The sequence below is a fragment of the Carettochelys insculpta genome, chromosome 29 (assembly GCF_033958435.1).
Source record: "Carettochelys insculpta isolate YL-2023 chromosome 29, ASM3395843v1, whole genome shotgun sequence".
Lineage (NCBI taxonomy): Eukaryota > Metazoa > Chordata > Testudines > Carettochelyidae > Carettochelys > Carettochelys insculpta.
In genome coordinates, this window is record NC_134165.1 from 4233466 (window position 1) to 4488195 (window position 254730).

The window sequence follows — 254730 nt, forward strand, 5'->3', positions numbered from 1 at the left end:
GGAAGGAGAAAAATTGTTCTCCTTGGCCTCTGAGGATAGGATGAGAAGCAATGGGCTTAAATTGCAGCAAGGGAGGTTTAGGTTGGACATTAGCAAAAACTTCCTTACTGTCAGGCTGGTTGAACACTGGAATAAATTGCTTGGGGAGGTTGTGGAATCTCCATCACTGGAGATATTTAAGAGCAGATTAAATAGACATCTATCAAGGATGGTCTAGACAGTGCTTGGTCCTGCCATGAGGACAGGGGACTGGACTTGATGATGTCTCGAGGTCTCTTCCAGTTCTATGATTCTATGATCACCACAAAGATTGGGGAATGAATGGTCTCTGTGCAACGGCAGCAGATGTAGTTCACTGGAGCAGGCAAGCAGCTGTGGGGAGGTTGGTGTGGGAGCCCTCTGGGACATGGGCGAGCAAACTTTATGGTGGGCTCCACTTTTCATCCCTGCAATTAGCAGTCTGCCCCCAACTAATGTAATCCAAACCAACATAAGTGGTGGTGATGTTCATGTGTAAGAAAATCAGTCTATAGAATGTAAACACTTTATTAATCATAACAGAGAGTTTGCTGTGTTAGTCTGTACTCCAGCAAACCAAAGTAGCAGAAATGCAGCACTTTAAAGACTAACGAACTGACTTAGTTGGTGATGAGCTTTTCATGTGAATGCTCATCATTGAATAAATCAGTCTGTTAATCCTTAACGTGTGGTATTTCTGCTACTTTACTTATTGGTATAGAAATGTGAATATGCAAGACACAGGAACATAGTTCAACATTTTTAAGTAGATGAATGAGCCTGAGACCCTATAGCTGATTGCACTGTGCTCCCCTTTTGGAATTTCAGGCCCCCCCAAAGAAGGCAGGTATCTTTTTCCCTATTTACCCCAGGCCCCTAAGCAGCCTCCTTGGAGTTTGAACTCAGCCTAGGGTTTAGCAGGCTGATGCACAAACCCCTGTGCTATCCCTCCCCCGGTGATGCTAGTGTAGTCTGTTTGGGAGGCTGTATGGGGAGTCACCAGCCAGCCAGGCTAGGCTGATAGCTTCCTAACGGGGTTCTAGTCCACTGTTATTCCTTGGTCCAGAATAATGTCTTCAGAACCCTTAACAAGGCTGCGGGGCTAACTGTGGGCAAATGACTCCCAAGCAGACCAGGGGTTTATGAGAGGGGCTTTCCTTCCCGGCCTGGTTCTAGAGCAGACAGTGCCCTGTGAGCGTGAGCGAGCACAAGACAGAGCGAGCTACGAAGTTGCAGAGAGTTTAGCAGCAGGGGGAGGAGGCTGATGGGCCATAACATACCTATGAGAAGGGTGCTTGCAAAGCCCCCCGGAAATAGGGTGATCAGATGTCCTGTTTTTAAAGGGACAGTCCCCTTACTGCAGTGTCCTGACCGTTTTTTTTTTTTTTTTTAAATAAGCAGCAGCCAGTTGTCCCCCATTTCCCATCTCTCCCCTCCCATCCATACTGATGGGTCCTGCTGCTGCTGGGTCCCAGCTCGCCAACTGGCCACCCACCAGCAGCGAGTGGAGGGGAGTCCAGTGGCTGTCGATGGGGGTAGGAGGGCAAGGCTGATGGCTGGGCAAGCTGCAGCATGCAGGGCTGGCCACTCCCCTCCTGGTCTGTGAGTGCCGTTCCTGCTGTGTGCAGGCTCTTGGCCAGCAGGATCTTGCCCCAACCTGCCCCACCCCTGTCTCCTGCCACCCGTGGCTGGTGAGTGCGGGTAGGCAGTGGCCAGTTACATGTCACCTCTGCTGCCCTGCCATCAGCCCTTTACGTGCTTCCCCTTTCACTGTCCTCTCCCTGCCGGGCCTGTCCACCCCCGGCCCACTGCTCCTCCATATCACCCCACCCCCACTGGGTGTGTCCAGCTCCTGGCGCTGTGTGGAGAACCAGCCCCTGGTGGGATCGTTCAGCTCCCCAACAGCCCAGCTGGCAGGCTCCTTCCTTCCCCCACTGCCTCTGGCTGGCCTGGCACCCAGAGAAAGCTCAAGAGACCATGGCCCAAGAGGAGCCAGGCCCGCATGTGTCAAAGCCCCCATAGTGCTGACCTGGGGAAGCTTCTCCGCCCCTTAGCTAAGCTCTGCAATGGCTGGGAGCCTGTTTGTGGCCCAGCCCTGCAGGCTACACAGCAGCCTCCAGGCAAGGGCATAGCACCCTCTTCACGCTGCCCCTGCCCTAGGTCCTGCCTGTAGAGTGGGCAGAGCTGCTCTGTCCCCTAGAACCCTCCCCTGCTGAGCCACCCTGTTGGATGGGTTGGCCAGGCTCCCCGAGCCCTGGAGCACAATGCATCCGTGGGGCTTAACCCCTTCCTGCCTGTGCATTAGCCAGGGGACAGGAAGTGGCTGGGTTATGTCTGCGGCCAGCAGAAGCTTGGAGGTGTTAGCTGACTTCCGACACGTGCGGGCAAGGAGGGGCGAGTTGCTTTTTGTAGTGGGGGGCAAAGGGGGAAGAGATCTCAGGGCCCACCCCTGCCCGGGCAAGGGACAGGTGGCCATGGTCATGCCCAGCTATTTCTATCTCTACAGATTCTGTGACTCTACTTTATTCAGTCCAGATTTCCACTGTCTTGACTCTGTGCTTTCTGTCACAGAGCACGCCTGGCCTACTCTGTCACGCCTGTGTTTTTTGTACCCTGCTATTACCATGACCCATTGCTTATCCTCATTCATAAGTGACACACAGGGGCACACGGGGGGGCACATGCACCCCAGCATTGTCCCCCACCCCACCGCCTGCACTCCCCGTCAGTGCCGTACGGCTTCCAATGCATGCAGGAGCAGTCCCATCCCTCCTCCCTCCTCCCGGCCTAGGGGACCACCAATGGAAGGAAAAGACAGAAGATATAAACCGACACAGGGCAGTACTTCCCCACATGGTCACCCTTTGGAACTCCTCGCTAGGGGATATCGTGAGGAAAGGAAGTATAAGTGGGCTCAGAAGAATGAGAAGTTCCCGAAGGACAGGTCTGTCCATGACTATGGGAGATATAGGCCACTGGGGCATCTGGGCACTGCAAAAGAGCTTCAGAAACCTTCTTAACTCAAACCAACGTCTGCTTCTGCTGCGCCTTTTGATTTTCCTCCAGGCATGAAGGGTGTGTCCACACAGCAAAGTTATTTCGGAATAACGGCCGCTATTCCGAAATAACTTTGTGGGCCTCGACACAGGAAAACCGCTGTTTTGAAACAATTTCCAGATAGCGCATGGCTTATTTTGAATTCTGCAAACCCTCCTTCTATGAGGAATACTGCCTGTTCTGAAACAGATACTTCGGAACATCAGCTGTGCAGAGAGGGAATAGCGGCTATTTCGAAATAAGCTATAACGCTTCAAGGGGCGCTTATCCGAAATAGGCTCTGTTGTGTGTGGACGCTGGGTTTCAGAATAGCCGAGTGCCGTTTTGCTACGCATTTTGTGTGTAGATGTGTGCTTTCAAAACAAGCTCTTCCAGAAAATCTCTTCGGGAATAACTTATTCCGAAATAACGCTGCTGTGTAGACATAACCTAAAGCTAAGGCGACGCTACGGTTTCTATTTCGGGATACATCTGTATCCCAAAATAGGAGCAGCACAGCCAAGCCCTGCTGTTTCGAATGCAGTATTTCAGTCCCGGTAACCCTCATCATACGCAAATTGCGTAAGTTATTTCAAGCTAGGGCTACAGTGTGGCCCTACCCGAAGAGTTTACTGTCTCAGGTCTCTTGTCTGCTGGTTCATAGTTTCCAAGGCTGTAAAGCAGTGCTTAGCTTCCTGCAGCCCACGAGGGCTCCACACCTGTGGCCCGCAGACCCCCTGGCTTCACCTGTGGCACTGGGGTTCCACATTTCCTACTCCTTCCCCACGTGCCGAGCGCTTGCGGAGCACCACGACCCAGCTGTTCACAGCTGTTCCAGCTCCGGGGAGGAGCAGGGACAGGGTGCGAATCAGGAGATTTGTGGCTCTGAGAGTGCTAGGAGGGACAGGGGGAAGCAGGTGAGTGTGGGGCCCTGCTGCCCCAGTGCCTGAGAAATGCATGAGGGAGGGGAGGCCATGGGGCTTCAGGTGGAACCCCATAGGGCCACGGGCTGCTCTGGTCCACTGAGATGAAAGAGGGTCACTCATGTGGCCCATTCACAAATCATGGTTGCCCACCGCGGCTGGAAAGCACTGAGGGGTTACCGCTGGCATAAAAGTGTTCTCTTAAACCAAACAAATAAGCCATATTAGCTGCTTTGCAGGCACTACGACACGGTCTGCTCAGGTAGGTCATCCCTTTCGCTAATGCGGGGAGATAATGCCTCCTGAAGCGGGAAAGTGATTCGCAATGAGAGGCCCCTTTGGTTGCCCCCTGCCTCTGCCCCACCACTAGGAAGGGCCCTCAGGCCTGCTCTCAGGGATTTTGGGGGGGGGTGCTTTTTTGTAAATGTGGACCACCACCCCTGCTTGCCGTCATATAACATTAAGATCTGCCCATCTCCCCCACCATCCCTATGGCCGGTGGCCACACATACACACACTGGGGCCCCACTGCCCTACCTCTCTCCCCCACCCTACCTGCCTGGCACACCGGGGTCCTGGCTACTACCTACCCAGGGCTCTCCTACCTGCCCCTAGCCCCCCGCACACACCGGGGCTCTCCTGCTGGTGCACAGGACCTCGGAGCCGTATTTCTGCTTAAGATTTGCCATCCTTGGATGGGCTGAATTTTCTTTTGGGCGGGTTAAAATTTCTTAGGTGCACCACCAATGCCGAGGTTGCCAGATATTCAAATATCCATAACACTAATGAGAAACAAGCTTAGATATTAAGAAACCAAAATGTATGCAAAGTACTTTAGTCACCACCAACTGTAGTATTGTACACGGTAAACTTATACGATGTTTTCTGCATTTATTTGTATTTATTTTCACTCTACTGTACTTAGGGAAAACGTAACTAAAATTACTTACGGTTAAAATGCCGGTTATTTGAGAGTTCTGGGTGACAGAAGGCCGGGCATGAAAGAGTGTACGCTGTAAACAGCCCAGAGGTGTGGAAGAAAAGCTATTAGCATAAGGGATAATTAACAAGGATCAATGCTTACAGACTTTATTTCACATGAAACCAAATAAAAAGAAAATGAACGCTACTCTGGGCGAGCCTGTATGCTCGTCCTCCCTCAACTCATGCTAGTGAACACACCAAAATGCATCTTATCCACACACAGCGCAGCTTTAAGATTCTAAACAAGTCCATGAGTCAGTTAGAAATACCCAAAAATTATGGAATGGAGTGTGGGAGGCTCAGGGCAGTGGGCTGGGGAGGCAGGGGTGCACGAGTTAGGGCTGGGGTACACAAGGTGCTCAGAGGACAGGACTGGAGGGTGTAGTGGGTGCAGAAGATAAGTCGGGGTGCTGGGGATGTGGAGGTGCAGGAATCAGCATTGGGATGCATGAGGGGTGCAGGACAGGGGGTTGTGTCGGGGTGCAGGAGTTAAGGCAGGGCACTGGGGATGTCAGGGGTTCAGGAGTAAGGGTAGGGGCGTGTGAGGGGCCCAGACCAAGGTATCAGGGTTCATGGGGGCGGGGGGGCTCGTGGCAAGGCGTTGGAGTTGGGAGTACAGAAGGTAGGGCTGAGGTTAGGATACAATACGTGTGCAGAGGTAGGGACAACCCTGGAGCTAGGTTAGCTTACCTGGCCGCTGGGCACACACCCTGATGGTTTGCTCACCCCGACCTAGACCACTGACATAAAGCTTGTCTTCTCTATGGGCTTGGCTGAGGATCAGCTGGGGTTTAGCTCAAGCTAGAAGCTCATGCTTAGAGGTCCCAGATTTGAGTCTGCCTGTGGCCAGTAACATGCACGCACCCCTGGCCCCATGCTCACCAGTGCATAGGTCTGGCCGTGCTTGCTTGCTTGCAAGACAAGCTCGGTTGGTTTGCTGCCTTTTGTCTCCTTTCAAACACCTTTCAGAAGATTTTCCTCTGTCAGCGTTTTGTTTCTCGCTGTTCAGTGCTCAAGTAGTGGTCTCCTGTCATTAGTTAACTACCAATATCTTTTGGTAAATTATTTAAACCTTCTTATTTACTGACTCACAATTCTGTCAGAGGGGACTACGAATTCCTAGAGCCCTGTATAGAGAAATCCCTGTAAATTGATTCAAAGCTCACATTAGCACAATGACACAGTTTAGAGGGAACAGGTGTCACAAAAAGAGTTTAAGAGTTAATCCTTCTGGGATTCAGGGAAGGGAATTCGGAAGCTAAATCTAGAGTTACAAAAGCGAAAAGAGCCAGTTGAACCAGCTAACTATTAAATCACAGTTTATACGATCCAAAACAACAACAAGTCCTGGGGCACCTTATAGACTAACAGATATTTTGGAGCATAAGTTTTCCTGGGCAGACCCACTTCATCAGATGTTTATATGATGTGCTGTGGGAGGTCCCTCTCCTGGTATAAACCAGCTTGCAGAAGGGAAGCACACCGGGAGCCTGGATCCTAACTCTTGTGAAATTCAGGGGCTTGGACTACGGCAAAATTCCGGGAGCTGAGATTACAGGAGCTAATTAACGTGTGGCTTTTTAGAACAGGGATCTCTCTTCAGAAACTCCTGGAGACGTTTTTGTTTGTTAATCCTCACGGGGAAAGCCCCGTTGTATTTAAAAGGAATCGAAGCCCGTGGGGTTTGATAACCCGTATGCTCAAGACTTAAGGCGTTTCATAAAAAGTGTGATTCTTTTTCGAGGTTTTTTTAAAAACCAGCCAATGGCATTTGAGGATAGGGATCGGCTGTAGCATTCAATTCCCTACCACAGCCAGGGGGTTCTGTTATGTTCTCTGAGGTGGTTTAGAAATAAAACTCTCCTGGAAAGGCGTTAGGGGAGCAGCCGCATCCCTCGGGGTGCGTACTGGTACGTGAGCATCGGCCGTATCGTTCGGTGGCTGCGCCAAACACCCATTGCGCCATGCCCTGAGCACAAATGCTGCTTTTCCATCCTCCTCTCCTCTGTGTTTCAGGCTCTGTCCGGTTCCCTGAAGGTGGGATAAGGTTCAGCCATTCTTTGGTGTGAACGGAAGGGTGGATCTCAGAACCATAGTTTTCAGTCAGGGGCCTGGGGCCCACCAAAATAAACCAGAGAGCAAGGCCAGCATTAGACTCACAGAGGCCCACCGCACAAAGTTAAAGCCTGAACGGTGCTGTTCAGGACCACTGGGGACGACAGCCTCAACCAGCCCCTGGGAAGCGCAAGTGGGGGAGGCCTGCTTCATGCCCCATAAGGGGCGGGAACACAGGCAGAACGGGCGGGGCTATGGAAGCCACACCCCCAATCTTCAGTTCTGCCTAGAGTGTGCCATTGCAGCAATTTAAAGGGCCCAGCCCTCTTGACACCCCCTCCTCCCCCCATCATCAGGCTGAAAGTAGGGTTCCAACTTCCCGACTGTAGAAAACCAAACACCCTTGCCCCAGCCACTGCCCTGCGCCTTCCCCAAGGGCCCTCCAAGGCCTGGCCCCCTCGCTCCTTCCCTTGCTCTCCCCACCTCCTTCACCATTTTCACTGGGCTGGGGCAGAAGGGTGAGGTTTAGGAAGTGATGAGGCGCCCACTGGGGTGGGGATGAGAAGTTTGGGGTGCAGGAAGGGAGTCTGAGCTGGGGGGTGGGGCTGAGGGGTTCGGCGCACGGGGTGGCTCTGGGCTGGGGCAGGGATATGGGTTAAGAGAGGGAGTATGGGCTTTGGCCTGGGGGTGTGGGCTCCAGGGTGGGGCCAGAAATGAGGGACTCAGGGTGTGGGAGGGGGTTTGGTCGGGGTTGGGGTTCTGTGTGGGGTTGAAGGCTCTGTTTAGAGCTCGGTGGGCTCTGGGGTGAAGCTGGGGTTGAGAGATTGGGGTGCAGGAGGGGGCTCTGGGTCATGGCCAAGGGGTTCAGAGTGCAGAATGGGGCTGAGGATGGGGTGGAGAGCTGGGGTGCAAAAGGAGGTATGGGGTGCTCTGGGCAGCACTGGGCTCATACAGCACCGGGGAAGCGGCAACATGTCCCCTGGCTCCGAGGGGCAGGGGAGGCCAGAGGGCTCTGCACGCTGCCCCTGTCAGCCCATGCCACCCCGCAGCCCCCTTTGGCCCTCCCTGTGCTTAGGAGCTGGGGGCATTTGCGTGAACCAAAGCTCAAGCAGCATCGCTTCGGTGGGCCGGCCGCGGGGCTGGCCTGCATGGTGTGGATGTGGCTTTAGAAAAGGTGTCTCGTTGGTTTCTTTAGGGAACACTTGAAAAAGCAAATTGCTGTGGGAAGTTTTATTATATTTTACTGGACATTTTCCATATCACACTCTGGACAGCTTTTGCCACAGGGAAAAAAGATGTAAGGAGGGGAAGGGGTTTGTTTCTTTAGGTCAGGATGAGTTGGGGGCCTGTCACCAAAATGTGAGTGTGTGGGCAAGGATTCCCTCTGTTTTTTCCCATCCGGGGGTGGAGTAAATTTTGTTATGAGCACCAAGGCATGTGGGGATGTGCACCACCTAGAGAAACACATGCTGTCCACTGGGGGTGCTCTGCTAATCGAGTGAGCAGTACCTGGATGTCTCCTGTACAGCTGCCCAAGTACTCAGCTTAGCGGGAACACTGGTCGCAGGGCCCTACACCTGCGTCTGCAGTCAGATGTGACTCTTGGCCAGCAGATGGAACAGCTGGTTTATTAGTGGACAGGGACGCAGCATAGAATAGCCTTGTCAGCACTGTAACCAGAAGCCATCAGTACAATCCATCCAGTACACTTGGGGCCAGTGCCCTTCTCCAGCCTTTGTCCTGCTTCCTGAGCAAAAGGCATCACCTGGTCGCAGCTCCTCCCTGGCTCAGGTGTATGGGAGGCTGTTACACCTGAAATTCCCATCATCGTCTAGGAGGTATCAGTGCCGTACCCTGGGGAAACTGAGGCACCCGCATGGAGTTACTATAGGACAGTAGACCGCACGTGCAACATAACAAGGGGAAAAATCCTCAAAATTCACATTTTGTCACAGGGTTCTTTATTCATTTTTTTAATTCTGGGAAAAAAGGAGGGGTCCTGTTGCTACATAACTTTACTCCTTCACATTGTAAGCGTAAAAAAGTTCATATTTTATACTTTATCATAGAATGCTAGGATGGGAAGGGACCTCGAGGGGTGATCGTGTCCAGCCCCCTGCCCTCATGGCAGGACCAAGTACTGTCTAGACCATCCCTTTGTAAATGGTCATGGTGCTATGTCTTTACCACTGGCGTTCCTGGAATTAGGGGGCTTTGAAATCTACATCTTCACTTTCATTAACTTGTTCCATCACAAAAACTGGAGTTTTTCTTTTTGTTAATAAAACATTATTTCGAATACAAATCATAGCATTATGGGCAGAGATGGAGGAAAAGATAAGGATGTCAATACCAGGACAGGGAAAGCAACAGCCGCATTCAGGTCTCTCCATCCCATATAAAGTTCACAAATAATAGCTGTAAAGAAGAAACTGTGGACCTTCAACACAAAGGTGAACAGTAACAGAGAGGTGTCCACTTCAGTCTGTATTCTAACAGAACAAAACGGCAGTGATACAGAACTTTAGAGATGAACAAAATAATTTCTTAGGTGATAATCTTTTGTGGGGCAGACCCACTTCTTCAGATCTATAATGTGAATGTGAAGACAGTCCTCTTGTGTGGATGCAATACCCGGCATACTAAAAAGTCTTCAGATCACAAACTACAGACATTCATAAAGATGCCTGAGGTACGTCCTTCCCATCAAATGGGAACACGGGGTCACAAATGAGGAGCTTGGGAACAGAGCAGGACTTAAACCACTCGGTGCTCGGATCAAGAGAAGAAAGTGGGGAGGGCTGGGCCACACTCTCAGAAAACCATCCTCCAGCAGAGTCTGTCGAGCTCTCACATGGAACCTGCAGGGAAAACGCGAAAGAGGAGGACCTGAAACAATGTGGAGATGATCTGCTGAGACTGAAGACAACGGCTGGGGTACTCCTGGAGTCAGCTAGAAGTTTTGTCCCAAGACAGAAGGAAGTGGAGGGGACTTGTAGACGATCTTTGTTCCACTCGGAGGAGGCCCCGCACCTTTACAATGCCAAAGAAAATAGAATTCTTATCACTGATGTAACCCTTCTATTAACGCCAGGTGCCTGCCAGAAGGGCCGGGTTCAACTCTTGTGGGGTTTTCCTGTCAAGGACACAACCAACCAGCTCGAGCCCTCACCCAGTGTCCTGGGACAATTTCACCCCCGTGCTGGGTGCCTGTAAGGCAGTTCTCCCCCGCTCGCAAGCACAGAGTCTGAGATAGAAATGGCTTGTTTAATGACCATAACCTACCCCAAGGTTACACTGACAGATGCAGTATATCTAAGCAAAGAAGAGACAAACCCCCTTTACTCAGATACCATCCCCATATGCAGTAGAACCCAGTCTCTTGCTGGGGCTCTTGGCCCTTTACCCCACACACAGTTACAGGGTGTACCTTCTGCAGTGCAGTCCCAAACCCAAAGCCCGCAGATACATCACCAGGGCAGTACTAGCTGTCCACTAGTCTGCAGCCTCCCCTTGCTGCCACCAGTTGCTGTCGCTCCTACCAGACACCATTATCCGCCCAACCCCACTGCTTGGGATCACCCTAAGGCAGAACCGTGTGATTTCAGCTCTGCATGGCCTCAGCTACCACTCTGTGACTTCAGCTCTTGGTATCTCTCATATGGGGTTTCGTAAACACCCTGGTATCCAGCTTTACCTTTCGACAAGTGGGGAAGGTTAGTCAAATCAGACTTATACCTATATGACCAAAGCATAAACAGGGCCATAGCACTCAGCAAGCTGGCTCAACCAATGCCCCCCCTGCCCCTTCTTTTTCACAATGCTTTAAACCAGGGAGCCCTGTGTAATCAATGTCTTACTTAGCTAAGGCGACTGCTCTGTCCCCCACAACAACCCAGAGTATTGGTGAGATCTCACAACTCCCACATTAAGTGTCAGCTTAAATTGTGATTTTACAACTACACGTTTACAATAGACCAAATCTCATGGCTTACTTGCTACCCATAAGGCTTTGCCTGAAAAGGTATCACTCATGCAAATGATCACTGGGAGACACACTCCTCCCAGCCTCAGTATCACACCTGCCGCCCTTTACACATTCCTCCCAGCCTTCAGCAGCATTGCGTTCCTTCTGCCACATTCCCTACACTGATAAAAAGGGTTAACTGTATTAAGTCAGCCTATGTGTGCATTGTATAAATCTAAAGACTGGGGCAGACCTGCTGCCTTTAAAAAGTGATTCGGGGACGAGGAGACGGAAATAACAGACTTTGCTTGTATCTTGTTTTATGGAAGCTGTTGATTTGTGTGTGTGTGTGTGTGTGTGTGTGTGTGTGTGTGTTTCATATAACTTTTCTAACAAAAGTTTTCTTTTAAGAAAAGCTTTTGAAACAACCCCCCAAAGGGGTCCTGCAGCACCTTTGAGATTAACGGATTTGTTAGGGCATAAGATTTAGATGGTAAAACCCCCTTTTCATCTGATGAAATGGAGTGAAAACACAAAAGCAGGTATATATGTAAGAAAATGACTGCAAAAGACGGAAGTTACTCTCCATTGTAAATCAAGATGTGCGCTCAGGGTGACTGTGGCCATTCAGTGCAGCTGAAGAGGAGACACGAATATCCATGGAGGGGAAGTTCTCAATTTAGACCCTTATTGAGGTCTAAGTATGTAGTTCTGAATTTGCAAATGAGCTGCGGTTCACCTGTTTTCCTTTGTAACCAACTGAGATTGGTTTTAGTTTTGGTTTTGTTTGGTTTTGTTTTTTTGGTAGAAGGATGGGTACTTTTACATCCTGAATGTCCAGGGAGGTTGAAGTGTTCCCTTAAAAGTTTATGTGTGTTCCCTTTCTTGTTCCCTTGCCTGATTTGTGCCTCTTTATCTTTTGGAGCAGAGACTGTCCAGTTTGTCTCACATACATGAAAGAGGGGAAGAACCCTGACGGCAGGACTTCTTTGGTTAGAGAGCTTCTACACCTGCACATCCCTAATGTGCTATACGTCAGTGGCAAGCAAACTGTTTTCATAGTGCGGCACATTTTGCCCCTGCAATTAGAAGCTCCCCCACCAACAACCTGGCTAGTATAATCCACACTGATGGAAATTGTGGTTATGTTCATCTGAGATAAGCAAAACAAAACCTTTCGGCATGGGTAAGAAAATAAGTCTGTAGAATGTCAGGAATGTATTAATCTGTGTATAAATGTGAGTACGTGTACATAAAAATAGTAACGTATTTCAGTGTTTTTAATGAGATGGATCAGCCTGAGATCCAGCAGCTGTTTGTGCTGTTTCCCCCAAGGAGACCCGCCCCCCAACTTTGCACACTGCTGATATATGCCATCAAGTGCCGGCAATGCCCCTCTGCCATGCCAGGAAACTCTCTCTATCCTGTGCTCAGTGACCCAAACTTTGTCTCTGTATTTCAAAATAGCTTATTATTTTCTCTTAAAAGAACCCCCAAAAACTTCTTTTAGAACCCTTTTAAAAGCCCTGTGTTCAGTCACACAAACATGCAACCCTATTTTTAAAAACTCTTTTTTTCTCTGCCTCTTTCAAACTAATTTTTAATTTAAATGCCTCCACCTGCCCCGTGTTCAGTGCCTGACTGTCTTGCTGTTTTCTTTCAAATTCAGCCTTATTTCTGTCAAAAAGAAAAATGTTTTGCTTTGCTCAAATCCAAGCCGAACCTGTCAAAACACAAGCACAGTTTCCCCCAATGCAAATATAAAATAATAAGAACATTTCAAAATGGATGCCTGTGCCAAATATGTACACGACCAGAAACAGGAACTGAGGGCAAGCCATAAACCCTAGGCACAGCATGGCAACCCATTAAACTGTGCAGGGCACTGAAATGATCAAAACAAAATGTTCAGACTGTGCGGATGGCTGCATAAATTTCAGATAACCTCGCGAATTTTTGAGATTTTGGCTTTGCAACTTGAGGGGAAATGTGAAAAAATTTCAAAATCTCATGTGCTCATAGGACTGTTTCCCACCCAGCTCTCACTGTGATCCCCTTGACTTTCAGCTCAATGCTGCTTTATTGCCGTAACAAATGAGTGAAGTGTTGCCAAAGTGAGATAGCTACACTACTTGTCTTCATTTTAACCTCCTTCACCGCCAATCCTCTCATTCCTTATCCTCTCTTAGGCTATGTCTACTCAGCAGCCCTATTTTGGAAGAAGTAACTCTTCTGAAATAACCCAGCTCCACACAAGAATGCATTTTGAAACAGCACCCAGCTATTTTGAAACAGCATGTCCCGACACATTTCGTCATAGTGCCTGTGGACGCCACTATGGTTTATTTTTAAATAGCGCTCTTCTGTTTCTTAACTGTGCTTATTTCAAAATAACTCTTTCAAAATAGGTGGTATTTCTCCCGCAGTGAGGTTTACCGAATTTGAGATAATGCATCTGCTGTGTACATACTGTAGACTACATCAAAGTTATTTGGAAATAACTGCTGTTATTTTCGAATACCTTTGCTCTGTAGACATAGCCTAATAAGGTATCAAGGTCTGAGGCTACACTATATTTGCTATTTTGGGATATGAATGTATCCCAAAATAGCAACTCTGTGGCTAAACACGGCACTCAAAATGGGGCTGCTATTTTGAGCACAGTTTTTCAGTTTTGGTGCCCGTCATCGTATTAGGGATAGTGGAAGCTTCAAAACAGCCACTTATTTCAACTTCGGTGATGTGTGGACCGCGCCAAGTTTGAAATAAGTTATATTTTGAGTTATGGCTACAGTATAGCCCTAACGAAGATAAGAACATCCACGCTCAGTCCATACTATTATGACGGTCTAAAATGCTCATTTACATATTTTTTCCCATAAGCAACTTTGAGCATCATCCAAGGTGACCTTATTTTTTCCAATTCTTTCTTCAACTTCTTCTCTAGCGAGGTCCCAAGTGACAGGGCTGAGGCTACTGATTTGAGTGTCTTGCAGATTTTCATGCTAATCAGTATTGTCTCAGTGTTTCCTTATATAGTGCCCAGAGACACTGAGACCTCATCTGGCATGAATGAAGTCTTTACTCTACAGCCTTGGCTGAGAGCCAGGGGGCTTTTAGCTCATGTGGTAGAGTGCAGAGCTTTAGACCCTACGCTTGCAGGCCTTATCTCTGGGGCCGGCAACCTGTGTCTGTTGGAGTTATGCTTATATTCCACTCGCCAGACAGTTCGTTTTATCGTCTATTGTCTTGGTCTGTGAGGTCTTTTGAGCGGGGACTGTATGTGTATGTAGATCAGTTGGATTGGTCGCTTTCCCAGATAATTAAACCAACAACTGTTGGCCACGTGTGCGCCGTTCACAAGTGAGTGAACTGCGAGCACACCCCAGTTGGGGTTGACTACCTTTGTTAGATTTGTTATATTTGCTATCTAACTGAATGTGTATGTGCAGCATTAGCAAAATGGGACCCAGAGTTTGGCTGCAGCCTCTGAGTGCTATTGCAAAACACCTAGCAACAATGAACAGCATTAGGCTAAATCATAATGCGGATGGGCCATCTTAAGAAAAAACAGCTGTGTTGCAGGCAGAGGTGTTAGACTGAAGTAAGTGATGCTCTCTTCTGTGACTCAGCTGGAAGCCAAGCCTCCAGTGTGGTGTGACAAGGGGGAAGTGCAGGTGCGGTTTTGGGGATGAGACACAGAAGGGCCATGCTCAGCAGCTGTAGTCATGAAAAATCCCAGCTATTTTGGCAAACTGGGATGAATTATTCATGCTGGTGTCTCACTGGGTTCCGGCACTGTCTATGCCAGGATCTGAAAAAAATCTTGACAGATATGTACTGAATCTCAAAACCTCATTAGAAAAATTAGACATTGTTAGAACCCAGGAGTCTGACTCCCAGCTACCCTTGACTCTAACCACTAGACCACACTTCTCCCAGACCATAAAAAGAGAACCCAGGACTCCTAGCTCGCACATTTGACTGCTAGTGCCCTCCTCCCACAGCTGGGGTAGGACCGAGGTGTCCTAGCCTCACCCTTTCCGTTGGTTTAAGGATCTGCTACGCTCTGTAAGAAGGAAATAGCGACTAGAATAGTGAAAGCAAGAGCGAGTTTGGAGGCGATGGATAAACTGTAGAAAAGCAAAGCAATTTAGCTTAAGAACGAAGCTGGGCATCTTGAAAACGTGTGTATTCAGCAGCATGTTGTACAGATGTGAGACATGGGTGATAACGAAAGATTCGAAGAGAAGAATATTCGTGTTCGAAAGGAGTTGTTATAGAAAGATTCTGAGAATAGGATGGATGCAGAAGGTCACCAATGAGGAATTCTATAGGAAGATACAGCTGAAAGAGAACATGCTGCAGAAGGTTATAAAACGGAAGCTACAACTATTTGGACATATTTGCAGAATGAACGACGAATGAAAAATCAAGATTCTAGTATTCAGCATAATGGAAGGTTCGAATAGAAGAGGCAGACCCCACAGAGAATGGACAGATGATGTAGTAGATTGGTGCGGAGCTAGTCTACAGAAACTAAGCCACTCTGCACTGGATAGGGAAAGATGGAAGGAAATAGTGAGAGAGGCATCAGACACCAACGGGCGCTGAGCCCACGGTTATTGAGGATGATGATACTCTCTGTCCCACAGTAACAGAAAGTCGTGCTAGTCTGTATACTGCAAAAAAAAACAGTCCAGGAGCACTTTAAAGACTAAAAATAATTGATTAGGTGATGAGCTTTCATGGGACAGACCCACTTCTTCGGACCACAGCCAGACCAGAGCTGACTCCATATTTAAAGCCCAGAGAACCAAAAAGAGTAATCAAGGTTGACAATATCCGAGAAGTTGTTCTCTGTGCTATGAATTGTTCTCTGTCCTATGCTCCTGCAAGAACTGCCAAGCCCCACCCCAGAGGAGGCTGCAGGCCCAGGCTCCCAGAGCATCCTGGGAATTGTAGTACCAGCTAGTGACCGCCTGAAAGGGGAAGGCGCTATCGCTAGGCATCATGGGAAATATAGTCAGCGTTTCGTGGACTTTCCAGCGCTCCGCGCAGCCAACGACAACCTGGGAAACTCAGCCATTGGTCCGCTTCCCTGTCAGCCTCAATACTTGTGGGCGGGGATAACCTATAGTGCACTGCTATTGGTTAAGCTTCCGGCAGGAGGCGGATACCAGTGACGAGTTGGGCGCTGATTAGCGGCGAAGCCGGTCGAGGAGAGCTGGTTGGTGGGATCGCAGACAGGCGGGGGGCGGAGTCTGAGTGGCCGGAAAGGGACAGGACGAGGCGGGGTGGCCAGTTGCTGCCTAGGGATGTCCGGCCGGAGTCAGGGCCGGCCCGGGGCCGGGGCCTCGCGGGGGCTGGGCCGGCTCCTCCCGCCGCTGCTGCTGCTGCTGGGGGGCGCCGCGGGCCGCATCCACCGCCTGGTGCTGACGGTGAGCGGGGGCTGGGCGGACCGGACCGGACCGGACCGGACCGGGGCTTTCTCCTCCCTACCCGCCCCCGTTTTCCCCTACCCCCCGGGGTGGAGGGGAACCGGACGCTGCCCCCTCACGCCTGCAGAGCGGCGCTCGTCCCTCCCACCCCCAGGACAGGACTGGCCTGAACCCCCGAGACCGGACAGATCTTCTCCACTGGGGCCAGCTCCTGAGTTGGGAACCCCCCTCGAATGGGCATCATCTGCCCAGGGTGGGACCCCCGAGTCTCAGGGCTCCACCACCTCCATCACTCCCTGTGATGGGACTGACCTGCCTTGGGTTTGGGGATCCCCCTGAGCTGCCCCAGCACAGGACTGAACCCCACTTCTCCCTGCTTAGGGTGTGAGCTGCCACCTCCTCCCTTCCCTGCTGTTCCCACAGTGCACACCCCTCTGGGGCCTGCCCTGCGTGATCTCCCTAGAAACCCCCGTGCTCATCCCTCCCCACCCCTCCGCTGGGACTTGAATTCCCCTGGGACACTGCCCCTATGGAAGTCTCCCAGAGTCCTCCTCCCTGATTCCCCTCTCTTTCCCCAGCCCAGGGGCCCCAGGTCTCCCTAGCATCTCGTGATCCCCCACTCCCAGTTTCCTCTCTCCTCTCTGCCTCACTTACTGCTTCTGCATTATCCACCTAAGTCCTTCCCCATCATCTCAGCATCCTTAAGCCCCCTCTACCACTCCTCCCAGTGGTGCTTCCCTCCACATCACCAGACCACCTTCTCCGCTGGGTCCCCCATAACACAGCAGCTCCTGGACTTGCAGGTGGAAGTGCCCTGAGAACCCAACCTTGGAGTGGGGAGTGGGCCTAGGTAGGTAGGTGAACTTATGTAAACAAGATCACTAGCATTTGGAGAATCCCCACGTGTAGCACGGAGGGAGTTGTGAGCAGGTCCCAGTTTGCAAGGTGTTCACAGGCCATCACATGGAGGTAGACCATCAGGCTGATGCCTGGGCCTTGGTTACATGTCCCAGCAGTCCAAAAGCTCAGGGATGTGTCAGCTCAGATAAGGAACACAGGGTTGGATCCTCCTGTGTGAGCAGCTGAGAAGGAAGTCAGCCAGGTTTTCCAGGCTTTGTTTTATTTCAGTATGTGGATGGTATTTGTTCAGCAACTCAAAGTCAAATACCATCTGCATTCATCAGGACACTGGATAACAGTCACCTGAACTCATTGCCTACCAGGAGATGTGGGGGGTGTCTTTTTAAATGTTCTGCAGGATGGAGTCACTGTCCTGTTCTCATCTCTTGTCCCTGCCCCCACTCCCCTCGGCAACCTTTTCCTCTCACCACCTCTTTGTCTCCCTCCTATCTCGCACATCCAATCTGATCCCTTGGGGAGAAGGGAGCAGGAGAACTATTGATACAAATGGTTCAGAGCTCAGAGGAGGTGATGGTCCCTGGGATTCAGTGTTCCCCCTTAAGGGAGATCAGAGCTGGCTGTGAAGCTTGGAACTGGGTGTGAGCTTCCCCAAAGGCTGGGAGGAGTCTTCAGGTCTCAGGCTGTGACTCAGACACTGTCACAGCTGAGTGCCTTCTCCAGGGGAAAAATATGGCTCAGGTGCTCAGTGCCAGACAGGCCCAGATCAGGACTGAACTGAGCAATGAGCTTGTCCTTTTTAACAGCTGTGGCCAGCCTGTCCCTGTAGCCGGCAGTCCTGTCCCCACAGGTCACCATAGTCATAGCACCATAGAACACCAGAACTGGAAGGGACCTCAAGAGGTTACTGAGTCCAGTTCTCTGCCCTCTTGGCAGAACCAAACACCATCTGGATCATCCAGGATAGGTGTTTGTCTAACCTGCTCTTAGAAATCTCCACTGATGGAGATTCCACAACCCCCCGAGGTAACTTATTCCAGTGTTAAACCACCCTGACAGTTAAAAGTTTTTCCTAATGTCTAATCTGAACCTCTCTTGCTGCAGTTTGAGCCCACTTCTCCTTGTCCTGTCGTCAGAGGCCAAGGAGAACAATTTTTCTCCCTCCTCCTCGTAACCCTCTTTGAGGTACTTGAAAACTGCTGTCATGTCCCCTCTCAGCCTTCTCTTTTCTATACTAAACAAGCCCAGTTCTTTCAGTCGTCCCTCAGAGCTCACGTTCTGTAGGCAACTCCGTCTGACGCAGTGGTGCTTAGTTGACGCAGGCGCATATGATCTAGGCCCAAACCCTTCTAATCTCACCCTGTCTCTGCCTCTGCGCTCCCCACATCCCGCCCCCAAGTATCACTTCCTCTTCTGAAGGAGAAGCAGTTTTGAGCTGGTGAGATGAGATTAATCTGCCTGGGCCTTACCCGTGCTGCTCGTCTCTGTGGCTAGCTGCATCAGTGTGACTCCAAAGGGCACCTTGAGGCTTTATGGGGCTGTCCCTTGTTTCTCATGGTCGACCCGAGAACCGTGCATGCTGGCCTTCTGGGCGGAGCCCAGTTTTTCAGGTGACTGCTGCGGCTAGCAAATCTCACGGGCTGGGTCGCGTGATGCCTTCCCGGCTTGTCTGTTTCAGGGCGAGAAGCGGGCTGACATCCACTTGAACACCTTTGGCTTTTTTGCCAATGGCTCCCTGGAGGTGAACGTGAGCCGGCTGCATCTCAGTCCCAGCAGCACCAAGCAGGAGAGGGCTTTGGTAAGTGTTGCCTCTGGGGCGTGGCTCCTCTCGGGAGGATGGTGGCCATGTAGCGAGCTCTGTTGGGCGCCAGGCAGGGAACATACCCTTTTCCCACATCCTGCCCAGTGAATTCCTTAGGCTAGGGGAGAGAGGGTGTGGATTTGAATGGCACCAAGCCAAGGTGCTTTGCATTCATGACATGGGGACAGAGATAGCGGGGTTAAGCTGAACATTAGGTTTGGCACACCTGCTTTTCCAGGTTCAAATCAGGCAGAGGAAGAATGGCCCAGGTTCCTAGCCTAGGATATGGGGAGCAGTTCTGTGCTCTGTCACTGACTTCCTGCGTGACCTTGGGCAAGCCCTTTAGATGGGGAATAGAGGCCCAGAAAGACACTTCAAAACTCCCCCCAAAATGTTAACAGGACTTGTAAGATAAATGCTGTGAGGCCCTCAGGTGCTATGGCCAAGTATGTGTGTAGGGGGCATCATTTAAGTATCTAAGACCAGCCTGTACCCTTAGCCAGGCCAGCTGTGAGTGGGCCGGGGGTGGAGGCAACCACCTGAATCAGAGCCCAGGCTGCAGTGAAGACGTGCCTAGAAGCAGAGATCTCCCGCTCTGAGAGACTCTCCCTAAAATCTGGACTGCGCTTGGGAGCGGATGGGCCCTTCATTTTGCATCCTTGGGTGGTCCAAGGGGTGGGTGAGTCTTAACATGGTTTTTGAGGCTGGTCAAATAGCTTACGGACAGTCCCAACACTAAATCTATTGGGGAAGAAAGCTGAGCGTCGGCCAATTGGTGCTGCATCAGTGAGCTGGCCTGGCTGGCAATCATAGGCGCCGACTCTGGGGGTGCTCTGAGGCTGGACTATTCTTGGGGGGAGGGGGATACTGAGCACCCGCTGGCAGCCCCTTCTTCCCCCCACCAGCAGGCACAGCTGACCAGCGCCCTCTCCCCCAGCACCATCCACTTCTCTGCAGTGTGCAGGAGGCGTGGGTAAAGTGGGTGGAGCAGGGGTTACTGGGAGGGGTGGTGTATTCTGGGAGGAAAGGCGGAGGTGTGGTGTGGCCTTGGGAAAAGAGGTGGAATGGGGGTGGGGCTTAGGGCATGGGGTAGAAGATGCCTCCCCCCAGTATAGGAGAAAGTTGTGAATGTCATGCCCTGCCTGGGGGACACTGTGATTAGCTACCCCACACACAGAGCTACTGTGCCCTGCCCCACTCCCCTCCCCAGGCCTGCCCCACCTGCGTGGGGCTCTGGCATCTGCCCCAGGAGACGGGCTCAGTTGTAACAAACGAACCGTTTCTCTCTGCAGGTTGGCTTCAGCTTGTCCAGGATGAAGCTTCGTGAGGCTTTCTCCTACCCAGTGAGTGGCCATTGACTCTGCATGGGAGAGCTCCGTAGAAGCTGTTGTCTTGAGGGTGACTGTCAAGCAGTCTAGGGTTGTACTGGGGCGAGGGGGAGGGGAGAGTACAGTGAGTTGAGCTGGAGTCAGCCTGGCCTGGGACCAGCAAGCAGGACTGGGAATATGTCGTGCCGCTCTTGAGTGATCCTGTCTGGCCGCTCTCTGGAGCTTCGCCGCCTGGCTCTCTTAGGGCAGTGCTTGTCAATGACCAGTCTGTGGACCAGTGCCAGTCCCTGAGAGCTCCCTGACGCAGTGGAGGAAGGCAGCAAGCTGCTTTCTGGTACTAAAAAGGTTGAGAAACGCTGCTCTAGGGCTAGTCTGCTGCAAAGGGAGCTGCGAGTGTCTGGGGGCCACTGGAAAACCTGACTCTCAGGGAAGTGAATGGGAGGCTGCAGGGTCTAATGGGTAGAGCTCTGGACTGGACGTTAGGACTTCAGTTTTATTCCCAGGTCATCCTCTCTTTCCCCGTGTCTTGGCTCGTTTGATTGTAAGCTAACTCTGTCTTTTACTATGTACAGCACCTTACACAGCAGGGCCCTGAGTGGGCCATGCTCTGAATCCAGCTGGTGGTAATTAAGGTGGCTCGTTCACAGCTTTTCCTCTTCGCAGGGGAAGGAATCTCACAACTGCACCTTGGAGCAAAATGGAGGGGAGTCACGAATCCTCTTCCTCGTTGATGCCAAACAGAAACGGCAAGTGAAATTCTGTCTGTGCTTATGTGGCGTCCGCTGGAGCCATTAGTGGGAAGACAGCCTAGTACCTAAACCAGGCGTGTCCAGCCCGCAGGCCACATGCGGCCCTGGACAGCTAGTAATGTGGCCCCACAAGATTGTAAACTTTTAACATTATTATGTGATTTAGATACATTAACTATATTATATATTTTATATGCGGCCCAAGACAATTCCTCTTCACTCAGTGTGGCCCAGGCAAGCCAAAAGGTTGGACACCCATGACCTAAACCTTTCCCAGCTGGGGTATCAGAGCAATGGCCGTATCCCCCAAGCACTGCCTGCAACCACCTTGGTATCAGCTGGCATGTGAGGACCATGTGAGTGGTGACAGGGAATAAATAAGGGATGTGACAGTAGTGTATAAATGAATGAGTGACTGGCATACAGAGGATCCTTTGGGTGCGCCTATGTACTGTCTTTTAATGGGAGTTAAGCTATGAAATGGACAAGCTGGAGAAATGGCCTGAGATTAACAGGATGCGGTTTAAAAAAGACAAATGCAAAGTACTGCGCTGAGGAAAGAACAGTCAGTTTCACATCTACAAAATGGAAGGTGACTCCCGAGGTAGGAGTGGTGTAGAAAGGAATCTAGGTGTCATGGTGGACCACAAGCGGAGTAGGAGTCAACGGTGTGACACTTGCAAAAAAAGCAAACCTCATTCTGGTGTATATGAGCAGGAATGGGAGCAAGACCAGAGAAATCATTCTTCCGCTCTACTCTGCGCTGATTAGGCCTCAGCTGGAGTATTCTATCTGCACCCCACATTTCTAGAAAGATGCGGAGAAACGGGAGAGGGTCCAGAGAAGAGCAGCAAAAGTGATTAAGCGTCTAGAAAATCTGCCCTGTGAAAGAAGATTGACCGAATTGAGTGCCTTGAGCTAGGAGAAGGCCGAGAGGGGGACGCAAGCGCAGCTTTCAAGCACCTAAAAGGGTGTTTATAAGGAGAAGGGAGAAAAATTGTTCCGCTTGACTCCTGAGGACAGGACAAGGAGCAATGGGCTCAAACTGCAGCAAGGGAGGTTTAGGTTGGACATTAGGAAAAAAAATTCTTAACTGTCAGGGCTGTTAAGCACTGGAAGAAATTGCCAGGTGATGGTGGGGGAGGGGTGGAATCGCCACTGTGGGAGATACTTAAGAATAGGTTAGATAACGGTCTAATAGGGCTGATCTAGATGGTGCCTGGTCCCACCATGAGTGCGGGGGGCCGGGCTTGGTGACCTCTCGAGGTCTCTCCTGTACTAGTATTCTGTGGAAGGGGCAGCAGCCAAGTCATACTGCTGCTTTGAGAACAGACCCCACATCTGTTTCCCAGCTGGGAGTAGAACCCAGGAGTCCTGGCTCCCAGTTATAACCACTAGACCCCACTGTCTGTCTAGGAACAGAACCCCAGAGTCTGGCCTCCCAGCTGCCTCCCATGTGATCAGTCCCCTACCTTCTCTCCATGGCCCTTCTGCCTCTGGGGGTGAACCCATCTGCCTGCCTCTTGCTCCCCATACTGATGCTCAGTTCCGGCCTTTCAGGGTCCAAGTGCGGCAGCTGGGAGAGCAGAAGAAATTGCAGATTTATCCTGGTCTGATCCCTGAGGTACAGCATGGGGGCTCGGATCCGAAACCCGCCGGCAACAGCAAAGCCCAGGCTCCGGCCAGTCCTGGTGAGTGAGGTTGGGCTCTCTGCAGATGGCCTGTCCTGGCTTCTACGTGCTGCTCCAGAGAAGGCCGGTTATTTCCTTAATGAGAGCGCTGCAGTTTATTGCTTTAACATGGCAGGTCCGTCCAGCATTGCTCCGTGTGCTCAATCTGCAACTCTACATGCTTTGGGGGTCCCTTTGATCAAAGATGTCAAAGCACTAGAAGGAACGGAGCTGGATGACAGATGTAGAAGGACCCCATTACTTGAAATGCAGCTACCTGTGGGGTGGAGTGTGGCAGGCCAGCATTTGCACCCAGGTTTAGGACAGGAAGTTGAGGCTGCTGTGCTAGCTAATTCAGGGAGGCGTTTCAAAATTATTGGAGTTGGCCTGGCAGACAACTGCGGTTAATGTCAACTGTCGCATCCTATTGTGCTGTGTTTTCTGTCCCAGCCACAGCTGCGATTAAGGTGCTGGGTGCTGCATAGACACGTGGTAAGAGGCAGTCCCTGGCTCGGAGAGCTCAATCTAAGCAGACAATAAAAGGCTTTTCTACATTGTATAGATGGGGAAACTGAGGCACACAATGGGAATGACTTGTCTAGGCTCGTGCAGAGCCAGCAATTGCACCCCCAATCTCCCACGTCATAGTCCAGTGCCTTAAATGCAGACCGTCCCTCCTGTCTGGCACTGACTTGGAAGGAGAAGTGCTGTCTGTTCGACAGAGGTCTCCTTCATTTACTAACCCACCCGACCTCTGCTAAGCATGTGGGACTGAGGGGCTGCATGGGGCAAACCAGCTTGCTAAAGGAGTTGGCCTGGCGTGCTTTTTGGGGAGCAGCTGATGCAAGGGCCTGAAAGTAGGTGTGAGGCATGGGCGGTTCCCAGCAGGTGCTGGAGTTTCTGGCATCCATTGCCTGATGACGGGCAAAGTTTCCTCTTAATTTTTTCCACCCTTGTGTGGGATAAATTTTGTTCTGCGCACCAACTTGTGGGTGCACACCATTGAACGAAACGCATGTTGCCGGCTGTGGGCATCTGTGGGCGCTCTGCTAATCATCTGGGTGGCACTTGAACACTGATGAAGGCGGGTGTTTGTTCTTCCAGCCCCAGAAGCGCCTGGGAAAGCATCGGAGGCAGACAGTGCCCAGAAGAAGACAGACAACAAGCAGGTAAATGCTGTTTCCGAGCCAAGCTTGGGGCAGTTCCCAGGCAGCTGTCCCAGTTCACCAGGCTTTGGGTGGCCCAGCTGGCCCTGGCCACCTCCCTGTTCCACCTCTCTCTGCAGAGCCCAGGGTGCCAGCTCCCCATTGTGGGACAGAGAGGCTGGGCTGAGGGGCAAACTTCACAGGGCTTTGGAGCTAGTGGCGGGCTGGGAAGCTGGGAGCAATAGTGCCCCAGTCGTTGCGCAAGCAGCCTGCAGACCCATAGCTGGGAGTGGTAGCAGGGCTGAGTTGCCGGCATGGTTGTGCGCCAGGTTTGGGACAATCCCCCAGCGGGGGCAGGCCCCACTTGTCCCTCCTTTGCCACCGGCAGCAGAGCCGGCGCTGTGGGCTTACCAGCCTTTCTCTTGCAGCAGGATCCCAGCCAAAAAGTGGAGGATCTGATCCTGGATCTGGGGAATGTGAATGGCTCCTACAGCTTCAGTGTAAGTGGCGCCTGGCTGGCTGGAGGAAACCCCCCGCAACGAGCCAATGGGCCACCTGGCTAGTGGTCTTCGCTGTTTCCCCCACTAGTTCAGATCAGTGGGTCCATCTGGCCTGGCATCCCCTCTCCTCTCCCTTCCCCAGCTCAGACCAGTGGGCCCATGTGTCTTGGTGTTATCCCCTTACATGTCAGCTAAGGCCAGGGGACCAGGCCAGCCACACATCCTTCCCCCTCACCCATGCTAGCTGAGACCAGAGGGCCTGTCAGGCCAGGTATCCCCCTTCCCACTCGCCCACCCCCTCCTGGAGTCCTCATGTGTCTGTCATGGGAACTCCATTGAGACGCTCCCTTGCCCTGGAGCTGGGCGGGCTCCTGAGCCGGGCTCCGACAAGCAGGGAGGCTGGAGAGTGCCGACCAGAATCCTGACGGGTAACACTGGGCCCTGGGTTATTCCCCCTCTGTCCTCGCAGTTCCACGTCTTGATCAGCTCGGAGGCGGAAGGTCTGTACAACCTCAACTTTCACAACTGCCACAACCGAGCTCCGGCAAACCAGCTGCCTTACGACATCACCGTGAGTTTGAGTTTGCCTGCGGGAGGTGGCAATTCCCCCCACCAACCTCCAGCAGAGTGAATCTTCTGGTACTGACTTCCCCCTCTGCCTCCTGGCGGATTAGAAAGCAGAGAAGAGCCCTGGACTGGGACTCGGGAAACCTGGGTGCTATACCCGGCTGTGCCACTGGCCTGTTACGTTCCTCGTGTGCCTCGGTTTCCCCATCTGTAAAAAGGCAGTAACAATACTGACTGCCACGGAAGTGCTTGGAGATCTATGGGCAGAAAGTGGTACATGTCTCTATTGACGTCATGCCCAGGACCCTTCTGTGCTAGGCGCTGTATAGACCAGGCAGCCTAAGACTGCTCAGATGCCTTTCACTGAACTCAAGTGCTTGTCATGCGGCCACGGAGCGGGTGAGTGGGTTACGAGGGGGCCTTAGCAGTGCCCAGCTCTTTTGGCTTTCCAGTTCAGGGCTCTATCCACCAGGCAGAGGTGTCTGACAGGAAACCGTGGGCACGCCCCCCATTTCCAACGTCACAGCGCACTGGGGAGATGGCGTCATACGCCCTTGGTCTGTATTTATCACTTCCAGTCCTCCTCTGCTCAGACCAGCCTTCAGACCAAAGCAATAGGCCCTTTAGCTCCTCCGCCACCCTGGCATCCCTAGGGGTGGGATTTTCAGACCGGTGGGGATGCCGACATCTCCCCCAGACCTGCACTGATGCTGTTTCTGCCCTTGCAGGTGATGATCCGCGAGAAAAACCCAGACGGGTACCTGTCAGCTGCTGAGATCCCCCTCATCAAACTCTACCTGGTCATGTCTGCCTGCTTCTTGGTCGCCGCCACCGTGTGGGTCTACTTCCTTTGCCAGCACAAGTGAGCTCCGCCCGACTGGTGGGCTGTGTCCGTACCCCTGTGGTCCCGATTGTACCCACCTTGCCCCGGTTCCTCTGCAAAGCCAGTACGGGCGTCAGGCTTATTGTTTCTCTACCTGCAGGTACAGCGTCTTCAAAATCCACTGGCTCATGGCTGCCTTAGCGTACACCAAAGCCCTGTCTCTCCTCTTCCACAGTGTGAGTAGACAGCCGTGCTGAGGCAGGGGGCCCAATGGTCATGGTATGGTAGACCTGGGTGCTTATCTGCTGCCCTACCAGGTCCCCTGGTGCCTCAGTTTCCCCATCTCTCAAAATGAGTGGTGCTGCCAGCCCTCCTCTAGAGAGTGCTTTTGAGGTCTGTAGATGAAAAGCACCCTCTGATCAAGGTGTCCGTACTGTGGTAGCCCTTAAGTGCCCCCGCTATGGACCAAGATGTCATTGTGCTTGGTGCTGTACAGCTGGCAGAGCCTGGTAGTATTGGACAGTGGCTGTCCCTGTGTTCACTGCAGTCAGGCGCATCAGTATAAACCTGTGTCGGGCTCCGCCGACCCCTGTGAGCCTTGGCTTAGCAGGGACGTCCCTCTATCGGAGGTGGATTATTGCCCATGTCTTGCTGGTTCAGAGCACTGGGAAAAGCTGGAGCCTGTAAGGTTCTAGCTTGACTCCAGCCCCCTTGGAAACTCATCAGCCCAGACTGAACATGGTGAGTGGCCAAATGCTGCACTGTCAGGTCCTGAGGTCCTGTCTGTTCTCTGCATGTGGGCAGGGACGGTGTCCTGCTCCCTCCCCACGAGCCTGGGTCACCCCTGCTAGGAATCTCTGGCCCGTCTCAGGGAAGGGCTGATCTGTCCCCAGAAAGACAAGCGGGGCTGAGACCCATCAGACTCGTCTTGTGCACATCCTGGCTGACGGCCGCCTCGCGATGGCTTTTACCCTGACATCGAGGTGCCTGGCTCCAAGCCCTGCAGCTTTCTGGCTTTGCTCCTGGCTCCTCCCAAACAGCTGGCCTTGGCTATGAGGTCATTCTCCCAGCCTGAGTCAGAGGCTCCAGCTGAGACCCCCTTCTCCATCCTCTCTCTCTCAGATTAACTACTATTTCATTAACACCGAGGGGCACCCGATCGAGAGCTTAGCCGTCATGTATTTCATCACCCACCTGTAAGTGCAGCGCGTCCAGTTACGGGGTCTGTGCGGAGGGAGGCATCATGGCTATGTAAAGCCAGAGGATAAGGGGGAAGCTTGCGAGCATTGAAGTCCCAGTTGCACCCAGTAGGGGGCACTGGCTTGGAGGGGGCTTGCCACCACTGGGAGGGTGGCAGGGGAGGGTTCACTGCTGCAAGACTGGCAGGAGGCTCCCTTGGGGGTGTTCTAGGAAAGGCACAATGGAGTTGATAGTGGCAGGGGATGGTCTTGGCTATGGGTAAAGCTCTCAGCTGCTCTAGCCCCAGCCACTCCCAGCAGGGGGCGCTATGTAGAGAAGGGCAGTGTGAAGCGCTCCTGGCTACTGTGGTCCCAGGCGCTCCCAGCAGGGGGCCCTATGTAGAGAAGGGCAGTGTGAGCTGCTCCTGGCTGCTGCGGTCCCAGCTGCTCCCAGCCGGGGGCGCTATGTAGAGCAGGACAGTTTAAAGCGCTCCTGGTTCCTGCAGTCCCAGCCGTTCCCAGCAGGGGGTGCTGTGTAGAGCAGGGCAGGACCCCTGGCTGCATGGGGAGCTCCTGGTTCCTGCAGTCCTAGGTGCTCCCAGTAAGGGGCACCGTGGGGAGCAGGGGCAGTAACGCAGTGAAGGGGGCATCCCGATTTCCTCAGCCTGGCCCCATCGTGACTCAGGAAGCACACCGCCCGTGCGTAATTCACCCTGGGCCCTTCCTGCTGCCCGGCTCAGGGCACCCGCCTGACTGGGCTCTGGGCACCTTGCAGGCTGAAGGGCGCCCTGCTCTTCATCACCATCGCGCTGATTGGAACGGGCTGGGCCTTCATCAAGTACATCCTGTCGGACAAAGAGAAGAAGCTGTTTGTGATCGTCATCCCCCTGCAGGTGAGGGGCGCGAGGGCCGGGGGGAGCTGGCCAGGAACTGCTGCCTCCTTGCCATGGTGCCTTGAAACCCAGAGCTGTGCTGGGCAGGCCTTAGGCTGGACTGGGTGGGGGATCCCTGATGTCCCTCCCCCACTGACCAGGGACACGGCAGCCGCGGCCGGTTCTAGCCAATCTCGTTTCGGACTCTGGCTCTGAAAGGGAACGAGTCAGAACAGCAGTCCCCTTAGTGAGGCAGTGCAGAGCCCGGGGCTGGAACTAGACAACGGGGCCCCTGCTCCGTCCCTTGCCTGCTTGTGGAGACTTCGGCCCTGTCGCTTGCCCCCTTGTGTCTTCGTTGCCCGTGTGCGAGATGGGGTGACCCTGCTGCCTTTGTCTAATTGCTTGGGGCTCGCCAGCTGAAAGGGGCTAAAGAAGAGCTGGGCGTGGGGTGGGGGCGAATAGCTCTTGAAGCCGCTGTGGAGACTGGGGAAAGGTTTTGTGAAGTTACCCGGGGGGAGCTGGCAATGCCTGTCTGGCAGAGTGACCCCCCGGTTCTGCTCTGCACCTCCAGCACCAAGCAGCAGACATCTTGGTAAAGGGGGAGGTACCGGGCTTGCCGTGGGGTGAGAGGTGTTTGGGCAGTGCTGGGCAGTCCCCCTGCCCGCAGAGGGTGCCTGCTTGGGGCTGCCAAGTCCCTTCACCCACCTTTCCCACGGCGCAGGTGCTGGCGAATGTCGCCTACATCATCATCGAGTCCTCGGAGGAGGGCAGCAGCGACTACGCCTCCTGGAAGCAGATCCTCTTCCTGGTGGACCTGCTCTGCTGTGGGGCCATTCTCTTCCCTGTGGTGTGGTAAGAGCCTGCGGGGGGGACCGCCTCTGGCTGGGCACCTGCCTGGTCAGACAAGCTAAGCTGGGTCAGTGCTTGGGTGGAAGATGGAGGAAAGTTGCAGGTGGGTTGTCAGCCGGGGGGGCGCTCTCCTGATGCTGCAGGAGGGGGCCTGCAGGGGGCGCTCTCCCAAGTCAGCGCTGATCCTGATGCTGCAGGAGGGGGCCCGTAGGGGGCGCTGTACTCTCGGGGCAGTGCTGACCCCAAGGTACTATGGGGGACTAGTGGGGGTGCTCTCCCCTTGGAGCAGCGCTGACCCCAAGGTGCTATGGGGCACCGGCAGGGGAGGGATTGTCACTGATCCATGGGCGGAAGATGCAGAAGCGTGTGGAGGGTATAAATTATAAAGGGAAGTCGTGTCTCCCATCTCGCGGGGTCAGGGTGGTGCCAATGACCCCGCTATCCCATGGGGACTGTCCGTGTTCTGTCTGTGTACACTGGTCCTGTCCCCTCTAGGTCAGTGTCACCCTGATTGTTTTTTTCACCCGTGTGCAGAATGAATTTTATGTGGCTGAGATGTGTGGGTGTGCACCACCCATGAACACATGCTCCTGGCTGCTCACCAGTGGGACAGCATTAAAATCTCTCCTGGGTGGCCACCCAAGCGCCCCGTTTATAGGGAGTGCTGGATGGGGCCACGTAAGGTGTCATAGATCCAGGCATGCGGGGAGTGTGCCTCTTCCCAGAATTCCACGGGAGTCATGGCTTTGGCTCGGCCGCGCCCTGCCAGAGGCGATGTCTGAATCCTGGCCCCCATGGGTGCAGCATGCTGGTCTGCTGCAGGCCAGGGGAACTGCCCTCAGGGAAAGGTGGCTGTATGGATCTGGGAGGGCAGGAAGCACTGAGCATCTGTCTGTCCTTCCACAGGTCCATTCGCCACCTCCAGGAGGCCTCCAGCACAGATGGCAAAGGTACGAGTCTGGTTTGGCCCATCTGCTTCCCCCACCCCTTTGCTCTGGGGTCCCACCCGGGATCTGGAAACTGCCCCCACTGCCATGTGACCATCTCCCCATGTGTTTTTATTTCCAGCTGCCACAAACCTGGCCAAACTGAAGCTCTTCCGACATTACTATGTCATGGTAGGTGCTCCTGGCCATGGCCCCTCTCTAAGGGACGCCGGCAGTGCTGGCCCGGTCTGTGGCAGGGGGATCGGGACCCTGCCTGTGACCTCATTTCCGCTCTTCTCCCCGCAGGTCGTGTGTTACATTTACTTCTCCCGCGTCATCGCCATCCTGCTGAAATTCACCGTCCCCTTCCAGTGGCAGTGGCTCTATGAGGTGAGTGGGGCTGGGGAGGAGATCGAAGTCTAATGGGTGGGGGCGTGGGAGGAGGACTTCTGGCTTCTGTTCCGAGCAGTGTCACTGATCCATTAGCTGTTCCCTGATGGGCAAGACAGGGACATCTCCTGCCGTCCCTGCTGCGCTCTGGCTGTGACTGCTTGGAGGCTCTTTGAGTGCCGTTTGTGCGGGGCTGTATGGACGTGTTGCATCGGCTGGCTATGTCTTGCCTCTGGGCTGGAAGCAGAGACGGGCAGGGAGCTGCATGCCAGCACCATGGACCTGCCCCCGTTCTCTGCTTACTCTGCAGTCCAGCCCCCTGAGACTGAGAGTCTGTGCTAAGTAGACGGCTGCTGGGCCAGTACTTGGCTGGGAGACAGCCAAGGAGAGCCCTGCTGCTTCAGGGAATGGTCTTGGCCATGGTAGTTTTTCTACTGGCCAGTGCTGCTAGGGGGCACTGCGCTGTTGGATTTGATGTTCTGTGATACCTGCAGCCATATCGACAGCTTCCCTTCCCTGGGTCAGTTTCCTGCCCCAATTCCAGCATGGGCTACACATATTTAGGCCTCCTTTTCCCTTTCCTGTCACTCACTGTGGGATTTTTTTCCCCCATCCTACACTGTTGCTGTGTGCTGTTGTGTCTCACCCCAGAAGCAGTTGCATTTCAGCAGCAGCTGCCTGATCTCGGACCCTGATCACTACGCCTAAGGACCCTTCTTTCCTTCCTTCTTTCCAGCTCCTGGTTGAAGTATCTACCTTGGTTTTCTTCATCCTAACGGGGTACAAGTTCCGCCCGGCTTCGAACAACCCTTACCTACAGCTGCCTCAAGAGGACGAGGAAGAGGAGGAGGAACTGCAGATGAATCAGGTGTAAGTAGCCAGATCTTGGGGTAGGACTGTGGAGAAGGAAGCCAGTGCTACAGGGGCTGGTATAGGCCGTGAGCAGGGGAGCTCCCCTATTTAGTCTCTCTAACATCCTGGGAGCAGTATGGGTAAAAGCACCTAGCACAGGTGGAGTAGCTATTTGGGCACAACTTATTCTCTGTCAGTTTCACCACCTGATGAGTAGACTTAGCAAAATCGGATGCTTTGGGGTGTTATCATTTTGATGGCTAATAGCCATGTTTATTTTTAAGTATGAGCAGCGATTCATGTTTATTACTGCCCTATGAGGAGAGATTAAAAAGACTGGGGCTTTTCCTCTTAGAAGTAAGGAGACTAAGGCAGGGTATGATGGAGTCTATAAAATCATGACTGGCAGGGAGAAAGTGAATAAGGAGAAGTTATTTACGTGTTCCCATAACACCAGGAGTAGGGATCACCAAATGAAATTAATGGGCAGCGGGTTTAAAAGGAAAGGGAGCATTTCTTCACGCAGCGCAGGGTCGGCCTGTGGAACTCCTCGCCGGAGGATGTCGTGAAGGTCAGGACTTTAACAGGGTTCAGAAAGGAGCTAGATAAATTCATGGAGGGTGGGTCCATCAATGGCTGTCGGGCAGGATGGGCAGGTAGCGATTGGGCCATCTTGTCAGAAGCTGGGAATGGGCGACAGAGGATGGATCGCTTGCTGGTTCCCTGTTCTGTTTGTTCCTCTGGGACATCTGGCATTAGCCACTGCTGGAAGACGGGACACTGGAGAGATGGACCTTTTGGTCTGGCCGTTCTTATGTTGACTATTTTTTTTTTTTTCCCCACTTCTGTATTTTTCACAAGCTGTGGGAAAACCGAGGCCGTCAAGCAGGTGGTGGGGAAGGTGGCTCAGGCAATTAGCTAATGACAGTGGTTGAAACTGATGCTTGGGTTTTAAATGCCAATTGATAACATCCCACGGCAAAGGGAAACAAGAGCCTTCGGTCAGACTGAGCTCTCCCGTTGCCTTTTTCTCTCTTTGCCTCTCTGAACCCTTCAGTTCCCCATGGCACTGTTGTGTTGGTTTTGGGAGAAATCTAATCCTGCCCAGCTTCCTGGTGGAGGTCAGACAGGATCAGGGTGGTCCCTTCTGACCTTGAAGGGCGACTCCTCTAGCTCCTGCTCCGCAGTGCTCTCCGCTCCTTGTTGGGGCGATCTCCAGGTGTTGAGGGCGTTTTCCCTTTCCATGAGGAAGGGTAAATCTCAGCTCCCTTACCTGGAGCTGCAGGCCCGTTGCTTGGGCTGCAGAGGAGGCATCGGGTTTGATCCATCCAATTTGAGCTCGTCTGTGTCATGCTCCCTCTCTGCAGGGTCACGGAAGCTGGAATCCACGAGGGTCTCTCCAAGCTGAAGAAGAGCAGGGCTGCCCGGGAGGTGGCGTGAGGCCTGTCAGCCCAGACTGTCACTAGTGCCCGGACCGCAGGGAGGCCGCCAGGTCAGACCCTGCAGCTCGGCCGAAGACTCCCCGGGAGGACAGAGAACTTGGGGGTTTGAATTCCTGCCTCTCTGCTCCCCTGTCCCACCTTGTGGCAGTGCTGAGCACTGCATGGCCCTGTGCAACTCCAGCTGCTGTTTCCCAGAACCTGCTCTCCAGAGGGCAGCAAGATCACACCTGCTCTGGACTGCTGCGGGCTGCTGTCTCGTGGGCGGGGTGGGGGAGGGACTTTGGCCAGGCTCTGTCCCTCTCCTGCAAGTATGCTGTGCATCCCTGCTTCCTGGTCTGTGCATCCCTGCAGCTGGCTTAGATGCATCCTCCAGTGGTACCGCTGCCCCCTCCCCACATTCTCCACCCACCTTCCTTCGCTCCCCTGGCCCTCAGAGCAGCAGCTGGGGCCCAGCATTCTGCCTAGCACGTGGACCCGGCATTAGGAGGTGACATCTGGCTGGGGTCCCCTGCCACGCGACTGAGTCAAGATGAGTGTGAGGCAGAGGAGAAATACCGGCGCTCCTGGGGGGAGGTAAGAGCTCACCTGCCCCTCTGGTGCTGGTTGGGCTGAGCAAGACGTTGGGATCTAGACAGCAGCAGAGCAGCAGAGCAGCAAAGCTGCGCTCAGGGTGCCCTGGAGCTCGGGCGCCGGGCGAGGCCTGGTGCCTTTTTAGCTGTGGGCTGTAGGGCTCGCTCCAGCGGTAGTAGAGCCTCCGTCTGGGCAGATGGGCTAGACCTTCTGGGAGGCAGGAGTCTGGCACTGAGATCCCAGCGCCTGCACCTGTCACTTCCTGTGCCTCTAGCACCCCTGCCTCAGTCTCTCTCTGCTCTGCTGATCCACCTGGGAGCTGGGACTGCCCCCGGCCTGGCTCCTGTTCTGCCCCCAGCACTAAATCCTGCAGCTTCGCTCCTGGGCTGTGAGGTGGCTCCTGGGAGCGCTAGTTAGAGAGAGCAAGTGGCAGTGGTGACAGCAGCTGGGGGGCTGATACAGGAGCAAACCTGGCTTTTAATGTAGCTCCCAGCCTGCCCCGGGCACTGGGGTACCCAGCCTTGGGGGGCCACGTCTCATCCTGCCATGGGAGCCTCTTTCACCCCCCTCCCTGCCCCCGGGTGAGGTGTGGAAGGCCTGGGGCCCTGCAGCGAGGGGCGGAGCAGCCCCGGGGAAGGGGCTAGCACAGAGAGGCTGCAAAGGATTTTTTGGGACCAGGGAGGCCAGTGGAGTTGAGGTGGGGGTGGAAAAGCCCGTGCCCCAGTCTTAAAGCCCAGGTGCTGATGCTGCAGCCATGCACTGTGGGGCAGGGGGCCTCCCAAGGAAGATGCCGCTGTGCCTGGGTGGTGGGGTGTGACTCTGCTGTTTCCCTTACCTGGTGGAGTAACTCAGCCCTTGGCTGTGAGGCCCTTGGAGGAGGGCGGTTTGGGACGCAGCTGCCCCCCATTTAAATTCCTCCTACCAAGGCTGGGATTCACCCTGGCCCCTGTGTTGAAATGAGTTTCTCAGCTGATTTGTGACTTACTTCTGGTGCAGGTGGGCGCTGGCTTTGGTGGGGGGGGTCCTCTGGGGCCAGAGGGGAGGCCTTGCATTCCATGCCAGTGTATAAATTGCCCTTTCCCGACCTGGCCTCTGCCTCATCATTCAGGTGGGCGTGACAGCTGCTTCCAGGCCTGGCGCTTGTGACGCTGGGGGCTGGGTCCATGCCAGTGAAGCCGGGCTGTGCGTGGATATGAAAGCAAGGGCTGTGTCCATCCATGCAGGATCCCAGTGTGAGCCGGGTGCTGATCATTGTTCCCTCTAATTTTTTTCCATCAGCGCAGAATAAATTTTATGCACCCTGAGGCATGTGTGGATGTGCACCACCTGTCGTAACCCGCCTGGCATGCTCTGCTGGGCAGCACCTGAATCTCTCCTGGGTGGCTCAGTGAACAGCTCCTCCAGCGTCGGCCTTGGTGGATGTGCAGGCTGAAGGCTCAGCCCTTGCTCCTATTGCACAGCCATGGCTCAGCATTCCTGTCGCCCGCCCTAGGAGAGCACTAATGATCTCACCCCTGCCCCTAGTTTGGAGCTGGATCCTGCCTGGGGGCCAGTGGGGAGACGGGGGGGAGAAGACTGTTCAGCGGGGCTGTAGGAGCAGGAGACGGGCTGCTGGTCCGATTGCAGGGGCCCAGCATATGCTGCAATGGCGTCACAGCAGCTGCTGCAGGTCAAGGGTGGGGGCAGATCCTTCCGCACAGTCAGCGTGGTCTGTAATGGCCAGTGCCCAGCCCAGCCCGCATGGTGCTTGGGGCCTTGTGCTGCAAGTTACAGCTCTGAGGCTCCTCCCTCAGGTTATTTCAGAGTCTTAGTTCTCTCCTCGTCCCTCTGCTGGGAGCCAGCAAGCTGGCCCCAGCCGTGTTGCCTGTAAGCTGAGGGCTGGAATGGCTGCCCAGCTGAGTGACTAGCAGTGTGCCCACAGCTGGCAGTGTTTCTCTGGCTGCTGCACAGCCACACATGCACATAAAATTTATTCTGCACAGGGATGGGGAAAAACAGACCCATGGGCCCCAGCCTGCAGGGTCAGTGGCAGCCACTAATCTGGGATTCCTGCCCTCATGGCTGCTGCTCCAGCAGAGGAGCCAGGGGCTGGCGGGGGCCTGTGCAGGGCAGCTGTTGTGCTTTCTGGCCTTGAGCACAACAGAGCTTCTCCAGCCTCCTGCTAGCACAGGGGTCAGGGCAGAGCAGCCCTGAGCCTGCCTCTGCCCCAGCCTTCCTGCATGGCCACAGGCAACTCACTTAGCCACTCCCTGCCTCAGTTTCCCATCTATAAAAAGGGGCTGATGGCCGTCCCTTACTGCCTAAGTGGGCCTAGGCAGCCATGCTCACTGCTGGGACGGGCCCAGCTGCTGCCGTGGGGGCTGTCCTGGCTCCCCTCCTCCCTGTGGGACGTGCTGTTTGCTGTCCCACAACCCTGCCCAACTGCTGTGGCTGGACATTCCCAGGACTTAAAAACTGAGCCCAGCCAGCCTGCTCCAGCACCTCTGTTTATTGCAAGAGGGACTCCTGCACCCTGGGGGATGAGCTTTGGGGCTGTCCTAGTTTGCGCCAACTGCTGTGGTGGGGGGAAATCACCACTCCCGACAACCCAGGCCTGTGTGCCGCGGGTGGGTGTGTGGAAGAGATCAGGAACTGGCTGCAGCCTGGAATTCAATACAAAAATGCTCTTGCCTGGCTGGGAGGCTGCTGCACCTCCCTGGGGCACAGCCCAGACGTGCCAGCTGAACCTCCAGCCCTGCCAGCTCAGGCCCCACAACCCAGAGTGGCCCCAAGCCTGGCTGCGCTCCTGCCGTCCCAGCCTGCTGGTCAACAGCTGCCCCAGCCTCCCACCCGTGCTCCTCCAGGCTTATGCCAGGCCACCCTGCTGGGGTGAATGGAGCCCTCCCTGCCTGCTGCTCATGGGCTCCCTTGCCCCAGGCACTGCCCGCCCCAGCCTCAGCTGGCACCCACCTGTGGCCCTGAAAGACAACTCAACCCAAGCCGCATCCTGTCCTCCCTGAGGGCAGGGGTGGGGAGGGCCCTTTTCCCCTCCTGCTGGAAATCTTTTTTTAAAGCCCCAAATGAACTAAGAATGGGCTGAAAAGAGGGGAAAGGGGGGTGCTGCTCCCCCCCCCCTTAGATCCTACACACACTGCGCCCCCCTGCAGCACCTCCCCGGCTTGGTCCAAAGCTCTGGTGCTTTTACAGCGGCTGTCGGTGCTGGGAACTAAGGTCACGCTACGGAGAGGGGAAGACACAGGAGCTGCCAGGGCTGTCCAGGGAGGATGGGGCTCGGTGTCTCCCGCTCAAGGAGACTTGGTATAGGCCATGTCCCTCCTCTTCCTCCACTGCAGCATTTTGAGGAGGCTGAGGCTGGCTTTGAAGAGCCGGTCGTGCTGGAAGATCATCTGATGGAAGGCGCTCAGGGGCAGGTTCCCAGTGGGGTCGGCGTGTTTCAGGGTGGTCATAGGCGTGTAGAGGCCGTTGGTCTGGTAGCGAAAAGGCGGCTTCTCTGCCAGGATCACCTTGGCTGTGTGCTGGGGAGAGAGAGGATGGGCCGGCCTGTTAGCTGCTCGACCGACACTGCACCAGGGCTTAACCCCCAGCTGGTACTGACCCCAGTGGAGCTGTTGCTGGGTCGTAGGCCAGATGCCCAGCTGGTGTTTGTACAGCTCCCAGCACCATGGCTGGGGCGCTTAGATGCTACCGTAATACACCGAATAAATAACGCACAGTGCCTAATACAATGAGGTTCTGGGCCAGGCATGTCAAACTCAAGGCCTGAGGGTCGCACAAATGAAAACTGATAAGCTTTCAGGGCTACCAGAGAAAATGTACCTCTACGGGAAAGTCGTCATTATTTATTAGTATAGATTCTTTTAGGTATATTTCATAATATTTTTTCAGGCCTTGGTTGAATAGAATACAGCCATTTTAATTGAGACATTAAGACTTTATAAACCAAAATTCACATAGTCCATAAAATGGGATGTGTAGAACTGTTCTTTTCTCATATCTAATCGTTTGCAATTTAAATATAAATTTAAGGTACTCTGTGCCCTGGCCGGCTCCCAGCCCCGGGGCCGCACACAGCCCACAGCCACGTTTTTGACATGCTTGTTCTGGGCTAGGGCCGGGGCACCTCAGAAGTAGTAATACACCAAATAAACATACAGCACTTAGTACCACAGGGCCCTGGTCCATGAGTAGGACTCCAAGGCACAACATAAATAATCCTTGCTCCATTGGACTCAATGGCCTGATCCCCAAGTGGTGTAAATCAGCATAGCTGATTATTGGTAGCATCTATAAGCCCCAGCCATGGCTTAGGCTCCACTCCTGCTGTAGGTTATTTGATTAAGAGTATTACAGTATGGCCTAGGCAGCCCAGCCTCTGGCCAGGACCTCAGAGTGGTAGGTGGCGTATTAGGTGTATTACAGTACTGCCTAGGCGGTCCAGCTGTGCCAGGTGCTGTACGCACGGATAGGAGCTGCCCAAAACTAGAACGCTTTCAGGCAGCCCAACTCTTCAGTGGGGCTGAGCTGACGGGCCCCAGGTAGGATCTGGCCCAGCGAGCTCTGCTCTGAACCGTTGCTCCTAGCCAGCAGCGGGCGCAGCAGGGTGCTGGAGAGCACAGGATGAGAACCAGGACTCCTGGGTCCTATTCCCAGCTCTGGGAGGTGAGGGAGCCTGAGAGCTAGGACGCTTGGGTTCAATCCCAGCTCTGCAAGTCCTTTTTCTTGTTTGTTCCTCAGTTTCCCCTCTCTGAACTGGGGATCGCTGTGCCCAGCTCAATCAAAGCCCTTTCCCCTGTGTGGATCTCAGAGCACTGCACAGTAGCACATTTGCTTCCCTGCTGGTTGCCCGGCCTCACAGACCCACCTCCACCCTGCCCCACGCAGCAGATGACTGGGAGACAGGTCGAGTAGTGTTTCAAGACTGAGCCCAAAGACCCCAGCTGGTCCCAGTACTGGCAGCTGGATTCGGAGGTGCCCAGAACCTCTGGCCCACACCCCCAAGGATCTACCCACCTCCCCAGCATCAGTGTCCACAAGCCTTGCTTGGAAGGACCACCAAGTCTGGTGTGACTAGAGAGCCAAGCGCTATGGGGCTAGGAAGGGGGTGGCGGGTCAGCTTGGGGAAGGGGCTTCCTACCTCAGCCACCTCCTCCGGTGACTGCCCCAGGGCTGTGAAGACTTCCTTGGAATAAGCCATGTAGAAGCCTTGGAATATGTCCAGCGTCTCCTTGTCAACCGCAGACAGGTCCATGTGGGCAGCTTCTTCATAGAGTTTCCTTTCAAACTCAGTCACCACTGGTCCGGGTTCAATGAGGCTGATGCTGGGGAGGAGCAGGAGAGCATGAGTAACATGTCACAGCTCGTAAACCCAGCCAGGGCCTGGCTTTGTGAGGGCACACCCAGAGAGGAACTGCCAGGACCCTCCACTGTTTAGGTCACTGGGCCCTACGATCCAGCACCTCACCCGCTGTCCCTTCCATATCACACCACTGAACCACAGAACACTAGAACTGGAAGGGACCTCGAGAAGTTGTCGAGTCCAGTCCCCTGCCCTCCGGGCAGGACCAGGCACCATCTTTGATAGGTGTCTACTTAACCTGCTCTTAAATATCTCCAGTGATGGAGATTCCACAACCTCCCTAGGCAATTTATTCCAGTGTTTGACCACCCTGACAGGTAGGAAGTTTTCCTAATGTCCAACCTAAACCTCCCTTGCTGCAGTTCGAGCCCATTGTGTCTTGTTCTATCATCACAGGCCGAGGGGAACAATTTTTCTCCCTCCTTGTAACCCTCTTTGAGGTACTTGAAAACCACTATCATGTCCCATCTCAGTCTTCTCTTTTCTGAACTAAACAAGCCCAGTTCTTTCAGTCGTCCCTCATAGCTCATGTTCTCTAGACCTTTGATCATTTGTGGTGCTCTTCTCGGGACCTTCTCCAATTTCTCCACATCTTTCTTGAAATGTGGAGCCCAGAACTGGACACAATACTCAGAAGGCTGGGCCATATAATTCATGATCTACCTTACAGCCATGCACCTGGCCTGAGCTCCCACCACCAGCTCCATGGTCAATACCTCCCCTTCTGTGGACACACCACATGCTAAGCCCAGTGCTTGGATGCTGTGGGGGCGGGAGTGTCCTTCTGGACCCTGCCTCCCACATTCTCTGGGGGTCCGTTCCCCTTATCTGCGCACCAGGAATGTTAGCGGTGGCGGGGGCTGGTCGGTCTTTCTCGTAGATCAATGGAGCTACAGGGTGACTCCATCCGCTCCCTGCAGCCCCTCAGAGCTTCCGGCAGGGGGCATCTGGTACCATCCATTGTCGTCCCCCTCGCAGTACTAGGGCTCATCTCCCCTGCACAGCCCGCCCCCCCTCCCCGGCTTACTTTACACCGAACTTCAGCGCCTGGAGGGCCAAGCTCTCACAGAACCCTTCCACAGCAAACTTGGAGGCCGAGTAGACGTCATTGAAGAGGAGGCCTGGAGAGTGGACAGGGGAGGGATTCAGCCTCCACCCCCCACGGACAAGCAGTGGGCAGGGGAGGGGGCAGGGCTGGCCAGGGGAAACATTTGGCTGTGCCAGGAGGGCCAGGCCACAATGAGACAAGGTTCAGCCACTGGGGAGTGGAGACGGCAGACTGGGATTGTCCCACTGGCTCCTGGGGCTCCCCTCTGTGTCGGATCTCTCCGTGGTAAGGTCTTTGGGGCACAGACCAGCTTCTGGCTCTGTGTGTGTACAGCCCCTAGCACAGAGGGGTCCTGGGCCAAGGCTGGAGAGTCTAGGGGCTACCGTAATACACCTATTAGCAGCACACTTGAGTCAGTCTCTCTTGGAGGTCGGGGAGCCCAGAGCTCAGTGAGGGGGTCGCAGCAGGGAAGAGGTCAGTGTCCCATGTGGGGCATGCAGGCGCCCTGTGAGGTTTCTACCACCCCCAACAGGAATCTGTCCCTGGCCCCCTCCTCCTCTCCAACTCAGCAAAGCCCAGCCAGTCCCCAGGGGCCATGGTTCCCCGTTGTCCCCGGGTCGCACCTTGCAGCCCCAGGACGCTGCTCATCACCACGATATGGCCCCGGCGCCGGCGCTTCATGTCGGGGAAGACCTCACGCACCAGCCGCACCAGCCCAAAGAAGTTGGTGTCGAAGAGGCTCTTCATGGCGGCGATGCTCTGGCTCTCCACCGGCCCGATCATACCCAGCCCCGCGTTGTTCACTGCAAGGGACGGGGGTGCGTGAGACCAAGGAAACTGTCCCCACACTGGGGTAACACTGCTGTAGCTCCCCTGGCCCCGCCTTTACTGGTGGGAGGAGCGCAGACTGCAAGGGAGGAGCCCCACAGCAATGGGAAGGCAGGGGGTGGTGACCAGCATTCCCTGTAAGCTGAGTGCCAGGGCGGCCACCCAGGAAAGAGTCAGGTGCCACCAGCTGATTAGCAGAACGCCCACAGCGCAAGTCTATAGGTGGTGCACATCCACCCATGCCTCGGTGCATATAAAATTTATTCCTCACATGGAAAATATTAGTGGGAACATAGACTGTGATTCCCCTCTCCCTCCAGCAGGGGGCAGTGCTATTTCCCAAAGGCAGAGGCACAATATTCCCAGACCCAGCATGGCTCTGGCTGTCCCACTCCTGGCCGGCCCACACCGTGAGGCTCCTGATGTGTTCCTTTGTAGGGGAACAACCCTACAGGCCTCATGGCCTGATAGCTTAGATTGGCCCCCAGCCCAGTCCAAGGTAGCAGGGCATGGGGTTGGGGGCACACCAGGCAAAAAGGGTCCATGGGTCTGATCCCACAGGCAGTGTTCCTGGTAAGCCGAGCACATGGGCAGCCACCCAGGAATGATTTAGGGGCTGCTTAGCTGATTAATAGAGCATCCAGAGCCAGCGGTGTGTGTATCTACTCGTGGTGCACATCCCCACATGCCTTGGTGCACCTAGCAAAATTTATTCCACCCCTGGATGGAAACAAATCGAGGGAACCCTGCCTATGGGGCTCCCCCTTAGCGAGATCACCGCTTTACGGTGCGTCCCACTCCTCTTCTGCCAAACCCTCCAGTGGGCTGCCACCCGGCAAGGCCAGCAGGACAGCTGTGTGCGAGATCCTGTGTCCACTCCTGTCTGCCCCATACAGCAACGGCAGAGGGGAAGAACCACTACTGGCCCTTGGCCCTGCAGCCGGCTCCTTTACCAGGGGCAAAGGGGCAGGACCAAGCCACTTAGTGCTCTTCCCTTTACACCAGCCTCCTGTCTGAGCCTCACACCCCATTACCAACATGTGTGCACAGGGACCTGGCATGGGACACCCTAGGTTTGGGGCTGGGGGAAGTTGAAGCTCAGGGTGCAAACACAGAGCCCACCTATGTAAGTTACATGCTAGAAATATGGGTGGAGCCTAAGTGGGTCGGCCTGAGTGGGCGGAGCCTAATGGGTTGGCCTGAGTGGGCGGAGCCTAAGGTACTCAAGACCAGACACTCTTCAGATGCCCTTCTCTGGAGGGACCTCCAGCTGCTCTAGCCCCCACCTCCCACAGTGTGTCCGCAGGGGTGAGGGGGTAAACCAGTGACACCGTTTGCAGGGAAGAGCGCAGCCTCTCGCCAGAAGCTTTCCAAGGGAGGCGGCCCCGGCTCTCCTACCCAGCACATCCACTCGCCGCTGGGGAATGCCCTCCACGCAGCGCCGGATGGATTCCTCGCTGGTCACGTCCATCTGGTGGATTTCCAGGGTCGTGTCCAGCGCCGGCCCCGCCTGCTTCTCCAGAGCCTGGCGCTTGTCCAGGTTCCTCATGGTGGCGATGACTAGGCAGAGAGATCAGGGGCACTAAGCTAAACAGGTTCAGGGCTGGTTGGAGCTTGGATGGGAAACCCCGGGGTCTAAGGTAGGAGCTGCAGGGGCTGGGGGGCTGAAGGGGGTCTGCGTTGATTCTGATGCACTAGGGGGCACTGAGTTGCAGAAGCAGGGGGTGTTTTCCCCTTTTAGGCTATGCTGACGCCAATGGTCCTGCCCCAGCAGAGATCACAGGGTCATTTGCACACAATCCAGAATGATAGAGGCCCCTTCTCACCCTATTGCCCCCCAGCCTCTCTCTGCAGCTTTGATTGAACAAAGCATTCTGCAGGTCCCACCCCAGCGGTGGCTGCATTTCAGCAGCGGCTGAGCCATTTCTACGTGAACAACTGCCGTGCCCCACCCCAGAGGTGGCTGCATTTCAGCAGTGGCTGAGCCATTTCTGTGTTAACAACTGCTGTGTCCCACCCCAGAGGTGGATGAGCAACCCCTAGATGTACTATTCCCACCGCACATCCTATCCCAGAAAGGGCTGCTTTCAGCAGTGGCTGAACAATCTCTGTATTAACAGCTGCCACATCCCACCTCAGAGGTGGCTGCATCTCAGTGTTGGGAGAAGTGGTTCGGAACACAGACCATGAAGCCCCTGGGGAGAAGAGGCTACACAAGTAGCGAGACAACCATAATTTCCCTGCCCCATGTTTCTCCTTTCCTCCAGTGCCTCAAATCCCCACCCCGACGCCCTCACCTCGGAATCTCTTCAGCTCATCTTTGGCCAGCCGCACAGCCAGAGCCAGCCCGATCCCAGAGGAGCAGCCAGTCAGAAGCACGTTCCGGCAGGACATCCCTCCGTCTGTCTGTCCAAGCAAGAAAAATCATGGTGGAAGAGCTGCATGATAAATGGAGGGAGCGGGGCCTAGTGGGTAGAATGGTTGCGGGGGGGAATTCAGGACCGCGGGGTTCTATCCCAAGCTCCAGGAGGGGAGCAGAGTCTAGTGGTTGGGAGTGTGGGGGTGGGGTGAAGAGAACTGGGCATCAGAACTCCTGGGTTTGCTCTGCAGCTCTGGGGGAGAGTGGGGTTTAGTGGGTGGGGCTTGGGTGTCAAACCACTGATCTACCTGGTTCTACCAATTCCACCTTCCCCTTCGCTGTCCTGGCTGGGTGCTGCCCAAAGCTGCCTGCCTGTTGTCTCAGCTCTTCCTAGGAGAGGATTTCCACATGGTGAAATGGCGCCAGCCCCAGCCCAGGGGGAGCCAGCTCTGTATTATCGTCTGCGGTGCCCCACCCCAGAGGTGGCTGCATCTCAGCAGTGGCTGAGCCATCTCTGTGTTAACATCTGTGGTGCCCCTCCCCAGAGGTGGCCGCACCACTGTGGTGGGGAAGTCCCTGGGTAAAACTGTTCCCATATCCTGTCCTACTCCAGAGGCGGCTGCACACACTGCTCTATTTGCTGGCTCTGCCTGTCAAACTGAGGCCCACGGAGCAATGTGCGCAGGGGGGTGAAAAGCCCAGCTCCTGACCCCCATAGCTAACTGCCTTAACCCCTGGGGTGTTCTCAGGCTGCTGGACCCCCCCCTCCTGTCGCCGGAGGCTCTGTCTGCACCCCAGGGCTCCGGAGCCTTTGTGGTGTGGCTGGAGCGCCCGAGAAACTGATTTGGCTGCTCCCTCTGAGCCTTGGTTCCCCCACACCCCTTGGTCTTTTTAGCCCTGTGCTACTTGGAGCAGGGGACTGACTCTCACCCGATACAAGAGGGCATCTTGGGGCTACCACAACCCCCTGATAACTCAGGTCTCCTCTGCAGAGCCCTTGGACTGGCCAGACACAACAGGAGGGATCCAGGGGCCCTGCCAAGGCAGTTGGCAATTAATAATTAATGACCAACAATCCTCAGAGCAACGGCTGCCCTGATCTCAGCTACTCATGCTGGAGCCAAGCCAGGGGCCACTCCCTGACCCAGTTCAGACAGCCAAGCTGCTCTCAGGCCGTGGGGTGTGGGGAGAGGGGGTTGAACCAGCCAAAGCACAGGAGCTGGGCTGTTATGTCTCTGCACTTCGATTTCTTCAGGGACAAAAAGCTCACCCAGCTGGGAATTCCAGCAGCACTGGGCGGGCAGCCAAGTGGGATGGGGGAGAGCTGGCAGAGACCAGGGGACAATTAACAAGGGACCAGGCCTGCAGAGGGGAGATTCTTCTGCCAGTAGAGAATCACAGAACACTAGAACTGGAAGGGACCTCAAGAGGTCATTGAGTCCAGTCCCTGCCCTCATGGCAGGAGCAAACACCTCCTAGACCATCCCTGACAGATGTCTGTCTAACCTGCTCTTAAATATCTCCAGTGATGGAGATTCCACAATCTCTAGACAATTTACTCCAGTGTTTCACCACCTGACAATTAGGAAATTTTTCCTAATGTCCCACCTAAACTTCCCTTGCTGCAGTTTAAATCCCTTGCTTCTTCTCCTATCCTCAGAGGCCAAGAACAACAAATTTTCACCCTCTTTTAGGTACTTGTAAACCACTATCATGTCCCCTCTCCGTCTTCTCTTTTCTAAACTAAATGAGCATAATCAGATATCAGGAAGAGTAACATAGAAAAACCTGTAGGAGAACCCTTCAATCTCCCTGGACACTCAGCAACAGATTTAAACGTATCAGAGAGGGAGCCGGGTTAGTCTGTATCTTCGAGAACAACAAGAAGTCTTGTAGCACCTTATGGACTAACGGATATTTTGGAGCAGAAGCTTTCGGGGGCAAAGTCGTCATCCTGCAACAAAAATGCTTCAAAAACAGACTCCAAAGCGAAACTGCAGAGCTGCAGTTCATTACAAATTTGACACCATCAGCCAAGGACTGAACAGAGACTGGGGCGGTTTGCTCATTACAAAAGCAGTTTCTTCTCTGTAGATGTTCACACCTCCACATGAGCTGCTGCTGATGGGCCACATCCTCTCTGACTGAACTGACCTTGTTAACTCTGGCCCTTCTCTTGACCGGGACTTCCTCCTTTTCATGAGCCTATAAGTTTAGGCCCTCCTCTGGAACCCCCACTCATGCATCAGATGAAGTGGGTCTTTGCCCATGAAAGCTTGTGCTCCAAAATATCTGTTAGTCTCTAAGGTGCCACAGGACTTTTTCCAGTCGTCCCTCATAGCTCAATATATTCTTGTTCAGTTGTGCTCTGACATAAGCCACATTTCCATCAGCTGAGGAGGGGAAAGTGATTTCGGAAGGGTTCACAGCCCGTTCCCGAGCAGGCGAGCCAGTCACCAAACAAGCCCAGCCGCTCCTGGGATCAAAGGCAATACTTCCAAGGCTGGAGTTTTGTACCAGGGGAGCATCGGTCCCTCGTCACGCTGGGCGCCGCACAGAGGGAGGCAACTCCTCTCAGAGTTCCCTCTAAGCTGAGCGCTTGGGCGGGCGGCCAGCCAGGGGAGATTCAGGCACCACACAGCTGAGCACCAACAGCCAGCAGCGTGTATTTCTATGGTGGTGCACATCCGCACATGCCTTGGTGCACATAACAAAACTTATTATGCATCTACATGGAAAAAAATCAGAGGGGACATTGGCCCTTGCCCCAAAGAACTCACAATCTAAAGGAACAGGCAGGTGAAAGAGAATCAAGCTCAGTGTTCAGCTCTGCTGCAGGCTCCGTGTGTGACCTGAGGCAAGTTACGGCAGACCTGTGCCTCAGTATCCTCACCTGCATAATGGGGGACAATGACAATCCCTTCCTCGGTGTATACGGAGGGTTGGGGCTGTCTCTCACAACATGCCTGTGCAGGATCTGGCACAACAGAGGCCCAGCACAGTGAGACGCCAACTGCAGCTGAGGTTCAGTGCAAGGTCCTCCAAGCATTACTGGAATAGCAACAATAATGAACTGCAGAGGGGCCCGCAGTGTTTCCCTTAGGGTCAGAGTTGGCACAGACCCCAGTAGGCCACCCCAGACCCCAGGGAGCACCACTGAGGGTTGGTATCTTCACAAATACAGAATGGGAAGCAACGAAGGGTCCTGTGGCGCCTTATAGACTAACAGAAAAGTTTTGAGCGTGAGCTTTCGTGAGCAAAGACGCACTTCATCAGATACAGAATGGGAAGCGACAGTCTAGGAAGCAGCACTGCAGAAAGGGATCCAGGAGTCGTAGTGGAGCACAAGCTAAACATGAGCCAACGGTGTGACCCTGTTGCAAAACAAGCAAATGTGATCTCTGGGCTGTATTAACAGGAGTGTGGTGAGCAAGACTAGGGAAGTCATTCTTCCGCTCTACTCCGTGCCAGTTAGGCCTCAATTGGAGTATTGTGTCCAGTTCTGGGCACCGCATTTCAAGGAAGATGTGGAGAAAGTGGAAAAGGTCCAGAGAAGAGCAACAAGAATGATTAAAGGGCTAGAGAACATGAGCTCTGAGGAACGACTGAAAGAACTGGGCTTGTTTAGTTAAGAAAAGAGAAGGCTGAGAGGGGACATGACAGCGGTTTACAAGTACCTAACAGAGGGTTACAAGGAGGAGGGAGAAAACTTGTTCCCCTTGGCCTCTGATGACAGGGCAAGGAGCAATGGGCTCAAACTGCAGCAAGGGAGGTTTAGGCTGAACATTAGGAAAAACCCCTAACTGCCACGGTGGTCAAACACTGGAATAAATTGCCTAGGGAGGTTGTGGAATCTCCATCACTGGAGATATTTCAGCACAGGTTAAATAAATATCAGTCAGGGATGGTCTAGATCAGCATTTCCCTATTTTATTTGACCACAGAACCCTTTTAAACATGGAAGGATTTTGGGGAACTCCTAACAGCAGTCTTATATATGGAAAAACTAGGCCACAAATAAGTAAATATAACAATAAACACTAGACGCATCTACCCTAGAAGCATCCGTCTGCAGAAGTTACTGCCGGAAGAGGTGTGCCCACAAAACTTCTGCTGACTTATCGTGTCTATGCATAAAAGCAGACCGACCTTTAGAGCTGCTCTGTTGACAAAAGGGCCTCCCGGAGCGTCTCCATGGCTTTTTTGTCGACAGTTTCTCCAGACAAAATGCATTTTGTGTGTAGACGCTCCGTGAGTTTTGTCAACACAACCCTCTAGTGTAGAGGCAGCCGTGCTAAACAACGTCATCAGATCAACATTTAGTTTAACTGCACATATTCAAAAACACAAAGCACGTTTAGCAGATTTAATAGAATGACTGCGGGGGTATGCGGTGGTATATAACAGGTGATCACACCGCGTCATCTCTACTCTCTGGCTACGCTGGGCATTGCACAGGGACACTTATCACGGCAACCGCAAATGAAAATGGTTTTAAATAAAATTCATAAATGCTTAAATATTATTTTCTAATAATAAAATGTTACGGTAACGGAATTTTCTCGCAGACCCCTTGCTGGAACACCACTTGGCAAACACTGCTCCGGACGGTGCCTGGTGCTGCCGTGAGGACAGGGGTCCAGGACAGGGGTCCGGACTCGATGGCCTCTCGAGGTCCCTCCCAGTTCTGGCCTTCTGTGACTGTATGAACTGTAACTGCCCACGCGTGCGCGTGGCGTGGGCGAGACACGGCCTGGGCGACCGAGGGAGACTCCAGGGGAGTCTGGTGCAGGTGGGGTGAGGCAGGGGAGAGGGGCAGCTCTGTACCACACTCGGCAGCCTGGGAATTCCTGGCGACGGCGCTGTGCGCCCCCCCGCCGCCCGCCCCGGCCCGGGGAGAAAGCAGCAGCCTCAGCATCCCCCAGGCTGGCTGATCTCGGCTTATTCAGGAGTCAGCTCCTGCCGGCTCAGGCTATAGATAGCAGGGTGGGGGTGTCTCTCCGCCCGGCTGCCCCGCCCTGGGAGGTGGCTCTCAGACCCGCACCCCAGAGATCCACCCTGCGCCGCGCTGCCAAAGGGCATCCCCCGCACACCCGGTCCCTGCTGCGGGCGCAGCTCCCAGCCCTGCGCTGCGCTTTGCACCCCGCTTCCCGCTCCATGCGCCCCCCCGCACCTGGTCCCCGGCGCTCGCAGCCGCACGGCACCCCGACCTCTCCTGCGCCCCCGCCCCCTCCAGCTCGTCCCAGGGCACAGCTGGGTCCGAGCCGCGCGGCCCCATCCCCGCCTACCTGCACCGCCGCGGGCTGGGTCGTCCCCCGGCTCCGCCTCGCCACGGCCCCGGCCCGGCAGGGGGACACACCCCGCGAGCCCGCAGCACGCCGGGGCTTGTAGTCCCTGCACGCCGCCTCGCTCCCCCCACCCCTCCCCGGGAGGGGGCGGACCCTGGGCTGGCCCCGCCCCCGCCGCGTCTTGTGATAGGGTGGGAGGGAGGTCCCCGGGTCTGTTATTGTAGGGTCGGAGCAGGGACATGGGCCTGTGTTATTGTACAGTGTCTGGTAAGAGCTGAGCAGCGGCTGCACACTGGATGTCTGCTTATGCAGATACTTTATTTTGAAGTAACTGAGCTTTGAAGTATTTATCTAAAGATTTTTTTTTTTTTAAAAAAAAAGCTTTCGGCCGCCTTGGCAGGCGGTTCTAAAGAGCCGGGCCGCAGGACTGAGCTGCTGTTGCTTTGTGCCTCGTGAGTGACAGTGCATGGTCCTACCCTACAGACGCCCTCCTGGGCTGGCTGTGACCAGCTCACACAATCCTTTTGAGCTTCAGAAAAAGTTCAGTCCTTTGAAATAATCCAAGGGACCCTGCAGAGCTGCTGGGTGTGGTATGTCACCTGTCGCCCCAGTCAGCGGCTGGGTCAGATGGCTGGCGGGTAGCTAACGTGATGCTATAAATGTTATACATGTGCGGAAGTCTGTCTGTCTGTCCTTCCTAATCGGGAAGAGCTAGGAACACTGAAGTTGGCACGCAGCTTCCTCTTTTCCTAACCTGCCACAAGGTCAGGGGTTGGTGGTGCCAGGAGAATGGGAGGGGCCTGGAAGGGGATTGCTCCTCAGCAAACCATGCGGAAAAGAGACAGACGCGCTGGAATGTGGAAGGGGCTGTCCGGGGGCATTCGCCTCCCTGTGTGGGACTGCCCCAGCCCTGAGCCTCTCAGGCACATTTGGGAGGGGGCTAGTACACCTCTCCTCCCCCATAATTTGCACAGGGACATCGCTGGCTGTTCCCCTTCGTAGGGAACGAGGGGAGAGTGCCCACTTAGCTGCATTCCCCCCTCTGTCTGGGGCTTGCAGGGGACAGACAGACCCACACCTGTCCCAGCTGGGGAACAGACCTTTTGTCTAACCCAGTGTAGCCCATCTGTTCTGTTCCCACATATGCCGTTCCAGAACAGAAGCTCCTTTACTCTGCCATGCTTAGGTACTTCCAAAGCAGAGTCATTCTGGGATACAGTCAACCTTGATTACTATTTTTGGTTCTCTGTGCCTTAAATATTGAGTCTGTTCTGATATGGCTATGGTCTGAAGAAGTGGATCTGTCCCACGAAAGCTCACCTAATACATTATTTTGTTAGTCTTTAAAGTGCTACCTGACTGCTTTTTTTGTTTCTTTATTCTGGGCTCTTTTTAATTATTTATATGCTCACAGCACCCAGGGCCACTGCTCTGCTCAAGGCCGCTGATGGGGCAGCTGCCCCAGCGATTTAAAAGGCCCTGGGGCTCATGGCAGCAGCCGGAGCCCTGGGTGGCATGAGCCAGGTAGCATGGAAGGGCTGTCTGGGAGTGGCTAACCCCCCCGCACCCCTTTTGCATCTGGGGGGCTGGAGCTGGCCCCCTCAACCTTGCCCAGGGGCCCAACAGTTCTGGTGGCAGACCTGACCATGCTAGGAGCTGTACACGCAGAATGAAAGGCCAGTCCCTGCCTCAAATATTTTACAATCTAGAGCACCCATGCGGGATGTTAAGTCTCCCTAGTGTTATTGGGGGTTTGAAGTCAGCCTAAATGACCCCATGAAATAGATCCCCTCACCCCAGTATGGGTGCTGATAGACATTTCCCTGGTGCAGCAAAACTTTATTCACCATCATGGGCTAAAACAGCTACAAACACAGCCAGATGCCTCGGGAGAGCTCCTCCAGGAGGCACAAAGCATCCAGATTGGGGTTTCGGGGGACAGGGAGAGGTGACAGCTGGTGTACAAAGGAGTCATTAGTTCAATTCTGGGACTGTTGAAGTGTCCCCAGTGGTGAGGAAGAGACAGATCCCTGGGGTGTCTCAGAGGTGGGTGCGACCCACAGAAGGCACAGAGCTGTGCTCTGTCCTCTGCCACTTTGTGATTCCTAGCTGGGAGGGTGTGAGACCATGTCAAAACAGCTTGACTCCGGCCCAGAGAGCTTGGACCAATATCTCTACAAATTGCAGATCAGGATGGCATAGGGCTATGGGCAACAGAGTCTCATGAGCTGTGTGTGTCCACTGCTGCCCTCAGCTGCATGGAATTTGAACTGCATAGCTGTGTGTCATAACCCCTATACTGTGAGTAGCTGAAGGAGATTCTCCTGCAGATCCAGGGGTAGGAGACTGCATGCAGGAGGGCGAGTGCTCCCATTGCTGCTGTGAAATGTACTGAGACTACAGGTTACTTTGTAAGTAGGTTCTGGTGGGGATGAGGGAGACACCCGTGTCTTCTTCTTTTCAGTCTAGGAAGGACAGCCGTTTGCCAGCAGGTGCTGGGCAAATGCCTCCAGCCCTTTGCAGAGGGCACGGAAATGGTCCTGTTGGCACTCCACAGGGCTTGGCCACAGCTCAACCCAGGAGCTGCTCCCGAGCAAGTAAGCCACCCTAGGAAACAGAGCCGGAAGGAACATTAACACAGTCCTGCAGGTGGAGCAACCGGGGGCGGGGGTGACACGGTGTGTCAAGGGGGTGCAGCCTGTGCTGAGATCACAGGGCAGGAAGCAGAAACCCCTCCCCCATTGTTATGATGGGAGTACCTGGCTGCACAGACTATCCCTGCCCCAAACAGCTCAGGAACTGAGGCACAGAGGTGAAGGGACGCACCCGAGGTCACACAGAGTCAGTGGCAGAGCTGGGAATTAAACCCACTTCTCCTGAATCCCAGCCTAGTGCCTTCACTCACCCTCCCCCGCTCCCCAGCCTGGCTCGACACTCACTCAGTCTTCAGGTCCCACAGGTCGGTGCCGAGGCCCCAGATCAAGTAGCTCCTGTTCTCCTGCAGGTTCAGCGTCGCTCTGCAAGCCACTGGGCTGATAAATCGCCGGGTCTGCCCCTGGACGCCCTGCTCTGTGCCTAAGAAAAATGACTCTGGATGTCAGGGGTGTCTCTTTTAGCTCGCGGGGCTCAGAATCTGGCACAGTGGAGTGACTCTGGAGTGCAGGACAGGTCCTGCAATGGCCATTAGCCAAGGTGGTTGGGATGCAACCCCAGGGTCTGGGTGTCCCTAGACCTCCAACTGCCAGAAGTGAGGGGCACCGGCAGAGCTGGGGGGAGCCCAGGGCTGGGCTGGAAGGGGTCTGCGGGTCGGGAGTGAGGGGCACCGGCAGAGCTGGGTGTGGGGAGCCCAGGGCTGGGCTGGCAGGGGGCTGTGGGTCGGGATAGAGGGGTCTCAGCACAGACTGATTTCACTGGAGCTGGAAAGTGGAGTTCTCAGCTGGTGCCATTTATTCCACCCTCTCACCCTCCTTCTCCGCTGTACAATAAAACATGGATCAAGAGCACCTGAGTGTGGGGGTGGTGAGGGGAAGGGTGTACCCAGGACAGCAGACAAGCCGGGGTAGCCGTGGGCAGACACTCCCGGCACGGGCCGTTACCTTCCTTAATGACCTGCACGATCCTCATGGTGTAGTAACTGTACATCCCGCTCTGTTTGGCCGTCACCAGCTCAGCTTTATAGACTGGGGAGGAGAAGGGAGTCAGAGGCCGCTTTGTGCTGCGGGAGGAGGGGGTCCGGTCCAGGCGGACCCACAGAGCACAGAGAATGGGGGCCTGCAGGGGACTGGACTTGACGACCCAAAGGGTCCCTTCTGGTGTGCGTCTTATGGGATAAGAACCTACACAGAATAGAACCAAATCCCGCCACAGGGGTACAGAGGCCACACCGGCCATTGACGGAGTGCAGAGTCCCAGGAGCGGGTGGGGATGGGCCTGACCCACATTTTCTTGCTGTGTTAAAACTTGGGCGGGGGGGCGGGAATCAATGATGAATTCAATCCCTTTTTGTCCCCCACCACTGGCCTCTAGAGCTGCGTCTACACGTGCACGCTACTTCGAAGTAGCGGCAGTAACTTCGAAATAGCGCCCGTCACGTCTACACGTGTTGGGCGCTATTTCGAAGTTGAAATCGACGTTAGGCAGCGAGACGTCGAAGTCGCTAACCCCATGAGGGGATGGGAATAGCGCCCTACTTCGACGTTCAACATCGAAGTAGGGACGTGTAGACGATCCGCGTCCCGCAACATCGAAATAGCGGGGTCCTCCATGGCGGCCATCAGCTGGGGGGTTGAGAGATACTCTCTCTCCAGCCCTTGCGGGGCTCTGTGGTCACCGTGGGCAGCAGCCCTTAGCCCAGGGCTTCTGGCTGCTGCTGCTGCAGCTGGGGGTCCGTGCTGCATATACAGGGTCTGCAACTAGTTGTTGGCTCTGTGTATCTTGCACTGTTTAATGAAAGTGTGTCTGGGAGGGGCCCTTTAAGGGAGCGACTTGCTGTTGAGTCCGCCCCATGACCCTGTCTGCAGCTGTGCCTGGCTCCCTTATTTCGATGTGTGCTACTTTGGCGTGTAGACGTTCCCTCGCTGTGCCTATTTCGATGTTGGGCTGAGCAACGTCGAAGTTGAACATCGACGTTGCCAGCCCTGGAGGACGTGTAGACGTTATTCATCGAAATAGCCTATTTCGATGTCGCAACATCGAAATAAGCTATTTCAAAGTTGGGTGCACGTGTAGACGTAGCCTAGAGCTGTGTAGAGAGTGGGGCTCTCAGGCTTCACTGTCCTCAGCCTGACAGAGCCAGGGGGAGTGGGTTTTATTAAGACTGTTTAAAACTTAGTGGTTACGGCCATACTATACTTGTTATTTCAGGGTACAAATGTATCCTGAAATAGCATCAGAGAGGAAGCTGTGTTAGTCTGTAACTTCAAAAACAACAAGAAGTCCTGTGGCACCTTATAGACTAACGGATATTTTGGAGCATACGCTTTCATGGGCAAAGACTGAGTTAGTCTATCCGTTAGTCTATAAGGTGCCACAGGACTTCCTGTTGTTTTATCCTGAAATAGCAACTCAGTGGCTAAACGTCAGGCTTCAAATAGCGCTGTTGTGAGCCCAGTATTCCGGTTTCAGTACCCCTCGCACGAGCAGTAGCAGAAACTTCGAAACTGCCACTTATTTTGAACTTCGGTGCCGGCTGGACCACACCAAGTTCGAAACAAGTTAACTCGCAATATATTTGCACAATGCACGTTGCACAAGTTATTTTGCGTTATGGCGACAGTGTAGTCATAGCCAGTGGATTTGAAATGCTTCGCTGAAACGGCTGAGCAAAGGGTGGGGAAAACAACGTGGAAAAGGCTCAACCAACCCTTTCAGAGGTAAGTATTGGCACCCCCATTTTATGGTGGGGGAAACTGAGGTATAGAGGGGTTACCAGGGTATGTCTACACTACGGAGTTACTCCAGAATAGCCTGTTCTGGAGTTATTACTCTATTCCGGAATAACACATCCACACGACAGGGAAGCCCCAGAATAAGCAAAATTTATTCTTTAATAGAGCGTCCAGACACAAGAGATCCTATTTTTGGTTTAAAGTCATTGGATGCACTATGGCTTATTTCGAAACGGTCCCTATTCCCTATCTACACAGCCCCTATTTCGAAATCGCTGTTTCGGAGTAGCTGCTACTCCCCATCGACTGAGGTTTACCAAATTCACAATAAGCTGGGTGCTCCTTCAAAATTATTTCAAAATAGCAGTTGCATTGTGCAGATGCTCACGAAGTTATTTCGAAATAGCGGCCATTATTCTGAAATCACTCTGCTGAATGGCCATCCCCCCACCGGCCTGAGGTCAGCCAGCAGGAGATAGAACAGATCCCACCTCTGCTAAGTCCAGTGTTCCTTCTAATTTTTTCCATCCTTGGGTGGAATAAATTTTGTTGTGGGCGCCGAGAGGCACGTGTGGATGTGCACTAGAGTAGAAACACTATGAAGCATTTGATTCTCTCCTCAGCGGCTCCCCAAGAGCCCAACTTACAGGGAATGCTGCCTAAGTCTCAGCCAAGTGCCCTAACTGCCAGTCCAGAGCCCCCTCTCTGCATGAGCCAAGGGATGTGGGGTGAAGGCCACACAGACCCCATTTACGTGGCCTGCTCCTCCTTTGCTGCTACTAGGCCCATTAGAATCTCCTCCCGCCTTCCCCTGGACTACAGCCTATCAGGAGAAATGAAAGCAGCACACAGCCTGTCTCACCGTAATCCACCCCGGCCTCGCACGCAGCTTCGATGCGGACGGAGATGTCCACAGGGGGGTGTTTAAATTTCTTGGTCAGGCTGCATTTCTCTGGGAACAGAAGTGAAGTTACAGGTTTAGAGCCCCGTTCACACCGCACCTTCGCTTCCTGCGGTGGGTGGAATGAATTCAGCCTCTTGGCCTCCCTCCGTGCAGGTGGGTGTCCCCCGCAATGGCACAGACAAGGAAGCAGGGGTGTAAACAGGCCTCGGAGGCTTGCCCTAGGTCATGTGGTGAATCAGTGGCAGAGGCAGGAAAAGAGTGACTCCCAGCCTTCTGCCACTCTGACCACTAGTCCCTGCTCCCCTCCAGAGCAGGGTATAGAACCCAGGTGTCCTGATGCACCAGCCCCTGTCCCCGCCCTGTGGAACAGTGGGAGAGGCAGTCAGAGCGCAGGGCTTGGCTTAGGGGCTGAGGGCTCTTTGCAAGTTATGCATGCGAAGGGGGGGAGCTACAGCCCTCAGATGTGGATGAGATTCTGCTCACCACAGAGGGTGAGTTCTAGGAGCACAGGGTGGACCAGAATCATGAGATGACCCCCAGCCCAGTCCACCTGGAGGGACTCTGAGCCCTGAGTTGCTGCGGACTGGCGCTCCACCAGGTCATCATGGTTCCAACCTGCGCCACAGAGGCCAGGGAATAGGCAGAGCAGGGAACTCCCCTCCCGTTACCTTCCATGCAACGGCAGGCGTCTTCCTCGCACAACAAGCTCAGCAGGCCGCTCTCCTGGGTGGGGTGGTAGAATCTGGTGCAGCGGTTTTCTGAGTGAGGGAGGTGGTATTAGATGTACAGTGTTAACACCCCGAGGTCCCCAGTAACAGATGGGGCCCACCGGGAGGGACTCGCCCCTGTGCTGGGCTGTGAGCCCTCATATGCTGAGATTGGGGCCACCTTGGACCAGATGATACCCAAAAAGTAGAGGTAGAAAAAGTACCCAAAAGTTACTTGAGTAAAAGTACAGGTGCATTGGGAGGAATGTGCTTAAGTACAAGTTACCAGTGTCCCTCTGGAAAACTACTTGAGTATACATGTCATGCCTAGATTATACTCAAGTATCCAGAAGAGTTTACTCAAGCCACTTTTTTGGGTACTTTTCCCACCTCTGCCAAAGAGTGTCCCAAAGAGCCACGGACAAAGGAAGGTTTATTCCATCCAGAAAATCTCGCTTCAGTGCAGCTGGAAAAGTCCTTGAAAAAAAGTACACCCCCCGCCTCAAATTGTACTCAAGTATCCAGAAGTGAAAGTACGTTTTCCTCCTCTCCCTGGGGAATCTCTCGTGGGACTTTGGGATTTTCTCCTGCTGCCCCTCACCCTAGTATCTAGGCACTCTGCATATCAAATCAATAGCATGACCTTCATGGAGTCTCTGGCTCTTCTCCCTTGTTGGAGCTAAAACTCAGCGGGGGAGGAAATGGTTTGGAGTGATTTGATGAATTTCTGTTGCCCTTCTTATGCTGTCCTCTCCTGGCCACACCCTCTCTGCTCCACCTAACTCCCAGGACAGAATGGTACTCAGCCAACCCCCTCTCTGGCTCCAATTGTATTGTGTTTCTCTGGGAGTTCCTCACCCCTGGGGGGCCTCTCTCTCTACAGGTTGTACTTCCTTTGTCCAGCACCAGAGTGGTCCCAAATGAGAGGACTTGCCGAAGGAGGGGAAGTCAGGCCTCCAGGCTGACTGGAGGGGAGCCCACTCCTGTAGGGCTCCCCGGTGGGGCTGCTGCAGTTCCCACATCTGCGGGGTTTCTGGTGGGGCTTCATGCCACAGCCTGACTCCCTGCCGGTGCTGCCCCTCAGGTTCCCTAGAGCAGGCCACCAGCTGGTCTTCACTGCACCCTGCCCAGCTGGAGCTCTCTGGTCCAGGTACTCTGTGGTCTGGCAACACCGATGGTCCTGCCAGCGAGGGGTGTTGCTGGAGGAGACAGTTTCAACCTGCAGGAGCACCTCCTCTGAATGACACGGCCTTTCAGGCCCAGGTGCTTGTTGGTTGAGTGACTCCCCAGGTGAATTAATTCCCCTAACATTAGCATCTCACAGGTAGCTGGAGGCCTGAAGGCTCTGCCTTTACAGAAGCCAGCAAATTGGTACCCAAGTGCTTGTTCGGTGGTGGGTAGAGGTCTGATGGCGGAAGGCTTTTGCCAAAGAGGAATGTGAGGCGCAGAGCAAGGTAGTGACTGGTCCGAGGCTACCCAGGGATTCAGTGCCAAAGAACCCAGGAGTCCTGACCTCTAGTCCCCCACAGCTCTAACCAGAGCTGGGAGCCGAACCCACCTTTCCCTGTCCCAGCTGGGGGACATTGAAGGCATCGGAAGGGAAGCCCTACCCCAGCCTCTGAGCCCTTTGCAAACCCCGTGTGGCCAGGAGCATTATCCCCTGGATAGGAATGGGGAAACTGAGTCACACAGTCTACAGCAGAGGTGGGGAATCAAACCATGGCCTCCTGCCCCACAGGCTAGTGCTCCAGACAGGGCCCTGGCCTTGCAGAAGAGCCTTTCAGGCTGCCAGTGAGGAAGAGCAAGACTGGGTTAAGCAGTTGAAGCCCAACTGGAGGACTGAATCTGGCTGTGTGCTGGAGCCAGCATCAGTGGTTTTCCATCCAGGGGCAGAATAAATTTTGTTATGCGCACCAAGGCCCATGTGGATGTGCACCACCAATAGAAACACACGCTGCCAGCCGTGGGAGCTCGGCCAATCAGCTGTGCGGCCCCACAATCTCTCCCAGGCAGCCACCTGAGCGTTCATCCTACAGGGAATGTCGGCCAGCCTGCTTTGCTCAGTGCTAGCGAGGGGAATGAGAGACAAATGTGCTAACCCAGGGAGTAGTACTCATACACCGTCACAGCTGCTGGCTGGATCAGACCCACTTCGAAGTGCTGGTGAGCCCTGAATTTCAGACACTCCTTCTCTGTGCTGCTCACCTAGGGAGGAAGAAAAAGGCTCACTAGGAGCTGGCATGACACAGCCAGTACCAGCAGAAGAGCGTGCAAAAGCTGGGGGCGGGGACGGTAGGAAGAGGCGGATCAAAGAGAAGGGGCGGGGTCTGGGCAGGGAGAGGGCGGAGCACATGGCTGGTGCCCCCTCCGGCCATTCGATGGAACCTCCCAAGCATTTATTAATCCACTAGCAGATTTACTCGGGGTTGCTGAGGTCCCTAACTAGATTCATTTTTATTTTTTGGGGGCAAACAAAAGGAACAATGTTCATCTTTTATTGAAAGGATTGTACTTTTCAAAAAGACTGTTGTTTTTATGAAATTCATTTTTATTTTGGATCGTTAAAAGGGATGGTTACAATTTGTCCCTTTAATTTTGTTAGTAATTTTTTGAAAATGGGAATTCCATCAGGTGCAGTTTTTCTTCGTCCCTAAGCACGCTTAACTTTGCCATGTTTTAACACAAAGCGGCTACAGTCAATTTGGTTCCCAATAACATTTTCTTCTAGTTTTCAAACCATAAGCATTGATTTAGCTGTGCCAAAACAGAGCACCACTCCATATTTCTCCATTTGATCTCTTCTCTGTATGGTTTATTGAGAAGCAATCTGTTCCAGGTTTGGCCTTCTGTTCTGGCTCATCTTGTTTCAGCTTCCTTCAACATTCACTCAGCTATGTCAGTTCTGAGGACTATTTGATTTGATTTTTTTTTTCTGTTTGGTTTTATGAGAATCAATCACGTTCCAGGCACATCCCATTTTCCTGGCACAACCAGAACCTGACATTCCCTTCAAGTTTTAGGACAATAGGAAGCTACACACCCAATTTGGTGGTCCTAGCTCTTACTGTTTAGAAGAAAATCTTGATCAAACAGACAAATTTGCTAAAATATATAGTAGATTATCAGTGGGATCTTCATACTAAGTGTGACTGAAAAAGGGAGAAAGTTTCAGGGGGCAGTTGTGTTAGTCTGTAAGTTTAAAACCCAACAAGCAGTCCTGGGGCACCTTAGAGACTAACACATATATAGGTCATGAGCTTTTGTGGGTAAAACCGCTTTCATCAGATAAGCTGGACTGGAAGTTACAGAATTCAGGGGTTACGATTACACTAGAGGCATCTGTTGACAGATGTTTCTGTCGACAGAGTGCAGCCATACACTAACGCAGATCGAAAGAACAATCTGCTCTGTCGACAGAGAGAAGCCGGACTGCCCAGCCCTCTCTAAACAGAACGGTGGAGCAGAGACTCAGGAAACAGGGCTGCCAGGTGAACCGGAAGCCCCGTCTGGCAACAGAAAGCCCCCCAGAGCGTCCACACATTTTGTGTGTGGATGCTCCACCAGTTTTGCCGACAAAACTGCCTAGTGTAGCCGTAGCCAGGGCTACAAATACACTAGAAGCATCTGTCTACAGGGGGCACTGGCGGAAGAGATGTTCCAACACAACTTCTGTCAACAAAGCGCGTCTACACATAAAAGCGGATCAACCTTTTGATCCGCTCTGTCGACAAACGGGCCCCCCAGAGTATCTATGTGGCTTTTTTGTTGACAGTTTCTGTGTAGATGCTTTGTGAGTGTTGTCAACAAAACCCCAGTTTTGTCGGCAAAACTCTAGTGTAGACACAGCCAGGGTGTACACAGCAGTAAACAGTTACAAGGTGAAAAGGTGGCAGAGTGGGAGAAAAGAAAGAAAGAACTCTGAGGATGGCCGTACCTTGTCCAGGTAGAGGATGAGGGAGCCTCTCTCAGAAAGGTCCGTGTCCATTTCAAACTTGGAGATGTATTTGTCGACACGGTTCGTGAGCTGAACATGGAAACCAAACAAATCAGCCAGTCGAATCCACAAGCTGGACAGTTCCCTCTTCTCCCCTCAACTCTGCTTTGGGGTTGCCCCAGCTCTGCCCCTCCTGGCTTTGCATCCCTTCCTCATCCCCTGCTGTCTGGCCAGCCGAGATTCCCACAGTCTCTGATTCTTCTTGTGTTTCCCAGTCAGGGCATCAAGTGCGTGAGCTCTTTTGTGCTCGCCACCCCTCTCTGGACATGGGTCAGCCGTGCCTGGGAGGGAGCCCCATTCGGAACAAGAGGGGAGCACCTCTCCAGGAGCTCTCAAACTCCAGAGCTGCCAAGGAGGAGGCTCCTTCACGCCATTCACACGGTGACAATTGTTCACCCTGTCCTGCTAGGAACCATGCTGAGAACCCAACAAACAGCCGCCACCTGAGAACAGCTTCAAGCTACCACTGACCTGGGCTGGGTCAGTCTACGACTGAGGATGACTAGAAGGCGAAAGGCCCCAAGTCCTCAAGCAGAGGTCATGAGAACCCAACAAACATCATGAGGTCACAATGCCTTCCCCAGTCTGGTAAAGGTGTATGTGAGGGATTTGGCAAGAAAAGGGTTAAACCCCCTGCCCTGTACAACTAGCACCCTTAGGTTGGTCCCAGAGGAGCAGCCATGGATGGGGTTGGGGGGAAATTTACCTTATCCAAATCGTCCATGTCTGGAGAGAAGCCGGTGGGCATGGAGACGTCCAGGATGGTCATGGTGGAGTCCGCTGCTCCCAGAAACCTGGAGGAGGTGGAAAGAATTTGGCTGGGAAAACACCGACCAGGAAACGAGGCATCCCATTGTGCCAGCTGGAGAGGGACAGCCCACTAATGAAGCCAACGGAGGTCACTAGCCCAGCAGGCTGTCTCCATGTCCCCTCCTGTCTGAGTCATGTGGATCCTGAGTAGCACCCAGGCACTGCCGGACAGACATCTGTGGGGAGGAGCGGGGATAGGGGACTTTTGGGGCTGGGGAAAGCGGATCCTGGAGGGGTCATGCTCCCCAGGGGCCTGTGGAGAGAGGTACTACCTCTTAGGGACAGTTTGGAGCTTGTACCCAAAACAGCTGGAGGTGCAGCCAAGGAGATCCACCAGCCTGGGGCTGGGCTTTGTAGCCAGGAAACTAAGGCTTAGCTGAAAGTTCTAGCTGGGGGGGAACTAGAACTCACATTGGCTGACTCAGACCCTCCAGGGTGGTTAGGTGTCTAATTCCCATTGATACTATGAACCACCAGAGACACAGACACACACCTCAAGCCAGGCTGTTACACTCCCTTTACCATCGAAGGCTGGGGAGCACAGTGGTGCCTCTAATTTCTTCCATCCATGCATGGAATAAATTTTATGTGCACTGAAGCATGCACAGATGTGTACCACCAACAGAAACACACGCTGCCAGCTGTGGGTGCTCTGCTAATCAGCTGGGCAGACCCTGAATCTCTCCTGGGCAGCTGTCCATGCGCTCAGCTTGCAGGGAACGCTGTGGTAGCGGCTGTGGGGTGGGAGATGGCTGGAGGTGCCAGGGGAGCTCCCCCCACGGTCGACTCACCGCATGCAGATCTGGATGAACACAGAGGCCAGGGCTCCTTCTGGCTTCTTGGCTGCAAAGACCCATCAGCTCAGAAAGGGGCTCACATTTCCATATCCTTGGGGGTGTCCCCCGCCCTCTTGTGATTCCCACCCCCCCCAGGCACCTTGAAAAATGCTTCCAGATCTGCCCCAATTTATTCCTGGGGGAGGACTCCACCCTTCTTGGGGATTCCCCACCCCACTCACAGACTCTGCTCCAATCACACCAGAGGGCTACCTACCACCAGTGTACTATCCAGCCTGTTCTACACTGGCCCTTAGCCTGCTCCTATCACCACAGTATCTGGGAGCCTTCCAGTTGCTTGTTTAAGTGACACGAGGCTCATCTGTTCTATTCACTCTCTCTCTTTCAGTGCCTCTTGGGCCTTGTCACAGCTCCTTTGGGAAGTACCTGGAACCGGGTAGTTAAAGGGACTTTGGTGACAAACTCTCATTGATTTCAGTGGGAACCAGGGGGCGAAATCTCTCTCTCTTCTGTCTCTAGCTATTAGTGCATCTGTCTGTCTGTCAGTGTTACGTTTGTTCAAGAGCTCCTCTTACACCGTAAGAGCTAGGACCAGGCCCTAACTTAAACCAAGGTCAGGGTTTGCTTGTGCCTGGAAAACGGGAAGTGCTGGGAATGGGGCTGTTTTCCAGAGCATGGAAAGGGAGGGGGAAGAGGAAGGTGAAAGGGAGGAGCATAGAGAGGAGGGATGCGATACCGAGAGCGGCCACGAGGGGCAGCTATGGCACCACAAGAGAGGCCAGGAGGACGAGCTCTAACATGTTGCTGGCCACAAAGGCCAGGTAACAGCAACAAAGGGTCCTGTGGCACCTTATAGACTAACAGAAAAGTTCTGAGCATGAGTTTTCGTGAGCACAGACTCACTTCATCAAGACTCACTTCATCTGCTCTTCCAGACAGTCTACACACTGGAGGGGTGCAGCTGTGGGGGAGGGGGAGCCCGCTGGAGGCTGGGGAAGGCTCCAGGAGCCTGCCCCCCCACCAGGCTGCAGGGTGAATGGGGGCCACTGGTGGCTGGGAGCAGCCAGCAGAGCCTTGTCTCCCCTTCAGCAGCCTACAGAGGAGGCAGCCCCTAGCATCTGGTCCTCCTCCCACAGCCTGTAGGCTGAAGGGGGCACTGGAGGCAGGAGGCAGCCCCCAGAGCCTGGAAGTCCCTGGAGTGCCCCATCAAACGGGCTGATGGATGGAGGGGGCTGCTGGAGGCCAGGGATAGCCCCCAAAACATTGCCCCCCCCAAACTAGTGCAGGGCTGAGGAGGGGCAGCTGGAAGCTGGGGTCAGCCCATAGAGCACTGCCCCCTCTCCCGGCTGCTGGATGGGGTGGCCACTAACCCCAGCAGCAGCTGCAGGCCTGGGGGACAGCAGCCGGCTGGGGGCTGACCCCCAAAAGTCGGCAGGCCAGGTGGGGGCACGGGGAGGGCAGCCAGTGGAGCCCAGCCCCCACCCAACAGGCGCAAAGCCCCCGAACCCTCCCTCCCAGGAGGAGTCACTGGACAGGGCACCCCGGTACCCCCCCAGCCTCCTGTCCTCAGCCCCAGCCCGAGCTTCTGTAACCCCAGCCCCGCCCTGAGCCCCTACAAACCTCCCAGCCCCCCACCTCTCCTCACCCCGAACCCTCCCTCCGGCCCTCATTTGTCTTCCATTTTGAAAAATGCTACCAGGGCCCACCCCAGGGTGGCAGCTCCAGGCAAAGTGCTCCACCAGCAGCTCCAGCCCCAGGGATGTGGCTGGGGCTGGGGAACCTTGGCAACCCCAGGCCCAGAGACCCAGCCAGGTGGGACAGATGGACGGACGCCTCTCTTTTTATAACAGTATAGATCAGGGTGGCCAACACGTGGCCTGCGGGCCAGATTCTGGCCTGTGAAGCCTTTCCCTGTGGCAGCGGCACCATTTTATGCAAGCCAGCTAAAGTGAGTGTGGGGCACAAGAGGTAGTCAGGCAGGGGCAGGGGTCGGCAACCTGAGGCTCTGGAGCCACAGGCACCTCTTTAAGGAGCCATTTGCAGCTCCCTGCCCTGCTGCAGCTGAAATAATGGAACTCAGATGAATTGGTTTAACGACCAGCAAGGAGGCGGGAGGGATCTGGCCCTTGAACCCATTACATTGTTCCATTATTTCAGCGTGGCAGGGCAGGGAGCCATCCGTGCTGCAGGTGGGGGAAGTGAGCAGAAGAGCTGGGGGGTAGGGCGGCTGAGCCTGCCTCTTCTGAACCCACGCAGCCCTGCTGAGAAGGAGGCAGCAGGGGGCAGCAGTGGGGGAGGCAGCAACCACTGAAAAGCAGCAGCAGCACAGGGAGCTTGTCGGCTGAGGCAGGTTAATCCTGGGGATATGGGGGTGGGTTTGAGGCAGAGAGAGGTTAAACTTGGGATGGGGGGCAGGTTTGGGGCTGAGAGGGGTTAAGCCTGGGGGTAGGGAGTGGGTTTGGGGTTATCTTGTATTTGGCCCCAAGAACACGTAAAAAATTGTTCTGTGGCTCCCTATGCAAAGAGGTTGGGCCACCCCTCATACAGATGAAAAAAGGCCTGTACATTTTTAATTTATTTCCAAGAAGAAATGACTTCAGTTCAGGACTTGAGCAGTGCTGGGACCACTGACTAGTGCCTTTAAATATCTGTCCCATTGAGAGCCTCTAGATAAGAGCTCAGCATTATTACTGCTGCTCCAAAGGACTTCTCATTTCTCTCCAAAGAATCTCTCTGGGCCCCATCACTATAGTCTGTCATCACCTCACAGTATGTCTGTTCTCTACTTGTGGGAGGGAGGTCCCATTTTCACAAAGGGAAACTGAGCCACAGAGTGACTGAATGACTGGGAAGCGCCTGTTTAGGAAGGAGTATGGCAGAAAGGGATCTAGGGGTTATAGTGGACCACAAGTTAAATATGGCTCAACAGTGTGACGCTGTTGCAAAAAAAGCAAACATCATTCTGGGATGCATTAACAGGAGTGTTGTGAACAAGACACGAGAAGTCATTCTTCCGCTTTACTCTGCGCTGGTTAGGCCTCAGTTGGAGTATTGTGTCCAGTTCTGGACACTGCATTTCAAGAAAGATGTGGAGAAATTGGAAAGGGTCCAGAAAAGAGCAACAAGAATGATCAAAGGTCTAGAGAACACGACCCATGAAGAAAGGCTGAAAGAACTGGGCTTGTTTAGTTTGGGAAAAAGATGATTAAGGGGGGACATGATAGTGGTTTTCAAGTATCTAAAAGGGTATCATAAGGAGGAGGCAGAAAACTTGTTCTTCTTGGCCTCTGAAGATAGAACAAGACGCAATAGGCTTAAACTGCAGCAAGGGAGGTTTAGGTTGGACATTAGGAAAAAGTTCCTAACGGTCAGGGTGGTCAAATTCTGGAATAAATTGCCTAGGGAGGTTGTGGAATCTCCACCTCTGGAGATATTTAAGAACAGGTTAGGTAAATGTCTATCAGCGATGGTCTAGACAGTACTTGGTCCTGCCATGAGGGCAGGGGGCTGGACGCGATGACCTCTCGAGGTCCTTTCCAGTCCTACCATTCTATGATTCTATGACTGGCCAAGGACACGGGAAGAGTCTGTGGCAGAGCAGAATTGAATGTGGGTTTTTGGCTTAGTTTCCTTCCCTCCTCTAAGGTAAACAACCCTAATCTATTCAGTGCCTGCGGCAGTTTTCCAGAGAAGCGACCTTTGTTTGCAAAATGGGATTGCTCCCTTCACAGGAAGGAGGATGTTGTGGTTATGAGCATATAGATAAGATTGCCATGGATTCCAGTGTCAGCTGCCGAAGAGGGGAGATGCCTAATGGTTAGAGCAGGGGACTAGGAGTCAAAACTCCTACATTTGATCCTTGGCTGTGGGAAGGGAATAGGATCTAGTGGTTAAAGTGGGGGGTGGTGTTGAAGGGCAGGCAAATGGGAACTAAGATTCCTGGGTTCTATTCACAGTTGTGCTGTTGAGAGGCCTTGGGTAAATCATGCCCCTGTCCCCTGCCTCAGTTTCCCCATCTCTAGAGTAGCTAACACTTCCCCCAGCTTACGGAGCTGTAGTTAGGTGCTGAGATTACACCCAAAGCCTGAACAGAAATATCAGAAGGAGGAAGTGATTCCTTCTTTTAGCTGGGAAATTCATCTGTACCCCAACCTGCTCCTGCAACCCTTTGCAGCTCCAGGCTAGCCATGAACCCAGGGCACAATTTCTGGGAGAACCTCCTGCTCATACATTGCCCACCAAAGCCCTGTTCTAAGCAAGCAGCTGAGAGCTGGTTCTGAAACAGCCTCTGTCCCAGATAAACCCCTGACCTTCCCCCGCAGTGACTCTGAAGATGGACAACCATCTAAAAGACGAAGAATTGTATTGATTATGTAATGAGCTTTCGTGGACACTTCATCAGATTTTGGAGCAAGAAGGAGAATATAGAGTATATATATAATGGGGGCAGGGTAGAAGAATGGCAAAACAAAGGCGGGGGAAGTCACCTATCATTAACAGGAAGAAATAAATTAAGCAAAGAAGGATGGGCAATTGTCAAAGGTGGGGGAATTGTCCTTGTAATGTGTTAGATAATTGAGATCTCTGTTAAGCCTCAGGTTAAATGTGTCAAACTTGCAAACGGATTCCAGTTCCGAGGTTTCCCTTTGTAATCTTGTGGTAAAAGCCTTTGATGACAAGACTGCTACTTTCAGGTCCATTGCTGTTTGTCCTGCGAGGTTTAAGTGTTCCCCTACACAGACTTATGTGTATTCCGATGCCTCACGTCTGATTTATGTCCTTTCATAGCACGGCAACCCCCCAGAAAATGGAGACAAAGTCTTTCCCGACGGGGTGCTTCTGATGCTGGGTGATGGAACAGATTGCTGCCAACCTTGTACCCAGCAGGTCGTGTGAAAACAGGGCTGGGCAACCCAGGCTAGTGAGTGGGCCGCAGGAGTGGCCCTCCTTCATCTCAGTGGGCCACAACAGCGTCATAACCTTGATGGTCTCCCAGGGCAGGGTCATGATGCTAACTGGGCTGGGGTACCTAGAGCTTGCAGCGCATGCCCATTAAACCAGAGCAGTGCTTTGACTGGCCACAGAGGGTGTGACTGGCTCTCACACACTCCAGGTTGTGTGCAACCAGCAGGCGCCTCCCTTTGTGTGCTCTTGCCTTATGTGTGCGTCACTTGAAATCAGTCGGAAAAACGCTCTGTAGAGGGGAACCAGCAGAATCTGGCAACGCTGAGCAATGGTGAATTAAATGTCTTGCTGACCACCCATAGAACTCTGATGGGCCACTTGCAGGACCAATGCATGCGGGGGTTAAACATGGAGTGACATGCACCCCCATGCCCCCTCACACTCATCATCAGCACCCCGAGAGCAGGGCAGAAACAGTGTCATTGGGGAAGGGGCAGAGCAAGGGTAAGAAGGGGAGGGGCTCGAGGCAGAGGCAGGCTGAAGGGAAGCACATGGCTGGTGCCCCCCCACTGTTACCCTCTGGAACCCACCTTACCAGTTGCCACTGGCCGCGTGTGACCAATGGGCCACAGGTTGCCATGAAAACTTAAGATTGGACTTACAGGGTCCATCCAGCTCAGCATCCTGTCTGCCAACAGTGGTCAGTGCCAGGTGCCCCAGAGGGAGCGGACTGAACAGGTAACGATCAAGCCATCTCCCTCCTGCTATCCATCTCCAGCCTCTGACAGACAAAGGCTAGGAACACTGTTCCTTACCCAGCCTGGCTAATAGCCACTGATGGCCCTAACCTCCAGGAATTTATCTAGCTCTTTTTTAAACCCTGTTACAGTCCTAGCCCTCACAGCCTCCTCTGGCGAGGAGTTCCACAGCTTGCCCACCACTGTGATAAAGTGTCAATGGAAAAATTACGATTCTACCCTGTTTATACACATGCATCAGCCATTGTAGCTAAAGTTATGACTGTTGGCCATGGACTTGTACCTTACACCTGGGTAACTCCCACTGGATAAGATGGCCACCAAGGCTAGAAAACTGTGTGTTGAGGGCCTTTTAAGGACATTTCACTCTAACAATGAGCTATAGAAACCCATCCGTCCATTTCTGTGGGTGCCTCAGGCAACAGCTGCCCCTGTGGCTTGTAAGGACATGTGCCCATGTGTCCCTGGATTCCATATCAGGCCAGTATGAGACAGTGCATCTCCAGGCACAGGCAAAGGGTACAAAAGACCCTGGGATAGCTCCATTTTTGCCTCATTCCTGCCCCGATTCTCTAGACGGTGCATATACAATTCAAGGAGCATTTTAAACTATGGACTGAGGACCTTACAATCTGTTGGAAGTTCCTACCAGAGAAATTTTAAAGGCCAGCTGTCTAGTCCTTTGCTGATACAGATCTCATGTGGGGACTTGCTATGTAGGTGATCCATTAGCTCTTATGAACTCATCTTCTTTTCTGTTATTATTGAATCGATAGTTTTAGTTACTTAAGGCAGTGGTTGCGACCCAGGACTAGGTCCCAGAATGTCAGGCATGGGATTGTCTAGCTGCAGGGCAACCAGGCGATGAGAGAGGGTGTGAAGGCACCATCCTGGCACCACAGACCACTCTGCGTCCCGTAAATGGCCAGCAGCAGGTCTGACTCCTAGGTGGGGAGCCATGGGGTACCACAAACTTCCCCCAACCCTGTGCCCCCATCCCTGACCCAGTCCAGAGCTCCCTCCTTCATTCCAAACCTCTCATCCCCAGCCTGATGCTGAGTCTGCACTCTAACTGAAAGATAAAAGGACAGTGGATTGCAGACTTCAACAATGTTCTTCCACTGGGTCGCAAGAAAAAGACAGTTTGAAAACCACAGACTTAAAAGATTGGCATCAGGGGGATGATAGGGTGAGATCTGAGTGAACAATGGACCACCAAGAACAATGGTCCGGTGGCAAGATGAGCCCAGCTTGCCTGAGGAGAAGGCATCTTTGCCTTCTCGTTAACCAGTGCAGGGGGGACAGAAGTTGAGGGGTATAATCTCATGCCAGAATAACCACCGACACAGGTGAGCCTGCCTTGTGTCTCACCAGTTTGCCCTGCATTTGGCAGTCTCAGATGTCACCCACTGAGGCACAGTGATGGGGCTCCTTTCCCAGCCAGCCCCGGGAAGGGGTAAGCTGACTGGAGGTTAACCCCTTTTTTACCCGCACAGAGGTAGAATCATAGAATCCTAGGGCTGGAAGAGACCTCAGGAGATCTTCGAGTCCAGCCCCCTGCCCAAAGCAGGACCAATCCGAACTAAATCATCTCAGCCAGGACTTTGTCAAGTCGGGACTTAAAAACCTCTAGGGCCGTGTCTACACGTGCCCCAGACTTCGAAATGGCCACGCAAATGGCCATTTCGAAGTTTACTAATGAAGCGCTGAAATGCATATTCAGCGTTTCATTAGCATGCGGGCGGCAGCGGCACTTCGAAATTGCCGCGGATTGCCGCCGCACGGCTCGTCCAGACGGGGCTCCTTTTCGAAAGGACCCCGCCTACTTCTAAGTCCCCTTATTCCCATGAGCTTCATTAGTAAACTTCGAAATGGCCATTTGCGTGGCCATTTCGAAGTTTGGGGCTGGTGTAGACGTAGCCTAGGGGTGGAGATTCCACCACCTCTCTAGGTAACGCATTCCAGTGCTTCACCACCAGCCTGGGGAGCTAGTTTTTCCTAATATCCAACCTACACCTCCCCCTCTGTAATGTCAGACCATTGCTCCTTGTTCTGTCATCCCTCACTACTGAGATGAGCCTCTCTCCATCCTCTTTAGAGCCCCACTTCAGGAAGCTGAAGGCTGCTCTCAAATCGCCCCTCAGTCTTCTCTTCTGCAAACTAAATAAGCCCAAATCTCTCAGCCTCTCCTCACTGGCCATGTGCTCCAGCCCCCTAATGGTTTTCGTTGCCCTCTGCTGGACCCACTCCAATGCGTCCGCATCCTTTCTAAACTGGGGGCCCCCGAACTGGGCGCAATACTCCAGATGTGGCGTCACCAGCGCCGAACAAGTTGCAGTCTTATGGCCTGCCACCCACAAACCCGCCCCCTTCTCCCAGTTCCTTACCATCAGGGGCCCTTTGCACAGACACACTAAAATCAAACTTCTTGCAGGCTGCTGCCCCCTCCGTCAGGGGTGCGTAATAAACCGTCATCACCTTAGGAAAAAAGAGCTATGAGGAGACGGCTATTGACAGGCTGCTCCGGGCCAGGTGGCCTATGGAGAGGGTGTAGGAGGATGGCAGGCTGTTGTGGGAGTCCCAGAGACGGAGGGAAACGGCCAGAGCTGAGAGGGGCTCAGGACAGGGGAGCGAGTAGGGGGATGTGGGACCCAGCCTCCCCACATACATTGTGGCCTAGCAGCCATGTGCAGACCCTTCCAGCAGCGCTGAGGCCAGAGCACATCCCCTTGATGGCGCTGTCCCCTCAGACCCAGGAAGCTGGGGCCAGGGGCTTTCAGGGCCCCATGCTGAACCCCTAGGCCGACGGGCAGGTTGTTGTGCCCCATACGTACCGACAGGGTCCCTTTGCCACGCCCTTTGGCTGAGATGGTGAAGCCGTCGGTCAGCTTGGTCTGTGGGGACCGGAGGGGTCGGTTAGCTTCCAGGCCGTGTGTGACACCAGTGGGTCATCCCAAAGGTGAGGCTGAGCTCCCCACTTCCTCTGGGGCAATGCACCCCAAGCATTTTACTTCATACCCCCCACTTACCTCCTTTGCTTTCTTCCCCCAAGCCGGGGCCACAACTCTGGGGAAGCGTGGACAGGATGAAGGGCCCAGGCTGGGAGCAGAGCTCCCTCCCCACACCGCCATGTGAGCTGGCCCAGACCCCAGCCATGCCCCCCATTGGTGTTTCTCCAGGACCCCTAAGGGGGCACACCCCAAAGTTTGGGGACCCCCACTATAGGACGAAGACACATGGACAATCTCGCACCCCAGCCCTGAACCCCTCCCCGCTGCAGTCCGCACACGACATTACATCCCAACCCCCTGCCCTGACTCTGAGCCCCCCCATGCCCTCCTGTGCCCCAAGCCGCTGCCCCACCCCAGTGAGAGAAAGAGAAAAGGATGGTGGAGGAGGGAATGTCATAAGTGGGGGGCGTGGCCTCAGGGAAGGGGGGAGGCAGGGGCGGGGCAAGGTTGCTTGAGTTCTTGGGATTAGACAGCTGACGCCCCTACCCCCCTCTCCCACCTCCTCCCCCAGCCTTGGCTCCAGAAGCTTGGGCTGCAATTCCCTCTGGTGGTGCATCGGGGCTGGTGTCGACCATTCGGGACGCTCAGCCTGATCCCCGCTTCTCCCCACCTGGGGGACTTACCCGCTCCGTCCGGGCCAGCATGGCGTTGTCCCTGTTGATCCTCCAGACCAGCGGCCTGCTCCGGCCCGGCAGGTTAACGGAAACATCCAGGGCTGTTTCCTTACTTTCCGACGCATCTGTCTGGTACTGGGCCAGGGCCTGGAAGACCATGATGGTGGCCTGTGGCGAGGAAGGGGCGAAAGGGTTAACGCACACGCACCCAGAGGGATGCCCAGCAGACCCTGCAGCCAGTCCCCTGTGGCGGGCGGAGGGGAGCAGATGGGGTGCAGGGAGGCTAGAAATTCAGCCGCTGTGCAAGGGAGGCCGGGGCAGTCACAGCTTTGGGGACAGGGGCCCTGAGGAGGTGGAGGCGAAGGGGTGGGCTCCAGGCGTGGCAAGGGTGCAAAAATGTTGATGGCACCAGAATTCCCAGACCCTGCACCCCTTCTCCTCTCAACCTCCACCCCCACCCCCAAACACACCTGCCTAAGGCTCTGAGGGGAAGTTTGGGACCTGGAGGGCTGTGGGCCGGGCTGTCCCTAGGGGGACGCGGGGCTGGGGGCAACCCCCACCCAGTCACTGCCCCTTCCCCCAAACCCCGCCCCCGCCCCTCTCTGAAACCCCCTCCCCTGAGCTGCACTAGCCAGGAATTACTGGTGGGGGCTGGTGTGGGTTGGCAGCACAGGTCGCCCTTTTCCCCTGCCCCACTCCCCACGGCCACAGGAGCTGGAGCAGCCCAGCAGCCTGCTCTGCTCTGCCACTCTCTCAGCCCGTGGTGCGCCAGGTACCTGGGCCCCGGGTACTCTGCATCCTGCTGCTGTGCTGAAGCAGATGGAGCAGCCAGGGTGGGCAAGAGGCCGGCAGCGGCTCTAACCGCACTGTGCTGCTGGCCCCCCACCAGGGCATTTTAAATTGCCCCAGGGTGGCAGGCAGGGCCGCAGGATCCATGAAGGGAGCACGTGGGGTGGCAGAGGGACTGGGGGGTGTCTGGCAGCGGAGGTGGCAGGCGGTGAGTTTTCATGGAGCCCAGCTGCAGGTCACTGGGGGCTTGTGTTCAACAAGGCTCATTGGAGAACATCTTAAGCCAGCAGGGACCAGGGAGGGGAGTTTCCCTCTGCCTCCGGAACAGGCAAGACTGACACTGGAATGTTGTGCCGGTGGAGGAGGGTGGAACGGATCCAGGGCAGGGCTCCCTCCTGTTTTTTCATGCCTGGGCAGAATAAATATTATAATGTGCACTGAGGCTTGTGTGGACGGGCACCACCAACAGAAACACAGGCTGCCAGATGTGGGTGTGCTCTGCAAATCAGCTGGGCAGCATTTGAATCTCTCCTGGGCAGCTGCTGAGGTGCCCTGCTTACAGGGAACCAACGCTGGTCGGGGGCAGGAGACTGAAGCCCCATTGCTTTTTATGGGCCATAAGGGCGAGTGACAGGAGCAGGAGGTGGAGACAAGCGAGCTGGGGTGAGGTCTCCGGGGTGAAGAGGCAGGCTGGGGTGGGGCGTCGGAGGAGGAGAAGCAGGGGAATAGGTCATAGAATCAGAGATTACTAGAACTGGAAGGGATCTCGAGAGGTCATCAAGCGCAGCCCCCTGCCCTCATGGCAGGACCAAGCACCGTCTATATCATCCCTGTTAGAACCAACCTGTTCTTAAATATCTCTAAAGATGGAGCTTTTACAACCACCCTAAGCAATTTATATTTCACCACCCCAACAGTCAGGGTATTTTTCCTAATGTCCAACCTAAACCTCCCCTGGATATTAGGAAAAACTACTTTACTGGAATGTGTTGCCTAGAGAGGTGGTGGATTCTCCATCCCTCGAGGTTTTTAAGTCTCGGCTTGACAAAGTCTTGGCTGGGATGACTTAGTGGGGGCTGACCCTGCTTGAAGCAGGGGGCTGGACTAGCTGGACTAGCTGAGGTCTCTTCCAGCCCTGGGATTCTGTGATTCTATGTCAGGCTCTCTACAGAGCTAACGTTTGTCCAGCAGCCACCATAAAAGGCTAGGAGCTGAGATTCTGTGGCACGATTCTGTGGTCCCAGGGCAAATTCTGTGGCTTCGCGGGATCCCCTGGGCCCGGCTTGTGCATTGTACAGTCAGACCTCACCCAGGACACAGGTATTTCGGATGCAGCCCGTCCCAGAACCACTGGCAAGATTTTAACTAGAGGCTCTTCAAGTGGCTGTGGCTAACTCAGGGTGGCAGGGCTGCACTTTCCCCTTGGAACAAAGAGCCATCTGTCTCTCACATGGAACAAAGGGCCGACCTCACTGGCATGGCTGGGGGTGAGGTGGGTGGGAGAGGCCTTCCTAGGAACTGAGAGGGACACAAATAGCTCAGGGTGCAGGCGCCTGGTGAGGAGTGGGGTGTGTTTATGTAAGGAACTCCTTGCCCGAGGAGGCTGTGAAGGCCAGGACTCTATTAGGGTTTAAAAAAGAGCTTGATAAATTTTTGCAGGTCAGGTCCATAAATGGCTATTAGCCAGGGATAAAGTATGGTGCCCTAGCCTTCATAACAAGGGCAGGAGATGGATGGCAGGAGATAAATCACTTGTCTTCTGTTCTCCTTCTCTGGGGCACCTGGCATTGGCCACCGTCGGCAGATGGGATGCTGGGCTTGATGGACCTTTGGTCTGACCCAGTATGGCCATTCTTATGTTCTTATGTTCTTAAGGGTTTAACAAGGGGAGAACCCTGGGCAGGGGCGTAACCCTTCCTTGGTGAGGAATGCAAAGCTCCAGAGGGAAGCGATATTGGGGCTATACCCCCTTCTGGGAGGACAAAGGCTCTGGAAGGGCTAATGCTGGGGCAGCCATGTCCCCTCCTGGGCACTGGGTGGATCCCGAGAAAGGTGCATTTCCCTCCTGGGGGCAGGGGCCGAAGGGGAGTAATCCTGGGGGGTGTATCCTACTTTTGGCAGCTGGAAGTGGGGAAGACCCAGCCCGCAGCAGCAGAGCAAGGCCCTGCACCTCATATCAATAGGGCCGGGGCAACGGGGTAGCAAGGAGCTTACCAGAGCCCCTACCCATCGGCTGGGCCTCTGGCAGCTGGCCTAGACCCAGAGGGACACCCTGAGCTCCTACAGGCTGGGAGCTGATCTGACCCACCAGCTGGTCTTCAGGGTGGGGGATGCTTTACAAAGCAGGGGGGACACCACTGTGCTTCTCAGAAGGGGAAACTGAGGCACAGAGCAGGACTGGTACGTACCCAAGGTCATGGAGCAACACAGGGGCTCCCAGCCCCCCTGCTCGAACGTCAGAGCCCTTTCCCCTCGCAGGGCTGGGAAGAGAACCCAGGAGTCCTGGTTCCCAGGCCTATCCCCTAACTGCAGGACCAGACCACCTCTCCATGAGCCTCCTTAGGAGGAGGAATAGTTTCCCATGGGACTAATAGATGCCTCATGCCGGGTGATGCCTCCAGAGATGGGCTGGTGCCCTGGACCTGGCAATGTGCTGTAGTCACTTGCTGGGCTAGTGTAACCCACACGCCCAGGGATGTGGTCACTATCCCAGGTAGGGGCCCCTCGACCACTTACAGAGAAAGAACGTCTCCCCCTCAGCCTTAGCTGAGAGCCACGCGGCTTTTAGCTCCAACTGTAAAGGCTCCTGCACAAAGCTCCAGAGGCCCACGGTTCCAATCCGCCTATGGGCCGGGCTGCTCTGTGCCTGTGGGGGCCTATTTTCGCTCCTCCTCCTTGTCACACATCTGGGCAGAGGGCTGCTGGCTCTCTCGATGACTTCAAGGAGCGGTGGGCACCGTCCAGGGTGCTCTGCTCGGCAGCCCCAGCCAGATCGCTCATTTTGCACCTCTGACCTGCACCCCCGCCCGTGTTTTATCATCTGTTGCCCCAGGTATTCAGTTGAGCGGTGGGTCCAGTAGCCCCTCCCATGAGGCTGGGGGAGGAGCCTGAGCAGTGGGTGGGCTTAGGTTTAGTCCCACCCACTTTCCCAGCACTCATATAGCGCTCGCTGCAGGTTCTATGATTCAAAGGTGGCCATGGCAGGTGCGGAAAGGTGCATGTTGGGGCTGGGCTGCACCTGGGGGATTCTTGCTCACTGGGCGCAAAGGCCCTGGAGTTCCTCCCTTTACATCCACTTGAAGTCGTGGACCTATAATTGTTCTGGCGTTACAATCTAAACCTTCCCACTAGGCTTCTGTGTCACCCTAAATCTTCCCCTCCGGCCTCCACATGTTGCACCTCAAATCTACACTCACACCCCATCCCCCGTCTCACCCACTAAAGCTTCCCTGCAAATATACTTGTGGTTCACAGAAAGCAACAGATGTCAACAGGATGACGTCTCTCCCTTTGCTGAATATGGGACACTGGGTACAATTACTCATGTTCAAGCAAGTTCAAAAGCTCGGCAGAATTAGCTGCTGGACCGCACCAGTCCCTGTCCGGCCTGGGATGGGCAGCTGGTATTTACCTGGGTTGAGCCATAGCCCCCTCCATAGTAGCGCTGCTCCGTCAGCCACTGGACGATGGGCCCCGTCAGCTCCAGCCTCTTCTGCTTCAGCAAGGTCAGCAGGGCATAGGAGGTGGATTCGATGGAGTAGAGCTGGGACTGGGGGTCAGCCCAGTGTGTCCCCCCTGCGGAGCAGCGAGGGACCCGCCTGTCACCTCCACTGCAGCTGGCGCAGAAGAGCCCAGTGTGCCTGGCAGCAGGGAGCAGGATTGGGCTGGGTCGGCCCATCGGCCTGATTGGTGGCGGGGAGCAAGGATACCACCTGGTGGGGTCCTGTGGTGTGAGCTGGTGCGGTGTCATTATGGGGGGATGACACAAGGCAAGGTGGGGGGTTAGTCGGATCTCAGGTCCATAGGCGCCGACTCTGTGGGTACTCCTGGGCACCAGGGCTGGAGGAGCACCCATGAGAGAAAAGTGCCCAATGGGAGGCACTGCCAAACAGCTGCAAGCAGCTGGCAGGCAGGACCCTGGGGGGGAAGGGGCAGAGCTGGGGTGGGAAAAGACTGAGCAAGGGGGGGCGCCTTGGCCGGGGTGGGGCAGCTAGGAGCAGGGATGAGGCGAGGGCAGGGCCCAGGGAGAGAGATGAGGTGAGGACGAGGCCTAGGGTAGAGTGAGAGGTTGAGCCCTCTGGGGAAAGTAAAATCTCAGTGCCTGAGCTGTGGCGGCAGAGTGCCAGTGATCCAGGTTAACCAGGCTCACCGCTCTGACCCAGTGTGCAGCTGGTGGGAGATCCCACCCAAGCTGGGCCCATGGGTCTGACCCATGTAGCAAGGAAGGGGTGGGGGGGATTCAAGGCTCATCAGCCCGAGGGCTTGGTCAGATTTGGGGTCTCTCCTGCTGCCCAGCTGACAGGCAGATGGATTCTGGAGCCAGGCTGCTGGGAACAAACCCACTCACCCGTGGAGAGCGTCATGAGCCTCTCACCCATCCCAGCATGGCCCAGCAGTGCCAGCGCATAGGACGTGATGGCCACGGAGTAGGGTTTCCGCAGGTCTTTCAGGCACCTCGCTAGGTAATCTCCAGCCTTCGTGATGCTTCTGCCCAAGCTCTGAAAGGCCCCAAGACCCCGGAGACCGCATGAGAGGGGAGGCAGAGCAGCTGAGGTAACTGAGGCATGAGCGGGGAAGTCATATTGCCCAAGGCTACATGGAGAATCGGCAGCAGAACAAGAGCCAAGGAACCCCGACTTCCAGTCCCCTCTCCCTGCCCCCACCAACCACCAGATCCCACAAATCCTGACTCCCAGACCCCTGTTCGGACCAGAGCCCGACTCTCCTACTAGCTCATGAGCTAGAAGTGAATCCAGGAGTCCTGTCGCCCCATCTCTTCCCACCCCTGCGCTGGGAGTAGAACCCCCGAGCCCTCATGTTTATCTGGATCCAGCGGGGAACTAAAGAGATATCTACAGACGTACACCCACTCTTCTGACCACTACCCCCCAGTCCTATGTTCCTGTCCCCAGATTACCCACAAATGCCATGTGACTCACCTCCACGTACGACTGACAGATATCTCTGGCCTCCACCATCGCGATGACAACGAAGGCCGTCAGAGACGCATCTGGCTCCGAACCCTGGTACCCTCCCTAGAGAGAGAAGGGCCAGAGGAAAGGCTGGGTTTCTGGAAGGCGCCTCGTGCCATCCCTTGTGTGCCCTGTTCCCAGGCAGTGTCCAGACTCCTAACCTGGATCCAGAGCTCCTAAGTGACCCCTGTCCCAGCTGCATCCAGCTTCAGGGAAGCAGCTCACCACTGATATTCCCCCTCTGTTTTAACACTCATGGGCAGAATAAATTTTGTTATGTTCAGCAAGGCACGGGCAGAATGCGCACCACTAAGAGACACACAGGCTGCTGGCTGCAGGAGCTCTGCTAACCAGCTGGGCGGCATTTGAATCTCTCCTGGGTGGCCACCCAAGTGCTCTGTTTATGGGGAAGGCTGCTCACCACCATCTCCCCATGGATCACAGGAGCATCCTCCTGGAACATGCCGTCAGGCTTTTGCTTCTCCAGGATCAGCCACCTCACAGCCCCACACAGCACCTTGGGGTCAATGGCGATCAGCTCGTAGGCCATGGCAAAGACCTTCACCACATAGGCCGTCAGCCTGTCAGGGGGGAAAGGCCCAGGGTGAGTGGAGGAGGAGCAGACAGTTGCCTTGGCCCTGTCTTAATGTGGTCACACTTTAAATGAAGGGTGCATTCGTACTGGGTTAATCTGAACGACTGCAGCCATGGAGAGGAGTCGCCTGCCAAATCGAATTCGTTCAGCCATATATGAGCTGCAGACGCTCACAAATCTCTTAACCGAATCTGCCCCAACCCCACCGACAGAGACAAACACCGACAAGGCCTTTATCAAGCATTCTTAGAACGCAATGACAGCTCGGGAAGTAAAGAAACAGATAGACAGGGCCAGAGGAGTCTCCAGAACTCACCTACTTCTAAACAGTCCCAACAAGGAAAAGAAGAGAACACAGCAGGCCATCACGGACAGCCCCTCGTTGAAACCCCTCCAGCACATCACTGACAAGTACAGTGGATGAGGGGCTAGATATGAGTCAACAGTGTGCCCTTGTAGACACTAATGGCATATTGGGGTGCATTAGGAGAAGCATTTCCAGCAGATCTAGAGAAGTTATTATTCCCCTCTATTCAGAGGCCACATCTGGAGTATTGCGTCCAGTTCTGGGCCCCGTAGCATAGAAAGGACGTGGATGCATTGAACTGGCTCCAGTGGGGGGCAATGAAAATGATGAGGGGTCTGGAGCACATGACCTATGAGGAGAGGCTGAGGGTTAGGGTAGGGTTAGGGTTAGGGTTGCATAGTTAGTGGAAGAGAAAAGTGAGAGGCAAATTGACAGCAGCTTCAAGTTCCTAAAGGGCGGGTCTAAAGAGGACAGAGGGAGACTGTTCTCCGTGGTGACAGATGGCAGAACCAAGAGCAATGGTCTCAAGTTGCAGAGGGAAAGGTCTAGGTTGGATATTAAGAAAAAACTATTTAACCCAGAGGGTGGGGCAGCACTGGAATCGGTTTCTGAGAGAGGTGGTGGAATCTCCATCCATAGAGGTTTTTAATTCCTGGCTTAAAAAAGCCCTGGCTGGGATGATTTAGTTGGGGTTGATCCTGCTTTGGGTAGGGGGCTGGACTCAGTGACCTCCTGAGGTCTCTTCCAGCCCTAGGATTTTATGACAACCTACGACCTATTCTGGCACACAAGCCCTCACTCTCACAGGCCTCCGGGGACAGGCCCAGTTCCCACCTACAGACAGCCACCCAACCTCCAGCAGCCACACACTACACCTTAGAAACACTAATTCAGGAACCTATCCCCGCAGTAAACCCCATTGCCAACTCTGTCCACACATCTATGCAAGCAGTACCATCACAGGACCTAGCCAAATCAAGGGCTCATCCACCGGCCACTAATGTGATATATGCCATCATGTGCCAGCAATGCCCCTCTGCCATGGACATTGGGCAAATCAGACAGTCTCTGTGCTGAAGGATGGACAGACATAAATCTGACATCGGGAACTGGAATACACGTAAACATATAGAGGAACACTTTAACCACCTTGGACATTCAATATTGGACTTGCAAATTTGAAACCTCTAATCTTGGCCTGAGTTGAGATCTTAACTGGCTCATGCATTACAAGGGCAATTTCCCCATCTTTGATATTTGCTGGAATGAGACTCATGAAGCTTAATTTGGGCCTCATAGTGAGAAGTAATTTCTCCCACCCACCCATGCTCCCTACTAAATAAACCCTGGATTCTGTATTTCCACTCCAAATCCATCTGAGGAAGTGGGTTTTATCCATGAAAGCTCATGACCTAATACATCTGTTAGTCTCTAAAATGCCACAGGATGGCTTATTACAGACTGACATGGCTATGCCTCTGAATCTCAAAAAAGGCGAAAATGATTCTAGGATGCATTAACAGGAGTGCTGTGAGCAAGACACGAGAAGTCATTCTTCTGCTCTACTCAGCACTGGTTAGGCTTCAGTTGGAGTATTGTGTCCAGTTCTGGGCACCGCATTTCAAGAAAGATGTGGAGAAATTGGAGAGGGTCCAAAAAAGAGCAACAAGAATGATCTAAGGTCTACAGAACACGACCTATGAAGAAACGTTGAAAGAATTGGGCTTGTTTAGTTTGGAAAAGAGAAGATTGAGGGGGAGACATGATAGCGATATTTAGGTATCTAAAAGGGTGTCGTAAGGAGGAGGGAGAAAACTCGATCTTCTTGGCCTCTGAGGATAGAACAAGCAGCAATGGGGTTAAACTGAAGCAAGAGAGGCTTAGGTTGGACATTAGGAAAAAGTTCCAAACTGTCACGGTGGTCAAACACTGGAATAAGTTGCCTAGGGAGGTTGTGGAATCTCCATCTCTGGAGATATTTAAGAACAGGTTAGATAAATGTCTGTCAGGGATGGTCTAGACAGTACTTGGTCCTGCCATGAGAGCAGGGAGCTGGACTCGATGACCTCTTGAGGTCCCTTCCAGTCCTAGCATTCTATGATTCTATGATTCTTAACTGGTTAGTGGAACAGCTGTTAACCATTTGCTAATCCAGCCCTGGGATGACCACATTTACTGACTGCCCGAGCTGCACACAGCAATCTTCAGAGGTTCGAGAGCCAGGCCGCGCTTGCTAGGGCTCTGGGCGTGCTGACCGTGCTCGGTCCCACGGTGCGCCCAGGCCCCCCGCCCTGCATGGCAGCTGCCATCAGGGGAGAGGCAGCTGCAAACACCTGGGAGCTGCAGCGGGGGGCCACTGAGGGAAAGGGAGGGGGAGGCTCAAGCTGTGGGGATGAACCTTTAAACTGTGCCCCACCCTTGGCAGGCACCAGTTGTCTGGCAGAACCCCTGTAGCCCTGCTGCTCTGCACAGGGCATAAGCCCGAAGTCTCTCCCTGCCCCCTGACTCTGTCGGTGGAGGGGTGGGGGAAGGGATGGAGCTCTGTGAGCTGCACCTTAACTGTGAGCTAAGATGTGTTATGGTTGTGCCTAGAGGCTCCCGACTGTGATCACGCCCGAGCTCCCAACTGCTGCCAAGTGTCACCAAGGTGCACTGCACAGACCCCTAACTGAGACGGGTCCCTGTTGTGCCGGGCGCTGCCCAGACAGAGCCAGAGGCGGTCCCTGCTCCAAAGGGCTCGTGTTACTGCAGGCCTGAAGACACAGTCACTTGCCCAAGTCCCACACGGAGGTGTCAGGGGACAAGGCCACACTGAACCCAGCTCCTCCAGTCCCTCTCCAGGCCCTCTGTGTCCAGGCCGGAATCATCTCCCCGCAGAGCCAGCTGTGTGTGAGGACCACAGCTCAGCCCCAGCTCCCGCCACACTTCCACCCCAGCACCCCTGGCTTTACCAGGTGCTGGAAGGTCTGTTGGTAAAGGCAGCATAGGAGTTATCTGCTTTCCGGTAAGCCAGCTGCTGGGTGTACCCTGAAATTGAGAGAGCAGAGATGGAGCCTCAGCGGCAGAAGATCTGTGCAGCGGGAGCTGGCAAGGGGTGCTCTCAGCTTGAGGAGCTCAGCCCAGCTGCCACACACTCTGCTCCTGAAGCTGGGAATGGAACCCAGGAGTCCCAGCTCTATTGCTCCAGCCCACAAGTCCTGGTTTCTCTCTGCCACCTTCCCCCTGAGCTGAGAACAGATTCCCGGTCCCCAGTGATACCAACAGACCCCTCTGTAGCCCTTTCATCTCAGAAACTGGCCAAGGAAAGTACAGATTGCCAAAGCATCCCCACTCCCCAGGGCTGAGGAGCTGGCCACAGGTACCCCCACTCCTACCCCCTTTGGAGGAGATGCTGCATCCCAGTCTCCCTGGTACTGAGCAATACTGCCACAAGGTGACTGATGCTGGTGCAGTGCATGTCGTAAGCAGTACAGGCCAGGACGAACATGTCACCGTGGTGCTTCCCAGGCCCTGCCGGCTGACTGCTTTGGGCAGAGTTTACAGAACTGAGGCCTCTTGTAATAACTGGGCATGTAATAAACTTCTGATACTTCTCTTTTGAAAGGGTGATCCCAGCCAGAGTGCAGAGTCCCTACTCCCACAGGGCTCCCAAGCTCCTAGGGGAGGGCACAGCTTGTGGACTCGGCCAGAATGTGCTACACTATGGCTAGTGGCTGAGTCCCAGAGAAGCGTGCATCAGAGCAGCCCCCAGGCTGCTGTTGCTCAACGCGGGAGACAAGAAAGGCCCTGCACAGGCCTAGAACAGAGGGAGAGCAAAGAGGGATTAACTCCTTGTTTACTCTGTCCCTCCCCCAAGCAAGGGAATTTGGAATCAGGCCCCTGATTCTAATCCACAAGGCTCCTCAAGTGAATAGGACCCCGCTCAGTGCCCGGGAGCAGGACAGGGCATTCAGAGCAGCAGGTGCCCTGCTCTATTGTCCTTTTCCCGGCCCGACCGCTTGCCCCCACCCCATCCCCGCCCAGAGAGAGTTACCCTGCGAGATGAACTTGATGGCCTCTGCCCTGCGTTCCACCCCGAGCCTCTCCCACTGCTGGCTGCGGTCCAGGTAGTGGGTGGCAATGACAGCGGGGGTCATGCCGATCATGTTCTGCTCCCCACAGCCCGACGGGACCTGGATCAGGTGCTTCAGGTTGGCGCCGTCAATGGCGTTTTCCACAGTGTCCCCCACGATATCCCCTGGACAGGCCAGGCAGAGAGGGTGAGAGCTGGGCAGGGCCCCTCCTACCAGGCCCACCCCACTGGGCCAGCCCTGCTCCCAGCTCTCCAGTTCTCAGCAGGGTTCCCACTCATACCTTCCATCCATGGGAGGAATAAATTTGTTCTGTGCACCGAGGCATGTGTGGTTGTGCACTACCCATAGAAACACATGTTGCCAGTTGTGGCACTCTGCTCATCAGCTGGGCTGCCCCTGAATCTCTCCTGGGCAACTGCCCAAGCGCTCAGCTTACAGGGAACTCACCCATCCAGGTCTGCCTCTTTCCTCTTTTCCCTTCGGGCTTGCTGGGGGGAAGGGGAATCAAGCCCCACATCCAGCCCCCTTCCCAGCCGTTTTCCCCCCAATGTCCCCCAGTCTCCTCTGCTCTTCCCATCACCACACAACACCAAGCAAGTCCCAGACCATCCCCGCCTTGTTGGTCTCTGACCGCTCCAGCTAGGGGTTTCGGAATAGAGGGCACCAGGGGGCCCTGCCCCCATTGCTTTTTATCAGGTACAAAGATGAGTGACATTGGGGAGGGGCAAAGAAGAGTGGGGACAGGGCCTTGGGGAAGAGGCAGGGCCCCAGTTTGGGCACCAGTGTTCCCCTACTTTTAGGGAGCATTTGCTGCTCCTGCCTTCACCCCCTCCGAAACCAGGGCTAAGCAGATTGACCCCCTTTGAAAAGTTCTTGGCTTGGTCCTGATGAATGCTAGGGACTGTTCTCTGTGGGTATGTCTACACAGCAAAGTTATTTCAGAACGAAGGCTGCTATTTCGAAATAATTTTGCGAGTGTCTACGCCACACAATGGCTATTTTGAAATAATTTCAAAATAGTGATCGGCTTACTTTGAAATGGGTAAACCTCATTCCGCGAGGAATAGCGCCTATTTCAAAACAGGTATTTCGAAATAGGGGCTGCCTAGACAGGGAATAGGAGCTATTTTGAAACAAGCTATTCTGGAAGCTGTGCTCCCAAGGGCTCTAATCCGAAATATGCTCTACTGGGTGTGGACACGCTATTTCAGCATAAGCGTTGCTTATTTTTGGGCTTCCCTGTAATGTAGACACGTTATTCCAGAATAGCTAATTTTGGAATAATAACTCTGTAGTGTAGACATACTCTGTCTAGCAATGCAGGGGGGAATTCAAGCGCTGATCAGGAACAGCTTAAGTGTCCGTCACCTGGCATGAAAGCCCCTGATCCTCTCTCCTGCACCCATCCCTTTCCCCTCTTTGCTTGGCTCGCTCCCCGTCTTTACCTTTCACACTGATGAAGGTCTCTGGCTCGGTGTTGGGGACAACATTGCTCATATCCACTGGCCCGATTGTCTCCAACTGCTCCCCAGAGGCTGCAAGAAGCACAGGGGTCACAGAGGAACGCACCCCTGGACTGTGACGTGGTGAGACCAGAGGGCAGGGAGCAGCTCTTCCAACCCCCTGAGCAGCAGCTGGTTAGCGCAGCGCCCCACAGTGTACAAAGAAGGTCCCCAGTTTGGGGCATCTTAGAAATGGAGGTTTATCTTCCAGGGTGCTAGCTTGGGGCCCGCCCCCTTGCCATGAAACATACAAGCTGCTCTGAAGTGGGGAACCTTCAGAAACATCTCCCACCTTTGGACTGCTCATTTGCCCCTGGCTGGGGTCACTTGCATTCTGCCCCCAATGCCCCTCACGCTAGCTGGGCTAGAACCCACCCCCTTCCTCCCCCAGAGACGCACATGAGCGAAAAGATCAGCTCCACCAGCACGCTGCAGTAGTAGGTTGTTATCAGCTGCAGCCCAGCCACTAATGGCAGTCAGACCCTACTCAGCACAGCACAGTGGGTCGTAATCCAGATGGGTAAGTGGGCCCAGCCCCATAAAGCCTCTTGGCATGTTTGACAAGCAACCAAATATCAGGGTGGGGGTGGTTTTTGAAACAGAGCCTCAGCTCCCCCTCTCCCCGGGGTAGGGTGGAGTCACCCCAGCATGCCCTACCTGAGCTGCGGGCATTCGGATCCAGCAGGACACTCTTGATGTTCTTAAAGATTTTCATGCCCTCAGGCTGCAGGACAAAAAAGCCAGACAGGGCCCTGCTGCTCACTGAAAATGGGCAGAGCCTCCACCGGACCCACCCCGGTCTTCATCCTACCTCCCTAGTGGCAACCCCCTGGCTTCTAGCTCCCCTGCAGAGCCTCCTGCACTGAGGTCGCAGGTTTGAGCCTACCTGTAGGCAGTAACACAGGCATGGCCTGGCTCCTTCCATTTATCCACTGCTTCCCCACTCTCTATCCAGCCCCTCCTTCTGTGACCCACCAACCAACTCCCCCTGTCACCATCCTTGACTGCACTAAGGCTGCAGGGGGATGAACCGGGGGCTGGCTTCTCACAGCACTACCCCAGACTTGGGCTGGCATCCTTGCTGTAAGGGTGCAGCCCTACTGTAAGGCCTGAACAAAGTCTGCTGCTAGACTGAAAGAGCAGTGGCCTGCAGCCGTAAAGCAGGGAGCTCGTCCTCACATGCCAGCTAAATTGCATTGAAATGGCATCAGACCATGTGGTTAAAGATCCTGGATCCTAACAGCCCCACTGGCACCAGCCACAGAACCAGGTCTCTAGAGGAGTAAAGGAAACCCAGGCTGGCAGGAAACTCCTTAGTGGTAGCTGAGTTGTGAAGTCCTCACTGGCCTGGTGTTTGTCTGGCTGATCTGTCTGGTTTTTGGTTGTTTCTGTTTGCTGTAGCATTAATGGTGTGAGGTGTAAGTCACTGAAGGTGGTGGTGGGAGGTCTGATGGGTTAGAGAATTCTGGTACAATACATTTGGCCTGGTTAGCAAAATTTTAGTAAAATAATTGCTACGTCGGACTCAAATTTCACTAGCTAAATTGTGGTCCGAAAGGAAGTTCTGCGGGAATCAACCCCAGGGAATCCTGACTTTTGTGGGAATCCACTCACAGATCAGAGCTGCCACACCTTAGCCCTGGGCCAGTGGCACTGCACAGAAACTGGAGTCCCCTAGACACACTGCATTCTGGCTGGCCATCAAGACAAGGTCACCTGTCTTACTGAGAGTGGTGAGCACCACATGGCTAGCGTGTGCATTTTTTGGGGATGATTGTTAATAAAGAGATGATACAGGCGGTACTACTGTGTAAGGCTCTATCACTGGTAAAAGGGCCCACAAACCTGCAGGATGTAAGGTTACACCTGAGCCCACGGAACAGCAAGAGCCTATGTGACTGCCCCACAGGTGGGCTCAAACCTGGGATGGCCGGAGCTCAGTGCCAGCACCTCTACAGTTTGAGCTCCAAGCAGCTCTCAGCTGAGGCTGTAGAGGATGGGCCTTCTTTCTCTCTGTACTCTGTTTCTCTCTGTAAGTGGTCTAGGTACCATTACATGGAACAGTGACCCACAGGTAGGTGTGTGGTTTACACCTATATTGAGAAGGTCACACCTGAGCCCTAGGACCAGGTAAAGGGGTGCCCCGACAGCGTGCAAATAACTGACAGAGAATTTGGGAGGAGTAACACACCAGCAAGAGCGTCCCCTGCAGGAGCCTGAACACAGACCCCCACATACAACTACCCTCTGGACTAATCACGTTTTTCCTTACATCACAACAGCCTTTGGCACTAAGCTCCCCACCCCATCTCCTGTTGGGGTCACCTGGCCAAAGTCAGAACAGGCCCCCTTCTGCTTAGCCCCAGAGCAGCAACACTAGCCACTGCAGCGCTCTTACCACCACCCTGAGCTTCTTCTTCACGCCGTCGGCAATGGAGACCCCGTGGACGGCCGCTTTCACCTCGATTTCCACCTCCCCCAGCTCCAGGGGGATGATCACGTAGGAGACAGCTCGAGAGGCTCCGGCTTGGATCACCACCTCCTGCTGGAATCTGCTGTCACGCCTGCTGGAGCTGCAGACCTTCTCGTCGTAGATCAGCTCCACCCGGACCTGCGAGCCACAAGCCAGGCTCCTTACGAGCCACGCGGTGGGGAAACCATCCTGGGTGATTGGCCAGCATGGCTCCAGGAACGCCCTACACCCTCAGCACGGTTAAGGGTGGAATCCGGAAACCCAGCTCTCCAAAGCTCCGTATTTTAGTGACGTTCTGTTCCACACCCAAACAGAAGCCTGGAGCCAAATATCTACCAGGAATGGGAAAGTTGTGATCCACTTACAAGTTGAACATGTCTAGTCCAGCACCCTTGGGACCTTCCTGGTGCCAGACAAGAGAATTTGCTGGAGTGTGGGAGGTCGATATTGTCTAGCAGCATCACCAACACTTCCACTGCTGGCTGGGCTCTTAGAAGACATTTGGGGTAAATTACAGCTAAATAACAGCGAAGAACATGAACAGTCAGGACTGGTGGTTGTCAACAAACTTTATGGGACCGCAGGAAACTCGGCCACACCTGTGATAAGTGGTCATCCAGCTAACTAAAATCACGCTGGATGATGCCAGACAAGAGAGGCTCAGCCTGTAGAAATGGCATGTGTGGTCCCCATCTCTGATATGGATCAGAACCAGGACATGTCAGATCTGTGGGGGGAGGGGTGCAGCAGAGTTCCAAGCCACACTGCAAACTTGGTGGCCAAGGTCTCACCTCTAAATATCCTGCCTTCTGGGCCCCTCCGCATTCTCCATCCCTGTCTATCTCTGCCCCCTCTGAAGCACCTGCCATTAGCCACTGTTGGAAGTGCAGATACTGTGCTAGAAGGACTTCTGGTCTAATCCAAAATGGCTGGTCTTATATTTCCCAATAACCTCAGTCCTTGCTGCTTCGCCCTAGATAGGCGATGACAATACCCACAGCAAACTTCATTTTCTTCCACAGCTAATTACACATGCACTCACCTCATTCGAAAACCTTTGCTTGCCTCGTAGGTGTATGCTCATTAGCCCGCCGCTGCTCTACCCACTAGGCCCCACTCCTTTCCATGAGCTGGGACCAGAATGCAAAAACCCTGACTTTCATCTAACCATTAGACCACACCTCGGCTACGTCTACACGTGAAGCCAACATCGAAATAGCTTATTTCGATGTAGCAACATCGAAATAGGCTATTTCGATGAGTAACGTCTACACATCCTCCAGGGCTGGCAACATCGATGTTCAACTTCGACGTTGCACGGCACCACATCGAAATAGGCTCTGCGAGGGAACGTCTACACGCCAAAGTAGCACACATCGAAATAAGGGTGCCAGGCACAGCTGCAGACAGCGTCACAGGGCGGACTCAACAGCAAGCCGCTCCCTTAAAGGCCCCCTCCCAGACACAGTTGCACTAAACAACACGAGATCCACAGAGCCGACAACTGGTTGCAGACCCTGTACCTGCAGCATGGATCCCCAGCTGCCGCAGCAGCAGCCAGAAGCCCTGGGCTAAGGGCTGCTGCCCACGGTGACCATAGAGCCCCGCAGGGGCTCGAGAGAGAGCATCTCTCAACCCCCCAGCTGATGGTCGCCATGGCGGACCCCGCTATTTCGAAGTTGCGGGACGCGCAACGACTACACGGTCCCTACTTCGACGTTGAAAGTAGGGCGCTATTCCCATCCCCTCATGGTGTTAGCGACTTCGACGTCTCGCCGCCTAACGTCGAAGTTAACTTCGAAATAGCGCCCGGCGCGTGTAGCCGTGACGGGCGCTATTTCGAAGTTAGTGCCGCTACTCCGAAGTAGCCGGCACGTGTAGACACGGCTCTCCTCCCACCGCTGGCACTAGAACCCCTGAATCCTGACTCTTAATCCCTCCATCCAACTGACTGGACACCACTCCCATTGACGTCCTTTACAACCGGACATTCTCCACCCAGCCACTGCTGATTGCTACTCACCTGGAGATCCCGGGGCGAGTAGTTGAACAACACGGCCCGGATGGCCACCTGCTCGTTCCGCACCACAGAGTAGGGCAGCCGGAGATCGATGAAGAACTGCTTCATCACCGTTATCTCATAAGGGTCGGCCACGCAGATCCCTGCATTGGCAAGGGAGACGCGTCAAAGCCCACCCTTCCTTGAGTCAGATCACCCAGAAACAGGCAGCCACCACAGTCTCGCCCACAGCGAGAATCACACCACAGAAATGCAGCCACCTCTGGGGTGGGAATTGGGATCGGGCTGTCCAGGACTGCTCAGCTCTGGATGCGCATGAGAATGTGGGATGTTGCTGTCTCATGGGAAAGCCCAAAGAGGAGCTGGGGGACATACCTAAAGGCACTGTTGGCCCCGTACTAGGACTCAGGGGAGGTTTGGCTGGCAAGCCCCCACCCCAAAAAGAAGGGGGAGGGTTGATGGGAAATCAGGGCCCTGAGGGTCACAGTCCTCAGCAGCAATGGGGAGAGACCAACACTTCAGGGCAGCCTGAGTGCCAGGGTGGGCAGGCTAATGCAGGGACGTTGTGTCAGGAAACAGGGGGAGAGGAGGGAGGATGGGTCCATTCTCCAGGTGAGCTGGATTCCCTGGTCAGACAGAGTGGGGCTGAGCTGAGGAGAGAGCAGGGACCTGAGCAGAGGGGGGGAGCAGAGCGGTGCCAGCCAGAGAGAGCCTCGCACACTGTCCAGAGAGCAGATCCTGTGAGGGGAGGGGAGCAGAGCAGCAGCCGCAGACCCAGAGAAGCCCCAGGGGGGCTGGAGGCAGAGCAGCAGAGAGAGGGGCTCGGACCGTGGCTGGAGCCGGGTGCAGTGAGCAGTGAGGGAGAGCGAGGCGGGGTCTGGAGAGGGCCCCAGTGCAGGGAGATGTCACCAGCCAAGAGGCCGTGCAGGCCAGCCTGGGAGGGGGATCGTAACCTCGACTGGGGGCTGATGCTGGGGAGACGGGTCCTTCCCCCCAGAGCCTGCAGGTGTGTGGCCACCGCCAGAGCATGTGTCCACCCACGGCATCCCTGAGAAGAGGCCTGGGGTGTCTGAGAAACAGACTGTGACCTGCCCTGACACTCCAGAGATGCTGTGTGTGATGTCGCCTGCTACACAGCGGGGCAACGGGGTTTCCTTGAACCCTTCCATTTTCCCTTATTCCTTTCAAACTGATGGCTGGCTCATAACTTGTATTTGCTTTGAACTGTCGGCACTGATCTGTGGGTCAGGGAAACATCCAGTGCAGAGAGACCCCCGGGGAACCCTGGTCCCCTGTCCTTGGTGAGCACAATAAGGTTGGGGTTGAGACCCCGAGGGACCCTGGCCCAGAGCTGCTGGGGTTCTGAGGACTGTCCCCCACAGAAGGGCAGAAGGGATGGCTTCCCTGGCCACACAGGAGCCTGGCTGTGCCACATGAATGCTGTAGGATGGTTTGGGGTTGACCCCTGCTGCCAGCCCCGCCCCAGGCCCCCTAGTAAAGCCCCTGGCTTGCATTGCTCAGGGGCAGGGCTTTGAGCAAGGAAGCACAGGAGGAGTGGGAAGAGGTGGGGTAGGAAGGGGAGGAGCTTGGGGTGCGGGTGGGGCCTGCATGGGGGGGAAGGTTTGCCTTTGGCCCTGTGCCAGAGGCACTGGAGGGAGTTGCCCCAGCCCTATGCCCCCCCCACCCCCAGGGACAGCCCTGGGCCTGGGCTACAGAGGACTCAGACTCAGACAGGACACAGATAAGTAGGATAGAAGCCAGAAAAGTGCCCCTCAATAGTTCCCCACTTATGACACTGGTTCAAGCCCTGCCACTTGCCCCACACCCAGCTACAAGTGTGGGGTCCAGGAAAACAGTCAGACCCCCTCAGAGTGGGCTGGCTCAGCTCCCCTCCTCCTACCCACAGTGTTGTCGTCTCAGCTGCTGTGCCCTACACCATGGGTGTCCAACCTTTTGGCTTGCCTGGGCTGCATTGAGTGAAGAGGAATTGTCTTGGGCCGCATATAAAATATATAATATAGCTAATGTATATAAATCACATAATAATGTTAAAAGTTTACGATCTTGTGGGGCCGCATTACTAGCTGTCCAGGGCCGCAGGTTGAACACGCCTGCCCTACACACTTGCCATCCGCCCGCTCTCCCTGTGCCGTGGAGTGAGTGCACGTGGAATCTTGGGGCTGTGGGGGACCCGCACACACAGAGCAGCAAGGCCCAGAGGCTGGCAAGACCAGGCCATGTGGCTGGTGCCGGGCCAACCACAGAGGCCTGTGGCAAGTGATGCTGAGCTGGGCTTGGGTGGGAATACCACGCCATCCACTCAGTTGCATGGACTTGGCTGTGACCACTCCCTGCTCCTACCAAGAAAGGGCATTTCTGTTTGCTCTGGGCCAGCAGCATATCTCTGCCCAGTGGGACTAGCACGTTTTAGCCCTGGCTCCCCAGACATGTGGCCTCGTCGCAGATGGAATGGGGGAGAGAGGGAAACTGAGGCACAGAATGAGGGCATGGTGATGCATCGGAGGCAAGCAGCCTGTGTCTGTCTGAGTTGGGAATAAAGCCAAGAGTCCAGAGGACCAGCCTGCTGTAACCACTACCCCTTGCTCTCTCCCAGAGCTTTAGCTCCTACCCCCCACTCTGTCCCAAAGGCAGAAGATCTGACACCCCGTCCCATACTTCAGCCCACCCATTCCCTCTTGGTCACATCACCACCCAGGGCGGACACCCGGCTCCCAGCCTTACCCCGCGTCTTTGAGAGGCTCACGGCCAGCACCTCCCAGGTGGTGATGGAGTCCTCCAGGTACACCGGCACCGTTCTGGAAGCCAGCCTGCAAGAGACAGGTGTGGAACTGACGGGGTAGGGGGCCTGAAGCAGAAGACACCCCTGTGGAGCTTACCTGGGACTGGGTGCAAGTGGAGGTGGGGCAGAGGGCTCGGTCGAAAAAGGACCCTGATAGCTTCAGTCACCCCAAGCACTGGCTCTGCACTCACATTGGCTGGTCTCCAGCCAATGGGAGCTGGGGGGCAGTGCCTGGGAGTGAAAGCAGAATGTGGAGCCTCCTGAGCCACGTCCCTTCCCCCACTTCAGCGCCTGGTGCCCGGACAGGCTGGGAACCTGCCACAGCTTCCTGGGAGGTGCCCAAGGTAACCCCACAGGCATCGACTTCTGCTCCTGCCGGGGGGATGCCCCCCCCCCACAGCTGCTCCAGGCACCACCCCCAGTCCACCCCTTACCCAGCCCCCGGCCCCCCTCTCTTTCTGTCCCACCCTGCCCCCACTCCAACCTGTACCCCGAGTCTCTGTTCTGCCTCTTCTGTCCCCGTCCCCCCCACAAAGTCCTCCCCCTCACTTCAGGAGTCTCAGAAGGTTGCAAGACAGTTGCTGCCTGGTGGGCAGGAGGTGCTGGTGGGGGAGGGATGCTGGCTGCCGCTGGGTGCTGAACACCTGCTAATTTTATCTCCTGGGTGCTCCAGCTCTGCAGCACCCATGGAGTTGGCACCTAAGTCTGCACCTCAACCCTGAACCCCAACTTCCTGCCCCACCTCTGCTCCCCCAACTCAAAGTCCTCTCCTGCACCCCAAACTCCCCATGCCTGGTGCTACCCCAGAGCCCACGTCCTCTGCCCACAGCTCTCACCTCATCTGCATTCCAAGCCCCTGCCTGACCCCAGTACCCCCCGTACCTTGGACCCCTCACCCAGACCCCCCACCCCTCCTGCACCCCAAACTCCTGCCTTAACCTGCAGCCCCATCCTGCCCTCCAAATCCCTCGGCTCCATCCTCCCCACAGCCTGGAACCCCCTTCTGCAACCCAATCCCCTTTTTCCCCCTCCCCAGAGCCAGATCTCCCAGCCCAGAGCCCTCACCCCCTCCCACACTCCAAAGCCGGGCCCCAGCCCAGGGGAAGTGAGTGAGGGTGGGGGGAGAGCGAGTCATCAAGGGAGGAGAATGTCCTGAGTGGGGGCTTTGGGAAAAGGGGGCGGGACAGGGGTGGGGCTTCAGGAAGGGGTGGGGCCAGAGTGTTCTTCATTGTGATTAGAAAGTTGGCGGCCCTAGCAGGGCATAGGCTGGCCCAAGGAGGGGCTCAGCCAGAGAGCACCTGGTTCAGGGTATTTCATACCCCTGGAATATGGGGGCCCCACCTGCACCCCTCAGCCTCTCTCCTGTGCCCTGGACTCGTACCCATCTGGCCCGGCCTCCTGTGGCATCAGCTCCATTTGCCAGAGCCAGCTCTCCGCAAACTGGCTCCTGGAGATGATGTCCTCGTCTGCCAGGTACTCCCCGTCCTCTGCCTCTTGAACTTCTGCCACCACGCGTGTCCCAGAGGCCAGCACCGGTATGGTCTGAGCTGAGGGGGAGCAAAATATGGAGCTGGCCCTGACCTGAGCCTAGGGAGGGGTGGGAATTCCTGTGCATCTCTGGACACGAGGGAGCCCCAACGCCTGGTGTGTTACAGCCGGCCTAATACGACAGGCTCCACTAGGGGCTTGAGCCCTGGACCAACAGTGCTAAAAACACCTGGCGCTAGGATACTGCAGCAAGGAGTCCCTAAGGGTCCCTGTTAGAGCCTGTAGCGAGGTGCAGTGGCCTCCCCCTGACTCAGAGGCCTCTCAGAGACCTTGGTGGGCAGGCCCAGAACACCTGTGCCCGCCGTCCGGAGAGCAGCACCTGGGGTTGGGAGTACCGGGGGCGGGGCCCAAGGTTCATTAGAAGGCTGGGCCTCTGACTGGGCTCTTGGGAGCCAGAGGACTTGGGTCAGGCCCGCGAGAGCCACCAGCCAGCCGCCTGCACCGACCTGGAGGGCCACAGCCAAGCCTGCTGTAAGCCAGGTACCCAGACTTTCCCGACCTACCAGGGCCCGTGGGCCTGCGGTGAGCCCCACACTCCGAGGACCCACTGGAGCCAGGGAGCCTGCCCGTGACCAGCTACCCCAGGGACCCAGACAGGCGTGAGCCTGGAGTCCCACTTGCTGCTTGCAACACCGAGGCCTCAGACCTGCCAGAGCCCACGATCCTGCCCCCTGTCGACTACCCAAACAACAAGGTGCTCGACTGGCCAGACCTGCCAGCTGCCATTACCGGAGGAGACCCGCCTTCCTGAGCTCACTGGGTGGGACCAGACGCCGATAGAGGTGGAGGTAGAAAGTGGCCTGGGGAATGCTCCACCTGAGCCTACGGTAGTGTGCTGTGGCCTGGATCTCCATTACCCAGCTCATGGTGCGAGCTGTTCCTGGAGCCCCAGGCCGGGGCGCAGGGGAGTGGGAGGGCCTGCGTGCCCCTACTCCACCCTGGAGAGGCAGCCCCTTGCCTCTCCCGAGCCACACCCCTTTTGGTGACTGCTTGTTTGCCACCCTGCCCTGAACCCTCTGGTGAACTGTGGTCGCTGCCCCGCCCTGCGCTAGGGCCTGAGCACATGCGTTGCTTGCCATAAGCCCCCAGTAGAGGGGACAAGCCTCTGGGGGGATGGCCGTCAGCCCCAAGGTCAGTCATACCAGACTAGGGCCAGGTGCAGTGGCCCGTGCTGCCCAGAAGGGACATGCTCTGCTGGCAGAGACGGTTACAGAGCCGGTTAGCTGGTGAACGCTGCGGATGTAACCACCTTGCCAGGATCCCTGCTCTCCTGGTCACTATTGCAGCCCTTGTCCCCGCCCATGCAAATGGAGTCTCACCTGCCACAAGCCTGACGTGGGATGTCCTGTGGAAGCTCAGGAGGGGCCGCCTGAAGATGTGCCGGCAGCAGTCAAGAAAGGCTCGGACACACTCGACGCCCTCCAGGATGTACTTGGCGCGGCGGTCGCAGGAGTAGCCCATGGGGTTCTCTTGCATACCGTCCTTGCAGCACTTGCGCAGGTGCTGGCTTTCATACTGTCTTGCTGTGGGAGAGCAGGACCCCCTCAGCGAGTGGCATGGGCGCCAGCTGGGGAGAGGGCGTGTGCGAGAGCAGCAGCATGAAGGAGGTGTGCAAGCAGAGGGTGTGCAAGTGTGTGCAAGCAGAGGGCGCAAGAGTACACATAAGGTTTGAGAGCATGTGGAAGCAAGGACACAAGTGTGCAAATTGAGTGTATGCAAGCAGAGGCATAAGTGTGCAAATGGTCTGAGATCATATGCAAGCAGAGGGCACGAGAGCATGTGCAAGCAGGGGGCACGAGAGTGTGAATGGTTTGAGAACACAGATGAACAGAGGGCATGAGAGTGTGAAAATGGTTTGAGAACATGTGCAAATAGAGCCCATGAAAGTGTGAAAATGGTTCGAGAATACGTGCAAATAGAGGCCGAGTGTGAAAATGGTTCAAGAACATGTGCAAAGGGAGGCCATGAGAGTGTGAAAATGCTTTGAAAACACGTGCAAACAGACTTGCCCCCATGGCCCCCCGCGGGCACTTACCTTTGGCAGCTTTTTTCGCCGAGATCAGATGCGACCGCCGAAGGCGAGCAGGCTGGGGGCAATGGGACTCTAGCAAGACAGAGTAACACACGTCGGTGTGACAGGGATGCAGCAGCATCTCCGTGGGGCGATGGAAGAAGCTAAACACCAGGGCTCCGGGAAGAACCGCTGCAGCTCTACACTGGGTTTGGTTGCTTGGTTCTCACTGAGAAGGGTCCCACTTCTGGTAGCATGGAGCTGGGGCATTGGGGTCAGTACCGGGTAAGAGGGAAGAGCGCCCCCTACTGCCACTCCACCCTGTTCCCTGAAACCCTAGCACCGTACTGGGGCATTGGGGTCAGCATTGTTTGCCAGGGGAGAGCGCCCCCTGCAGAACCCACCCCCATGCAACCCAGCGCCCCCTAACACCATGCTGGGGCATTGGGGTCAGCGGTGACTATGACAGGAGAGTGCCCCCGCTGAGCGTCTGAGCAGATCAGCCTCCTGTTCTCTGCTGGAGCATGGGGCTGGAGTCCGTATTCACTCTGCCCCACAGGGTCTGAGCAGCAGGCTCGCTCCTGTGCTGCCATGCACCAGAGAGCCTTGGGGCGCGCCTGGGTCACCTGCCCGCGAGGGCGTCTCTGTGCCAACGTTGGTCTGCAGCAGCAGCCCAGCGTCTGCAAACACGCCCACGTGGTCCTTGCCGCTGCCGGGCGTGCAGCCGATGTCGCTCTTCTCCACCGTGTCCCAGATCTGGAGAGACCAGAGGAGACAAGATGCAATTCCCTGTTGTGCCCCAGGTTCCCTGGGCCTCCGTTTCCCCATCATGGCCATGGGTATAACAGCACAGCCCTGTGAGTGTGGACACATTAAGGACTGCGAGTTGCTCAGGCCCTACCATTGTTGGCCTAGGGTCAGTTCACAGAGTTTCAGAAGAGAAGGGACCGTCAATGGGCCAGGCAGACCTTCAACCAGACCTTTCAAATTCCTCCCAAAGCAATCAGTGCTTTGCTGAGGTATCTTAGCTGGCTAGCGTAACCCACACACCTGCTGGGTAGGTGGCACCTTGACCACTGACAGAGAGAGACTTGAGTCTCCGCTACAGCCTGAGCTGAAAACTACTTGACTTTTAGCTCACACCGTAGAGGTGCCTGCATGAAGGTCCAGAGGTCCCAGGTTTGAGTCCGCCCAGGGGTGGTTATGCTGGCACTGTCTCGTGGGCTGGGCCTCTTGGTTGAGAGCCCTGGTTGAGCAACTCCAAACCCAGACAGCAGGGGGCAGTGATGCAAACACACAAAGCCAGCTCACTACATCCCTTAAGGTCTCTCCTGCATCCCATTCAGCTGGGCCCCCTTTGTGGTCCTCCCCCAGGTCATCATGAAGGCAGTGGAGAATCCAGCCTCACAGCTCATGTCAGCCCTGGTAGCCACCAGCAACAGATGCTCTCTTCTTGATGGGGACCAGTGTCTGGGCTGGGAATAGAACCCTGGTGTCCTGACACCCAGCCCCTTCCAATTTGCCCATTAGATACCACTAACCTCCATTAGCTGGGAAGTGAACCTAGTAGTCCTGCTTCCCAGCCACACCCCTAACCTTGCCCTGTTCTGACAACTAGGAATTACTCCCCACCCAGAGCCAGGAACAGAATCCTGGAGTTCTGATGCTCAGCCCCTGCCACTCTAACCACTAGACCCCACTCCCCTCTGTATACACACCTATACAGTTTGCGTCCCTTATGGCGTGTGACCCTATTTGGGGGCAGGGGGCTGCAGCCACACACAGAATTTGCTGCAAGATTCACTCTTTTTTGCATTAAGATGCAGAGATCATATGCTTGGGCCCTGGGCCCAACAGCCCCCGGCCACTACACTCACCTTTGCTTGGGAGAATTTATATTTCTGGTTTAAGACATACACCGCTTTATCCACAGCCACCAGCCCAACCCTGGCTCCAGGATCTCCCTTCACTTGGAGATTCATCCTCCCACCTGGCAGCTGGACATGGTTGTCTTGCTCAGTGGTGCCTGTTAGCTTCAGCTTTCAGGGGGATGAGAGGAAAGAATCAGCTGGGGGAGAGGGGTTAAAGGCTGAATGTAGAGACTCCCTCCCCCAACCCTGGGGCTTTCGTGGGTTTGGAACTGACTGCCATCACCCCACCCCCACCCTCTGGCCACTGCCCCTGGGAGAGCAGGAATTGAACTTCTGGCCTTTGGCTGTAGAAACAGAGCTCTAGGTGTGACACCTAAAGAAGCACTCCCCCTAGCAGCTAGAGGAGGCAAAGGCTCGATCCAACCCCTTTCTCCAGCAGCACGGACCAGGAATTATTCAGTGACACTGTTTTTCATTTAAAAAAAACACCCAATCATGGTCTGTCAAAGGCAAACCTGCCAGGCTAGGGTCAGTGCCAGTGAAACTTCAGTGGGGAAAGATTCTCACGGGGAATTTCTGCTGAAAATGAGACACTGTGAGAAAGACCCCGGAGTAGCTAATAAAGTTCAAACCATTGCACTGCCGAGGTTGGAGGGGGCACTTGAACTGGGCCTCTCAGGGTAGGGCTACACAGCAAAGGTATTTTGAAATAACAATCCCAGCAGCTACACAATGCAAGCGCTAGTTCAAAGTGCTGGCTTCTTTCTGAATAGGCAAACCTCACAGCACAAGGAATAGCGCCTATTTCGAAATAGTTATTTCCTTGGAGGTGTATAAGTCTCGCCTCGACAAAGCCCTGGCTGGGCTGATCTGATGGGTTTGGTCCTGCTTAGGGCAGGGGGCTGGACTTGATGGCTTTTTTAGGCGTCTTCCAGCTCTGTTGTTCTATGATTCTATGATACTAGGAGCTGTGGAGACAGGGAATAGGGCTGGTTTCGAAATAAGCCAGAGCGCAGCCAATGGCTCTATTTCAACAGGCTCTGTTGTGTGTCGATGACCTGTATCGGAACAAGGGTTGCTTATTCTGGGGCTTCCCTGTAGTGTAGACGCATTCTTCAGGAATGGTTTATTTTGGAATAATGACTCCAGAATAAGCTATTCTGGCATAATTTCACGGTGTAGACATACCCCATAGACCAGGGGAGGGCCTTAATCATTGGGCCACACAGCCAGAATCTCTGGCACTCATGCAGTGAAGTCCAAAGCTCCCTACACAAAGGAGAACAGCTCTCACTGGTATGGACCTTCCCTGAGCCCAGCCCAGGGGATCAAAAAGATAGGACAGCTTCAGATCCCTCTCTAGACTTGAACCCATGCATTCTACAGGCCAGCTGAGTGCCCTGGCTACCAGGTGGGGTGGGCTCACTCTGATCCCCCTTTGCAAGGTCTCCATTTGTCCATGAGCCGAATGGGACTTTAGCCTGTTGGACGGTTCTGCTCCTGCCCACAAGGAGAGCTTTGCCCAAGAAGACACAGTGGGCCTGATTCTCCTTTGCGTCCACGGGGTGTAAGTCGGGAGTCACTCCACTGGAGTAAAATGGACCTAATTCTTCTCCTGATGGTGTAAATCAGTAATCACTCCAGGGGTCAGATCCTCAGTTTGTGTACACTGGCATCAGTCTGAACAACTGCAGTGGAGTTTAGATGATTTAGCATAGTGGTCTCACGGGCGTAAATCAGGAGTCACTGCACTGGCTTTACTGGAGTTACACGCTGGTGGAAGCATGAGGAGAGAATGTGCCTATCTTATCTGCCATCAGCAAGTAGGGGCAGAGCCAGATCTAAGTAAGGACCCTCAGGGTAGCTCAGCAGTTCTCCAGATGGGAACCCACTCTCCTCTCTCAGCCAGAATCCATCATGTTATTGAAACAAGTCAATGGAGTACCAAAGAGAACCCACCCTACCGTTCCCATGCAGGAGTCCTGGACATCCAACCAGACCGAGTCCGCCACAATCTCCTGCCCTACGCGGTAGTAAGCCACGATGCGGAAGGATGGGATGAGGTCTGCAGTGATGGGCAGGAACATGGTCACCAGGGTCTGTCCAGCCTCCTTGGGCTGTCTTCCAGCATGGATGATCTTCCCTTTGTTCAGGAGCTGGTGGGGAAGGAGGAGGCAGCAAATGTCACTGCACAAGTCCCGATGAGACTGTGAGCACAACATCACACAGAGCCAGGAAGGAAACCCAGGATTCCTAGTGCCACTAACCTCCCCACTGCCCTTCTATGGCTGGTGAGAGAACCCAGGAGTCCCAGTGTCCATTTCTAGCCACTAGTCTCCACTGCCCTTCCCCAGATGGCAACAGAACCCAGGAGTCCTGACTCCCAGCTCCCTGCTCTAACCATTAGATTTCTCTCCTCTCCCAATGCTGGGACAAGCCCTCAGGAGTCCTGGCTCCCAGTCCCACCTTCTCCTGGCTTGTGCACACTGCGATGCTGCCTCTTACCAGGTAGGTGAAATAGTGGACCTGCTTGGGAACATCAGCATTCCTGCTGCTCAAGCTGAAGCTCACTGGCAGGTCCTTGCCGGGCTGGAGCTGGGCAGCTGGCACTGAGATATGGAGGTAGTTCCCAGAGCCTCCTTGCGCCCCATAGGCTGCCGCAGTGAAGACCGCTGAGGTCTGATGCTCCTGACGGAGGTTGGCAACCGTGGTTTCCACCTGGGGGGCGATGGGAGAGGTTAGAAGACGTTCTCCATCGGAGGCAGCTAGGACCTAGTCTAAAAGGAGCCAGATCCTGTAGGTAGTTGGGACCTTGCTGCCACAATGTGGATTTAAGTATCTTTGTGTTCCCTGAATCTTGGGCCCAGACCCAGCATCACTGTAGAGCAGCCTGAAGTCTGCTCTGAGCTACTGTCTGCTCCCAATGGCCCTGCTGGGAGGCTAGAAGCAGAGAATAGCCAGAATGCAGTAGCCATGACCCCTCCTGTCCCCAGAGTGCCCCGGACCCTGGGATCTAGAGGGGAGAAAGCAGGGCTTTGTCAGCCAGGACAGCCCATCACTCTGTGGGTGGGTCTTAGGCAGTGGTCCCTGTAAGCTGCACATTTGGGCGGACACCCAGGAGAGATTCAAATGCCACCCAGCTGATTGGCAGAGCACTCAGAGCTGGCAGCCTGTGTTTCTATTGGTGGTGCACATCCACACATGCCTTGCTGCACAGAAAATGTATTCTGCACAGGGATGGAAAAATTTAGCAGGAACATTAAGTTGGATGGGCATTAGAGAACCCAACACAATGGCCTATCTTCATTTTGGCCTTCTGTCTTTGACGTTGGCTAGGGCCTGGGACATGTAGGGGCCTAGATCTGACCGTTCCCTGATCCGGGCCCAGTTTTGAGTTCATATGGCCATTGTCTAGTGCCTGGAACCTGTACGATATGAGATCAGACCCAGCTGCGGGTCCATTTGCAACTTAACCAGAATGTGTGGAGAACCAGCTCCAGGACTCAAGAAGTGTTCTGGCCTGAGTGACCTGCCACGCACCGTCATTGAGAGCTGAGATGCATCAGCTGGGGTGTTGATAGGCAGCTGAGCCGTCCCATCAGCCTGCGTCACACCGCTGGTGCCTGTGCTGCTGCGCACGGGTATCCTGGGGGCAGGGGAACCATCCGCGTTCAGCACGGTGACCTGGGCATCAGAAGACAGTGAATATGTCAGATGTGAACTGAAGGATGTTTGAAGTTACCCAGCAGGTCTCCCTGGAGCCTGATGTTCTCGATTTACTCCCAGCATTGACAGGTCAGCCTGCACCCCCATGACTGATGCAGTTGTGTGTTGGGGTTGTCATAGTGACAGATCTGACTGTTGTCATAGTAACCGCGTTAGATCATTGGGGGGGTTAGCCCAGCCACGTTTGGTTGTAGTGTGGGATGGGCTAAATGGAAAAGCAGCTCTCTGTGCTCAAGCGATTTCTTCCTAACCTTGGCGACTCCAAACAATAGAACAGATCCAAGTGGCAGAGGCCCCAGCTTTCACCTCGGAGGCCCCTGGTGCTGGGAACAAGGTGGTCCTTTGTCCAGGTTGTACCTGTGACAGCAACGCAGCCTGAAGAGCTCTGCCCCTCCTTCACTTACTGGGAGCTCAGTCTCGGCTGCCCACGGGGGCCAACCCACGCCCATGGCCATTGCAATGCAGAAGTTTGCCTGTTTGGTTTTGCTGCCCCATTGACTTCTTCCAGGGAGGAGTAATTGTGCACCACTAATGACAAGCTCTCACCAAGGCTCCCTCGAAGCTGCATGGCCACACAGCTGCCTAATAAGTCCTGTGCAGGGGCTCAGAGCTGCCACAGTCCTATCAGCCCCTGAAGCAGCTTCAGCCCATAAAGCCCTTCTTGGTGTGGGGCGGAGGAAGGAGGCTCCATGTGCTGCCATTCTTCCCCTCCTGGCTGGCCCATGTCACTTTGAGCACCGGGAAATTTTGGCCCCACACTGCCCTCACCTGCAGGCGCCCTCCTCACAGCCCCCATTGGCTGGGGATTGCACCCAATGGGAGCAGCAGGAGGTGGTGACTGAAGGGGAGCGTGACGCAGCCTGGGCCATGCGGAGCCATTTGGTTCCTCCCAATCAAATGGGAGCTGCCCCAGGTAAGTGCCCCACACCTCAACCTCCAGCCCCTGCTCATACCTCTCCCGCAGCCTTAGTCCCAAACTCCCTCCAGGACCCTGTACCCCAGCCCTGAACCCTAGTTCTGAGACCTCTCCACCACCCTAGCTCCCTCCTACTCCCACACTCCAACCCTGATCCCCCTTCTGCACCCTAGTTCCCACCCAGACCCCCCACCCCAACCCCAACCTCTTGCCTGAGCCAACTCCCACACGCCAAACCCGTTGGCCCCAGCCTGGAGCCCTCCTGCACCCCAAATGCCTCCTCCCTAGCCCCACCCCAGAGCCTGCACCCCCAGCCGGCACCCTCATCTCCCCAATGCTGAGCACCCCCTCACTCCAAACCCCTCACCCCACCCCTGCCACCCATCATCTAGGTGTAGAATGAATTTTGTTAAGTGCACCAACATGGGGGGATGCATTGCATATTCCCTCCGTGCCGCACTTCACTTCCACGTTGTGCATCATCTCCCTATTGGTGCACCTAACAAAATTTATTCCACCCATGGATATAAAGAACTAGCGGGCGCTCCGGCTTTCACGCTGTACACTGGGAGGCAGCTAAGCAGGCCTGCTCTCGAATGGCGTGCAGATCCGTTTGCGAGCTGTTGTGACTAACGAGCCATCAGGCCGGAAGGGCAGGTTGCACATGTGAAATCCCGCCGGCTGAACATACCACCAGCGTAAAGGGCAGCCCGGGCTTGAAGTACGCAGCCGACCTGGTGAAGAGGATTTTGTAGGGAGAGAACACAATGCGGATCCCGGATTTCTCAGCCTCCACCATGTCGCTCCCTTGGGAAGGAAAAGAAAAAGACGGTTGGGCGTGAGGTGATGGCTGGGCTGGGTCTCAGGGGATTCGGTGCCTGGCTTTAGCTCTGCCTTCTGCACATGACCTTGAGCATGTCTCTGTATTGCTCTGAAACCCAGCACAGCCTGCTATGTCCTTTGCCTGTTAGACTATGAGCTCTTCAAGGCAGGGACTGTGCCTCTGTGCAGCCCAGGAGGCCCTGATCTCAGCTGGCTCTTGCTGTGTCTGCACAGTACATGGCACAACAGGACCCTGAGCTCAGCTGGGGCAGGGTCTGTCTCTCCATGTCTCTGCAGCTCCTGGCACAATGGGGCCCTGATCTCAGCTGGGGCTCTGCTGTAATACACAGAATAGGAATTCTGAGGTCTGAAACACAACAGCGATGAGGAAGATCCTGTGTGTTTTCCTGTTCTTGGGATACAAAGCAAACCCCACCCTTGTGCTTCCCCTGCCCTGCTGTCAGAGGCACTGAGATACAAGAAGGTAACAGCCATGGGCCAAGCCTGCTGAGGTTAACTCTGTATCACTTGAGTTCTGCTCAGGTCTAGAAACCCAGCAATTCTCTGTGTCCGTCACCTGTGTCGGTCAGTACAGTCACTGTCACGTAGATGGAGTATCCCAGAAGGTTGCTAGGGTTGGGGAACCTGCTAAGCAACATTTCTTTGGTTAGCTTAGCACAGCCTTTGCCGTCCCTGATCTGAAATTGACAAGAAAATAGTTCTTTTCAGTCACCTGGCCTCTCTCTTTCCTTCTTTCAGTTTTATTGTCTGCATCTAGTAATGGGACTGTACCATTGCCACAATAGTTTTGTTCTTAATATACTTAAAAACCTTCATTATTGTTCTTAGCTCTGCCAGCCATGGAGTTTTCCCAGTTGTCTTTAGCTTTCCTTATCAGTTGTCTATACTCCATAACTTCTATTTTATATTGATTGCTACCTATTTCCCCCTTTCCCCCCATATGTTCTGTGTTTCCAGATATGGGATATTTGTTATATATGGATATAGATCCAAACTCTCTCTGTTGTTTGCCCTCTTGTTTCAGGCTCCGAAAGCAAAGCAAATACCCTGAAAAGCACTCCCTTCCACTAGGCTCCCCAACCCTAGGGTTCCCTAACACCAGGGTTAGGGTTAGGGTGCATCACAGCCAGGAAGCTAAGCTCAGGGGCAGAATTCTCACCGGAATTTTGTTGAGTGAGTTCACAATGCTCTTTTTCTCATTATCCACCATCACTCCAAAGAGCGCATAGGCCTGGCCTTGAACTGGCTTCCCGTACAAGAACCTGTGTGGAAAACAGGGAGAGAAAATACTCAACATCAATCCTATTTAATGGATAAGGGAAACTGAGGCACAGAGGGGCAGGTGAGCCTCAACCACCTCACAAAGCCTGAACCATTTGAGCAGAAGAAGTAACTCCATTCAGTGACAGCGGTAGTAGGCTGTTATCCACTTATGTGACACAGCCCCTAGGGGAAACACAGCTGGTCACCAATGGACTTCACTAAAGGAAGAAATAAGGTCACCAGTTGGTCACCAGTTGAAAGTACAGGTTAAACCTCTCTAGTCCAGCACCCTCGGGACATGACCGGTGCAGAATGAGAGAATTTGCCAGACCACAGGAGGTGAATATTGTCTAGCAGCATTACCAACACTTCCACTGCTGACTGGGCTCTTAGAAGACATTTAAGGATAAATTACAGCTGAATAACAGCTGGGAACATTGAGAGCCAGGCCTGGTGGCTGGAAAACTTTATGGGACCATGGGAAAGTTGGCCCCACCCATGATAAGTGGTTGTCTGGCTAACTAAAATCATGCTGGATTATGGATGTTGCCGGATGAGAGAGTGCTGGATTAAAGAGGTTCAACCTGTAATAAATAGCAAGTTTAAAACAAGCAAAAGAAAGTATTTCTTCATGCAGCGCAAAGTCAACCTGTGGAACTCCTTGCCAGAGAATGTCGTGAAGGCCAGGACTTTAACAGGGTTCAAAAAAGAACTAGACAAATTCATGGAGGGTTGGCCCATCAATGGCTATGAGCCAGGACGGGCAGGGATGGCATCTCTAGTCTCTGTGTGCCAGAAGCTGGGAGCGGGCAACAGGGGATGGATCACTTGATGATTGCCTCTTCTGTTCATTCCCTCGAGGGCGCATGGCATTGGCCACTGTCAGAAGACAGGATCCTGGGCTAGACGGACCTTTGGTCTGACCCAGTGTGGCCGTTCTTATGTTTTTAAGTGGGTTACGTAAGGCAACAGCAGGTATTTGGAGACACCAATGACTTCAGCTTAGAACAGATCAGGTTGTGAACCAGCTCTTAGCTCAGGTGATTATACTTAACGCTTAAGCCCCAGAAAACTACCCCATAGCACAGACCCATAGCAAAAACACGCAAGAGAAAGATATGGCACCCACTTGGCTGTTATGTCCACACTAAGCTCATTCTGGTCCACAAGGAAGAACTTCTGGGAGGGCTCCAGGATCACTTCGAAACTGGGCAGCACTGCAAAAGATTGCAGACATACCAACAATCCCCTGAGGGCATGCAGCTATCAGGGTGGTGGTCACAACCCCACAGGGCAGGGCAGGCCCAGGAGAGGAAAGGGTCCAAGGTACACAATGGGGGAGGAAGAGACCCCCAGGAAGCAGCTGGTGGCCAAAAGCCATGGAGAGATGGGCTTGAGGAAGGGATTCAGGAGGTGGGGGTGCAGTTGGACATCCCAAGGGCTGGGTCTATCAGGATGTTGACAGCAGGCCCTTGGGAGGGGAGAAGCTTGCCTCTCAGAGGTGACTCCTCTTGGACTGTTGATCTTCTGCAGCTAGATCAACCTTTTTTCCTGGAATACTCTTCTCCCCTTTTGATCAGGGAGGTGCAAGCCCAGCAGGGGCTAATTTTACATCCAGCTACTGCAGCTGTAACTGGGGAGCATTTGTGGCTCCTAGCACATCCCTGTCCTCTCTCTTCTCCCTGGAAAGAAGCCATCTAGAAGGATGGACGGACTGAGGCCCTACACAACCAGCGTGCAGCCCAAAACTCAGGCCATCCTTGGGCCTCTCGTCCTGGTCAGCCCATAGCGTTGAGCCACAAAACTCCCCCTCTGCTCAGTGCCCCAGGAGGCTTCTACATTGTCCTATGGATCTCCCCCAAACTTGTCCCCACTGTGCTCAGGAGGATGGCATGGAAGGGACAGACATGCTTCCTGGATCCCCAAACCAGGCAGCCCTTCAGTGGCGACAAGGAACAGCCCTCTTGTTCGGGGCAGGTACCGTATTCCTTGACTTCGAACTCCGCAGTGAAGGTCTCCTGAGGGGCATGCTCGTACTTAGAGACAATCTTCCACACACCGCTGCTGCAAGACACAAGCCCAGGTCACTTGGTGGAGAGTAGGCGCTGTTGAGCTCAATCAGGTACGTGCAGTATGTTATCGGCGCTAAAGCACCAGGTTGGGACTCAGGAGACTGGTCTTCTTTTTCTAGTTCTGGGAGGGCAGTGGTCTCTACTGGTTAGAGCAGTGGGCTGGAAGTCTGGACTCCTTTGGTACTTCTTCAGCTCTGGGAAGGGAGTTTGGGCTAACAGGTTGAAGGGGCTGGGAGCCACAAAAGCTGGGTTCTATGATGGATCTGGAGGGGAAGGGGTTTTAGTAGATAGCAAAGTGCGGGCTGTGGAAGTCAGACTGCTGTGTTCTAACCCAGCTCTGGAGGGGAGGGGGGCTCCTGAGTCCCATACCCAGCCCTGCTACAGACTCCTGCGTGACCTTGTTCAAGTCCCCAAGGAGCAGACTTTCCAGCTGAGCCCTGTTCCCATTTAGAGCCAACTTGTCCTGGGCTTTTTTGATAAAAACTAGCCATGCTAGCATCAGATGGGTGCTGATCAGCTGAAAAATTAAATGAACCTTAAAAAAAAACCTCTCTGGGCCTCAGTTTCCCCATCTGTAAAATGAAAATATTAATACTTTAATATCTCCTGCGGGGGTGCTTTATGATGATCACAATGCAGTCACATCCGAGGAGTGGGGGAACTCACAAATAAATAGAGGCCTCCTTTAAAACTTCAAACTGCGGTCCCACTAAACTGGAACGTATGACATTAAAGAAAAAAAACCTTGATAGACAAAAATAAAAAATGGAGACTGGTGCATAGAAGATTCATTGGTAAACTATGAGAAACGCACCTCAGAACATTGACGTGTGAAAGCCACTCCCATTTAGTGTCTAAACCATGTCCACTCCGTGTGGCACTTTATCCCCCTCTTGGGGTGGTGAGGACTAACGGTTTCTCTAATATTTTCCATCCGTGTGCAGATTTTAGATTTTGGCATTAGGAGGAGCATTGCCAGCAGATCTAGGGAAGTGATTATTCCCCTTTATTCGACACTGGTGAGGCCACATCTGGAGTTTTGTGTCCTATAATGGGCCCCCCATTACAAAAAGATGTGGATGCATTGGAGACAGTCCCACAAAGGGCAACAAAAATGATTAGGCGGCTGGAGCACCTGATTTATGAGGAGAGGTGGAGGAGTTTGGGCTTATTTAGTGTACAGAAGAGTGAAGGGCAATTTGATAGCAGCCTTCCACCACGTGAAGGGGGGCTCTAAAGAGGATGGAGAGAGGCTGTTCTTAGTAGTGGCAGATGACAAAACGAGGAGAAATGGTCTCAAAATACAGTGGGGGAGGTGCAGGTTGGATATTAGGAAAAACTATTTCCCAGGAGGGTGGTGAAGCACTGGAATGCGTTACCCAGAGAGGTGGTGGAATCTCCTTCCCTAGAGGTTTTTAAGTCCCAGCTTGATGAAATCCTGGCTGGGATGATTTAGTTGGGGGTTGGTCCTGCTTTGGGCTGGGGGCTGAACTCGATGACCTCCTAAGGTCTTTTCCAATTTTTTCCGTCCGTGGGTGGAACAATTTTATGTGTACCACCCACAGGAACAAAAAGCCCAGCTGTGGGCACTCTGCTCATCAGCTGGGCAGCATTTGGCTCTCATGAGCAGCCGCACAAGTGCACGGTTCCCAGGGAACCCTGGTGAGGACACACAGAGACTGAGGTGCTTGCTGCAGCCTTGGCTCAGAAACTGTAGCTCAGGAAACAGAAGCTCACACATTAAGATCTTAGAAACATCAGCCTCCCATGGCTGTGATGGCTTACTTCACGATATCGGGGATCTTGTAGCTCCTGGAGATGATGCCGCCTTGGTCAGCCGAGGACACCAGGTCCTTCTCTACAATAATCCCATCGGGGTTCTGAAACCAAGTACCAGAAGCAATCAGTGTGAAACCACTGTGCAAGGTGCTGTATGTTTACTAGGTGCATTACGGTAGTGCCTTAGGAGCCCCAGTCACAGACCAGGCCAACTCACCAGTTAGCTACATCCAAGAACCTCCCACCAGGGCCAGTATTTCAGTCCCTTTCCCTAGGGACAGATTTATGTTTTATCCACAGTTCAACCAGAACAGGGGCCTGTTCCCTGCCTCTGCCGCAGCTGTCTCCACCCTGCTTTTTTGCCTTGCTGGGAAGCAGGGAGTCTGGTCCTGTGTCCGTTCCCTGACCCAGGGTCTCCTGTTGCAGCCCACCCAGAGACCTCCCTCTCATCTGAGCTTCTTGCTGGCATCTACTGGAGCACAAGACCTGCACATTATCACCTGATTCGGGGCATCAGCTGGGACACAGCCGGTTAGTCTAAAGGAGAGCTGGGTCTAACTTCCCTTAAAGGGCCAGCCACCCTGTGACATGAGATTGTAGCACTTTCTCCAGACTTGCTGGTGCAAGGAAGGACTGCTCCACAAAAGGCATTGGTGGGGCTGCCTCTGGAGTACTGCGTCCAGTTCCGGGCTCCCCTCATTACAGAAAAGATGTGGATGCACTGGAGAGAGTCCAGCGGAGGGCGACAAAAATGATGAATGGGCTGGAGCACACGATTTACAAGGAGAGGCTGAGGGATCTGGGCTTATTTAATCTACAGAAGAGTGAGGCGGGATTTGAGAGCAGCCTTAACTACCTGAAGGGGGGTTCTAAAGAGGATGGAGAGAAGCTGTTCTCAGTGATGGCACATGACGGATCGAGGAGCAATGGTCTCAGGCTGCAGTGGGAGGAGGCCTGTGTTGGATATTAGAAACATTTATTTCACTAGAGCAAGGGTCTGCAACCGCAGCTCCAGAGCTGTATGCGGCTCTTTAAGGACTTCTTTGCGGCTCTCAAGGCTATAATTGCACAGTATAAAAACGCCTGCTGGATTACTTTTGATAAACGTCTAAAAGCCCAACAATGAGTCCAACTCAGATCTGAATAGCAAATGATATGTGAGCTCAAAACATGGATAAGTCCCCCTTTAATAAGTGCAGTGCATTGTGGGATATGGTACTGTGTCTGTGTTTTGATTGAGTTGCTAATAAAGTCTCAATTTTGAAAAGGAAAAGGCAGCTTGGGGCTGTCCTGCTGTGAAGGGCAATGCACATTTTAAGAAATAAAACTGAAATTAAACATGCCGTAAAATTGGCAGAATTAAAGCGGGTGCGGGAGTGAAAGTCAGGAAGACAGTGGTACAAATACACACATGTGAAGTGTCAGGAAATAGTTTGCGAATGTCGCAGTAAATGTAGCGTATTACAAATCATTGTGTGTGCGCTGTTCTTAAAATAGAGGTTACTAAAAGTACGGGTTGACCTTATTTATTAAGGACTGTCTTGTATTCACATGCATTGTGGCTCTTCAATTATTGAGTTTTTTACCAAATTTGAAAAAATGCCTCTTTGTGCTATTTTGGTTGCTGACCCCTGCACTTGGGCTGTCCACGCAGCAGCAATATTTCGAAATAAGCTATTCTGGAAAGGGGTGTCTGCAGGAGTCCCCTCCTTTTGGAAGGGGCATATTAATGAGGGAGTTCGGAAGATGCTAATGAGGCACTGCCATGAATATGCAGTGCCTCATTAGTATAATGGTGGATGCGGCAATTGGAAAGTGCTGCTTTCGAATCGCGCGCCGCCTGTGTAGCCGGGGGGTGGCCTTTCAAAAGGACCCCCCAGTCTTCAAAAGCCCCTTCTTCCTAAAACCAAATGGGAAGAAGGGGCTTTTGAAGACTGGGGGGTCCTTTCAAAAGGCCCCCAGCTACACAGGCGGCGCATGATTCGAAAGCAGCACTTTTGAATCACCATGGCCTCAGTTATGCTAATGAGGCAATGCATATTCATGGTCTCATTAGCATCTTATGAACTCCCTCATTTACATGCCCCTTCTGAAAGGAGGGGGCTTGTGTAGACACACTCAAAGAGATTTCCCAGAAGAGCTTCTGATGAAGCGGGTCTTTGCCCACAAAAGTTTATTCTCCAAAATATCTGTTAGTCTGTAAGTTGACACAGGACTTCTTGTTGTTCTCAAAGACACAGACTAACATGGCTACCCCTCTGATACTACACACAATAAGGGTTTCCAGATAGAGCTTGGCTATTTTGAAATAGAGCATCCAAACACAATAGAGCCTATTTCGGATTAGAGCCCTTGGATGCATGATAGCTGTTCTTGTCTATACATACCCTATTCTGAAATATCTGTTTTGGAATAGGCTCTGTTCCTCATACAATGAGGTTTACCAAATTCAGAATAAGCCACCTGCTATTTCAAACTTATTTCAAAATAGCGGTTACATTGTGTAGACACTCACAAAGTTATTTCAGAATAAAAAAGCAGTCATGCAGCACTTTAAAGACTAACAAAATAATTTATCAGGTGATGAGCTTTCATGGGACAGACCCACTTCTTCAGATCATAGCCTTACCAGAACAGACTCAATTTATATAAGCACAGAGGCCCAAATATTGTTATAAAGATTGACAAATCAGTTTTCTGATAACAATTTTTGGACCTCTGTGCTTCATATATTAAGTCTGTTCTGGTAAGGCTATGATCTAAAGAAGTGGGTCTGTCCCATGAAAGCTCATCCCCTAATAAATTATTTTGTTAGTCTTTAAAGTGCTACGACTGCTTTTTTGTTTTGATAGTATACAGACTAACACGGCCATCTCTCAAGTATCACAGAGGTATCCGTGTTAGTCTGTAGCTTCGAAAACAACAAAAAGTCTTGTGGCACCTTATAGACTAACAGATATTTTGGAGCATAAGCTTTTGAGGGCAAAGACCTGCTTCATCAGATGCAACTCTGTCATTATTTCAGAATAGCCGCCATTATTCCGAAATAACTTTACCGTGTAGACACATCGTAGGAGAGCAGTGAAGCTCTGGAATGGGTTACTTAGGGAAGTGGTAGAATCTCCTTTCCTACAGGTCTTTCAGTCCCAGCTTGACAAAGCCCTGACTGGTCTGATTTTGCTGGGATTGGTCCTGCTTTTAGCAGGAAGTTGGACTCGATGATCTCCTGAGGTCTCTTCCAGCCCTAGGATTCTATGGAGTAGAGAGATGTGCAGGGGAGGAAGGCTAGGTAAAAAGAAAGCATCTTACCATGAACTCCACAGATACCACCTTCAAGTTGGGGTCCAGCATGTGGCCCACTGTGAAAAGCCGGTACCTCACTACAGAAAGAGAAAGATGGGGCAGTCAGTCGACATGGGCCAGGTCAACAAAGGGATCAAGCTCAGGAACTAGCAATGACATCTATCAGATATTAAGGCTAGAAGGAACTGTTTGGCCTGTCCAGCTCTGAGGTCCCCACCACGACCCTCAGCCCATTACATTGACCATTGATCAAAATACAAGCTGCGAAACTGATTGGTGGGTGTATTTTGAGAGGCTGATAGAGAACACTTGACCTTGCCGGGGAAGGGGACTAAGGGAGTGGAGGAACCAGATTCCCTTTGCCCCCAAATTAGAACATTTTCAGCATGGCATGGTGGGGTGTCACACAACCCATTGACTGAGAGACACTCATCTGGTCTGACTCCTCGCATCTGGCAGGCAGGAGGGGGCACATCCAGGGACTGTTGGAGCCAGCCCAGCAACCTGCTAAGCCTGGACGGGTCTGCTTCATTTCAAACTGGTCCACACACAAAAGTTAAAACCCATTCCCTTTTCTGCCACAATAAAAGCTGTAGCACAGTTTGGCAGATCTAGCCGCAAAGAAGTGCTTAGCACTGTTCCCAATGAGATGGGGAATCAGTTAGACCCATATGCAGGCTTCCCTCAAACTTCTTCCACCCACAGGTGGAATAAATTTTGTTATGTGCACCAAGGCATTTCGGGATGCGCACCACCACTAGCAACACATGCTGTTGGCTAGGGTTATTGTGGGTGCGCGGCTAAGCAACTGGGTGGCACCTATATTGCTCCTGGGCAGCTGCCCAAGCGCTCAGCTTACAGGGAATGCTGCCCATACAATGCACCTTTATAATGGTGGAGCTACAACCAGCTGGGGACTGAGGTGGAACTGGTTAAAAAATTATCAACTTCCTCACCAGCCTGTCTGAATTGGACACAAAATCCAGGAGGACTGTTTCATTTAAACTACAGCTTCCTACTGAGTCATGGGAGAAGTTGGCTGTTCCTTCTGGACAGGTATTATGGGAAGGCACTGGAGGACTAGCAGAATTCAACAGGTATTACCTGGAGGCCACACTCCAGAGTGGCCATGTTAGCAGCTGACAAGCTCTGCCCTGTATGGCCGGGCTGACTCCAGTTAACAACCTACCACGCTGGAGGGGCTGAAATTGGGAACAACATTCAAGTTGGTTTTGCAGTGAAGAGATGCTGCAGGAGACAGAGCGGGGAGCTGGGACTTGTCGCTTGACTTTCTGTATTACACAGGCCATTGCTTTTCATTCAGTTATCCTGGTAGTGACCCTGATAACTCGAGCCTGGTACCCATCTGGATCAGAAGACAGGGCTATCACACATCCAGGTTCTCTGGGATGTGACCCTTGTTTTCATCCTCTGATCTCCGTTCTGGGAGATTTTTGAAATCTGAAGCACTGCCCATGGCTTGGTCGTGTCACCCTGATTTCTGGGCTGCCCTCAGAGCTGGGCAGCCGGACAGCAGCAGCTGCTGATCAGGCATCCATTTTTTTTCTTGAGTGCTGGTAGCAATGGGCAGGCCTAGCTCCACCCACTGCTAAGGCCCCTCCCTGGGCCTGATGGGAGGGGCTCCTAGACCCAGCATCAGCTGATGCCAGGGAACAACTAAGGACAAACAGGGATAGGTGGTGCAGGCTGTAGGTTTAAATGATGGAACTGGAAGGGGACTCCAAGCAGAGAACCCCGGACAGCGCCCACTGCTCCATCAAGCTGTCTAGGGAGCCAGTGGAGGCCACCCAGTGGAACTCTACCCAGAGGCGTGACACATGAGAGAAACGGAAGTAGACCCCACAGTCACAGAGCACCACCTCGTCCATCCTCCTGGTGCTGTAGATGACCACTTTGGCAAGGGCCAGGAGGAGGTGGACGAGGAGGTCTCGTGACTTTGTGGGGCCACGGATGGTGTGTGCAAAGAGGAACAGGTGAGGGGAGAAGTGCAGCCAGAGCCTCAGGAGGAGGTTCTAGAGGAGCTGGAACAGGGGCTGCAGCCTGGTGAACTCAAGGTAGGCATGCACCAGGTTTTTTCTCATGCCTGAGAAGGGGCAGGAGTTGAGGATGGAGGTGAACCATGTCAGGTACACATCAATGCTCATGGTTCTATGAAGGGGCTGCCAACTGATATCTCTCGTGGTCCTTGGGACCAGGCTGGAATATAGGCTGGCACACCAGGACTCCTCACCCTCTCATGGTGTGAAGTAGCCTTATCATTTAATATCAGGGCAGGACTCGAGGGTGAGGAGATGGACTGTGTGGAGCACGTGTATGTATAGATGTTTCCTGGGTGTGGTTCGAAAGCAGCCGAGCTGCAATTCATGCAGCTGGCTCGGGTTATGAGGGGCAGGAGACCAGGAAGCTCACAGAACTGAGGCCCCAAAACTGGGGCCAGAGGAGTTGCAGTGAGGGGTCAGGTAGGGCATGCCCTCCTGCATGGTTCACTCTAGGAGGATGAGCAAGGGACGCAGCAATGCCGCTCATACGTCCTGGAGTACACGCAGAGGGTATGGATGGTGGAGAGCCCTATGCAGCGGCTGAACACCCAGGGATCCACCCAGCTACCCCTGTTGTAGTCCAGGAGGTCTCTGACCCGAGTGGTTGCTGCCAGAACCAGCCCTTGGGCACCAAGGGAGGCTCTGCTGCCTGCACATGTAAGAATGGATTGTGTAGAAGGGGCCTGGTATGGTATTGCCCCATGTACATCTCCACTGGTGGTGGTGTGGCCCTTAGAGCTGGCCAGCCAGAGAGCAGTGGCTGCTGTACCCCTTCAGTGGCCACTTTCCCCTAGCAGGGTCCCATGTTTGGGAATTTGAAATAGGGTAACCCTATCTGAAGGCATCGAGAGATGGCGAATCAGCCACTTCCAATGCTTAATCATCTGCACTGTTCAAAGGCATGAGCCCCTTTTTAGAAAGGAAACAAGAATCTTAAGCTTTGATTTTGTGCTACCCTTCCAAGGGCTAATTTCCATCTTTGTTCATGTGTGGTTTGTAGTTACAGTATTCCTCTCTAAATGAGAACGGCCTGTTTGTATGAACATAGTTCATAGATCTGACGGCACTCCAGAATACATAGCATAACTCCTCTGGTTTCTTGTTGTGCATTAGGCGTGGCTTTTTCTACTATGTTCTTTGCCCATACCACCCCACTGAATTCAGTCCTCTGAAACCCAGGCCATTGGGAAGTTGGGGCGGGGGAGATAGTAACCCAATAAATGGAGGTGCTCAGAATTGGCAGCCGCTTCTGAAAATGTTGACCCACGTGTTTAGATGCTCACACAAAAGGAAGAATGGAGTCAGCAAAGCCCCAGCCAGGTGAAGCTGGGTGAGGCCTAGCTGGGACTGACCTGTAGATCCAGGCGTGTAGATGGTCTTATCTGTCTGGATGAAGACGTAGCCAGTGTGGAATGAAACCAGAACCACCTTCTCTAAGGTGAACAGGCTGCTCTTGGCTTGGAGGTAAACATATTGTTTCTTATGAGCATCCTTTAGCAGTGACTGAGCAGGAACCTGAATGGGGAAGCATCATTGTATTACAGAAGATCATTCCTCATGACCCAAACTCTCAGTTATGGAGACTTTAGAGCCATTGGCAGAACTGGGAAGCGAGGGACTGGTGTACACCACGAGTAACACCAGCTATGGCACAGCATGAGTTGTGCCCTCTGGGTCCCAGGCTTCCTGACAGCTTTTCTTACGTACCTCAAAGGCTCACAGTGACCCTCCTACTGCCTCAGGTCTTTCCAGCGTCAAGAGTCTCCGCTTACCAAGCCGCTCTCATCACAGGCAAGTTACTACTATGGGGCAAGACCCCTCAAATGGCCCTGGTGCTCTGTCCTTCTCCTGGGGTAGCTCTCCGGGGCAGGGTGAGGGGAACCAGGCCCACCCACTACTCTGGGCTCCATCCCAGGGACTCTACATAGAGGCGGCTGATGGGGCTTTTCATCTTCTCCAGTCACAGCAGCCTTTCCCTGGGCCTCTTCTCCCACCGCTTCTCTCTAGCACCTTCTCCCTGGTACCTGCCTGAGGCTCCCTTTTGCTCCACATCTCAGTTCTCCAACATCACTTTCTGGTCCGTTCCTCTTTTCATTCCCTATCCTTTACCCAAGGGGACCCATTTAAAGGAAAGCCTCCCTGCCTTAACTGGCTGCAGGACCTGGGTATTATAGTGAATGAGAAGCTGGATATGAGTCAATAATGTGCCCTTCTGGCCAAGAAGCCTAAGGGCATATTGGGCTGCATTAGTAGGAGCATTACCAGCAGATCTAGGGAAATGATTATGCCGTTGCATTTGACAGTGGTGAGGTCACATCTGGAATATTGTTTCCTATTCTGGAGCAAAAGATGTGGATGCATTGGTAAGAGTCCAGCAGAGGGCAACAAAAGTGATGAGGGGAGTGGAGCACATGACTTATGAAGAGAGGCTGAGGGTTTTAGGCTTATTTAGTCTAGAGAAGAGAAGGGAGATGGGGGGATTTGAAAGCAGCTTTCAACTACCCAATAGGGGATTCCAAAGAGGGTGTAGAGAGGCTGGTTTTAATGGTGACAGGTGACAAAACGAGGAGCAAATGTCTCAAGTTGCAGTGGACAAGGTGTAGGTTGGATAGTAGGAAAAAACAGTGATGAAGCACTGGAATGTGCTACCTATAGAGGTGGTGGAATCTGCATCCCTAGAGGGTTTTTTCTTTTTTTTAAGTCCCAGCAGGACAAAGCCCTGGCTGGGATGATTCAGTTGGGATTGGTCCTGCTTTGAGCAGGGGGTTGGACTTGAAAACCTCTTGCAATCTCTTCCAACCCTATGATTCCATGCAGGTGTTTAATTAGCTTGATGCTGCAGGCCGGCTTTTAGTGATCCTGAAGTTTTTTTTTTCCTTTAAATGCAGGGAACAGAAACACATTCACCCAGTTCTCAGTGTATTTGACCTCTATAAGGCTTCTACAGCCCCTTGTGGTCTGCCATACAGCACCCCTTGCAGATATGAGAGGTCAAGCCTCTGCCATGACCCACTCTGTCCTCCCCATCCCCTAGGTCTCTTAGGTGCTTTGGAAAAGGTTCCCCCTGGTTTGCAGAGGGAAAGGTTGCTATGACATGACCAGTCCCTCAAAACATCCCGTTCTCTTCTGAGTTACCATCTCATAAGAGAGAGGACAGACTTTGCTCCCGAATAAGCTGGGTCTCCTTCCAGTCCCACCTTTATTTTGGCAGAGTTCATCATGCCGTTCCCAGGGTTCAGGCTGATGGTGGTCTGAACCAAGGCACTCTTCTTCAGGGGGAAGTTGAACACGGTGATGGTCACCTCGATTGGGCTCGGGTGGCCGTGAGCTTCCACTATGACCATCTCTTCACTCTCCACGCGCAGGACGCTGGGGGCGATCAGCGTGTATCTGAGAAGGGAAGGGATGAGATGGTAGAGCCCTCAGCCAAACACCAGCCCTCTGTGCCTGGGTCGACTCCGGCTACCTTGAACAGCCAGCTCAGGTGGCATCAGAAGCTGAGCAGCCAGGACCTGATGGCTGGGTATTGGATGGGAGAAGATCCAGGTTTCTCTAGGAAATGGTTTTAATGGCTCATTAGACCAGCGGTCCCCAAACTGTTGCACACACCTGGAGGAACATTTAGGGTAGGGGTGCAGGGAAGGACCCAAGCCAGCCTTGTAGGGGGCCAACAGGGAGCATCACGCAGCCTCTGGACCAGCACTGCCCCAAACAATAAGGCGTGAACCTTGAAATACAGTGTGGACCTCACAGTCCCCGATACAATGCCAGTGAGCAGGGGAAGAGATGCAGCAGGTGGTGTTCTCCTCAAGGGGACTGAAGTGGGACATGACGGCCACCCCACTACCCAGACAGGGAGGACCCCTTCTGGCAGCCATTTTGTATAGCACCTGGCCCCTCCCAGTCACCTGACTGGAAGTCAGGAGGTGGGGCCAGGCCTATAAAAGCGCAGGCTGAGGACTCAGTAGGGGCTGAGCCTCTAGAGGGGCCACAGGATGGCTCTGGGTGCCCAGCCTGGGAGGTGGCGGACCGGCTGAGGCCCGGCCCGGCCCGGCCCGGCCCGGCCCAGGCTGCCTGGGCCTTTGCCAACCCGGTTGCCGTGGGGAACTCAGCCGACCCTGCGGCCTGGAGAAGGCTAGCTGGATCCTGAGGACCCATCAGAGCACCTCCCTCAGCCTGCACCCTGAGGCGGCTGAACTGGGGGGCCGCGCAGGCCTGGATCGGGCCAGCCGGACCTGATACCCCGCGAGCCCTGAGGCATCGGGTGGACTTGGGGTATGTGCCGGGGAGGCCAGGAGTGGCCCGGCGGGTAGGACGGGCCGTTACGGGTCCTTGGGCAGCGTGTTGCAGTGCGGTTTCCCGGCTGACCCACACAGCAGGCTGTGACCAGGGTCCCTGGGCTGGGATGTGGTGGAGCGGGTGGGCCCACGTCCCCCCCACTACCCCTGGCTGGGTGGCCGTCTCCCCCCCTCCCTGCCAGCCTGGGCAGAGTGTGTTTGTTTGCTGCCCTGCCCTGAGCTAGGCCAGGGGCTGCCGAGGACTGTGGGTTTGCTGTCGCCCTGACCTAGGGCTGGGCCCTGTCTGGAGCTAATTTCCCCCAGCCCCTGCCTGAGGGAAGGCCGGGGGCTTTGAACTATTGCCCCTCACCCACCTGAGGCAAGGTGGGACCTCCCCCGAATGAGTGACTTGGGGGTTGTTTGGCCATTCGTGGCACTGGGGTGGGACGGCTGCCCACTGACCCAGAAGGGCAAGAGCCCCTCCGGGAGCCCTGAACCGGCTACAGGGACGCTGTGCTGCTGAGAGAATGAGGAAAAGGCTGAAACCCGAGGGAGGGGCTGATCCCTTTGTAGCATTTGCCGATACAGTGCCACTTTCACAAGAGTCGGGATGTTTGTCTCACTGTCCCCTTTGAGTATGATTTTTGCTCCCTCACTTCCTCCTGCAGCTCCCTCGGAATAAGGAATTTGTTTTCACTTCCTGTTCTGAACAGCTGTGTTTACAGTGGGTAAGACGCTGCCAGCTTCCTTCCCAGAAGCATCAACAGGGAGTTATCTGGAGTCTGTCCCCTATACTAGTGGTTCCCAGCCTGTTCGGTAACCTGGCACACTTGAATGAGACAGAGAAATCCCATGGCACACCCATGTTTTTCAGCTGAATCAATTGAATATAAATGTCACATTTAGTAAGACTGTAACCATAGCCCATATAAATAAAGAGGTTTGTGACACAGCAGTGCATACAGTAAGCTAAACAAGGATCAAATGCATTAGTGTTTCATATCCACCACAGAATACCCCATCTAAGACAGTGAGCACAGATGCATTTTAAAAATCTGCTCAATGCCGTGTTAAGGATGTTGGGTAAATGAGTGGCTCCCTTTTGCATCAGCCCACTGGAGCCAGGATGTGGCATTTAAACCATGTCACAGCTCCAAAAGATTCCCTCCCTTCCCCTTGCTGCATCAGGGAGGTGGGGGAGCTTCCCGCCAGTTCATTGGCCCAGGAAGCAGCATTTTACATGCCACCCTGCATGAACAGGGTCCTGTGGGGTCAGCTTTTTCCTCTCATGCAAAGAGCTACAGGGGCGGGGACTGACAAACCCCTGCACCAATTGGGACTCAGGCAGCCTTGCGGCTTGAGCCCCAGTTGGTGGGAGGTAGTCAATTTCTACCCCCACCCCCGCACCTCCATGCCTCTGCAAAGAACCACAGCCCAGGGGAAAGTGACAAGATTTCACAGTGTGCATGGCCAGTTCTCACGGTGCACCGGTGGGCCCTTTTCAGGTGCGGCTGCCAGAGCCCGGGCCTATTACAGACCATTCAAACCTAGCTTCCTAGTCCAGTCATATAACGACAGGGGAGGAAAGGTTCTGAGATCTTATCACGGTCCGAAACATCTGCGCTTCATTTTTTTACCGTACCACAGTGATGGATGTAAATCATTTCTTGGGGTACCAAGGTACCAAGCCCCACGGAGAGGGAAGAGTCCTACACTTTGCACACGTGGGTAAACCAAGGCACAGAATGGTCATGTGACTCACCCCCAACAGGACCGTGGTATAACTAGGAGGTGAGCCTAGAAGTCCTGATTCCTGGTCTTTGTGCTGTAACTGCTGGAAAGAATTCACTCACTGTCCTGAGGCTAGGTCTAGGACTCCAGTGTTCTCTGCTCCAAAGAGTGTACAATATTCCCTCCTGACTCCTTGTTCCCTGTTTCAGTCAATAGGCATCCCACATCCATGAACATTGCTGTCCACACTCTGGAGCAGCACCCAGGAGACCTTTGTCCCCTGCCTAGATTATGCAAATAAATCAGTTTGCCTTCCTTGTGCTGATCCTAAATACTATGTCCACACAGCAGCATTATTTTGGAATACGCTAGTCTGGAATAGCTTATTTCGAAATAGCCCCTATTCCATGACTATACAGCCCTATTCCGAAATCTCTGCTATTCCTCGCAGAATGAGGTTCACAGAATTTGAACCAAGCCGTCCGCTATTTTGAAACAGCAGTTTTGCTGCATAGGTGCTCGCAACGTTATTTTGGAATAGCAACTGTTATTTCAGCAGTTATAAGAGGACTTGGGGTTTAGAGAACCGCTCCCTTGAAAATCAGGTGTGAAGTTGGCTGCTTACAAAGGGCAGCTCCCCAACTCCCTATTGTGAGCCGTGGCTAAGGTCTTTTCAGGAAAGGCCCCATTCCCACCCATACATTCTGCTCCCCACACATCATTGCCTGAGAACCCTGAAGTTACTTACAGTGGCTGCCCCTGAGACACAGCTGACAAGCCGAATGCGAACACAGCCAGCAGGTAGACGGCAGATACCCCCATCGCACCGTGAGAAGCTTCCTCTCCCAGGAACAGCCGCTTTTTGTTTGACAGCTTCTGCTGTTGTGCGCTGTCCCCTGGGCGGCCGAGTGGTTAATAGATAATTGCAGAAGAGCCCAGGCCCCCAGCACGCATTTGATCTCAATGCAAGGGCGGTGGGGTGGTACGGCGAACCTGCCACGCCGTCAGGAACCACCACAGGCTACTCAAGAGGATGATCTTAGTGAATTTGAGGCTGGTGGCAGGTAACAGACCAATGGATTGTTGGTCTGTATTTATAGCCAGAGGGACAGGACGCCCCGGACAAGGGGCCTCCACCTCTAACCTAGGAGACAAGGTCTCCTGTTGGATGGCTGTGCAATTTCAGGTTCTGCAGTCCATTCCGCTGCCTACTTACGCCTCTGTGCCTGCGTTTTATCTATGCATTGCACACACAGCTCCCCCTTTCCTTGGCAGAAGGGCCAAATTTGAGTAGTGTTGTTGCAAGCAGGCACTCAGGCTTTCACCCAGGCTTTCACCCAGCCTTCTCTGTAAGCTGAGAACTTGAGTGGCCGCCCAGGACAGATTCAGGTGCTGCCCAGCTGATTAGCAAAGCACCCGCAGCCAGCAGTCTGTGTTTCTACTAGTGGTGCACATCCGCACATACCTTGCTGCCCATAACAAAATTTATTTTGTGCAAATAGAAAAAATAGAGGGAACATTGGTGCCCAGTGCCAGGCACAAAGGCCTGAGTTTCACAGGGGCTCATCCCCAGAGCCTGTTATCAAGACCTAGGACACAGCAGTTGTATGGGGGAACCTGAGACGCATCCCAGCCCGGGGAAAGGAATCTAGCCTGGAATCTAGTTATTAGTTTGCTAACAAAGCCAGTTTCCAGGAAGAGCACGAAATTGGCTGTATACAGTGTGTTTGGAAAACAGGCTGGGCGTGCCCTCTGTTCCCTGCTTTCCAGAATCCTCATCAGCAAAAAAATCGCTGAATATGTTTGCGGCAAAAATTCCTCTATGTCCCCTTGATCTTGGGTATACAGTGAAGAAATCAAGGACTGTGCAGGGCTGACAGGAGCTGGCAGCTGAGCTGACGTGGGTTCAGCAAAGTGAGGGAATGAGGTGGGTGGAGTGGAGTGGGGGAGGTGGGGAGCAGGACAGGTTAGAGGAAAAGAGCTGAGCGGCAGGGTTGTGTGGTTCTGTTCCTGCTCTGGCAGGGGAGTTGTGCCTAATGGTTAAAGTAGCCTTTACCGTGGAACTCAGGACTCTTGGGCTCTATCGTCAGCTGTGAGAAGTTAGTGATGTCTAGTGGTTAGAGTGGCAGGTAGCTTAGGAATCAGGCACCTGTGTTCAGTCTTGCCCTTCAGAGGACAGTGATGTTAGAACAGGGAAATACAATTCATGAAACCTGGGTCCTATTCCCACCTCTTGATTGGGCTGTTGCCCAGGGTGAGCAAACTTTTTACGTCCAGCCCCACTGTTCATCCCTGCATCTCTCACCACCCAACCTGTCTAATGTCATCCAAACCAATCGAAAGTTTGTTTGGATTCATATGAAAAAAAAAATCCTTTTGGCGTGAGTAAGAATCTGTAGAATGTAAAAACTTTATTAATTGGGATGTAAATGTGAATACACAAACATAAAAGCAGTAACATATTGCGACATTTTTACCAGGTGGCTGAGCCTGAGACCCAGCCCCTGAGGAGGCTGACACCGCCACTTTGTGCACCCCTGTTCTAGCCTGTAAGACACTGGCCAGATGAAGCCAGGACCAGGGGAATTCCTGGCTCCATCTATTGCGTGCTCACAAGTGAGCGTGTAATAGTTGGCGTGGTTATGTCAGTCTCTATTGGTTGACCCCCTTCCCTCCCCCGCACCTGTGACCAGTGTTTCCTATAACCTGAACACTTGGGCATCTGCCCAGGTGAGATTCAGGTACTGCCCAGCTGATTAGCAGAGCGCCCACCGCTATCCAGAGTAGCCAGCATGTGTTTCTATTGGTGGTGCACATTCAGACGGGCCTTGGTGCACATAACAAAGTTTACTCCACCTGTGGATGGAAAAATTAGAGTGAACCCTGCCCACAACTACTACAGTAGCTCAGTCCTTACTCATGGCTAAGGTTAGATCAAGCAGCAGAAGAGGACTTTGGCTCTCAGGCCTCGTGTTGGAATCCTACCAGGTGGAGTGGCGCTCAGCACCTGGTAGGACTGGCAAATCTAAGACAGCTGTCAAGCACTCCATATGCTAACACACTGGTATGCAAATACAGTCTGCAAGTTACGGAGGGTGCAATTAAATAAGGTGATATGGCATGCAATGAAACCCAGATGCAATAAAAAATCAGCTCATTGCCGCAAAGCTAAAGGGGCTCCTCCAGATTGACTTTGACTGCAGCTGAGCAGTTTCTCGCCCTGGAAGCGAAAGAGCTGCCTTTCACTGAGAAGCCTCCTACTTTTCCCCTTCTCAGGGTCCCCTTGTTTGCAAATTGGTGCAGTGACCGGTTGCCCAATAGCTCTTTCTTCAGCCGAGTATCGAACCTAGCTCTTTACCCAGCTGAGGTCACAGTCCAGCTGTGAGTTTGTTCGGTAACATGTACAGATTGTTGGTGAGTTGGAGGGTCAGGGACAGGTTGCTCTGAATTGTCTAATATTAGATTCAATGCACAAGGTGGAATTTTACAGAAGCTCATGCCCAAAGTTCAGCATGGACACCCAGGAGCATTCCCTCCCCAGCTGTGCGATGCGGCAGCTACAAGGTGGCTTGTGAACCCTGCAAATCACTGCTCATGGGCACACTGAATTTCTTTTATGTTGTTGTGGCAAATGATATCAAGCAGAGGTCTTACCAGGCTGCCTCAGTCTAAAAGTTTTGTTTTGGTGTTTATTTCAATTTTCATCGCTTTGAGTCCACTGAGTGTGTCTTTGGATGTGTTGCAGAGCAGTGATTTGGGGTGCACTTGAGTGCAGAGCTGCAACGTAGGCTTTATGAAATAGGGCCCAGAAATAGTTCTTGGTAAATGCCTGGACCCCTTCTCCTACCTCAGTCCCTTGACTTACTTGACTGAAACACTTGTACTCCGTGTGGAGCATAGGCCATCTACAAGTCTCCTCTACTTCGCTGTCTCGGGAAAAAACTTGTATCTGACCCCAGGAGTACCCCAGTTATTGTCCTTCAGTCTCAGTAGATCTTTGCTATTGTTGTCCGAGGTCTTCCTCTTTTGGGTTTTCTTGGTGGGTTCCACTGGAGAGCTTGACAGACTATGGTGGATGATGCTTTTCTGAGCATGCAGCCCAGCCCTCCCCACTTTCTTCTCTTAATTTGAACGTCAAGTGGTTCTTGTTCTGCTCTTTTCCAAAGCTCCTCTTTTGTGACAAAGAAACCTGCAGCTACACAAGTCTTGGGAGGCGTTGGCAATCCGCACAGATTATGAAGCATGGTAGGGAAAACCAAAAGGAACCTGCCCCGCAGATGACCCTTCTTTCACCCAGAACTACCACCCAGTTTGATATGTGGAATGTTTGGACCCTGTATCAAGTGGGGAAGACAGCACGACACCTCAGTCCTTTCCTTCCAATTACATATTTCAGGAGTTCCTTTTCTTACTTTCAGGGATATGCGTCGAAGAGAACGGAATACTTTATTTTCTAAATTGACTCTCTCGCCCCCTTGAATTCTGCATGCAGCTCGGGTTGCACCATTTCAAAAAAGGTAAGTTGGAAATGGAATAGGTATGGAGAAGGACAACAAAAACAATCCGAGGATTAAGCTTCCATATGAGATTAAAAATCCTGGGGCTCTTGATTTTGGAAAAGAGAGAGGAAGGAGTGTGACTTAAAAGGTTGTTAGCAAGAGAAGGGAGAAAAATATTCTCTTTAATCTCTGAGGATAGGACAAGGAGGAATTGGCTTAAATGGCAGCAAGGGAGGTTTAGGTTGGACAACAGGAAAAACTTCCTAACTGTCAGGGTGGTTAAACACTGGAATAAATTGCCTGGGGAGGTGGCTGAATCTCCATCACTGGAGATATTAAAGAGTAGGTTAAACAAATGTCTCCAGGGATGGTCTAGATGATGCTTGGCCCTGCTGTGAGTGCAGGGGACTGAACCTGATGACCTCCTGAGGTTCCTTACGTTCTACTTTTCTATGATTTCTATGGCAGAGTTCTATAAAATCAGGCCTGGTGTCGAGAAAGTGACCGAGGAACTATTATCTACTCCTTCACACAGCATAAGAACCAGGGTCGCCTGATGAAATGAACAGACAGTAGGTTTAAAACCAACAAAAGGCATCTCCACCCATCATGGTGTCAACCGGTGGAACTCCTTGTCAGGGGATGTTGTAAAGGCTAAAACTACACAGGGTTTTAGAAAAACAAACCAAGGCAAGTTCATGGAGGATCATTCCATCAATAGCTATTAGACAAGGTGGCCAGAGATGCAGCTCCCTGCTCTGGATGTCCCTACGACACTGACGGCCAGATGCTGAGATTGAATGACACTGGACAGACCACTTGAGAGTTGTCTTGTTCTGCTCAGTCCCTCTGGGACACATGACATTGGTCACTGTCAGAAGACAGGATAGTGGGCTAGGTGGCCAATTGTCCTGACCCAACATAACCGTCCTTATGTTCTTATCTTAAGAATCCTCTTTCCACCAGTGGAAACACCGTATGGCTTTTATTTTCACAGCTCCTCATTCTGCAGAGCTGGTCCCACCCACCATCTCAGCCTTACGATATTTGTTATTATGAAAGCCCAGTCAGCTGTTTAGTCATAAGCAATGGGATGTCTTTGGATATGGTCCAGACCGAAGCCCTGTCCAAAAGCCACTGCCAGAAAAAGTAACTGGTTCCTGGAACGCACTGATAAGCAGCCCTATGCCATTAACCCTTCCCTGGTTTGCAGTGGTTTGCTTTTATCCAGAGGAAGGTGAAAGCAGAGAGAGGGTCCTGGGGGGGCTCAGCTGTTTCAGAGCAGGTGAAGGTCTGGCTCAGAGATCTGAACGTCTGGTTTATCAAGGAGGTTACCTCTAAAATGCCAGGTGCTGGGTTACGAGGTTCGTGCAGGTGAAGAGCGATAGGTTAAGTGTGGTCCCTGTAAATCGCTAGTGACCCCTCACACTTCAAAGCCACCTCAGGATTTTGACCCCCATTTGCCATGAAATGCATCTGAATCTCCTGGGATGCTGAGGAGGCCAACTGGGAGGTATTGCTTAGGGTGCAGGAACTGCCGTGAAAGATCAGATCCTGGGGTCTTCTACAGGGTTTACTGTGATTTTCTTTGTGTATGTGTGGAATAAATTTTGTTATGTGCACCAAGTTGTGTAAGGATGTACACCACAAACAGAAACACATGCTGCCACCTGTGGGTGGCTGTGGGTGCTCTGCTAATCAACTGGATCTCTCCTGGGCAGCCACCCAAGCACTCACCTTACAGGGAAAACTGGTCATCTACAAGAACAGCCCGTACCAGCTATTTTAGAGGCAGGTGCAAGAAACCCTGGTATGGACCCTTACTGCCTGCCCACACGGGACATTCCCTCTTAACACCCGCTGCCCTGTGCCCTGAAGCAGGACTATCATGAGGCAAGGAGTTCCGCAGATCATCCCACATTATAATCCCTTTGATCCATTTTATGGCAGTAGCACCCAAAGGCCTGCTGTGCGCTGGGTCCTCTGCCAACATACAGAGCAGGCACAGAGTATGTGGAGATTCACCACACCAGTGCCCTGTTTTTATTAGTACTTCGCACATACAGGATGGGAAGCGATTGTCTAGGATGGAGTATCGCAGAAAGGGAGCGAGAGGTCATAGTGGGCCGCAAGCTAAATGAGTCAATGGTGTGACACTGGTGCAAAAAACCAAATGTGTTTCTGAGCGATATTAACAGAAGCGTTGCAAGCAAGACATGAGAAATAATTCTTCCACTCTCCTCTGCCCTGATTAGGCCTCAGTTGGAGTATTACACCCAGTTCTGGACACTACATTTTGTGAAAGATGTGTAAAAACTGGAGAGGGTCCAGAGAAGAGCAACTAAAATAATTAAAGGTCTAGAAAACATGACACGTGAGAGAAGATTAAAAGAACTGAGTCTGTTTAGTTTGGGAAAGTGAAGGCTGAGAGGGGACAAGATAGCAGCTTTCAAGTACCTAAAAGGATGGCACAAGGAGGAAGGAGAAAATTTATTCTCATTGGCCTCTGAGGACAGGAGGAGAAGCAATGGCCTTACTCTGCAGCAAGGCAGGTTTGGGTTACACATTAGGGCGACGTCTACACTAGCCCAAAACTTTGTCATGGCCATGCAAATGGCCATTTCAAAGTTTACTAATGAAGCGCTGAAATACATATTCAGCGCCTCATTAGAATGCCGGCGGCCGCAGCACTTCGAAATTGACATGGCTCACCGCCGCGCGGCTCATCCAGACGGGGCTTTTCAAAAGGACCCTGGCAACTTCGAAATCCCCTTATTCCTATCTGCTGTTAGGTTTGCATGGCCATTTCGAAGTTTTGAGCGAGTGTAGAGACGGCCTAGGAAAAACATCCTAACTGCCAGGGTGGTTAAGTATAAATTGCCTAGGGTGGTTGTAAAATGTCCATCCATGGAGGTATTTAAGAACAGGTTGGATAAATATCTAACAGGGATGCTCTAGATGGTGCTTGGTGCTGCTGTGAGGGCAGGGGACTGCAGTTCTAGTGTTCTGTGATTCTATGACTCCACCATTCACTCAAATAGCGTGTAGAGCACTCCTGGCCTAAGAGAGAGTTTCCGCTCCAAAGGTTTCACATTCCAAGTGGCAGAGACAGAGGGAGTTTTATGGAGCTGCCTTCAGGACTGTGACCACGTTCCCTACTGAGCTATCTCAGGACTTGCCCAAAGTAAAACACTGAGTCGAAGAGAGATCCAGGACCAGAATCCAGGAGTTTCAGACCCCTCCCCATTCTAAACCACTCGATCCCACTCTCCTCAGCGAGTTAGGAACATAACCCAAGAGTCCTTGCTCCCAGCCAGCGTTCCCTTTAAGCTGAGTGCTTGGGTGGCCACCCAGGAGAGAGTCAGATGCTGCCCAGCTGATTAGCAGAGCACCCACAGCTGTCAGCCTGTGTTTCTGTTGGAGGTACCTATCTGCACATGCACATAACATTTATTCTCTCCATGGATGGAAAAAATTAGAAGGAACTCTGCTCCCTACCCCACATCTCCTTTCTCAGCCTGCACTGCAGGCTAGCACAGCCCCGCCATTCTGTTCGGTGGCGAGCAGCTTAGTGTGCCATAAAAATGTCAATCACCCGAAATCCAGTCCCAGCCCTTGGTAAAAAAAAACAATAGGGTCTTGCAGCACCAGGACTGAAAGAAACATCCTTTGTTTGGACCTTCTGAGGTTTCCTGGGCTCCTCCCCGTGCCCAACTAACCCACCTAGCTGTTTGCTCAAGGGCTGTCCTTACAGGGAAGTCTCAGGATAAATAGCCCAGGAGGAGTGACTTCTCCTCCTGACCCTCCTGTTATCACCATGGGGGGCTCTGCTCTCTACCTGGTAGCCGCGTTTGCTTTCTGCTTCACAGCTGTTTCGCACAGCCAACTGTAAGTACCCCTGCGCTTCTGCCCCAGTGCCAAGGGTGTTATGTAATGGAAGCAAAGCTAAATGTCTTTCTTTTCCCTGATGCTGTGTGTGGCGTAGAGACAGGCTGTAGAAATTCTCTCCCTCACCTGGTCCAACCTTACTGCTCCCTCGCTCAGTTCAGAGGCTGATTTTTGGGGTTTGGGAGAGGAGAATTTTTTTTAAAGCAGAATAAACTGGATTTTCAACTTCACCTTCAATGTTCCCTGTAAGAGATGAGTGCTTGGCTGGCTGCCCAGGAGAGCTTCAGGTGCTGCCCAGATAACTGGCAGAGACTATTGTGGAGTGGACAGCATGTGTTTCTACTGGTGGTGCACATCTGCACATACCTTGGTGCACACAATAAAATTTATTCCACCCATTGATGGCAAAAAATAAGAGGAAACCCTGTACTTGATCCAAATTAACCAGCCATAAAGCAGGAGTAATTCTTTTAGGAACAGCAGGGTTACACCCAGTTGAAATGCCCTGAAATCAGTGGGTGGGCTTTTCCTTGGCCACAGTGGACTTTGGATGAGGTCCAAAAAGAGACCAGAATCAGGTCCTACGGGGGTCACTTCTACAGCTCCTTCCTCAGTTTCTACATCTGCATGACACCACAGGGGCCAAATTCTATTCTCAGTGTATCCTGGAGCAAACTGGAGTAACTCCATTGACTACGAGAACTGCTTATGACGCATGAGGCACACCAGAACCCAGTTCACTTCTGAGGGCCTGATGAGTCTTCAAAGCACAGTCGTCCATAGTTCGGGCACTGAGCTGGAAGTCAGGACCCCTGAATTCTGTTTCATCCGCAGAGGGAATGTGCCTACAAGGCTACAAAGATGAAAGAAGTCGTGGGTGCTTCTTGGTTCTGTTCTATCTGATGCTCTCACAAGGCAGATAGCCAGGAGGTACCTGGGTTCTAGTGCAGGTTGTAGAAAGGGAGTGAAGTGCAGTGGTTAGTGATTTGGAGCCAAAACTGCTGAGTTCTGTTCCAAGCAGAGTCACTGCCTGGCTGGGTGACCTGAAAGAAGTCCGCCCCCGACCTGCTGTTTTTCTCTGCCAGCCTTTCCCTCATCTGTATAAGGGGGGGATCAGGGCCATCCCAAGGGGGGCATGGAGTCTGGGGCAGCCCCCACCCCACCCCTTCCACAAGCTCTGCCCCCTTGCCCCCTCTCCAGAGCAAGGTGGCCTGCCCTTGCCCCCACAATCCCCTGGGTCCCTCCCATCCGTAGGGAACCCCCAAAAGTGCAGTGCCCAGGGCAGCCACCCCAGTGCATCTTATAGACGGACAGCTCTGATTTTGACACACTACTAAGTGCTACAGGATCTGTCTGGCACAATGACCCATCTGTTCCGTTACCCATCGGAGGGTGTGTCTACACTTGCATTTCTTTTTTGAAAGAAGCATGCAAATGAGGGAAATTGAAAAATGCAAATAAGGTGCAGATTTACATATCTGTCACCTCATTTGCATATTCCTCTTTCAAAAGAACTTCTTTTGAAAGAAGAAAAGCAGCGTGGACACTGCTTTTTCAAAAGGAAACCCCATCTTTGAAAGAATCCTTCTTCCCATAAAAGAGGGGAAAAGGATTCTTTTGAAGATGGGGTTTACTTTCAACAGAGCAGTGTCTACACTGCTTTTCCTCTTTCGAAAGAGGAATAAGCAAATGAGGTGACCGATATGTAAATCCACACCTCATTTGCATTTCAATTTCCCTCATTTGCATGCCTCTTTCCAAAGAGGAATGCAAGTGTAAACGCACCCTGAGTGATTGGTTGCACGGCATGGTTACTCCTCCCCAATCTGTTTGTGGCTGTATGGGGGTGGACGGTCGAACAACCAAGATCCAGATCCACAGCCTAGGGGTGTGGCACTGGAGAGGGAATCTTGAAGCAGCAGGGTGGCTGGGACAAAAGAGGGAGGAGGCAGGAACAGGTGGTTTGGTGCTGTCTTCTATGGCCATGCCAAATGATGGACGATGAAGGGGGCTGCTTCGAAGTTACTCTTACCCTAGGGAGAAGTCAGCAACTGCATGAGAATCAGAGAGTGATGGCAGCCTTCAGCTCCCTGAAGGGGGGTTCCAAAGAGGATGGAGAGAGGCTGTTCTCAGTGGTGACAGATGGCAGAATAAGGAGCAATGGTCTCAAGTTGGGGTGGGGGGAGGTCTAGATTGGATATCAAGAAAAACTTTCACTAGCAGGGTGGTGAAGCAGAACCACAGAATTACAGGGCTGGAAGGGACCTCAGGAGGTCATCTAGTCCAGCCCCCTGCTTCAAGCAGGATCAACCCCCACTAAGTCATCCCTGCCAGGACCTTGTCCAGCTGGGACTTAAAAACCTCAAGGGATGGAGAATCCACCACCTCTCTAGGCAACGCATTCCAATGCTTCACCACCCGCCTGGTGAAGTAGTTTTTCCTAATATCTAACCTACACCTTTCCCTCTTCAACGTCAGACCATTACTCCTTGTTCTGCCATCTGACACCCCTGAGAACAGTTTCTCACCCTCCTTTTTAGAGCTCCCCTTCAGGAAGTTGAAGGCTGCTATTAAATCACTTCTAAGTCTTCCCTTCTGTAAACTAAACAAGCCCAAATCCCGTAGCCTATGCTCATAGGTCTTGTGCTTCAACCTCTTAATCATTTTTGTTGCTCTTCGCTGAACCTGCTCCAGCAAATCCACATCCTTTTTATACTGAGGGGCCCAAAACTGGACACAATATTCCAGATGTGGCCTCACCAGTTCCGAATAAAGAGGAATAACTACTTCTCTAGATCTGCTTGAAATGCTCCTCCTAATGCACCCTAGTATGCCATTAGCCTTCTTGGCTACAAGGGCACACTGTTTACTCATATCCAGCCTTTCATCCACCATAACCCCAAGGTCCCTTTCCATCGTACTGCTGCTGAGCCAATCAGTCCCCAGCCTGTAACGATGCTTGGGATTCTTCCGCCCAAGGTGCAGGACTCTACACTTCCCCTTATTGAACCGCATCAGATTTCTTTTGGCTCAGTCCTCCAATTTATCCAGGTCCCTCTGGATTCTCTCTCTACCCTCCAACGAATCTACCTCTCCCCCTCGTTTTGTGTCATCCGCAAACTTGCTGAGGGTGCAGTCCAGTCCCTCATCTAGGTCACTAATAAAGATGTTGAATAACACTGGCCCCAGAACCGACCCTTGCGGCACTCCGCTTGAAACAGTCTGTCATCCAGATATTGAGCCATTGACCACTACCCATTGGGTCTGACCATCAAGTCAGCTTTCTATCCATCTTATAGTCCATGGATCCAATCCATATTTCCTTAACTTATGGGCAAGAATGTTGTGGGAGACCATATCAAAAGCCTTGCTGAAGTCAAGGTATATCACATCCACTGACTTCCCCATGTCCACAGAGCTTGTTACCTCGCCATAGAAGCTAATCAGATTGGTCAGGCAGGACTTGCCCCTGGTGAATCCATGTTGGCTACTTTTGATCACTTTCCCCTCTTAGAAGTGTTCCAAAACGGATTCCTTGAGGATTCCCTCCATTATTTTCCCAGGGGTTGAGGTAAGGCTGACGGATCTATAGTTCCCTGGATTGTCCTTCTTTCCTTTTTTAAAGATGGGCACTACGTTTGCCTTCTTCCAGTCATCCAGGATCTCCCCTGATCTCCAAGAGTCTTGAAGGATAATGGCCAAAGGTTCAGCAATGACCTCTGCCAATTCCCTCAGTACCCTGGGGTGCATTAAATCTAGACCCATGGACTTGTGGACATATAGTTTTTCTAAATAGCTCAGAACTTGTTCCTTCCCCACAGATGGCTGCCCTCCACCTTCCCATACTGCATTGTCTAGGACGATCATGTGGAAGTTGACTTTGTCTGTGAAGACTGAGGCAAAAAAAGCACTGAGTACTTCAGCTTTTCCTGCATCATCTGTCACTAGGTTACCTCCCTCATCCAGTAATGGCCCCACATCTTCTCTGATAACCTGTTTCTTGTTCACATGCCTGTAGAAACCCTTCTTGTTACTCTTCACATCCCTTGCCAGCTGCAGTTCCAATTGTACTTTGGCTTTCCTGATTACTGCCCGGCATTCTCCAGCTGTATGTTTATACTCCTCCTTAGTCAACTATCCACGTTTCCATTTCTTGTATGCATCCTTTTTGAATTTAAGATGACTAAGGATTTCCTTGTTAAGCCAAGCTGGTTGCCTACCATGTTTGCATTTCTTACTATGCAGTGGGATTGTTTGTTCCTGTGCCTTCAGTAAGACTTCTTTAAAATACTGCCAGTTCTCTTCAACTCTTTTCCCCTCCATCTTCGTTTCCCAAGGGATCCTGCTCATCCGTTCTCTCAGGGAGTCAAAGTCTGCTCTTCTGAAATCAAGGGTCTGTATGTTACTGCTCACCTTTCTTCCATTTGTCTGGATTATGAAATCTATGATCTCATGGTCGCTGCAGCCCAGGTTCCCTCCCACTTCTAATTCTTCCACTAGCTCTTTCCTGCTATGAGCAGCAGGTCAAGTTGCGCACGGCCCCTGGTCGGTTCCTTCAGCACTTGTACCAAGAAGTTATCCCCAACATTCTCCAAAAACTTCCCGGATTGTCTGTGTGCTGATGTATTGGTCTCCCAACAAATGTTCGGACGATTAAAGTCTTCCATGAGAACCAGGGCCTGTGATTTGGAAGCTTCACTTAGCTGCCTGGAGAAAGCCTCATCTATCTCATCTCCCTGATCTGGCCGTCTATAATAGACACCAACTACAACATCACCTTTGTTACTTCCGCCTCTAAGCTTAACCCAAAGACACTCAACTGCATTTCCTCCTTCCTCATACTGGAGCTCTGAGCAATCATACTGCTCCCTCACATAGAGCGCAACTCCTCCTCCTTTTCTCCCCTGTCTGTCCTTCCTAAACAATTTATAACCTTCCATGACCGTGCTCCAGTTATGCGAATCGTCCCACCAAGTCTCCGTTATTCCAACCACCTCATACTTGTGTGACTGTGCCAGGGCCTCTAATTCTTCCTGTTTGTTCCCCAGGCTTCTGGCATTAGTGTACAAGCATCTTAGAGTAGGGGCTGATTGCCCCACTTTCTCCTCTTCACCCAGGAAACCCACTTGATTGTTCCCTCCTCCTTCCCCACTTACCTCAGGGCTTGTGTCACCTTCCCCCGACAAACCTAGTTTAAAGCCCTCCTCACTAGGTTTGCAAGCCTGCCTGCAAAGATGCTCTTTCCTCTTTTAGTGAGGTGGATCCCATCTCTTCTCAGCAATCCCTGTTCACGAAACAGAATCCCATGGTCAAAGAAACCAAATTCTTCCCTGATACACCATCTACACAACCACGCATTTACCTCTGTGACTCGACGATCCCTATGCGGACCCCTTCCTTCCACAGGGAGGATAGACAAGAAGACTACTTGTGCTCTGTATTCCTTGATCTTCCTTCCTAGGGTTATGTAATCTGCCGAGATCTTGTCAAAGTTGTTCTTGGCTGTATCACTGGTTCCTACATGAAGAAGTAGGAAGGTGTAATAGTCTACAAATTTAAGAATTTTTGGCAGCGACTTTATAATATCCCAAATTCTAGCTTCAGGCAAGCAGCAAACTTGCTGGGATTCTAGGTCCGGGTGGCAAATGGATGACTCTGTCCCTCTTAGGAGGGAGTCCCCGACCATCACCACTCCTCTTTTCCTCTTGGGGTGGTGGTCATAGAACTCCCATCCCTAGGACTGCGCATCCCATGCCTTCTAAACCATGGGGACTCTTTCAGATACCTCCCAGGGATTGTATCAGCCCCAATTATCTCCCCCGTATCACCCGTGGAGAGAGACTGAAAGCAGTTACTAAACTCCACTGGAATTGGAGAGACTTGAACTGGTTTTCTCCTCCTGGAGGTAACATGCTTCCAGTTCTCCTCCTTGTTTGGGGTAGGCTGCTGTTCCTGCAGTATAATCTGTTGCCTTCTATCCGGAAAGTCTTCACCCTCTCTGATGGACGTGAGGGTTGATATTTGTGCCTCAAGTCCTTTAACCTTCTCTTCTAAAATGGCTACCAGCTTGCACTTGGTACATAGAAAATCCTCTCTATCGTTCAGGAGGAAGACAAACATGGCACATGACATGCAGGTCACAACAACAGACCTTTCACCAGCCATATCACTCTCCATTTTTTCCCTTTACAGAGATCCCTTATTTCTTTCTAGTGCTGCCTTGAAGGGCACAAGAAAAACACCATATAAGAAAGGTACAAACAGGTATGGGGCTGCTCCTGAAAGAGAAACACTGGAATGGCACTTCAATCTCCCTGGACACTCAGTAGCAGATTTAAGGGTGGCAGTCCCGAAACAAAGAAATTTCAAAAATCAAATGAAGAGAGAAATCTCTGAGCTGCAATTTTATTTGCAAATTTGACTCCATTAACCAAGGATGAAACAGAGAGACTGGGAGTGGTTCGCACCTTACAAAAGGAGCTTCTCTGCCCTAGGTGTTAACATCTCCACACTCGACTGACAATGGGCCATATCCCCACTGTCTTATCTAACCTGTTTTTTCCTCTCTTCTTACATACTATTGATAATAGGCCTTTTCCACCCTAACTGAATAGACCTTGTCAACTCTAGCCCTCCCTTTTACTGGCATCCCCCTCTTTAAATAATCCTCTGAAACCATTCCCCCCCACTCATGCATCTGATGAAGCAGATCTTTGCCTACGAAAGCTTATGCTCCAAAATATCTGTTAGTCTATAAGGTGCCACAGGACTTCTTGTTGTTCTTGAAGATACAGACTAACACGCCTACCTGTCTGATACTAGGGAGGTGGTGGAATCTCCATCCCTAGAGGTCTTTATGTCCTGGTTTGACAAAGCTCTGGCTGGGCTGATTCATTTGGGATTGGTCCTGCTTTGGATTTGATGACCTCCTGATGTCCCCTCCAAGCCTATGATTCTATGAGAGATGTAGCAGGATGACCCAAAGCACATCAGTCTGGGCCCTGTTCCCAGGGGGCTGGAGGGGCTGCCCTCTGGATGCCAGATTGGGGGTGACAGATGTCCAGATGTGGGTCTGGCGTTTGCAGCGTGGCTCCACCGTTAGTGCCCCACGCCGGGCTGCAGGCCAGAGGCGCACAACTCGGTGCAGCTTTCTCCAGAAAAGGGGAACAGAGATTTGTGAAACCTGTTTCTGAGCCTGGGCCAAATTCCCAGCAAGGAAGAGAGAGGAGATTTGGTAACCCCCAGCACCACCCACTCTGGGGCTCAGCGGAGCAGATGAGAAGTACAGTGGGCCCATGCTTGGCGAGTCCCCAGCCTGGCGTGCTCCTTGCTAGGTGAAAGGACTGTGCTAGGAAGGGTCAGGCCTTGCAAAGGGCAGTGCAGGCCAGAGCACTCTCGATGGGGTGGGGCTGCTGGCTCCAAACCATATGATCACGGTTGATGGAACACAGTAGGAGGCAGAATCACTTTCTCCAGGGACACACGGGGGGCAGCTCAGATGGAAGAATATCCCCTGCGGAGCCACTGACCCCTTGCTCCCTGAAGCATAGCGCCCCCTAGTGCTGCACAGGGGCACTGGAACAGCACAGACCACCAGGAGAGGTCGCCCCCTGCTGAGCCCTGTCCGTCGCTCCCTGCAGCACAGCGCCCCCTGCTGAGCCCCCACCTCACTCCCTGCAGCACAGTGCCCCCTGCTGAGCCCCGACCTCACTTCCTGCAGCACAGCGCCCCCTGCTGAGCCCCCACCTCACTCCCTGCAGCACAGCGCCCCCTGCTGAGCCCCGACCTCACTTCCTGCAGCACAGCGCCCCCTGCTGAGCCCCCACCTCACTCCCTGCAGCACAGCGCCCCCTGCTGAGCCCCCACCTCACTCCCTGCAGCACAGTGCCCCCTGCTGAGCCCCCACCTCACTCCCTGCAGCACAGCGCCCCCTGCTGAGCCCCCACCTCACTCCCTGCAGCACAGCGCCCCCTGCTGAACCCCCACCTCACTCCCTGCAGCACAGTGCCCCCTGGAGCATCAGGGTCAGTGCTGACTGAAAGGGGAGAGTGCCCCCTGCTCGGGCCCTGTGCCCAGTGCAAGATTAAAAAATATCAGTGCCCTGGCATTATGGAAAAGGGGTCGGGTGCATGACTGCAGTGCACTGTGTCCTGCCCCAAGGCATAGGAGGATCAAGGTAGCAGGCCTGAGCCCAAGAGCGAGCCCACTGTACAGTCACCCATGTGAGGGCTCCTGCCCCATGGGGCTGGCCGGGCGCTCTGCTCTGGACTGTTGGTTCTCACCTAGCTCACTGGATGGGGCCTCTCTCTCTCTCATGCGCTGTCCTCTTCCTGTCCTGGTGCCAGCAGCCCGCCTGCTCCAAGGCAGCCTGTGATGGGCTGAACCATCTGGCAGGCTCTGTCCCCACTCACCATCCAATCCCCCAAGTATAGGCCCCTAATGAGGCAGGGGCTGGGTGAAAGAGCACATTGGTCACTCCGGGTCTTACCCCATCAGCATCAAACCAGTGTATCAAGGTCAGCACAGAGTCGGATGACAACATCCTCTGCTGAGCTCCCACTAGTTGCAGCACCGCTGGCACATTGGGGTCTGCAATGACTCAGAGAAGAACACCCCATTGTACACCTGGGCACTCGATTTCAGCTCAGTGGCAACAGCAATGCCTTGTATTAGAGGAACAGGCCAGGTGACCCGTCCACCAGGCACAGTTTGCCTTAGCGACAGCTGTGCATTATGTCCTGAACTTTTCACCTGTGTGTGCGATCATCATCGGGATGAAAAACCTGAGTCCGGTCATCAGTCACCCTTCAGAATGGAGTGACACACAAACAACTTGGCTGCTCTTCAGCAAAACTTTTTCTTTCCCTCCAGGTGTACTCCCTTGTGAATTCAAAATCCTTGGTGATGTAATCAGTCAGTTATTTCTCAGGGAAGATAAACTTTGCTTTAACTCCATTGTTGGGTGTAGGGGGATAAAACACAATTTCCACACATTTCCTTGTGTCCTACACCTCAACAGAAAGCTGAGATGTCTTTTTCACTTGGACTTTTACAGTCAGCAGGGAACAGCTGACCTTAGCAGGTTGTAGAGCCCCACTATGGGCTGACTGTACAAACAGTTTAGACAAACATCTGTCAGGCCCGGCCCAGCTCAAGGGGTCTCCCAACAAAAAAATTGGTGGCTTCAGACTGCAGCCACCAATTTTTGCTGGTGGATGCACTGATGAAGTTTCCAAAATACTTGATTAACTTTAGGGGAAATGGATAAATATGCATATAGATACGTATCCAAAACATTGTAATTTAGGTACATAGGGTTTATTTCTGGCAGACTCAAAAATCAAAATTATTGTTGTATTTTGGTGCCCTTTGCACCTGCTGCCTCTCTCTGCCCCCCACAGATCTCCCTGCCCCCCACAGCCTCTCTACTGCCCTTTGGGGTCCTGTTGCTCCCCTCCCCCTGCATTTCCCTTCCATTGCCTCACACCCCAGTCACCCCTCTCTTTGTCTCTTGATCATGATATCTGGTCAGTCCTGCTGAAGACCAAACACACTGGCCTGAAATGGGAAAGAAGCCCTGGAGGGCACATTTGAGAAATCTAGCCAAGGTACACGTTCTGGTTGGATAGATGAGACCAGCTCTGGAGGCTCTTCAAGCTCTGAATTGCAAAGATTCTGTAACCCAGCAGCACTGAGCCCACAGAGCAGCATAACATAGAAACCTGCAACTCTTAGCTCCTGCAAGAGGCATGTGGCTTTAGCCCCTAAGGTTGCAGGTTTGATCCCACCTGCTGATACCCCTTGTCTATCACTTTTACAAGTCAAACCCAAAGTGCTTCTATATTATTGGAACAAATTGCTTCTTCAAATTTGACCAATTGCAGGACCCTTTGATTTGGTGGAATACGGCTCCACTGGACACCAGCCCCCTCAGCAGCTGTTTCTAAGCTCTTAGGCTATGTCTGCACAGCTGACAGCGGGTGTGGTGGCCAGCTCCGGTAAATTTTCATCCTGCATCCCTTGGCTGAGGCTAGTGCCAAAATCCAGCAGCACAGCTGCAGCGGGCCAGGCAGTGTCTGAGTTTGTAACCAGGGAGCCGGTGAGCTTATCCTCAGGCAGCCAGTCCATGCCAGGCCTGTGCAGTCAGAGCCCTGTGGATGTTTTTAGGCAACAGCTCAAGCACAGCTACTGTGTGTATGGCCTAGTCTACATTTACAACATAGCTCAACTCAGCTCAGCGGTGACTTGCTTTCTCAGCGCAGAGCTGCAAATTTAAGCCAATAAGAGGTGTGATCTGGTAAAAGACACAATTTCTTGTTACGGCGAGAGACCTGAAAAACTGGAAGCAGCCCAGACCTCTCTGAACCTTTCTGTGTAGACATACCTCTGGGGGTTGGAACTGTGTCTTTCTCTGTGTTTGCACTGCGCTTCCAGCACTGTTGGGATTTGGATAGGCGTCTGTAAGGCAAGTAACAATACATTATAAAGCAGGGGAAGAAGCTTGGTAAAAACCAGACTGGGAGGTTCTTTGGGGATCTGGGCATTGTAGCCAATGAGGTTTTAAAGACTAACACAATGAATCAACTCAACCTTTTCACTGTTCACAGTTACACCCTGATCACCCCCAACGTCCTGCGGGTGGAGAGTGACGAGAACGTTGTGGTGGAAGCCCATGGCCTCACTGGCCCAGTCCCGGTTACGGTCACCGTGCAGGACTACCCGCTGAAAAGACACATCTTGTACCAGAATGCAGTCAACCTGGCTCCTAACAATGGGGTTGGCACAGCTGTAATTAAGGTGAGTGAAACTCCAGCCTCAGGTCAGCCAGTGAAACAAAGGGCAACATTTTCAACAGTGGCCTGGGAAGCTGACAGCTTCAACAGGCTCTTGGTCAAGGTGTGTGTGTGTGTGGGAGGGAGGGGGTGGTGCTGACTCCTTGCTCCTGGAAGGGGCAGGGCCTTGAGCAGACGGGGTGAGGTATCCAGCCCTTAGCACTGCACAGACTGCATGTGCCTGACCCACTGTTCCCATGTCCAAGCCAATTATTTGTGGCTCAGCTGGCTTGAGAGCTTCTTCCAATGCACCAACAGTCTGTGGCCAGGTACAAACCCACACGCATGACTTGGGGTTACACTGCATAGGAAACTTGTTCAGAACAGTTTATACCCTCCAGGTCCTGTACCTAATCTGTGTGGGCCACTGCATCATTCCTGGGCAGGGTTTTCTGCTAGAGCAGGAATCTCACGTTGGATTAACCCAAAGTCCTGGCCCGGAGTGAAGAGTGGGTTGGAAAGGAGAGCAGGGGACATGTGTCCAAGATATGGCAATTTGAAAGGAGCATAGCAGGAGTTATCAGGAGCAAATCAGTGCAGTGCGGATGCACTTTTGCTGTCTAGTGTTTTGTCCAAATGGTATGGCCTGACACGCTGGTAGTGACCGTCACTGAGGGTGCCATCCTGGAAATCTGTCTCCACCCAGAGATTTTATAGCACCTGTGTAAGCTGGTGGAGGAACTAATTAGTAAAAGGCTGTGGTTTCTTATGGATTCTACCCATGTATAACTTAAGTGCAGTGAATCCTGTAAAGGTCTTATGTGTACAGCATCCCTTGTGGTGGTGAGGAAACCCAGGAAGAATTCCTTCACGCTTTTCTTCTCATGCAGGTTCCCACCAAAGACATAAAGCAAGACTCCAAACAAAACCAGTATGTGGTGGTTCAGGCCAGCTTCGGTACACAACACCTGGAAAAAGTGGTTCTGGTCCACTTCCACAGTGGATATATCTTTGTCCAGACAGATAAAACCATCTATACACCCGGGTCCAAAGGTATGGCCCTCCCCTAGTCTTTCAAGGGGGTGGGAAGGGGTTGGGAACTGCTGAGGTCTTTCCACATCTACAAAAGGGCTTCACATGTTGAATAGTAACAGAGAGTAAGCCGTGCTAGTCTATACACTATCAAAACAAAAAGCAGTCAAGTAGCACTTTAAAGACTAGCAAAATAAAGCTCACCTAATAAACTATTTTGCTAGTCTTTAAAGTGCTACTTGACTGCTTTTTGTTTTAAAAGGGCTTCAGGCTCTATTCTGTGGTGTGCAGCATGCTAACCACTAGCCACAAGTGGCTATTTGGCTAGTTGAATGTGGCTAGTTGGCTTGAACAATAAACATATTTTCAGAATAATGTGGGTAGTTTGCTTTTTAAATACTTCAGACCTGGTTGGATGCCACAGCTGTACATGATGCTCGGCCTGTTGTCTGGCTGAAGACAGAGGAGAGTTGGGGTTGAAACTCTTCCACCAGTAATTTGCAATATTTCACCCTTCACCATTGTCCTAGCTGGGCTGTCCCATTGTGTGTTAGACCCAGAAAGACCAGTTGGGCCATGGGATTGAGACTGGGCGATGGAACTTTCCAAGTCACTGTGCCTGGTTCTACTCCATGTTGAGCTGAGATACATGTCCCCTCTGATGGCCATCCCAAGGCCTGTGAGAAATAGACTCTGTACTCAAGCACCTAAATCACATTGACCATCTGGACCGAGGTGTCTAATGATGTCCCCCTCTTCTCTCTTTATTTTCACAGTCCTCTACCGGATCTTCACCCTGGGTCACAAACTGGAACCGTTGTCTAAGACGGTGATTGTGGAGTTTGAGGTGGGGTTGCTCTTCTGAGTGTGCCTGGGTGGGGATATGTGGGTTTAACATTGGATCCAACAGCCATTGCAGGCCCTGGGGCAAAGTGGGAGGGGGGCTTGGGTCTGCAGCCCCTAGAAGGGGCAGGGCCAAGGGTGGCAAGGTCAGGCCAAGGGCAGTCAGCCCTTAGTACCAACCAGACCACAGCGCTTCCCCCTCCCCACCGCCCATGGAGCAGCACTGCTGCAGCACTTCAGAGAGGCCCCGAGTTCCAGACACCACTGCTGCCAAAGTAGTAGTGGTGGTGGCTGGAGTTCTAGGCCCCTTTGAAACGTCAGGACCTGGAGCAACTGCTCCTTTTGCACCCCCTGTCGGTGGTCCTGGGGTTTAGACACTTAGCTGGGTAACATGCAGCTGTTATTGTGACAGAGGATGACAGAGTATGCTGCGTGGATCCCTGGTCTGTAAAAGCAACATGGTATGTCTTGGAGAAAAGCAAATGGCTGCCTGAGGCCTGTCCTTGCAAGCCTCTTGTGTGCTAATTATCCTCCAGTCACTAGGGAGGTTACACAGTTTGCCTGGACAGGAACCAGGCAGCTTCCTTGGGGAGGTCCCCTGGTTTTGTCAGGGTGTTAGTGCTTCAGGAAGAGCCAGACCGCATAGCTCTCTGGGAAGGCTGGACCCAAGGTGCCACTGCAAGGAGCCCTTTGAAGGATATGTCAACTGGTGAGTGGTTTTACCAGCCAGCAAGGGCGGATTAGAGCGATAGTCCTCTGAAACCCCTTTCCAAGGGGCCTTATGGTCAGCCAGAGAAAGTAAATCTGCTCCAAAATCCTGGGCACTAATCCCCAGGGTGTTTTCTCATCTCAGCCAGCTGTGAGGAGAGAGAGCACATCTGTCCCTACAGTTCCTCTTTGACTTAGTTTCCCCTTCCTTTGGCAATCTTCCCTGAGCAGCTGCATAACCAGCAGTGAGGTTGCCAGACTTCCTGCAATGTGTGGGACAATCCCGAATTTCCATGAAAAGTCCATCCTGCACTTGCACAAAAACGTCCCATGGTTGCATTTTTGCATGTATGCAGGACTGCAGGGCTTGTCATGGAAATTCCTGACCCAAACCAGGTTTTCTGCGGCTGGGGCTGCCAGTGCGGATCTGCACCCCAGATAGCTCCCAGCCACAGAATCCTGGCCAGCAGACCCTGACAGCCCTGCTGCTGGATGGGAACACAGGCCATGAGAGGAACCCCAGCAGCCCTGCATCTAGGAAATGGCTGGGAAGTGGGGTGTCCCAGCCTGGTGGTAGCCTTCCAGCCTCAGGGCTGCTGGTTCCTTCCCACCCCCACAAGCTGGAGGTCCCATGGCTGGGGCTGCCTCTTTCAGAAATCCTCCCCAAAAATCCGGCATCCCTAACCAGCAGGGGCCTGGCGATGTGGAGCAGCTGTAGTTGGCAGAGTAATACAGCCATTCTGGGAGAGTGACCGTTTGCAGGTAGCTCATGGGTTAGCCTTGAGTCAGCAAGATTTTGTGGCAGACGCCCTTAAATCTTCTGAGCTGCTCCATAGAGGTTTTGGGTGGCCTCACTGAGCCCTCTCAGCAGGTCAGGAGAGATGTGTAGGTTTTTCCAGTGTCTCTGGTTAGTTTAGAAATTGAAACCGATCAAAGGAGTTCAGATTGTTACCTGCTGTTGTAAGGATGGAAAACCCTTCCCCGGCCGAGGAATGTCAGTGTGGCAGATGATGGAGCTAATGGCAATTGTCTGCATCGTTCTCCCTACACCCTTTGCTCTTTTTCTTTCCAGACCCCTGAGGGGATTACTGTCAATCAGCTTCAGGTCTCGGCCCCCTTAAAAACAGGCATCTTCTCGCTGAGCCACGACCTGCCGGAGATTATCAGGTGAATTGCCTTTCTGCTACTCCTCTGCCCGGCTATAGCAGAGCTCTGCAGAAGATGGACACAAGAGGCTGGGGCTGGCACTGCTGTTCACTCCAGCCCTGCCTCCTGCCTGCACAGGACTACCATGGCTGGTCCAACACCTCCCGCTCACACTAGTTTGTTCCTCTGCAGCCCAATGTTGCCCAGAAAGTTGGGTTGGCCAGGACCCAGCTAAAAAAGTGGGCTGTCCCAGCCAAAATGGAACACGTGGTCGCCCTAGACCAGGAGTAGGCAAGATATGGCCCATGGGCCAGATACAGCCCACCAAGCCATTTAATCTGGCCCATGGCCTGCCCTGGCACATGGAGCAGTGCTACTCAAAGTGGCTGGCTGCTCCATTTTACTCTCTGCATTGCGGGGTTGGGGTTTCTGAGAGAGGCTTCGCACGCTGCGCCCCCCCAGCAAAATCTCGCAGCTCCCATTGGCTGGTTTCCCCCTACACACTTCTCCCCTACCCCCTTCTATAGCTCTCCCCCAGGCCACAATCCTCTCCTGCACCCATACCCCCTTCTGGACCCTGTACTGCAATCTTCTGCCCCACATCATAATCCTCTCCTTCTCAGACACCCCAATGCCTTACCCCACGCTCCCTTCTGCACCCAACCTCTGTCCCAGATCCTGCACCCCTTCCATAGAAATATGGCCCTTGACCATTTACTAAAATCTGGGAGTGGCCCCACACCAAAAATTATTGCCCACCCTGACCCACACACATCAGCTAGATCATCTTCTTCAGGCATTTCCAAGTGACGCTGTCAGGTGAGGTCCTGCAAAAACTTAACCACCATTGAATCACAGAATCACAGGGCTGGAAGGGACCTGAGGAGGTCATCTAGTCTAGCCCCCTGCTTCAAGCAGGATCAACCCCCACTAAGTCATCCCTGCCAGGACCTTGTCCAGCCGGGACTTAAAAACCTCAAGGAATGGAGAATCTACCACCTCTCTAGGCAACGCATTCCAATGCTTCACCACCCTCTTGGTGAAGTAGTTTTTCCTAATATCTAACCTACACCTCTCCCTCTTCAACTTCAGACCATTAGTCCTTGTTCTGCCATCTGACACCACTGAGAAGAGTTTCTCACCCTCCTTTTTAGAGCTCCACTTCAGGAAATTGAAGGCTGCTATTAAATCACCTCTAAGTCTTTTCTTCTGTAAACTAAACAAGCCCACATCCCTCAGCCTATCCTCATAGGTCTTGTGCTCCAGACCCTTAATCATTTTTGTTGCTCTTCGCTGAACCTGCTCCAGCAAATCCACATCCTTTTTATACTGGGGGTGGACACAATATTCCAGATGTGGCCTCACCAGTTCCGGATAAAGAGGAATAACTACTTCTCTAGATCTGCTCGAAATGCTCCTCCTAATGCACCCTAGTATGCGTTAGCCTTCTTGGCTACAAGGGCACACTGTTTACTCATATCCAGCCTTTCATCCACCATAACCCTGAGGTCCCTTTCCATCGTACTCCTGCTGAATCAGTCGATCCTCAGCCTATAACAATGTTTGGGATTCTTCCGCCCTAGGTGCAGGACTCTACACTTCTCCTTATTGAACCGCATCAGATGTCTTTTGGCCCAGTTCTCCAATTTATCCAGGTCCCTCTGGATTCTCTCTCTACCCTCCAACGAATCTACCTCTCCCCCTCGTTTTGTGTCATCCGCACCATGTTTGTTTTATAGTCAACCATGACTATAAAAGACTTTGCTTTAAAAAAAACAACAACAAACAAACAAACAAAAAACAAAACAAAACAAAAAAAACCCTCTCCTCAAGGTCACAGATTCCCTGACCCTGAGGAGTGCTACCACCACCCAAGTGAAGTGGGAAAAAATCTTTTAACCCAAGAAGACAAACTTGGGATATCTCCCTGTGGGGTACCCCAAGCTCTTACTCTATGTTAGAAGAGAGCTTTGACACAAATGACTGTAATCTGGTAGCTAGCCTTTCAGCCTAATGCCTGAATATACACAGGCTCTTCTCAGGACACCGGGAACAAATCATTTGCTTAAAAAAAAATTATTCACAACACAAGAGAAATAACAATGATACCAGTTGCAGCACAGAGAATTACTTCCCTGGGAGTCAGCTTAATAGTTACAGGGCAAAAATCAAGTCATTCACCAGAGTAACTAAAAGAAAGGGTTAGTCCACACCAAATTCAAAATAATCATAACCTGATCAGGTCTAACGACACATTTCCCTTCTACTTACATATCTATGGCTGATTTTGAGATGGTCAGGACATTTACTGGATTTATTCCAAATGCTTGGGACCAAGCATTTGTCTTTCTGTCTGGGCTGCAGCCACACAGACAAAAGACCCCTCAGACTTCAGTTGTTCTCAGTTCAAAAAAGTCTCTTCCTCCCATTGGATCACCTAACCACCACCTGCCCTGAGCTGTCTCTGTAAGTGTTAACCCTGTCCCTGCAGTCATTCATGACAGACATGGAGAAAACAAGCTCTCCTGCCACATACCCAGTCATGGCATGATTTGATTTTTATATTTCATAGTCTTAGTGGATAATCATATTCATTTGTAAGTATTTTTGTCAATTTTATTGTCACTTCCAGTGTTTATTTGTGCAAAAATTATGGGGTTTCAGTGTCCCTCCATTCTGATTGCTATCAATTTACATTTTCGCAGGTGTGGGGAAAACATGGGGGTCAGACAACAGCAATGGGGTCTGGCAATAATTATTTCATGATGGTAGAGACTGAGCTTTAAAAAAGCGAGTGTTCGGTTGCCGTTAAAACACAATATACAAAGTATAAAGCCTTAAATCAAAGTGTCATAAGTTTTCAAGTAGCATTTTTCTGAGTTTGCAAATTTTGAGAGGATCGAGGGAAATATTTTTAGTTGGCTTATGGATACATGGTGAGATCAATGATGTTTATTGATAAAACATGAATCTTCCCAAGTCTACACAGACACCAGAGGGAAGCTCTGCTTACTTCCTGGCCGTGACTCCTGATTTATTTCAGTGTGTGTAAAGGCAGGATTGGGCCTTGCTAGCCTGTTTTTCAAGGGTGCTGAGCATCCTATCCTTCCAGTGGGACTTATAAATGCTCAACTATTCTGAAAATCATGTTTATATGAAAAGATTCAGCTCCTCCCTCCTTCATTTCATGAATAAAGAGCATGAGAAGGGCCCTTCTGGGTCAGATCAAATGTCCACCTAGACCACTGTTTTGTCTTCTGACAGTAGCCAATGCCAGATGTCAGAGAGAATGAACAGAACAGGCAATCAACAAATGATCCATCCCCTATTGCCTATTCCCAGCTTCTAGTAAACAGTAAAACTTGGGGTTAACATCCAGTGAGCGATGGGTTTAATTTTGGTATAGATCTGAGTTTCCTTACGTTTGGGGATGTTTGGATTAGGGTTTTAATCCGTGCAGACAATAGAAACTAGCACCAGCCACAAAGTTTAGATCCGACTTTTGGCCAAAGTTTAAGGCTGTTGTGGATCAAATGGTTCGTTCTGAGTCCCCTTGTTCCCCTGCAGTTCTGGTTTATGAAAACAACAAGGTGTGGGGCAAAATTGACTCACAGTAATTTCCCTGTGGTTACCTTGGCTGCCCTGAAGAAGGCTTGAGTTCCATCTGTGACTCAGATTTAAGTTATCTTACCTGGAGAAACAAGTGAGCCAGGTGGACCTTGTGAAATGTGTGTGTCAGTTGCGTTCAGTGTTCCTTCTTATTTCCTTCCTCCAGTCTGGGGACCTGGAAGATCACAGCCAGGTATGAAGACTCCCCTCAGCAGAACTTCAGTGCACAGTTTGATGTTAAGGAGTATGGTAAGAATTCAGCATTCACTGAATGGAGAGTTGGAGAGTGGTCCTGTCTCTACTCTCCTGACATCGTATTGGAGCAAATTTTCCATTTTGCTTGGCTTTGCCAGCAACCCACTCTGTCCTAACAGCTCAATCTTCTCTTTGTCTAGTTCTGCCGAGTTTCGAAGTCACATTGGAACCATCTGAGAAGTTTTTATACATCGATGGTGAGGAAGACTTCACGGTTTTTATCACTGCAAGGTGGGTCCGTGAGCAATTGGAAGGGATCATTTGACTGAAGTAACGACTACAACTTTTAGTGCAGAAAGACACCAAAGTCTTGCATCACTTTGGGAATGTTTTCCCTTGCCTTTTTTTCCCCTGAAGACTGTCCATTTTCCTGTGGAACATTCCCAATTTTTTCATCCAATAATCAATGCCAGTAAATGCAAATGAGCTGAAAACCTTGTGGTTCAAAAATGCTGGTGTGGTACTTCCTGGGAGTTGTTACTTGGATGTTTCATTCTCTCATTCTTCTCCATTGGCTGGGCTTGCTAGCTGGGCTTAAACTTTTATGTTGCACCATAGCCAAGTGACTGCCAGGATGGTCCTCTTCTCCTTAGGATCATGGGAGACGTAGACTGACTAATGGGCTCCAACTATAAAGGAAAATGGTAGCATAAGACCATCAATATTCAGCAGTAGGTTTCTTTATGGCTTCTTTTACCCTTCCTAATCTCCTCCAGGTATCTATATGGGAAAAAACTAGATGGCACTGCCTTTGCCCTCTTTGGGGTGCAGCTAGATGATGAGAAGAGGAGCATCCCACAGTCTCTCCAGAGAATCCCGGTAATTCCTGTTTTCATGAGGGGAAGACTCATGCCTCCTGGAGGACTGTGTGGATGAGATCATGAAACTCTCTCTCTCTTTTCTAGATAAGTGATGGAGAGGGGGAGGCGAAACTGAGCAAAAAGACTCTGCAGGGTCGGTTCCCCAACCTGAATGAACTGATTGGCCACTCACTTTATGTCTCCGTTACGGTTTTGACGGAATCTGGTGAGCATCAGTGATGGGTGCAAAGCTAAGTGCTTTGTTCACAGGGCATTCCAAACTGGTGCTCCATTTGGCACGTTGGCACCGTGAGCAGTTCAAAGGGTTCATTTAGATCCATAAAACCCTATGTGCTTAGGGTTCTGCTGATTTTATAGGCTGCAGTCCACAGTCTGACCTGGAATAACTCCAGATTTACAGCAGCATAAGTAGCTTGAAGCTGTTGCACTTTTGATTTCTGTGCATTGCACCTTTACATTTCTAAGCATCACAGAAGCACAGGAGATTGGGGTTAGAAAAGATGTCAGGAGGTCAAATAGATCAAGCCCCCTACTTGAAGCAGGACCAACCTCAACTAAATGATCACAGCCATGGCTTTTTCAAGCAGGGACTTAAAACCTTCTGAGGATGGAGAGTCCACCACTTCCCTGGGCAACCCATTTCAGTGCTTCTCCACCCTGCTAGTGAAATAGGTTTTTCCTCATATCCAACTTAGACCTCCCCCACTGCAACTTGAGACCATTGCCCCTTGTTCTGTCACCTGCTACCACCTCTTTGGAGCCCCTGCTTCAGGTAGTTGAAGGCTACTGTGAAATTCCCGCTCGTTCTCTTTTTCAGACTAAAAAAGCCCAGTTCCCTGAGCCTCCAGTTCATTTTCATTGTCCTCCACTGGTCTCTCTCCAATTTGTTCACTTCCCTCAGTGCCCCTACAAATGCAGCCCAATATGTCTACAGCCTTTTTGGCAACAAGGACACACTGTTGACTCATATCCAGCCTCTCATCCACTGTAATTCCCAGGTCCTTTTCTGCTGCGCTGTTGAACCTCAACAGATTTTTTTGGCCCAAACCTCCAGTTTGTCTAGGGTTCACTATGCCTACACTCCCATGCATATAGCTCTTTCTGAGCGTAGTGTCACCCACTGTGGGTCAGCTCACAGGGACGTCTAGGCATAGTTTACCCTGCTTCATGGTGGGGGATGAGCTAGATGGCTTTTTGAGGGCCTGTCCAGCTCTATATAGCTACAATTTCTAAACTCTCCTTGTAGAGGGAGCAGTCATTCTGTTCCCAGCAGCTGTAGCTTGTTATTGATCAGGGGTCAGCAACCTTTCCAAGGCAGAGTGTTGAAATTTGACCTTTTGTCCTCTATATAGGGTCCGAGTGCTGATGACACTTTTTAAAATCACTAATAGTCCTACTTACAACAGCTTCATTAATAAATAAGGATGCAGAGCTTTACCATTTAGGTGGTGGTTGGTAGCATTAGCTGGTCTTTTGTTAATTCACAGGCAGCATGACTTTGAGTGAGCTCCCAGCTGCATGGAGCAGGAAGGGTGGGGCTGAGCTCCCACCTCAAGTGCCAAGGAAAATCAGCTCGTGTGCCCCTCTTGGCACTCGTGCCAGGGTTTGCTGACCCTCTATACATGAAGCTAGCCATTGCATGAGTGTAGCAGCTGGGCCAAGTATTCTGTGCAGTCTTTCCCAGGCAACCAATGACATTATTGCATGCAAATTAGCTATAGAGTAAAAGTGGTGATTGGCTGGTTGAGTTGTGTTTGCTATCACAATGACTCTTTGTATGGCACATGCTTTCCTGAAGTGGTACACTTGCCAGGTAAATTTAGAAAAGCTATGAACTTAAAATTTGGTTGGTAACAGACATATTCTAGGCTTCAGGGTGGAACACAGACACAGTGACAAGCCAGGACTCTTATTATATAAATATGTCCCTTGCCTCACCCTCCGCCCCCAGGCCCAAACATGCATGCTGTGCTCTCTCTCTCACCCAGAGACTTTGATTTTGTTCTTTCTTGTTCCTTCTTTTAAAATGAAAATAGGCGTTTTATCATGGAAAGGTCTGATTCTGTTTTCCTTGCTATATTGTCACTGCCAACAGGGCATGATTCCTGATTTGTACTGGCGTAAGAGTGGAATAAGACTCAACAAACTGCAGTCACACCAAACCTAAACATGCAAAAATCACAATTCCTTCCCCCTTCTTCCAAAATCATGACATCATATTAAATATCATGAGATTAAGAAAATGTGGGTATTTTTTCTTTCCCTCCTGGCTTTTGAGGCACAAGGTCATACCTGGGATATGTTTTCAAGGATTTTTCTGCAACCAGGAGGGTTAGAAACTCACTTCTTTTAAATGATAGCTGAGATTCTTGTGTTATATGGAAGCAACAGGCAACCAAAACCAGGAAGTGGGGCTTCGCCTCAGTTGGCTATAGCAGCCCACAGCCCCCTGGGGTTCCACCTGCAGCCCCACAAACCCCCTGTCTGTGCTGCTCCCACTTGCCTCTTGTGCACTGGGGCACCAGAGCCCTGCACTTCCTACTTCTGCCCCACCCTCCCAGCACTTTTGGAGTGCCGTGAAGCAGCTGTGTGTGGCTGTTCCAGGGCTGGGAGGAAGTGGGAGAAGCGCAAATCCATGGATTTGTGATGCTCCAAAAGTGCTGGGAGGAAGGGGAGGAGAAGAAAGTGCAGAACTCCGGTGGCCCTACTGCATGAGAGGTGCATGGTGGAGGGGGACAGATAGATGGCCTGCAGACTGCCAGGGAGCCCCAGTGGACTGTCTGTGGCCCATGGGCCTCAGGTAGCCCACCCCTGCTGTATGGTGAATCTAGCAGGAGGGGCTTGAATACAAGGATTAAAACAGGAGATTCACAATAAAAGCACCAGAACCAGCAGCTCTGAATCAGCATCTGAGCCTCTCTCCTGGCTCATATTTTACCCTGGACCTTAGGGGCAAAATCTCTATTCCCTCACTTTGGATTGACCCCTCGCTTCTCTCTGCAGGCAGCGACATGGTGGAAGCGGAGCGAACCGGAATTAACATTGTAACATCCCCCTATCAGATCCACTTCACGAAAACACCCAAGTACTTCAAACCGGGGATGCCCTTTGAACTCATGGTAATACCGTCTTCTGGGTTACGCCCGCTTTTGCCTGAGGTGTATAAACAGGGGAGAATGATGTCCATGAAAGAGAGGCGGGTGGTGGAAGAACTTGGCCTAAACCAGAAACACGGGGCCACATTCTGATCTCAGACACCTGAATTCCTGTGGGAGTCCTCTCAGTGCAATGGAATCGCTCTGGATTTTCACTGGTGTAACAGGAGCAGAGGCTGGCCCAAAGCTGCCAGTGCATACGAGGAGCGGAATGCTACCTCACTACAGGTGTGGTGGCCCAAGTCACTTGTGGGTGGTGGGATGCTCTTCTGGGGCTGTGGTACTCAAATTGTACAGTGTGAAAACTGGGGGCTGGAAAGGTCCAGAGGTGCTGACTTTCTGATTTCTCAGGGAGGGTGTTCGACTCCCCCACACCACACTCCATTTCTGGCCCTGCCCCCACTCCACCTCTGAAAACGTTGGGCCCCAGGGCAGCTGCCCCACCCCTTCAATGCCCTGACCCCGTGACTGTGTAATGCAAGAGACCAGGGTCATTGGCAGGCAGGATTGAACTGAGGACTTCAGCAGCTATATGCAAGAGTCTCTACTGGGTGAGCTAAAACTCCCATAGAACTGAGTTAAGGCTGTAGCACAAGGGTGAGCAAACATTTTGCATGAAGTCCCACTTTTGATCCCTGCAATTAGCAGCACCCCCCAGTCCCCCCCACCCCCCCGAATGCTGCTAATGTAATCCACACCAATGGAAATTTCGGTTTTGTTCATATGAAAAAAAAACCCTCTTTTGGTGAAAGTGAAAATATTGTTAATTGGTATATACATGTGAATATACAGACCTAAAAACAGTAACAGAGTTCAACATTTTTAATGAGCTGGATGAGCCTGAGCAGCTGATCATGTTGCGCGACGCCCCTTATGGCATTTCCGCCCCCCGCCCCCCGGGGGCCTGCCCTCCATTTTGCTCACCCTGCTGTAGCAGACCCATTAATCACTAAATGGTCTATGTGCCATGAGAGGGGGATGATGTGGCAAACGCAGGAAGTACAGATTACAACTGCAGCCCAGACCTACACCAAGTCACTGTGAAAACTTTAACTTCAGAGTAGAAGATATTTGTAAGCAAGTGGATTTGAGGGCTGTTAGTGCAATCAGTATGTCTCTCTGGCTCCCCTATTTAAACAGCATCCATAGATTCAAGAAATATTTGGACGTCTTGACTAGCTCCAATCAACTCTACTCCCATCTGCTTTTTATGTGTTAATTTCCACTTGAGAGATAAATGACTATCTCCAGTCTTGGCTCAGAAGTCTTCTGCCTCATTAGCACACAAAGCAGAATATTTCTGAGGCAGTGATCATGTTTTGGTTAGATGGGCAACTATTTGATTTGCCTGGGGCCCAGACCAAAAAAAGACTGGCGTGAAATTAATTTCGTGTGGCCTGCATATGGAACCAGTTTATTCTTAATTTTTGTATATCGTTTTGTTGGGTGTTACAAACATGTAAACAGAATTTAGGAAAAAGGCTGACATTGAGATTTTATGTTTTGGTATGCTTGTAGTTTTGCATGTTGTTGTTTAATGCAGCTGATCATTGAGGCCCCATTCTTCAAAGTTATTTAAGTGCTTAACTCCCACTGAACTCCATGGAAGTAGCCCTCTAAATACATATGTGATATAAATGAGGGACGCTACACATGCGATTTGATTGAAGTTAGGATGCAGGGAGTTCTGTACATCTTATTCAATGCATTCCCTTTATCCTTTCTCCACAGGTCTATGTCACAAATCCTGATGGTTCTCCAGCCCCCCGTGTCCCAGTACAGGCTGAAGGATACCAGTCAGTGGGGTCAACCCAGGCAGATGGAACTGCCAAACTGATTATAAACATGCCCGGGAATGAGCAGCAGGTTCACATCACAGTGAGTAACCTTCGAAGGCCGAGGCTGAGTTACGTACTGCATACATCCAGTGGCATTCACTTCCCTCCCATGCACTAAGCAGAAGGGTAACTGAACTCTGTGCATTCCGTCTGCACTGGGGGTCTGTTTCATGTACGTCATTTAGTTTTTTCAGTGCTCCCTTCACCATGTAACCAATGCTCCATCATGGTGCCAGAATTGCTCTCAGACAACATCATCACGGGCATAAGCAGGCCCAGATTAGTCCCGATGCCACGTGGAAGCCACCAACCTTGCAGCAAAGTAGGCCTGTACACAGCACATAGCTGCTCAGCCTGAAGACCCTGTTAAGTGATACCAACCTCAGGCTATAAAGTCAGAGACTGAGTATGGGATCCATCAGTGTCAGGCCGCTGCAGGAGAGAGTCTCTCTTTACCTTCATTTCTTGCTCCACCTGCAAGACAGTCTCCTCTGTTCAGGGATGTGTTCTCTGACAGGCCAGAAATCTGTAATCCCACCAGGGCTCTGCTGAAGATATGGGCCAATTAAAAGTGTCTCTTGGTGTTTCTCGGAAGTGCCATACCTAGAAAGGCTTTTAGCAGCAGCATTCATGACAATGGCATCTCAGAGGATCTTCCTTTTTTTTGCTTGTCATGTGATGAGGTTGCAGACTCTAGTTTCACTCCCAGATTCAGCTAAGATTTTATCTCCACCTCCCCTGCAGGTAAAAACTGCTCGTCCCCAGCTCCCGGAGAACCGCCAGGCCAAGAAAACCATGACTGCTGAAGCCTATCAGACCCAGGGAGGATCTCAAAATTTTCTCCATCTGGCAGTGACAGCTTCTGAGCTCAAACCTGGAGACAACTTACCTGTGAATTTCCACCTGAAGGGCAACAATCCAGGTCATCTTGACCAGATCAAGTATTTCACCTACATAGTAAGTGCTGCATTCCTGGGCCCCGGCATCTCCTCGAACTTTGTCAATTTCTGAATTTCCACCTGTCCTTTCATGTTCCCACTGCCTGTAAGGAGAACATGCAGCAGAGGTTTCTTCCCACTCAGGCAGTATAGTGATGGTGTGAATAAAATTCAAACAGTCATGGGGATCCCTCCTTACCTACTTCTGGTTATGGCTCCAGCCCTCGGATAATCAGTAGAGCGCACTTCCTCCAGGAGCTGGAAGCAGGACCTAGGAGTTCTAACAAACCATCCCTATACACTTACCACTAACCCGAAATTTCCTCTTCAAGCTTCAGGTGGAACTCAGGAGTCCTAGCTCTCGGTTCTCCGCTCTGAGTAATCTGTGTGCTTGTGTGGCTGCTCAAGAGAGATTCTAATGCTGCCCCACTGATCAGCAGAGCGCCCACAGTGAGGTTTGTGTTTTTCCTGGTGATGTACACTCGCACATACCTCGGTGCACATAACAAAATTTATTCCACGCATGGGTGGAAAAAATCTGCACACAAATGGAAAAGATTAGAGGGAACACTGGACTTCGCTGCTACTTTTTCAAAGCAGAGTAGCAGGTCACCTCTGCTATTTTTAGAGCTTGACAAATCAGAATATAAAGTTGCCATAGTGCACTGATATGAAGTATATTTGGAGGGGGGATGGGGGAAAGGACATGCCGTCTCTATTGGTGAAACATAATACTCAGATCTAGGAATGAGCTTAGGAGAATATTAGTTTCAGCACGTCTTGATCCTATTGCTGCAACACCTGGATTTTAGCTTATTTTCCTCTTTCCTCTCAGATATAAATGCCCATCTGAAAAGGTACAAGCGACTATTTCTTCCTAATAGAAAAGAGGTGGCTGGGAAGATTCATGGACTCTGAATCACCTGTTGTGTTACCTGTTGTGGCCATTAACAATGCATCTCATATGATTCCCCGTTAGATCCTGAATAAAGGGAAGATCATTCGTGGAAAGAGACAGGAAAGGCTGCCTGGACAAAATCTGGTGACCATGTCCCTGCCCATCACTCCAGACCTCATCCCGTCTTTCCGCATCGTGGCTTACTACCAACTAGGATATTCAGAGATTGTAGCAGACTCGGTCTGGGTGGACATCCAGGACACTTGCATGGGAACGGTAGGTTGATATCCTAGATGTCCTCGGGTAGGCAGAGAGCTCAGGAGGTCATCTAGTCCAACCCCCTACTTGAAGCAGGACCAACCCCAACTAAATCATCCCAACCAGGGCTTTGTTAATTCCTATGAAGGTGTCATTATGAGAGAGTTTTTCTTAGCTTGAAAGAGCCTATTAACATTCTCAAAAGGGACTTGAGAAGTGGCACTGTGTGGCTTCACATTCAAGGTCGTCCAGCACATTCTGGAGGAGATCTGTCAATTCACACTTCCAAAGATGCCCCCTGTCCCCCTCAAACCAATGCTGTCAACCCACTCTAGGATTTGAGAGTCAAGCTGAGGTCTCCTCTAGCTCAACAACAAAGCCTCACTGGGTCGTGGCTTGAAGTGGATGGAGCTGACTTGTACCGACTGAGTCGCTGGCTTTGCGGCTCTACTATAATTTGCTATTTGTTGATGATGTGGTGATCAGAAGAGATTCCAGTTCCAGCGCTGCGCTAGCTCTGCTGGGCTGACAAGTACACAGCTTATCTTTGGCTGGTGAATTCAGCAGTTGTGACTCCACATGGCTATAGGGCACCGGACTGTGATGCAACCCCAATGCTCCGCTACTGTAACTCCAGCTAACTATGTCTGATTTCCACCAGTGTGAGATCAGAATCAGGCCTGTGGAACAGGTCCATTGCTGTTGAAACTTCTTTGTCCATTTCTCAGGGCTGCCTGAGAGACAAAGCCTAACTCTTTCCATCATGGCTGGAGCAAAGGGTCTGAAAGAACGTCTCTTCCTGGGCCTTGGGACAGAGTCTGCTCTCAGTTTACGCTGTCATGAATAGGGTGTAACAGCACCAATGTCAGTAGAGCTACTTTAGATTTACACAGCTGCTCTCGAGATCAGAATCTGGCCATTAGATGCTCCAGGAGTTGGAGGTCTAACCCATTTTTCTCCTGTGTTTTGCAAAGGACGAGTTCTTAGCTGTTCGGTCTGCTTTAAAACAAAACCTCTCCCTTCACTTTCCTACAGCTAGTGGTGAAAGGAGCCACCGAGGAAGACAGAGGAGTCCATATGCCTGGAACTCTGATGCATCTCAAGCTGGAAGGAGACCACAAAGCTTATGTTGGCCTGGTGGCTGTGGACAAAGGAGTCTACGTGCTGAACAAAAAACACAAAATTACACAATCCAAGGTGCGGTATGAATGATATTGGCTGTCGTCTGTGGTGCTTCAGAGCCAGAAACCCGGCTCCATTCTTGTCCTGGCATTGTCTCTCAGGAGGTTTTGTTTGGAGACCGCAGGCGTGCTTGGTGTGTGAGCTCCCCTGGAATTTAACTGGGCAGGGCTGAGCCAGATCAGAGCTCAGATGGGAGACTACTCAGTGAAACCCAGGGCCTTGCAGGGTGCACTGTTCTTGATGCATTCCCCTGCCCTTTGGCCAGCACTGGCCCAGGTGGTGTTGCAGGGAACTGTGTGTGTGACCCAGCGGGGGGCGCTCTTCCTTCGGAGGCGGTTCTCATCCAGTGCCCATAGTGGTGCTGTATGCCAGGGAGTGGGGGAATGCTCAGTGGGGGGCGCTCTCCCTTTCCAGTCAGAGCTGAATCTGGTGCCCCAATGTGGCACCAGGAGGCGCTGTGCTGCCTTAAGTGGAATGGGCGGGGCTCCACAGGGGCCTCTGTCCCTTCCCAGTCAGTCCCAGTGCAGCGTGAGGTGGGCGTTGTGCTACAGGGAGTGGCAGGGGGTGAGTCACTAGTGGGCTCTCTCACCTCAGAGGTAGTGCCGACCCCAGGGTGTGCTGTGCTCCTTGGGAAAGTGCTACTGACTCAGTGACGGCTGTACTTCCTTTCGAGTCAGCATGAGTCCTCAGGCCCTAGCTGGGCTCTAGGGGATGCAATGCTGCTGAAAGTGCCATTTCTCATCTGACATATCAAACAGCTGTTCTGGTAATTGCCTGTCCTGTCACCCTTCCCACAAGGATCAGGGCCCAGGTGCTCTGGCTGAATTCTGACTTGACTCTTTGATTTCCCTTTGTTTCACATCCTCTTCTCTCTGCAGTCAACTGTCTGCATACTTTTCTTTCTCTGCCTATAGTCAGCTGTGTTGTGGGACAGAAAGCCTGTTGTGCTGCAGCCCAGAGGTGGGCACGTTTCAGTGGGGACCAAGTTATAACAAATCCCTTACTTATGGGTCAGATTTTGCTTTCATGTACACCTCTTCAGGCACAGAGCAAGGCCAGTGGAGTCAGTGGAGTCCCTACAGAGTGTACGGCTTTATCAGAGACAGAATCTGGCTCTCAGCCTGTGTAGAGCTTTGGGATCCTGCTGGATGACACCGCAGAGATGGGCATTATCCATAGTAACAATAAGCGCTCAACCACTGTGCTTGCACCTCACAGATTTGGGACTCCGTGGAGAAGAGTGACATTGGCTGCACACCTGGCAGTGGAAAGAACAATATGGGGGTATTTAAAGATGCTGGTCTGGCCGTGCAGATGAGCAATAAGTTTTCCACCCTGCAGAGAACAGGTATGACTCTATAGAGCTGAGCAGTGGCCACAAAGGATGGGGGAAGGGAAGAAAGAGTTGATGGTACCTACATGGGGGTCTGGCAGGGTGAGCCCCACTGGAACAGCCTAGGAATGGAAATGCTGGCATTACAGTGAGGATGAGCATACAGCCCCTGGCCTCCCACCTATTGAAAGAGGATTAATTTAAAGGATACAAGTACTGTGCTTCATCAACAGTAAACCTGGCTGGGCATCGTTCCTATTAAACCTCATCTTGTGGTCTTAAACTGGGCAGTTCACTTGAGGTCTACAGGGAGAACAAACATGCAGCCAAAAAGCTGATGATTCCTAGCTGGAACAGCAAAGAGCAATCTGTGAAATGCAAACACGGCTTTTCTGGATTTCTGATTTCCTCTTAAATCAAAGCTCCTCAAGTCTGAAACCAGTGTCTGAAATCTGGGGAACAGACCAGATACAGTATCCAAAAGTTATTCTGTTACAACCAAACAGAAATACGCCATCAACTTGAGTGTAGGCCTTCACTTGGTGGTAAGGGGGAGAAAGAGGGAGGACTGATTTTTATTTCCTGTTTTTCACTTCCTTCTGCAGATCCAGTATGTCCCCAACCAACAAAACGCCGGCGTCGCTCTGTTCAGCTTATTGAGTATAAGGCAAACAAAAGTAGGTTCTACTCAGAATGGGACAGGTGTTTGCTCTCCTTGGTCAAAGCAATCATGCAAAGCACGAGTGAGATTCCCTCTGACAGCCGCCTGCCAGTTGTATTCCCTGTAGCAGGAGATGGGAGTATGGATAGTCTTACACACAAGGAGAGTTTGGAATTGGTCAGTTTCCAGAGGGGATGTGATAGATATAGAAAATAATGAACAGTAAATTGCTCTTTGGGGCACAAGCTTTGTCTGTGTTCTATGTTGGTACAGCACAGCAGGGTTCTGGTCTGTGACTGGGGACCCAAAGTCTTTCCACAGTTTAAATAATGGGCAAATTATTAAATTGCCCACATAAGCACAAGGAGACATTCAACCAAACTCAATGGTTTCTAAACAAGAATTTATCAAATGAACTATTTTCATACAGAAAGCATAGTACTCAGCACTGCACTGTGTTGAGGCCAAGAGCTTAAGAGGGATTCCAAAAAGGATGAGATATTTACACGGAAAATGAGGATGTTCACCACTCCATTAGAAAGGATTTTTTAAGAAGAGCCATCCTCAAGCTTCAGGGCATGAGCTCACCTCTAACTGAGGTCAGGAAGAAACTTCTCTGGGAGTGGGTTATCCTGCTCTGGAGATTCTTGCGCCTTCCTCTGAAGCTGCTGTTGCTAATCACTGTTAAAGACAAAATAATTGACTAGGGAGAAAGAGCACTGGTTCCAATGTTCTTTGGCCATATCCAGTCGTAATTTAATGAGACAGGGTGAGGAACAGAAGAAGCTTGCTATGAATGACCTTCTGGTTTGTATGTTTCAGTATCAGATTACCAGGACAGGAAGCTGAAGAAATGCTGTGAGGATGGGATGCATGAGAACCCCATGGGGCACAGCTGTGAGAAGCGGGCTGGATACATCTTAGATACAAATGAGTGCAAGAAGGCCTTCCTCGACTGCTGCAATTTTATCAAGAACATAAGAGACAAGCTGCAGAGGGAGCTCCACCTGCAGCTCGCAAGAAGCAAGTACCTGGGTTTCAGTATCACTCTGTAGCAAGTATGGGGGAGTTACCAGGGAAATCAGATCCTGCCACATGAACCAACCTGGCTCATGTTGACAGATCCCATGAGATGGGCACACAGACAGTGATGGTAAGTTTGTTAGTGATGATATGGTGACTCAGGGTAGTAACCTCTTCATGGGTTGCCACTGAGGGTTAAGCTTCTAAGCTTTGTTTGTAAAGCACAGTCCTCTGCTGTTTGAGCTAACAGGGTAATGCCACTAGTAAAGTGTGAGAAAATAGAATATGTAAATAGTTTCTGAACATCTTGCAGTAAACATGTTTCCCATTACAAATCATTGTGTGTGCACTGTTCTTAAAACTGGGGTTACAAAAGGTATGGTCTGATGTGGGACTGTTTTGTATGCACATACATTGTGCCTCTTGAACTGAGTTTTTTACTGAATTGGAAAAAATGGTTCTTCTTGCTATTTTGGTCACCAACCCCTGGTATAGATCAAATCACTGAGGCTTTCAGGTGGGTTCTAGAGCAAGCCAATCACTAGCTCCTTTCAGCTTTGCCTCTTCCTAATCAATGTCACAGCAGAACCAGACAGTCTGTGATTTGAATTCCCAGGTGACCTGGATGAAGATTTCTTGTCAGATGAAGATATCACCTCCAGGAGTCAGTTTCCGGAGAGCTGGCTGTGGCAAGTGGAGCACCTGACTAGCCAACCAAATGCCCTGGGGTAAGAGCAGGTGGTCATGCCGCTCCCATTCCTCATAGGGCCACATTCAGACATGTTATGGAACAGCTCTCACTGAAGTCAATGTTTCTCCACCAGCAAGATCCTGTGAATGCAGCACTTGATCCATATTCATAGTGTCACTCCTAGAATTTAAGGCGAGAAGGAGCCATTAGATCATCTAGTCTGACCTTCTGTAGAAGAGAAGCCAGAGAATTTCAATCAGTTACTCCAGTTTAGAGCCCATATTTAAGTACCTGTGACGTGGCTGGGGAAGGCCACTCCCAGTGTAGTGTGTGTGCACCCACTTCCCCTACTGAGCATGCACGTAATTTCCTTGTCTATTCTCCTACAACCTGTGTATGTAAGGACACTCACAGGTGTGTGGTTGTGCAGCCTGCTGATTGAAATCTATAAACATACCTTACTCTGCAGGGCAGTGTGGTCTAATGGCCAGAGTCAGTAAATGCAGTGTCTGTAAACTTGCCCCTATTCCACAGGGCCATATGGCTCCCTGGTTAGAAGGAGGAAATGGGGGGGTCACTTCCTCCCCAGCAGGAGGATCCAGGTCTTCCCTCTCCAGTGGACCCCAGCCCCAGGCCCTAATCATGGCTGTAGTTTCAGCCACACAGTCAGTGGGAGGAAAAACTCCAACCAAAACACGCTGACTCCTGGTGCTGGCTCACTCACCGCTACGCCATCCAGAGTTGCTGAGTAGCTAGGCCTACCCCTTGGCTTCAGCCCAAGAGAAACATCAGGCTACTGATGTAGGTGCTAGAACAGTGTTTCTCAACCAGAGGTACGTGTACCCTTGGGTGTACACGAAGGTCTTCCAGGAGGTGTATCAACTTGTGTACATATTTGTCTAATTTTACAACAAGCTATATAAAAACACTAGTAAAATCAGTACATTGTAAAAATTCATTCAGACAGACTTGTTTTTATTGCATCACATGCCTTACACAGAACTGTAAGTACAATATTTCTATTCCAGTTCATTTGTCTGATAATAAGATGGTAGAAAGTCAGCAAAGTTTTCAGTAGTTGTCTTTAGGATATTTTTGCCTGTTTTTGTAAGTAAGTAGTTTTTAAGTGAGGTGTAACTTGGTGCTTTGCAAAACAATTTGGACTTGAGCAAAGGGTACAGTAATCTGGAAAGGTTGACTGACACTTGTTTCATGACCTCAGATTACCTCTGGACCATGTTTCTTAACCCGTGGTACACGTGCTTTAGGGATACATGAGAGAAGTCTGAGGGTACTTACAATATTTTTTTTTAAAAAAAGGAGTGTTTTATTAAAAATAGAGGTTGAGAAACACTGTGCTAGAATATGGGCACCAGTGACTGGCTGTTTAGCACCTCCTTTTTATCCAGTTTGGGAACCATTTCTCATTTCTCCTTGTTATTCAGGGTATGGTATTGGCTTACTGAGTCACATGATACAGATGGTTCTTTCTAACTGGATGGCTGAAATTTCTTTTTAAAACCAATGGAAAATGAGATGCTGATACAGGCTCCTCATCACTGAAATGGAATAGAATTCTCCTGCTTGGAATTAAGCCAGACACTAGAGTTAATAACACTATTCTGGAGACCTTTAAAACAGGTTGTGTCCTGGGGCTGCTAAATTCCTCCCCAGAGATGGCTCTATATTTCAGTGGGTGAGTGAGTCCCCATAGGGGGCTTTATGATGGACCTCAGCCCTAAGATGCCAGATTTAGACCCTTAGCTGGGGAAGATCCCTGAATCCTAGCTCCTTCCTTCTGTGAAAGATTCTATCTTTCTCTTTACGTGTAGAATTTCGTCCAAGACGTTGCCTATTTTCCTGAAGGATTCCATCACGACCTGGGAAGTGTTGGCTGTGAGCATCTCTGACACCAAAGGTAAGGAACACCACAAGCTCACCAGGGAACAGGCCAAAATGCTAATGGAGAACAGACCACAGGGTGCAGTTGGGCCCTGGACACATCACAGAGATGCAGCCGTCGAAGAGTCAGCGGGCACATTTCAGGACTAAAATATCAGCCCCCCTTGTCTCTGACCCTGGGTCTCTCCCCATTGCAGGGATCTGTGTGGCTGACCCCTACGAGATAACAGTATTCCAAGAGTTTTTCATCGACCTCCGGCTGCCTTACTCCGTAGTGAGGAATGAACAGGTGGAGATCCGGGCCATCCTCTACAACTACGGGAGCCAAAAAATTAAGGTAAGCTCCCTTCCTCCTGGGGCTCTGCAGCTCACCTGAGGGTCAGTGCTCTGGCTAAGAGCTATCTCAAACCAAAATGGTGACAGGTTTATTCTTCTCGAGCGTGTTTGCTTTGTGGCTGGACACCCTTGTCTATGGTTGTCCTTGCTGGGTGCTCAGCACCTTGCAGGGTCAGAGCTATGGAATCTACCCAGTTTAGAACATAGGGAGAAAAGAAAGGTCAGCTATTTGGTTGGATATTAGGGAAAACTGTTTCACTAGGAGGGTGGTGAGGCGTTGGAATTGGTTATCTAGAGAGGTAGAGGAGGTTTTTAAAACCTAGAGATTTTTAAGTCCCGGCTTGACAAATTCCTGTCCGGGATGATTTAGTTGGGGTTGATCCTGCTTTGGGCAGGGGACTGGACTCAATGACTTCCTGAGGTCTCTTCCAACCCTAAGATTCTATGATTCTATGAATGGTTGTATTGAGTCAGCTCAACAGTCCATCTAGCCTGGTATCCTGTCTTCTGACAGTGGACAATAACAGGCACTTCACAGGGACGGAACAGAACAGGCAGCCATCAAGTGATCCATACCCTGTCGCCCATTCCCAGCTCCTGGCGAGACTGCACTAGATTTAAATAAATCTTCCTCTGGCTGCCGTTCTTCTCTGGCTGGGCATCCAATCTGTGAGTGGGTACCAGGTTCAGGGCTTTCTGCTGACTCACACTTGTAGCCAGAGCAGGTGGGTCTCATTATTCCACTCAGAAATACCACAGGTTGAGGGTCTCTATGAGCCAGATCAGAACAAGAGCAGGTCCCGGAGGGCTTCTCAGGAAGGAGGTCAGGGTGTAGTCATGTGCATTGTAAGTACAATCCTGCGTTTGTTATTTATTAAGATGAGAGGTGAACTCCAGTCAGGGAGGGGTGTGTGTTTTGGAACAATGCCCAGTCATATAATGATGTGCAGACTCTCCGCTCACGAGTCTCTGTTCTCTTCTCAGGTCCGGGTGGAGCTGCTCCACAACCCAGCCTTCTGCAGCGCATCCACTTCCAAGGCTAAATACCGGCAAATTCTTGATATCAAACCGAAGTCGTCCTGGGCTGTGCCATTTGTGATTGTCCCATTGCAGCTGGGCGCTCACGACATTGAGGTCAAAGCTGCTGTGTGGAACACTTTTGTGTCTGATGGCGTGAAGAAGAAACTGAAGGTTGTGGTAGGTATCATGTGATGGGAGCATGATGTCCACTGTAGGGCGAGAGGCTGGAGGCCAGACTGGCTTCTGGATTCGGTGCTGTTCATTAATCTGCTAAATGAACACCCTGCATCTCCATTCAGCTTCATTCCACTTCCCCTCTCCCACCGCTCTGGCAACCACAGCAGGATCGGGGCTGGCCTGGTTATTGTGCACTTGGTCCTCTGAGTTGTCATAGGGGAGATCTGGCTTCAGTTCAACGAATGCAGGTTCTTGCTCCCTGGACCAGTGGGTGCTGGAATCAGTCCAGACTGCAGCAAACTATTGGAGCATCTCATATCAGCTGGTAGGGCTAGAAGAGCAAAGGAGCGGAACTGGTGGGTGGTGAAGGGTGTCCCATTGGTCTCCTCCAGGAGACCACTGCAATGCAGGGTGAGAGGAGGATCAGGGAGTAGAAGAGTCCTTCAGGGAGGGCACAGAATAATACCAACATTGTGCTTCTCAGCTTCTCGTCCTGCCAAACACCATAGGCTTGATTGTGCAGTGTGAATTAATTTGGCCTTGGGACGTCTCCTGGGAGCCCCCTAAACAGGATCCAAAAGGAAAAGGGACACAAACTGAGGTTGAGGTCCAATTCCAGATCCATTGGGGCATTGCCTGATCTCAGGTTCACTTGACACTGACTTCCAGTGGAGTCACTCCTGATTGGTGCTAGGGAAAAGGAGATGAGTGAGTGGCTCACCTTGTCCTACTGCTCCACACCATCTCTGACTGTTACCGTGGTTACGATGTGCTCGTCCTTCTTTTCTAGCCTGAAGGGATGAGGATGACCAAAACCGTTAAGTCTGTCGTACTGGATCCAGCTACAAAGGGACATAGTGAGTAGCCAGGCTGCTTTGCCTTTACATGGCAACTTTCCTCATGAAGGTCTCAAAGAATTCCACAAACTATAGCTGAGCAGGGGCAACGAGTCCTACTTGCCAGTAGTGCCTGGGCTCCAGGAATATTCCAGGCTCGGGGGCACAGCTCCACCAATATTTGGGGCTGAGTCTCTTCCCTTGCCCTGTCTCCTACCATACACTTCTTCCCCAACTCCCTACACTGTGGGGAGCTGCTCCCTACGCTGTGCTCCCTCACTGGCAGCGAGCTACAACGGACAAGGATGAGGAAAAGCTTAGGCGGGGGAGAAGACGCCTGGCAGCCCCCTTCCAATGGGGTGGGACTTATCCTGGCTAGGCCTTGAGCAGCAGCCTGGGGCACTTGGTGAGTGTCATGCTGGTGGAAGATGAGAAGGGAGCTGGGGTGTTGTGCTATGGGGAAGGAGAGGGGTATTTAGAGGGAAGTGCCGTACCTGGGGAGAGAAGGAAGAAAGTCCCCCTCCCCCAGAGCTTGCTGCTGCTGTAATGGAGAGGGCTGGGGGGAGTCCTCCTCTCTGGGCCCCAACCCCGGATCAGCCCACCCACCCCAATCTCCTCCTCCTAGGCCCACTACAACACTCTGCACCCCCTCTTGCATCCCAACCCCCTGCCCCAGCCCAGAGTCCTGACTCCAAACCATCTCCCACATCCAAACTCCCTCCCAGAGCCTGCACCCCTGCCCCGTTCTGGGCACCACCAAAGTTTGTACAAACCTGGCGCCCCCATATCTAAGTGACTGTATCTCTGTTTTTGGAGTCCTTGTATCTAACCCAAACCCGTAATCGAATCTGCAGCAAACCGTCCTGTAAAACTCTGCCCTGGCATCAGATAGTGCTTGGCAGATTTCCAAAGAATTAGTTTAGTTTGGCTGAGATGCAGTTCAACAGCGTTCAGACAGCTGGACAGCCGGCATTTCGTTACCTCTTCCTCATCCTTCCCTTTCAGATGGCGTCCAGGAGGAGAAGGTGAAGGCGGCGGATATAGATGACATGGTTCCAGACACAGAATCAGAGACCAAAGTCAACATCCAAGGCAAGAGCCTCTGACTGGAAAGTGGTTTATGCTTTTGAAAGGGAGGAAAGGGAGCAATGGACTCTGCTCTGGTAGCCACGCTCACTGGAGGTGACACGATTGGTGGCTGATTCTGTGACGCGTGCGATCGAGCAGTAATGGCCAGAGACAGCGAAGTCATTGTTGGTGTGCGGCTCAACAAGGGGCTCCCCGGGGAGATGGGTGCACAAAAATAACGAGCATCCCAGGGGACAGATTAGACCTTTAGATGGGATGCACTAGGAGTTGAAGCCCTAGTCTAGTATTTGGGACACCTGAGCACAAGACTTTGTTCTGTTACAACTGCTCCTGGTAACCTGGGGAAGCTGCCTTAGCACAGTGGTGCTTTAGTGCCCCAGCAGTTAAGCAGGAATAGTAGCTTTTCCTGGTGCATTTATTTTATTATTTATTATTAAGTGGGTACAGTTATTTCAAGAGAGCTTTGCCAGTGTCTGTTCAAATAAATTTGAACTAGAAGGTGCACTTTTTTGAAATCGGTAACCCTCTTTTCAGGAGGAATAATGCCTGTTTCAAAACAGGCGCTATTAACCCACAAAATAGCGCTATTAAGCTATAATGGCGTCCGATGGCACTATTTTGAAATGGCGCTGTGTGTCATCCGGAAGTGCTATTCTGAAATGCATTTCATGTGTAGCTGTGGTGTTCTGAAATCAGATACTCTGAAACAGCTATTTTAAAATATCTTATTTTGAAAAATACCTCAGTAGTGTAGCCATAGTCCCTTTGTCCCTGTTCAGTTCTACTAACAGGGCCTGGTGCTTTAAGAGTGGGCGTGACCAGAGACTATCCACACCACATCTCTCATGGTCCATGTGGCCATGCTCTCAAGCACCTCTGAACACCTGGTTGGCCATGGATTTATTGCAGCTTATATAGAACCCCACAAGAAATCACTAGCCCATCATGCTGGCAGGGCTGGGGTGAAACAGCCCAGGAAGAGAAATGCTTGGAGCGTAGCAGGGGACTCTGCCAGCACACGGGGCCGGACCAATTGTTGCTAGGTGAGGATCCATCCTTCTTGGGGGCGTGGGGGTGCTCAGCACCACACAAGTGTGAGCTCTCAATCAGCCATTGCCTACAGAGAGGTCTGTCTGTCTCTCTGCCCCCACCAGCACCTTGAATTCACGCTGCGTTGTTTCCTCGGCTAGGAAACCCCGTGACAATGATTATCGAAAAGTCCATCGACGGGGCCAACCTGAAGCACCTCATCGTGACACCTTATGGTTGTGGTGAACAGAACATGATCAGCATGACCCCCCCAGTCATCGCCACCCACTTCCTGGACAGCACCGGGCAATGGGACAGGATGGGGTTGGACCGCAGGGCAGAAGCCATTAAACTCATCATGCAAGGTAAGCGCTTCTCATGTCAGACAACCAATCCCTCATCAGGCTCGCATTATGGACATGAGAACAGCCCCACAGGACTGGCCCTGAGGCCCATCTAGTCCAGTCTTCTGTCTTGGACAACAAATGGAACCAAATCTTCAGAAATCTCACATTATGCAGATTGGCTAATAGCGAGTCCAGGGATCAGGCTGCTAGCCTCAAGGGTGCCAGTTCAGTTCCCTGCTCTGCCACAGGCTCTAGGTGTGATGTTGGTGATGTTGGGCATGTCACTTAATCTCTCTGGGACTCCATTTCCCACTCTGCAGACTGGGAGAGTAGCAGTGTCCGACTGCACCGGGACCAGTGTTCCCTGTAAACTGAGTGCTTGGGTGGCCAGCCAGGAGAGACTCAAGTGCTGCCCAGCTGATTAGCAGGACACCTGCAGCCAGCAGCACGTGTTGCAATGGGTGGTGCACATTAAATTTATACCACACATGGATGGAAAACAATTAGAGGGAACCTGCACAGGGAGGTTGTGAGGTTAGATAACAGGAATGCCAGAAGCTCCCTGGAAGTGGGAGGGGCCACTGGCACCCAGACTGTGGCCCCGCCAACCACTCCACCTTTCCCCATGTTCTGTTCTTCCCAGGATCCGTTCCAAGGCTCTGCCTGAGGCCCTGACTACTGCTCACTCCTCTCTGCCCCTTCCTCCCCCTCTCACTCACCCATAAGGCAGGAAAAAAAATGGGATGGGCCCTGGTTCCTCCCTGACTCCCCTATTTTGGAACCTCTGGTTGAGACATGGACAATGGTGAGGCACTCAGGTACTATTCAGCCCTGGTGAGGCCTCATCTGGAGTATTGTGTCCAGTTCTGGGGCCCCCAGTATAGAAAAGATGTGGATGCATTGGAGCGGGTTCAGCAGAGGGCAACGAAAATGATTAGGGGGCTGGAGCACATGATCTCTGAGGAGAGGGTGAGGGACTTGGGCTTATTTAGTTTGCAGAAGAGAAGAGCGAGAAGAGATTTAATAGCAGCCTTCAGCTTCCTGAAGGGGGGCTCTAAAGGGATGGAGAGAGGCTGTTCTCAATAGTGACGGATGGCAGAACAAGGAGCAAGGGTCACACATTACACAGGGAGAGGTGTAGTTTGGATATTAGGAAAAACTATCTCACCAGAAGGGTGATGAAGCACTGGAATGTGTTACCTAGAGAGTTGGTGGACTCTCCATCCCTAGAGACTTTTAAGTCTTGGCTTGACAAAGTCCTGGCTGGGATGATTTAGTTGGGGTTGATCCTGCTTTAGATGAGGGGCTGAACTGGATGACTTCCTAACAGCCCTCCCAGCCCTAGGACTGTATGATTCTATGAGAACAGGGGCCAGATAAGCGCCTAAAATAGGGAATCTGCCTCCCATATTAGATCTCCTATTCCTTTTAGAGAAGGGATAGGAAATAATTTTTGATGGGGAGCCACTCCCAACATTTTGGTAAGTAGTCCAGGGTCAGGGGGTGCTGGGTCTGGGATGGAGGCTGGGTACATAAGCGAGCTTGGGGTAGGGACTGGGGTGCAGGAGAGTCAGGGGTGGAGTCTGAGAGGGAGTTTAGGTGAAGAAGGGGGTTGTGACCTGAGGCAAGGGGTTCACACTTGGTAGCGAGGAAGGAGGAAGACTCATGACCATAGAGAAAACTTGGTAGGTTTCAACCTCACTCAAGGAGGAACAGGTGGTGTCCTTCTCACCACACCATGCACCCCCTTGTGGAGCGGCTAATTACTCATAGGGTCTGAACTACAAACATCCCACCTGTTACGCTTTAACGAGAGAATAAATGAAAAAAAGATTTTTTCTGGATGGGGAAACTGAGGCAGGGAGTGACTTGCCCAACAGAAAAGTATTTGGTGAGTGACAGAAATGGGAAAAGAACCCAGGAGTCCTGATATGTGGACCCTGGCTCCAGGGTAGAACGTAGGCGTACCGTCGGCTAGACACGGTGTGCCAGGGTTAGCCCCTGGTGGGCCCTTGGACCCTTTATTTACCTGCCCATCCACAGGTACAGCTGCTTGTAGCTCCCATTGGCCATGGATCTCTGTTCCTGGCCAATGGAAGGTGTGGGAAACAGTGTCCCAGTCTGCGCCACTTCCTGTAGCTCCCATTGGCCATGAATGGCAAATCGTGGCTGATGGGAGTAGTCAGCAGCTGTAGCCGCAGATGCAAAGGTTAATAAAGGGTTTGGTGGCCCAACAAGGTCTAACCGTGGTGAACCACAGCCAGCCCCTCATTGCCCATCCCTGCCCTTATTCCAACCACTAACCCATGCTTCCCTCTCGGATCCTGGCATATAACCCAGGCATTCCCCAAACACTAATCAACTCCCAGCGCCCTGCCCCTGGATCATTCTCCCCTGTCCCCTTCACGCTATCCTGCCAGACATCCTTCTGCCTTTGCTTTCCTTGAGTAACTGTGCTGTGTCCCTCTGGAGAGACACCTGCAGAAAAAGGGAGAGCCCCACAACTCGCACAGAAGCTGGGAGTGGGGAGGAGGAGGGGAAGGGTGCCACAGCTCTGTCTTTTTTGCCTCCTTAGAAGCTTATCAGACCTGGCACAGCTCTTTCCTGTTCTCCCTGTCTCAGGTTACACGCAGCAGCTGGCTTACAAGAAACCCGACTTCTCATACGCTGCTTTCAGAGACCGGCCATCAAGCACTTGGTAAGGATGGAGTGAGAAGATGAGCGGAGGGGTTTCTAATGCACCCTCTTGATCAGCATTAGCCTGAGTCTGTTTTACTTTGGGTGGGCACTTCATTGCCTTTCTGCAGTACTTAAAAAACCAACCCCCAATTCCTATAGAAAAGTAGCTGGAGACCCAGAGTTCAGTCTCTAAGGATTTTCAGCAAGGATTACACAGGTCACACTGCTCACCTTCAAGTCCTAAAAGGAACTAAGGATATTAATTTAATCAAATAATTGTATAAGATCTTATGATGAAGAAACAAACAATAATCAAATTTTTACAGCATAAGTATTTTATAAACCCACAGACATTATCTTCACAGTTACAATAAACATAAAAGGTAAACAAAAGTAAAATCTGAACTGCTCAGGCCACATAAAACACGGTGGACACATCTACACTGGCAAGATCCTTCAAAAAAACCAAGGCTCTTTCAAAAGCTCTTGGGAGCATCTACACACAAAATGGGTTTTTTGAAATTAAATGGAAAGAATGGGGCACTTCTTTCAGAGGCCCTCTTCCACTGCCAGGTCAGGAAAGGCACCTTTTTCCAAAACAGTCTTTAGGACAAAAGGTTGTGTAGATGCTCCAGAGGCCTTTCTTTCGAAATAGAAGTCCTCATGGCACTGAATTTTTGGATCCCTGGCCTGTCCTTTCGAAAGAGCAGAGGCTATGTGGATGCTATCTAAACAGCAGATTGATCTTTCAATCTGCCTTTTGTTGTGTGGACACAATCTTTCAGAAGAAATTTTTTGGAAGAGATCTTCCAGAAGAACTTCTTTCAAAGGATCACTGTAGGGGAGATGTGGCCAGTAAGACGAAACAGAGAGATCCCCAAAAGCTTAGGTTAAGTTCACCTGAGTCTCAGTTAGGGTCTTAGCTCACCAAACCTGCAAAATTGGCTGAGTCTGAACCATCTGCCCTGCACTTGCTTGTAGGAATCCTCAGTGGGAATCCGCACAATTTTTCTTCCACTGAGGATCACTTCTAGACAGCCAGCACCTCTAACAGATTGAACTGAGTGACGGGTTAGTCACAACTATGCAGATGTAAAGAAAACCCTTTTACGAGAAAATACAAAAACTGCTGCAAAGTGCTTCAGTCACAAGGAGGAAGACCAGCCTGCTGTCCGCTGCTGTCTCAGCTGCTTCCAGTTCACCCAGAACACATGGCCTGAAGCAAGCAGTGGCCCTGACTCCTGTCCCTCCTGGAGTCTGACTCCAGGACCAGACACAGAGCCTACTGAGCAGACCCACAACCACCATAACCAACTGCAGAAGCTTTTGGGTGTGGAGTGCTAAATCTGTCCAGCAACAATGACCCAGACAATGACCCAGACGCTCACTCCTACTCCCCTCCAGGGGTCTCTTAAAGAGATTCTCCTTATTAGGTACTTATACCTGCATGTGCAGGATGTGAGCAAGTCAGGGCAGGTCTACACTGGACCTTAAAGTCAATCATAGATATGCAGTTCCAGCGAAGGCGCATGTGTAGCTGGAATCTATGTATCCAAGATCGACTTATCTGGCCTTTCTCACTCAGGGAGGTCAACGGGAGAGTTTCTCCCATTGACCTTCCTTACTCCTGGCCAGATTGAGGAGTGCAGAGGTCGGCTGTTCACCCCTGAGAGTTCAATTTCATGTGTCCCCACTAGGCACACAAAATCGAACCCCCGAAGATGGACGCCGGACGGACAGATGTATCCTCACTCTCCAGCCCATGACCAAAAGGGAAAATTTAACACACACTGCAGGAAAAAAAGTGCCCACTCCAACTCCCACAGCCAGCAATGGGAAGATGCCCCAAAAGCACCTAAGCAGAGTAGAGGCCTAGTTCCCTTCAAAAGTCCATCAGAGTCAGGTACCTAAGTCACTAAGGCAACTCAGCGTATCCTGCTGGGTGCGTATTTGCTTTGCTAGGTGTCTAAATACTTTGTCAATCTGGCCTCCCAGTTGTTTCAGTGATTGGTCAGTGTGGGCAAGCTGGTGGCTGAGAGATTAGTAGTGAATAAAGCAAAGATTTTGTCATGGGCAATTTTAGTAAAATTCCTGGACAGGGCATGCGCAATAAACAAACATTCATGGCTTGGGACCTGTCCAAGAATTCTGCTGTAAACACCCTACACTAATTCTTATCTGCTTCTAAGGTCCTGCTGCTGTGGGGATCCCCAGGGTGCCAGAGCTCTCAGGGTCCTTGGGGCACTGACAGCTGGCTCCTGTTCTGGCAGTGAAGGGCTCTCTTGTCTGTCTGCCCACTGTTCTGAGCTTCCTGGGACAGCTGTTTCATGACATCCAGGCCTGCTGCTCTAGCTGCTGCTCATGCCCCCAGGAGCAATACTGCTCAGGTGCTCCCTGGGGGTGTTCCCTGGACTAATTCTTGGCGGTCCCCTGGGCCAGCCACTGCAGCTGCTCATGTCATGGAATCCATGACTTCCATGACCTCTGTGCCAGACTCGCAGCCTTAGTGATGAACATCAGGTCCTGTTAGGTCAGTGGTTCCCAACCTGGTGTCCACAAGGCTGTTGCATGGGGTCTGTGAAAAAAATAAAAGATAAATAAAAATGGTCATAGAAAACATTTTAAATAAATTGCCAAGTTACAATCTATTATTGTTTTTAAATTAAATATCTCCCAGTAATGTTAATAATTGCTCTCCAAAAATCTATTCTGTGGTTTCCTTTTTCATTCAATGAAGCGTCCGTAATGGCTTTGATGGGGTCTGCAAATGGCTTGGGGGGTGATTGGGGGCCCGCACTAGGGAAAATGTCAGGAATCACTGTGTTAGGTGGCTCGTTGGTAGCTGGCTCAGACTCACTGTCGCCATCTTGATGGCTGTTCACTGGTGTGTGTGAAGTGAGTTAGATGACAGTGCCCCTCACCGTGCCAGTCAGACCAGTACAGGTGGTGAGAGCTTGGCATCTCTCAAGCAGCGTCAGCTGTGGTAGGCTTCGGATGGGAGTCTCACCAGAAAACCCCACGCAATGGGAAGCCATGCTCTGGAGGCACTTTCCCAGACATCTCCCCGAGCTCCATCCTGTCTCTGGTTACCACAAACTGGCCCACAGTCGCGTCGCTCCATTTGCTGATGCAGAATTTCTCAGCTCGTGCCTGAGCACAGACAGTCCCGTTTTCACCCTGAGAGCAAAATCAGGAAAGCAGCCGTGACCATGATGTGCCTGATTCTGCCCTCAGGCTGACGGCGTATGTGGTGAAGGTCTTTGCCATGGCTAAGAAACTGGTGCCCATTGACAACCAAGTTATCTGTGGAGCAGTGAAGTGGCTGATCCTGGAAAAGCAGAAACCGGATGGGGTCTTCCAGGAAGATGCTCCTGTGATCCACGGCGAGATGGTTGTATGTGTTTCCTTTGACTTCTACACACCAATCATGACATTGGTTTCCCAGGCAGATCCTTGGGGCTGAGAATGCCTTGTCCCTACCTCTCATGCGCTCCATCCCAGCTTTGGTGATTTGCATTGTCCTGGAGGAGCACAGCCGAATTGGTGGTTCACAGGCCAAAATTTGGTCTTTAAATGTTGCTGGGGTTTGATCAGTGAACTGCAAGAGGAGCTAATGGTGGGACCTGAGCACAGGCCTGGTGAACCACACTCACATTAATTGAATATGAAGCATCTCCATTGACTTGGCTAGAGTTCCTCCACATTGACAAAGGAGAACCTAGCCCAATCCACAACAGGTACTCATTAGCCAATGCAAGGTTCAGTGATAGGTTGGACCATGGCTGAGAGTCCATTCTTGGGCAGCTTTCTTGTTTTCTGATATAATTTCATATGCTGTGTGCCTGGGATTAATTCTTTCTTCTCACTGAACTCAGGGGATTTTCTAATCCCAAGTCTGTCTTTTCTTCCCCTTTAGGGAGGGTACAAAGGCGCTGAGCCTGAAGTATCTTTAACAGCTTTTGTTCTGATTGCACTTCAAGAGGCCAAGGAAATCTGCAAGGAGCAAGTCAACGTAAGTATCCCTGCTCTGTATCTTCACTTCTGCATTCACACCCAGGGTTTTCCATCTATGCAGCCTTACAAACCACACCTGTGGCTTGTGAGCATGCGATGCGTAGGATTTGCTGGGGAAGGAGCTTGTGGTGTTGCCAGATATTTGTCTCTTCTTTACACACCTGCTAAGGTGCTCAGGTCTCACAGGCCACTGTGAGGTATCTCCTGGGAGCTGTAGTCAGGAACCAGGGATCCCATTGTGCCAGACACAGTACAAACACAAAATTAGAACTCTCCCTACCCCAGAGAGTTTGTAATCTGAGCACACAGGAGTATTCAGAGAAACTGGAAGGCTCAGGGGATTAATTGCAACACATTGATAGACTGAGATTTAAAATTCTTAGAAAAAGAGGCTTATGAAATTCTCTAGTATCTTGCTCCATCATTAACCATGTGACAGAGTTACATCTCCGCAGTGTCAAAGGCTACGTCTACACTAGCCCCAAACTTCGAAATGGCCACGCAAATGGCCATTTTGAAGTTTGCTAATGAAGCGCTGAAATGCATATTCACCGCTTCATTAGCATGCGGGCGGCCGCGGCACTTCGAAATTGACGCGCCTCGCCGCCGCGCGGCTCGTCCCTACGGGGCTGCTTTTCGAAAGGATCCTGCCTACTTCGAAGACCCCATATTCCCATGAGCAGATGGGAATAAGGGGACTTCGAAGTAGGCAGGGTCCTTTCGAAAAGGAGCCCCGTCGGGACGAGCCGCGCGGCGGTGAGGCGCGTCAATTTCGAAGTGCCGCGGCCGCCCGCATGCCAATGAAGCAGTGAATATGCATTTCAGCGCTTCATTAGTAAACTTCGAAATGGCCATTTGTGTGGCCATTTCGAAGTTTGGGGCTAGTGTAGACACAGCCAAAGAGATCATTTCAGTAAGAACTCAGACAGCTAGATAACACCAGAACTGCCTTTCTACCCCCTCCGTGTGGGCAGAATTAACCCTCAACCCTCTCCCACAACAGTTGTAAACAGGTGTCTTTTGCCATACGCTCAGGTCACCACATTTGAGCTATTTCTGACCAAGGTGGGGAACAACTTCCAGAGTCTTGGAGATCTTGTAGAGAACATTGGCAGCTGCATGGCATGAGAAGAGAGGCAATCATCTGCAGGATGAAGGCAGCATGGCCTAGTGTGTAGCAAACTACTTGAGGCTTCAGGAGCCTGTGGTCCTAATCCCACGTTTGCTGGAGGATCTCGGCCAAATAACTTTTCTGCTCTGTGCCTCATAATACAGGTCTAACGAGACCAACCTCCTTGGAAAAGTGCTTGGAGATTTGCTGCTGAAACATCTGATATAAGAACTGGGTGTTATTAGATCCCATGCTCTGGTCACAGCAACCTGCGTAGAGACTGACAACATGACCACTTTGTGGGTGTTCATTAGCCACCCTGCAAAGAGCTTTGTACTGGGGTCTTATTCCATTTCTCCGAATGCAACTGGCAGCCTTGCAAGAGAGACAAAAGACCGAGTGGGATGTGAAGACAACACAACCCTCTCTCATCCTGGGGAAGCTTGTTTGGCCACTGTATCCTTTCTGGGACTACAGAGAGGATATCTTAAGAATATAAGAACAGCCATACTGGGTCAGACCAAAGGTCCATCCAGCCCAGTAGCCTGTCTGCTGACAGTGGCCAGTGCCAGGTGCCCCAGAGGGGGTGGACCGAAGACAATGATCAAGTGATTTGTCTCCTGCCATCCGTCTCCAGCCTCTGACAATCAAAGGCCAGGGACACCATTCCTACCCTTGGCTAATAGCCTTTTATGGACCTAACCTTCATGAATTTATCTAGCTCTTTCTTAAATTCTGTTATAGTCCCAGCCTTCAGAGTCTCCTCTGGCAAGGAGTTCCACAGGTTGACTATGTGCTGAGTGAAGAAGAACTTTCTTTTATTAGTTTTAAACCTGCTACCCATTAATTTCTTTTGGTGTCCTCTAGTTCTTGTATTATGGGCACAAGTAAATAACTTCTGCTTATTCACTGTCTCCACACCTGCCATAATTTTATTTACCTCTATCATGTCCCCCCTCAGTCTCCTCTTTTCTAAACTGAGAAGTCCCAATCTTTTTAGCCTCTCCTCATACAGGACCTGTTCCAAGCCCCTAATCATTTTAGTTGCCCTTTTCTGAACCTTTTCCAGTGCCAGGATATCTTTTTTTTAGGTGAGGAGACCACATCTGTACACAGTATTCAAGAAGTGGGCATACCATGGATTTATATAGGGGCAGTAAGATACTCCTTGTCTTATTTTCTATCCTTTTTTTAATAATACCTAACATCCTATTTGCCTTTTTGACTGCCTTTGCACACTGCGTGGATGTTTTCAAGGAACTATCCACGATAACTCCAAGAGCTCTTTCCTGATTAGTTATAGCTAAATTAGCCCCCATCATATTGTAAGTATAGTTGGGGTTATTTTCTCCAACGTGCATTACCTTACAATTCCTTCAGAATTGCCTCCATCTTTCTTCTTCAGGCTTGCCAGTCCTACATTTGTTCCCTGTGCTCTGCACCCTACTGGACACTGTCTGGACACTGTTTTGTTGGCTGTCTTCTTGTTTTCTGCCTGTAAATGTTACTCTTAAGTGACTGCCTAATACAATTCCCTTCACGGGAATGGCTGCTCCATGCCCCACTGACACTCCACTCTCTGCTCTGCCTTTTCCACAAAACCCTGCCCTTGCTCCTTATCTTTCTGTCCCACCTCCCTCAGGTCCTCCCCTTGCCCCATCGATTCCTATCCCTTCTCCACCCCTTCCCCAGAGGCTCCACCTTTTCCAACCCCTGCTCCCGCCCTCCCTCAAAGTCACCCTTCACCCATCAGTATCACAATAATGTTTCCAGCATTCTTTTTGTGGCTTCACATCTCACTAATGTCCCCGAATATTCTGAACCTATAAGCTTTGTTTTCTATAAGCTTCGAGGAAACATTTCTGTGTGCTTATATATGGCATGAATAAGTGTAGGTTGAAAGCTCCGAGCATGCAAACATATTGTCTTATACAACGGGGATGAATCATGCATGGGAATCAAGCATCAAAGTTGTGAAATGGGCAACAAATGCAATAAAAAAATAAGGTATTCAAAATTTAACCAATAGAAGGAGAGTACCAAAAACGTTCCTCGTCTACGTTGCTATTTGGGCTTAGGTTGGCTCGGACACAGATTTTGGACATGCTCCTGATGACATTCTATATGTGGTCCAGATATATCTCCTTCCTCTGCCTCAAATATCTCATTTCCAGGCCTGTAAGCCTCCCCTGTCTTAAACAGCATAACGTGCATGGTGAAGCTGGAAGCCAGGGGAATGGATAACGTCTTAACACCCGCCAAAACCCCAGCCTAACTCCTGAGTTTGATTTTCTTTTACTTTCTGTGTTGCCTCCTAGAGTCTGGAAGGCAGCATCAACAAAGCTGCTGAATTCTTAGCCCAAAAGTACCAGGATCTCCAAAGGCCTTACACAGTGGCTCTTGCATCATATGCCTTAGCAATGGTCGGGAAATTGAAGACCGAGAAGGCACTCATGAAAGTTTCGCAAGGTAAATCAGGCATCTTATCAACAACTGCAAAAACATGGCCAAGTCAGAATGGGGTTCAGAGAGGAGAAGCAATGGTGGCTGTAAAGGGATTTAATTTATGAGGCATAACAGGCATAAGTTTGTTTCCTTTGCCCAGATTTGAGCTTTATCGGAGTGTATGTAAATCCACAATAACTCTCCTGACTGGAGTGGAGTTACTCCAGATTTACACCCTTGTGTCTGCAATCTGGATGTTGCAGACTTTATGGTGTTACTTGACCTCATGAGGAATCTGAGGGTACATCTACACAGCAAAGTTATTTCAAAATAACTTTGCGAGCATCTACACCACATACACCCTGTTTCGAAATAAATTCAAAATAGCAAGCACATTATTTAGAATTTTGTGAACTTCATTGCAGGAGGAATAATGCCTATTTTAAAATAGCTATTTCAAAATAGTTGCTGTTAAGACATGAAAAACCGCTACAGTAAACCACTGAGATATGCGCAATCAAGTTGCATGTGTCTCGGGTTAACGTGACTGCTGCCCCTGACAAGACTGGGGAAACTGCTCCTGTCGGGGCAGCAGCTGCTCTTGTCAGTCGCAGCAGCCGAGAGTCAGGCCCTCAGCTGCCGCTCCGACAGGAGCGGGGAAACTGGTGAAGGCACCAGCCCTGGTCAGTTTCTACGCCGTGCAAGTGGAGAGGAGCTGGGAGCCAGGCTGCCAGCTGGTCCCTGGCTCACCTCAACTCACGGGACCGGGAAGCCAATCAGGGCTGGTGCCCTCAGCAGTTTCCTGGCTCCCCCAAGTTGTGTGGGAAATTTGCCTTATGCGGGGGTTGCGAGAACACAACCCCTGTGTGAGTCAGGGGGTCTGCTGTATTTTGAAATAAGCCATAATGGTGTCCAATGGCACTGTTTCGAAATAGGCACCATATATCTGGACATGCTGTTTCCAAATAGCTAGGTGCTGTTTCAAAATGCATTCTTGTATGTAGCTGTGTTATTTCAAAATAAGACATCTCAGAATAGCTATTCCAGAATGGCTTATTTTGAAATAATGCTGCTATGTGCATTTTTGTAAGTAGCGAGGTTAACACCAAGGAACATCCCTGTGGCCCATCACCAATTCCTATCCTAACTGAAACAAGCCTCTGAGATCCCAATATTGGTTAGCTGTGCGACCTGCAAGAGGTAGCAACTGGGAGCCATGGGTTTGTTAGAGTTACTGATTCTCCTCACAGAAAGCTGTGGAAGGAGCCGGGACAAGGTATTGTGCAGTCAGAAGGTGTGGATGTCCTTGGGATGGTTCCTTTAGCTGGCCTTCTTTGTTACTGTCTAGGTGGAAGTAGCTGGGAAGAGCGGAATGCCCACATCTTCAACATTGAGGGCACCTCGTATGCCTTGCTGGCCTTGCTGAAGATGGAGAAGTATGAGTTGACCAATCCCATAGTCAGATGGCTGAGAGAGCAGAACTATTACGGAGGGGGATATGGATCTACCCAAGTAAGTTTCATCCTTATAATCCAGTGCATCCATCTAAGGCCACATTTTGTAGGAAGGTCTCCTGCTGGAAGGGAGTCTGGCATTGTACAAAGTCCTGAAGAATGCACGGTAGAGAACAATCCTGCATTGCCTGGAAGATGGGCGATGTGACCCATCAGGTCTGGCAGAGGCCAGCATAGGCGCATATCTGAACTGTCTCACGAGAGGCTCCATCCCGCCAAGATTATGGGTGCAAGCTCATGCTTCACTTTGAGGCATTTAGTTGTCCCCCAGCAGTCACTGGGCCCTTCTCTTCCTGTGAGCAGAAACACACGTGCATTTGGACTTTTTCTAATGTTTGTTTTGGTTTTGTCCATTGGTCTGGAGATGGGGTGCCAGACGTGTTGGACCAATGGTCTGAGTCCGTATGACAAAGCCATGGTGGATCATGACTAATCTGAATTGATTTGGCTTTAATACATCTCTAAGTAAAACTGTAAGGTTATTTTTTTTTAAATTATGCTTTTTCAAGGCACTGGAGAAGATAAAAGTCCTACTACTACTGACAGCTAACTACAGGTTACTATGGAGTGTCCTCAGGTATCACTCCCTTCCTGATCTACGGGGGCCACTAGGAACTATAGGGATGGTCTGTGTCCAGCAATCTCTACACAGAATCCCCTTTACATTCGTTGCTACAGAGTCTTGTCTTTTCTCTATCTAAAAGAAGGGTTCAAGCTCAGGTGTGAATGGTCTGTTTGTGGTGTTATGGGCCATGTCTTCAATCTCTAACACCTTTCTGTGTGTGCCACAGATATCTATCCACACATAGAAGGATTCACTGTCTTGTTGCACTCTGTCCACTTGACAACTGGCCCCAGTTATTGGCTAGGGAAGATTGGAAGCTAATTGACCATGAGCTCTATTCCTGGCTTAGCCACTGGCTTCCTGGAAGACCCTGGGAAAATTACTTCCCTGCACTATGCCACCATTTCCCCATCTGTAATATGGGGCTAGAGATATTATACAGCTTTGTAAAATGCTTTGAGGTCTACTGATGAAACACACTATAGCAGGGTGAGGTAATACTGGTATAGAATCATAGAACCATAGGGTAGGAAGAGATCTCAGGAGGTCATAAAATCAGATAATTCTAGGCCTGGAAGGGACCTTGAGAGGTCATCGAGTCCAGCCCCCTGCCCTCATGGCAGGACCAAGTACTGCTTAGACCATCCCTGATAGACATTTATCTAACCTATTCTTAAATATCTCCAGAAATGGAGATTCCAGAACCTCCCTAGGCAATTTATTCCACTGTTTGACCACTCTGACAGTTAAGAACTTTTTCCTAATGTCCAACCTAAACCTCCCTTACTGCAGTCTAAGCCCATTGCTTTTTTTCTATCCTCAGAGGCCAAGAAGAACAAGTTTTCTCCCTCCTTCTTATGACACCCTTTTAGATACCTGAAAACCACTATCATGCCCCCTCAATCTTTTCTTTTCCAAACTAAACAAGCCCAATTCTTTCAGCCTTCCTTCATAGGTCATGTTCTCTAGACCTGTGATAATTCTTGTTGCCTTTTTCTGGACCTCCTCCAATTTCTCCACATCTTTCTTGAAATGCAGTGCCCAGAACTGGACACGATACTCCAGCTGAGGCCTAACCAGCGCAGAGTAGAGGAGAAGAATGATTTCTCATGTCTTGTGCACAACACTCCTGTTAATGCATCCCAGAATCATGTTTGGTTTTTTTTGCAGCAGCATCACACTGTTGACTCATTTTAGCTTCCACTATAACCCCTAGATCCCTTTCTGCCATACTCCTTCCTAGACAGTCTCTCCCCATTCTGTATGTGTGAAACTCATTGTTCCTTCCTAAGTGGAGCGCTTTGCATTTGTCTTTATTAAACTTCATCCTGTTTACCTCAGACCATTTCTCCAATTTGTCCAGATCATTTTGAATTATTACCCTATCCTCCAAAGAAGTTGCAACCCCTCCCACCTTGGTATCATCTGCAAACTTAATAACCATACTTTCTATGCCAATATCTAAATCTTTGATGAAGATATTAAACACAACCAGTTCCAAAATAGACCCCTGCAGAACCCCACTTGTTATACCGTTCCAGCAGGATTGAGAACCATTAATAACTACTCTTGGAGTGCGGTTATCCAGCCAGTTTTGCACCCACCTTAAGTTGTATTTACCAAGTTTATTGATAAGAATATCATGTGAGACCATATCAAGGTGAGGTGAAGAGGGGAATTCATATTCCTTACTAAAGTCTAGGTGTACCACATCCACCACTTCTCCCTTATGCACAAGGCTCGTTATCCTATCAAAAAAAGCTATCAGATTGGTTTGACATGTGTTCTTTACAAATCCATGCTAGCTGTTCCCTATCACCTTACCACCTTCCAAGTGTTTGCAGATGATTTCCTTAATTACTTGCTCCATTATCTTTCATGGCACAGAAGTTAAACTGACTGGTCTGTAGTCTCCTGTGTTGTTCTTATTCCCCTTTTTTATATATGGGCACCATATTTGCCCTTTTCCAGTCTTCTGGAATCTTTCCTGTCTCCCATGATTTTCCATCAAGTCCAACCCCCTGCTCAAAGTAAGACCAGTCCCAACAAAGTTATTCCAGTCAGGCTTTGTCAAACCAGGTCTTAAAAACCTCTAGGCATGAAGATTCCACCACCTCTCTAGGTAACACATTGCAGTGCTTCACCACCCTCCTGGTGAAATAGTTTTCCTGATATCCAACCTAGACCTCTCCCTCTGCATCTTGATACCATTGCTCCTCATTCTGTCATCTGTCACCACTGGAAACAGCCTCTCTCCATCCTTTTTGTAATCACCTTTCAGGTAGCTGAAGGTTGCTATCAAATCCCCCCTCACTCTTCCCTTCTGTAGGCTAAATAAGCTTAAGTCCTCAACCTCTCCTCATAAGTCATGTGCTTCATCCCCCATCATTTTTGTTGCCCTCCACTGGACTCTCCAATGCATCCAAGTCCTCTTTGTAAGGGGGTCCCCAGAACTGGACACAGTATTCCAGATGTGGCCTCACCAGTGTCAAATAAAGGGGAATAACCACTTCTCTAGATCTGCTATCAGTGCTCCTACTAATGCAGCCCAATATGCCGCTAGCCTCCTTGGCTATAAAGGCACATTGTTGATTCATGTCCTGCTTCTCATCCACTATAATGCCCAGGGCTTTTTCTGCAGAACTGCTGATTAGCCAGTCAGTCCCCATTATTCAACCCTTGCCTGTGTGACACCCCGCATGAACATGGTGCTTTCTTTCATTGTATTTTTGATTCCTCTTCATTAAAGAGTCTATTTAGAAGTCATCAGATGTTCAGTGCAAGAAGCTGTTAACCTTTTGTCTTCTCCCCTGTGTCCTAGGCTACCGTCATGGTGTTCCAGGCGCTTGCTCAGTACCAGATAGACATGCCACAGGAGAAAGACCTGAGTTTGGATGTTGCTATTCACCTACCGCGTCGGGCTAATCCAATAAATTATAGATTCATAAATCAGAACGCTCTGGTGTCCAGATCGGCAGAGGTATCGTGCTTCTCTGTGTAATTAATACAGACCACTGATTAGTGGGCTAGACCCACCTCTCCAAACCATTTGGTGGGGAGGTGAAGAGGGGAATTCATATTCCTGGCATCAGGTCCAAACACATCCACACTTTTTACTCTGATTTTTAAGACCAGAAGGAAGGAACCATTAGGATAATCTATTCTGATCTTTGGCATGAGCTTTGGGTAACGTCTAGCTGAGCTGTGAGATGTTTCTTCAATGCTCAGTCTTGATTTAAAGAGTCAAAGCGATGGAGACTCCATCGCATCTGGTGAGGCTCTGGGTTCGAGGTAGTCAGGCCTGGTGGTGGGAGCTTCCTGTAGAGTCAGGACAGGGTCAAGGGCAATGCTGAAATCTGAGTCCAGGGACAGGCCATAGGTCAGAGCAGACACGTCGAATCAGGACCGAAGTCAGTCTGGGGGCAGATCAACAGTCAGTGCCAGGTTGGAGCCAGTCTGAGGTGGGTGCACGCTGGAGTGGGTCTGTAACAAGACTGGAGCACAGTCAGGGCAGGGCATGGACAGGGATGGATCAAGGCTGAGGCAGGAACAGGAACTGGATCAAAGGCAGCCCAGAAGCCTGGGGAGTCTTAACACCACAAGGCAGCAGGAAGGTGCCTGGCAGAGACTGACTCTTCCAAGGACAGTGAAAAACCTGTGCCTGGGGGCCATATACCTCAGGCCCTGCCCAGGAAGAGGCTGTTGAGGGGAGAGTCACAGCAGCGGAGTGAGCAGCCTTGGGCTGGCTGTGGGCTTACCTCTCACAACCCGAGCTAGTTATTCTAGGGTCCGTGACCCAGACTGTGTGGTTTGGAGCTAAATCCAGACGTAGAAGGATCTGGAGAAACAATGTGTGTGGAGATCAAAGAGTTACTGCCTGGAAAGGTAACCTTTATCTCATTCACGTCTCTGCAGAGTCCCCCAGCCCCTCTGGGTGAATGACTATAGATTCATTTCCCCTGAATAATAATAATAATAATAATAACAACAAAAGCACAAAAGACAATTAAACTTGGCCCAACTTTCCAGACCAAATGGAATGAAGACTTCACTGTGAAGGCACAAGGAAAAGGGCAAGGGACCTTGACTGTAATGACGATTTATAACGCAAAGCTCCGGGAAGATGCAGCTCAGTGTAAGAAGTTTGGCCTGAGTGTATCTGTGGAAGAAGCCCGAGGTGGTAAGTAACCTCCTGTCTTTTCTCTTCTGAAACCTGCTGTCGATGCTCATGGTTGGTCACAGGGACTCAGATACACCCTTTAAAATGCACAGTAACTATTGACAGCAACAGGTAAATGAAACAATATCTCTGTAATCAGAGTGGAGCGGTGAAGAGCTGGAATGTGTTACCTAGAAAGGTGGTGGAATCCCCATCCCTAGAGGTTTGTAAGTCCTGGCTTAGCAAAGTCCTGGCTGGGATGAGTTCGTTGGGGTTGATCCTGCCTTGAGCAGGGGTCTTGACTCGATGACCTCCTGAGGTCTCTTCCAGGCCTAGGATTCTGTGATTCTACATTTTCAACTTTGGGAAGTCTTTTGTGAAGTTTCTTCACACTCTCCAAGTTCCCAAGTCCTACAAAATTATACCCATAGGGCAGAGACAACATGGTATGTCCAGGCATCACATGTTCTAAGTTGTAACTAGTGCAGGTCGTTGCCGATCAGAGGGAGCAGGTGCTGCCTTGTCTCATCATGGCCCTTATTCACAGCAGAGTTGAAGCATCAGCTGTGGAAGGGAAGACAGGCCAGCTACTCTGGGTAGTCTCTCCCTCTGAAGTAGAGATGAGTCTATGCCAGGAAGTCTAGTTACAGACCCAAACTTCCAGTGAACACATTTCCAGACAGTGTGGATGTGAATTCAGCCTGGGACTGATTTCAGAATCTTCGGAGCCTGAAGCACAAGCCTCTGCTGCTTGGGAAAAGGAGTTTTCCTTTAGCTGTAAAGTAGCTGATTGTTACAGTAGCTATGGCTGGCCACAAAACCACACATTGGACCAGCATAGGATCAGTGTTCCCTGTAAGCTGAGGGTTTGAGCAGCTGCCCAGGAGAGATGCAGGTGCCACTTAGATGATTAGGAGAGTGCTCACAGTACCCACAGCTGGCAACAGGTGTTTCTGCTTGTGGTGCTCATCCCCATATGTCTTGTGCACATAACAAAATTTTTCACACCCATGGATGGTAAATGTTAGCAGGAACCCTGATACGGATCCAGGATTTTGGCTCTGCTTCTTATGGAAACAGGAGGCAGCCATGAATTTTGGCCCCAGTTCGTAGCCTTTCCAGCTATTCATGGAGTTCACACTTATGGGTCTCTCTGTTTCAGTCTCATCTTTCTGATAACCATAGACTGTATTTCATTTGCACCACCCTGCTGATTTCTTAGCTTGCATGGGGGAGATAGGCAGAATTATTTGTGGGCTGCAGGGGAGTCTTGTTGAGGAATTTTTCGCACCTACTGTAGGATCTGTTTTATTCCTAAGCCATAAAAGTACACCTGAAATAGCAGAGCAAATTAGGGCTTATCTTGTATGAAATTTACATGGAGATATTAATTTCTTTTCTCTTCTGCAATGTTTCTAGCTAAGAAGCCAGAAGGAGCAATGCGTTCCGTCAATATTAAAATCTGCATCAGGTATGGAGTTATAAAGCAACAGGAACGGGCAGAGCTCAAGCAAAATCAACATTTAAGTGACATATTCTGATCAAAGGGGTGTTTTCTCTTCTCGTTAGGTTCCTGGGCCAAGTTGATGCCACAATGTCCATCATCGATGTCTCCATGCTGACTGGCTTCTCACCAGACGTGGAGGATCTTAAGAGAGTAAGTCAGTGTAATCTGAGCACAGGAAATCTCATAAACTGTGCAGTGGCTCGGCTGGGGCTTTCAGATGGGAAGACCCAGTGCAGCAGGTGAAGAGGAAGGCTTCAGAGTTAAATCTGGAGGGAGACTGGACAGCTCTAAGATTGGTAATAAATTCAGGACAATTCTCCCTAGGTCGGTGAAGGAATGTCATCTCCATCGGGCCGTGTTTGGGTCTCAGCTCCATTCCCTTGGGATGTGTAGATGCAGCTTTGTTACCAGCACCATGATTAGCATGATGTGAGCCCTTCACTGGCATTCAGAGAGGAAATACCAGGGGAAGAAAATATCATGGGCTTCACTTTCTAGTTCTCACATGCGAACAGCAGCCTGGTTGAATTTCGCAGGTTCTCCAGCAGGGCTCCCTCTCATTATTTCCATCCACGGGTGGGATAAAAATTGTTCTGTGCACTATGACATGTGCAGATGGGCACCACCAATAGACACACACGCTGCCCACTGTGGGCACTCTGCTGTTCAGCTGGGGAACACCTGAGTCTCTCCTGGGCAGCCTCCCAAGCACTCAGCTCACAGGGAACACTGTTGCCCAGGCTGCTTTGAAAATCATGCAAGTCAATCCTGCTTTATTGTGCCCACCAGCCCAAGAGTGTCTTTGCTACAGTCTCTTGCTCAGTGGGGCCAGAATTTTACAAAACTGGCTTCCCTTTAGATCACCTGACCTGCCTGGTGCATTTACTTGGGCCTGGAGAACCAGGGGTACAGAAAAAGAGGTTATCTCTGGCTGCACACACCGCGGTTCATTTGTGCCAGACTGAGCCCTGGCACCTCTGGGGTTGGTAGTTCAGCGGTCAGCACCTGTTGGCCTGGCAGTTCAGAGCCCTGGCACCTCTGGCCTTCCTGCATCAGTTACGAAAGTGAGAGAAAAGTGCTTGAGCCCTGGCAGCGTTTCCATTAGAAATGAAGCCCTGTACATACGTACACCAGGGTCACAGGACATGAGACCTTTTGCATGAGAAGTGGAGCAGTCTATGCAGGGGTGGGATTGGTCCTTGGGCTGAGCAGTGGGTGGGGTGTTTGGCCTGAGAGGTGAGTGGGGGGCTGTTTGGGTCCAGCAGGGGTGGGGTGGGGGGCTGTTCAGGGGGCAGGGGGAACAAACCAGGGGTGGCTGGAGGAGAGACAGGGGGCAGGGCCGGTTGTTGGGGACTTGAGGGGGTAGAGCCAGCTGGAGAGATGGGGAGGAGAAGGGCAGGGCCCTCTGTGGGGTGGGGGTGGTCCATATTTGCAAAAAGCTCCCCCCATTCCTAGAAATTCCTGCCTATGGGCCTGCTGTGGTTACCCCCATGCTTAGGAGCCAGACATGCCAGCTACTGCCACGAGCTGTGGGGAGCCAGGGCAGGGAGGGGGCCTGCCATAGTCCCGGTGTGCTACCCATCGAACCTGTAGTGGCCTCGTCAGCAGTGCAGCCTGGAGCCCCAGGGTCCTTTTTCTCCAGGTGTTCCACTCCAAAACCAGAGGCCTGACAACCCTAGCGTGGAGAAACATGCTATTGTAACCGCGATGCCACTGTGTTGCACAGTGAGATGGGGGTTTCTTTCGCCCCTCCTGCAGCAGCTGCTGGATTTCACAGAGATGCTGCGGGACCTGTGATGCCTCTAGCTTTTCCTTGTTCACATTTAGCTTTCCAGCGGGGTCGACAGATACATCTCCAAGTTTGAAATCGACAAAGCCCCGTCCGACAGAGGCAACCTCATCATCTACTTGGACAAGGTAAAAACTCCACCAGGGCTTCCTCTGAGCCGGTGTTCATTTCAAGGGCTCCTGCCGAGCCAGACTGCATTCCCAGATACACCCCAGCACCCTGCAGACCTCAGCCACTTGTCAAACTGCAGCCTGTAGCCAAGGTTGATTCACTGGCCCAAATTCAGGCTTTCCATTACAAGCAATGGAAGGGACCCAATCCTTGGCTGCTGTATATGGATGTAGGTCCATTGACTTCTCCACCATCTCCTTTGTTTTATTCTTTTCCATTCTCTCACGTCCCTCCAGCCACCCTTCAACCTAAGCAGTCCTGTTATTTGCCCCACCCAGGTTTCACATCAAGAGGATGAGTGCCTGCAGTTTAAAGCTCACCAGTATTTCGAAGTTGGCCTCATCCAGCCGGCGTCAGTCACTGTCTACGACTATTACTCCATAGGTAATGCAGCCTCAGCTCTCCTCACTATTAAAGGCATCGTGGGTCTGAGGTACACTGGTAGCAGTGCTCCTTGCAGTCTTTTGCTGAAGGGCTTAAGTATCATTTTTGCCTTGTTACAGAGACTTGCCCTCTGGTCAGACTGGGACAGAGAGTAGCACAGCTGGGAACCAATTGCCAGTTCTTAGCTCTAAGTACAGCCTCCCCATGTGCATTCCTCCCCCGCCATTGGAAACAGAACCCAGGAGTCCTGATCCCCAGTTTTCTGCTCTGCACTAGCTGAGTGGTTCTCAGCCTGGGGTCCAGTATTGCAGGAGGTCCAGTAACAATAAAAGATAAATAAAATGAGCATAAAATATAAGTTTTAAATAAATCACAATGTTACAGTCCATTATTATTTTAAATTAAATATCTTCCAGTAATGGAAACATGGGAATAAATCGTCTAGGGAGGTTGTGGAATCTCCATCAATGGAGGCATCAAAGAGCAGGTTAGACAGACATCAATCTGGGAGGGTCTAGACCGGGGTCAGCAACCTGCAGTTCCCCTTTAAGGAGCCACGTGCACCTCCGAGCGCTGCTGCCGCAGACTCCACGTGCAGCTCCGAGCGCTGCTGCCGCAGACTCCACGTGCAGCTCCGAGCGCTGCTGCGGTTAAATCAGTGCCCGCCATTAAACGGAATTTAGGTTTTTTTGTTTAAGCAGCAGCAGTCTCCAGAGCCACTGAGCAGTCAGCTGTGTCAGGGGGAAGCTGGCAGGGCAGGGACCTGCCTGTGTGTGCCGCATGGGGGAAGTCAGCCTACAGGACAGCTGGGGAGAGGGGAAGCCAAGCCTGCCCCTTTTGTTGCTGTGTAGCTACACTGAGGAGGTGGCAGCAAGGTGGAGCAGCTGGGGGAGGGGGAGGTGGCAGCCATGCAGGCAGAGCATGGAACTCATTGGCTGAGGCAGCTAAAAGATGAGGGGCCGGGTTTGGGGCTGAAAGGGTTGAACCTGGGGCTGGGAGGATAGGTATGGGGCTGAGGCGGGTAAAGGATGAGGGGGCAGGTTTGGGGCTGAAGGGGTTAAACTTGGGTTTGGATGGCAGTTTGGGGCTGAAAGGGGTGAACCTGGGGCTGGTAAAGCCTGGAGATGGGGGTAACTTAACTTTCTAACTGATACAAATCCTTGCGTGTGCACTGCCCTTAAAATGGGGTGACGAGAAGTGCAGTTTGATGTTGTTTATGAAGGATGGTCTCGCACTCACACTCACTGCTGCTCTTGAAGTGTTGATTTTGTTGCTGAATTTGACAAACCTGGCTCCTTTCACTATTACAGTTGCAGACCCCTGGTCTAGACAGCGCTGGGTCCTGCCGGAAGGGCAGGGGACTGGACTGGATGACCTCTCAAGGTCCCTTCCAGTTCTAGTGTTCTGTGATTCTGTGAATGTTATGAATCACTGTCTGAAAACACAAGTTGTGGTTTCCCTTTTCGTTTAATGAAGTGTACATAGCGGCTGGAATTGGCTTTGATGGGGGCCAGGAACGGCTTGGGGGTCCGCACTTGTGGAGAGGTTGGGAACCACTGCCGACCAGCTCACAATCCCTTCTCCGCCCTTCCGGATGACTGCATCCCTTTCACGAGTTGCATTTGTCTTGTGTAACCCCTAGTTTCACCTCTCTTAAAAACTCTTTGCTTACAAAACCAGACATAACAATACAAATGTGTTCCAGGACACTGAGACTGAAAATTTGCCAACTTTCTGATTATTACAAAATAATTATAAAGTATATCAATGGTGGGAGATTTGACCCAGTTTTTCATTTGTGAGCCTTGTCATTCAGTGAGTGGTGGGGGCTGGCTGGGTTCCTGGCTCCCAAGGCAGTGCCACTTCTAGCAGCAGCACAGAAGGAAGGGTGGCATGGTATGGTATTGCTACCCTTTCTTCTGTCTTGCTGCTGGTGTAACCACCCACAGCCCGACTCAAACCTGGGCCCTCAGGAGCTTAGAGCAGGAGCCTGTACAGTATGAACTGAAAGAGAGCTGGCTGTCAAGGAGACATTTTCATGGACTTTAAGGCCAGACAGGACCACCACAATCATCTGCTCTGACTTCCTGTCCACCTCCCACTTCCCTCTGATCTAACAATGCCCTCATTGCCTTAATACACCCATGCAAAGGTAGACCAATAATAAGGAGCATCTGTGACTACTAGCGGTAAATACTGTACATGCCGCCTTCCCCACTTTTCCCTCCAGAGGTGACATTGCTGCTCGCATGGTTAAGAAGGTGCCTTAACCCCCGTCCATGGTTTCAAGTTGATGGTTTCATAGAGCTAATAAAGCGGGTCCCACAAACAGCTGCTCCCTCCCCAGGAGCACCCAGTGAGATTTCTGCCTGAGTAACAGCTTCAGCGTTGATTCCTTGGCCATGTACACTGCGGCTGTTGTTCTGCCACACGGGGAATAATGTGTGTCCTTGAACTTTTCCTAGATGACCGGTGCACCAAGTTCTACCACCCGTCTAAGGAAAGTGGGCTCCTCAGTAAGATCTGTCACGGGAGCATCTGCCGGTGTGCAGAAGGTAAGGAAAGTCCTGTCTCTACTTACATCTCTGGTGGGGGGTCCCTGGTCAGCTTTAGCAGCAAACATGTAGTCCCAGGGTCCCCCCAGCATCAGCCTCCTTCCTGAGGGCTCTGGCTGATTCCAGATATAGGCTCAGAGCAGCCACAGGCAGGAAGGTCCCTGGGTCTGTCCCCCAGCCTAGAGCTCTGACCCTTGGCTGGCTGTGTCCCTGCTCCAGCTCCAGCACAGGAGTGGCAGAACCGCAGCTGGAGGGAGGGCGCCCTCCATGGAAATATGGGGTGGAGATACCCCACATAAAAACATGCGCTCCTGGGGAAGGGAGGCAAGAGAGGACCCAGCAGGGAGCAGAATCCAGAGGGTCTGGAATGGGCCATGAAGCAAGTAGGAACCCCAGGGACCCACCTCCCTAGCCTGAAGCCAGCCCCTCATCCCTGCAGTGTCTGCATTCCCAGAGCACTTCCATCCTCCCTCACCACCTGCCCTCACCTGTGATCCTGCCCCCCCTTCTCCAATGGCCTCCTCACCTGCCAATCACAGGAGAGCTGGCAGCTGGGTGACCAGGATGGAGCAGGTGTGGAAACTCAGTTCTTCGTCTCTGCCCACCAGGGCCTTGGGGGCTGGGCCAGGCCAGCTGATCTGTGCAGTGAGGCTGCACACGCTGAAGCAGGGCAGTCTGGGATGCAGTGGGAGTTTCTGGGTTTCCAGCCATTGCTGTGGGGGTGCTCCCATGAAACATGGAAACATACCTGGGGTTTCCAGGGTCAGAATCTGGCCTGGGTGGGTGGTGATATGATGTCAGTTAAAATATTCCTGAGCACCCTCCGCTGGCACGTGGGAGCCCTCTTGCTCCTTGTGTCATCACAGAGGGCAAGTATGGAATGGACCAGGGCAGATCCCCTCCTCTGACCACTGGGCAGGGATGCTGTAGATGAGGGTGGAGTAGGGCAGCCAACTTTCTAATGGCTCACCCTTGGCCCACCCCCTGTCCAGAAGCTCCACCTTGCCCCATCTCTTCTCTGAGGCCCTGTGTCTCGCTTCTTCCATTCTCCCTCACTCTGTCTCCTGCCCTCCCCCATTGCCCCCATTTTCTCTGGGCTGGGACAGGGAGTTGGAGTGTGAGGAAGGGCTGAGGGCTCCAGCTGGGGCCAAAAATGAGGGGTTCCAGGGGCAGGGAGAGGGCTTGCGGCTGGGGCAAGGGATTGGGGTATGGGAGGGAGTTAGGGGTGCAAGGCCCAGTGGCATTTACCATCACTACAGGAAAGCAGCTGCCAGGTTCCTGAGGCTCCTAGGTACAGGGAGGCTCTCTAGGAACACTGTCCTTATGCCTGTAGGTGCTGCCCCTGCAGCTCCCATTGGCTGCACTTCCCAGCCAATGGGTGCTGCAGAGCTGGCACTCCACACATTGCCCCTGCCTCCAAGTGATGGCTTCACAGCTTCCATTGGCTGAGAACCACGACCAATGGGAGCTGTGGGGACAGCACCTGTGAGCGAGAGGGCAGCATGTGGAGGGAGCGCTTGTTCCAAGAGGCCTCAGGGACCTGGCAGCCACCTCTGGGAGCTGCACCGCCCTAAAGCAGTCGGGAGCCTGCCTTACCCTGGCACCCCACTATGCCACTGACCAGCCTTTAATGGCCCAGCCAGCAGTACCGACTGGAACTGCCACGGTCCCTTTTCAACCCGGCCGTTGTTCTGTGGGGATTTGCTGCAGCCTGGCTGTCTCCTGGCCATACAGAGAGACTGTCAGTCTCCAGGCCTGTCCTGCCAGCACCTTTAATTCCCCATCTGCAGCTCCACTGAGCCCCACGGCCAGCGCCTGGTGCTGACTCAATACCTATCAGTGCAGAGAGGGAAGTTGCCTGCGATTCGCAGCCCTGTTTGTGCTCCTTGGTTATTTCCTGTATCCAGGGATGACAAGAGTCGTCACTGAGCCCTGGGGGGAGCTGGCTGTGGGCCCCTAGAATGGGTGGGGCTGGAGCCTTCCCCACCAGCCCTTCTACACCACTGGGGCTGCAGAGCGTGTGCCGTCGGGAGCTCTGGTGGTGAGTGAGAGGGCCGGGCGCATCAGCCGCTGCTGAGGTAATGGCAGCCAGGAAGGAACCCTGGGTCCTTTTAAATTGCCAGACCTGGTGCAGCTGCCCCTCTTGCCCAACTTGTCGGCGGTCCTGCCTGTATCCAGGCAGAGTTCCTCTGGGCAACATCCACTGATTCCTTTGCGGAGCTGTCTGATTCTGTCTGCTCGGTAACACCTCATTTAGACCCTGTGACCTACACCTCCATCGCTTGTTCTTCTTTTACTGTGTCCGTCAGTGTGGAGGGGGTGGGCTTCATGAACGCTCCCTCACGTGAGGAAGTTCAGGTTAGCACTGCTCACCATGCCCAGGAGTCGCATAGGTGGGCACCTGTGGGTCAGTAATAATGGAGATGAATCTGTAGTCTGATGACTGGCCCCCTTAATGATGCTCTACACCATCTTCCTTCCCTGTAGAAAACTGCTTCATGCAGCAGAAGATAGAAGGTGCAATCACCCTGAACAAGCGAATAGAGGAAGCCTGCGAACCTGGAGTGGACTATGGTAAATCTGTGATTTGGATCTGCCAAATGGTTTTCCATGAGGAGAGCACAGAGACGGGGTTCAGAATTCGCTCCAGATTGTACGGATTGTGTCTGAGGCTGAATCAGGGGTCAGGTCTGGATTTGCTGGGGCAGAAACCTGAGGAGATTTGGGGCCCCAGACTCCTGGAAACTAACAAGAGCAGATGATGGTTTGAGATACAGTCTACCCTTAAGTAGCTTTCAGAGGAAGCTGGGTTCATCTGTTTCAGCAAAAACAGCAAGGAGTCCAGTGGCACCGTAAAGAGGAACAATTTTATTTTGGCATAAATGGTTCCGAGTTGCGACTCACTTCATCAGATGCATGAAGGGAAAGAAAACGAAACAGGCAGGAGGGTTACAGAGATGGTAGTGGCACATCAGAGCTAATGCAATCAGGGTGGATGTGGATAAGAAGGTGAGAATATCTAAAGAGGAGAATATGGATTAGGAACGGCTCTCTCATTACAAGAACCGTTTCAGAATACGTCTATTCTATGCAGAAAATCGACCCAGTCAGGGTCGCTCTTCCCAGGTTTGATTTTTGAGCCTGGTAGTGATGCACAAAATCTATTTCTCTGGGGTTAGCAGTCAACCCTGTACTCCTCAATATCGCAAAGAGAAAGGGGAGTTGATAGGAGAGTAGCAACTCATGAAAGCTTATGGCATAATAAGACTGTCAAGTCTTTAAGGTACCAATGGATTCCTTATTGTTTTAACCTTAAGTATTTATCTCCCCTGCCCAACGTTTCCCATGTATGCGAGCACCTCACTATCTTTAACGCGGTTAGCCTCACAACTTTATGTGAGACATGCTATTATCCCCATTGCACAAAAGGGAAACTGAGGCACCAAGCAACTAATGGTTTGGCCAAGGTCATACAGCCAGTCTATGAAGGGACAGAGAAATGAACCCAGGTGTCCAGCTGCCACCTTCACATGCCACAGGGCCCTCTTCCTCACAGCCAGTTTTAAGAGTCAACCACACACTGAATTCTCTAGGGAGAAGTACTGCAGACCTTCAGCAAGTAACCTGTATGCCTTCCTTTTCTGTTTAAGTGTATAAAACCCGGCTGGTTAGAGTTACTGAAGAGGACAGTTATGACAACTACATCATGGAAATTTTGGAAATCATTAAAGCTGGTAAGGGCTCCCCTTCTGGTCTCTGAGAAACAAGCAGCACAGGCAGCAAAATCAGGGCACAGTTTCTTGGCGTGACCTTTGGTATAAAGGCCTGCACAAGAGCAATGTCTCTCAGACAGAGGAGGTGCTGGAGCAGTGGCCTCTAACCTTCCTTAAGCACAAGATCACTTTTTGAGTGTAAGTCAGTCCAGGATCTACCTCAAAGCCAAGTATCCTTGCCCCGCCTCCTTCCCTGCCCCTGCTCCAAGGCACCAGCCTGCTTGCTCTGTGAAGATGGAGGACAGGGTAGCAGGGAGGGAGTCACCCTGACATCAGCACCCTCCACCTTCTGCCACCCCCACTCTGCACAGCAAGTAGGAGGCTCTCAGGAGGCACTCTAAGGCAGAGGTCTGGAGCAGCACTGCAGTGTAGGGGGTGAGGCAGTTGAAGTGCCTGCACTTGATAGCCCACTGGCCAAACCAGATATAGAACCATAGAATCCCAGGGCTGGAAGAAACCTCAGGAGGTCACTGAATCTCAGCCCTTGCCCAAAGCAGAACCAACCCTAACTAAATCATCCCTGCCTGGGCTTTGTCAAGCCGGGACTTAAAAACCTCTCGGGCTGGCGATTCCACCACCTCTCTAGGTAACACATTTCAGTGCTTCATCACCCACCTAGAGAAATAGTTTTTCCTAATATCCAACCTACTTCTCTCCCTCTGTAACCTGAGACCATTGCTCCTTGTTCACTATGGAGAACAGCCTCTCTCCATCCTCTTTAGAGCCCTCCTTCAGGAAGTTGAAGGCTGCTCTCAAATTGCTCCTCACTCTTCTCTTCTGCAAACTAAATAAGCCCAAGTCCCTCAGCCTCTCCTGATAGGTCACGTGCTCCAGCCCCCTAATCATTTTGATTGCTCTCCGCTGAACCCTTTCCAATGCATATACATTCCTCTCTGTACTGGGGGGGCCCAGAACTGGACACCAGTGCTGAATAAAGGGGAATAATAGCTTCTCTAGATCAGCTGGAAATGCTTCTCCTAATGCACCCAATATGCCATTAGCTTTCTTGGCTATAAGGGCACACTGTTGACTCATATCAAACCTCTCATCCACTCTTATCACCAGGTCCTTTTCTGCCGCACTGCTCCTTAGCCAGTCAGTCCCCAGTCTGTAACAATGCTTGGGGGTCTTCTGTCCCAAGTCTGTTGTCAGAGGATCTAGGATCTATCAGTATATCCCAACAGTGACTGCTCTCCTAGAGCGAGGCTAATGTCATCTCACACTCCAGCAATCTGTCCTAGTGCCAGAAGGGGTGAAGAAGGAATTTGCTCAGTCCACCTAAGCAGCTGTGCCATGGAGAGGCAGGCAAAACAACGGCAGGGGAGACCTCTCTTTGCTTACAGCATTGTTCGATTGGCCAGGCTTGTGGGCTTTTCCAACCTTCCTCTGAAGCAGCTGGTGTTGGCCATTGTGGGGGGTCAAGACCAATGTTCCCTCTAACCTTTTCCGTCCTTGGATTTATTCCATCCACGTGCAGAATACATGTTATGTGCACTGAGACATGTGCAAATGTGCACCACCTACCGAAAGAAACCCCCTAAGCTGTGAGCGCTGTGCTAATCAGCTGGGCAGCATTTGCCTCTCCCGTGAACAGCCGCACAAGCACACAGCTTCCAGGGAACACTGGTGAAGACCCCAGACGTGGTGGCTCTTTGGCCCAGGCTGCAAACAGTGTGGCTGAGTCTTGCTTCCTCAGTGCTGACTTCTATGACAAACTCCAAGTCAGCAGGGATTGAATGAAGCCCAAAGTAGCTTCACACCCTGGGAGCTGATATGACTGGTCTAAGTATTACCTGAGATTAGGGTCCCCCCTGTGCTGAGCACTGGACAGACAGTGATACAGCCCTTGTCCTGAAGAGATTATGCTCCAGACACTGGGTGGATTTATTAGCCCCATTTCACAGGTGTGGAACAGAGTCACAGAGATATCAAGTGACTTAATCAAGGTCACACAATGAGTCTGTGGCAGAAATGAGCTTGCACCTGAAAAACTGAGGCCCAGCCAGTGTCACAGTCACAAGACTGGACTTCCTCTCTGTAATGAAGCTGGCGCGTCAGTGATTGATTACTCCAGGAGTTGCGCTGGGGTTGAATTTCTACTGAAATCCCAAGATGACACCAAGGACTCTCCTTTCCTCTGTTCCTTTCATCTTTGTCTTTCTCTGCCTCATGCTGTTTCCCTCTTCTGCTGCTCTTATCTGTGACTTTTTTTTATAACCCCTTCGTCACAGGAACCGATGAAAACCCTCTAGGAAAAACCCGCCTATTCATCAGCCACATGAAATGCAGGGAGTCTCTGAGTCTGGAAGTTGACAAAAACTACTTGATCTGGGGACTCAGCACAGACTTGTGGCTCAGGAAGGCCGAGTAAGTAACCTTATTATTCCTCAATTTCACCCTCTTACTATAATTTCTGTAGTGCTTTTACAAACCTGTCAGGCCTTGTGACTGTACTTTCTGAGGGGCTCCTACACTGAATGCATTTATTTTCTTTGTAGGCGGTAGAGCAGTGTTACTACCCTCATGTAACAAACAGTCCAGGTCCTCCCATTGACTGGCCTTAGGTGACCTCTCCAAAGTAGCAAAAGGAAGTTCCTAGAGTGGCTGGAAGTTTCTAGTCATTGAATCCTGGACTACCCAACTATTTCACCAACACAAATCACATTTCTGGAGCAATTTCAAGCTCCCTCCACCCAGCCAGAGTTCCTAAACCACTTAAGTTTAAACTGGATGGCAATATAAATAATTAGGGTAAAAACAATATGTAAAAATACAGCTCATGGAGGCCAAAAGTTCCAGCCTCATTCTGTGTATGGAGCATTGCATGCTGGGATCTGTGGTTTCTCTGTCTATGGGCTAGCCCTCTGAGAGGGAAGGCCACCTCCTGTTCCTCTGTGGGTCAGATGTGACCCTTGGGCATGTGTGGCACATGAGCCACCTGTATAGGGTGGGAAGTCCCCAGCCCTTCCCTTCTGCCTGAGGCCTTGCACCTCATCTGCCTTGTCTGGTCTCCCACCCACCAGAGCCACAAACCTACCACGGCAGCTGTCGGCTTCCCTGCCCTAGCCCCAGACCAGTCTGGCTGGCCTGCCAGAGTACACAGTACCAACCCCAGAACCCAGCCTGCATGGTGGCCAAAAGGAAGTGGCGGGAAGCAGGCAGGGGCTTGGGGCAGGTCCATGCCCTTATGTGAACCAGACGCCCTCGAGTAGCTGGGCAAGTTGATTGGACACACTTTGTACTGCATTCCTCACCCTTCTGTCTGTCTGTCTGTCTGTCCCAGGCTATCCTACATCATCAGCAAGGACACCTGGATTGAGAAGTGGCCTGATGAGGATGAATGCCAGGAGCCGGATTTCCAGAACATCTGCCAGGAGCTGCTTGAGTTCTCTGAGGCCATGACCATGTTTGGCTGCCCAACCTAAGTCTGGGTCCAGCTTTCCTCGCTGCCCCAACAGACAGCCTGAGCTGAGATAGAGCACAACAGTCAGATCGACGTAGCTCCACTCAGAGTCCCAGTGCTGCTGACATGTCTCTCGCCCTGTCCTCTGCGGAGGGTTCCCTCTCTCCTTACTGTTTCTATATATATATATATATAAAAGGCTGATTTCTTACCCTGGCCACTGTGTGGCTTTTTACCAATCCTTACAACGTCTGCAACACAGCTTTACTACAAGGCCGGTGGTGTTCAGGAGTCAGGGCAGGGCCGTGGGGATGTGAGAAAGGGCAGGGAAGGAGGCTTGGTGTGTGTCAGAGTGAGGGCTGGAGGGATTCAGGGTGGGAGAGGGAGTCCCATCTGGTGGGGATTTCTCTCCCGTCCTAGCTGGCAGGGCTCTTCATTCTCCCCCTGGCTGTCAGGGGTCTTCTCTCTCCCCGCCCAGCCATCCCCCCAGCCACCAGTAGCTACAAGGAAACGGTTTGGGGTGCGTGGGAGGGAAGTGCTCCACTTAGGAAGGAACAATCAGTGTCACACATACAGAATGGGAAAGGACTGCCTAGGAATGAGTACAGCAGAAAGGGATCTAGGGGTTATAGTGGACCACAAGCTAAATATGAGTCAACAGTGTGATGCTGTTGCAAAAAAAAAAAGCAAACATGATTCTAGGATGCATTAACAGGTGTGTTGTGAACAAGACACGAGAAGTCATTCTCCTGATCTACTCTGCGCTGGTTAGGCCTCAGCTGGAGTATTGTCTCCAGTTCTGGGCACCACAGTTCAGGAAGGATGTGGAGAAATTGGAGAGGGTCCAGAGGAGAGCAATGAGAATGATCAAAGGTCCAGAGAACATGACCCATAAAGAAAGGCTGAAAGAGTTGGGCTTGTTTAGTTTGGAAAAGAGAAGACTGAGGGGAGACATGATAGCAGTTTTCAGGTATTTAAAAGGGTGTCATAAGGAGGAGGGTGAAAACTTGTTCTTCTTGGCCTCTGAGGATAGAATAAGAAGCAATGGGCTTAAACTGCAGCAAGGGAGGTTTAGGTTGGACATTAGGAAAAAGTTCTTAACTGTCAGGGTGGTCAAACAGTGGAATAAGTTGCCAAGGGAAGTTCTGGAATCTCCATCGCTGGAGATATTTAAGAACGGGTTAGCTAGATGTCTATCAGGGATGGTTTAGACAGTACTTGGTCCTGCCATTGGGGCAGGGGGCTGGACTCGATGGCCTCTCGAGGTCCCTTCCAGTCCTACTCTTCTATGATCTGGTCAAGTGCCAGGCAAGATGGTGGAGCCCCAACCCTGCTGGCCATGTCTTGATGGTGTGGCTGCCTCCAGTGGCCACTGTCAGTATCGCGCCCTCCTCTCTCTGCCCCTCCCTTCCCATGTTATGGAAAATAGTCCCATTTCCAGCATGTCCCATTTTCCCAGCACAACCAAACCCTGACCTTGCTTTAGGTTAGGATGAGAGGAAGCAGTATACCAGATTTGGTGGTCCTAGCTCTTGTGGTTTAGGAGGAGTTCTTAACCAAATGAACTCGCTGATGTAGCGGTAGATGGACTCACAGAAAGACAGATGCACTCTCTCTCTGTCTAGAGAGAGAGAGAGAGAGAGAGAGAGGGAGAGACTGAGAAGATTACCAGGCATTGCTTACGTACTTAAAAAAGTGTTGGGTTTTTTTTCCCCTTTAAATCATTGCTGTGGAGTGGGGCTCGGGGTGAGGGGTTCGTTATACAGGCTGCCTTGGACAGACAGGGCAATCCAGCCCTCTGAGAAATGCGTCTCCAAGACTGTGGCACCTACAGCAGGCACAGATGAGGGAGGAGTGCATGTCCCCCAGCTGGGGGACAGACAGACGCACAGAAAGACAGATACACAAAACGGATAAATTCTCTAAAATATGTCGTAGATAGCTGTACCTTTCCCCTCCCCTGCCCCCGGCTGTCCCAGTGGGTTTATAGCTGTTCTGGTCCCCATTTCTAGCCCACTGCGTTCACTATACAGTATGTTTCCTGGCTTGCGGAACTCTCCCTTTCTGTGTTGCGAGAAACAACTGCATTCCTGGCACATCCCATTTTCCTGGCACAGCCAAACCCAGAACTCGCTTTAAGTTAGGATAAGAGGAAGCTGCAGCCCAAATTTGGTGATCCTCCAAGCTCTTACTGTTTAGGAGGAGTTCTTGAACAGACCGACTCACAGATGGACAGACAGACAGACCAACTCTCTCACATGTCTAGCAGATAGGTAACCAGCTTCAGGTTCGACCTTTGTGGTCCAGACTTCCATAGTCCAGCACCATCTGTGGTCTGACATCCCCTTGGGTGCTCCCAGGCTGGAGAACTCCTCCAGTAAATCCAGTCCCCCTTGCTCGCAATGCCTCCCCTGCCCTCCTGGAGCAGCACACATAGCTTATCTGCAGCACTCAGGCTCGGGGGGGAAAGGGGGAGGAGCGGGGACACTCAGCAGCAGGGAGGGTACAGAGCCCCACAGATGGAGGCCAGGAGCACAGCCCCACGGTCAGTGACGGTGGCTGGAAGCTCAGCCAGCTACTGCAGGGCTCAGTGTGCTCCTGAGGGGCCACACCTCTTTCCCGCCCCAAGCGCCTGCCTCAAGCCCTGCTTGGTCAATGCCGTTCCCTCAGCTGCTGCTGGCGCAGGCCCTGCAGCCTGAGGGGGTGGTGACACCAGCTCCATGCAGGGAGCGGGGCTCCAGGGAGTGGCATGGGCTAGCCCTGTGCTGGGAATGGGGAGATGGGGGTGCTTGGCCAGCCTCACACCATGTCCCATTTTCCCTTTGAGAACTATGGCCAAAGGTATTTAGGCACCTGATGCCTGTTGAACTCAACAGGAATTAGGCTCCTCACTGTCTAGGAGGGTCCGTTAAATGTTGTGACTGCGGAAGCGCTAGTGGAAAGAGGGCAGACAAGCGTCTTCGCTGGGCCCTGGCAGGGAGTTGGCTCCAGGGCCCCTGGAATAGCTGAGCCTGAGGCTGTCCCTACCGCTGCTGGTGTCCTACCCAGCCCAGTGGAGGTGGGGGAGGGAGAAGCAGTGAGGACGGGAGTTGCCAGCAATCCCAGATTGGACGCCATTTACTGGAGTGACAGCCAGTCCATCCTGTCTGGGCTAGCTGGCAACCTGGAGCCAGGCTGGGAAGGTGGCGCTGGCCAGCCAGGGGCCATGCAGCTGCCTGGAAAGAAGTGGCACTTTTAAGGGGAAATTGCAGCTTCTTTCTAGCCACCTGCTCGGCGGCTGCCCCCTGCTCCGTCCACCAGCCCAGGGTTGCTCGCCTCCGTCTGGTGAGCGGAGGCTGGGTGTTGAGCCCTGAGGGGCCAGCCGCAGCGGGATGGGGTGGATGGGCCACCAGATCAGTCCTGAAGGGAGGCATGCAGCCTGGGGATGGAGCGGGGGGTGGGGGAGCTGTTGGATTCTGGACAGAGTCCAGGGAATGGGGGTGGGGCATGAAATTTGTGGCCCAATTTTTGTGGTGTCCCACAGTGCTGCATGTTTTGCTGATCTGTAGGGACTGCCCTGGACGGAGCCTCAGGTGGAAGGGGAGGGCCTGGGACTAGCCTCCCCCAGCTGCCCCTCCAGCACTGCTGTGGGTTCCACTGGCGATTTAAAGGGCCTGAGGCTCTGGCTGCTGACAAGGTTGCAGTGGTGGCAGCTGGGCACCCCCAGGCCTGTCAGTGAGTGTTGCCTGAAAAGGAGGGGCAAGAGTCCTGGCCCCCAGCCTCCCTCCACTCTAACCAGGATACCCCACTCTCCTCCTGGTGCTGGGATAGATGTCCAGCCCGTCTCAGGGGTGGTGATAGAACCCAAGAGCCCTGATTCCCTGACCCCGAAACATAGGGCGACCACCTCTCCCTGTTCCAAATATGGGACAGGGAGATATGGACAGGAGGGCTGGTTCTGCCTGGCTGCACCAGGCCCCGAGGAGCTGGTGCCCCCGTGCCAGCCCCGGGAAAGTGGCAGGCATGGGCGCTCCCCACCCAGAACCGCGGGGAAGTGGCAGGCGTGGGTGCTCCTGCCCCCTCTCCCAGCCCCTGAGGGCCTAAATACAGGACAATTCATCTCTTTTAAAAAATAAGTAGGGATGCCTTTTTGGGGTCCAAAGTACAGGACCGTCCCACTCAATATGGGATGGTTGGTCACCCTGCCTAGACTAGACTCCCCGCACAGGGAGGGCCACCCAGAGGAACAGGGACAAGGCAGGCGGTAGGACCCCATTCGGCAATCAAAATTTTGGCTGGTACACAGGGGTGCAGGATACTTTCAAATCACTGTGGCAGCTGCCCTTTTATCCCTTCCATCCTCCCGCCCTGTCGGCGGCAGCCTGGAGCGCAGAGCTTGTGAGGTGGCAACACGAAGCTGCACAAAGTGCCGGTTCCCAGAAGTTTTTCAATACTTTGATGCCACCTCAGCTTGCCCCCCCCAGCCCCTCACCCCAGCCACAGGGTGAACTTTTCACATGGAGTTCTTTGATTGATTTTATTCTGGTGACACATACAAGCGCCAGTCACCGACTAGAAGCACCCCTGCCCCAACTCCTTGCAAGAGGCTGTCTGAACAAACAGAAAGACATCTCCAGCCCCCCCACCACAATAGCAGTGTTGCTCAACCTTTTCTTATAAGGGAGGCCTGTGAACCTGAAGTGAATTATGGTAAATCTGTGATTCAAGCCCGTTGTCTTTTTTACTTAAGGGCTACGTCTACACTAGCCCCAAACTTCGAAATGGCCACGCAAATGGCCATTTCGAAGTTTACTAATGAAGTGCTGAAATGCATATTCAGCGCTTCATTAGCATGCGGGCGGCCGCGGCACTTCGAAATTGACATGCCTCGGCACCGCGCGGCTCGTCCCGATGGGGCTCATTTTCAAAAGGACCCCACCTACTTCGAAGTCCCCTTATTCCCATCAGCTCATGGGAATAAGGGGACTTCGAAGTAGGCGGGGTCCTTTTGAAAAGGAGCCCCGTCAGGATGAGCCGCGTGGCGGCGAGGCGCGTCAATTTCGAAGTGCCACAGCCGCCCACATGCTAATGAAGTGCTGAATATGCATTTCAGCACTTCATTAGTAAACTTCGAAATGGCCATTTGCGTGGCCATTTCGAAGTTTGGGGCTAGTGTAGACATGGCCAAGGAGAGCAGGTGCACCTGGTAGATTTAGAGCCAGATGAAAAGTCTGCCCTCGTAATTTATGGCATTCCTATGTGTGCAGTGAGCATTAAAGTTTGTGGCCGAATCAGGTGCAGCAGTCTCATGAGAGCTGGGGCCCCGTTTAGAGGAAAGGTGTAAATCTCTTTTGATCAGCTATTCTCATCAGATTTCATGTACCTCTAAGAAAAAGATCTGGAAGGGCAGGGTCTCCCTGTTTCTGGATCTAGACTTAAACCAACCAAATGTGAGCCTGAGAGTCAAACCCAGCTTCCCACAAAGGAAGATTCCAAGGGGATCAGGTCTAAGTTGCTGGCTCTGGTCCATGAAGACTTACCAGTAACTGTAGAAGGCTGCAGATGGGAGGAAGCTAAGGGCGGGGGTGTGGGGTGGGGAGGTGTTCAGCATTCACCAGTTTTCCCTGGTGAGTGCTCCAGCCCTGGAACACCCACAGAGTCGGCTCCTATGCCTCCAGCAGGGGGCCTAGTCCACCCCGTCACAAGCACTGATATCGCTTATGCTTTAACATGCAGGAGCACCACTTGGGGGTCTCATGCCTCAAAGGGGTGCTAGAGGTATAACTTATCACACGGAGACAATGGAGGAGTCACTTAACATGTGTTAGCAATGGAATCAACACCCTTTACTTTCTGTTGTAAATCCCTTCGCTTCTCTGAATTCCCTGCAGAAAAGTGCTGCAAACTTTTTAAGGGTGTAATGTTTTTCACTTTTAGCGTATCAAACCAGGCTCTTTTAAATGGAAGAATCAAGCATTTATGACAACTACGTGATGGAAATTTTAGAGGTCATTAAAGCTGGTAAGAGGTCCTTCTTTGGGTTGGAAATATAGACCCGATTCCAAAACTATGAGCATTCTGTTTGAAACGAACAATGGTATAAAAATCAAAGTAAGAGCTATTAGCTTAAGGGTCTGGGTGATAAGATGAAGATCATGCAGTCTCTTGCTTCAGGGTATTACTGCTCACCATAACAAATCAGAAGGGAAATGCCCATCCCGTACAGTTGGAACAATATTGCTTGGTTTCAATGACAGGTTCACTTGCTTACTCTAGGGACTAAATGTGGCACTCAGGGGTATATCTGGGCTTCCTCTTTTTCCTATTTCTGTTAACACAGTGTCTCCCCAGCTGACTTCTCTTATGTGCATCTTCTTTCTTTTTCTTCCCAGGAATTCATAATAAGGCAGAAGTAAAAATACGTGTGTTCATCAGCCATGCAAGATGTAAGGAGGCTCTGAAACAGGAGCCTAACAATGACTATTTAATCTGGGGCCTCAAAAGTGATTTGTGGGCCTCAAGAGACAGGTAAGTAACCCCTTCACATGGGCCTGGACTCTTACCATGTTGAAGGGAGAAGGCAGTGGCAGGAAGCTGTGATTTGCATTGCATTGCATTTCATTCCCCCCAGCACAAACAACAGTTAAAGGTGACTGTTTACAGGTGGCTACAAAGCTTAATGGTCCAAACCCATTTCTGAATAGCACTGGCCTGAATTTGAATAAATAATCTCATTGTAACAGGTGGAAATATATTTCTTTTGGGGGAAATATACGAATGAACTTAGAATTGAAGGTGCCCTCATTTCAGTGCAGCAGCCTTGGCCTTGGTTTTGTTTAGGTGTCTCAGCAGAACTGAGCTGAGTGAGTAACAGAAAACTAAGAGACAAATAGGGCAGGTCAGGACCTCTGAGTAATGGTCCATCTGAATCAGGCCAGTAGATTGCGGATCACTGCTTGCTGGGAAGTGTAGTTTCCATGGGCCATGTCCCTGAATTAGAGATGATATTGAATGTAAGAAAAGTCAATCTTTATGGTTTGCTGCAAGATGATTTTTGTTTTAAGTGGGTGTTGATTTTGAAGCCTAATGGTGGCCATGGATATGTTAACACAGTAATATTTCAGCTGCTGCTGTTTCAGCTGAAGTATGTAACTGCTCTGCAATTTGTGGGTAGAGCTTGGGGAGGGTTGAAACAGATTTTTTGTGGTCCACAGCTAGGCAGTGAGTACCAGTGAAAACCTGGGTTCAGTTTACTGAATGTACAGCATTTATTTGAGAAAGAATCACACAAGCAGTAAAAGGTTATATAATATGCCCCCAAACCCGGCAGTGTGCCTCAAATTCCCCAAGCACAAACACTTAGTAACTACATTGGCCTTACATAGTATCCTGAAGGGCAAACAAAGCAGGTATAGCTACTACTCCTAGATGTACTCTTCTCTTGGTCTATCAAATGTCCCCAAAGCAAAGTCCTGGTTATTCTGAGGTCCTCTGGTTCAAAAGTCATACAAAAGTCCCTTGTAGTAGGGTGTTGTCTACCATGACACCTTCTGTCTTACAGCATCGTGGACGCTTTCAGCAGTTAATTGGGGAACTAATTAATTTACTGTGCAGGGCATTTATAACTTGTTCTCGAAGGAGTCACATGTCCCGGAAATATGCCTTCTGGGCATGATATTGGTGTTTCTAATAAATATTTTAGAAGAGACTGCATAAAAGAGAGGAAAGATCAGTCAGCGTTTTCCATCTCATCAGTCATTACCTTGAACTCTTAGCGTGATGCCATCCAAAAGGGTCATTTTGATCTGGGTCAGCTTGTGCCAAACTCACTGATTGTGTATTTTCCTATTATCTTTCCTCAATGAACTAGCCATTGGCTGGTATATTCCAAAGTTTTATGTTGAACTACACGTGTGAAGAGAGCCTTTGATTGACCATTAAGTGCAATTTCAACACTCTCCGTAAATTTCCATACCAACTATCTGATGCTAAGGGAATCCTGCTCCCAAAATCCTTTAGCCAGTTCAGACATATCAAGCCACACCAAACTCATGCTTACCACATTCATTCATATCATTCACAGTCATTCAAGTCAATAATTTGAGACTGGAAGTAAGCAGGGCTGAAGGTGGAACACTGCTACTTTTGAAGGATCATTTGGACCCCTGAATTTATAATCCCTAACTAACATCCAGAAGTTGGGAAAGCACTGTTAAAAATCAGGAGAAATGGCATCTGCAGGTCAGATATTGTGAGAGCTGGAGTGAGCAGGTGCCGAAGGAACACTGGGACTTGTGCTCTATCCATAACCAGAGCATGTGGGAGAAGTGGGTCAGCAGATCCAATTCTTTTCACAAACCCAGTAATAGTCCATGGAGCACATGTATGCACTCCAAGTCCCAGAGGGATTCAAGGTGGCGCAGTCTTGGTCACCCTTGTTGGCTGGTTCACCTCTTTTCCAAAAGCTGCCATGAAAAACAAATAAACATTGTCAGTCAGCTGATGTACATCATAACATCATAGAATTCTTGGGCTGGAAGGGACCTCAGGAGGTCTACTAGTCCAGGCCCCTGCCTAAAGCAGGCTCAACCCCAACTGAGTCATCCCAGCTGGGACTATGTCAAGCTGGGACTTAAAAACCTCTAGGGATGAAGATTCCTCTTACACATTCCAGAGCTTCACCACCCTGCTGATGAAATAGTTTTTCCTAATATCCAACTCACACCTCTCCCTCTGTAACTTCAGACCACTGCTCCTTGTTCTGCCATCTGTCACCACTGAGAACAGCCTCTCCCCATCCTCTTTAGAGCTGCCTTTCAGGAAGTTGAAGGCTGCAATCAAATTGCCCCTCAGTCTTCTCTTTTGCAAACTAAATAAGCCCAAATCGCTCAGCCTCTCCTCATAGGTCATGTGCTCCAGACCCTCAATCATTTTTGTTGTCCTCTGCTGAACGCTATCCAGTGCATCCACATCCTTTCTATACCGGGGGTGGGGGCGATGCAGTACTCCAGATGTGGCCTCACCAGTGCCAAATAAATGGGAATAATAACTTTTCTAGATCTGCTGGAAACGCTTCTCCTAATGTAACCCAATATGATATTAGCCTTCTTGGCTACAAGGGCACACTGTCGTCTCATACCCAGCTTCTCATCCACTGTTATTCCCAGTTCCTTTTCTGCTTCACTGCTACTTAGCCAGTTGGTCCCCAGCTTGTAACAATGCTTGGGATTCTTCTGTCCCAAGTGCAGGACTCTGCACTTGTCCTTGTTGAACCTCATCAGATTTCTTTTGGCCCAATCCTCCAATTCGTCTAGGTCATTCTGGACCCTATCCCTACCCTCTAATGTATCTATCTGACCCCTTAGCTTAACGTCATCTGCAAATTTGCTGAGGCTGCAATCCATCCCCTCACCTAGCTCATTAATAGAGATGTTGAACAATACTGGCCCTAGAACCAATCCTTGGTGTGCTCCACTCGAAACCAACCACTTACCAGACATCAAGCCATTGACCAAAACCCACTGGGCCTGTCCATTAAGCCCGCTTTCTATCCAACTTACAGTCCATGTATCCAATCCATACTTCCCTAACTTATGGGCAAGAATGTTGTGGGACACTGTTATCAGAAACTTTGCTAAAATCAAGGTATATCACAACCACTGACTTCCCCATGTCCACAGAGCCAGTTACCTTATCTCAGAAGCTAATCTGATTGGTCAGGCATGACTTGCCCTTAGTGAATCCGTGCTAACTACTCTTGATCACTTTCTCCTCTTCCGAGTGCTTCAAAATGGATTCCTTGAGGATCCCCTCCATGATTTTTTTCAGCGACTGAGGTTCCCCGGATTGTCCTTCTTTCCTGTTCTAAAGACGGGCACTGCATTTGCCTTTTTCCAGTCATCCAGGACCTCTCCCAATCTCCACAAGTTTTCACAGCTAATAGCCAAATGCTCCGCAATGACATCTTCCAATTCTCTCAGTACCCTTGGATGCATTAAATCTGGACCCATGAATCTGTGCACATCTAGCTTTCCTAAGTAGCTCTTAACCTGGTCTTTCCCCACTGAGGGCTGCCCACCTCCTTCCCATACTGCATTGCTTAGTGCTGTAGGCTGGGAGCTGATCTTGTCCATGAAGGCTGGGGCAAAAAAAGCCTTGAGTACTTCAGCCTTTCCCACATCATCTGTCACCAAGTTACTTCCCTCATAAAGTAAGGGCCTCACACGCTCTCTGATCACCTTCTTATTGTTAACATGCCCATAGAAGCCCTTCTTGTCACCCTTCACATTCCTTGTTAGCTGCAGTTCCAACTGCGCTTTCGCATTCCTGATTACTCCCCTGCATTCTCCACCCATATATTTATACTCCTCCTTAGTCATCTGTCAAGGTTCCACTTCTTATATGCATCCCTTTCTGAGTTTAAGCTCACTAAGGATTTCCCGGGTACACCAAGCTGGTTGCCTACCATATTTGCTTCTTTTACTGTGCATTGGGATGTTTTTGTCCTGTGCTTTCAATAAGACTTCTTTAAAATACTGCCAGTTCTCCTGAACTCCTTTATCCTGCATATTAGCTTCCCAGGGGATCCTGCCTATCAATTCTTTCAGGGAGCTGAAGTCAGCTCTTCTGAAATCAAGGGTCTGTATTTTACTGCTCACCTTTCTTTTGTCAGAATCCTAAAATCTGCCATCTCATGATCGCTGCAGTCTGTGTTGTCACCCACTTCCATTTCGCCTACTAGCTCTTCCCTGTTTGTGAGCAGCAGGTCAAGCTGTGCCTGGCCTCTGGTTGGTTACTTCAGCACTTGTACCAGGAAATTATCCCCAGCATTCTCCAAAAACTTCCTGGATTGTCTGTGTGCTGCTTTATTGGTCTCTCAACAAATGTCAGGGTGATTAAAGTCTCCCATGAGATCCAGGGCCTGTGATCTGGAAGCTTTTCATAGTTGCCTGAAGAAATCCTCATCCATGTCATCTTCCTAATCTGGTGGTCTATAGCAGACATCAACCACAACATCGCCTCTGTTGCTTCTGCCTCTAAACTTAACCCAAAGACTCTCACTTGGCTTTTCTCCCTTCACACACTGCAGCTTTGAGCAATCATACTGTTCTCTCCCATACATCACAGCTCCTCCTCCTTTTCTCCCCTGTCTGTCCTTCCTGAACAGTTTATACCCTTCCATGGCAGTGGTCCAGTTATGCGAGTCATCCTACCAAGCCTCCATTATTCCAATCCCCTCCTACTTCTTTGTCTGTGCCAGGGCCTCTAATTCTTCCTGTTTGCTTCCCAGGCTTCTTGCATTTGTGTACAAACACCTTAGATAATTAGCGGATCGGCTCACTTTCTCTTTTCAAATCCCTTGGAATAAGGTCGGCACCCCCACAAATTTGATGGTGGCCTACCAAATTGGCTAATTGTATTGTGAGAACAATGTTCCAAACATCAGTAATCTCACACGTCATGAAATGGACAGTATACTTGAAATCTGAAGCATCAGAGAGAGCAGGTTGATATGTGCAGGCAAGAAGTGCTTCAAACGAGAGAAAAAACCATCTCATTTCATAGTGATACAAACCCTCAAGGGAGTAGTGCTCATAGGATCAGAGACTACTAGAACTGTAAGGGACTTGGAGAGTTCATCAGGCACATACCCTGCCCTCACAGCAGGAGCAGGCACCATCTCAACCATCCCTAGAATCATAGAACTGGAAGGGGCCTCAAGAGGTCAAATCCAGTTCCCTGCCTTCTTGGCAGGACCAAACACCATCTAGACCACCCCTGACAGATGTTTTTCTAGCCTGCTCTTTAATAGCTCCACTGATGGAGAGTCCAAAACCTCCCTAGGCAATTTATAACAGTGCTTAACCACCCTAATAGTTAGGAAGTTTTCCCTTATGTCCAACCTACACTGCCCTTCCTGCAATTTAAGCCCACTGCTTCTTGTCCTAGCGGCTGCGGTCGAGGAGAACAACTTTTCTCCCTCCTCCTTGTAAAACCTTTTAGTTACTTGAAAACTGCTGTCATGTCTCCTCTCAGTCACCTCTTTTCCAAACTAAACAAACCCAGTTCTTTCAGTCTTCCCACATAGGTCATTTTTTCTAGACCTTTAATAATTTTTGTTGTTCTTCTCTGGACTGTCTCCAGTTCCTCCACATCTTTCTTGAAATGTGGTGCCCAGAATACTCCAATTACTCTAATCAGCACAGAGTAGAATGGAAGAATTACTTCTTGATAATGCTACACTCCTGTTAATGCTTCCCAGAATCATATTTGCTTTTTTGCAATAATGTCACACTGTTGACGCATATTTAGCTTGTGGTCCTCTATGATCCCTAGATCCCTTTCTGCAGTACTCTGTCATAGTCACTTCCCATTTTGTATGTGTGAAAATCATTGTTCCTTTCTAAGTGGAGTACTTTGCATTTGTTGTTATTAAACTTCATCCTATTTATCTCACACCATTTTGCCAGTGTGTCTAGTTCTTTTCGAATTATGACTTTATCAGTCAAAGCACCTGCAACCCCTCCCAGCTTGGTATCATCTACAAACTTTGCCTACATCTAAATTACTGATGAAAATATTGAACAGAAGCAGTCCCAAAGCTGCTGCCTGGGGAACCCCACTTGTTATGCCCTTCTAATATGAGTGTGAACCATTAATAAACACTCTCTGAGAATGGCTGACCAGCCAGTTATGCACCCACCTTATAGTAGCCCCACCTAGGTTGCACTTCCCTAGTTTATTGATAAGGTCATGTGAGACCATGTAGAATACTCTACTAAAGCATAGGTATATCACATCTACCACTTCCCCCTTATTCACAAGTCTTGGTATCCTATCAAAGAAAGGTATCAGGTTGGCTTGACATGATTTGTTCTTTGACATCTTTGAAAATTTGCCTACGAAAGCTTCCATGCTCTGGTTGAAAAAAAAAAGTTCACCACCAATAAAAATATCTGAAAAATGAACAATCTGCAACTCATTTCCATCAGAATCAGAAGGAAGCACTGGACATATTTGGTACAGGTACTCCAAATAGCAACATAACATTCCCGCTTGAAGCTGCCAACTAAAACCCACCAGAATCAGTAAACAAGGTCACCCATGAAACACCTGAAGTACAACCTTTAGCAAGAGGGCAGAATAGTCTATCTCAGGACCACAGGTATGGGAGAGATTGTTTTCCACCAACACTGAATGTTGAGAGAAACTCATTCACTCCCTAATTGGCAAAAATACATTGACCATCAGGCAGAGAGGCCAAGCATGTGATAAACCATGCAAGTGGAGCTCCCTTCTCACACTAGAGCAGTTTCTCTCCAGGGCCAAAATGAGGCATATTGGCAAGGACCAGCAGAAGGAAGCAGCATGCCTGGCTTCTGCATGGGTTGTACCATTGTGGCAGAAAAAAGAATTCTTCTCTGGGGTACTTATTATTGACACAAAACTCAGGTAAAAGTGTCCTCCCATGCAAAGATTCCAGTCCCATTTCTGCATCCCAGCTGCCCATAGTCCATACCTGTTCTGAGCCTATCCTGCTCAGGTCCCTAAGGGTATGTCTGCACAGCAAAGTTATTTCAAAATAACTATGCTAGCATCTACACAACTCAATTGCTATTTCAAAATAGCAGCTGGTTTATTTCAGAATAGGTGAACCTCCTTCCAGAAGGAATAGCGCCTATTTCAAAAAAGCTATTGCAATATAGGGACTCTCTAGAAAGAGAATAGACCCTTTTTGAAATAAGCTATCGTGCGTTCCATGGCTCTGTTTTAAAACTGGCTCTCTTGTGTGTGGACATTCTGTTTCGAATGGTGTAACTGCACTATTTCAAAATAAGCTAAAAAGATATTCCAGAATATCTCCTCCAGAAGAGCTTATTTTGGTATAATGCTGCTGTGTAGACATACCCTAAGAGGCAAAATAGACATGGTGATGGCTTTAAAATTCCTGCGTAACAGGACTAATTTTCAGATTAAAGGATTTGCCTGAGAAGGGGCTTACCTGGTAGAATATGAGGTATTGTCTACCCACTGCCACTTTCCTTCCTTGATTGCATCGCTCAGTCCCAACCAGTATGTCCTGTCTGTTTTCTTATGGGCACACAAAAAAGCCTAGAATGGAAAAGAATTTAATATGAAGAAGGTCAACGTCATGACTCTTGGGTAGAGGTGGGCAACCTGTGGCCCATGGGCCATATGCAACCCACTGAGGCTCCACCTACAACCTGTGGGACCCCTTTCTGCCTCCCTTTCCTAGGCACTTCTCATGCACCACACTGGAGCCCCATACTTCCTATGCATTCCCCTTTGCCCCCACCCCAGCACTTTTGGGGGAGCTGTGAAGCACCTAATTTGCTTTCTGTCCCCACTCCTCCCTGACCTTCCCAGAGCTGGAACACCATGAATCAGCTGTCTGCAGTGTTCTCACTCAGGGAGGTTGGTGGAGGAGTGGGTATGGAGTGTGAATCAGGCAGTTTGCACACTGCAAAAGTGCTGGGGGGCAGAGGAGAAGCAAGGACGTAATGGGCTCTGGTTCTCCAGTGTGCAAGAGGCATTGGGGAGGGCGGCATGGGGCCACTGGTGGAATACCATTGGGCCAAAGGCTGTTGCAGCTCACAGAGGTGAAAGAGGGCCACTTCTGAGGCCACCCACTATTGCTGGTTGCCCATCCCTGCTCTGGGGACGGGCATGGTGAAACAGAGCGCTCAGTCTGTACAGTTTTAATGCACCCATCCGCATAGGCTGCCAGCAGTTCTTCACTTGTAAAGCTACCTGCTATCTATTGATTGCAAGACACAGCCTTCTGAATGATTTTTCCCTGCCTTAGGACATATGAGTTTGGGAGCTCCCAATGGGGCAAGGGAAAGGCCACTCATGTGGAGAGTGGGGAAAAGGGAGGCAGTTGCCTCCAGGCCAGCAATTTAAGACCATTCAATGCAAACTTGTGAAATCCCATAGAATTTACTGGCATTACCCTGGATTGACACGGACTAAGCTGAGAGTGGGGGTTTGATATTTATGCCTTGCTCTTTCCACCCAGAATGGCACCGTAGCAAACCAAGTTGGGGGGGGGGGGGCGGGGGCTTACCTGTTCCTCATCATCATTGATGCTAACCAGGTGAGACTTTTCATCCATACAGAACTGCATTGCATCTTTCCAGTTTTTTGTCTTATTTGAAAAGTAATAGCAGGCTTTCTGGAACTTCTCCCAGCCAGCCGTGCATTTTATAGACTCTGGGAGAGCACTGCAGATGGACTCTGTAAGGCAGAAATAAAGACAGCCCTGCATTACCTGTTGGAAGCTCTGGCTCATGAAGAAAGGGGCTTTTTGCTTATTTAGTGGGGTTGCTCCCTGGGAATGTGTCATACGTGTTTCAGAAATTGTACTGTCTTTCAGTTTGTTTCTATGAGCCATTCTGACCTGTAAATCTTTTTTGGGGTTGGATTCTGGTTCTCTTAGAATCCTCCTTTCCCCAAACTTTGCTGTTATTCACATTGCCATAAGCTCCAAGTGACTCAATATTCTTCTCTTGAGTCACTCTGGATTTCATAGAATCACAGACCTCAGGAGGTCATCTAGGCCAGCACCCTGCCTAAAGCAGGATCAACCCCAGCTGAATCATCCCAGACAGGACTATGTCAAGCTGGGACTTGAAAAGCTCTAGGGATACAGATTCCACCACCTCTCAAGGTGAAGCATGCCAGTGCTCCACCATCCTCCTAGGCCATGTCTACACTAGCAAATTCTTTCAGAAAATCAGGCCCTCTTTTGAAAGAACATGCAGCACATCCACACACAAAATTTCCTCTTTCGATCTGAGATTGAACGAACATGGCTCTTCTTCCACAAGCCATCTTCTGCTCCTGGAGCAGGAAGAATGCTTCCTTCTGAAAGCTCTTTAAAAAAAAAAACATGTGTAGACGTTCTGTGGGCCCTTTTTCCAAAAGAGCAGTCCCTATGGTGGTGGATTTTTCACTCCCTGGCCTGTTCTTTCTAAAGAGCGAAGGCTGTATGGACACTCTCTGTTGAAAGAGCAGATCGCTTTTTCAGTTTGCTTTTTTGTGCGTGGACACGCTCTTTTGAAAGAAGTTTTTTTGGAAGAGATCTTCTGGAAAATCTTCTTTTGAAATATCACTGTGGTGTAGACATAGCCCTAATGAAATAGTTTTTTTTCCTAGTGTAGTACCCAGAGGCACTGAGACCTCATCTGGGGTGAGTGAAGTCTCTGCTCTACAGCCTCAGCTGAGAGCCAGCTGGCTTTTAGTTCATGTGGTAGAGTGCAGGGCTTTAGACCTTATACTTGCAGGTTCTGTCTCTGGTGCTGGCAACCTGGGTCTGTTGGTGTTACACTAGCATACAACCTAGACTGCCCCCACTGTAACTTGAGACCATTGTTCTACCATCCCTCACTACAGAGAACAGCCTCTCTGCATTCTCTTTAGAACCCCACTTCGGGAAGCTGAAGGCTACTATCAAACTGCCTGTCTCTCTGCAAACTAAATAAGCGCAAATCCTTCATCCTCTCTGTGTAGGTCATGTGCTCCAGCCCCTAATCATTTTGATTATCCTCTGCTGAACTCTGTCCAATGCATTCACATGCTTTCTGTACTGGGGGGCCCAGAATTAGACCCAGTACTCCAGATGTGGCCTCACCAGTGCCAAATAATTTACATTGGATAAGGAAAAGCAGATACTGACCCTCATTCATCAGCTTTTGACGCTTTCTGGGATAAAATTGATAACACAGTTTTCACTGGTATGAGGATCAGATCATGGGAAAAGAGCAGAGATGAAAACGTGTCTGATGTACTCTCACCTGTGATGTCCCACAGTTCCTTGTAGCTTTTATTCATGTCCCTGTGGATTCTCTCGCGCTCCTTTTGTGCATCAGTCAGGTCTTGCAGTACTGAAAAATGCAAAGTCTCATGTGAAGCAATAGGAAGATTAAGTGCTGTGCTAGTAATCTAGGTTCTATTGCTGTGACATTGGGAAAATCTCTTTTTCTTTCTTGCCCTGTGTCTGTCTTGCCTATTTAGATGGTGCAGGCAAGGGCTGTCTTTCTCCATGTGCCTAATGCATGTGTCTGCTTTTGTGTAATGCAAGTAATAATTGAATTTCAGTTTCAGCTCCATTTAGAGCTGAGGGCAGGTCTACACTAGACGTTAAAGATGATTGCAGATAAGCAATTCCAACTACAGCAATTGTGTGGCTGGAATTGACATATCTATGATCAACTTATCTGGCCGTCCTCACTGAAGGTCAATGGGAGAAACTTTCCTATCAAGCTCCCTTGCTCCTTGCAACAATGAGGAGTACCAAGGTCAACTGACAAGCTCAGATAGTTCAATTTCAGCATTTGAAATTGAGCCCCAAAAGATCAACCCTGACCAGGTTGATCTTCTAGTAAGTGTAGATGTACCCTGAGAAACTAGGCTTAAATCTTTATGAGAGGCAGCCTTCCTCATTAAGAACCAGCTCCTTAATTCCTTTATTGTTATTAGTCCTTTGCCTCTTGAAGTGTCAGTTTCCCCATCTGATTCTCTTCTCATACTATGCAGTGTAAATCAGGAGTAACTCCATTTAACTCAGTGGATCTGATCCTGGTCTCATTTGCACCACTTGGCCCCTGGACTGATTCCATTGGTGTCAACAGTGTGCCTGAATCAGGTCCAAAGGTGAAATTCTGGTGTCAAGCAGAAGTAGCTCTGTTGATGTCAATGGTTCTTTCCTTGATATAAGTGGAAGGAGAATCAGACCTAGTGGATGGTTTGTTTGGCTTTTTTTTTTATTATTATTTTCAAAAAAGCTTTGAGATCCTTGGGTGTGTGGAGCTGAAGATGGACCAAAGATTCCTCAAAGGGCTTGCATCACTAAATTGACCCATCCACACCTAATTCAGTCCCAGAACTTTCCACTGTTAACCAGAAATACCTACTTTGTGCTGGCTAGAGTCCCAGAACCTACCGTTCATTAGTGTTTCCGAGTAGTTATAGTTTAATACTTTTAACTCCTCTGACATCTCCGAGTCTAAAAAGGAAATGAAAGAATATGGCTTTTCCATTCATACTCAGATAAACAGTCCAGGTCCTCAGCTAGCTAGGAATTCCCATACTGGCTCAAATCAGGTATCTCTTCTTGTCTAGTACCCTGTCTGTAAGATACACTGGTAATAACCTGCCTCCAATAGAAATTTCCTCCAACCACCCAAAAGTGAGAAGTTGGCTTGTTCCTTTAAGTCAGTCGGACGGTATTGGTTTATACAGCTGAGGATCTAGTCCAGTGGAGTTATACCAGATTTACATCAGTGTAACCAAGGACAGTATTTGATCCCTGTGTTCAGGATTTCTGGTGCAGGACTGGACTGCATTGACAGGAGTCTCTCCCACCCATTGCTTTTCTGAGGACATGTCTACACACAGACCCACTGACAGAGGCAGGGCAAAAGGGACAGTTGCCCGGGACCCGGCATTTTAAAGGAGCCTGGTACTCGGGCTGCTGCCACTATCAAAGTAGCGGCAGCTGGAGATTTGTGCCCCTTTGAAGTGCCAAGCAGCTCAGCTCTAATGCTCCGGGCAACTCCGAAGGAAGGGGTGGGGAGCAGCATCACCATTTGAGCGGTGCGGAGGACTGATTACCCTGGGCCCTGCATCTTCAGCCCTTGGCCCCACCCCCTTCCAGGGGCAGGGATCTGCCCCCCTCCACCTTGCCCTGGGCCCACAGTGGCTGTTAGCCCCACCGTCAAAAAATAGGCCCACGACAGCCATTCTCAGACCCCAACTCAACTGGCTAGGCTCGCAGGTCTCATGCTGCAGGGTTAAAACTAGCAGTGTAGCCATTCAGGCTTGGTCTGGGACCTGGGTTTGAAATCCAGTGAAGGGGGAAAGGCCTAGAGCCCAGCTCCAACCCAAGCTCAAATATCTGCACTGCTGCTTTCAGCCCCACAAGCCAAAGTCAAATGATCATGGTCTGAGATGACTGCTGCCATGGATTGTATTTCTTCTTTCCCCGTGTAGGCGTACTGAAAGGCCCAAGACTGCCTTTTGCTGCTACATTCCCATATGGTGCTTGGCATAATGTGGCCCTGAGCTTGGTCTGGTTCTGTGGGAGCTATTGTAGTAAAAGTAATACAGGTTGAACCTCTCTTGTCTGGCACCCTTGGGACCTGACCAGTGCCAAATGAGAGAGTTTGCCAGACAACAGGAGGTCAATATTGTCCAGCACAGTGGTTCCCAACCTGGGGTCTGCAGAGCCCTGGGGGTACACCAGGGTATTGCAGGGGGTACATGAAAAATAGATTAAATAAATTAATAGAATAATTATTAAATCAATTGCAAAGTTACAATTGATAATTTAAAAATATTAACATATTCCCCAATAATGTTATTAATTCCTTTCCAAAAATCTATGTTGTGGTTTTCTTTCTCACTGAATGAAGTGTACATAGCAGCTAGAATTGGCTTTGATGGGTGTCTGCCAATGGTTTGGGGGTGATTGCAGGTCTGCACTAGTGAAAAGGTTGGGAATCACTGGTCTAGCACACTACCAACAATTCCACTGCTTACTGGGCTCTTAGACATTTAAGGGTAAATTGCAGGTAAATAACAGCACAGAACATTGAGAGCCAGGACTGGTGGCTGGAAACAAACTTTATGGAACCACAGGAATCTGTGATAAGTGGCCATGCAGCTAACTAACATTGTGCCGGATTATGGACTTTGACAGCCAAGAGAGTTCTGGATTAGAGAGGTTCAACCTGCAATAAGAACAGCAACAACACAGAGGGAGGAAATGACAATAAGTTTTCTCTTGAAGAGGGCCTGATGGGTGAATCATTGGAACAGGCGTCTGTCTGGAGTTGTTGGTTTGACTTCCCCATCGCCATGTTCCATAATAATAAGAGTCCATTTAACATGCACTGATAACACAGTGTTATACGTGTGGGTGGAGCTTGAGCTCCTGCTGCCCTGAGCCGTGTGCAGTTATTAACACCAGTGTGAGATGAGTGTAAAATAACATCCGGTAAGGACAGGGCTCAGGAAAACATAAAACAAGGCTCACAGGGGCATGACTTTAGTGGAGTTACTCTTGATGTACACTAGTATAACAGATTCAAGATGCAGAGTGTGGAACTATTGCACCAGTGTTACTGAGATTGGTGTGTATATTGGGGGTGGGGTCTTTTATCATGAGTGGAACTGAAATCAGTGTGTGTGTGTGTGTGTGCGCGTGCATGCATGCATGTATCCTCTAGCATTAGCACAATAGATGTGTGTGAATGTTGGGGCTGTTTTGCACCACTGTCACTGAAATCAGTCCATGGCGTGGGTAGTTGTGTGGGAGCAATGCATTTTTTCTGTTAATTGCTTTTCTGCAGTGCTCTCCCCTAGTGCCCCATGGTCTGCCTTTCCTGGCACCGATATTCAAATTCAGGGATGAGAATAACCCACCCACCTGGGTGTCCATACCTACGTGCACCAAGACTTACACTTCACCACGGCCAATGAGAGGAGGACCGCCCACATTGCAAAGCAAATCCCCATCAAGATATACAGTGTCACTAAGGACTTCGGTCTGTAGCCTATTCCTTGCTTGGAGTCAGGAATGAGGTCAGCTGTGGAAAGCAGCATCAGTTAGATCTCTGTGGGTAACTTCCTGGACTCTCAGCATCTTCTAACAAAAGGATGCCAAAATCGTTTACCCCAAGACAGGGTTTCACCCAGGTTCTTTATGGTAAAGGATGACTCAGGTTATATAAACATTTTAGAAGCATGTAGGCTTGCCCTGAAGATGAGGATGGCTGTCTCTTTTAAATGAATAATGGAAAGTGGGTCAGTCTAGAGGTCAGAGCAAAGATGGGCACAGAAGTCAAGTCTCCTGCATTCTTTCCTGCCCCCTGAGAGAAGAGCAGTGCCTAGAGGCTAAGGTTTGGCATCTGGACTCCTTAGTTCTCTCCACTGCTTTGAGGAGTCTCACAGTTAGAGCAGAGGGCTGAACAGCTGGGGAAGAGAACAGAGGACCTCTCACCTCAAAGGCAATATGGCTTTAGGTAGGGGGTTGGCTGTGGAAAATGAATATGAGGACTTTAGGGGTATGTCTACACAGCAAAGTTATTTCAAAATATGCTATTCTGGAAGAGATTTTCCGGAATAGCTTATTTCAAAACAACACTGCTACACACAAAATGCATTTTAAAACAGCCCTCAGCTATTTCAAAACAGAGCGTCTACACACAACAGAGCCTATTTCGAAATATAGCCTTTGGATGTACTATGGCTTATTGTGAAATAGGCTGTAACCCCTGTCTACACAGCTGCTTCTTTGAAATAGCTGTTTGAAAATAGGTGGTATTCCTTGTGGAATGAGCTTTATCTATTTTGAATTAAGCCAACCACTATTTCAAAATTACTTCAAAATAGCAGTTGTGTTGTGTAGATGCTCACAAAATTATTTTGAAACAGCTTTGTCGTGTAGGCCTACCCTAGGGCACCAGTCCCGATCCAGACCAAACGGAAGACATGGTAGAGTCTTCATGAAGGCCACTAAGGACTGTGCTAATGCCATTAAGTTTATGAGAAAAGTGGTCAGATATGGATAAACCACTTAGGCTGCTTGTACACATACCACCCCTGACGGGAGGTGGTATGGTAATGAGGAGCTAACGCGCACATTCAGTGCCTCATTAGCGTAGTGGCAGCCACACAAATTTCAAAGTGCAGACTTTGAATTGCAGATTGATAATGAAGATAGGGACAGATTTGAAATAAGTGCCCACTTCAACATTCCCTGACTCCCACAAAACTAGATCGGAGTAAGGGAACGTTGAAGTGGGCGGCTTATTTTGAAGCTGCCCCCATCTACACTGTCAATCTGCAATTCGAAGTCTGCACTTCGAAATTTGTCCAGCCACTGTTATGCTAATGAGGTGCTGAATATGCACATTAGTGCCTCTTTAGCCTGTTTCAAATTGCCTCATTACCATGCCACTTCTGACAGGTGGTGGCATATGCAGAAGCAGCCTTAGGCAGAGAGATTCCAGGTCTACAGCAACCAAAAATCATTCCCATCTGATGGGTGCTTCCTGGCCCACCTGAATCCAATTACCCAGAACAATGCAGGCAGCAGCATTCAAGGGACAGGAGAACTGGAGGAGCTCCAACTAACCTGTCCTTGGGAGACTTGAAAATGCTGGTTTCCCGGCTAGCGAGTAAACCCCTGCAAACAGGAAGGAAAGTGAAGGCAGTGGAGGAAGTATCAGTTTACCCCCAATCAAATATACAGACCGGATCACAGCTGGGAGTGTAACTCCACATGTAGTTATGGGCCCAAACTCATCTCTTGAGAGTCCCCAGAGAATTCACAAGAAATCAGTTCAGTCTAGGGAGCGAACAGAAGAAGAAGATAAAGGTTTTTACCTGTGCCTCCCTTGTTCCTCTGACTCACTACATCTGCATTTTCTTCGTGGGCTGACAGCCTTTGCTGCATATGATCTCCCAACTCAGACATGGACACATCATCATAATCCTCATTGGAAAAACTATCAGGTGAATCTAAGTAAATGAGAAGAATTAATCCCAAGGCAGTAATTAGAAATCTGGGACAAATCCTCAGACGGTCTAAAATGAGCATAGTTTTTGTTTGCATCTGTTGAGAATGTGGCCTAATGTGCTAATATATTTAGATTAGAGCAAATAATTTGCATCTGAGAGCATCCATAGGCGATTCCGCATCCCCAGCATTTATCTCTCAGTAGCTTCGTGTAGGGAATGTGGCAGCAGGAATGCAATGCTGCGGAAGGCTGGGAGGAATGTGTCTCCCGGAGGTCATCTGCATGAGAATGCAAAGGGCGGCAGGTGTGATACTGAGGCTGGGAGGAGTGTGTCTCCCAGTGATCATTTGCATGAGAATGCAAAGGTGTGCATGTGTGATACCTTTTCAGGCAAAGCCTAATGGGTAGCAAGTAAGCCATGAGATTTGGTCTATTGTAAACATGTAGTTGTAAAATCACAATTTAAGCTGACACTTAATGTGGGAGTAGTGAGATCTCACCAATGCTCTGGGTTGTTGTGGGGGACAGGGCAGTCGCCATAGCTGCATAAGACATTGATTACACAGGGCTCCCTGGTTTAAAGCATTGTAAGTAAGGAGGAAGGGGTAGTGGTTGGGTCAGTTTGTTGGCTGCTTTGGCCCTGTTTGTGCCTTGGTCATATAGCTATAAATGTGGCTTAACTAACCCTCTCCACCTGTTGAAAGGTAGAGCTGGCTACTTGGGTGTTTGTGAAACTACCTACTAGAGATACACAGAGTAGCAGCTGAGCCCACACAGAGCTGAACTCACAGGGTTTTGCCTTAGGGTGATCCTAAGTAGTGGGGTTAGGATGGGCAGGTGGCCAGTAGGAGCAGTAGTGGACTGGTAGGAGTGGCTGTGGATGACAGTGACCAGCAGATGGCTGGTGGCAGCAAGGGGAGGCTGCAGACAAGTGGACAGCTAGTATTGCCCTGGTGATGTATCTGTAGGCTTTGGGTTTGGGACTGCACTGCAGAAGGTACACCCTGTAACTGTGTGTGTGGGGTAAAGGGCCAAGAGACCCAGCAAGAGATGGTATGGATGGTATCTGGGTAAAGGGGGTTTGTCTCGTCTTTGCTTAGATATACTGCATCTGTCACTGTAACCTTGGGGTAGGTTACGGTCATTAAACAAGCCATTTCTATCTCAGACTCTGTGCTTGCGATAGGGGGAGAGCCGCCTTACAGGCACCCAGCACGGGGGTGAAATTGTCCCAGGCCACTAGGTGGGGGCTCGAGCCGGTTGGTTGTGTCCTTGACAGGAAAACCCCACAGGAGTTGAACCCGGCCCTTCTGGCAGGCACCTGGCATTAATAGAAGGGTTACACTTGGAACCACAGAACACCTTCAGTGAGATTTCACCAATTGCCCTCTTCACCCCTTGGATGATGATGATGATGACAATGATGATGATATTAGTCTCATCTTGTGGAGCCTTATTCTTTTCTTCCTTATATTGATGCAAATTTTGAAAAACTCCTGCATTTAAGACAAGTTGGCTGATTTACAGAGCAAAGCCAAAGTGGGCTACTAGATAGAACACTAGTCGAGGACTAAGAAGTGCTGGATGCCATTTGTTGCTCTGCCACTGACCCACCATGAGACCTTGAGCAAGTCACTTTCCTGTCTCTGTCTTGTCGCATCCTTTGCCTTACTTATAAAGTTGGACACTCCCTGCCCTGAAGAGCTGACAATCTCTGATCACGTGGCTGTGAAATGCCCAGGACAATGGAAGGCTTACTGAGAGAAAGAATGAGTCTCCTCTACAGCCTTAGCCAAGCCACACAGTTTGAGCTGAACGATAGAGGCTCCTGTACAGACGTCTGAGGTTCGAGTTTGCCTGTGGCCAGTTAAAAGTTGGGGCTCATCCAGGCTTTCAAGGTGGTCTTTGAGTCTTGGGTCTTTGAGTCCTCAGCTAGGGGAGGTATTTAACCCACACACCTAGCAGTGTGGTTCACTGTCCCATGTAGGCTATGTCTACACTAGCCCCAGAAGTCAAAAGGGGCATGATAAGGAACCTAATGGAAAGATGCTAATGAGGGGCTGCCATGAATATGCAACACCTCGTTAGCATAATGGCAGCCGTGGCTCTTCAGAAGTGCCGCTTTCGATCGTGTGCTGCTCGTCTACATGGGGTCCTTTGACATCGAAATCTCCTTATTTGAATAACCAAATAGGAGTAAGGGGATTTCAAAGTGTGCAGGGTCCTTTTGAAAAGGACCCCATGTAGACAAGCTGCGCGCGATCAAAAGTGGCACTTTCGAAGAGCCGTGGCTGCCATTATGCTGATGAGGCGCTGCATATTCATGGCAGCCCATCATTAGCATCTTTCCTTTAGGTTCATTATCATGCTCCTTTTGAGTTCTGGGGCTAGTGTAGACATAGTGGTAGTGGCATTGAGACCATTTAGTAAGAAAAAAAGTAGCTCTCGCCTTAGCTGAGAGGAAGGTGACTTTTAGCTCATAGTGTAGAGGCTCCTGCATTAAGTTCCAGAGGTCCTAGGTTTGAGCCTGCCTGTAGGCAGTTACCCTGTTATAATGTAAATAATAACAGAGGTGTGGTAGACAGGAGAGTCGGACCCTTTATGCACAAATCTGAAAGCGCCTGTTTGAAGGTAGGTTGAAGTTATGATACCCATTTCACAGTTGAGGAAACTAGTGCAAAAAGACAGAGGAGGAGAGTTGTTCAAGGTTACACATAAATTACCAGCAAAGCTGGGCATGGAGTCATCTCTATACTGGAATCTCATCAAGGGTCACTTGGCCCATGCTACATCCCAAGATGCTGCACTGGCCCAGATGCAGAAAGCCCAATCCAAGGAACATGAGGAGGAAACAATATGGACTCACCAGATCTGAAATGACTTGTGTTTGCTGGTCTCCCTGATAAGTAGTAAACCCCTGCAAACAAGGAAAGAGAAGGGTCGATGTTTGGAGAAAGTGACAGTTCTCCAGAGAAGGACTGAGCAAACTCTTTATGTCAGGTCTTACTTTTCATCCCTGCAATTAGCAGGGGCCTCCCCAACCTACGTAATCCAAACTGATGGAAATTTTGATTGTGTTCACATGAAAAACAAACAAACACCACCTTTTCAGCACATGCGAGAAAATGTAAAATATAAAAACATTATTAATGGGTATATAAATGTGAATACAGAGACATAAAAATAGTAACGTATTTCAGAAATTTTAGTGAGATGGATGAGCCTAAGACCCAGCAGCTGATCGAGCTGCACCCCCCCTTATGGAATTTCATGCGACCCCAAAGGGGGCCCTCTCCCCACTTTGTGCACCCCCGTTCCAGAGGATACCACTGGAGGATCTAATGCTGGCTGCCTCTCAGATTCTGGTGCAATCAAGAGGGTGAAACCAGATCATCTTCGCTGCAGCTGCTCTTTGGCAATATCAATCTGAAGCAGCACTGATAAGCAAGGTTTGACTCTTTAAGCATGAACCTTTGCTATGAGACACCTGATCCAGGGAGATACAGTTATGGAGTCAGGGAAAGGGCATAAGGCCATGTGTCCTCGGATTTAAAAATATGTAAATGATCTTGCAGGCTAAGGAGCTACTCTGCAAACCATTTTGGATAACATGTAGTTAGGACAGAAAAAGAAACCGCTCATGGAAAGAACAAAAAAAAAAATGGAAATTCATCATAGAAAAAGTCTGTTAAAAATTATGGGCTGGACTCTCAGCAGGTGTAAATCAGCAGTTACTGGAGGGACAGCAGATTTACACCAACAGGGGTCTGGTTTATTGACTCCAAGGCTACGTCTACACGTGCACGCTACAGCGAAATAGCTTATTTCGATGTAGCGACATCGAAATAGTCTATTTCGATGAATAACGTCTACACATCCTCTAGGGCTGGCAACGTCAACGTTCAACTTCGACGTTGGGCAGCACCACATCGAAATAGGCGCTGCAAGGGAACGTCTACACGCCAAAGTAGCACACATCGAAATAAGGGTGCCAGGAACAGCTGCAGACAGGGTCACAGGGCAGACTCAACAGCAAGCCGCTCCCTTAAAGGGCCCCTCCCAGACACAGTTGCACTATACAACACAAGATTCACAGAGCCGACAACTGGTTGCAGACCCTGTGCATGCAGCATGGATCTCCAGCTGCCGCAGCAGCAGCCAGAAGCCCTGGGCTAAGGGCTGCTGCACACGGTGACCATAGAGCCCCTCAGGGGCTGGAGAGAGAGCGTCTCGCAACCCCTCAGCTGATGGCCGCCATGGCAGACCCCACTATTTCGATGTTGCGGGACACGGATCGTCTACACGTGCCCTACTTCGACGTTGAACGTTGAAGTAGGGCGCTATTCTCATCCCCTCGTGGGGTTAGCGGCTTCGACGTCTCACCGCCTAACGTCGATTTCAACTTCAAAATAGCGCTTGCCACGTGTAGCCGTGACGGGCGCTATTTCGAAGTTAGTGCCGCTACTTCGAAGTAGCGTGCACGTGTAGACACGGCTCAAGAGAGCTACACCAAGGGCTGTTCCGCAGTGGAAAAGTTAGTAAAACTATGGCACTTAAAGATGTGGGGGGTTTTACCCCAATTTGAGTAAATTAAATTCAATTGTAGATATGCAATTCTAGCTACAGCAATTGCGTAGCTAGAATTGACTTATCTACAATTGTCTTACCTGGCCCACAGAGGGAGGTAGATGGGAGAAACTCTCCCATCCACCTCCCTTACTCCTCGTGATATTGAGGAGTCCAGACTGCAAACTGCTACTCTGTCGACCCCAGATAGTTCAATTTCTTGCATCCCCCACTAGGTGTGCAACATCAAACCTGGGACGATCCACCCTGTCCTGGTCAATCTTCCACGTAGTGAAGACATACCCTTAGTGTAGATGCGTTTATAATGGTTGAAAGGCCTCTTCTATGTCAGGATAAAGATTTTTTATACCAGTATCACTGCAATCATGATGTTGGGGTTTTCCACTTTAGCAATATCAGTGTGTAGTTAAAACAACGAACATTTCTAGGACAGACACGTCTAGAATAATGCTAGCTGGGTATCTAGCTCTGTCCCAAACTATCCAATGGTGGCAGAGCGCTGAATTCAGTTAGTGTCATCTCCTGCAGAGGTTGGTGGACGTCACGTAGCAGGAAGGTCCCCATAATAACTGCCCTTTGAAAAGCTTGGTGCTTTCCAAAATGGAAACAGATTTGTTCAGAAGCATTTGCTTTGGGCATGGAGATCCTAAGTGACAAGGACAGAGAGAGGAAGGATGTGACTTTGTCAGAGATGGGTGTGGCTGTGGAAGTTTTGCTCTCCTTTGCGACACCATCTCTGCTGCAAGGTCAGGTGTTAGTTATGCTCCTCCCAGAAGTGGTTAAAACAATGTGCAATCACCCAGTACAGTCAGACCCTGTCTGGCTTTCAATGACTTCTTAGATCTGTCCTAGGGCCCTGGACATGACATATCCTGACATGACATACGCCCACTATTCAGCAAGGAGGGAGAACCAATATCAGGAAACTTGGAAATGGCAGAGGTGCTTAATGACCTCTTAGTTTTGGTCTTCACCAGGAAGGCAGATGCAGAAACACCTAACATAATGTATGCTCGTGGGAAAGGGGGTAGGCTAAGAGGATAAAATAAAAAAAAAAGAAGCACAAGTTAAAAATTACTTACAAAAATTAAATGTCTGCAAATCACCAGGGCCTGATGAAATGCATCCTAAAATACTTAAGGAGCAATAGAGGAAGTTTCTGAGTCTTTAGCTATCATCTTTGAAAAGTCCTGGAAGTCAGGACTGATTCTAGAAGACTGGAAAAAGGCAAACATCATGCCCATCTATAAAAAGGGAAAAAATAAAAATCCAGGAAACTACAGACCAGTCAGTTTACCTTCTGTACCAGGAAAGATAGTGGAACAAATAATTAAGGAATTCATCTGCAAACATGGAAGAAAATAAGGTGACAGGTAACAGCCAGCATGGATTTGTAAAGAACAAATCATGCCAGACCAATCCGATTGCTTTTTTTGACAGGATAGTAAGTCTTGTAAGGGAGAGGTGGTGGATGTGGTATACCCAGACTTTAGTAAGGCATTTGACATGGTCTCACATGATCTTCTTATCAATAAACTAAGCAAATACAACTTAGATACAACTATAAGGTGGGTGCCTAACTGGCTGGATAACCATTCTCACAGAGTAGTTATTAATGGTTTGCAGTCATGCTTGAAGGGCATAACAAGTGGGGTTCCGCAGGGATTTGTTTTGGGATGAGTTCTATTCAATATCTTCATCAACAATTCAGATATTGGCATAGAGAGTACACTTATTAAGTTTGCAGATGATCCCAAGCTGGGAAGGGTTGCAACCACTTTGAAGGATAAGGTCATAATTCAAGATGATCTGGACAAACTGGATAAATGGCCTGAGGTAAACAGGATAAAGTTTAATAAGGACATTCCACAAAGTGCTCCACTTAGGAAGGAACAATCAGCTTCATACATATAGAATGGGAAGCAACTGTCTTTAAATACCTCTCTGAAACCACCCTGCCACTCATGCATCTGATGAAGCAGGTCTTTGCCCATGAAAGCTTATGCTCCAAAATATCTGTTAGTCTATAAGGTGCCATAAGACTTCTTGTTGTCTAGGAAGGTCTACTGAAGACACAGATTCAGGGTTCATACTGGACCCCAAGCTAAATACGAGTCAACAGTGCGATGTTGTTGCAAAGAAAGCAAACAAGATTCTGAGGTGCATTAACAGGAGTGTTGTGAGCAAGACATGAGAAGTCATGCTTCCACTCTACTCAGCACTGATTAGAGTATTGTGTCCAGTTCTGGTCACCACATTTGAAGAAAGATGTGGAGAAATTGGAGAAGATCCAGAGAAGAGCAACAAGAATGATTAAACGTGAGCTATGAGGGAAGAGTGAAATGGACAGTGATCAACAGCTCGATGCCGGGATGGCGGTCGGTTTCTAGTGGAGTGCCCCAGCGTTTGGTTCTGGGTCTTGTTCCGTTCAACATATTTATCAATGACCTGGATGAGAGGTTGGATTGCACCCTCAGCAAGTTTGTGGATGACACTAAGCTAGGGGGAGAGGTAGATACACTGGAGGGCAGGGATAGGGTCCAGAGTGATTTAGACAAATTGGAAGGCTGGGCTGCAAGAAATCTGATGAGGTTCAATAAGGACAAATGCAGAGTCCTGCACAAGGGCAGAAAGAATCCCAAGCATTGTTACAAGCTGGGGACCGACTGGCTCGGTAGTAGTTTTGCAGAAAAGGACCTGGGCGTTGTAATGGACGAGAAGCTGGACATGGGTCAACACTGTGCCATTGTAGCCAAGAAGGCTCATGGCATATTAGGATGCATCAAGAGGAGCGTTGCCAGTAGATCCAGAGAAGTGATTATTCCTCTTTATTTGGCTTTGGTGAGGCCGCATCTGGAGTACTGTGTCCAATTCTGGGACCCAATTATAGGAAGGATGTGGATACACTGGAGAGGGTCCAGCGGAGGGCGACCAAAATAGTTAGGGGCTGGAGCATATTACTTATGAAGAAGGGTTGAGGGAATTGGGACTGCAGAAGAGAAGACTGAGAGGGGACTTGATAACAGCCTTCAACTTACTGAAGGGAGGCTGCAAAGAGGCTGGAGAGAGGCTGTTCACAGTGGTCACAGATGGCTGAACACGGAACAATGGTCTCAAGTTGCAGTTGGGAAGGTCCAGGTTGAACATTAGGAAATCTTTTTCATGAGGAGGGTGGTGAAGCATTGGAACGGTCTACCAGGGAAGTAGTGGAGTCTCCATCCCTGGAGGTGTTTAAGTCTCGGCCTTGACAAAAACCTGGCTGGGCTGATCTGATGGGTTTGGTCCTGCTTAGGGCAGGGGGCTGGACTCAATGGCTTTTTTAAGTCTCTTCCAGCTCTATTGTTCTATGATTCTATGATTCACCCACAGACAAAAAACTTGCTACCTACAACAGCCTGTGTGTATGCACACTACCCTGTACACAAAGCACATTACATACCCCTGTACACATGCACTCCACATCAAACGGGGCTCCCACACATACATCTGCCCACAAAGCACACACATCCACAGGGACATGCTCTTTACTCACCTCCACAATGCACAGTTCAGACAGCCATGCATGTTTACACAACTGCCCCTTAGAAGCCTGGCCACAGATGGGCCCCTGTTTCTACTCACTTAGTCCAGGGGTGAGCAAAAAGGGTGGCCAGCTCCCTTGGGGTGCGCGTGTGTGAAATTTCAGGTGCGGGGAGCACAGCGTGGTCAGTTGCTGGGTCTCAGGCTCATCCATCTCATTGAAAATGTTGAAATACAGTTGTTTTTATGTCTGTGTATTCTCATTTATATACCAATTAATAAACTTTTGACATTCTACAGACATATTTTCTTACACATGCCAAAATGTATTTTTATATGAATATAACTGAAATTTCCATCAGTTCAGATTATATTAGACGGCGGGGGGAGGTGGGGGGGGCTGCTAATTGCAGGGACAAAGAGTGTGGCCCTCCACAAAACATTTGCTCACCCCGTCTTAGTCTTTACCTGTTGGTGTCACCACTCTCCTCCCTGGTGATGCTGGAGGGCACAGCCAGTTCCCATACAGCTCCTTCTGGTCCATTCCTCCTTGCTAGGGACCATGGGCTTAGGTGGACTGCTGCTGAATGAACAGACCCTTTTCTGCTTGAGTCACCCTCTCGCTCTTAGCATCACTCAGGGCAGTTCTCTTTCAGTTCCTCTCTCTGTGCTAGGGCTGGGATGAATAAAGCTATGCAAATAGCTTGAAATGCAGCACAGCCCAGTTGTGCATAGAAGCATATATGTTCCATAAAGTTTAGCTGAGCCACAACCTTTCTCCGGGGTGCAAGGTTGTGGAAGGGCTAGTGAAGCAGCAGTGAGGGGGCTGCCTGGCTTATGAACTACAGCTGTCTACTGTCCACAAATGCGCTAAGGAGCAGTAGTTCTCAAGCAGGGATATATGTAACCCTGGGGTTAGGCACAAGTCTTCCAGGCTGTGCACTCATTTCACTATTTGCCTGATTTCACAACAGGCTACATAAAAAACACTAGCGAATTCAGTGCACACTCAAATTTCATACAGGTTGAACCTCTCTCACCTGGCACCCTCAGGACCTGACCGGTGCCAGACAAGAGAATTTGTCGGAACGGAGGAGACCAATATTGTCTAGCAGTATTACCAACACTGCTACTGCTGACTGGGCTCTTAGAAGACATTTAGGGGCAAATTAGAGCTAAATACCAGCACAGGACATGGACAGTCAGGTATGGTGGCTGTAAACAAACTTTATGGGACTACAGGAAACTTGGCCACACCCTTGATAAGTGGTCATCTGGCTAATTAGAATCATGCCGGATTACAGATGTTGCCAGACAAGAGAGTTCTGGATTAGAAAGGTTCATCCTGTATCACGACTTGTTTATATTGCTCTATATATTATCCGCTGAGATATTAGTATAATATTTATAGTCCAGTCATTTATTTTACTATTATGTGGTAAAAATACAAAATAGAAAATTTTCAATGACTGGACACTTCTGCATTTTTATATCTGCTTTTGTAAGCAGGTGGGTTTTAAGTGAGGTGCAGTTGGGGGAAGACAAGACAAATTAGATTCCTGAAAAGACTTCAGTGGCCTGGAAAGGTTGAGTGTGCTGCTGTGGTGCACAGGAGTCACCAGAGTGGATTGGACCCGAGGTTCATTAAGCCAAGGGGTGAGCAAACTTTTTACATTGGGCCCCTCTTTTCACCTTGCCAATTTCATCACCGCCCCACACCTGTATAAGGTAATCAGAACTGACAGAAATTTTGGTTATGGTCAGATGGAAAAAAACTTCCTTTCCTCATGAGTAAGAAAATAAGTATGTTGAATGTAAAAACTTTATTAATGGGTTTATAAATGTGACGTATAAACTGTAACATATTTCTCCATTTTTAATGAGATGGATGAGCCTGACACATAGTCGCCAATGGTGCTATTGAAACTTCACGCCCTCCCGCTTTGCTCACCCCTGATTTAGCCCCAGGTCTTGCCTCTACCAGCAGCCTGCCCCACTGCAGCTACTTGTAGAGTCCTGTGTCCTACCTGCAGACTGTGGGTGCTTTGTGGGGGAAGAGTCTACCCTGCATCGTAGATTCCTTCCTGGGCTTTGCAGAGGTTACTAGACTTTCGTCTCATGGTTCAATCAATATCTTAGTGCTGTAGCAGGGATCAAGGCCAGTGTAGGCCCCAGCCACTGATGTGTGCCCAGGCCATGAGCTGCATTATTGGAAAGAGAACAACAAGAAGTCCTGTGGCACCTTATAGACTAACAGATATTTTGGAGCATAAGCTTTCGTGGGCAGAGACCTGCTTCATCAGATGCTGTTCTCGCAGCTGCAGACTAACACGGCTACCTCTCTGATACTGTTGGAAAAAGAACATCACTACAAAACTCTTCCTCAGCCTGTGCTCCACTTAATCCTCTTTCCCTGTGTCTACACGAGCCCCTTCCTTTCAGCAGGGGCATGTTAATGAGCGGGTTCAGAAGATGCTAGTGAGGCACTGCCATGAATATGCAGTGACTCATTAGCATGATGGCAGCCATGGAAGTTCGAAAGTGAGGCTTTTCGAATCGCACACCGCCCGTGGAGACGGGGACCTTCCGAAAGAACCCCCCAGGTTTTGAAAGCCCCTTCTTCATATCCGCTGTTAGGGTGCATATTCATGGCAGTGCCTCACTAGCATCTTTCAGATGCGCTCATTAACATGCCCCTTCCGAAAGGAAGGGGCTCATGTAGACCCAGCCCTTATGTTCAATCCTTGGGCTAGCCTGCTGCTTAGAGGTCATTTGCACCCTAGTGCCTGGGGGGATACTGACCCATCATGCCCGTCAGATGGCTGGAGCAATGCATAGCCCTGTAGCAGATGTAGAGCTGAAGATGTAACACTTTTATTTTTAAGCATGCATTTATTTATTTTAGAAATCAGATGGTCATTGATGCAGCAAACCACTGTGTTGTGGAGAAGGGTCTAGAAGAGGATGCATCTGCACCCTGCTAATAATGTAGCACATTTGGCAAGTGCCAGTGAGCCACATCATGAGAACTGGTCTTGTCCTGCCCACACGAGCAAATGTCACGGGTTAAGAAGGAGGCTCCCTCTACTAGCTGTGAGCTGAAACGTAAGGACTGATCTCATCAGGCCCATCCACCTTCTGCAGCCATAGTTGTCCCAGTGCATTCTGGGACTCATTTCTCCGGTAGTTCCTGGGAGCAGGGTGTTGTGGGAAATGTCTTAACACAAAACACTGACCTGTGGGATGAGGTTCACTAGTGGGCACAGAGAAGAGGGCAGCTGCAGTTCTTGTATTAGTCCAGACTAACCTGAGCTCATGACTGCACCCCAGGCTTTACAGGCCAAAATTCAGATCCAGCCTGGCATGCTAATGTTCCCCAGCCCAGCCCCTTGGGTGGGCTCCTGCCTCCTGCGGCTCCCACAAGCTTCTCAAAGCATCCAGGGCCAGTGTGTGTTTCTCTGTGCCATGCGCCCCTGGGGGGAGTAGGCTCTATGCACTGCCCCCAGCACAATTCTTGCAGCTCCCACTGGCTGGTTTCTGGCCAGCTGGTGCTTCCTGGGCTGTGCTTGCAGGTGCAGGCAGCTCATGGAGCCCCCACCTGCCCTGGCGTGGGCAGTGCAGAAAGTGTCACATTCTGGCCCAAACAGCTGTCCACTTGGAGCAGCTTAGGGGCTGCAGCAGGCAGGGAGCCTGCCCGAGAGTACTGCTGGGCAGTTGGCTGAGCCTCTAAGTGCTTCCTGGCCAGAGCCTGCACTTGTTAACCCACCTCCACCTGCACAACAACTCGACCCAGGTTACAACCCAAAACCCTACACCTCCTCCTGCATCTCTGCTCCAGGTCACAACCCAAGCCCTCTGTGTCCCCTCATGCACTTCTGCCCCAGGTCACAACACAAACCCTCTGTGTCCCCTCATACACCCCTCCCACAAGTCACAACCCAAACCACTGTATCGCCTCCTGGCCCCCTCCCCCGGGTCAAAATCCACTTCTGCACCCACCCAAAGCCCCTCCCAGACCTCACACCCCTCTGGCATCCCAGTCTCCTACCCCAAGCTCCTTCCTGCACCCAATCTCCACCCCAGACCCTGCGCCACCTCCATTAATATAGAAAAGCGCAGCCCTTGACCACTGACTAAATTCTGGGAGTGGTCCCCTGTCAAAACTTATTGCCCACCCCTACCTTGGAAGCACCTAGGGATGCTTTGCAGGAGCCATGGCCCAGGGCATTCCAAACAAGGGCTACATACAGTGACTTTTCACCTGCTGTAGCTGCTATAGCTCCTAAAGCAATGCTGTAAATTTTGCCTTGTTCAGTCCTATTACATGTTCCTGCCTGATAGAACAAAGAGGTGTTCATGTATTCACCATCCTTTCTCTCAGGGGCTTACGGCCTAAACTCCACAACACATACACACTGAAGAGTTCAGCCACAGGGCCAGGGTCAGCACACTCACCCTGCTATAAATCTTGTGACAGTCCACCGAGTTCCAAGGTGTGACTCTGGAGCTGCACCAGTGCAACTGAGCTCAGAGGCTAGTCTGGAGGTCTTTCCTTAGCACCTACAGCACATCAAAGTTCCACTGCTCTGAGCCATAAAATGACATGCAAGGAATAACACACAGAGAGGGCGTCATTCTCATCCTATTACTATCGATGTAAATCATGAATAAGTCCACTACAGTCCCCAGGCCATATCCATAGCTGGTGTCAACGTACACACATACGTGGATCCATACCTACATATGCCCTCACACACGCATGTGCATACACTCTTGCACAATCATTTACACGCTCTCTCACTTTCACTCATACACCTCTGGTAAATGTGGTCAACCCACCCTTGTATCAGCCACTAAAAAAGAAACCCACACAGGCTGCCATGCTCCAGTAGAGGTGAGCTACGAATTTGCATGTGCTTCTGCTGCAAAAACATGACATTCACTCTCTCTTTTTCTAAAAATGCCAGGAACAGAACCTCCTCTCAAAGAGTTTGAAAGTAAATTGGCCGTTTGAAGAATACACAACGCAAGTAGCACAAAGACATGGGTGCAAAAGGAGACCATGTGTGAGAGAGATGATTGCTTTTGCAGGCCATATCTTCCGCTGGTGCAAATCCACACTGCATCGTTTCAAGTCGAAGGCGCTGTGTGACGATATGCCAAGGATATGGATGTGGCTGACTGACTTCAAGAAACACATCTGCTTCAGATCAGCAGGAGAGCTGTCCCCGCAACACCAGTTATTTTACTTTAGCCCTTTGGACTCCAGAACAGTGATGCTGAATCTAATTTACAGCAGATGGAGCTGCATCCCTACACCACTTACAAAATCACCCCTCCAGCAAGCAGTTGTTTAATCACAGAAGCACAGAAAACTAGAACTGGAAGGGACCCCAAGAGGTCAGCAAGTCCAGGCCCCTTCCTTCACAGCAGGACCAGTCATGATCTTTATCATCCCAGTTAGATGTTTATCTAACCTGCTCTTAAATATCTCTAGTGATGGAGATTCCAGAAACAACTAGGCAATTTATTCTAGTAATTAACTACTCTGACAGTTGGAAAATTTTTCCTAACGTCCAGCCTAAACCTCCCTTGCTGCAGTTTAAGCCCATTGCTTCTTGTCCTGGCCTCAGAGGCTAAGGAGAATAACTTTTCTTGCTCCTCCTTGTAACACCTTTTTAGGCACTTGAAAACTGCTATCATGTCCCCTCTCGGCCGTCTCTTTTCCAAACTAAACAAAACCAATTATTTTAATCTTCTCCAGGGGTCATAGTTTCTAGACCTTTAATCATGTTACTTGCATTCTCTGGAACCTTTCCAGTGTCTCCACATCTTTCCTAAAATGTGGAACCCTGAACTGGACCCAGTGCTCCAACTGAGGCCTGATCAGCACAGAGTAGAGAAGAAGAATCATTTCTCGTGTCTTGCTCCCAACACTCCTGCTAATGCAGCTCAGAATCATGTTTGGGTTTTTTGGTTTTGTAACAAGATCACACTGTTAATTCATACTCAGCTTGTGTTCCACTATGACCCTGAGATCCCTTTCTGAAGTACTTCTAAATAGGGAGTCTATGTGTATATATGTACATGTGAAATGTGTATATATGTGAAATATACATATATATGTATATGTGTATATATGTGAAATATATATATATATATATATATATATATATATATGTATGTATATGTGAAATATATGTATATGTGTGTATATGTATATGTGAGTATATGTGAAATTGATTGTTCCTCCCTAAGTGGAGTACAGTGAACTCTTTCACATCAAGCACCCCCAGGACCAGGAAGTTGCTGGATATTCAAATATTCTGGGCAATAGAGAGGTATAGCTAGCAATGCATAACACTGAAAAAAACAAGATCAGATATTGAGAAACAAATAAAAATGTAAGCAGAGTACTTTATTTACCAATAACAGTAGTACTGTACACTGTAAACTTATACTTTATTTATTTGTATTTACTTTCACAATACTGTACTTACGAAAAATGTAACTAAAATTTACTTATGGTTAAAATGCTGGTTATTTGAGAGGTCCGGCTGACAGAATGCTGGATATGAAAGAGTTTACTGTACTTTGCATTTCTCCTTATTGAACTTTATCCTATTTGCCCTGACCATTTCTCCAGTTTTTCCAGGTCTCTTGGAATTCTGACCCTACCCTCCAAAGCCCTTGCAACCCCTCCCATTCCCCAGCCAGCCTTGCTGTGCCAGTGGGGCACGGACCGCTGTCCCAGACACAAGCTACAAACATATTAAAGGTAGAAGAGGAAGACACAGACTTTATCTTGGAGATGCACAAGCAATGCAACTGTCTTCATGGGGAGCTTAGCGTGAACGTCTAATGTCAGAGCATCCCCCTGAAGCTGGAGTGATGTGACTTGGAAGCACAGAGAGTAGATGAATGACAAAAAGTTCTGGCTGAGGTCAGAGCCCCGTTGTGCCAGGTGCTGCACTGCCACCCAGAGCTTACAGGGTCAATACACAGGAGAGACAAACAAAGGGTGATTATCTCCATTGTAAAGAGAAGGAAACTGAGGCCCAGCTAGGTGAAGGGGACAGTGGCCCTGCTGGAACCGAGCCCAGGCCCCAGTCCTACGCTTTGCACAGCAGATCGTCCTTTCTCTCCGCAGAGACCCAGGGGCAGAGCAAGGCACATTGGGATGAAGGACGAAAAGGACGTTAGATTCTGATTTCACTCCACTCTCTGAAGCCAGCAGAGTGTTTCCCTTTGCAACAGGGCCCCTGAGCTCAGACTCTGTCCCAGTGCCAAGATAAGCAGCCTTGCAATGAGCTGCACCAGGCCAGGGATCTGCATCCTCTGGGAGAAAGGCAGGAGCCATATGTAATGCTAGAGCCCCAAGGGAAACAGCCCTGTCCTGGGCCACAGCTTGGGAGAGATCTGGACGGGATGGTCCAGTGCCAGTCAGTATCTCTACCTCTGCTTTCCAGGATCATGTCCCATTGACTGAGTCGCCACCAAGCATTCAGAGCTGCGATATGCCCACCTCAGATAGTCAGGAGCCAACTTAACCACCAGCATGACTCAAAAGAGCCCCAATAGGGTGAGTTCATGGTTTCATTCACTATTGTACTATCCCTATTTAAAAAAATAGGGCGGGAAACATCGTTATTTTGACAGCAAATAAGTTAGTAGATTAGTGAAAGTAGATAACTTAACTGGTTACCAGTTTCGTAAAGGCAACCTGATTGTTTCATAATTGAGACTGGTTATTAATTACATCACAGTGCATGAATGTCACATGCTGCAAAGAGCCACAGGAGACTGGCAGCTGCCCAGCAGCAGTCTCAGAATCACCAGTTTAGCAAGATGACGACTCTTGAGCAGTCCCACATGTACCCAGCTGCGAGAGCTCCCCTCCCGGGTAGGCGTTCAGGGACTCAGCTAGCACGGCCGTTCGCAGATCCAGAGCTCACTCACAGAGCAGGCAGCATCGTTCCACTTCCCGCTGAATTGCAGTGAGCCGCAGTCCTCCCCCTGAGGCCCAACATTGTTGGGTTCCCCTGGCGCCCAGAACCTGAGAAGGACACCAGAGCTCCATGGAATGTGAGTGAGGGTGGGCCTGGGCAGAAGACAGGGACAGATCTGTCTCTTCACTCCTCCATGTGGTGCCCTAGAGATCAGGGCCATGGCAGGTCAGGGACAGCCATGGAGTAGGGGGAAGATGGCCCAGCCACAGCTGTTCTCAGGCTGGAGGACATCAGTTTCCAGTCCATGCTACGGGTGTGGAAACTGAGGCGTAGAGCGGGAAGAGATGTGCCTCACAGCCTGCCACCAGAGCACACTGGTGGGGCTGAGACTATAACCCACGAGCCCTGATGTCTCATTCCCTCCTTCTAATCACTAGGCCTAATACCTAGTACCTAGGAGCTGGTACTAGAGCCCAGGAGTGCTGCCTCCTTGTCCTCTGCATTCTCTAGTGGTCCATGTTCCTGTTCTCCCCAGTTCTGCTCTGTGGCATGACATTCATAAGGTCCCATGGTAAAGCAGCTTTCTACTCCCAGGGAACATCCTGAGTCCAACGATGACATTAGCGTGGAGGCAGCAGCCATAGAGTAGCACAGCTTTCTCTCTGTTAATAACCATATTTATGTGCTTTAGCCACTAGAGGGAACCTTAGGGCCTTCTATCAAAACAAAAACTTAAAGTGCTACATGACTGCTTTTTGGTTTGACTGCAATATAGATGAACACGGGTACCTCTCTGTCACTATTCATAGGTCCCTCTAATATCAGTTGCATTGGTATCAATGCTCTGTCTGGCTCTTTAGTGGGACAGGTGATAAAGCAGAAAAAAAAGTGATCATAAGGGGCAGTTCTCTCTCCAAAGAGGCTGAACAAGGGGGCACTTGCCTGACAGACAGGGGGCTGCCGTCCAGCCAGCGCCACTCCCCTTCTGTCGCTGAGTCGCTGAGGCCCAGCCAGTACACTTCAGGCTCTATGGTGTAGCGTGACAAAAATGTCTACGTGGGAAAACAGGTGAAGAAGATAATCATAATCTGAAGCAGGAGGTGAGGACCGTGAGAGGGGATTCATGGGGCCTGTGTCAGTGGCCTGCAGAATCTGTAGCTGCTGATTCTCAGCCCTCCCCCTGTTTTTCCAACCCTTTCCATTAGGGCAGGCCAATGGATGGTCTGAATAGGAGAGGCAGACCCCTCAGAGAATGGACAGATGATATAGTAGATTGGTGCGGAGCTAGTCTACAGAAACTAAGCCGCTCCTCACTGGATAGGGAAAGAAGGAAGGAAATAGTGAGAGAGGCATCAGACACCAATGGGTGCTGAGACCACGGTTGTTGATGGTGATGATGAGGATGATGATGATAATGATGATGACACTACATTTCCCATGATGCACCAGGAACTCTCATGAGGCATCACTTCCTCTCTGGAAGAGGAGTGACTGTTATGTGTCATGGGACATGCAGAGTGACTGGGTAGCCTGACCGCTAAGGAAAAGGGGCATAAGGCAACCAAGCCATGTCCCACAAGGCATTAGTGCAGCACTTCCAAACTGAAATCTGTCTGTTTTCAGGCACAACTTGGCCATATAGAAATGTTTGCCATATTGTGATCTCAGTTATACTGATGTAAACGTGGAGCAACTCCAGATTCACCCTGCTGTAACAGCACAGAATCTGGATCCTTGTGCTGAATTCCTCTTATTCGCAATGTTCCACAAGAGGAATCTGAGTGGACAGCTTACCTGTTCCAGTCTGGTATTAACGATAACCAGATGAGACCCTTGGTCGATGCAGAACTGCTTAGCGTCCCACCAGGATTTAGCCAATGTTGAAAAGAAGTAGCAACTTTTCTCAAAAGGCTGCCAGCCAGGTGGGCATTTTATGCAGGTGAATTCTATGGGAAGTGAAATTAGGGGACAAACCTGCATTAGAGAGTTAAAATGCAGTCCCACTGAAGTGTAAAAACACATTCATGCTCCTTATGTTCCTTATTTATTTCTGACATTCTTACTGGGTTCAAGCAAATAATTTACTGTACGGAATTTGCATCTTCACTGAAATTAGAATATTTTTTCCTTCCACCAGCTGATGACAAGCAGTGAAAGAAATTCTAGAATGTATTCAGTATCTGGATTTCTTCACAAATTTCCCCATTAATTTTTCCTGCCCCCTCCTGAAAGCTTGTCAAATAGTTCATTGCAGGCATTCAAACTTTGCTACCACCCCCCTGTAAGGTAGTTTTATAAGTTATTTAAGCAGGATCTGAAGGAATGCTTACCTTGCAGCTTGCTGGAATGGAAGAGAAACCCTGGATGTGTCTATGCAAATATAGTTTGCTCCCATGTGCTAACGGATACAGTGGTGTTCCAACTATTGTCATCAATTTGGTTATTGTGGGACCACAAACGATGTTAATGCTAAACACCGGAATTGTTTTTGCAATTATTGTGGGAATACGGAAAGAACAGACTGTGTTTAGCCCATTTCAAAAGGAGAGAGACACTGTTAATTTAAATAACCTTGGAGGGACAAGGGACCCTTGCCAGAAGTCTGTGAAACTGAAAAAGAGGGGTAGGGGTGGGAGAGGCAGAGAAGAGTGCTGAGCTAGGACCAAGCCAGTAGGCTCCAAGTCTGAGCTGTTAGACTTGGTTCAACCTGTTTCTTCCTAGTGTTTAAAGACAGTGCTAAAACAGGCTCTTGGATAAATCGTTTTCATTATTTTAAATTTACTCTCGTGGATGCTGAAGACTTCTTGTGTCTGGTGTGTGCTTTGGGCCCAGAGCTGAAATCACGGAGCTTTGCCAGAGCCACATCCACCACTAGCTGGTGGAAATAGTAAGAAGTTGACCGGTGGGTGGCCAGTGAGAGCAGCAACATGGCTGGGAGGGGGGGCTGGTGAGAGTAGCACTGCAGCAGGGATGCAGTCAGTGGCCAGCTGGAGAGCAGTGAGCGGACAGAGAGCTAGTGAGTCCAGTCCAGTGAGTAAGATTCTGCTTTACCTGCCCTGCTCAGGATGAGAGGTGAAGTCTGTAGATGCAGCCCTGACCTTGACTAAGGGCAGCAACTATTAAAGAGGCGCAGAGAAAGGCTGGGCATGCGAAGGAGACATGTGGGTTGCTGGACATAAGAACCTGAGGGGAAAGGGCAGTGCCCAACCTTCTTGGGGTGGGACTTTTGCTCGTGGTTTTGTTTATGAGCCCTGTTTGTGGTGTTTTCCCAAATTAATGCCAAGTCCCTTGTATGAAAAGTTCCTTTTCTACACTCAGACTCTGTGCTTGTGAGCATGGAAGAATTTCCTCTCAGAGGCACCCAGGGGTGGTGTGTGAATTTCCCAGATTATTGAGTGGGGGCTTGAGTCAGTTATGTGCTGGATGGATGGGGAGGAACACTAGAAAATGAACCTGGCCCTGGCAGCTGCTGGCTCCCCCAACAGAAGTGTTGCAGTTACGTGACATTGTCACCATCTGACATGAGGTCACAGATGGTAGGACTGGGTAGGTCAGTTTCCCATTGAAAAATAAATCCGTGATTTCATATTTTCCTAGTTCAAAATGTTGATTTTGCTTTATGCATCCACTTCCTCTCCCCTCCCCCTGCCACACCTACCCTTCCAGGCCCTTTTCCCCAAAGTATCACAGCCTGGGAAAACCACCACAGCTTGTCCTCAGGACTGCATACTGCTGACCTGCTTGGGAAGGAAACTTGCAAGCTGATGTGTGACAGCACCATCTGGTAGTTGCTGCCACACATATTGTATCCATCCCATTGGGCTGCATTATGTATTTAGCCCAGAGGTTCCCGGGACCCAAACATGGGTTGCAATTAGATTTGGTAAGGATTGTGGGCTGGGCAGCTCTGATCCACATATGGCTCTGCCAGTGCTCACTCCTCTGGCTTCCAGTCCCTGCCCTGCCTTGCTGTGCTGAAAGGAAACTCAATTTAATTGGCTTAACAGCTAGCAAGAGGGATCCAGCCATTAAACCAAATAAATTGAGTCCCATTTCAGCACAGCAGGGCAGGGAACTGCCCACACTGCAGGTGGGGGAAGGGAGTAGGAGGGCCAGGGGGACCCATGCAGAGGAGGCAGCAGCGGTGGCCCAGTCAAGGAGCAGCAGGGGGCAGTGGCAGCACATGGAACTCATATGAGATGTGGGGACAGGGGAGGCTGAGAGGGCTTTAAGCCTGGGGACAGTGGGTGGCAGCAGCTGAGAGCTGGCCAGGGTTCCATGCCCCAGCTGGCTCCCAGCTGCAGGACTGCCAGAGCTCCCCCATGCCCCCACAGTTTTTGGAAATCTTATGCAGGACAGGCAGCCCTGGCTGGGGATCCCATGGCTGAGGCTGCCTCTCCTGCGTAAGTTTTCCAAATATCTGGCAACCCCTAGCTGAGACAGGTTTGAGCATGGGGGTGAGATGGGGAGGGGGTTGAGAAGGGTTTAAGTCGAGGTGTGTGCACATTTTTCCCTGGGGAGAACCTCCCCACACAGTTTTGAATTGCCTTGGGTCACAAAGTCTTCCTCAATTGTCAAAATGGGTCCCCATCCAGAAAAGGTTTGGAACCGCTGATTTAGCCAAATAGAGCCAAGATCATCAGCTGTGCCATTTCCATTGGGTGGCAGGCAGGGAACAGAGTCTTGCTCCCAGAATCTCTGGCTGGTTCTACATACCCTCTGGAGCCTAAGGCACAGAACCAATCAGAGCCAGACAGGAGGGTGGCATGGGAGACATCTGGGCTGGGCATGGGTGGATTAAGAATGAGTGGGGCCCTAGGACAACATAGTGACAAGCTCACCCACACCCAATACATTAAAATATTAATGTGATGTCGTTATTTACGCTGTAAAATCTATTCGTGATTATTTTTACTCATGATGCAAAATAAAATGAAACAGTTTTAAAATAGGAGTGACATGACACATTTCTTTTGCTCCATTAAAATGAATTGTTTAACCAAAATGGAGTTATGGAGCCTTGGGGCCCCTCACACCTAGGGGCCCCTTTTGCCCTTATGTTAATCTGCCACTGGGGCTAGGCTCTCAGCTAATGGGGACTTCCAGCTGGGGAGATGTGGTCAGTTTCGTTGCCAGGGGAGCTACACAGGCCAGAGGCCAAATAAGAGCATGAAAGTGTTGGCTTTCAGTGACTCCTGGTGTGTGAGATTAAAACCGTCATTGGTGCCACAGCCCCGCCTGGTGCCCCCTTACCCATGATGTTCCGTAACTCCTCCTGCGCTCTGCTCAAGGCCTCCTGGAATATGTCACTGTCCCTTTTCATCTCTGTCAGCTCCTTCAACATGCTGTGTGTCAGGTTCTTTATCTCTGTCAGGGCAGCAGAGAGGAGAAAAATGCCACCGGAATCAACAGGTGGATATTTCTGGCCAGGCTCAGACTAAAAGTTGCTGGAACTAGGGGTGCAGAGGTGTTGTTCTACCCAGTGACTAGAAGTGCTTTCCTTTCAATACAGGGTTTACAGCATGGTTCAGTGGCTCTCAACCCCAGCCCCAATTCTCCCCATGTAAAATTTGTTGCAGCCCCTCCACTAAGACCTTTCTTCACAGCAGCTGGAAATTTCTACCTATGGCCATCCATCTGCAAGCAGACTGTCTGTTCCTACTCACAGCCTTCTATCCAGCTATGCTCTTCTACCGGAGTCCAGCATGGTATTAGCTGAGCCTCTCTGCTATCCCCAGCTCATTGACTTTCCTAGAACCCAACTAAATGTTGTATTCAGTGAGGGAATTTTTCACTTGAGTAGCCCCACAATCAGCTAGCCACACTCTGCTTTGGGCAGGGGGTTGGACTTGCTGACCACCTGAGGTCCCTTCCAGCCCTAGGATTCTATGATTATCTTCTGCATCGTGAGGATCTTTATGAAGGTGTATATGCATAGTTACAGCATGGACTTCTGCAAAGTTACACCAGCATAGCCACAATCAGAATCTGCCTCATGTTTACACAGGCTGGGTCTGGTAGGAGAAAGACTGAGAATTCCCAAATTCCTTCTGCAGGCCATGGAAGCTGTGAGCTCTCAACAGCAATGATTTAATCAGAGCCCCACAAGCTCCATCTCTCCAGCCCTCCACTCCCATGTTCTAGAGGGCATAAAATGCAGAAAAGCACTGCAACATAGAGCCAACAATCGTCAACCTTTCTTCATTTGTTGAACTCCTAAACTTTAGAACGGAGGTGTGAATCCCATAGGAAATATTAGATATAGTCTGCAGACTGAAAACTGTACTCTGCACTTGTGTGTTATCTTTGATAGACCCAGGGTTGCTGGGTACAAAAGTTTGGTTGAGAGAAGACATACCAGGAGGGGATGGATAGTTTTCTGTTTCCTGAATAAACTGCCAGAGACTGCTGCCATGTTGTCAGAACAGGCACCTGAGGTTAACTGAGCAATTTCATGATGCAGCAGGCTAATGAGGCACCTATAAAGCCAATTAAGGCCTGCTGGGTTACTTTAAAGGGCTTCCCCTCAGGTCAGTGGGGGAAAGGAGAAGAGTGAAGGACTGACAGAAGGAAATGCATTTCTGGAGGGCTAAGGAAAGTGTGTCTGTGTTAAAGAAGAAAGATTTGCTTAGGTAGCAGGGAGTCGGTACTAGGGGAGCATTTGGGGAAACGGCCCAGGGGAAAGTCTGCTGTATTGGGAATAGGAGGAAAACCCCATCAGCTGTCACTACCTAGAGTCCCTGGACCAGAAACCCAGGGTAGTGGGTGAGCCTGGGTTTCCCCCCATCCTTCCCAACACCACAAAGTCTGCTCCTGGGAAGGGAGACCAGGATTCTGGAGGGCTTTCACCCCAGACCTTTGACAGTGCCAGTGATGAGGATGACTCAGGCAGCTGTGACCCTGGCCTCTAGAAAAAGGTATGAGGCCCTGTGGAGGGTCACAGTGAGCCTCTGAGGCATCCAATGACTACCCAGAAGCACAGGACCCACAGGGCACAACCAGAGCATTGCCCCATATTCCACCCAGCAAACAGCACATAGAGCTGTTCCACACACAGCTGCCATCTTGGGCAACAACTTGGAGACTGAACTGGGTTCCCTGCAGAGCTATGGAGGGGAACTAGCGCAGCTTGAGCTAAAGCTACTCAGCCACTTCTTGAACCAGCACAGAGGGGGAACCCATCACAACTGCTCCCCAATGGGTCACACCTGCATAAGTGCTGGATGTGGGCTTTCAGATCCAACATTCTGCTACTACATGAATTGAGCTGAGGATAAAACCTGGGGAGGGACCACAGGAGCAGGATGTCTCTGATCACAAAGTAAAATGAGATGATCGGTGTACGGCTCCTTGCACCATTCTCACACCCAGTGGTGCAGGAACACTTCAATAGTGGGGGTGTTTAAAGCAAGCCCCTTTATCCCCGTCTTCCCTGCCCCAAACAAGTGCTGGGCACAGGGATAGGTGTGGAGACCCAGGGCTGGCCCCTGGGAACCACCAGTGGGAATGGGAAAACAGCACCCAGGACCCCAAGCAGCACCAGGAAAGGGGCACAGAGCTAGTGGTAAGGAAGTGGGGACTGAGGCGCAGGCCCAGCAGCAGGGATCCCAGGCAGGTACCCTGGATAAAGCTTGAGGGTGCTGCTGCACTGCGTGCACCTCTAGTCTCCATGTTTCTGCTCACACTTCCCCTTTCTCATCCTCCATCTCGGTCCATTGCAGCATGACCTCCAGCTGGGAAGAGCTTACCCAGGAGTCCCTCCAGATGGCAGAAGCAGTGCTCAGACTTTGGAAGAAAAGACTTTTTCTTACCCACAACATCCTTGAGAGCCAACAGGTCTTTTGTGTTATCAGCCTGGATCTCCTCAGTCCCCAGCCTAACCCCAGCCAGCTCCTCAGACGCTGCAAACAACAAGGGGTTGGAAACAACTGCTCCTAAGTGCTCCCAAGTCATGCCAGTGTCATGCCCACCTCTGCACTGCAGGGGCATCCTCCCAGCATCGACCAATCTCCCCAAGTTTTGTTCCCAGCAGGCACCCAGGTCAGTTTACCATGTCTGGTGAAGTCTCGCTTCATGCCGAAGGGAGAGCCCCTACCCGAGTGCCCCAGCAACGCTTGGTGGTGCCAGCCCCCCGATTTCATCACATCTTATGGCATTTGGTGTTTCCTAGCGCCTCAACTCCTGGATATCTGCAGGCACGACTTTTGGTTTTCACTGAAAAAAATTAAATTCTGCCTCTCTTGCTAGCAGAGAACAGCTTAAAACTGTGACCCTAAAGGCTCTGAAATCAGAACACCAATAAATAAGCCCCACCTTATGGTATTTTTAGTTTTAAGCCAGTCCCCTGGGTCTGACTCATGATTTTTGAGTGCCACGGTTGGCAGCACAGCAGAACAGTCTTTGCCGAACCTCTGGAGAAAGCTCAGCAGAACGTACCATTGAGAAGTTGATTGCTAAAGATGCTGAATTCTTTGGACATCTTCGACTCTAAAGGAAGATGAGAGAATGGAGAGTTTCGCTGTGAAATAACATAGTCCTGCTGCTGCTCCAGCCCCATACTCCACCCCTCGTGCACACAACCCATCACTCAGGGTGTATGAAATTGTGGAGCAAGGGCAGGCGTTGGTGAGACGCTGTATAGGTTTCACTTAGAGCTAGTAGTGATTTGCATTATGGTGCTGCCTACATGCCCCACTTGAGATCAGGGCTGCCTGGTGCCAGCTGCCCCACAAAACCCCCAGCTGAGATTGTGACACTGTTGCTCTGGGCACTGCACAGGCATAGAGTGAGAGATAGTTACAATGCAAATGGATCAGAAATGTTACCCATTTTGCAGCTTGAAAAACTGAGGCCCAGAGAGCTGCAGTGACTCTTCAAAGGTCACACAGAGAGTCAGCAGCAAAAGTGGGAACTGATGCCAGATCTTGTGGATTCCTGCTGATGCCACAAAACCAGACAACCTTTACTCAGGTGGGGCTCCAAACCCCTTTCAGAGCAGCAGGGTAACTGGGCCATGCTCCCTGCCTGTGACGTGCTACACAACCACACCTATGCCAGGCTCCTTGCGGTGTTTAGCGTCCCCAGGCAAATCAGCAAATTAACAGCGGTGTTTATTCAGAGACACCCACTGACTGCCCCACACAGAGGGACTGTGATGGAAGGAGTAGATTCAACCCAAGACTGCACTGAGACAATCTGAGGCTATCAGGCACTCCCCAGCATGGGGGCTGCTCTTTTCCCAGCCCCAGTGCAACAGTCCCAGTCCTCAGTGGGTTGGCAGTGACCATCGGCTGGGTGAATGGGGGCCCCTCCCCATACCCTGCTCAGATTCCTGCTTCCTAATTTCATTTTGGCTTGGTGCTGAAGAAGACAATTCTTGGTCCCCTCTCACTCAAGCAGTGGGTATTTATGGGGGCCCGACACAGCCGCTTACTCCTGGGTCAGTCCAGTTCCACCAATACTAAAGCCCCCGCAGCAGCAGAACACTTACAGCCAATGAAATGCTGGCACAAACAAGTATCAGAGAGGTCGCTGTATTAGTCTGTATCCACAAAAACAGCAAGAAGTCCTGTGACACCTTACAGACTAATAGGTTTTTAGGAGCATAAACTTTTGTGGGCAAAGACACAGTTCATCAGATGCATTCACCGGCCATCACGTACATCCCCAAGCTAAAACCTCTCCAGTGCATCGTTAGTGATCTACAACCCATCCTGGACAATGAGCTTTCACTCTCACAGACCGTGGGAGGCAGGCCTGTCCTCGCCTACAGACAGCCCGCCAACCTGAAACAAATGCTCACCAGCAACTATAGACAACATCACAGTAATTCTAAACCCGGAACCAATCCCTGCAACAAACTTCAGTGCCAGCTCTTATCACATATCTACACCAGCAATATCATCACAGGACCTAACCACATCAACCATACCATCAAGGGCTCTTTCACCTGCATATCTACTAATACAATATTTGCCGTAATGTGCCAGCAATGCCCCACCGCAAAATACATTGGCCAAACTGGACAGTCTCTACATAAAAGAATACATGGACATAGATCAGCTATCAGGAAAGGTAACATACAAAAGCCTGTAAGAGAACACTTCAATCTCCCTGGACACTCAGTAATAAATTTAAAAAGTAGCCATCCTACACCAAAAAAAAAAAAAAAAATTCAAAAACAGACTCAAAAGAGAAACCGCAGAGATGCAATTCATTTGCAAATTTGACACCATCAGCCAAGGATTGAACAGAGACTGTGTGTGTCTGGCCAATTACAAAAGCAGTTTCTCCACTTTTAAGCCGCGTCTACACGTGCCGCCTACTTCGAAGTAGCTGCGCCAACTTCGAAATAGCGCCCATCACGTCTACATGTGGTGGGCGCTATTTCAAAGTTGACATCGACGTAAGGCGGCGAGACGTCGAAGTCGCTAACCTCATGAGGAGATGGGAATAGCGCCCTACTTCGACGTTGAATGTCGAAGTAGGGCATGTGTAGCCGATGTGCATCCCACAACATCGAAATAGCGGGGTCCGCCATGGCGGCCATCAGCTGAGGGGTTGAGAGACGCTCTCTCCAGCCCCTGAGCTCGATGGTCGCCACGTGCAGCGGCCCCTTAAAGGTCCCCGCCCCCTGCGTTCCTGTGCAGGAAGCTGAGAGAGCATGCAGGTGGCAGCACAGCCACACGGCCACCCTGCACGCCCCTCTGCAACCCACAGACACCCCCCCCCCGCTGCGATGGCTGCCCGCCAGCCCCCCAAGTGACCCCAGGGCACCCCCCCGCAAGGGGAGTCAGGGCTCCCAGGCTGGCAGCCAGCCTGAGAAGAGGCAGCGGGGCCCCTCCTGGACGGAGGCCGAGCTTTGGGACCTGCTGGTGCTCTGGGGTGAGAAGGAGGTGCTCCAGGTAATGGGGAGCAAGAGGCGGAACGCCAAAGGGCAAGGTGCGTGGGGCAGGGGTTGTGACCCCCAGGGTGACATGCCTGCCTTAAAGAAACCTGAGATGATAGCAGCAGCTCACAAGCACCAGCCTTGCAAATGACACCATGAGCCTGACTTTCCTCTTCTTTGAGGTGGAAGAACCCAAAAAATATCTGCCACGATGGAAAAGCAATAGAAAAATTTCATTTATCCTCTCACCTAGATAGTTCTGCAGATATGACAGGTTTATCTTGGAATCAGTTCTGATCATCTCTTGATCCAGCTGGGCTTCAGTGAGACCCTGAGACACTGTAAACATGAGACCTCTGGATAGCACAGTCACATTTATGAGCAGAGCAAACCTGTATCTATGGGATGTCAGTGCAGTTGTAATGTGCACTTTCCTCCAAGCTACCATCCAAGACTTCTGATGTCTGTTAGCTGTCACCAGCCATGATCCTCTGCTACATGAACCCTGTGCTCAGTGCAAGTATTCATGATTCTGGGCACCAGCCCCGTCCTCTGTACAACGTAGAGCCTCACTGGGGTTGCTCTATGTTACACTGAGCTGCCAGTGGTCCCAGGATCTGCAGTGTAGCTGTTGCTGCTACTTACAGGCACAGAATGTAACTGGAGAGCTCAATGGGGCATAGCAGAGCTCCGAGTCAAAGGGTTCAGCCTTGCCATAGCACTGCAGGATTCTGACCGCCATTCAGAGCAGAAAGCTGACCACTGCCACTAGAAGCCTGCCCCAGTTTGTGTGTGGTTATCTGACAGGAAGATAAGCAGAAAAGGAGTGCTTTTGTTTGGCCCAAGCTCTCCTGCTAATGTACCAGAGTCAACTGTAGCCATACACTTGTGTTATGAATATGCTGCATTGCTCTGAATTCCAGACTTTCCTTCTCTGCTAGAGAGAACTTCAGTCAGCCCTGGCCCCAGCTCTTGGTGTAAATTTCACAACTTTAAAATGGCACCACAAACATGGCTCCATGTTGTCTTTCGGTGGGATTTTTCTGAGATTTAGGAGCACAAGCACAATGGAAATATTGGGGCGTTATGCTCAGGACAACTCCTTTGAACTCTCTGGTCATCGGAACTCAGAGATGAGTGACAGTTACCTAGGGACAACTCTGCTCCATAATTAAGGTTTCCACAGAGCCTCCAATGCTCTGAACATATTTGTGAGCCACTGCTCAAATCCACCAAAAACTAGTCAGAGCTGCCTCACTCTGGGCAGGCAAAGTCTGAGGCCAAGGTAGAAATGAACAGAAGACTCACATTTCCCGAGCCTCACCACGATCAGAGCTGTGGTCGCCACAAAGCAAATCATCAGCAGGGCTAACAGGATCACAACGGCTTTCCCTTGGGTGGAGTTGGAGAGGCAAAGACCTGTGGGGAATAACACTGGTTAGATCTCTCAGTGGAGGATCACTTCCTCCTAACAGTCCATGGGTGTGGGAGATGCCAGGCAGGGAACATGGTTCTCTGGAAGAGAAGGTGGCTGGACAGAGGGAGGGGAGACAGTCCCTGTATGGTATATATCTGAAGGTGGTTCTCAGCCTTCCCTGTGTTGCATATTCCATGTTGGGAATCTCTCACCCATATGGCAATATCGGAAGGGCAAGGTGCGTGGGGCAGGGGTTGTGACCCCCAGGGTGACATGCCTGCCTTAAAGAAACCTGAGATGATAGCAGCAGCTCACAAGACCAGTTTCATCCCTGAAATAGCAACACTCTGAACACTGCAATTACTTAGGGACAAGGTTCCCTCTAAATTTTTCATTCACGTGTGAAATTAATTTTGCTATGTGCAGAGGCGCACCACCAGTAGAAACACACACTTCCAGCTGTGGGTATGCTGTTTGTCAGCTGTGCAGCACCCGAGTCTCTCCTAGGTGGGCTCCCAAGTGCTCATCTTACAGGTAACACGGCTCAGGGAGGAGTTTGTCCCATGAAAACAAAGGCGTTTATATGGATGATGGGAATAGCCAGACTTAACCAAGAACTAAGCAAGAAAGAGAGAGAAATCGTATTGATTGTGGGCATCGGACGACCTCAAATGAGCAAAGCCAGGAGTCATACACGGGCCTCCTAAGTCCTGGGGCAGCTCCATAACCACAAATCCACCCTTCCTCAGGCCTGCTCACCTTTATCTCCTCTCCCTCTGCTGCTTTCTCCTGGCACAGACAGATCCACCTGCTCCGTGTTTTCCCATTTGTAGTAGCAGCTGTCCGGCTGCATGGCTGCAGAGGTCTCTGTTCTGCTCCTGGCTGTTAGTGCAGTTTATATTGACAGGAGCTGTCATCACGTTTTTCTGTGGGAACAGAATCCTGTGCCTACACTTCCCATTCTCAACTGGTGTGGCAAAACGTTTCCTCTCCAGGTCAGTGAAGAATCAAAGAATCTCTGTGGTTGCAGTTTGTGGTCATTGGATTTCTAGGCTCTCTAATTGCCAGTATCCTGTTGACTCATTCTTCTAAGTGCAAGCTTTTACATTTGATCCCACAAGGGCAAATGAGCATTTGGAGAAGAATGGGGACATTAAATAAATAAAATCCAATAAGCCTATAAGGTGCCACAGGACTTCTCATTGTTTTTAAGGAGACATTCTGCACCAACCTGGACACCCCAGGATCTGCTAGATCAGATAATCTCCTGTGGACATTTCACTGTTTGTGAGAACATGTACCAGGGACTGTAGAACAACAGAGCTGGCTACACCAATTTTAACCCTGCTAGGGGCTTCCCTACACAGACTACATAGGTTCAATGTACACTCCCTAAGCAGAGCTAAAGATCATCCCACTGATGTAACCAATATCACAGTTCTCTGGTGAGGGGCACATGGAATGAGTCTATAGACAGTCTAGCCAAGCAGGGAAAAGTAGCCAGATTCCTTCCCTTCCACTTGTAATTCTGTGGGGGAGAAGCCCTCAGGAGGAAGGATGTGCAATAAAAGCAGGATCCATGACCAGCTGTTTCCTCAAAGTGACTCCATGGAGACAGCAGCTCAGCATTTCACTGGTAACTCCACATGTTGTTGCTCACGCCAGCACAAAATCCACACAGTCAGCGATTACACCATTCCAATGATGGTCAGGAGTTGACCCCATCAAATTCACAGGCATAAAGATCAAGTCACAGACCATGAAATCATGTCTCTCCCACGATATCTGGCCATTGTAGAGGGGTTGCTGAATTGCCACCCTTACTGCTAAATCTACATTGCTGCCAGCAGCCTCCTCCAGCCAGGAGAAGTTCCTGAAAGTGGGAATGGGGAGCCCAGTGCCTGGTAGGAACCCTCAGCTGGGGCGTTCTCATCCTTGCCCCTTCCTAACTCCCAACTAGTTAACACACGTTGCAGCACTGGTAAATAAACAGGTCACTTTCCCAGTCTCTACCAACAATGCAAGGAAGACAAATCCAATACCCAGGAGCCGCGCAGAACCACACTGATATCTAAGGGACCAGTAATCACCAGGAGATCAACAACACAGGAACCACCAGGAGACATCAGTTAAGATAACAGCAAGAATTAGAGTCAGGTAGGCATCAGGAGCTGGTACTGGGTTATCTCCTTCTATCATGATCCTCTTAGGTGGACTGCGGGGGAAGCTCAAACACAGCTGCCATCAGAGTGGCCAGCATCCTATATAGGGCTCAGAGTCTTTATGTACCCTAGCGCTGGTAGGCAGCCTTCTTCGGTCAGGTGACCCTTCCCATCTTGGCTACGTCTACACGTGCACGATACATCGAAATAGCTAATTTCGAAGTAGCGACATCGAAATAGCCTATTTCGATGAATAACGTCTACACGTCCTCCAGGGCTGGCAACGTCGATGTTCAACTTCGACGTTGCTCAGCCCAACATCGAAATAGGCGCTGCGAGGGAACGTCTACACGCCAAAGTAGCACACATCGAAATAAGGGAGCCAGGCACAGCTTCAGACAGGGTCACGGGGTGGACTCAACAGCAAGTCGCTCCCTTAAAGGGCCCCTCCCAGACACACTTTCATTAAACAGTGCAAGATACACAGAGCTAACAACTAGTTGCAGACCCTGTATATGCAGCACGGACCCCCAGCTGCAGCAGCAGCAGCCAGAAGCCCTGGCCTAAGGGCTGCTGCACACGGTGACCACAGAGCCCCGCAAGGGCTGGAGAGAGAGTATCTCTCAACCCCCCAGCTGATGGCCGCCATGGAGGACCCCGCTATTTCGATGTTGCGGGACGCGGATCGTCTACACGTCCCTACTTCGATGTTGAACGTCGAAGTAGGGCGCTATTCCCATCCCCTCATGGGGTTAGCGACTTCGACGTCTCGCCACCTAATGTCGATTTCAACTTCGAAATAGCGCCCAACACGTGTAGCCGCGACGGGCGCTATTTCGAAGTTACTGCCGCTACTTCGAAGTAGCGTGCACGTGTAGACGCAGCTCTTAAGTTTCCTGAAACTGTTCCTGTTTCGAAGCTGTGTTCAGGACAAGACCTGCAAGGAGAGGGACCTACAGGGATGGTAAATAACAAAATAAATAATTGGAATACTTGGAAAGATCTGCGATTTCATCCATGCAGATAGTTTCGCCACTGATGCAGAGCACAGCTGTTTCACACCCTCCTCTTTTCTGCAACTCTCATCCACATCCTTCCATGAATGCTACATAAAGGATCCAACCAATGTGCTGGCAAGTGAATTCCAAAACACATGTACCAAGAGCTGCTGTTAAACAACCAGCAAACATGTGCATGCCAAAAAGCTTATGGTTACCAGCACTGGACATAAGAGGAGCGTGCAATCAAACCACTTACAGGCCACGTCTACACTAGAAATTAAAGTCCCTCTCAGCAATTGTGTAGCTAGAATCAGCTTATCTACGATTGACTTACCTGGCCGTCCTCACAGAGGGAGGTTGATGGGACATTGGGACATTACTACTCAGGATATTGAGGAGTACAGGGAGTTGACTGTTGACCCCAGATAGTTTGGTTTCATGCAGCCCTACTAAGCATGCAAAATCAAACGCTATAAAATTGACCCTGACCAGATCAATTTTCTGTGTAGTAAAGACATACTCTCAGTATCAGGCCTCAGATTGACCTGAGTGGGGCTCTTTTTGCAAGGAGCCACATCCCTTTAGGATTTGCCTTGAATTGAAGTCAAATTGAATTAAGGTGGACAGTTCTGGAATATGGCACATGTCTGACTCCAGGCAATAGTGATTGGCTGTGGCCTGCTGCAGAAGGGAATAGAGTCCTTTTGTTTATTTTCTTAATCCTGTCTGTTGTAACTAGTTCTGTTTGTGCATTAAAATAAGTATGGCCTGATTCTAAGCTACATGAAGTTCCCTTTATATCAGTGCAAAGGCCCTGTTTGGAAATCAGAATCAGGCCCTTCGCCATTGTACTAACTGATATCCAGTAACAGTGAGTTCCCCTGGTTAATTCTGTTCTGTTAACTTTTTTGGTCACCTATTTGTGGTAGTGCCTGCCTACTTTCAGGATCTACAAGAAAGGACTTTCCTTGCCCTGAGTAACTCACAGGCTAAAGATGGACTGATGGACATAGATCACAGAATCATAGGGCTGGAAGGGACCTCAGGAGGTCTTCTAGTCCAGGCCCCTGCTTCAAGCAGGATCAACCTCCACTAAGTCATCCCAGCCAGGATCTTGTCAAGCTGGGACTTAAAAACCTTGAGGGATGGAGAATCCACCACCTCTCCAGGCAACACATTCCAATGCTTCACCACCCTCCTGATGAAGTAGTTTTTTCTAATACCTAACCTACTCCTCCCTCTGTAACTTCAGACCATTACTCCTTGTTCTGCCATCTGACTCCACTGAGAACAGGTTCTCACCATCCTCTTTAGAGCTCCCCTTCAGGAAGTTGAAGGCTGCAATTAAATCACCTCTAATCACCAGAAAGGGGCCAAGAAAGGGGAACAGCCAAACTGAGGAGCGGGTTCTATGCCAATCAGCAAGAATCACTAGATGCAGCACAGCAGAGAGGGACTGAAGTGTGGACAGGGTAGGACCCTGTGCAATGGGCTGCAGGGGGTCATTCCAGGTGTAGGCACCTGCAGACAAAGTTGGGACAAAAGCCAGGCAGGACACATGGGCAGATAAAACTGAGGCCATGGGTGAGGTGAGGGGCACTGATGCTTGTATAAGGGCAAACTAAACCAGGAACAAGGAGGCAGCAGAGACTGTGACAATCAGGACATATGGAGCTCAGCCAGGGAGAAGCAGACAGCCTGACTGTCCATGGATGTCTGGGCTTTGGCTCCTGCAGGGCTCTCTGGTTTGGTTCCAGTAAAATCAGCACAGAGTCTCAGCTGTGTTTCCTCAGTTTAGACATTAGGGACATTTCTGATGAGCTTCCTCATTCTGGTTAATTTCCCTCTTTCTCATTGCAGACCTAGTTCTAAGTACAACTCCATTCTGGAGTATGTAGAAGCTTAATAACATAGGGCCAGATCCTTAGCTGGTGCAAATAGGTGTACAGACCTCAGAGAAGTGATGCTGATTTTCACTAGGCGAAGGGTGTGGCCCCATTAATTCCAATGGAATGATGTTGTTTTAAACCATTTAGGGTGTGTCTACAAAGCAAAAGAACCACACACCCCTCCCCCCCCATCTGCTCAGCACAAATCAGATAGAACAGCTACCAGTAAACATCTGAGAAAAAGGAATTCACTGAACAGAAATTGACTATACGGACAAAGCCCAAGAGAGTGCGCACTGCTGCTGCCTAGAAAGTGGATGCACGATGTACCAGGTTGTATATGTGGAAACTTTGGAAGATGCCGTTCAAGATCCCGTAGGTGCAGAAGAATGGAGGGATTTACAGAGTGTGTTTGAAAGGCAGTTTGGCCTCGGGAGGCCACTTGTCTAGTTTCACACCAGGCAGACCTCTTTGTTGTCTGGTTTCTCTCCCATCTGAAGGCATGAAAAACATACGGATGATTGTGTCTGGTATCAGATAGGGGACACCATTTTGAACAGTAGTGTTCTGCCTCACCAACAGGACTTTGTACACCTCCTACATAGAAACCTAGGGCTGGAAGGGGCCTTACGAGGTCATCTAGTCCAGCCCCCTGCCTAAAGCAGGATCAGTTCTAACTAAATCATCCCACTCAGCCCAGGTCATTCAGCAGCCTCCAGGGGGCACTGGGAGCAAGAAGGGCTCTGGTATCAGACCCCAGAGCTCAGAGAGGCAAGAGCCATCCCTTCATGCAAGGCCCTACCTCTGCAGCACTTCTTCCCATCCCTCCTCTGCCACCTCTGCACCTCCAACCTGCCTCTTTCTGCTCCATTTTGCCCAGAGCTGCAGGTAGGTAGGAGACATTGGGGGGAGGGGAAGAAGCTAATCAAGGGAGCTGCCAGTGGGTGCACCTGCCATTTTTCCCCCTCTGTGCCCCTTTACTGGAGCACCCACCAAGTCAATGCCTATGGGACCTATGTTCTCTCACAGGAAGCATAAGATCAGGTACCAGTTTGTGTCAGCTACAGACCATCAGTCATTAGAGGGAACAGATGAGCATCTCCTTGTGCACCTGTCTGTAACGGAGAGGGAGGAATGCTGCATGGTCATGAGGCTCTTCAGTGCAGAGGACATAGGCTGGGAGTCCCATGCTGCCAGACCTATAGCATCTTTGGTACACGTAAACATGAGAGATGACTCTTTCCCAGCTCAGAAAGCACTGCGGCCAACGTGGGGTGAATTTTTATTGGACTTCCTGCTAACCAAGAAAGAGGAACTGGTCACAGAACCCAGGATTGCAACTAGGGAGCCTGCAGGAAATGCTGTGCGTGAGTCCACAGCTGTGGCAGGCCTACCCAGAGGTGGGCTGCAGCTGCTCCTGGAGCTTTCCTTAGAGCTGATGAACAGTCCCAGGCCCCATGCCTCAGTAGGGAGAGGAAGGCTGGTGTCTGCAGCAAGGGTCTGTCCCGTGCACTTATTTCCTTTATTTCTTTTTCCTGAAGTGTCCCGCACCTCCCCAAGCAGCTCAGTCTCAGTTCCTTTTTCTGGCTGTTTCTATCACCTGCTGGCTGCAGCAGGGTCCAAGTGCTCCTCTAACTAAGTGGTGCCACTCCAGCAGGCAGCCTGCACTGGGCAGCCTGCCTTGCCCTGCTCCTGCCCTTCTAGATTTCTACCTTGCAGGGGCAGACGCTTCCCTTTTCCAGCAGTGGGACCTTCACCAGTCCAGGTGGGCCCCTCCTAGCACAGGTGAGTCTCCATCTGGGCCCCTCATCCGCAGCCCAAACTGGTATGCCCCAGTGCCCCACACCTCCTCCTTCCTCTGCACTTTCTCCCCTCTTCTGGCTCTGGTTGGGTGTAGTCCTTGCCACCAGGCTCCAGGCCAGGGGGACAGCGCTTAGCAGCCCCAGCCTCAGGGTGCTCCTTGTCTTTTTCAGCTCTCCAGCTGCAGACTCTAGCCTTGGGGTTCCTCTCCCCACAGTACAAGAATCTAGGGTCCCACAACTCCACCATCCCCACCAGGGCTGGCAAAAAACATCCTACGGTTTCCACCATTTTATAGGCTTTAAAATTCAACCTGAGTGCTCTAAAACCTGAATATTATTCTGATTGTTTGGAACTATGCCTCCTGGGAATGCACAGTAGCATTAGTGATCCAAATTTGGGGTTATTTGACCACAGACCCCCTGAGTTACAGGGTCCTCCCCAAACCTGTCCCCTTCTGTTAAACAGAGAGTGAGGTATCGGTGAATCACAGACAGATTTCATTGAGACAGATGGCGTGAACTCACCCCACCATCACTTAATATAACTAAGGATAAGCCAATCACAACAACATTTAATGAAAGGAGTTTTGCAACAGATGCCTGTAGGCTGCTACAGTTTGCGAATCATGGGTGCTGGTGATTTGATTTTGAGGAAAATGTAATCTGTCTTGCAGGAGTGAGGGGATGAGAATTAGGCAAGTGAACAATTCCTGGGCAGTGACCAATATTAGTAGCTAGAGGAGTGGAGAAATTAGAGAGAGAGTGGTAGGGGGTAGGAGGAGAGGGGATGGTGGGGTGGGAGATAAGTTGGGATGGGTGGGAGAGATTACAGAAAGCACTCTCGAAAGACTGGGGAGTTCCAGTGTGGAAAACATAGTACCATCCAATTCTTCCAGTGCACCCCGGGACTTTGCTTCTCCTCCAGGTTCATAGAATCATGGAATCCTAGTACAGGAAGGGACCTCAACAGGTCATCAAGTGCAGTCCCCTGCCCTGGGGTCCAGTGAGCCTCAGCTGTATGCTTCCATACACCTACACCCTGAGCTAGCATGCAGTGTCTAGCACAAGCAGGCACAGAGACCAATTGAGAAAATATAGTTCCGAACGTTATGAGAATTCATCCCTGAAGGAACAAGTACTGCCCTCCAAGCCCTTTAGTTTCTTAAATCTCTTGATAGTGCCTTTCCAAACACAGCAACAGCAAACAGGATTTTGCTGCCAATCCCAGTCAGGATGGGCTTCAGGGGAGCAAAGATTTTTCCCAATTAAAAATTAAGAACTGCCTAGTCAACTTGGTCTGAAGGAGATGGGTGATTTTGCCATTCTGTCCATCGAGAGATAAGGAGCACCAAACCTAGATTACTGTGATCTGATGCAGAATTTGCTGCAAGGAAGTCCAAGAAGATGGATTTCAGAATGTAAGCAGTGTGACACTGATCATGAGCAGTGTATTTTTTTAATTAAGGAAACAATTATAATTTTAAAAAAGACTTACAATATAAGAAGATTATAATGATACACTGGGGGCTTATCAAAATTTAATCTGCAGCCAGCTGGTGACCTTGAATTTCACTATAAACAGACCTCATACAAGTGCCTTTCCTTCCCACACTTTGCAGGGATGGTTCTGGTTCTCCTGGAGGCTGCTTTTCTATGATGCAGACAGCCAGGCAGATGAGAGGGGCTGGCTGGTGGTGTGTGCCCTCCTCCCTCCTCATTCAGGGCTTCCCCAGCTGCTAGACACCCCCCTCCATACTCCTCAACATGCTTAAAATACAAGAACGCTGGGATGGTGCCACGTGGCATTTTCAAAAGTATCTAAATAACTTTATAGTTTTTTCAGTTTGTCTAGTTGCCTGTCCAGTGTAAGACCTGTGGTCCCAAATCACTGGGGAACTTGAGGCAATTCTACCTTTATTTTATTTTGTCCGTATGAAAAGGAGAGAGAGGGTTTTGTGAGGAAGGCACTGGACTAGGAATCAGAAGATCTGACTTCCTGAATGGCTATGGAAAATCACTTAACCTCTCTTTGCCTCTATTCCTAATCTATTAAATTCCCAATGCTCCCTGACTTCCACAGGCTGGCTTGCCTCTCTTCTGGGGAATTTTGTAAATGGTAATGTTATGTTATAGAACGGTTTCTGTAAGACCCCATTTTGTAAGGACAAACTCCATTTTGTAAGGTGCCTGATAACATGAGTACGGGTGAGGCTGGGCCAATCCGGCTCCAGCTGGACTCTCCCACCATAAACTCATGAACATTCTTTTACCTCAGAAGTTGCGCGCTTCAGAACTGTCAATCAGATGAGGTTTTGCGCCGCTGAGTTAACAAAAGCCCTGCAGCTGTCACTCAAAGGGAGAGTCTCAGAGAGCTCCAGCGCTCTCGGTTCCATCCGCGAATCTTGGCAGAGGCTCAGCGCAGAGTCTCTCTCTCTCTCTCATTCCAGCTGAGACCAGCTGGAGGCAGTGCGCCCCCTCAGGCGGCCCAGGCCTCTAGCACTGAGGAGTTCCAGCAGCGCCACAGAGGAGGAAGGAGCAGAACCTTCCCACCACAGGATCCACAGTTGTCTTCCGTCTGCCGGGATCTCCCTGACGAGCTTCCCATTAGCTCAGCAGTTGAGGTCCCAGGTTTCACTCTGTACTTCACTTCCATCAACACTGTGATGTAAATGTCCATATCGTCCAGGGACGGGACCATCATTCTTTTCTTCCCTTTTCCACTTGGGTATGTTGGGTTCTAGGCTTCGTGCCTGATTAACAGTTCTGGTACTGTGTTCAAGGTTACATGTTATGGATGCTGTCTCTTTGTTATTGATTATTGGAATCGTTTCCCCTTTTCTCTACTTATTGTTAATTATCCCTCAATACATGCATGCACTTATTCTAGTGTCTATTGTTCTTTAATCGGCATTATGTGGGCAAGATCCTTGCCCGTGATAGATATGGTATTGGCCTGGAGGCGTGCACTTCTGAGAAAGGGACAACCCAGATTACAGGTGTGCTTCATTTTATAGTTGCCTTTATCCCTAAGGTACCACCTCTCTCCCTTTAGTCTAATTCCCCCTTCATCTTATTTACAGCACTGGCTCTTTGGAGCAGGGCCCTTCTCTCACTCTGTGTCCATACAGCACCTAGCGCAACTGGACTCTGCTCTCAGCTGCGATCTCTGTGCACTGCAGTGTCACTAATGATACAGACTTTGAACATAAAAATGATATATTTCCATAAAAGAGTTAACAGAAGCAGGTGAGAATAGGTCACAGTCTCTTTATTTCAGAGTAGTTTTCCAAGCATCCATTGCATCTGGATCACTAAACTGAAGCCATAAAAGCACACACACATAGGAATATAGTGGGGCTGTTGATTTAATAGGAGAGCTTGATTCTTGGAGTCACTGAGAGTTTGAGGGTTAGTTAATAGCACTGGATCAGGCCCTCCATTAGGCATTATTGCCCAGAATACAAAACCAAGTACTCAGCACATACGATAAGTTTCAGTTGAGATGTACGTCTGGTGTTATACAAGTTAAATACATCCTATTCCAATGCATGACATTGCATTGCATGACACCCAATACTCACATGACAAATCCAGATGTCAAAGCATCTTTGGGAACAAATGAACGACATTCTTAAAGTACTGTGCATCTCAAGAATGCTACTAGCTATGTGTAATGAACGGTGAGGCGTAAATATCGTCTACCATGTAAGGCGAGAGCTAAATTTGTGGAAGGCCACTGAAATTAGAAATACCTGGCCTACCTTACAGATTTCT

At 51.0% G+C, this 254730-nt stretch overlaps 6 protein-coding genes across 13 annotated transcripts; 2 read left to right on the forward strand and 4 right to left on the reverse strand.

Moving 5' to 3' along the window:
• The first annotated feature begins 16275 nt into the window (after positions 1-16275).
• GPR108 (G protein-coupled receptor 108) lies at positions 16276-33886 on the forward strand. Of its 4 annotated transcripts, none has more exons than XM_074979653.1 (18): positions 16276-16424; positions 18961-19080; positions 20376-20426; positions 21075-21157; positions 22721-22851; positions 23935-23999; positions 24404-24475; positions 24945-25046; positions 25771-25904; positions 26026-26101; positions 26988-27061; positions 27819-27936; positions 28637-28767; positions 29671-29714; positions 29833-29882; positions 29997-30080; positions 30817-30950; positions 32300-33886. In XM_074979653.1, the coding sequence occupies exons 1-18, from the start codon at positions 16302-16304 to the stop codon at positions 32370-32372; spliced, it is 1665 nt and encodes a 554-aa protein (XP_074835754.1). In that variant the 5' UTR covers positions 16276-16301; the 3' UTR covers positions 32373-33886. The 4 variants fall into 4 exon arrangements, with proteins under 4 accessions (XP_074835754.1, XP_074835755.1, XP_074835757.1 ...); XM_074979654.1 differs by having other exon boundaries at positions 24407-24475; XM_074979655.1 differs by lacking the exons at positions 16276-16424; positions 18961-19080 and adding an exon at positions 19706-19762.
• Positions 33887-35416: 1530 nt separating this feature from the next.
• Positions 35417-47920, reverse strand: LOC142003037 (retinol dehydrogenase 8-like). Of its 5 annotated transcripts, XM_074979657.1 has the most exons (8): positions 47824-47865; positions 46685-46829; positions 42474-42582; positions 41575-41736; positions 39972-40151; positions 39328-39421; positions 38079-38262; positions 35417-36459 (listed from the first exon to the last, which is right to left on the reverse strand). In XM_074979657.1, the coding sequence occupies exons 2-8, from the start codon at positions 46766-46768 to the stop codon at positions 36229-36231; spliced, it is 1044 nt and encodes a 347-aa protein (XP_074835758.1). In that variant the 5' UTR covers positions 46769-46829; positions 47824-47865; the 3' UTR covers positions 35417-36228. The 5 variants fall into 5 exon arrangements, with proteins under 5 accessions (XP_074835758.1, XP_074835759.1, XP_074835763.1 ...); XM_074979658.1 differs by lacking the exon at positions 46685-46829 and having other exon boundaries at positions 47824-47920; XM_074979662.1 differs by lacking the exon at positions 46685-46829 and having other exon boundaries at positions 42474-42578; positions 47824-47840.
• Positions 47921-49665: 1745 nt separating this feature from the next.
• LOC142003465 (venom factor-like) lies at positions 49666-117737 on the reverse strand. Its single transcript, XM_074980423.1, has 41 exons — positions 117610-117737; positions 114051-114243; positions 112206-112368; positions 108800-108870; positions 105497-105591; positions 103621-103703; positions 102769-102856; positions 101536-101638; positions 100933-101053; positions 100225-100340; positions 98432-98575; positions 97397-97609; positions 96856-97047; positions 94898-95059; positions 93647-93776; positions 93045-93113; positions 92329-92532; positions 90843-90960; positions 89404-89489; positions 86665-86804; positions 84567-84779; positions 82826-82892; positions 82112-82201; positions 80627-80830; positions 79545-79620; positions 76113-76272; positions 75659-75754; positions 75067-75217; positions 74131-74294; positions 69720-69878; positions 68920-68979; positions 68473-68563; positions 60417-60468; positions 59522-59609; positions 58756-58845; positions 56921-57026; positions 54783-54872; positions 54073-54162; positions 51420-51503; positions 50763-50898; positions 49666-50430 (listed from the first exon to the last, which is right to left on the reverse strand). The coding sequence occupies exons 1-41, from the start codon at positions 117681-117683 to the stop codon at positions 50289-50291; spliced, it is 4974 nt and encodes a 1657-aa protein (XP_074836524.1). The 5' UTR covers positions 117684-117737; the 3' UTR covers positions 49666-50288.
• Positions 117738-134765: 17028 nt separating this feature from the next.
• Positions 134766-193419, forward strand: LOC142003434 (venom factor-like). Its single transcript, XM_074980393.1, has 42 exons — positions 134766-134775; positions 135025-135114; positions 135855-136045; positions 136911-137073; positions 137829-137899; positions 139676-139770; positions 143525-143607; positions 143754-143844; positions 144330-144432; positions 144519-144639; positions 147438-147553; positions 149321-149467; positions 150172-150384; positions 151345-151539; positions 152557-152718; positions 153922-154051; positions 154642-154713; positions 155520-155738; positions 156337-156448; positions 158244-158329; positions 158511-158650; positions 159634-159846; positions 160637-160703; positions 161688-161774; positions 162962-163165; positions 165770-165845; positions 169061-169220; positions 169743-169838; positions 173270-173420; positions 174745-174908; positions 178297-178455; positions 179505-179652; positions 179761-179766; positions 181054-181105; positions 181204-181291; positions 182969-183058; positions 183380-183485; positions 185951-186040; positions 188528-188614; positions 189691-189774; positions 192045-192180; positions 193097-193419. Exons 1-42 carry the CDS (start codon positions 134766-134768, stop codon positions 193236-193238), a joined length of 5016 nt encoding a protein of 1671 aa, XP_074836494.1. The 3' UTR covers positions 193239-193419.
• A 7100-nt stretch (positions 193420-200519) lies between these two features.
• On the reverse strand, positions 200520-224392 carry LOC142003340 (C-type lectin domain family 17, member A-like). Its single transcript, XM_074980219.1, has 10 exons — positions 224317-224392; positions 218609-218659; positions 215609-215743; positions 215358-215408; positions 213682-213807; positions 211161-211223; positions 210013-210102; positions 208284-208453; positions 207198-207307; positions 200520-201660 (listed from the first exon to the last, which is right to left on the reverse strand). Exons 1-10 carry the CDS (start codon positions 224390-224392, stop codon positions 201528-201530), a joined length of 1005 nt encoding a protein of 334 aa, XP_074836320.1. The 3' UTR covers positions 200520-201527.
• Positions 224393-231721: 7329 nt separating this feature from the next.
• Positions 231722-245069, reverse strand: LOC142003360 (C-type lectin domain family 4 member G-like). The gene is made up of 9 exons (XM_074980247.1): positions 244862-245069; positions 243994-244104; positions 242935-243024; positions 240234-240284; positions 239609-239698; positions 237051-237164; positions 233592-233743; positions 232740-232849; positions 231722-231904 (listed from the first exon to the last, which is right to left on the reverse strand). Exons 1-9 carry the CDS (start codon positions 244953-244955, stop codon positions 231772-231774), a joined length of 945 nt encoding a protein of 314 aa, XP_074836348.1. The 5' UTR covers positions 244956-245069; the 3' UTR covers positions 231722-231771.
• Positions 245070-254730: the final 9661 nt, after the last annotated feature.

Excerpts from the sequence above, each read along its gene's own strand:
- GPR108 (XM_074979653.1), top strand. The coding sequence starts at position 16,302 with ATGTCCGGCCGGAGTCAGGGCCGGCCCGGGGCCGGGGCCTCGCGGGGG. Across the intron at positions 20,427-21,074 it reads GTGAGGCTTTCTCCTACCCA|GGGAAGGAATCTCACAACTG; the intron begins GTGAGTGGCCAT and ends TCCTCTTCGCAG. Across the intron at positions 24,000-24,403 it reads AGAAGACAGACAACAAGCAG|CAGGATCCCAGCCAAAAAGT; the intron begins GTAAATGCTGTT and ends TTTCTCTTGCAG.
- LOC142003037 (XM_074979657.1), bottom strand. The coding sequence starts at position 46,768 with ATGCATTTTGTCTGGAGAAACTGTCGACAAAAAAGCCATGGAGACGCT. Across the intron at positions 42,583-46,684 it reads TCAACAGAGCAGCTCTAAAG|ACAGACGGAGGGATGTCCTG; the intron begins GTCGGTCTGCTT and ends TTGCTTGGACAG. Across the intron at positions 39,422-39,971 it reads CAGCGTCCTGGGGCTGCAAG|GCCTCCTCTTCAATGACGTC; the intron begins GTGCGACCCGGG and ends TCCACTCTCCAG.
- LOC142003465 (XM_074980423.1), bottom strand. The coding sequence starts at position 117,683 with ATGGGGGTATCTGCCGTCTACCTGCTGGCTGTGTTCGCATTCGGCTTG. Across the intron at positions 76,273-79,544 it reads AACAGACCTTCCAGCACCTG|GCTGACGGCCTATGTGGTGA; the intron begins GTAAAGCCAGGG and ends CCCCCCTGACAG. Across the intron at positions 75,755-76,112 it reads TGATCCATGGGGAGATGGTG|GGAGGGTACCAGGGTTCGGA; the intron begins GTGAGCAGCCTT and ends TTCTCTCTCTAG.
- LOC142003434 (XM_074980393.1), top strand. Across the intron at positions 156,449-158,243 it reads AGCCAACCAAATGCCCTGGG|AATTTCGTCCAAGACGTTGC; the intron begins GTAAGAGCAGGT and ends CTTTACGTGTAG. Across the intron at positions 169,221-169,742 it reads TGATCCACGGCGAGATGGTT|GGAGGGTACAAAGGCGCTGA; the intron begins GTATGTGTTTCC and ends CTTCCCCTTTAG.
- LOC142003340 (XM_074980219.1), bottom strand. The coding sequence starts at position 224,392 with ATGGACCAGAAGGAGCTGTATGGGAACTGGCTGTGCCCTCCAGCATCA. Across the intron at positions 208,454-210,012 it reads GGAACTGTGGGACATCACAG|AGTCCATCTGCAGTGCTCTC; the intron begins GTGAGAGTACAT and ends TCTGCCTTACAG. Across the intron at positions 207,308-208,283 it reads TCAATGATGATGAGGAACAG|GCTTTTTTGTGTGCCCATAA; the intron begins GTAAGCCCCCGC and ends TTTCCATTCTAG.
- LOC142003360 (XM_074980247.1), bottom strand. The coding sequence starts at position 244,955 with ATGCAGCCGGACAGCTGCTACTACAAATGGGAAAACACGGAGCAGGTG. Across the intron at positions 243,025-243,993 it reads CGTGGTGAGGCTCGGGAAAT|TGTCTCAGGGTCTCACTGAA; the intron begins GTGAGTCTTCTG and ends TCATGTTTACAG. Across the intron at positions 240,285-242,934 it reads ATATCTGCAGAACTATCTAG|AGTCGAAGATGTCCAAAGAA; the intron begins GTGAGAGGATAA and ends ATCTTCCTTTAG.